The 255,732-nt window shown below is 41.0% G+C and overlaps 10 protein-coding genes and 1 non-coding gene across 37 annotated transcripts; 5 read left to right on the top strand and 6 right to left on the bottom strand.

Moving 5' to 3' along the window:
• Positions 1-9,612: 9,612 nt before the first annotated feature.
• On the bottom strand, positions 9,613-21,696 carry HBEGF (heparin binding EGF like growth factor). 8 transcript variants are annotated; one of them, XM_072749782.1, is made up of 6 exons: positions 21,312-21,696; positions 20,929-21,102; positions 17,904-18,081; positions 12,459-12,614; positions 11,565-11,655; positions 9,613-11,051 (listed from the first exon to the last, which is right to left on the bottom strand). In XM_072749782.1, the coding sequence occupies exons 1-5, from the start codon at positions 21,355-21,357 to the stop codon at positions 11,583-11,585; spliced, it is 627 nt and encodes a 208-aa protein (XP_072605883.1). In that variant the 5' UTR covers positions 21,358-21,696; the 3' UTR covers positions 9,613-11,051; positions 11,565-11,582. The 8 variants fall into 8 exon arrangements, with proteins under 8 accessions (XP_072605883.1, XP_072605882.1, XP_072605880.1 ...); XM_072749781.1 differs by having other exon boundaries at positions 9,613-11,314; positions 21,312-21,692; XM_072749779.1 differs by having other exon boundaries at positions 9,613-11,314; positions 17,904-18,084; positions 21,312-21,686.
• A 12,867-nt stretch (positions 21,697-34,563) lies between these two features.
• On the top strand, positions 34,564-48,341 carry SLC4A9 (solute carrier family 4 member 9). Of its 4 annotated transcripts, XM_072749774.1 has the most exons (22): positions 34,564-35,025; positions 35,353-35,513; positions 35,795-35,908; positions 36,308-36,363; positions 36,512-36,669; positions 36,927-37,014; positions 37,323-37,477; positions 37,668-37,784; positions 37,955-38,129; positions 38,273-38,406; positions 38,562-38,824; positions 39,710-39,768; positions 39,985-40,173; positions 40,303-40,416; positions 41,596-41,757; positions 41,903-42,081; positions 42,787-42,859; positions 44,486-44,554; positions 44,812-44,985; positions 45,593-45,745; positions 46,216-46,316; positions 47,572-48,341. In XM_072749774.1, exons 1-21 carry the CDS (start codon positions 34,808-34,810, stop codon positions 46,267-46,269), a joined length of 2,865 nt encoding a protein of 954 aa, XP_072605875.1. In that variant the 5' UTR covers positions 34,564-34,807; the 3' UTR covers positions 46,270-46,316; positions 47,572-48,341. The 4 variants fall into 4 exon arrangements, 3 of the variants coding, with proteins under 3 accessions (XP_072605875.1, XP_072605876.1, XP_072605877.1); XR_011999985.1 differs by lacking the exon at positions 42,787-42,859 and having other exon boundaries at positions 34,766-35,025; XM_072749775.1 differs by lacking the exon at positions 46,216-46,316 and having other exon boundaries at positions 34,766-35,025.
• Positions 48,342-76,223: 27,882 nt separating this feature from the next.
• Positions 76,224-196,678, top strand: ANKHD1 (ankyrin repeat and KH domain containing 1). 11 transcript variants are annotated; one of them, XM_072749792.1, is made up of 36 exons: positions 76,238-76,836; positions 102,928-103,081; positions 108,415-108,571; positions 109,558-109,705; positions 110,400-110,547; positions 112,409-112,642; positions 114,761-114,855; positions 126,720-126,957; positions 127,427-127,618; positions 128,315-128,424; positions 139,159-139,215; positions 148,873-148,960; positions 151,975-152,102; positions 152,356-152,499; positions 154,213-154,315; positions 162,343-163,101; positions 168,832-168,977; positions 169,355-169,466; positions 169,971-170,116; positions 170,613-170,755; positions 171,246-171,459; positions 173,723-173,898; positions 174,132-174,294; positions 175,957-176,052; positions 176,746-176,862; positions 182,035-182,209; positions 183,346-183,802; positions 184,270-184,416; positions 187,022-187,171; positions 187,545-187,821; positions 189,046-189,154; positions 192,965-193,141; positions 194,152-194,403; positions 194,947-195,122; positions 195,764-195,928; positions 196,194-196,678. In XM_072749792.1, exons 1-36 carry the CDS (start codon positions 76,546-76,548, stop codon positions 196,251-196,253), a joined length of 6,504 nt encoding a protein of 2,167 aa, XP_072605893.1. In that variant the 5' UTR covers positions 76,238-76,545; the 3' UTR covers positions 196,254-196,678. The 11 variants fall into 11 exon arrangements, with proteins under 11 accessions (XP_025873254.1, XP_072605893.1, XP_025873243.1 ...); XM_026017458.2 differs by having other exon boundaries at positions 187,545-189,154; XM_072749785.1 differs by having other exon boundaries at positions 187,545-189,154; positions 194,950-195,122.
• LOC112908431 (U6 spliceosomal RNA) lies at positions 180,864-180,971 on the bottom strand. Its single transcript, XR_003232927.1, has one exon. It is a non-coding gene; the product is annotated as a U6 spliceosomal RNA (small nuclear RNA).
• Positions 196,679-202,254: 5,576 nt separating the features above from the next.
• On the top strand, positions 202,255-204,243 carry EIF4EBP3 (eukaryotic translation initiation factor 4E binding protein 3). Its single transcript, XM_026017562.2, has 3 exons — positions 202,255-202,460; positions 203,566-203,739; positions 203,902-204,243. Exons 1-3 carry the CDS (start codon positions 202,358-202,360, stop codon positions 203,928-203,930), a joined length of 306 nt encoding a protein of 101 aa, XP_025873347.1. The 5' UTR covers positions 202,255-202,357; the 3' UTR covers positions 203,931-204,243.
• Positions 204,244-205,008: 765 nt separating this feature from the next.
• Positions 205,009-212,481, bottom strand: SRA1 (steroid receptor RNA activator 1). Its single transcript, XM_026017552.2, has 5 exons — positions 211,511-212,481; positions 211,260-211,385; positions 206,197-206,402; positions 205,775-205,883; positions 205,009-205,623 (listed from the first exon to the last, which is right to left on the bottom strand). Exons 1-5 carry the CDS (start codon positions 211,533-211,535, stop codon positions 205,412-205,414), a joined length of 678 nt encoding a protein of 225 aa, XP_025873337.1. The 5' UTR covers positions 211,536-212,481; the 3' UTR covers positions 205,009-205,411.
• On the bottom strand, positions 212,481-218,057 carry APBB3 (amyloid beta precursor protein binding family B member 3). 5 transcript variants are annotated; one of them, XM_026017515.2, is made up of 13 exons: positions 217,918-218,057; positions 217,498-217,661; positions 217,339-217,415; positions 216,736-216,796; positions 216,341-216,493; positions 216,091-216,218; positions 215,833-215,838; positions 215,541-215,655; positions 215,341-215,434; positions 215,010-215,093; positions 214,616-214,731; positions 214,290-214,481; positions 212,481-213,038 (listed from the first exon to the last, which is right to left on the bottom strand). In XM_026017515.2, the coding sequence occupies exons 1-13, from the start codon at positions 217,964-217,966 to the stop codon at positions 212,802-212,804; spliced, it is 1,476 nt and encodes a 491-aa protein (XP_025873300.1). In that variant the 5' UTR covers positions 217,967-218,057; the 3' UTR covers positions 212,481-212,801. The 5 variants fall into 5 exon arrangements, with proteins under 5 accessions (XP_025873300.1, XP_025873285.1, XP_072605903.1 ...); XM_026017500.2 differs by having other exon boundaries at positions 215,541-215,676; XM_072749802.1 differs by lacking the exon at positions 215,833-215,838.
• A 183-nt stretch (positions 218,058-218,240) lies between these two features.
• Positions 218,241-242,404, top strand: LOC112934171 (SLC35A4 upstream open reading frame protein). Of its 2 annotated transcripts, none has more exons than XM_072749805.1 (3): positions 218,241-218,579; positions 219,551-219,649; positions 241,674-242,404. In XM_072749805.1, exons 1-2 carry the CDS (start codon positions 218,323-218,325, stop codon positions 219,642-219,644), a joined length of 351 nt encoding a protein of 116 aa, XP_072605906.1. In that variant the 5' UTR covers positions 218,241-218,322; the 3' UTR covers positions 219,645-219,649; positions 241,674-242,404. The 2 variants fall into 2 exon arrangements, with proteins under 2 accessions (XP_072605906.1, XP_072605907.1); XM_072749806.1 differs by lacking the exon at positions 241,674-242,404 and adding an exon at positions 220,234-222,748.
• Positions 220,861-222,748, top strand: SLC35A4 (solute carrier family 35 member A4). The gene has a single exon (XM_026017543.2). The coding sequence runs from the start codon at positions 220,861-220,863 to the stop codon at positions 221,833-221,835; it is 975 nt and encodes a 324-aa protein (XP_025873328.2). The 3' UTR covers positions 221,836-222,748.
• Positions 223,521-235,329, bottom strand: LOC112907939 (uncharacterized). The gene is made up of 14 exons (XM_072745168.1): positions 235,269-235,329; positions 234,931-235,043; positions 234,808-234,855; positions 234,522-234,641; positions 233,860-233,937; positions 233,523-233,605; positions 232,954-233,040; positions 232,759-232,875; positions 228,380-228,513; positions 227,109-227,317; positions 226,954-227,037; positions 225,087-225,239; positions 223,937-224,095; positions 223,521-223,858 (listed from the first exon to the last, which is right to left on the bottom strand). Exons 1-14 carry the CDS (start codon positions 235,327-235,329, stop codon positions 223,697-223,699), a joined length of 1,608 nt encoding a protein of 535 aa, XP_072601269.1. The 3' UTR covers positions 223,521-223,696.
• A 4,021-nt stretch (positions 242,405-246,425) lies between the features above and the next one.
• On the bottom strand, positions 246,426-252,474 carry CD14 (CD14 molecule). Of its 2 annotated transcripts, XM_072749803.1 has the most exons (3): positions 251,867-252,007; positions 250,827-251,777; positions 246,426-248,110 (listed from the first exon to the last, which is right to left on the bottom strand). In XM_072749803.1, exons 1-3 carry the CDS (start codon positions 251,867-251,869, stop codon positions 248,090-248,092), a joined length of 975 nt encoding a protein of 324 aa, XP_072605904.1. In that variant the 5' UTR covers positions 251,870-252,007; the 3' UTR covers positions 246,426-248,089. The 2 variants fall into 2 exon arrangements, with proteins under 2 accessions (XP_072605904.1, XP_025873307.1); XM_026017522.2 differs by lacking the exon at positions 246,426-248,110 and having other exon boundaries at positions 249,714-251,777; positions 251,867-252,474.
• Positions 252,475-255,732: the final 3,258 nt, after the last annotated feature.

Here is a 255,732-nt window from a genome sequence, read left to right on the forward strand (position 1 = left end):
ATCCCATCCCTAGGCTCAAGACTTGGCTCTATATCTATGCACTGAGCATCTCTTCTGACAAGGTGGTCACTACTTTATTTTTTTAAAACTTTATTTATTTAGTTGGGAGAGAGTGAGAGAGAGCACAAACAGGCGGAGGGGCAGAGGGGCAGGCAGAGGGAGAAACAGGCTCCCCACTAAGCAGGGAGCCCCATGGTGGGCCCAATCCCAGGAATCCCAGATCACAACCTGAGCAAAGGCAGATCCCCAACCGACTGAGCCACCCAGGTGCCCCAGTGGTTACTACTTCAGACTTAATACAACCCAAACTAAGCTTGCTATCTTCACTTCCAACCAGCATCTCCTCCAGAATGGCCAATCTCAGTGGATGGCACCACTTTCTACCAAGGTGTACAAACCTAAATCTCAGTCATCCTTAACTCCCTTTCCTTTTCTCTCATCCTCTACGTAGATAGCTCTTGAATTCACATACTTCTCTTCTTATCCGCTGCTATAACCATCAGACCTGGATACTGTCTCAGCCACCAACCAATCAGTCTCCCTATGCAACTGTAGCTACCTTTCTGGCCCATTTTCTACACTACAGCCCGAGTCATCTACCCAAAAGTAGATCTGATCATGCCACCTCCTATCTACACTCATGTGAAAACCCTGCACTGGCTCTCCATCACACTGAGAAACCAATCCAAAATCCCTGGCACAGTTTTGAAGGTGCCTGTATAATCTGGCCTGGTCTCTCTCTGTAGCCTCTTCATCGCTTCTACTAACTTCAACCCAGCTGTCTACACTCCTGTCACACCAAACTCACTTAAGTTCCTCATTCACATCATCCTCTCTCTCTCTGTTCTGTTATCTCCTCTTACTCTTAATAACCTCCCCTCTTCCTTTGGACCATAGCTGCTCATCCTGCCTTACGTTGAATTTTACTTCCTCAAGGAAGTGGCCCCCTTAACCCCTGGAACAGTCTCATTCACCTGGAACCTCCTACCGCCCATCATAACTGTCTTGACTCAACTATTGTGATTTGTTTAATTGTCTCGCTTCCCTGTTAGAGTGCAAGCTCCTAGGGGGTAGGGCCTGGGTCCTGTTCACTCTTGTGTGTTTAGCTTCCAGAACAAAGTAGGAATCACTGTATGTCTGTAAATAAGTGCACATGAGAGCAGTGAACAAGTTCAATCATTGCGAACTTAAACTCACAATATAGACCCCTTGGACAGCTTCTTAGGAATATCAGGGTTCTTTTATGATAGCAAAGAGTTAATTCTCAGTTTCTCTGCAGTCTGAGTCAGAGTGATTAGCCTGGCTTATTAATGAGGAAATGGAACCCCAGGGGAGCAGGTGCTCTGCCCCAGGGAGGCAGCAAGGTGAGGTAGTCACAGGGCTCCAGCTCTGACCACACTACTTCTACCTCCCCCTCCTACTTTTCTTGTTTCTGAGCAATAGGCAGAAACGTAATGTCATGACACATTGGGGATTTCTTTCTTCCATTGCATTTTTTTTATGTGACTCCAGCCTGGGGGTTGGGGGAGCACAGGCCAAGGAGAAGGGAGGCGGGTGGTGGGGAGGTTACTGCCACATTCCTCAGCGGCCTCCGGCCTCCGTTTGCATAGCTCTGAGAAAGAAGAAGGAAGTTAGCAAGCTTTGGCAGGAACACTGGGCATTCAGCTCCCATTCTGGCAGCTGCAGAGGCTGAGCCTGAACACACGCTCTGCCAAGGCCAAGGAGGCAGGCTCTCTCTCTCCTGGCTCAAGCTGCCAAGACGAGGTGGAGAAGGTCAAGGCCTTGGCCTAACATGGGGGATCACAGAAAGAGTCCCCTTCTTTCTGCCCAGCCTAGGAGCCAGTTGGCCATGAGCCGTTAAGTGTATGCATATAGGGTGGGGGTGGGAATTAGTGTCAGGGCCTCAGTGCAAAAATCTTTCCAGGTTGGAGAGTAGCTTTGGGCATTAGATAGCCCAAGGGCTATCTCAGCCCCTCACTCACCCCACACATATTGGAGGGGCAGTCCCTGAGCAGATGTCCCCTCCCAGCCGTTGGGACCACTGCCATCACATTCCAGAGAAGGTCAAGCACCCCAGAGCGTGGCTTGAGAAAGAGCGTGAGGCCCCACTCACCATGGAAACTAGGCTTCCTAGGAAAAGGTCACATATTTGATGTGGCTGTCATCCAGGCACCTTAAATGCAGCACTGTTCCTGTTTTCCTGAGGACACCCGCCAGCAAAGAAGCCCTGAGACAATGGGGGTGGCAGCTGACCTGTTTGCCACTTTAGGCATGTCCGTGTCACAGTTACCCCTTCTCAGCAGAGCCCAGGGCTGTAACCACTTACCCAGCCTGACTCCAACCTGCACCCACTGGGACAACCCAGCAGGCTGAGCCATGAGTCTGGCAAGGACACGGCTGGGCCAAGAATCTGGAGAAGGATGTGCCCACAAAAGCCACGAGTATTAAAAGTAGCAGAGAGCTAGAAGTCAGAGCTTCTTAATAGCTATCGTGGACTGGCTACTTACTGTACACCAGGCACTGTGATAAATGTTTTATGTGCATTATAATACTCACAAGAACCCTAAGAAAACTGAAACTTTGAAACTTTGAAAGGTTAAATACTTTGTTCAAGATTATTATACAACCAGAAAAATGGCATGGTTAGGCTCTGAGCTAAGCTTTGTCTGATCAAGAGTCTAAGCTCTTTTAAAATTTTTTTTAAATTTAAATTCAGTTAATTAGCATATAGTGTATTATTAATTTCAGAGGTAGAGTTCAGTGATTCATCAGTCCTCTATAACACTCAGTGCTCATCACATCACGTGCCCTCCTGAATGCCTGTCACCCAGTTATCCTGTCCCCCCACGCTGCTCTCTTCCAGCAACCTTTAGTTTGTTTCCTATGATTAAGAATCTCTTATGGTTTGTCTCCACAGAGTCTCAACTCTTAACCTCTACTCTACCTTCACTCTTTCATTTATTCATGCATTCATTCATTTATTTCATTGTCCATTCACTCATGCATGCATCAGACATTTAGTGAGAGCCTCTGATATGCTAGCAGTTGTACTGGGTGCAAGCATCCAGAGCTGCAAAAGGACATGCTCCACTACTCCAAGAGTTCGCAGTGAGTGAAGTAGATGAGTGAACAATGACAACACATGGTGTGACAAATACCATGAGAGAGGAACACCAAAGCTGCTATAAGAAGAGGACTAATTTTCTTTGCATTGTCCAAGGCTCAGTGATGTGAAAGTATGGAGGAGGGGTGATGAACACACCTGGACTGAGTGTGGGTGGCAGACTTTCTCTAGAAGGTGCCCAAACATGCACCTGGAAGAGGATGTTTGTACCTGTAGGGTTGAACTTGTCTCAGACTTCTTTCAGCCTGGAGTCTCAGGATCCAAAGTTCCAGCCACTGGACAGAAGCAAATATTTCCTCCCAAATGAACCTGATCAAGCCATCCATCCCAAGCACAGGGCTTCCCAGGGCCACCCAACCAACTCAGCATCACTGAAGAAAGAGAAGTCAGGCCTTCCTAGAGAGCCTTGGGTTGAGGTCATGGCTTACCTAGCTAGCCTTAACCCAGACACTAGGAACATAAAAGAAGAACCAACTGGTAGCTTCTTCTTTCTTTCATGGTCCCAATGAAGCTGGCCTGCTATCAAAACCAAGGGTCAGCAGAAACAAAAGTAGTCCCTCATTAAAAGGAAGCCAATCCAGTGACTTCTAGGTTAGGCAAGAAAAGAATGGTTGGTAAAAGGGTGACTTAATTCCTCCCGTCTGTCTGGTTCCTACACCCACATCATATGTCTTTGAGGAAGTCTCCCACACAGGCTATGATCCATTAACTACAGCAGTCCAGCCCTGAAAGGAGCCCTTCTCCTTAGATCCCCTGTTGGTTAGTAATGGCCAAGATGCTGGGGGGGAAGAGGGAGGGATGGAGAGAGGGAGGGGTGCAGGGGGGAGGGAAGCAGGGAGGGAGGGAGAAAGGGATGTTCTCTGAAGAACAAGAGGGCAGCTGACTTCCTTCACAGCTGTGTGGGTGGCAGTGAGCTAAGAGGTCCCTGATCTCTTTTCCATCAATCAAGAGCCAATCAAGAAAAAATGTGCCATTTAAAAAGTTCAAAAAGAAAATCCAAACCACAACAACCTCCAAATTATATTAATTTGGTGGTGGTCTCACATTCCGGAAACAAATCATGGAAGGGGACAATTCTAACTCCCTCTTCCTGCTCATGAATGAGGTTAGCCTTTTTTTCTCTTTTCTCCAGGGTCTGTCTTCATGGAGCTTCACTGCCTGGTGCCCTGTTCCCTGGAGGCCTGGCCTGGTCTGGGCACTTTATCACAGCGAGGAGGAAAATACAGAGGTTTCTCCTCTCTTCTCTTTTGGGAGGATGGTGGCCAAGATGGGAGTCTATGTTCACTGAGGAGACTAGGCCCTCCTGGGAAGGGTCAGAAGCAAAATTGCATTAGCTGACAGAAGTCCTGTGTGACATAGTGTACCTCTCAGAGCCTCTTGGCTCTTATTCATGAAACTGGGGATAATAATACTACCTGAGGCACTATGAGAATTAAATATGATGCTATAATAGGAACACACTTTAGAGCCATGAAACACCATGTTAATGTCAGGTGTCCTTACTGTTTCTGTTTTCAGATCCTTCTTATTTACACTTTTGCCTCTTTTTTTTCTTCCTTGCATCCCCCCTCCCTTTCATTGTCTTCTCTGCAGTGCCCTCCTTCACTCCATATGGACTTATTATGTCCACAAAAAAATTTTTATTACGAAGGCTGCTGTGAACTCCTCCCCCATTCCTTCACATTTTGATGAATAGAATCATCCTCTACTCAGTTTCTCAGGTTAAAATCCAAGAAGTTGTCTTCAAACACCCACATTCCACCCACATGTCTCACAGGTGATTCCTCCAAAACATATCCCGAATTTGACCATTTTTTACCACCACCTCTCCTACCACTGTAACCCTGGCCACCAGCATGTCTTCCCTGGATGACTGCAGGGGCCTCCGAACTGGTCTCGCTTCTTTCACTTTTGCCCCCTTGAACCCCTTTTGTGCATAGCAGAGTCATATTTGTAAAACATAAATCAAATAATATCATTCACCTGCTCAAAACACTCCACTGGCTTCCAAATGGTTTACCATAGTCTACAAGGCCCTACATAATCTCGTTCTTGCCTTCCTCTTTAACCGTCAATGGCTATACTACAGCTCAGGGGTGTCTTTCTGCCCTTCATACAAACTACACTTATTTTTGTCTTAGAGCCTTGATATGCCTCATCTCATCTTGTCTCAGTTCAGATGTTACCTCCTCAGAGGGACCTTTGAGCTGCCTATATAAATTAATTCTGTCCCCAATGACTCTTCAGCACATCATTCTTTTGTGTGTGTGTGTTACTTATTTCTGAGGTTATCCTATTTCTTTATTTATACATGTATTATTGGTCCACGTTTCAGTCTCATCCACCAACCTCCAGTGGCAAAGAACAATACTTAGCACACGATAAATGCCCACTCAATTTTGTGGAGGAATGAATGAATGCCCTTGCTCCAGAAGTACTTCTCTCTCTTTTCTTCCCCTACCCTTGCTCCAATCAAAATGCCCTCTCCTTCAGAGCATGGATTTCATTCGGAAGGTGATAGGGAGGTCTCCACAAATATTTGCTGAATGAATGAAGCTAAGATGAATTACACCAACAAAGAATGTCAGCCTCTTGATGCTTAGCTATTCCCAGAAGCATCAGCATTCTCAAACTGGAAGCTTGAATTTCAGGCATTGTTGACAAAGGGAAGAATTTCGGGCCAGCCAAGTTGAAGTGATATATTTGGATAGAATTGCTATTCCAGGGCTTCTTAAACCCACGAATATTTATTAAGACCCTTTGTTATTTTTTAAAGATTTTATTTATTTATTCATGAGAGACACAGAGAGGCAGAGACACAGGCAGAGGGAGAAGCAGGTTCCATGCAGGGAGCCCGATGTGGGACTCGATCTGGGCACTCCAGGATCACTCCCTGGGCTGAAGGCAGGCACTAAACCCCTGAGCCACCCAGGCATCCCTATTAAGACCCTTTAAAGCTCCTCTGAAACCACAGTTGACATTAAATGTAAAACAGTGATTGAGAAGCACTGTTTGTGTCTAAGGAAAAAATTGTGGACTAGGAATCAGGAGGCTGGGTTTCAATGCCCAGTGTGCCTCTAATTAGTTCCTTGGACAAGTTGCTAAAGATTATTAACACTTACTGAGTATCTAACATGTGCCTGGCCCTGAGCTAGGCACTTCCTTCACAGATACCATTTTTGCAACTCCTCAACGTGGATATATTTAGTATCTCTTTTATAGGCTGGGAGAGAGGTTCAGAGAGGTCAGGTATCATGTATGAGGGCACTCCCTAATAAACAGTGGAGCCTGGACTCAGACCCAAGATTGTAGCAGCCCGCCCTCCCATTGCTTCCCCTGTACACTGATAAGGCACCTCACACCTTCTCCCATGAATTTGTAAACTGGGGGCAGGGGAAGAAACTCTTGGGCTTTAAGGAATTGCTTTCTGAAATCCCTTTCATGTGAGCTCCTCTCTGTAGTCTTATTTTTGGATGAACACAGGAAGAAGAGAAAACAAGTCTGGCCATAAGAACTCATTTACGGGGGAGCCCTGGCTGGCTCAGCGGTTTAGCACCTGCCTTCCGCCCAGGGTGTGATCCTGGAGTCCTGGGATCGAGTCCTGCATTGGGCTCCCTGCGAGGAGCCTGCTTCTCCTTCTACCTGTGTCTCTGCCTCTCTCTCTCTCTCTCTCTCTCTCTGTCTGTCTCTCATGAATAAATAAATAAATCTTTGAAAAAAAAAAAAGAACTCATTTGGGAATGTAACTTAGTAGTTCGAGTGAAGGTTTGGGAGTTAAGATCCTAAGTTAACATCTAGATTTTGCCACCTCACCTTAGGCATCCACAACATGGGTAATCAGAGCACCTGCCTCCTAGGTCATGATGAGATGCAACCGAGATGATGTTGGTAGAGTGTGAGGCCCAGCGGGCCCGGGTCAGGGAGCACTTCCTTGACTATCAAATATTTGCTAGCTTAATAATGATTATGATGAACATTATAAAAGAAAGTATGGTAAAGGCAGCCAAAGGGGAAGCACATAGGCGAAGAGGTAGGTGCTTCTCAGTGCACAGGAGGGCCAGATTACTGGTAGCCAATCTTGAGAAGAGGCTCCCAGAGCCGCATCAGCCAAGTAGATGCCCAGTGAGGGCTCTGTTGAAGCGGAGGGAGCTCCCAGCAGTAGCAGCAGCAGCAGCAGCAATAGCAGCAGCAGCAGGAGAGAGCTCCTGAAAGGCAGGAAGCCCAGAGGCCGCAGGAAACATTAGCTGGAAAAACCAAGTGTGTTTGAAAGGCTGAACCTGGTATAAGATTGGAGCAGGAGAGCCCCACGAAGAGTTCAGAGTAACTCACTGCTCCATAGTTATTTCTGACATCTGTACTATTTCTCTGATTACCAAAGTAATATACTGGTACTTTACAGAGCTTTATATAATGCAAATAGCAAAAGAGTCCCCTATCCAGGTTTTGAAAAGTCTTTTTATTGCAGTTTAATATGTACAGAGAAATGCACAAAACATTCTCAGTGAATTTTCTCAAAGTGAATACTTCCTGGTAGCCAGCACCCAGATTGTGGAACAATGTTAATCAAGGGGCCGGAAGTCACCCTGTCTTGCCCCTTTCCAATCACTGCTGATCCCAACAGGAATTTCTTTCACCGTAGATTAGTATTACCTGTTTTAAATTTTTATTTTTATTGTTTTTAAAAATATTTTATTTATTTTAGAGGAAGAGCATGCAGGAGTGAGGGAGTGGGGGAGGGGCAGAGGGAGAGGGAGAGAATCTCAAGCAGATTTTGTGGGCAGCACAGACCAAGGCAGGACTTGATCCCATAACCCCTGAGATCATAATCTGAGTTGAAATCAAGAGTTGGATGCTTAGCCGACTGAGCCACCCAGGTGCCCCGTTTTAATATCTTAAATGAATAGAATCACATAGAATGTACCCTTTTGTGTCTGGCTTTTTTCACTCAGCATTATGTTGTAAGATCATTCCATATTGCTATCTAGTATTTCATCATGTAAGATATACCACAATTTGTTTGATATTTCATTTCATTGTCAAATGTTGATGGCTTTAGGGGTAGTTTTCCAGTTTTTAATTTTTGTAAGCTGCTTTTAAGCTATTGTAAACTATTTTTAATTATTTTATGTTAAGATCACTCTTGTATATGTCTTTTGGTAAATATATGCACTCAATTCTCTTGTATATATCCCTAGGAATGAAATTGCTGGGTTATAGGATGTGTATATGTTCAGCTCTGGTAGTTACTAGTCTCCAAAGTTTTAAAACATATTCAGATATAAGATCTCTGTGTGGGTTCCTGGAGAAATTTGAGAGTATCACAGTTCTCTAAGAGAAAAGGATGAGGAGGGAGCAGTCCAGTAGCACTTGTCCAATGACTTCCCAATGGATCTCTCTGCCTCCAATCTACCCAGGACACCATGGCCAGATGACCTACCCCTAATTTCACATTTATCCCGTCATCTCCACCCATCCTCCCCAACAGCTCTTTAAACCCAACCACACTTCCAGGGCAGCATTGGATCACATACCTGCCCACTTGCCAGCCTTTGACTAGATTTTAGTCATTTCTTATTTTCATTCATCCATATTGACAAATATTGAAAGCCTATGATTAGTGCAATGTACATATCCCTACCTTCATAAAGCTAGCATTCTAGTAGGAAGAGATAGACAATCAACAAATAAGAAAATGGGGATGCCTGGGTGGCTCAGCAATTGAGCATCTGCCTTTGGCTCAGGGTGTGATCCTGGGGTCCTGGGATAGAGTCCCACATCAGGCTCCCTGCAGGGAGCCTGCTTCTCCCTCTGCCTGTGTCTCTGCCTCTCTCTGTGTGTCTCTCATTAATAAATAAATAAAATCTTAAAAACAACAAAAACAAAAAGAATGTTAGTCTTGATTAGGGCTCTGGTGGAAAAGAAAGCAATGTAAGGAGAATAAGAAGCTACTGTCAAATAGGTTGGTCAGGGAAAGCCTGCAGGGCAGATAGTAATGCATTCAGCATTATTCTAAAGATAGGAGTGAAAGGCTTTCCTGATAGATTGGTTGTGGAGCATGAGAGGGAAGTCAAAGATGCCTTGTTTCCACCAGAGGCAATGCCTCATTGTGGATACAGCACAGGACCAGGCCCTGAGCCCAGAGTCTATTGACTAAATGAGTGGACATCTTTCCTGGTTATAGCCAGTCAAACTTCCAATGTGAAAGGTTTATTTTCTGTTGTCTCAGAAATAGTATAAGTATAAAGACAAATAATTGCAGTCAGACTGCCAGTCCCAGCTCTGTCACTTACCAACTGTGTTTCTTCAGGCAAGTTCCTCAGTTTTCTCTTCAGGAAAAATGGGATGATGACAGTACCTCTATCACACTGTTGTCAGGGATACCAAGATAGAGTACATAAAAAAGCCTGGCCTAGAGCCTAAAATATTGATTCAGGGCTTAGGAAATACCTATGTTAAACCAGTTCCCAGATAAAACAGAAAGAAGTCTATGGAGTATGGGTTATCTTTATTTGAATTGCAAAATATAAATATGAACCAGGTTTGGAAATACAGGTTGTAACAGTTCAGAAATGGCACCAGCAACTTCCAGAAGGGACCATGACAGCATACCTTTTTAGTTTAAGTGAGGTGGATGGGTTTACACAGAAGCCCCCGACCCCAAACTCTGTAGTAATCGGTAGGTTATCAATTAACAAGAACAGGCAGCTCCAATGTTTCCTGCTCCTCCTCAGCCTTCTTCTTTGCTGATACCTTCTCTAGATCCTCCTCTGCTGCACTGACCCCTGCATGGAGTAGCACCAGAAGAATGGCAGGAGTAAGAAAAAATGTCTTGACATGAGAAAAAAGGAGTTCCCACTCTGTGGGCCTGGGGCCATAGGGGTGGAGGAGCCAGGAAAGCTGCAGGCATGGAAGTCCAACCTCTTAGGAGATTTGGCAGGGAGAGGACACAAGGAAACACCAATATCTGTTACACTTTGACATCAGCACCTTGGGCTTTTGAAACATAAACGGTAGACAAAATCGCCTAGGCAAGACTGCAGTCCAGCTCATAGAGTGGATCTGACAAAGTTAACTCCTATATCCTGACCATACTGACCTCCCCCTGTGGCACCATGACTGTGGAAGATCTTCAGAAATGTGCACAGATAACAAATGACTACAGATGGGTCACAGAACCATCTCAAAGTTATGGCAGAGGAGAACAATGCTGAGCCAGATGGTGGGCATGCCAGGTGGAGGGCCAGGACACTGCCAAAGTAACAGACTAGGCACTTGAAATATTATTGTTAGATTGTTAAAAACTAAATAAATTAACATACATAGAATAAAATAAATATATAATTTAAGAGGCATTTTACAAACAAACAAACAAACAAACAAAAAATAGTTGTTATTTTTCCATCTGGGTAGAAGTCCCAAAATTCAGAGTTCTCAGGCTTGTGGTATTTCACAGTTAGCTCATCAAATCCAGCGCTTGAGGATCCAAACAGCAGATCCCTTGGTGGCTACTTGAGTATATGGCTTCTCAATCTTTGTTACTTTCTTTCAATCCACAAATCTTTAATTCTTCTTCTCCTTCTTCTTTTTTTATCTGTCAAAGATCCTGGAGCATATGGAATTTAACTGGCATCTTAATCCAGAAGTTAATTATTTAAACAAACTTATGGGGGTAGGTGGGGTTTGGTGGAAGGAAATCAGAAGGGCATGAAGGTCTCTCACTTTCGCTTTCTTCTGACCAAGATTCCATTTTGACATATTCTGTTTGGCACTTGAAGGCTCTGGTATTTTGGCAAAGCAATTATGAAGGGCCAATCTAGATAGCAACTGGGAAAGAAGGAATCTTCCTGACTAGCTGTGACGTCCTTTCCCTCTGCAGAGTCTACGATCAGCTGTGTCTTCTCGGAGGTAGCAGTCCCCCTGCAGATTCCTAAAGCACAAGAGGAAGGCATTTAAAGCTGGATCCAGCGGCAGCTGGGTGGCTCAGTCGGTTAAGCATCTGCCTTCGGCTCAGGTCATGATCTTGGACTTCCAGGATCGAGCCTCAAATCAGGCTCCCTGCTCAGTGGGGAGTCTGTTTCTCCCTCTGCCTCTCACCCCACTCATACTCTCTCTTTCTCTCAAATAAATAAACAAAGCTGGATTCGGTCTTAAGAGTTTCCCAGGTCCAGTCTTATGAAGTAGGAAGATCACCTGGGGCAGAAGAAGGAACAAGGATAGGAGAAAGTATTGTCTCAGGCATCTCTCTTGGGTATTTCTCTAGGAACTGTCACCCCAAGTGGAGACAACCCACTGAAAACCTTTTTGAAACCATTCTGCAATAGGACCCTAACTCCACAGTAGCCTGCCCCCAACTCCTAGGTCGAGAGAAGAATTCAGAATACCTTGAAACAGATCTAGAGAAGATGGTGATGGTGCCATGGGGCAAAAGATGGACCATTACCTTGAGTACAGGTCTCTCTCAGTGGGAAGTAGTCATGCCTAACTTCACTTTCTCTTCACTTTCCACATCATAGCCTCCTCTCCTATGGTACCTGAAGGAGACAAGTTTTGTGAGCAAGCTCTGCCTGCTATGACAGGGTGCAGGTCCCAGAAGGTAGTGGTCCTTCAAAAGGCCATTGCCATGGTGGTTCCCTCCATTACCTGGAAATGCCAAGAGGCTATGGCAGCCCAATAGATCTCTGGTCAGAGGCCCAACTGCCCCAAGGAATGCCTGTCTCTAACAGCAGTCTATAATTTGTTAAGAACTTTGACCTCATCTACACGATCCTCATAATATCCTTATGAGGTAGGTAGAAATTACAATCATCATGAGATTTTAACCCTCAGAAAGACAGGTAACTTGGTCCAGGTCTCCCAACAGATGAATTGTACAGCTTGAAAATGGGCATCGAGCACTTGGTAGGTCTCCCTCAACCTAGAATACAACCTGGACTGGAAGCATGGCCTGAGGTTGAAATGCCTCAGAATTGAAAAGTATACCAATAGCCATATACCACCCATGCTTTGTCTATCAAACCACACACTAATGCCATCAGAGAACAGAGCAAAGGGAAGGAACCATATGAAGAGAGACCCATGGGTGGGTTACTAGACTTGCTGTGAAAAGCAGGACCTGCTATGACCTGGCAATTTTTGCCCTGGGCTCTGGACACTGGACTCACATCTCACCCAAGAAGCTAGGTGCCTAGAGAAGCTAGGTTCCTCAGGTATGTCAGTCAAGTTCCTAGCCTGGAATTTGGGAGGTTGAAGGGCTCATGTGTTCACAGGCAGAAAACCCAGCAGGAGGAATGGAAGTTATTTGCAGAAACAGCCTGCAGGGGGCCCCAATACTCACCTAAACATGAGAAGCCCCGCGATGACAAGCAGACAGACAGATGACAGCACCACAGCCACCACAGCCAAGATGGTTGTATGGTCATAAGTATATAAGCGATTTTCTACTGGAAGGCTCAGCCCATGGCACCTCTCTCCATGGTAACCGGGGTGGCAGCTGGTTCAAGACAGAAAAAAGCAGAGATGACGTTAGTGGTTTGGCCTCTCTCTCTGTAGGCAATGACCCTCCTACCTAAGCCAGATCCCAGTCCTCACAGCCTCAGCCTATCAATCCCTGGTCTTGATCCCTGCCCTTTCTCTCTCCTTCTAGTAGGGATCTAGGAGAAGACTCTTGAAAAGCCCCTCTGAAGGTTCTGTGGCTTTCCTCCCCGCACTCCTAGGCCCCCTCTCCATTCCCTCTGGTTATCTGGCTCAAGATTACTGCTCCAGGCAGGGAAAAAGTGAGGAAGGACTTCAAGGTCCAAGCTACATATGTTCCATGTGTGGATGATTTATTACATGTGTATTAAGACAGTCTGTTTAAGCCCCTCATAGGTGTAGGCCTATGTACTAGTGGGTTGAGTCGAGGGGACTATCACTCCTTCTAGTGAGGCCCCTTAACTCTGACCCAGAAATAAAGCCAGCCTTCTCCACCACTGCTTCCAGCACTCAGTGCCTCTCAGCCACAGCCCATCCTATTAATAGGTCCTGTTCCTTTGCCAGGAGTCATTTTTCTCAAGTTCCCTTCATTGAACTCCCAGCTCCCTCTGGGTGCAGGGCCCAACTTGAGAGCTTCACATTGACTTTTGGCCTCTGAACCCTGGGCTATCTGACCTCCTACATCATAGGACAAAGTAAACAAACCAAGGTAACTTCTTGCCCAGCTGTCTAGCCAGAGCATTGGAAAAAAATTAAAAACCTTTTGGGTTTTCACACTCAAGAAATAAATCAGATGGCAAATGCCTGTTCTAACTAAAGCATTTCCTTGAAACTCTTAGGAAGACTTGGAAGCACTTTCAATTGAACAAGCACATTCATGTCCCTTCCCTTTATCCAAGCACTGGAAAGGCCCTTTGATGTAGGTGGAACCCCATGTTACAGAAAGGCAGAGCTGTCTTCCCCATGGTCACTTGGCAGAGCAGAGGTGTGGTCTTGGTTTGTTTGACCCTGAGCTCCGTTTGTCCCATCACACTCACAACTGCATTGGTTCCATCTGCGTGGGGACTCTAGGCCATTGCCTCACTGAATAGTTGGCTATTGGCCCTCTATTTTGAGTTGGCCCTCCTCTGAGAAGCAGGTCGTACATGTGATGCCTCAGAGCAAGGAATCCCTTCTTCCTACTGAGAGGCACCCCAGAAGCAGACCTATCCAAACCTGGCAGCAGTAGGGGGGGCCAGGCTGCCCCTGTGGAGTGCTGGGCACCTCTCTCTGGCTCAGCTCCTCCTGGGTGCTTTGGGAAACCACCTCACTGCAGGATAAATGTGTGTCAGCCCCATATACACACAGCAGGGCACCCAGCTCCTTACCCAGCCTCTCTATGCATCTGTCCCGTTGGCCAAGGCGGGGCAAACAATAACCTCCATGCTGACAGGATACAGAGGAAGCTCTTGGGAGTGCCCTTGGAAAATTGCTCATGCACAGCAGTTTATAGAGCACACTACTTATCTGCTAGCCCAACTGAGACTCATAACATCTGGTGGGCAGGTACAGCCCCATTTTACAGACTGAAAGACTAAGAGTAAGGGTTAAAGGGATTGTGATTTGCCAAAAGTAGCACGACTAAGAGGCAACAAGACTAAGATGAGAAACCAGTCTTAGCAGATTCCAAATTCATGATTCTTCTCACTCTGAACAGTGCAAATTACCCCAAGGAAACACATATCTCATGAGGTGATAGCTTCCTGGGGCTGTCTGACCCTGCTCTTTGACTTATTATTATATTATTATTATTAACTTGGATAATAAATAGCAAACATTAAAGGCTTACTGGGAGCCAAGTATCTATGCTAATTGCTTTACAAGAATCATGTGGTTTAATCTCAAAAACATCTCTGTGAAGTAGGAGTTTCTATCCCCATTTTAAAGAGGGAGAGAGGGGATCCCTGGGTGGCTCAGCGGTTTAGCGCTTGCCTTTGGCCCAGGGCGCGATCCTGGAGTCCCGGGATCGAGTCCCACGTCGGGCTCCCTGCGTGGAGCCTGCTTCTCCCTCTGCCTGTGTCTCTGCCTCTCCCTCTATGTCTATCATGAATGAATAAATAAATAAAATCTTTAAAAAAAATAAAGAGGGAGAGATTGAGGCTTAAGTTCCTAGCTAATTTGCCCAAGGTTATACAGCCAGTGAGAGATAGAGCCAGGATTTAGCCCAACAGTCTAGATGACTTCAGAGACTATGCTCCCCTGTGGGGGTGGGGAAGGGAAGCTGAGGCTGTTTTTCACTTCCAGCCATCACTCAAACCCCACAGGTAGTTACTCAGATGATAGAAATAAAGCTTGGTCTCAGAGTCCCGCAATTCAGTTACATAATCCCTCCACCCCCATCCTGAGTCAAAAGGATAATAATGTAAACATCCTAATATTACCCACCTCCCTCTCCCTTTGCAAATGACTCCTGGCCTTCCCAGGGAGTGGGGGGCAGATGAGTATGTTCCAAGCATGGGGGGGGGTGGCAAGGGGGGGGGCAAGATAATGTGTCTTGCTCAAAGCCAGCAACCCACAAAACTGGAACATGTTCCTCCTACTGATGGTTGTGACCCATTTCAGAACTTGTATTACAATGGCAGTAAGAAACCTCTAGGGTCCAGAGACATTTTCCAAACCAGGTTTCTCCGCCCCTACACCATGTCTTGTTGCTATTTCTAGCCAGGTGGTCTTGAGCAAATTACTTTTACCTTTCTAAGCTTTGGTTTACTCATTTGAAACACAGGAATAATAAACACCTACCTCTCCAGAGTATTTTGAAGATCGAATGAGATACTACACTTAAACAGCACTTAACAAAAGGCCAAGCCCCACATATGTGTGAGTTATTACAAAATTAGACTCCACAGGGTACTGCCCTGAGGAATTAGTACCACAGGGTACTGTTGAGAAGGGGGCTCGACATTCCTTCTCAGCATCTGGCCAATGAGGCCAAGGGAAGGCTCCTTGCCTGTCTCCCTCCCAGCTGATTCTCCTCAGCCTGACTGCCTCCAGGCTTCCTCCGGCCACAGGAAACTTTGCAGCCAGCTTCTGGGTCAGCAGCCAGTCAGGAGCCCCAGGAAACTGCTCTTTGAGGGCAACTTTTGGCTGGTGACACAAAAGCGTTTTCCTGTGTATGGTGGCTGTGGAGGAATAGTTTAGGAAGCCAGCTAGCCTCAAGCTCCTCAGGGCAGCCTGAATGCACCCTGGCTGGCGGTTCCTGAGTCTAGAGGGAAAGAGGAACAACAAAAAGCCCCAAATGTAGGTAACCAAATATCACATTTCCCCAAACTGGGAGCTCTGTGTCTTCTTGCTACATTCTGCCCTGAGCTCCAAAGGCTGGAGGCAGGGGGAGCCAAAGCAGACACACAATCCAGTCTCTAGAAAATCTGTCTAGGAAGCAGAGACAAAGTCTTCAAATCAGACTGCCATGCTCTTAGGCTAGTGAAAACCTTCAGAGACCTCTAACCTAACAGCTGTCTCTATAAAATCCTATTCAAACTCTGGAAGCCAATACCTGGTCCTGCCTGGGGGCATGAAAAGCATGCTGGACTGAAAGGCACCTGAATCCTTGTCCTGTTTCCATCCATTTATTTAGCTGTTGATCTCAGGCAAATCACTTCCAACTTCCTGGCTCTAGTGTCCTCATCTTTCAACTAGAGACAGCAAGCCCTGTCAACCACCCTAGAACTTTTGATAATTCCAGGACAGGACTATAATTCCCCATTCCCTAGAATAGTTGGCACCAAGTGGGTACTCCACACATACTGGCTCGGTTCAGCTCATATTAAATGTTAATTGTGAGGCTATGGGGGGCAAAGGAGAGGAGGCACCACCTTTGTCCCAGGCACCCTCATCTACTGGCTTTAGCTGACAGTCAGGATCTGTTCTCCAGGATAGCAGCCTTACAAAGGTTCTCAGCTAAGCAGTGGAAGTCCATCCACCAAAGCCCTGGACTAGTTTGGACCAGACAGACTCCTGGTCTCAACCCATCTTGACTGCCTTCATCCTGTGCTAATGATGGCATTTTACAAATTTAAGACAACCATTTCCTACCCTATCCCCAAGACCTTGGGAAGAATAATATGGGAACTGTCTATGTTACTTTAAAGCAACTCCCTCTAATTCCAAGCTCCTGAAAAGGATGTTATAGGGGAGGACACACAAGTGATCATGAACATGGTGGAGAGTGACGGGTCTGCCTGCCAGCTGCCAAATACAGGGCAGCTTTGCTATGTAAGATCAGACAGGACAAGGAAACTTTAAAAAGCCAAGGGATCTGGACTAATCACAGTAGCAGAGATGCCAGGCAGCCAGCCTTTTTTGATAGGTTGAGATGTGGTGTGCACCTAATAATCTCCTGGTCCTGTCCAGAGTCTCCCAGGTCACAAAGCCTGTCTCTCCATAGGGACCTTGTGCCCAGAGGAAGAGAGTGGATGTTTGTAGTCGAATGTGGGTGTTGGCCTTGGGTACAGTGGCCACATTATGCCTGCCAGATAGCAGGACAGTGTTGTCATCCCTGAGGGGTGCCAAGGCAGCCATTTGCTGGGCTTGGCCTGGCAGAGAAGCTGGGGAACCCATGGCCCCTCCACCCAGGAAAAGGGTGGTGCTGCCTGACCAGGGGCTGATGTCTACTGGGTTGGGTTCCATTTCCTGTTAATCTTGCACAAAGGAAGTGTTCTCCCAATCCCATGGCCAAAGGGCAATTCCCATTATGTCCCCCAGGTCTTGGCCCTTGCTGGGATGAGGAAGAAGAGGGGAAAGGGCCTCTCCCTGCTCCTGCGATGATTGCTTTCTGTATAGTCCTGCCATGCCTTCAAATCAACCCACGTGTGCTCACTCATGTGGGCACACATACATCCAAGCACACACATCTGCACAGCGTGGGTCCAAATGCACCTCCCACCTGTCTTCAGGGCTTGGGAAGGGAGGCCATAGGAGCTCCACTCCACCCAGGAAGCCTACATGGGTCCTACTGGTTTATCCCACATGGAATAGGGCATGAAGTAGGAATGAATGAAGGACCTGGCTGCAGGCATCAGCTCTCTTGGCCACATGTCATGCCTGAGCAAGCAGGAAATGTCCCTAAGGATGAAAGAGCGTCACAAATCTACACCACAGGAAATTACAAACCCATGCAGGGGAGAGCCCCTTCCGCTGACTAAAAATATTTCCCCTCCTCCCAGCTTCCGCCTAAAGATTGAGAAGCAACTGGGTAGAATTATGAATTCAAGGAACAGTGACAACGAGGAACAGCCACGTGACTACAGCTCAGGGAAAGGACACTTACATGCAGGATGGAGCCCGGAGCTCCTTCACATATTTGCATTCTCCATGGATGCAGAAGTCCTTGTATTTCCGAAGACACGGGTCTCTCTTCCTCCCTAAGCCTTTGCCTTTCTTCTTTTTTTTCCCACGTTCCTCCTTACTGGGTGTGGCCAGAGCCTGTGGCTTGGAGGAGAAAGCAGCTGCTAGGGGGGAAAAGGACCCTGTTAGGCCTTTAACTCTCCTGGGGGAAAGACTCAGAACAGCACCATGTCTAGAAGGAGTACAGGCTCTTTAATCTCACCTGTAGTCAGAGGCCTTGGGAAGCCCCTTGGCTCAGTGCCTCCCAGGAGCTAAAGACTGAGCAGGACCACCAGAAGGCAGGGGAGGAAGCAGAGGCTACAGGGGTCCCAAGGAAGGAATTTCTCAGACTTAGTTCAAGAACTTCATTCGAACAATGCTAGCTTCTGTTGAGTTCACTGCCGCTGACGGGGCAGTTCTACTAACCTCACCCCCACCCCACTGTCCATCCCCATCTACTCCCCCACGCCCACTTGGTGCTATTTTGGCCTTAAATCAGCATCATTTCCTGATGCTGCACTCACTGACCCACTTGCAGGAAGACAGTGTCAGAGATAAAAATTGTTTCTGGAGAAGGTACTTGGAGGGTTTTTTTCTTTCTTTGGTGGTGGTGGGGGAGGCTCCTAAAATAACAACAGTGTCCATGTCCAGATGGCCCTCTCTGAAGCACCCACTAGCACCAGGGTACCATGCACCCAGGCCAGAGCCAGGCTTGGGAACCACAAGCAGGCCATCCCTGGTCAGGGCCTTGCTTTTTTGACCTCAGAGTATTTACCCTGCTCTATGTCCTTTGCAGCTTACCACTCCTCTCAAAGGTCTATTACATTTATCCCCAAATGTCCTGTTTATAGCTCTCTAGGATGGATGAGTATAATGTGTACAAGGGGGAGAAAGATGGAAAGTAAGGAATTACCTAGAAGGAACTGGAACAAGGATGACTCCCCCCCTTTTCACATTTTCCAGCTGGGACTGACCATGGGCTACACCCAGCAGCCCATCAGGGGTCTGACACCAGTCCCCTTTCCCCTGCTCCCAGAGGAAAAAAAGTGCCCACTGTACAATGGCTGTAGCCTTGTGTCTGGTGCAAGGGTTAGCATCAAACATTAGACTGGAGACGCAGGATCCTCAAGCGGGGAGTGACTTGAAAGAATATCATGGCTTTCCATTTTCTGATAAAAAACTTGAGGTCTCTTAAAATTTAAAAAAAATGTTTTTTAATTAAAAAAAAAAAAACTTGAGGTCTCGAAAGGCAGTGATTTGGTGAAGGTCATGCAGAATTGAGATCAGAAATGTGGTCTCTGGATTCCATATCCAGTGCTCTTTCTCAATATACCAAACTGCTCACACACCCCTGTCCCTTCCCCTGTACAAGTCTAGAACACCCCGGATATTGAACCAGGAAGGAGACAATGAATGGACTCTGAAGTCAACAGACCTGTGCTCCCGCTTCAGCGCCATGAACTTAGGCAAGTGACTTAATCTCTCTGAACCTTGGGGTGCTCAGTAAGTAGTGGCTAGCAGTGCAATTTCAGAGGGTTGCTACAGGATTAATTAACCCACAATAGCATAATGACTGCCTAGAACACAGCAGGTACTTAATAAACAGTAATAGTTATTCATTTTAGATGATAGGATCCCCAGACATGAAAATCAGTTTTCACCCAGCAAAGCCAAGAGAAGGGAAGAAAGGCAGGTGCCAGTAGTCCCACAGACCCCAGTTTCCTCTGGTATAGACCCAAGCCTCTTCAGCGCTCAGAAGGTGAAGCAGATGCTCAAGAGTGACCAGAGCTGTGGTAAAATTGTGGCAGAAGGGGCAAGCCAACCAGAAGGGAGGACGAAAGTGACAGGGTGACAGCCAGGCTCCTGCCAGGGACAGGGAGCAGTGAGTCAGGTCAGCAGAGGTATGAGGAGCAGCTGTGTGGGTGGAGGGTGAGTCACAGCCCAGCTCTGCCCAGCCTAGGAGGCGATGGCTAGGAGAATCCAGGTTGTTCCAGCCACGGGCAACCCAAAAGGCTACTAGGAGAGGATGAAGGTTGACAACGCAGGCCCAGCTTGGGAGCAGACCTTTGATTTATACAAAGCAAGACAGCACCTCACTTAAGGGAAGCTCTGGGTAAGGGGTGGCTAAGGGGCAGGCGGGGCTAGAACAGGTGGGTATCTTTCCAACCCAATATAGTCATTCTGGTGCTTCAGGGCCCAGTCCCTGCTCCACCCTCAAGAATCACTTCAGGTGGCTGGGGGCAGGCAAGTGGGCAACGGTGAAGGCTCTGGACTCTGCCCTGTGCCTGTACTCAACTACAGCCACATCTGCTGGAGGATCCCACATGGCCCTTTTCCCTTGGAGTGTCTCTCAGGGACTCAGGGTGGTCAGGAAGTCTCCAGGCTTTGGGTAGGATTTGTAGACACGGAGCATTTCATTATGTCTCCCTAGGGACCCAGTGCCCATCATTCACAGCCTCCCAAGGAGGTGCTGGCCTCACCTGGGAGACCAAGAGATCCTCATTCCCCTCTGTTTCTCCAGCCTGGAGACAGGTGGACGGAGAAGACTGCACACCTACTACATTCCTAGGCTCTCCACATCTGTCATTTTATACACAATGGTCATTTGATAGAGGAATTAAGACTTGCACCGATTTTTACATAGGAACTTTACAGAAAACATCCCAACCATTCCTTGTTCCTTACTCCAGCTTACCCAGAAGTGTACAAGACCACGGACACCCTGCCTGCTCACTTTGCCCTAAACTACCCAGAAGGGGAGCAACTGGACATGTGAGACTCAACAGCAAGAAAGACAGAGCGATCCACATTTCAGGATCCCCTAGCAAGCTTGTCGGGTTTAGCAGGTTTTCCTTAAAGTCCGCCATGAATACTCCCAACTCACAAGTGTGCCCAAACAGCGTGAACCCTGGATCCACTTATTCTTCAAGTGCCCACAGGGGTCAAGGATGAGGAGCCTTCATACCCACCTCTTAAAAGGTCCAGGTCCGTCTCTTCTAAGTCCAGGACTTCCCTGGCCCGGCCGCCTTCCGGGGGCAGCAGCCGGTCCGTGGATTCGGTGGGAGAGTCCGGGTTGCCAGTTCCGGCCGCCAGCCCTCTCCGAAGACGCCCCAAGCTCTCGCCAGTCACCGACGCCGAGAGCACTGCAGGGGGGTGGGGGCGAGGCCGCGCATCAGACCCCTCTGCCCCCCCGGGTCGCCGCGCGCACCGCAGCCGGCAGCCGTCTGCCGGGGAGCACGGGCCCCACCAAGTGGCCCGCGGCGGAGTCGCTGCAGCGCCCTTGCCCCCGGGCCCCCGGCACAGTGGCCCCAACCCCCCCCCCCACCTCCGGGGGCGTCGGCAGCCCTCTCACCTGCAGCCAGAAGGAGCTTCAGCACCACTGACCGCAGCAGCTTCATGGTCCCGGACCCGGCGGAGGCGGCGAGGCGGCAGTCACTTTGGAGGCGGCGACTGCGGGGCGCTGGCACGCGAGCCGGGCCGGGCGGAGCTCAGGGGATTCGGCCGGGCTGCGTCTGCCGCCGGCCTCTGGGTGCAAGCCTAGCCGGGACCTGCGCCGAGCCGGCGGCCGCTGGGTGTCTGCTCGCTCGGTCCGTCCGCCCACCCGGGCCCCTTGCGTCTCTGTCAGGCCGGCCAGCTGCTCGCCGCCCGCAGATCCCTCGGTGACTGAACGCTCCTGGCGCGCGGCGGGGAATAAGGCTCCTAGAGGCGCCGAGGCTCCGCCCCGCCCCCTCCCGCCCCTCCCCCGCCCCTCCCCCGCCTCCGCTCCCTCCCCGGCCTCCCGCGCTGGGCCGCTCGCCCGGCTCCGGGCGCCCCTAACTCCGCGGGCGCGGCGAGGGAAGGGGGCGGGAGTAGGGGATGGCGCTCACATAATCTGGGGCCCGGCCGGCCGGGGTAGCCACCGTCTAACTGTGGGAAGGGCTGCCGACCGGCAGGTGGCGGAGACCCGTTCCAACCTTTCCGCAAACGCCGGGTGCGCTGCAGCCTCGCGAACGCTGAGCTGAGCCCTGCCCTTGGACACCCCTCGTTCCTTCCCCTACTCCAGGCCTGGTCCCTCCAGCCATCCCTGCTCCAATCCAGGGATCTGCACCCATGTCACCTGCTGAAAGTAACATTCTCCGCTTTGCCTAGCTACACAGCAAATAGTAAATAATGAGTTCGTTTATCATTTAAAAATTAGGTGAAAAAAAATTAGATACACGAATGCCAGCAGGTCTCATGAGCCCGAAGTAACCAGAACTGCAGTTGCAGGCACTTGGTATCAATCCAGCAAAAGCAAAGGAAGTATTCTTCCAGCTGCTGGAGTGGCTTCCCTCCATCTTTCTCCCAGAGGACATAGTCTTCATTAAGATTTTTGAACTATGGATTTTAATTCCCAGGCTTCTGGGATCTGAAGGACAATGGTTGTGCAACAAGACTCATACTATTCCTTGTCTTGGAGCACCACTTTCTTCTCCAACTTAAAAACTGAGACCCTCTCCTATGGGACCCAGCTGGCTAGCATAGGTTGCTATGTTCAACAGGTGCCAGGAGATTGATGTATTTCTCCTCCAACCTAGTATTTTTACAGGGATCTTCTGCTGTCAATGTCCTAACCCAAAGAAATGACTCCCAGTAGATATTTCAGCTCCCAGGGACGTGCCGGGGAGGGAGTTGTATGACACAGGGCTGGGTTGGCATTCAGAGTCCTCAAATTGTGCCAGATAGAGCTGCTTGCCTGATTCAGCCCATGTGTAGAGATAAAAACAGGCTTCCTATTTATACACAGGCTATCCCACTGTTTCTATCCATCCCCACTTTTGTAGGGTCTGCCCTCTTGACTTACCCCTAGCAATACTTCCCATGCCTGGGTTTCCATAGTACACTGAAATCACTACATATGTAAGTTGAAATCTGGACCTTACTACTTACTGAGTGACCTTGAACAAAGTATTTCATTTCACTGAGCCTCAGTTTCCAAATCTCTCAAATGGAGGTAACAATAATAAGACTTTGTAGAGAGCTTTTTGAGGATTGAATGAGGGAACTCATATAAGAAAGCACTTAGTACAGTGCCAGGCATATTATAAGTTCTCAATAAATGTAAGCTATTATCTTATTATTACTAAGCATTCTACTTTGACAACTCCATTTCCTTAGAGGCTTTTTTCCTCTCCCTTCCCCCTGGGTCTGAGGCTATATGTTGTGGTTGGACTGGTTTCAGGCGGAAGCTCACCTGTCACCCATTTGGCCAAGTGCCACTGGGGGATTATTCTTTTGGGTGATCACTAGAACCTTAGTGGTTGGTCATCATCCAAGCCACACCTTGGTTCTCCCTCAGCAACCACATGACCACCTCCTTCCCCCAAATAAAACCACTTTGGGATGAGAGCTCTCCCCAGGGGAGGGTGGAGGGAAACACTTCCTGACACACAGCCAAGTCACCCCCTTCCCCTACCTGCCGCCAGGTTCACACCCTGCTCTCTTGTCCCAGCCTGCCTCTTCCTTTGCATGCTCTGTCTTTCTGCCTTCTCACCTCCACATCAGCCTTAGCCCCATTCATGGGGCAACTCCAAGCTTTCATCACACCTAGGAGCCTCACCCCACCTTGGTTTGTGTGTCAGCCAGGTTTTATGGGAAGGGCCTGGAAGATGAAGACAAAAGGCCTGGGATGTTTTGGGACAGTCACTTCCCCTCTCAGAACCTGGGGTGTCCTCTGACCAAAGAAAACAAATCACAATTCAGGCTGGAGTAATTTCAGTAGCTTATTTATTCCACAAACATCCAATGAATGCCTTTCAGCCACAAGGGACCCAGCAATAAACAAGACCATCAAGAATGCACTTTCATGAAGCTTCCACTCTGCAGAGAGGGAAACGGGCAACATGTTAAGTAAATAAAAACAGCTCCAGGGAAAGTTCAAATACAATGATACACTATAGGGTGATGTGTCCCAGTGCTTGGGATGACACTTTAGGTTTGGTGACTGATCAGCAGTGTCCTCTCTGAGCATGTGACATCTAAGCTGAAGCCTGAATGAAAAGACAGAAACAGACTTATGGTCATCCATTGCAAAAGCATCCCAAACCATGCAAATAGTTCAAAAACAGAAGTGGAAACAAACTTGGAACATTCAGGGAACAGCAGGAAGGCCAGAAAGGAAGGAGGGATATATAAGATAACGTTGAAGCAAAGGGCTAGTGACAGATGATGGAGGACATTACAAGCCCAGGCAGATGATGGATTTTATTTTCCTATCACTGTGGGCATCAAATGAGATGTTGATGGGAAAGCAGGATTATGCAGGATTTTTCATGTACTCCTCCACCTGCTCTCTGGCTGTCAAATACCAGCGACATACTCCTAAGGAAGTAGAGTCCAAACAGGCCACTCCAATTTCTTCAACTGTCTATGGATCTTGAGCAAACTGAGGCTTGAAGACTTCCTGGCCTTCAGCCACCAGTGAGTCACAAAGGGGCAAATCCAGAGCAGAAACCTTGGCATCCTGTTTTCCAGTTCTGTCCTGGGTTCCCTAGCTTCTGGGAACACAGGCTTCATGGGACACTGAGTGTCACTGACTCACTACTAAGCCATACAGACCTTGAGGGGGACAGAGGGAGGGAGAGGAGCCAGTGGGGAGGAGGTGGGGGAAAGGGGTAATTGTGGTGGGAAAAAAGGGGGAAAGGGAGTTGGAGAGGGAATCAACTTGAATCCCTTCCCCAACGTGGCTGAGATGTCTGTGCCAGTAGATTCGCTCCCCCAAACCGGCTGCGTATCAGCATTACCCGAGAATTCATTAAAGATAAAGAGGTCCAAGCCCGATCTAGTCCTCCTAATTCAAAATCTCCTGGGATGGGGCCCAAGCACTTATACTTTTGTTAGTAATTCTGGCATCAGCCAGTGCAGAAGCACTGGTCTGCAGAGTTAACCAGAATAACTTATAGCATCTGAACAAAAATCTGAACCTCTGAGGCAGAGGAGCTTTAGGTAATGAAACTTCTGTGCTCAACACCTCACCTGCATTATCTAGCACAATCCACACAATTGCCCTCGGACTAGATATTCCTCCCCATTTTAAAGGATCAAGCTAACACAGGTGAGTAACAGTTCCAGGTCACCCAGTTGGTGAGAATCTAAGCCTCAATTTGAATTCATTTTTTTTTTTTTTAAGATTCTATTTATTTATTCATGAGAGAGGCAGAGACACAGGCAGAGGGAGAAGCAGGCCCCATGCAGGGAGACCAACCGGTCTCCAGGATCACACCCTGGACTGCAGGCGGCGCTAAACCGCTGAGCCACCGGGGCTGCCCCTCAATTTGAATTCTTTCCTTCTATCCAGGCCTGTGTTTTTAAGCTCAACACTAGCCCTTAACAATCAAATGAGACAATGGCTGCCTTCTCTCTGCTTCTACAGACAGTAACACGGTCAGCTTGACTGAGCCTCAGTGGTCCCCAGTGGTCCTGCAGGGACAGTGATAAGAATCTGCCTCAAGGCTGGAAGGAGGCCTCCTTAGGACAGCAGAACAGGGCATACCCTTGAGAGCCAGGAAGCCCAGGGTTCAAATTTCGAATATGCTTTTTTTAAAAGATTTTATTTATTTATTCATGAAAGACATAGAGAGAGAGAGGCAGAGACACAGACAGAGGGAGAAGCAGGCTCTATGCAGGGATTCCAGGACTTCAGGATTATGCCCTGGGCTGAAGGCAGACACTCAACCACTGAGCCACCCAGGCATTCCTTGAATATGTTATTTTTTAGCTTTCTAACTTAGGACATGTTATTCAACTTCTCTGACTTACAGTTTGCTCATCTGCAAGATGGGAATAATAGTAGTAGCTGTTCCTATAGGGTTTTGTGATGGTTCAATCAGATCATGTGCATAAAGCAGAATATGATGCCTGGCACATAGGTAGGTGCTTACTTGGTGACAGTTGCTACTAAGAACAAACACTTCAAAAAAAAAAAAAATCCACATACACAAAATCCCCAAATGCTCACCTCTTCCTCTCTTCCCTTCCCTTCCTTCAAGTGGTCCTAAGAAGACCCAAAGCTCTGCTGGCTGGGGAGAGGGCACCTCCCTTGAGGCTAGGGTGCCATTAGCCCAGAGTTATCCACACTTAAAAATTGAGAGTTAAGGAGTCATAGCTCCTTGCCCCAGGCTGCCTTCATCCCAGCTCTCTATCCTCAGCTGAGTCAGTGAATCAGGTTGTCTTAGGGGTGCAGCTGATTTGTACTCAGATCTGCCCTTTGGAACTCCTTTGTACCTCCTATGCTGCCTGGGGGCTCCTGGGAGTGGAGTAAGATAACACTTCATGCACACCCAGGGATAAACAGGATTCTCCTGTCTATTGCCTGAGGTCAGGATCGATTTGAATAGGATGAAGACTAGGAATGGATGAGGTGGGAAGGGGGTTTAAGGGAATCAGGAGTCCTCATTTCCAGATGTTGAGGAAGGAATATTTATAATGTGCTTGCTCAGGCCTGGATTCCAAGCCATCCTCCTCCATTTCTGTGACTTTGAGGGTTAACAGGACTTTACCACTTTGGTCATCCCCTAGCACAGATGGCTGTCTGTCATCAGGGAGGGGGCAAGTGATTCCTCACTCATCCATCACACAACCCATCTCACTCTTTAAGCCTCAGGTTCCTCACATGTAAAATTAGAGGTTGAGACAATTGTTCTGTATTCAGGCACTGGCCAGTAAATATCCATCATGGATTGTTAGCAGGCAAGCTGCTATTCAAAGTCCTGCTGAGACAATTCTATGACAGCCCACAGTGCCTGACTTATGGGGCATGCTAACCTTTCTTCCTGTGCTTCTTTGTCTCTCAATGTGGAGAATAACAATCTACTTAGGGGGTTCTTGTGACCCAGGAGATAGCACCTCTGCAAGTGCTTGGCTAAATGGAGAGCCCTACATAAATAGGTCAGTACTATTGTTACTAACTTCTCTAGGGCTCAACCATGGAGTGAGGTCTCATCACATCCTGTACCAGGAATGTGTAAGTTTGGTTCCTCTTAGAAATGCAATCACAGAGCTGCAATTTAAAAATGTAACCTCCGGACGCCTGGGTGGGTCAGAAGTTGAGCATCTGCCTTTGGCGCAGGGTGTGATCCCAGTTCAGGGATTGAGTCCCACATAGGGCTCCCTGCATGGAGCCTGCTTCTCCCTCTGCCTGTGCCTCTGCCCCGTTCTGTGTCTCTAATGAGTAAACAAATAAAATCTTAAAAAATAATAATAATAATTTAACCTTATCCGTTTACTTTTTTTTTATAACAGGGTTGATCAAGGCAATGGTTCACAAAGGAAGAGATACTGCCCCCTACGGGTCATTCTAGGAATCTGTGGGGAGTTTTGGTTGTCCCCCAAACTAGGGAGTCCTCAGGCATTTGAAGGAAAAGATGTCAAGTTCACACAGTTAAAATTGTCCCCCCATTGTCCCATATTCCACATGCTTTTGAGTGTCCTGGCAGACATACATGTGGGTGAAAAACTTGATTATAATCCCTTGAGCCTAGAATCAACTCTAATGTACATTAAAATATAACAAGTGTTTCTACATTGACTTTTCCAGGAATGAAATTAGCATGAATTGGGGCACGTGGGTGGCTCAGTGGTTGAGCCTTTGGCTCAGGTTGGATCCTGGGGTCCTGGGATAGAGTCCCACATTAGGTTCCCACAGGGAGCCTGCTTCTCCCTCTGCCTGTGTCTCTGCCTCTCTCTCTGTGTCTCTCATGAGTAAACAAATAAATAATAATAATAATAATAATAATAAAGAAGTTAGCATGAATTGTCCATTTGGGTGGTATCTGAGTTGTCAAACAACACACTTGTTCAGTCAGTATTTGTAGCTGTCACATTCAATTTTTTTTAAAGATTTTATTTATTTATTCATGAGAGATACAGAGAAAGAGGCAGAGACACAGGCAGAGGGAGATGCAGGCTCCCTGCAGGGAGCCCGACATGGGGCTCAATTCTGGGTCTCCAGGATTACACACCCAGTAGAAGGCAGTAGAAGGCGGTGCTAAAACGCTGAGCCACCCAGGCTACCCCAGCTGTCACATTCAAAGTAAATCTGTGTAGGTGCAAGCAATGGGCTTCTTCATTGAGATTTCTAGAGTAGTTCTGAGCAAGTATTTGCATATTCAAATAATGTTATTTAGAAAAACATTTTTAAAGATTTTGAGACAGAGCACACGAGAAAGGAGAAGAGGTAGTGAAAGAGGGAGAAGCAGACTCCACACTGAGCAGTGAGCCCGACAACATGGAGGACAATGTGGGCTCCACATGGGGCTCAATCCCAGGACCTTGGGATCATGACCTGACCTGAAGACAAAACCTTCAGCAACTGAGCCATCCAGGGGCCCCTTAAAAACTTTTTTTTTTTTTTTTTTTAATTTGGGACGCCTATGGCTCAGCAGTTGTGCATCTGCCTTCACCTCAAGGCATGATCCCAGCCAGGATCCTGAAATCAAATCTGGCATCAGGCTCTCTGTGAGGATCCTGCTTCTCCCTCTGCCTATGTCTTTGCCTCTCTCTCTGTGTCTCTCATGAATAAATAAATAAACAAAATCTTAAATTTTTTTTTTAAATTTAAGTAATCTCTACATCCAACATGGGGCTTGAACTCACAACCCCAAGATTAAGAGTTCTATGCTTTTCTTTTTTTTTTTTTTTATTTATTTATGATAGGCACACAGTGTGAGAGAGAGAGGCAGAGACATAGGCAGAGGGAGAAGCAGGCTCCATACACCGGGAGCCCGACGTGGGATTCGATCCCGGTTCTCCAGGATCGCGCCCTGGGCCAAAGGCAGGCGCCAAACCGCTGCGCCACCCAGGGATCCCAAGTTCCATGCTTTTCTGACTGAGCCAGCCAGGTGCCCCTCTCTATAATTATTTAAAAGTACTTCTGAAACCTAGGTATAGGTAAAAAAAAACAAACAAACAAAAAAAAAAACGGAAAAATACATCAAAATATTAACATGGACAGATTTCTACAAAGGAGAAAAAAGTAAATGTAGAGATAGGATATTCTCTGTGAACTTTATTTCAGGATAGTAAAAGAGTATTAACATATTTCCTATAAAAAGAAAATATTTATTCTGATGGGGCTGAAGACCACTAACACCAGAAGTCTTCACATAAGAAGCCTTTCTGTATCCTTTGTAAAATGCTGTTCTAGAGACTATTACATATAAGGTCCCTGGCCAGAGCCTAAAAAAGGTGTAACAACTTCCTCTTGTAGTTAGTTCAGTGTTAGAAAGTTTGACTCTTGTGACTATCTGGCATAGCTATTTCCTTTTACTAGATACTGACAAATGTGGAACTCCTATGTTCTCTTTTTGCCTCCAGTACCAGAAAGATCACAATTAAGTTTTGATGCTGAGTTGCAATGATTATTGCCTAGCCCAGAATTTTGAGTACAATTATTCCTTTCTTCTCCAATTTGGTTTCATTATGGGTAATCGTTTTTTAAATATTTACTTGTATCCACGTCTTTTATTGTCTTTAAGTCTTTTCTGGAAGTAAACGGAGCAGATATAATTAATGTGAAACCCAAAAATCACATACCTGAAGTTGCCTTCCCAACATTTCCTAATGTTCAATGTGGGCTTAGAAAGCCTGAGGTAGAGCAGTTTATGGCATGTGCAGATGGTTTTGTATAGAGACCAGCTTCTCTGATACCTCTTCCTTCTCCCCTTCAAACACCCTCACCCCTATATTCTAGATGGAGTGTGAGCAGTGTGAGGGAGGAGAAGCGGGCTCCAGTTGTCAGGGCCTGTTCCAAGTGTTGGCTGGATGTTGGTGGCCTAGGGTTAAGGTGGGCGTCAGGCAAGGATATCCCAGCTCCAGGGTCAGAGAAGCCCAGACCTCCAACTGGAGAGACTTTCCCCCCACATTCTTTTTTTTTTTTTTTTTTAAGATTTTATTTATTTATTCATTCATGAGAGACACACAGAGAGAGGGAGAGAAAGGCAGAGACACAGGCAGAGGGAGGAGCAGGCTCCATGCAGGGAGCCCGATGTGGGACTTGATCCTGGGTCTTCCAGGATCACGCCCTGGACTGAAGGTGGCACTAAACTGCTGAGCCACTGGGGCTGCCCTCCCTCCACATTCTGCTAGCATCTTGTCTGAATCCCTCAGAGCAGAGGCTTTGAAGCTTAAGCTGAGTTAGGAAACTGACCCCTTTCTGAGCCCTGGTCCACTAGCCCCCAGCTATGACTTTGGCCAAGGTACCTCAGAGACTCAGTTTCCTCATTCAGAAATGGGACCGGTACTTACCTCCAGGGGCTTCTGTGCTCTTGGAGATGACATGCGAGGTGCTAAGGTAGTGCTTGGAACCCAGCAAGCTCTTGGAAGCCAACAGATGCTGCTCATCCCAGTCAGCCCCAATCTGTGTTCCTCTTGTTCCTGTCTGCTGCCCCCAGCTGGGAGCAATGAAGGCAAGAGTTTTGACTCCTCACTCATAAGCTCAGTAGTCATAGCAAATTGCTTAACCTTTCTGAGTCTCAGTGTTCTTATGATAAAGTGGGAATAATGAAATATGTCTCATTTTTGTGGTACAAGTAAAATTATCAATAGTGGTTATTTTATGGGAAGGGCATGAAAATTTATTTTGTTATTTTTAGTTTTAAGGGCATTTTCTGGTTTTTTTCTATAATGAATATGAACTTAAAAATAAATATGAATGATTTATATATCTCAAATCACTTTTCAAAACATGCTTTTTCTAAAAAAAAAATTACTGGGGCGCCTGGGTGGCTCGGTTGGTTAAGGATCAGATTCTTGGTTTCAGCTCAGGTCATGATCTCAGGGTAGTGGAATCAAGCCCTGAACAGGGCTCTGTTGAGTGTGGGGTCAGTTTGAGATTCTCTCTCTCTCTCTCTCCCTCTTGCCCCTCCCCCCGACTCTCTCTCAAATGAATAAATAAAAAAAAATTTTTTTTTTAAGATTTTATTTATTCATGAGAGAGACACACACACACAGAGGCAGAGACACAGGCAGAGGGAGAAGCAGGCTACATGGAGAGAGCCTGATATGGGATTCGATCCCGGAACCCTGGGATCACACCCTGAGCCAAAGGCAGACGCTCAACCGCTGAGCCACCCAGGTGTCCTGAATAAATAAAATCTTTAAAAAAAAATTAAAAATACTTAAACTTGTTGAGTGCTCACTACATTTTAGGCATTGCTCTGATCACTTTCTATACCTTATCTCATTTAATTCTCACCACAGTCCTCTGAGGAAGATAGTATTTTCATCTCCAGTTTATAGATGAGAAAACCGATGCTGAAGGAAGTTGAGCAACTTGCCCAGCTTGTGAGTGAATCTATACATGTCATACACTTTCATAAATCAATATACACACAGACATAGACAAATGAATACATGTAGAAACAAATGAAATCTGAATAAGACCTGTAGTCTAGCTAACAGTATTGTGCCTCTGTCATTTTCCTGGCTTGGATATTGTGCTATCTTTATATAAGATGTTACCACAGGGGAAAGCTGGATGAAAGGTACTGGCTGGAAACCTCTCTGTATTTTTTTTGCAACTTCATTGTTTCTTCTTCTATAATTAGGCTCTCAAAAATTAAAGTTTTATTTTTAAAGATTTGAGGGGGAGGGGCAGAGGGAGAGACAGTCTTATTTTTTTTTTTTTCGATTTTATTTATTCATGAGAGATAGAGACATGAGAGAGAGAGAGGCAGAGACATAGGTAGAGAGAGAAGCAGGCTCCCCGCAAGGGGATATGGGACTTGATCCCAGAACTCTGGGGTCACGACCTGAGCCACCCAGGGGCCCAAGAGAGACAGTCTTAAGCAGACTCCAGGAGCACAGAGCTCGACTTGGGGCTCAATCTCACAAGCCAGTCACTTGGCCAACTGTGTCAGCCAGGTGCCCCAAAAAGTAAAAAAAAAAAAAAAAAAGTTTAAAGCTTGTTGCAAGGATTATGTGAGATAATGGGCCTAGCAGAGTTGGATACAATTGGTGTTCCAATATATATTTTCTTTTCCCCCACTCTATGACAATTTTCAGTTATATAGTAATAACAGCCTCCATAATGTGTATACTGTGTGGTAGGCTTAATTTGCATGCATTGTGTCATTTAATAAAGACTATGGTGTGGGTACTTTTTTTACATTTTGCTTGTAAGAAAACTCAGGTTCTGCAAAGATAAACCTCTTTTCCACTTGTTAGAAAGTAACCAAGCCTGGATTTACACCAAGACAGTCTGTTCATGACACCACTCCCTTCTACTCAGGGTTCAGCTCAGAGTGTTGCGTAAAGGTATGCTTTGAACCATGGAAATCATCTACCCAAACTGTTTCGGTTTATACAAAGAAAACAGGCTCAGAAAAGGGAGGACTTTGGTCAAGAACACCTAATAAATGTATGACTGAGCTGGGATGAGAACTCAATTTTTGGATTCCTGTGTCAGGGTATTTTCCAGTGCCTACACCCGACGCTGCTCGCCCATATAGCCTTCCTTCCCTGAGCTGCCTGGGAGACCACTGGTGCCCACAGACAAGCCTGTGGGTCCTCACTCACACCCCTCACCAACCTACACAGCTCAGGGCACTCAGGACCCAAGAGGTAGCAGTGGAGCCTGGGGAGATTGGAGGCATGGTGGTCCTTTACTGCAGGCATCCTTGGAAGGCAGGGTAGCTGGGGCCACAGAGAGAAAGGGAGGACCCTCTGAACTTTGGCAGGAGTAGGAGTGGGAAGGGAGGATGTGTGTGTGAGAACGGGTATTCATGCCAAGTGCCTGTTCCTGTCCCCCTCAGGCTTTTTTGAGTCACTTGCCCTGAGGTTGGGGCACATTCTTGAAGTGGGTGGTCACAGGGATTCCAGGACAAGGATTCCTCCTGGGGCTGAAACCAACACCCCCCTTGGACTCAGCACCTCGTCCTCAAGTGGTAATATAGTGACTCACTCCTTTCATTCCTATCCTGGGACCTCCTTGGACTTTCAAATTGCTCCAAGTTCAGACGTGGAGTTGGTGGGGAGGATTAGCCCAAGTCCCACTTCCCAGGGAAGAGACGGGTCCTACGTATCTAGTGGAGGGTTTGATCCACGTTCAAAAGAGCACGATTAGCCCTCTCTCTCCATCCTTGTTGCGCCTCCCCGCCCCCCATCCCATCCCACTGGGCCAATCCAGGAAAGGTTGGAAGATTAAGGACCCCTTCTTGCTCCCTTAACACCTCTGCGCCCTGGCGGGCCACTGGGGAAGCAAAGCCAGCTGGTGGGTAGACCAAGCAATCCTGTCCGCGGGGAGCAGCACCCTCGTGTGACCTTCGGGAGAAGCGCATTTATTTCCCAGCCCCTCCCCTCCGATGCGCTCTTCGAACAAGTATTTTTGAGGGCAACTAGGTGTGCTAGGGACAGCCATGAAGAAGACAGGTAAAACACCTGCTCCGTGAACGGTCATTCCAGATTGCGTGTGTGGCGGGGCAGGCAATAAAGGACAAACAAATAAATGAGGCAGATAGTAATAGTGATAACTGCTGGAAAGAAAATAAAACAGAGAAATGTGATGGAGACACAGGGCTGGGCGGGGGATGGGGAGGTCTCCTTGAGCAGGTAATGTCTCAGATGACACTTAGATATAATAATAATAATAATAATAATAATAATAATAATAATAATACACTTAGGTTCAAGGATCCAGTCAGGTGATTATCTCAGGGAAAAGCTTTCCAAGCAGAGCGAAGAGCTGCTGCGAAGACCCCCCAGGCAGGAACAGGCTTTGCATAACAAAGACCTGCACCGCTGGAAAGGAGTGAGAATGGTAGGAAATGTGGCTGGGGACGTAGACTAGGGCCAGACTGTAGATCTTGTAGGTCATGACAGAGTTTGATTTTTCTTCTAAGAGTAATGGGAATATATTGGGTGAGTTTTGAGAAGAGTAATGCAGCTTGATTACCTTTTAAAAGGATCCCTGAGGCTGCTGTGTAGATTAAGAATTTGGGGCAAGGAAGAGTGGAAGCAGGGAGATTATTGCAAGATATTAAAAAGCTATTGCAATAATTCAGGTGAGGCAGGATGGTGGCTTGGAACTGGGTAGAAGTGTGGGAAGCCGGAAGATGTGGTTGGATACTGGGTTTACTTTGAAAGTAGAGCCAACAGGACTTGCTAATAGACCACATTCTCCTTTGCTCTTTTGGCTGTAGGACTTCCTTCACATACACACTCTCACGGACTCCTCTACCCTCAATGCCAGGCCAAGTTAGAAGGGCAGAACCCAGGGGCAGGAGCTAAATGGAAAGTTTCCAGGTGTAGTCTGACAAAAGGAATTTAAGCCTCAGGCACTGTGTTCCCCCTGGCATGCCTCCCTAGCCCGTTAAACGGGCTGAGACTAGGCCTGTTGTCTCCCTTACTGTGTAGTCTGGCTTCCGCAGACCCAGTTACTTATCAGGTCTCTGTTTATCCAAACGAGTACCTTAGGGTGTGATGGTGACACCCCAAACAGTCCTAGAGGGTTGGTGTTTGTATTTGATACAGAGTAGGGGGCAGGATTATCTGAGGGTCTTAGTCCTCAGACCCAGGTTAGTGATTTACTCCCATTAATTTACACAAAACACAGTGGGGTCAGACCTGATCCCACAGAAAAAGCACACAACACTTCTGCCCCAGGCTGGGCATTTCTGGAGAGCCTGGAAAAGATCAGGTTAGCCTTACAAACACTCTCAGGCAGCAAGGGCTGGAGAAAGCAAGCAGAAGAGGGAATGACCTGGTTGGCTCTGGAGTCAGCAGGCCTTGCTCTGTGTTGTGCTGCATGGGGTAGTGCATTATAAATGCAGCCAGTGGAAGGCCCCTGAACTCAAAACTGTACCAGTCCCCAGAGTCTGTACAAGCCTCCCCAAGATGAAGCTACCAGGCCAGGAGGAGTTCGAAGTCTCCAGTGCTTGTAAAAATGTGCCCACAGGAGAGCTAGACAGTAGCCCTGGCTCTGGCCCCAGGCCTGATGGCCCCTTGGACACCAAGAGAGGGAACCTGGGGGTATCCAAGGATCCGCTGCTTTTCATTCAGCTGAATGAGCTTCTGGGCTGGCCCCAGGCACTGGAGTGGAGAGAGACAGGCAGGTGAGTGGGACCCAGAGCCTTTTTATGTGGTCTTTCCCTTTCCCCAGCTGGGGACTCTTCCGTGCTTGTGTATGAGGCAATCAGGAATTCCTCTCTGCGTTCTCCAATTCAGGCCCTCACTGTCCATGATGCTCAGCTTTCTATGTACTTTACTTCTGAGTTCCCCAAGCCCCCCAGTCGAGGGGTGAATGCCCATGAAGGGGCATACTTTGCACCACTGGGCCCAGGACTCCCCCATTGCCCTAGCTTCCTTGGCTCTACTGTGTCCCCACTCCTAGACCTGGGAAGGATGACTTCAATAACATAGTTTACTCCTCTTCACTGCAGGTGGGTGCTGTTTGAGGAGAAGGTGGAGGTGGGTGCGGGCCGGTGGAGTGTCCCTCACGTGCCCACCCTGGCACTGTCCAGCCTTCAGAAGCTCCACAGCCTATTGGCCGAGGGCCTTGTGCTGCTGGACTGTCCAGCTCAGAGTTTCCTGGAGCTCGTGGGTATGCTGGGAGCCTTGGCAGGGAGGGCCTGGGCAGTCATGCCATTTCCCCAGGACTTCCCTCCAAAATCTTAGAACTTTCCAGAGCTCACCCCACCCCCACCCCCCAGGGATTATCCTTCCCTGTCACCATGGGGCAGGAGGGGAGAGATGGAAGAATAGAGTGCAGGAACAAGTTCCCTGAGACCCCCAGAAGGGAAAGGGATCTGGGCAGGGGAAAGGGGAAGAGTTTGGGGCAGGGAGCTCTCAGGAAAGGGTTGGAGCCCCACCTCTGTTCTTCAGAACAGGTGACCAGAGTAGAGTCGCTGAGCCCAGAGCTGAGAGGGCAACTGCAGGCCTTGCTGCTGCAGAGACCCCAGCACCTCATCCAGCCCACAGGCACCAGGCCCTGCCAGGGTGAGAGGCCCATCCCTGGGCCCAGGACCAAAAGCCCTGGGTGAGAGTGTCCCCCCGCCCCCTCCCTGGGCCAAGACCAGCCTAGCCTTGGCTCATACCTCCATCTAGGCCTCATGGTAAGAAGCGGAGGTCACGGTGAGGAGGAATGACGGAGGGGCCAGAGTTCTGGGAAGGGATGTTCTGGTAGGCAGTGTGCCAGGAGCTTTACATGTAGTATCTCATTTAATCTTCACAACCATCCTGTGAGGTAGTACCACAATAGCCCCATTTTAGTGATAAGAAAACTGAAGCTCAGAGAGGGGAAGCTCCAATTTGTCAGAGGTAAAGCTGGTCAGGGAGCCCTTGTGGATCTACCCCTAAAGCCCATGTTCTTAGTCACTGCCTAATCCTGTTTTGAAGGATCTGCCCATCCAAGAGAGGCTTCTTACAATGAGGAAGCCCTGCTGAAGGAACAGGTTTGTGGCCCTTCCTTGGACAAGGCTGGGAGAGGAGTCGGGGATTAACAGAGGCCCTCCAATGGCCTCAGTATCAATCAGTATCTTGCCAACATCCACCTCCTCAAATAACCTCTCATCCTTTTTATTTCCTCAAACCGCTCTCCAGCATCAAAACCCTCTGAGACAGAAGCTGCCTCCAGGAGCTGAAGCAGCGGCTGTGCTGGCAGGAGAGCTGGGCTTCCTGGTGCAGCCCCTGGGAGCCTTTGTCCGACTGCGGGACCCAGTGGTGCTGGGACCCCTCATGGAGGTTCCCCTTCCCAGCAGGTGAGGCTGCTGAGAGTTGGGGGTCCTGGAGACCAGAAGAAGGCTCTTTACTGGGGAGGGGATTGGGAGGTCTGGTCTAGTTCTTTTGGGGGTGAGTGTAGGAACATGCTTGGGGGTCTGGGGAAGGGTAGTGGTCAGAGCGGCAAAGCAGGTGTGCACATGAGTGTACATATGGGGGCTGGTAGGGAGGTTGGAGATCAGGGCTGCCTTACGGGATAGTAGCCTCTGATTTTTGTGGGGCCTGGTTCCTTCCTCAGATTTTTCTGCCTCCTCCTTGGTCCCTCCACAGTGGGAAAGGGCTACCACGAGATAGGCCGGGCAATGGCTGTCCTCCTCAGTGACTCGGTGAGCTGGGCAGGGTGTGTGTGTGTGCACGTGCACATGAGTGTGCATGTGTGGACTCTAGATGTGTGACTGAATACGGCAATGAGGCAGAGCGTGGCTTTATGTCTCTAAGCATGAGGTTGGAGCCCCCTTATCTAGCACAGTGCTGGCACAGAGTAGGCACCCAATAGATACTCACTGCATGAATGCATTCATGAATGCTTGAATGACTTCTCTGCCTACCTGACTCATGTCTAGCTTTGAGACTGTGAAAATGTATGTAAGGATCCAGATCTGCATTTCCTGCCCCCATGTGCTCCTACCGCTAGCAATTCCAGTGGACAGTTCGTCGGGCCAGCAACCTTCACGACCTTCTGGCAGCCTTGGATGCCTTCCTAGAGGAGGTGACAGTGCTCCCTCCAGGTCTGTGGGACCCGACAACCCGGATCGCCCCACCTAAATGTCTACCCTCCCAGCACAAAAGGTATATGGGGACCTTCTCCACAGGCCTTGGGTCCAGTCCCACTGTTGAGGAGGGTAGGGGGAATCCCAGGAAAGGGATAGAAACTGATCTTTGGATTCATAGCTTGCTGGCAGAGACACGAGTAGCCACCAGGGGGCAGTCGTGTTCTGGTTGGAGAACTTCAGGCAACCTGGGTTCCCCTTCTCTTCAGGCTCTTCTCACAACTGAGGGAGGTCAAGGGCCCTCCTGCCCCACCTGGGGCCCTGGCTGAGGACAGGCACGGCCACTGGCTACGTACACCCAGCCCAGAGTTACAGCGGACAGGCAGGTGAGGTGAGCTGGGGTGAGAGCTAGGGGGAGGGTATGGGGAGGGGAGAGGGGTCACAGGGCACAGAGATTATGCTTCCTGTGGAGGGGCTCACCCAGTCCCAGGGGAAGTAGCAGGGATAGGGGTGTGGGGTGTGGACATCCGGATCACTGACAAGCCACGGGTGGGAGGCTGTTTGGGGGCCTACTCCAGGATGTGCGCCGGAAGGCTTCATGGTACCCTAGCGACTTCTTGGATGCGCTACACCCCCAATGCCTGTCAGCTGTGCTCTACATTTACTTGGCCACAGTCACTAATGCCATCATATTTGGGGGTCTGCTGGGGGAAGCCACCAGTGGTGCTCAGGTGAGTGGGGAGGTGTGAGGGGACACTGCCAGCCATGCCCTTTATGCTTCCCTGGGACAGGGGGTGGGCTGCCATGGAAGCTTGGGTTGCTGTGCTGAGGACCCCAGTGTTCTGTGCTGACAGGGTTCCCTGCCGACTTCTAGGGTGTGCTGGAAAGTTTCCTGGGCACTGCAGCAGCTGGAGCCACCTTCTGCCTGATGGCTGGCCAGCCCCTCACCATCCTCAGCAGCACAGGGCCAGTGCTGGTCTTTGAGCGCCTGCTTTTCTCCTTCAGTAGGTAGGTCACCAGACCCCTCACTAGCTGCACTCTCGGCCTGGTCCTGGCTGCGTCAAGAGGGGAGGGTGGAAACTATCTCCAGGGGAACCTAACTGAGGATAAGTGGAGAGCAGAACAGCTCTGCCAAGTCCTGTCTTTCTCACCACCTCCCTCAGAGATTACAGCCTGGACTACCTGCCCTTCCGCCTATGGGTGGGCATCTGGGTGGCCACATTTTGCCTAGCACTGGTGGCCACGGAGGCCAGTGTGCTGGTCCGCTACTTTACCCGCTTCACCGAAGAAGGCTTCTGTGCCCTCATCAGCCTCATCTTCATCTATGATGCTGTGGGCAAAATGCTGAGCCTGACCAGTGCCTATCCCATCCAGAGCCCTGGCTCCCCTGCCTACGGCTGCTTTTGCCAGTATCCAGACCCAGGAGGTGGGTGAGGGCAACAGGGAGCTTGGTGAGATGGAGAAGGACACATGAGGGGGAGGGTTGTCCCCTTGCTGACCCCCTTATTAGGGTCAGCAAAATCCTGAATACTCACCCAATAGCCAGCAGCACTCTTCCCCATTCTGGTTTTGAATCAACTGAGAAGTAAGAGAGCAGGCCCGATATTGTCTTTATTTCTGACAATGCTGATTGGAGAATGTGCTCATATCTATGGGGGAATGGGCTTCCTAACAATGAAACCAAAACTAGAGAGGTTTACCCACCCAGTCATGGCTGCACTGAATGGGAATGTCTTGCCCCAGAAGAGCAGAACTAACTGCATGCACAGCACAGGCAGCTTACTCCCAAGAGTGGGGAGATGAAGGGACAGGGAGAGGCATGCCCAGCTTCTTCTCTCAAACTCACCAATCAAATAAAATGCTGCTTTTCCACTAGTCTGAGTGACTGACTCAGGGGGAGAGCCGTTCAGCATATTATACTCGCACAAATACCTCCACGTGGAAGGAAGCAGCAGGAATGGGGAAGAAATGTCCTCTCAAGAGTGCCAGACTCTGCTGGGCATGAACAAAACCAGTTCTGGTCCTGGTAGAAACCCAGAGATTGGTGTGCTTATTCATTAAGCAAACATTGGCTAGGCGTCTGCTCTGGCCAGTCTTGTGCTGGGCACCAGGGATACCAATAGGTAAGGAATTTGAGGGCACCAGGCAGTGTACTGAGGAGCACAAACTTGGAAGCAGTTGGAGTCATCAGACAGATGAGTCAGAACTAAGAACTCTCTGGTTCACTTGGACTGATGAGATTAGGCTCCCAAGGGGTTGGAAAAGATTCCCAGGAGAGGGGCATATACCCAAATTGTTCTCTGCTTCCCAGGAAATGAGTCTCAGTGGACAAGGACAGAACCCAAAGACAGAGATGACATCTCAAGCATGGTGAGGCCCTGTTCCTGGGAGGGCCTGGGAAAGAAAGGCTAGAAGCCAAAGAAGTCAGTGGTTCCTGGCTTTTCCCACCTCATAGGCTAGGGAAACCCTCCTAGGTCACAGAGGCCCAGACATGTGCTATAGCTGGAGACCTCTTATTCTGGGTCCTTGCTGTCTCAGTGCATGTCAGTCAATGTTAACCCATCCCTGACCACCCTTTCCATACAGGACCTAGGCCTGGTCAATGCCTCCTTGCTGCCCCCAACTGAGTGTGCCCAGCGGGGAGGCCACCCTCGTGGCCCCAACTGTCATACAGTCCCAGACATCGCCTTCTTCTCCCTCCTCCTCTTCCTTACCTCCTTCCTCTTAGCCACGGCCCTCAAGCATGTAAAGACAAGCCGCTTCTTCCCCTCTGTGGTGAGTGTTACTCTCTTTCTGTGGGAAAGTACTGGCTCTTGGCATCAGGCCCTGTGTGTGAAAGGGAAAGTGTGAAGAAGGAGGGGGCTGGTGGGCTGCATCTGACTTGAGTGTCCACTGTATGGCCAGGTACGCAAAGTGCTCGGTGACTTCTCCTCAGTCCTGGCCATGCTGCTGGGCTGCGGCCTTGATTCCTTCCTGGGTCTGGCCACGCCAAAGCTCACTGTGCCCAGTGAGTTCAAGGTGAGAGCTGGGAGTATAGGACAGAGGGGAGAGCACGGACCTTGGAAGAGGAAGATGCGTAGATCCCATGCTTCTCTTCCTCTGAGCTTCCATTTCCTCGCTTATAAAACAGAAAGAGTAATAATAATGACCTCACAGAGTTATTGTGAGGATTCATGAGGCACTGCTGCTGACACAGTGGTACAGAATACATGATAGCTATTATTATAAATTAGGGGTTAACAGGATGGATTCTGCTCAGCCAGCCCTGGGTTTGAGATCCTGTTTTGCCACTTCCTAGCTGTACGACCTTAAGCAAGTTATCCCACATCTCTCATCAATGAGCCTCAATTCATGCATCTATAAAATGGAAATAATAAATAACAATGGCTCCTACGCTATAAATTGTCCTGAGTTTCACAGAAGATGAGTGTAGAGCATTTTATCACAGTGCAGGGACTGGTACACACTAAGACTTTAATAAATGTTGCTTCTTATTGTCCGAGGTTGGCCCTACCTGCTCCACTATTCTCCACTCTTTTTGCACCCCCAGTTGCCAGCTCTGATCTGGTAAAGCTAGAGCTCCCTCCCAAGGGCATGACAGTGCACAAGACAAGACTTAGCACTAACTTAGCACCTAGGCTTTGCCTGTGCATTTGGAGACCTCCTTTCCAGCTTTCCTCAGGACAGGAGAGCAGGAACTCCAATTGGGGTAGCCTCAGGGGCTCAGAATCTGAGACAGTAACTGGGATCCCCTCCCCCACATAGACGCTTATAATCAAAGCAGACGCAGACACACCCAGCTCTGCCCCTGCCCCAGATCAAGGCAGGTTTGAGCCTGAGTCACTCCACCCTGGTTGGTGGAGGCGTTGCCTAGGGAGGAGGGCTCTGCCCCTGTAGGCAGGCCTCACCCACCATATCCTCTTCTTACAGGGAGGGAGGGCCCCTGAGAACCAAAGTCCAGAACCTCTGGCTCCAGCCCAATCCCCAGGCTGGTCCTCCTGCTTCTGCCCACTTTGAAGACACTGGGATGCTTTGAACCAGCTGTGCATGCACACATACTGTTCCTACCTGTCATCTAGGGTTTTGGGATGGGGGTAAGGGGTTGGAAAATTATGGAAGAATGCCAACTCTGGGGTGTGCAGGTGAGGTGCTCTTGGCAGACTCTTTCTAACTTGTCCATGGAATACCCTCTTCCAGCCCACACTCCCTGGGCGTGGCTGGCTGGTGTCACCTTTTGGAACCAACCCATGGTGGCTGAGTGTGGCAGCAGCCCTACCTGCCCTACTGCTGTCTATCCTCATCTTCATGGACCAGCAGATCACAGCGGTTATCCTCAACCGTGCTGAATATAAACTGCGGGTAAGGCCTGCTGGGTAAGACCCTAGCCCCTAGACCAAAAGACAAAAACTCCAGGATGGGACGCAGTCCTCCCTCTCCCACTCCAGAGGACAGAGAGCCCACGTCTTGTTTAGTTTCACCCTCAAAGCTCCACCACTACCTGCAGAAGGGAGCTGGCTTCCACCTGGACCTCTTCTGCGTGGCTTTGCTGATGCTCCTCACATCAGTGCTGGGGCTACCCTGGTATGTCTCAGCCACAGTCATATCCCTGGCCCACATGGACAGTCTTCGAAGAGAAAGAAGAACCTGTGCCCTGGGGGAGCCCTGCAGCTTCCTGGGGATCAGGTGAGGCCAAAATTCAGGAGGTTAGAGTAAGAGGTGATCATAAGGTGGTATGGTGGGATAGAAAGCTTTGGACAGCTTAAAATCTACGCTGGTGGCTCCAGAGGGTTCTCTCACTGCTCCATGAGCGCTGCAGTGGGGTGAATGAGAGGGTTCTGGACTGAGATGGGTGTGTCAGATCTTCCCCCATTGTCCTTCGGCCATGGGATTGGGAGGGCCCTGGAGAGGAGCCTCATGGATGTAAAGGAAGAGGCAGCCAGGGCTGAGCAAGGGTGAGGTGCCACCTAATAAACCCTGGGCTCAGTGTAGGAATACCTCATTGAAGTTACAGAGTTACCATCACAAAAACAAGTTTGTAACTACTAGAAACACAATCTGTGGAAAGTATGTGAAATCAACTTTGAAACTGTGAAATAAAAATTTTTATGGGAGTGTAAAATAAAACCCAAACAACAACAACAACAACAACAAAAACAAATGATGAGCTTGAGTTAATGGGGAGGCCTGGGACACCCAAACTGAAGTGCCCTGACCATTTCTCTCCCCAATTTCACACACCATGCTAAGGCCCCTCCCTGCCAGGTGACTATTGGGGGATCCCTCCACGTCCCTCCTGCAGGTCCCTATAGTGGTATCTGGTCCACATCTCCAGGTCCAGCACCTTAGGGGCTCTCCCAGACCCTGGCTAAATTTTCCCTCTCTGCACAGGGAGCAGAGGCTGACAGGCCTGGTGGTATTCATCCTTACAGGAACCTCCATCTTCCTGGCACCTGTACTCAAGGTACCTTTGTTAGGCTGGCATCAGGGGCAGGGCAGGCCAGTAATAATAACAATAAATAAAGTGAGAACTGACACTGGCTAAATACTTACTGCACACCAGGCACTGTGTTCAGTTTTCTCCACTTGGTCTCATTTGATCCTCACATGAACCCTGAAAGGCATCTGTACTTCACAAATGAAGAAGCGGAAGGTTGAAGAGGTTAAGTAGCTTTAAAAAGATGGATCTCATCTGAGAACTCAAACCTTACTCAGGGGGCTTTCTCCCCAGTGGAGCAGGGTGTGGACACACCTCCATCCCCTAGGGGACAAGTGATATGGTATCATTGCTCCAGCCTCCCAACCTTAGACTAAGAGTGATCATCATGTCCCAGAAAAACTGTGAGGCAAAACCCCTTCACTTCTCCCTCACCAGATATTTATAGGACACCTACCGTGCTCAAGGCTCTGCTAGGCACTTGGGAGAAGGTGAGGGCAGGAATATTGAAAAGAGATATAGAGCCAAGCCTCTATCAGCAACATACACACATGAACAAGAATTAAGTAACAGGTAATCACAGAAAGTTTCCACAAGCCAAGGCAGCAAAGCAATCGAGGAGCATGGAGAATGGCATACAAAAGTCACTGGTGAGGAGGGGTTTGGGGAAGGAAAGGTCATGGAGCTGAGTGAGAGTGGAGTAGTTGAAAGAGCCAGATGGACCAGATCAGCTGTTTACTAACTAGGTGACTCCTGTTCAGCAGAGATGTACTGAAGAGCATAAACCATATGCAAGGCACCGTTCCAAAGACTGGGGATATAGTAACGATCAAAAGAGGGAATCTCTGGGTGGCTCAGCAGTTTAGCGCCTGCCTTCCACCCAGGGCGTGATCCTGGAGTTCTGGGATCAAGTCCCAGGATTGAGTCTCACGTTGGGCTTCTGCATGGAGCCTGCTTCTCCCTCTGCCTCTCTCTCTTTCTCTCTCTGTGTGTCTCTCATGAATAAATAAATAAAATCTGAAAAAAATGAGAGAGACCATCCACTGCTTGGAGTCTGGTGAGAGGAGACAGATGAAAAAGAATTAATAAAATAGGATAATTTCAGATAGTGATTACTTCTAATGAAAAATATATAAGGTGATTAAGAGTGCAAGGGGTCTACTTCAGATTGAAAGGTCATATCCTTCTAGGGTGTCAAGAGATGAGTAGTGAGAAGCCTGAGTAGTGAGAAGAAAGTCAAGGAAGGACATTTTGGGTGGAGTGAAATAGCAAAGCAAAGGCCTTGCAAGGAAGTGGAAATAAACTTGGGCATGTTGAGGGAAGGAAAGGAAGGCATATAGCAGGAACAGAGACAGCAGAGAAGAACCTAACAGGTAAGACTGGAGAAGTAGGCCAAGTAGCAGAGAAGTTAACTTAGTCTCTCTGAAATCAAATCCCCATTTTTGTAAAATAGAGACAATTATAGAATTTACCTCATCTGACTGTCTTGAAGATTCAGTATCAGGCATGCAAAGTGGGAAAGGAACAGAAAGAGCTGGGCAGGCTTAGATATAGATGCTGGAGCCTAGGGTTGGAGCCTAAGTGGAGGGTGGGGGGCATCTGGGCAGTGAGCAGAAGTGAACTCCTTTGCCAGCTCTCCACTTCTTTCTACAGTTCATCCCAATGCCTGTGCTCTATGGCATCTTCCTGTACATGGGTGTGGCAGCGATGAGCAGCACCCAGGTGAGCCCATTATAAGCACCATACAATCCCACTCCTCCTCTTCTTTCCTGCTGGTACTTCCTGCCTATATTGCCAAGTCCTTCCCTATCCTCTTTTCCTGACTCCCCTGGGCACAGGAACTCTGCTGCCCTGCTCTGAATGGGGAGAGGGGGCACCAAGGGAACCTTCCGACCTCCCGCATATGCTGGGCTTAGATAGCTAATAGTGACACCCTGTAGGCTAACTACCCTGCTTTTCTCCTCCTCTTGTTCCCCTAGTTCACAAAGAGGGTACAGCTATTATTGATGCCAGCAAAACACCAGCCAGACCTCCTGCTCTTACGGCATGTGTCTCTGAGCAGGGTCCACCTCTTCACAGCCATCCAGCTTGCCTGCCTGGGTCTGCTTTGGATAATCAAGTCTACCCCTGCAGCCATCATCTTCCCCCTCACGGTGACTTGGGGCAGGGTTGGGTAGTGTCCCAGGGGTCCTGGGAGACTCTGAGTCTGGCAGGGTGGGCAAAGCCTCCACAGGAGTAAGACCCTCCCCTTCTCACTTGCCCTGGCTCTACCTGGTTGTGAATCTTTGGACAAAGAAAGAAGGCTGAGAGCTGCCCACAGGTAGGCTAATCCTAGGATACCTGATTCAATCCCATTTCCAATCTCTTTGGTCTGACCAACCACAGACAGCGATATAAAATCCAAAAGAAAACTGGGAGAAGCAATACTGGCACTTCTGTTACTCAATCAGGCCATAACACAGATGGTTTCTGGCCCTATTCTTACTCCCTGAGGAAGTTAAGAGCCCTGGGCTTTCTAGTAGGACCAATCTGACTACCACATCCTAGCTGTGTGGCTTCTGGGAAGTTTCTAAACTCTCAAGGCTTCAGTTACTTTCTCTATACAATGGGAACAATTATATCTACCCTGTAGGAACGTATTAGCATTAAGTGAAACAATGCACAATGTCGGGTACATAGGAAGTGCTCAATAAATGTCACTGCTGTTCATGTTTCAGTTGCTATTGCTGACAACCCTGGGTTTTGTTTCTATCCTTGCAGTTGCTGGGCCTGGTGGGGGTCCGAAAGGCACTGGAGAGGGTCTTCTCACCACAGGAACTCCTTTGGCTGGATGAGCTGATGCCAGAGAAGGAAAGGAGCATCCCCGAGAAGGGGCTGGAGCCAAAGTATTCACTTGGTGGTGATAGTGAACATGTAAGCCCCAGAATGGACCCTCTTAGGAGAAGGGGGCAAGGGTGGGGAGAGTCCTTTTGTCCAGGAGTTAGCCCTACAGTTTAATATTTCTATTAAGTCTGAAGATCTGATCAACACCATCATTCATCATTGCCTTTAGGTCCTCACCAATATGGGTACACTGAAGGGGTGACAGAAATCTTTCTTTATAGAGCAGGGGCCTGGTTTATAAGTCCATGGGGGTGGAAAGGTCTGGGAACAGCTCTGGTGGTCTTTTTCTTTTTTATTTTATTTTATTTTATTTTATTTTATTATTATTATTATTATTATTATTATTATTATTAATTATTATTATTATTTTTTTTTTTGGTGGTCTTTTTCAACCATGGTCTCTGTCTCAGTGTGGGTCATATCCTTTCATTTTCTGGGTCCCTTTCTCTCTGCCCTGTCTCTGTCTATTCCCAACTCATCTTGCGATCTTTCTTCTGCAGTCAGAGCTAATGTATCAGCCAAAGACTCCAGAAATCAATATCTCTGTGAATTAGTTGAAGTAGGAGTTTGGGAATAGAGACTTCAGGAAACTGAGCATGAGGTGAGGATGTGAGGGGAAGTGTCCCTGGGGTCGAGGATGGGGAGGTAGGGGCTCAGAAACTTGGAAACTTCCAGTGTGCTGGCTACCCCTGTTTTCCCTTCATGTTCCAGTCTCTCATGAACCCCAAAGTAGGGGAGGGAATAGAAAGATATCTCCAGAGGAAGAAAGAAATAAAGGAGAGTACCTGGGCTTGGCTCCCTATGGCACTAATGCCTGGCCAGTAGAGGGAGCTCAAGTTCACACCAAAATGGATGTAGAGACCCAGGCGGGGGGAGGGGGGGGGGAAAGGGTATGATGACTAAAGACTGGTAGGGAGTGGGGAGGAGAAGGGAGGATAATGCTCCCTGCTGCTTTCCTTTGCCCTGGAGGCCATTCCCTTGGGCTGCTGAGAACCACCCTCCAGACAAGTGGAGGGATTCTCTGTCACTTGCCCACCTTGCCATTCTTTCCATTTTTATTCATCCATTTATCTTTTTTTAAAAAAAGATTTATTTATTTATTTATTCATGAGAGACAAAGAGAGAGAGAGAGGCAGAGACATAGGCAGAGGGAGAAGCAGGTTCCCTGCAAGGAGCCCGATGTGGGATTCGATCCCGGATCCCAGGATCTCGCCCTGAGCCAAAGGAAGGCGCTCAACCGCTGAGCCACCCAGGCATCCCTCGTCCATTTATAAAAACATTTTATGAGTACTATACTTAAGGAGTATCTAGTTACTAGAGATACAGTGGTAAGATAATCATGGTCCCTGACCTATCTCATCAGTATAAATTCCACTGGGAAAGACCAACAGGCAGTTGCTGGAATAGGACAGTGTTGGCTAAGGGAAGCACCAACTGTGGGAGAAGAGAGGCCTCTAAGCCCTTCTTGCAGGGTGGTGACAGTGGGGTGGTGGGAGTTGGAGAACAGGAAATGGTTCATAACTTGAAATTTGGAAAATGAATAGAAACTAGCCAGTATAAGATGGAGGGAAATCTTCTAGGCAGGAGGTACAGCATGTGCAAAAGTTTGGCATTTTTTCCCCTTGATAAGCTGAATTCTCTTTTGGTCCACAAGAACCCCCTTCTATCCATGCCTTTCCAAGCTCGAGAGCCCAAGAAGCCCCACCATTTGCAACAGAACATTCTGGAGGGCAATTCAGCAGCTGGCCCAGAACAAGATCTCCTGGGCTTTCCATATCCCCTATGCTTCTTTGCACTATTCTTTGCCCAACTGTGCCCCTGAGCACTTGTTCTGACATCACTATGTCTTGTCTCAGTTCACAGGTGTTACTCAGAAGTCGGGATATTGTTGGCCTTTGGCTTAACTGCCAGATTCTCAGTTGACCTGAAGGAGAGGGTAAGGCCTAGAGGACAGCTGGCCAAGATTTCCGTTACCCTCCTGAGTAGTGGGTAGAGAGTGATAGAAAATAAGCAGGTTTGCTGGTAAGCGTGGGGAACTGACCAGGCCCCATTCACTCTCTACCCCATTAAAAAGACACGGAAACCCTTCCCATTTGAGGACTTTCTGTCCTCACAAATTCTCTTTTTCACAATTGGGAGTCTTTAGGGAACTCTTTTCAGTTTGCAAAAGGGGAAAAAAATCTTCCAGAAAAATTATTCCTCTATTTAAAAGTTTTTTATACATATGAAAATAATCTTTACTGTTTTTTTTATCACAAAAGTAAATGAGACTAGTGCCAAATAGCAAAAAACTACAGATATATATAGTTTTGAAATGAAAATTGTACCAGTGATATTCAGTGTTCAAATTTTGGTGTATATTGTTCAAATTTATTTCAAGGGATACATTAATATTTTCATTAAAATGAGACTATACTGTTGAATTCTACAACATGCTTGTCCTTCGATATGCATTGAACATTTTTCCATATCTACCTCATTCTTTTTGTCATCTGCACAGAATGAACAACCTTATAATCTGAAAAAGGTACCATATATACAAAAGAGTACATAAAATGTTTTCTGCAAGTACAAGAATTTCTTCAGAGCACATACCTAGGACTGAAATTAAAGAGTAAAAAAAGAATACTTGTGTATGTCAGTTCGTCTATGAATTCTAAAGTTAACAATTATACTTAATCTGGGATCCCTGGGTGGCGCAGTGGTTTGGCGCCTGCCTTTGGCCCAGGGTGCGATCCTGGAGACCCGGGATTGAGTCCCACATCGGGCTCCCGGTGCATGGAGCCCGCTTCTCCCTCTGCCTGTGTCTCTGCCTCTCTCTCTCTCTCTGTGTGTGACTATCATAAATAACTAAAAAAAAAAAAAAAAAAAAATTACACTTAATCTAACATTTTAGTTTTAATTAGGAAAGTTCAGAAATTTTAATCTATAAAATGCAAGAAGTGGAAATTATTTTTTATTTAATTACATTTTATTTTTAGGTGATCTTGACACACAAGGTGGGGCTCAAACTCACGATGCCAAAATCAAGAGTTGTATGCTCCACTGATTGAGCCAGCCAGGTGCCCCAGAAGTGGGAATTCTAGTGGCTTTTTAAAATGTTTTAAAGAAGGCTCCTAAGAGCCCCTGGATGGCTCAGTCAGTTAAGCATATAACTCGATTTCAGCTCAGATTCCAATCTCAGGGTTGTGAGATAGAGCTCCAGGTCAGGCTCCTTGCTCAGCAGGGTGTTTGGTGGAGATTCTCTCTCCCTCTCCCCCTGCCCCTCCCTGATCCCCACTTGTGCTCCCCGCCTCAAATAAATAAACAAATCTTTAAAGAATGCTCCTAAAATTATAGTCTAAGTATCTATTGAGAGAAATATATACCCAAAGTATAATTTAAACTTGGATAATTATATATTTTACCTGTTTCCACAGCATCTACGTTTTGTTTGTTTTGTTTTTTAAGATTTTATTTATTTATTCAAAAGAGACACAGAGAGAGGCAGAGACATAGGCAGAAGGGGAAGCAGGCTCCCCTCGGGGAACCTGATGCTGGGCTCAATCCCAGGACCCCAGAATCACGACCTGAGCCAAAGGCAGACACTCAACTACTGAGCCACCCAGGCGTCCCACATCTACATGTTGTTAAAAACATCTTCAGTTAGTCTTATTTAAACATTCAATAAATGCTTAGTGTATATCAACAATATCCTGTCAGATAGTTTTTAACTTCATGGAGTTTATACTAAAGGACAGAAATAACAAAGAAAAGCTAAGAATATCTGAGATAATGACAAGTACCCTGAAGAAACTCAAACAGGGTAATAGGGCAGGGACTGGGTGCTCCCAGTCTTCTTGCTTGATGTAGATGTTCAGGAGGGCCTCTCTGAGTAAGGGACCTTTAAGCTGGGATCTGAGTGACAAAGGACCAACTAAATTATTATCTGCCTTCAGCCAAGACATGGTAAACATACACATGAATTTAAGCACTCTATAGTCCCCAAACTGGGGACCACTGTCAAGAAGGAAAGACTGAGGTCAGGTCTAGCTTCAAACTTAGCCCTTAATTTGCTCAGGCCAGGCTGTATGAGCCTGAAACATGCCTTTCTGGGTTCTCACAGGCTTCAGTTTTCTGTCAGTAAAATGAGGCCAAGAGCCCAGATTCTAGGGTGCTATAAGTGTTAATTGATACCTATAACATTCTTTAAGATGTTTAGATGAAACACCTAGGACTGTATAGAGGGTTATTAGAGCCTCCCAAGCCCCAGGGAAAATATCTCCCTATCAGTAATGTAAATCTTCTCTTCTCCAGTCTGTAGCTATGGGACAATGGCTTTCAAACTTCTGTGGGTATTAAAATCAAAGATTGTCATAATGTGAACTCTTGGGCTGTTGGTCTGAGGTTCTGATTTTCTCTGAGGTCCTGGGTTCTTATCTTCTCAGTTCTGTGTTTTGCCCCCTCATCAAGGGCCTCATGCTTCCCAACACTCTAGATTTTTGTCTTTGCAAATGGACCTGAGTATGCACTTGTCCACATATGCGATGGTCAGAGACATCTTTAGTCATTTTTCCTAAGAGTGATCCAGAGTAGCGACTGGGGAAGGCAGGAATGTGTCTGTATCTACTTCTCTAATGTCAGCAGATGTTAGGAAGAAGATTTAGGGGAAAACATTTAACAAAAGAAGGGAGGAAAAGCTGACTGGTAGAAAACGAGAGAAGAAATTGAGTACAAGGAAAGTAATCCTTGTGTGAGGGTCAGTTCACTGCTCCTTACTATTTTTACTGATGCTGAATCCCAGTATAGGGGCTATTCAGGGCTTGAATGACCAATTTATTCATACATTCAATAAATAGATATGTATTAAATATCTATTATATACCAGGCAATGTAGTCAATTATATTCCTATGTGTAGGAATTCAATGTGAAATAAGAGAAAAACTCTGCTTTCCTAGAGTTTCCACTGTAATAGGGGGAGACTGAAAATAAATAAATAAATAAATAAATAAATAAATAAATAAATAAATAAACAAACAAACAAATAAATAAAATGATATACACATGAGACTATTTCAGACAGTGATAAGTGCAATAATACAACATAATGCAACAAAGAGGGAAGCTTTAGTGGGTGAATACCCTAGGTTAGGGGTTAGTAATTGCCTCTCTGAGAAGATAACATTTGAGTAGAGACCTGAATGACAAGAAGTCAGCCTTGGGCATAGGGGAGAGGGAGTGGATGGAAAGCATTTTTGGCCAAGAGACTATCAGTGCAAAGGCCCTCGGGCAAGGAAGGACTTTGGAATGTTTGAGAAGGCCCATATGGCTATAGTAGAAGAGTGACAGAGAGAATATTGCAAGGTGAAGCTGGAAAAGATGAGGATCTGTATGGTAGGCTATATAATGAACACCTTGGAAGAGGCAGTATGGATGAGGCCTTGTCCCTTGGGGTAAGAATAGTAGGGGCCAACCTAGAGTAGCCAAAACAATCTTGAAAATGAAGAACAAGTTGTAGGACTCAGTCTCTGATTGCAAAACTTGCTTCAAAGCTACTATAATCAAGACAATGTGGTACTTGCATACAAAAATATATACAGGATTGACAGTCTGGGAACACACATTCGTACTTACAGTCAATTGATTTTTTGATGAGAGTGCCAAGATAACTCAATGGTGAAGAATAGTCTTTTCAACAAATGGTTCTGGGAAAACTGGCTATCTTCATGGAAAAGAATGAAGTTGGACCCCCTACCTCATATCACATGAAAAAATTAGCTCAAAATGCATAAAAACCTAAATGTAGGAGCCAAACCATCTCTTCCTAGAAGAAAATAGGTGGTAGGATGCGTGGGTGGCTCAGTAGTTGAGCATCTGCCTATGGCTCAGGTTGTGATCCCAGGGTCCTGGGATCGAGTCCTGTATCAGGTTCCCTGTAGGGAGCCTGCTTCTCCCTCTGCCTGTGCCTCTGCCTCTCTCTCTGGGTCTCTCATGAATAAATAAATAAAATCTTAAAAAAAATAAGAATAAAAAAGGTGGTAATCCTATATAACCTTGGACTTGACAATGGTTTCTTAGATATGATACAAAAATACAAGGAACAAATTTAAAAAATAAATTAGACCTCATCAAAAATTTATTTATTTATTTATTTATTTAATAACGTTTGTTCCTTGGACTTTTTTAAAAAAAGATTTTATTTATTTACTCATGAGACACACACACAGAAAGGCAGAGACACAGGCAGAAGGAGAAGCAGGCTCCATGCAGGGAGCCTGATGAGGGACTCTTCCGAGACTCTAGGATCACACCCTGGGCCGAAGGCAGGCCCTCAACTGCTGAGCCACCCAGGCATCCCAGACTTCATCAAAAATTTAAAACTTCTGTCCTCCAAACAGCGTTACTTGAAAGAGAAAAGACAACCTGAAAAATGGGAGAAAATAAACACAATCATATATTTGATAAGGGACTTGTATCTAGAACATATGAAGAACTCTTACAACTCAGTAAGAAGGAAGGGTGCCTGGGTGACTCAATCGGTTAAGCAACCAACTCTTGATTTCAGCTCGGGTCATGATTTCAGGATCAGGATTTCAGTGTCACGAGATCAAGTCCCATGTGGAGCCTTGCATCAAGCCTCAAGTGGAGCTCCACTCTCAGAGTGGAATCTGCTTTAGATTGTCTCTCCCTGGGGTACCTGGGTGGCTCAGCGGTTGAACATCTGCCTTTGGTTCAGGGCATGATACCCGGTTCGGTGGCTGTTGGGTGTAGAGATTACTTAAAAATAAATGAACTTTAAAATAATAAAGAAGATACATTAAGTGGACAATAAGTACACAAAAAGATGCTCAACATCATTAGGCATCAAGAAAACGCAAATCAAAACCACAGTGAGATACCATTCACACTCATTAGGATGGCTATAAATAAAAAGTATTGGTAAGGGCTCTCTGCTCCTCCCCATTCGACAGACAGCCACATCTTCTGCAGTGCCAGCTGCATCCCTGAGACACGATGGTGAAGGTCTGAGTGAACGGATTTGGCCGTATTGGGTGCCTGGTCACCAGGGCTGCTTTTAACTCTGGCAAAGTGGATATTGTCACCATCAATGACTCGTTCATTGATCTAAACTACATGGTGTACATGTTCCAGTATGATTCTTCCCATGGCGAATTCCACAGCACAGTCAAGGCTGAGAATGGGAAACTTGTCATCAACGGGAAGTCCATCTCCATCTTCCAGGAACGAGATCCCGCCAACATCAAATGGGGTGATGCTGGTGCTGAGTATGTTGTGGAGTCCACTGGGGTCTTCACCCACCATGGAGAAGGCTGGGGCTCACCTGAAGGGCAGGGCCAAGAGGGTCATCATCTCTGCTCCTTCTGCTGATGCCCCCATGTTTGTGATGGGCGTGAACCACGAGAAGTATGACAACTCCCTCAAGATTGTCAGCAATGCCTCCTGCACCACCAACTGCTTGGCTCCTCTAGCCAAAGTCATCCATGACCACTTCGGCATCGTGGAGGGCCTCATGACCACCGTCCATGCCATCACTGCCACCCAGAAGACCGTGGACCGCCCCTCTGGGAAGCTGTGGCTAGACCGCCGAGGGGCTGCCCAGAACATCATCCTTGCTTCCACTGGCGCCACCAAGGCTGTGGGCAAGGTCATCCCTGAGCTGAACAGGAAGCTCACTGGCATGGCCTTCCGTGTCCCCACCCCCAATGTGTCAGTTGTGGATCTGACCTGCCGCTTGGAGAAAGCTGCCAAATATGATGACATCAAGAAGGTAATGAAGCAGGCATCGGAGGGCCCCCTCAAGGGCATCCTGGGCTACACTGAGGACCAGGTTGTCTCCTGTGACTTCAACAGTGACACCCACTCTTCGACCTTCGACACCGGGGCTGGCATTGCCCTCAATGACCACTTCGTCAAGCTCATTTCCTGGTATGACAATGAATTTGGCTACAGCAACCGGGTGGTGGACCTCATGGTCCACATGGCCTCCAAGGAGTAAGAGCTTCGTGGACCACCAGCCCCAGCAAGAACAAGAGGAAGAGAGAGGCCCTCAGCTGCTGGGGAGTCCCTGACCCAACTTAATCCCCCAACACACTGAGAGTCTCCTGACCTCTGATTTACATCCTAGACCCCGAGGAGGGGGATGGGCTTGGGGAGCCCTACCTTGTCATGTAATATCAATAAAGTATCCTGTACCCAGAAAAAAAAAAGTATTGGTAAGGATGCAGAGAAGTTGGAACCCTCACACATTGCTAGTGGGAATGTAAAATGATGCAGCAACCCTAAAAACAGTTTGTAGTCTTCAAAAAGTTAAATATAGAATTATCATCTGATCCAGCAATCCCACTCCTAAGTATATGCCCAAAAGAATTGAAAGAAGGGAAGCAAACAGATACTTTACACCAATGTTCATACCAGCATTATTTACAATAGTCAAAAGGTGAAAACAACTCAGATGACTCAACAACCCAAAGTTCTAAATAGATCAACAAAATGTGTTATATCTATACAGTGGAATATTATTCAGCAATAAAATGGAATGAAACACTGATACATGCTACAATACTGATAAACCATGAAAACTCATTCTAGGTGGAATAAACTAATCACAAAGGACCACATATTACATTATGTGAGCCGTCCAGAATAGACAAATCTATAAAGACAGAAATAGGTTATTGGTTGCCAAAGGCTTGAGGACCTGGCAGGGGTGGGGTGGGTGGGTGGACGTTGAGAGATAATGGCTAAGGAGTATAGGATTTCTTTTAAGTGCTGACAAAAATATTCCAAAAACAGATATGATGGTTGTAGAACTCTGCAAATACAATGAAAGCCACTGAATTGTACTCTTTGGGTAAATTGTGTGGTCTGTGAATCATATTTCAATAAATCTATCAAAAAAATAAAAAACATTGGTAGGGGGACGCCTGGGTGGCTCAGCTGTTGAGCGTCTGCCTTTGGCTCAGGGCATGATCTTGGAATCTGGGATCGAGTCCCATACTGGGCTCCTTGTGGGAAGTCTGGTTCTGCCTCTGTCTGTGTCTCTGTCTCTCTCTGTGTCTCTCATGAATAAATAAATAAAATCTTAAAAAAAAAATTGGTGGGGATCCCTGGGTGGCTCAGCGGTTTAGCGCCTGTCTTCGGCCCAGGGCGTGATCCTGGAGTCCTGGGATCAAGTCCCACATCAGCCTCCCTGCGTGGAGCCTGCTTCTCCCTCTGTCTGTGTCTCTGCCTCTCTCTCTCTCTCTCTCTCTCTCTCTCTGTGTCTCTCATGAATAAATAAATAAAATCTTTATTAAAAAATTGGCAGGGGCCAGAGCCTGTCATCTGATTAGCAGGGTCATAACAGGGAGGTCGGAAACCTCTGGGGCCTCCAAGACCAAAGGAATTACCACTGCTGGGCAAGAAATGAGGGAATTCTCCAATACTGACTTTGGGAACCTAACAGCCAAGTGAACCCAAGGGAAGAACCACAGTCTTGGGAGGTTTCTCTAGGTTGTTTTCAGAAACTTGTGTTTGTTCATCTCCTGTGAATATATCCATGCCCAAAGGGGATAATGCACAATGATGCAAACTAGAGCTGTGTTCCCTTCCCAGATCCTCTGCTCTTTTCAATGAGAATACATTTACAACAGAGTGCTTGGTTCTTCTGTTTATTAATAACCATAGGATCACAGACCTAGGAGATCGTCTCATCTTAAAGATGTAGAAACAGAGAGCTACTTGCTTGATCACTTTGACACAGAGAGGACTCAAATCATCATAAAATGCCTTACCCCTCAATTCCCCCTCCTACTGACTAAATCCCTAATGATTCAGTAATAGCCTAAGGAAGGACAGGGCTCAGGCCAAGGGGAGGGGATGGGTGGTAGAAGGGAAAGTGAAAGGTGGAGCTGGATGTGGAGGTGGAATGCGATGTATGTGGCAAAGCAGTAGTTGTTACTATGTTGGCTTACTTTTTTTTTTTCTCTTTAAGTTTGATTTCTTTCACATTGGCCTATTCAATTAACCATATGGGAATGTGGCCTATAAGAATTGTTTTTTGCTTTTTTGTTTTTTTTTTTTTTTAAAGATTTTATTTATGTATTCATGAGAGACACACAGAGAGAGGCAGAGACACAGGCAGAGGGAGAAGCAGGCTCCATGCAGGAGCCTGATGTGGGACTCAATCCTGGGTCCTCGGGACCATGCCCTGGGCCAAAGGCAGGCGCCAAACCGCTGAGCCACCCAGGGATCCCGCCTATAAGAATTGTTGGTTCTTAAAAGTCACAGAAGACTTTAGGGCTATTTTTAAAAGTGGGCCAGAATAGGAGGAAAAAAATACAAGTATCTCTGCTCTAGGAGTTGTCCCTGGCTCTCCCAGTTCCTGCTATTGAGCCCAGTGGACCAGCTATGGCCCCTTATAGCTTGTCCTTACCATTTAAGTTCAAAGTTTCTATATAAGTTCCCTAATGGCTAGAAAGATCCCTCCCTCTCACCAGCCATTTCCAGTCTCTCTCTTCACCCTATGCAACTGCCACATCTTGTCTGGAGATTTAGGGAGAAAGAGGAAAAGTAGTGCCTTTTTCCTTTCATGGATTCCCACCAGAGATATCCAGAGCATAGTTCTGAATTCTTCCTTTCCAAGCTTTGACCTCTGGGTTGAAGATGAGAGTTGGCTGAGTAAGGAAGGCCTGAAAACTCAGCAGTCTTCAGGTTATCTCCTCCATCCTTTTGCCACTCCTGCAACTGCTATAGAGTACTGCAGCAGTTCGGAGACTCAGAATCCCTGTAAACACTTATAAATTATTAAAGATCCAAAGAACTCTTGTTTATATATGTGCGTTTTATCTATTGGTATTTAGTATATCAGAAATTGAAAATGAGAAATTCATAAAAATCTGCTTAGTTCAATTCATAAATGTGAACATAAGTAACATCTTTTTTGAGAAAAAAATATTTTTCAAAGCAAAATTTATTAAGAGTGAATTTTTAATGTCTGGCTTAATAAAAAGATTCTCCTGTCTGCTTCAATATTCAATTAATTGCAATATAGTATTTTGGTTGAAGAATATGAGGGAAATCTGGACTCGCATGGATATATAGTAGGAAAAGGAGGGATATATTAATGTTTTTTTTTTCAGATAAGTGTGGTTATTATCTTTCTAAAAAATATTTATTTATTTTTGGAGACAGAGAAAGAAAGGAGAAGGATAGGAGAGGGAGAGGAGAAGGAGAGAGAGAGTCTCAAGTAGACTCTGTTGCTGTTGAGCACGGCACATGGACCATGGAGCATGGAGCATGGAGCATGGAGCATGGAGCATGACGCAGGGCTTGATCTCATGACCCAAGAGATCATGACCTGAGTTGAAATCACGAGTCAGACACTTAACCAACTGAGCCACCCAGGCCCTCTGGGTATTATCTTTAATATCAAACCAAAATTCAACAACTGTTAGTTTTCTAAAGGTTGAAACTGTAACTATAAATTTTTCACACTGTGTTATGTTAAAATCTACTGGTCTGTCTTTGAACATTCTTTTATTCATGCATGGTTTTATAACATCATGTACTGGTCATTTGGGAAATATGGTTCACTGAGTTATGCAGCTCTTGAAAATACTGATACATTTTAGTATATAATGTCAAAAATATATCATCACCTATCTCATCAAAAATCTTTAAGTTTATGGAACTGTTAACCAATGACAGTGGATGCAATTTTCCCAAATCCTCATTTTTGCCCCAGAGCTTGAATTTTATATTTGGAAACAAATACTGTCATACTATCAGCTGTTTTCCATCAAGTGGCAGAGTACAGGAAATGTCTGCCAAATACACAAGTCTGAATTACCAAAATTTATGGCAGTCATACTTTCAAGTAAAAATGATGCTTGATGAAAAAATGGTTAATTTAGCTTATAACAAATACAGTTGCATGAGTGTTTTCCCTTGAGACAACCAGTGTTCAGCAGAAGTGCTCTGTGTATATTTCCCATTTCCTCACATAGAATATTAAAAATACATATACTCAAAGGCTGAGACTTGATGAATAAAATTAATCTTTACTGCTTCATTAAAGACTATTTTTTATTAAAGTTTTTATTTATTTATTCATGAGAGACACAGAGAGAGTCAGAGACATAGGCAGAGGGAGAAGCAGGCTCCCTGTAGGGAGCCTGATGTGGGACTTGATCCCAGGACCCCGGGATCATGACCTGAGCCAAAGGTAGATGATCAACCACTGAGTCACCCTGGCGTCCCCATTAAGGACAGTTTTAAAAATATTTTTTTATTTTAGAGAGAGAGAACACAAGCAGAGGGAGAGGGACAAGCAGACTCTGCTGAGCGTGGACCCTGACTCAGGGCTTGATCCCAGGATGCTGAGATCATGAACCCAGAAACCCAAGAATCCAAAGTTCAACTAACTGTTGGCATCCCAAGCGAGGGAGGGGCAGAGGGAGTGGGAGAGAAGCACACTCCCCTCTGAAAGCTGAGCCCTAAGGCAGCTCAACCCTACCACCCTGAGATCATGACCTGAGCTGAAGTCAAGGGTTGGAAGCTCAACTGACTGAGCAACCCAGGTGCCCCTTAAATGAAGCTTTTCTATTATTTTTCTCTTGAGAGCTTAGCCCTTGGATTTTGCAAAGACAGACAGACCTGGGTGAGAAATCCGTCTCCCACTTTCCACATGTACAACTTTTTTTTTAAGTAGGCTTCATGCCCATATGCAGTCCAATGAGGCTTGAACTCAGGATCCTGAGACCAAGATCTGAGTGGAGATCAAGATTCAGAGGCTTAATGGACTGAACCACCCAGACACTCCTATCGGTACCATTTTTGCAATAGCATTTGCTCACTTCATGTGTCTTTGTCATATTTTGGTAATTTCTGCAATATTTCAAACTTTTTCATTATTATATTTGTTATGGTGATCAGTGATTAGTGATCTTTCATGTCACTATTATAACTGTTTTGGAGTGCCATGCATGAACTATGCCCATATAAGGCAAACTTAATAAATATGTGTTCAAGTGAAAAGAAGAATGGTATGTCTCTCATCTTAAATCAAAAGCTAGAAATCATTAAGCTTAGTGAGGAAGGGATGTTGAAAATCACGATAGGCAAAGTAAATTAAAAACCTTCTGTAAAGGATTCACCATTCTAGATGCCATTAAGAACATTTGAGGTTGGGATGCCTGGGTGGTTCAGCGGTTGAGCGCCTGCCTTTGGCTCAGGGCGTGATCCCGGAGTCCTGGGATTGAGTCCCTTATCGGGCTCTCTGCATGGAGCCTGCTTCTCCCTCTACCTATGTCTCTGCCTCTCTCTGTGTCTCTCATGAATAAATAAATAAAATCTTAAAAAAAAAGAATTAAAAAAAAGAATGTTTGAGATTGAGACTATCAGAATTAACAGGAATTTGGAAAAAGTTGATTCTGACCCTTCTGGATGACTTTGAAGGTTCCCCTCTTCAGTGAAAGAAGTCATTGCAGATGTGATTGCAATAGCAAAAGAAATAGAATTAGAAGTGAAGCCTGAAGATGTGACTGAATTGCCACAATTTCATGGTAAAACTTTAACGGATAAGAACTTGCTTAAGGATGAGCAAAGAAAGTAGTTTCTTTTCTTTCTTCCTTCCTTCCTTCCTTTTAAGATTTTATTTATTTATTTGACAAAGAGAACCAAAGAGCACAACTGGGGGGAACAGCAGAGGGAGTAGGAGAAGCAGGCTCCCCGCTGAGCAGACAACCCGTTGTGGTGCTCAATCACAGGACCCCGGGACCACGACCCGAGCTGAACAATTAAGTCACCCAGGCGCCCAAGAAAGTAGTTTCTTAAGACAGAATCTACTCTCAATGAAGTTGTGAAGACTGTTGCAATGACAATAAAGGATTTAGATATTGCATAAACTTAGTTGATAAAGCAGCAGCAGGTTTGAAACCATTGACTCCAAGTGTTTTTTTTTTCTTAAGATTTTATTTAGTTATTCATGAGAAACACAGAAAGAGAGGCAGAGACACAGGCAGAGGGAGAAGCAGGCTCCATGCAGGGAGCCTGATGTGGGACTGGATCCCAGGATTCCAGGATCACATCCTGAGAGGAAGGCAGGCACTCAACCACTGGGCTACCCAGGCATCCCTGACTCCAAGTTTTTAAAAAGGACTTAATTTTTATTTATTTATTTTTTAAATGTAGAGGAATGTATTCTTTTTTTTAAAAGATTTTATTTATTTATTTATTTATTCATGAGAGACAGATAGAGAGAAAGAGAGGCAGAGACACAGGCAGAGGGATAAGCAGGCTCCATGCAGGGAGCCAGATATGGGACTCGATCCAGGGTCTCCAGGATCACACCCTGGGCTGAAGGCGGCGCTAAACCACTGAGCCACCAGGGCTGCCCAGGACTTTATTTTTAAGTAATCTCTTCACCTAACGTGGGGCTTGAACTCACAAGAGTCTCATGCTCTACTAACTGAGCCAGCCAGGCACCCTAGGATTGACTCAAATTTTGAAAGAAGCTCTACTGTGGGTAAAATGATGTGAAACAGCATTAGATACTACAGAAAAATCATTCATGAAGAGTCCTTTAGTGAGGCAAACTTCATTGTTGTCTTATGTTAAGAAATGGCCACAGCTACCACCTTCAGCAACCACCACCCTGATTAGTCAGGAGACATCAACATCAAGGCAAGACCTCCACCAGCAAAAAGATGATGACTTGCTAAAAGCTCAGATAATGGTTAGCATTTTTTACCTGCACCACTACTTATTTAACTACTTACTGATGGACACACAACGTTTCAGTGAACACCTTCATACATGTTTTTTGAATTTATGTGTGAGTGTGTCTGTGTCAATTCCCCCAGAATTGGAAGTGGATTTTGCTAGATTTAAAAATTTGAAGGCAACTCCAAACTGATTTCCCTAAAGATTTTATCAATTTACACTCTTACTAATGGCATAGGTGAGTACAACAGGAAACTTGTGAGAATAATTGTTGGGAATGTGATGATCAGTCTCTGAATAGTGGTCTCACCAGTGCGTTTGAGGGTTTTACAATATTTCTGAGTCTTTCAGTTACTCTCTAGGAATTATATTTATATGAAATCCCTAGTACACAGAACAGTATTGCTGCTTTCTTTGGACTATTATGGCTCAATCTTTGTGAAAAACCCTGGCAGCTTATGGCAGGAAAAGACTAGGGCTTTAACCAAACCTCAGAGGCCACTGACAGGCTTGTCCATTTCTCAGACATTTGTCCTACATAACTCTTTTCATGGTGAAACAATCCTCTTCAAAAGACAAATCTTTTTTATCTACTAGATCTATGCTGGAGAAGTCCAACCCTGGCTATTTTTTCCTTCCTTGTCTCCAGTGGTGCCAATGCCAGGGCTTAAGGGGTCCCTGTAGGTGAAAAGTTTCAGAGTAGAGTCCTGACCAAAATATATTTTTTAAGACTTTAAAAAATTTATTTTTTTTTTCATGAGAGACACACACAGAGAAAGGCAGAGACACAGGCAGAAGGAGAAGCAGGCTCTATGCAGGGAGCTCGATGTGGGACTCGATCCTGGGACTCCAGGATCACGCCCTGGGGTGAAGGTGGCGCTAAACTGCTGAGCCACCCGGGCTGCCCCCAAATTTTTTTTATAGCTTCTGTGAGCTTATATGAGACTGATGTTTTAACAAGACTGTCTATAGGTGTCCTCTCAGAGCCACAACAAATACCTTGTCACTTCCTTGGGGAAGAACACTGGGAGGTGGCACTGTTACCTGCCCTGCAGGTGAATGCCATGCTGCGTCTCTTGGTTTATAGGTCTGTCTTGATGAGCAAGGGGTGTGGCAAATGAAGTTGAGTTCAAACACTCCAGTCTCTAAGAACAGTTTTCAGAGTGACTCAGTTCTCACCTATAAGCCAAAATTGCTCTTTGAGTTGGAATCCTGGGCTTGCTCTCTTCTCATTTTGGTAAGCAATGATGTATTTCTGATTGTTTCAGGGAACATCAGAGGGTGATGGAGGTATTGACCCTAATGCCCAGTCCTCCAGTTTCTTTTTTATTAAAAGGTCAGTATGAGGCCTAGAGTACTCTGCATAGGTCCTTCTGATCTAAAAGTACTCGTTCACTATGAGCTAGACCACCTAGAAGATATGCTGAGTCTTGCTGTGGGGTTATTTAACTATTGTCTTATCAGGAAAGTGCTCAGACTATGAGATTCTAAACTTTCACCAATTCTGGGATCTTCTAGAGTCTGTGGCAGAATGCCATGGTACCTGCCAAGGAGAGTTCTAGAGAAGGTAGGTGTGGCTGCCCAAGTGGCAGGGCATAAGAGGCCATAGGAAACATGATATTTGGTGTAGTCAGCCTCAGGTTTCCCACATATGTGGAATAGGAGAAGTAGGGGCTTCTTTGTGATGCCTATGGTAAAGTCCTGGGTTTCCTCAAAGGATCTATTGATTGCAGGCTCTTAGAACGCTATCTTGTCAGTGAGCTTATTATACAACCGTGGATCGAGGTATCTGGGCTGAAGGCCTATACACTTGCTGAAACTTATTCATCAGTGTGATTCTTGGGCTTCTCTTTTAATTATTACTAAGGGGTGGAGGAAAGCTCATAGAATTACTGCTAGTACTTCAGTATGCATCTTTCTGTGGAGGCAACACCCAAAATAGTTCACCAAGGACTCATCTGGGGGAAAAGTAGCTTAATCTTCATTCACTAACTACATGATCTTTCTGCAGAGAAATGTTTTCTTTTATGAAAACTAAAGCTACTACTTGACAGCTTTTAAAAATTTGTTTCCAGTTACAGTAAAGATATTTATCTGTATTTCTGTTGAATATGCTTCTCTTGGAGTTTTCTGGTAGACTTACCATATAATGCTGTACATATCTAAGTGTTCCCATTGTGGTCTGAAATCAAACACATAAGGTGAACCTATTATCATCTTCCTTACCTGAAAAAGAATTGTTCCTACTTAATTTTCCAAACCCTGCTAATAATTATCTCATTTGACCAATCCTCTGATTTTACACCTATAGTGATTTTTTCTTACAACCTTTACTACATTTTTTTCTATCACCAGAGTAACACATTACTTATACAAATTTTGGAAATAGGGCAACCCCGGTGGCGCAGCGGTTTAGCGCTGCCTGCAGCCTAGGGCGTGATCTTGGAGACCCGGGATCGAGTCCCACATCAGACTCTCTGCATGGTGCCTGCTTCTCCCTCTGCCTGTGTCTCTGCCTCTCTCTCTCTGTGTGCCTCTATGAATAAATACATTAAAAAAAAAATGGAAATAAATAAATAAATAAATCCCACTATCCCACCATCCATAGATAATCTCTGTCCGATGACTGTCACTTTTGTTTTGCTTTGTTTTTTGGTGTTTTTTTCTGTATTTAAGTAATCTCTACAGCTAACATGTGACTTGAACTCATGACCCCAGGATCAGGAGTCACTTGCTCTTCCAACTGAGCCAGCCAGGTGCCTCTGATGTTTGTCATTTTGATGTATGGAAATACTCTATTCATTGTAGTGTATTTAAAATATTATACACCTCTTGTATATGTGCTGCCAAAGCGAACACTACACCTTTTGTTTTATAAATTTATTTTTTTATTTAAAATAATGTGAGCATTTTTGGTGACTATAGAATCAAATCATATACAAGAGTTAGCCATTTTCCTGTTAGATATTTAAGTTGTACTAATTTTTTCCTTCTTTTTATTTATTTATTCATGAGAGACACACACAGAGAGAGAGAGAGAGAGAGAGAGAGGCAGAGACACAGGCAGAGGGAGAAGCAGGCTCCATGCAGGGAGCCCAATGTGGGACTTGATGCAGGGATTCCAGGAGCAAGCCCTGAGCCGAAGGCAGATGCTTAACCACTGAGCCACCCAGGCGTCCTTGTACTAATTTTTTCTATATAATGTTTTGTGCCTATGTCTGATTGCTGTTGTTGTTGTTGTTTTTTTTTTTTTTTTTAAGTCATCTCTACACCTAACATGTGGCTCAAACCCAGAACTCTGAGATCTGAGAGTTGCATGCTCCATCAACTGAGCTGGTCAGGCACCCCAACTCTTTTCTTTTTTAAGATTTATTTGTTTATTTCCGAGAGAGAAAGAGAGAGAGAGAGAGGACATGAGTGGGAGGGGCAGAGAGAGTGCTGAGTGCAGAACCCACCAGAGGGCTTGATCCCATCACCATGAGATAATGACCTGAAACGAAACCAAGAGTTGGATGCTCAACCAACTAAGACCCCCAGTCGCTGGCACCCTCTTAATCATAAATTCCTAGAAGTCCAAAGGAATAAGCATTTTTTTAATTTTTAAAAATATTTTATTTATTTATTTGAGAGAGAGAGAGAGAGAGAGCAGAGCAAGAGAGAGCATAGTTGGGGGGGAGGGGCAGGGAGAGAGGAAGCAGACTCCTCACCGAGCAGAGAGCCCACAGGGCTTGATCCCAGGACTCTGGGATCATAACCTGAATGGAAGGCAGAAGCTTAATGTTCAGGTGTCCCTAAACATTTCTTTTTAAATTTATTTTAAATATTTTATTTATTTACTTATTTGAGAGAGAGCGAGAGAGCACAGGAGAGCATAAACAGGGGTAGGAGCAGAGGGAGAGGGAGAAACAAACTCCCCACTGAATAGGGAGCATGATGAGGGGCTTGATCCCAGGACCCTGGAATCCTGAGAACCAAGACAGATGCTTAATTGACTGAGTTACCTAGGTGCCCCAAAGGAATAACCATTTTATTTTTATATATATTTGTTTGTTTGTTTTTTAAAGATTTTTACTCATTTATTTGAGAGAGAGAGCATGAGAGAGAGTGGATAAGCAAGAGGGAGGGGTGGAGGGAGAGGAAGAAGCAGATTCCCCATTGAATAGGAAGCCTGATATGGGACTTGATCCCAGGACCCCGGGATCATGACCTGAGTCAAAGGCAGACACTTGATCAATTGAGTCACCCAGATGCCCAGCAATAAGCATTAAAAAAAAATTTTTTTAAGATCTACTTTCTTGTGAGAGTTTATGAAATTTATTGTGATAATCATTTTGCAATATATAGGTATATCAGATCATTACGTTGTGCACCTTAAACTAATACAATGTTAAAAATAAGTTATATCTCAACAAAACTGAAGAAAATCCAAATAAAAAAATTTAAATTTTAGAATAGTTTTAGGTTTAAACTTTTTTGGGGGGGGTGGAAAGAGAGATAGTCTTTTTTTTTTTTTAATTTTTTAAAATTTATTTATGATAGTCACAGAGAGAGAGGCAGAGACATAGGCAGAGGGAGAAGCAGGCTCCATGCACCGGGAGCCCGATGTGGGATTCGATCCCAGGTCTCCAGGATCGCGCCCTGGGCCAAAGGCAGGCGCCAAACCGCTGCGCCACCCAGGGATCCCAAAGAGAGATAATCTTTTTTTTTTTTTTTTTAAAGTTTTTATTTATTTATTTATGATAGTCACACAGAGAGAGAGAGGCAAAGACACAGGCAGAGGGAGAAGCAGGCTCCATGCACCGGGAGCCCGACATGGGACTCGATCCCGGGGCTCCAGGATCGCGCCCTGGGCCAAAGGCAGGCACCAAACCGCTGCGCCACCCAGGGATCCCCAAAGAGAGATAATCTTAAGCAGGTTCTACACCCAGCACAGAGCCTAGTGTGGGGATCAGTCCCACAACTCTGAGATCATGAACTGAGTTGAAATCAAGAGTCAGATGCTTAACCGACTGAGCCACCCAGGTGCTCCATAGAAAAGTTTTAGATTTTTTTTTTTTTTAGATTTTATTTATTTATTTATGAGAGACACACAGAGGGAGGCAGAGACATAGACAGAGGGAAGAGAGCATAAATAGGGGTAGGAGCAGAGGGAGAGGGAGAAACAAACTCTCCACTGAGCAGGGAGCCTGATGTGGGACTTGATCCCAGGACCCAGGATCACATCCTGAACCAAAGGCAGATGCTCAACCACTGAGCCACCCAGGCATCCCAAGAATAGTTTTAAGTTTAAAGAAAACTTGGGAAGATAGTACAGTTTCCACATAGCCCATATCCAATTTCTTCTATTTACTAATATCTTATAGTAATATGGTACTGTGTTGAAATTAATAAACCAATATTGACATATTATTAGCTAACTGATACATTATTACTAAGATTCATACTTTATTTAGATTTACTGGTGTTTATTTTTTTTACTTTTTAAAAATTTTATTTATTTGAGAGAGAGAGAGACAGAGAGAGAGAGAAAGAGAGAGACATGCAAACTCCCTGCTAAGCAGAGAGCCCAATGTGGGGCTCAATCCCAGAACCCTGAGATCATGACGGAAGCTGAGGGCAGATACTTAACTGACTGAGCCACTCAGGCATCCCTACTTCATGTTTACCTCATGTCCTTTTTCTGTTCCAGTATGCCAGCCAGGATACCACATTACATTTTGTCACCATGTCTCCTTAGACTCCTCTTGACTATGACAGTTTCTCAGGCTTTTCCTGCATGTAATACTAAGGGAATACACTATCAATACAAGTTATTACTGTTGATGATAATCCTGATAACCTCGCTGAGGTAGTGTTTGTCAGATTTCTCCAGTATCAATTTACTCTACTTCCTCTTTCCATATTTTACTCTTTGGAAGGATATCACTATGCACAGTTCAAACTTAAGGACAGGGGACTTAAGGCTTCACCTCTTTAAGGGCAGGGTTTCTACATAAATTTAAAATTCTTCTGTTTGGAAGACTTACCTATTCTCCCCATTTATTTATTTACTCAAACATTTATTTATACCCATAAGAACTCAAGGATATTTATTTTATACTTTGGGCCATAATTCAATACTCTTTATTTATTCAAATTATTCCAGCTTTAGCCATTGGGAGCTCTTTTTTTTTTTTTTTAAGATTTTATTTATTCGAAATAGAGCAAGAGAGAGAGCATGAGCTGGGGGAAGGGCAGAGGGAGAGCAGACTCCCCATTGAGCAGGAAGCCCAATGTGCGGGGCTCAATTCCAGGACCCTGGGATCATGACTTGAGCCAAAGGCAGGCATTTAACTGACGGAGCCACTCAGGTGCCCTGGGATCTCTTTCAGTTAGCTCCTATTATCTCTCTCAGATACCCTCATTATTTTGTACACACATATTATTTATGTGTGTCTGTGTGTGCATGTGCATACATATGCATGCATGGATGTTTACTACTTTCTGGCACTATAAGATGCTCCAGGTTCATCTTTTATATTTCCTGCCTCAATTCTAGATTCAAGCATTTCTCCAAGGAGCTATGGTTCCTCTTACTGGAGAATGTTATTAAAAACCAAGATGTGGGTGCAAGGCGTGCATGTTGCTAATGGAATGTTATTTCTAAGTCATCTCAGCTAAGAGAGCAAGAAAAAATGTGTGTATACTAACATATGTATATACACATATCTATACATGTTTCCACTTGTAATTATATTAAATAGGAGTTCTGATCTCCAACTCTAATTCTTTACCACACAGATCATCTAGCCTCCTCCCCTTGCTTATCTGTAATCTCCCACTCCAACAGTGAGAAAGTAGGCTCTCACCAACTGCCATCTATTTACATGGTTTTTCTTTTTTTTTTTTTTTTTTAAGATTTTATTTATTCATTCATGAGAGACACAGGCTGAGAGAGAGAGAGGCAGAGACACAGGCAGAGGGAGAAGCAGTCTCCATGCAGGGAGCCCGATGTGGGACTCAACCCTGGGACTCTGGGATTGTGCCCTGGGCCGAAGGCAGGCGCTAAACCACTGAGCCACCCAGGGATCCCCCTACATGGTTTTTCAATTCCAAAACACATACACGGTTTTAGAACTGTTAATGCACATCCCCAGGGAGAATCAACTTTGTCAACTAGAGTTTAGTGCTCATGTGCTGCTGTTCCTTTTGCCTTTAATCTTAGAGCCATAACTGGTATCCAAAGCTATGTAGGTCAGTAACTTTTTTCTTCATTCCCTCACTGAAGTTGTTTTACACATTTGTAACACAACTAGATTTTTTTTTTTTTTTTTTGGTCACCATCTGCATTCCATTCTTACATCCCCTGACCTACCAAATAACTTAAAACATTTTTTTCATACATTAAAATTCACTCTTTGTACATAAAGTCTGAGTTTTGACAAATGCATAGTGTCATGTATCCACTATTACAGTTTCATAAAAAAAACATCATACAGAATTTTACCAGTCTGAAACATCCTTGTACTTCATCTATTCAACTCTTTTCCCACTCCAACTCTTGGCAGTTATTGATCTGTTACCATATCCACAGTTTTGCCTTTTCTAGAATGTTACATAAATAGAATAATAAAGTATGCAGCCTTTTTAGACTGCTTTCTTTTACTTAGCAATATGCATCTAAAATTCATCTATGTCTTCGCATGGTTTGGTAGCTCATTCCTTTTTACTACTGAATAGTATTCTATTATATGGTGATAACACATTTGTTTATTCATTCACTTTTTGATGGGTACCTTAGTTGCTTCCATGTTTTGGTGATTATGAATAAAGCTGCTATGAACAATCACATGCTGAATTTTATGTAGATATGTTTTCCATTCAGTGGGTAAATACCTAGGGAGTGCAACTGTGGATTGTGTGGTAAGACTATGTTTAGCTTTGTAAGAAACTTCCAAACTGTCTTTCAAAGTGAATGTACCGTATTGTATTCTCACCAGCAGTGAGTTCTTATTCTTTGCATCCTCACCAGCAATGGGTATTGTCAGTTATTTGGATTTTAGCCATTCTAGTAGATGGAAATAAAAACTTAAAGAAAGGATTTTTTAGTCAACTCTATGACCAAGGTAGGGTGCAAACTCAATCCTGAGATCAAGAGTCACAGACTCTATAGCATGAGCCAGCCAAATTCTCCTAAAGAAAGGATCTATTTGATATATAATGTTACATTTCTCTTCAGAAATTCTGTATCAGATTTTCTGGAGTAACTTTTGTTTCTATACTCCTTATTCCCCACATTTAATCAGGTACCAAGTCATGCTGATCCTTTATGATTGCTAACAGTACATTTTACTCCATCTGATAGTCACTCCTCTGATCTGGCCTTCATTACCTCACAGTTGGACTGAGTACAACAGCAAGACTGTTTATTTCCCAGACTCTGGTATTTCCTTGTTCTTACAAAACTCAGGCAATGCAGCCAAGACAAAACAAAATTGAAATCATCCTTTAACAATTTTTATCATGATAACTTTGCTTTTTAAGAACTATGGTGGGTGGCCTATTGAATCAAATTTAAAGCCCTCAGTCCAGCATTTAACATTTCTTTAACCAAATTTCTCGTGAATTCCAGTTTTGATTTCTCTATGGTGACCAAGTTAGTCTTTTACCGTCCTGACATACCTTTGAAGACTTTCACTTCTTTGTCATCATTCCTGTCATTTCTTTCCATTTGGAATGCTTTACCTCTTCTATTTCCCTAAGTCACTGTCCTAGCCAAAATGGTCATAATCAAGTTTTCCCTAAGTAAACTTACTCCATTTTAATATCTCTTTTATTTTTTTTATTTCTCTTTTATTTTCTATCTACTCAGTGCTGTAAAATAGTTTGTTATACTGTCTTGAATTTGTTTTCTTTTTTTTTAAATTTTTATTTATTTATGATAGTCACATACACAGAGAGAGAGAGAGAGAAAGAGAGGCAGAGACACAGGCAGAAGGAGAAGCAGGCTCCATGCACCAGGAGCCCGACGTGGGATTCGATCCTGGATCTCCAGGATCGCGCCCTGGGCCAAAGGCAGGAGCCAAACCGCTGCGCCACCCAGGGATCCCTTGAATTTGTTTTCTATTATTCCCTGTACATTTTATCTACCTAATCATCAGCCAGTAAGTATGTGTGTGGGGGGGTGTGTATCAGTATAGTTGAAAGGAAATACATAACTTCTTTCCTTTACATTTTCTCTAAAGCACTTGGCAGACTGCCATGCAAATAGGAGGAATTGAGTAAATGTTGGTTGAATGAACAGATAAGAAAATTGCAAAACTTATTTGAAATAAGTTTATTTAACTTAAATATTTAATTTTTTATTACACAAAATATGGAAAAAACTAAAAAAAAAAGTCTAGACGATACAAATATTCAAAAAAGTAAAATAATTGTATAAATCTGTGTAATTCCATTGCCCAGATATAATTACTACTTTTTGTGCTGTTTTTTAAAAGATTTTTCATTTTATTTTAATTTTTAAAAAATATTTTATTTATTTATTTGAGAGAGGGAGATAGCAAGAGAGAGCATGAGCAGCGGGGAGAGGGAGAAGCAGGCTTCCTGCTGAGCAGGGAGCCTGACATGATGCTCCATTCCAGCATCCTCGGATCATGACCTGAGCTGAAAGCAGATACCTAACCCACTGTGCCACCCAGGCACCCCAAAGATTTTTTATTTTAGAGAGAAAGAGAGTGCACATGCAAGCAAGAGGAGGGGCAGAGGAAGATGGAGAGAGCTGAATCCTCAAGCAGACTCCCTGCTTAGCATGTAGCCACACATGGGCCTTGATCCCAGGACCCTAAGGTGATCCCAGGACCCTAAGGTTCCACCTGAGTGGAAACCAAGAGTCGACGGCTTAACTGAATGAGCCACCCAAGCACCCCTTTTCACTGTTTCTTTTTTTCAATTTTATTTTTCAAGTAATCTCTGTACCCAGTATAGGGCTTGAACTCACAACCCTAAGATCAAGAATGGCATGCTCAACCAACTGAGCCAGCCAGGCACCTCCCCCTCCCCCCATGATAATTACTACTAATCTCAGTTTTACATGTAACTGACCATTCTTTTTCAATGTATGCACCATAGACATGTAGATTAGAAAGCTACATATCTGTAGCACTGTTTGTTAAGGGGGAAAAAAGGAAACAATCTAAATATTTAACATTATAGACTGGATAAATCATCTGAACTGAATACTATAATGTAGTAAACAAGAATGACAGAGCTCTTTATATGCTAACATGGAATATCTCTAGAATGAATTAGGTGAGAAAAGCAAGATACAGAAGTGTGTATGCTGCCGTTTGAGTTTAAAAGGGAAAAAAATTGACATGTATGAAATTGCTTATATATTTAAAAATCTCCAGAAGAATACTTTCTTTTTTTGAGAGAGAGAGAGAGCACACATGCACATGCACTGCACAGGATGGGGGAGGGGCAGAGGAAAGGGGGGTGGGGAGGGGGAGAGGAAGAGAGAGAATCTTAAGCAGGTTCCATGCCAGCACAGAGTCTGAAGTGGGGCTCCATCTGGCAACCTTGAGATCATGACCTGATCTGAAATCAAGACTCGGATGCTTAACCAATGGAGCCATTCAGGCGCCCCTCTAGAAGGATATTTTAAAACCTAATAAGATGGTTTGGGCAGCTCTTTCTGCCCACAGGTCCTGTCCCCATGCTTTAATAAACCCACCATAAACAAACAAACAAACAAACAAACAAACCTAATAAGATGGCTTGCTTATGAGAGAGGATCTGAGTGTTTAATGGGTAAAATGACTCCTTTCATATGTTTTTAAAATTCTTTTTGAAATTTGAACCATGTGACTATATTAACTATTCAGATTTCTTAATGTGAAATTACATGGTCTAAGAAATTAACAATATAGTTGGAAAAAACAGAAAATGTTTTAAATTAAATGTTTCCAGTTGTTATAAAAGAGGAAGGATACCAAATTTGGTGGCAGGCAGGGATAATTTCACATAGAATTCTAATTAGTAGGTCTATAAGAAAGATATAATGGGGGCAGCCCTGGTGGCGCAGCGGTTTAGCGCCGCCTGCAGCCTGGGGTGTGATCCTGGAGACCCGGAATCGAGTCCCACATCCGGCTTCCTGCATGGAGCCTGCTTCTCCCTCCGCCTGTGTCTGTGCCTCTCTCTTCGCTCTCTCTGAATGAATGAATAAATAAATCTTAAAAAAAAAAAAAAAGGAAAGATATAATGGTTGAATTATCATATCAGTTTATCTGATTGATGAAGTTCCTCTGCCCTTGAGGGTACCAAGGGATCAATGTGATATAGTGGGAAGAGCATGGGTTTTGAGATAAGGTGGAAATAAATTCAAATCCTAGCTTTTCCATATATAGGTCCTAGAAACTTGGGTAAGTTATTAAATCTTTTTGGAGTTTCAACTTGCTCATCTAGAAAATGAGTGAAATCCTGATAAGTTCATTATAAAGGTTAAAATATTTAATATCCAAGTGCAACATATTTGTAGTTTTCTTCTTTCCTTACACAAACTGAATTGTGATGCACTGACATGCAGAAATTAAATGTCTTGAGAAAATGCAAGTTGCACATGGAAGAATTACAGCTAAAGTAGTTAAAGTAGCTTACATCCCTGTATCTACAATTTCATTTGTCAATCTCATATTTCTCACAAGAAATGAAGCCTTTTATTACTTCAGAAGTTTTAAAAATCCTTGGGATATACAGTTTTTTCTTTTGCCTTTTCCTTCTATGTCTGAAAGATAGTCAAAAGGAAGAGAGCTTTGAAATACACTACAACTACACCCTAATCAATAGTCCTGCTGGGTTTTGGGAGGAAAACATTTTATTCTAATGAACATTAGAATATATATATATATATATATATGTATATATATATATATATATATAATATATAGAATTATATATATATATTCACTTAAGAGGGATTTTGCTCTCTTTTGCTTATTTAGCATTTGAAAAATTAGTGTATCTTCTGTTAGTGGCAAATACCAACTTAAGATATGATGTATCAAAACCAATATTACCCAATAAATCACATTAAACTTATTAATATTTTTCATTGAATACTTTAAGTGTGATTTGGTTTATTTATTTAATGTATTACTACTTGATATAGTGATGATTTCTCAATTAGATTTCACTTTTGTTACACTACATTATGTGGTATGTATAGAAATATTAAGTTCATATATAATACAGTCTCAACAATAGTCACCAAAATCTATAAGATTGGGAGTTTCTAAACCCTAAAATGATTACTCAATTGTCGTCAAACTCCTGGCAACAAGTGTCTCAAGTAAAGATCCAGGTGAAAAAAGATTATTGCTCAATGATATTTTCCTGGCTATACTCAGGGTTGATTGCTAGGTACTGAGTAAAGAGTATATATTTTTCTTTCAAATATATTGGGAAAAATGCAAATGCCTAGATTTCCTTTCTCTCTGTTCTTAAGATACATTACATTTGTTCAAAGAATTTAATGAGTTTGTTCAGGGAGTTGCATCAGAAATTATTTTTGTATTAGTGATAGGAATGACAAGCAGTTCCTTTGTAATGCTGCACCAGTCAATACCTGTTTTTGCCTAAGGATGTATCCATACCAATTCTGGATAATCCAGCTTTGAAGTGGGTTGGGCAGAGCTGGGTTTCTTTTGTTGGTGCTATTACTTTGGGTTGTGACCTAGTCACACATGCATTCAAAATTTAAACAGCACTGAGAATACAGGCCAATTAAGCCCGTAGGTTCTAACTAAAGACAGTATACAGGGCATTTATATCAAAATAGTTTTGTAGAAAAGGTCAAGAGTTTTTTCCATTTCCTACAATTTATTATCTAGAAAGAACATTCACCCTAACCTTCTGCTTATAGAAAACATTCCTTTAAAAAAAAAATTCATTTATCCACTCAGGAGAGACACACAAAGAGAGAGAGGCAGAGACGGAGAGGGAGAAGCAGGCTCCCTGCAGGGAGCTGGACATGGGACTTGATCCCCAGATCCGGGATCATGCCCCAAGCTGAAGGTAGGCGCTCAACTGCTGAGCCACCCAGGCATCCTGAAAACGATCCCCTGAAAACGATTTTTTTTTAAATCTGAAATGCCAAAATTAGAAATTACCAAGCTAGGCGCACCTGGCTCATCCAACATCTGCCTTCAAGAAGCTCAGGTCTTGATCTCAGGGTCCTGGGATTGAGCCCCACATAGGATAACGATTTTTTTTTTTTTAATCTGAAATGCCAAAATTAGAAATTACCAAGCTAGGCGCACCTGGCTCATCCAACATCTGCCTTCAAGAAGCTCAGGTCTTGATCTCAGGGTCCTGGGATTGAGCCCCACATAGGATCCCTGCTCAGCAGGAATCCTGCTTCTCCTTTCCTCCTGGATGGTGCTCTCTTGCTATCTCTGTCTCTCTCTCTCAAATAAATCTAAAAAAACAAACAAACATAAATTACCAAGCCAAAGAAATGTTCACAATCTTCAAAATGTTAAGTTTGGCAGAATGAAGTTTTTAAAAATTGTTTTATATATATGTTTAAGATTTTATTTATTTATTTTTAGAGATTTTATTTATTTGAGACAGAGAGAGAGAGCACAAGCCGGGAGGAGGGTCAGAGGGACAGGGAGAAGTAGACTCCTGGTTCAGCAGGGAGCCCAATGTGGGACTCAATCCCAAGACTCTGGGATCATGAGCTGAGCTGAGGGCAAACGCTTAACCAATTGAGCCACCCAAGTGCCCCAAGATTTATTTTTTTGAGAGACAGAGCGAGAGAGAGAGAGAGAGAGAGAGAGAGATCCCCAGCAAGTGGGGGGATGGGCAGAGGAGGCAGGAAAGAGAATCTCAAGCAGATTCCCTCCTGAGCAGGAGCCTGACTTGGGTTGGATCACACCACCAATGAGATCATGACCTGAACAGAAATCATCAGCCAGTAGCCTAACCCACTGAGCCACCCAGGTGCCCCAAAATCGTTATATACAGAATTTTCAGATTATAGTTCAAGGGAGGTGAAATGTTAACAATTGCACAATCAAGATATACAAAGCCCTTTGTTAGAGTTGCAAGAGAGGAGACATGCCAAATCTTTTGCTTTTTGGTCAATCTAAGTCATATGGACATTCTCTGGGTCAAAGGACATTTGCCATACAAACTTCACCAAACGCTTTCTGGTGATCCTTGATCATAGGTTTAGTTGAAGCATGAATATTTTATTTTATTTTTTAAATTTTTAAAAATATTTTATTTATTTATGATAGACAGAGAGAGAGAGAGAGAGAGAGAGAGAGAGGTAGAGACACAGGCAGAGGAAGAGGCAGGCTCCATGCCGGGAGCCCGACGTGGGACTCGATCCCGAGTTTCCAGGATCGCGCCCTGGGCCAAAGGCAGGCGCTAAACCACTAAGCCACCCAGGGATCCCCGAAGCATGAGTATTTTGAATTTTATATTCCATCTTTATTGACAAGGGGAATAGAGGGATTGAGATAGAAGAGATAATAGAAGTAGAGACAGATGGTTAGAAGAGGGAAAGACACGTCTGCACGCCCGCCGCCCGCCCCCTCCTTGGCCCCCACCTTAGCTAGCTTGTTTCGAATCACTGAGATCTGACAAGAATTAGGTTGGTTGGCAGGGCCCAGGGTTAGGTGGAAGCCTCCTGAAGGAAGAGTAACTAACAAAAATGGGTCTTCCGGTTTGGCACTTTGCTAATTGCCTTATGCTAGTTACCTAATGTATTCATAACAACGCAATGCGGGACGTGCTGGTATTAGCCCCATTCTACAGATGAACGAACTGATTCTCAAAGATTAAACACAAAACGCCCGTTGGTCATACAGCAAGTGAGTGGTCGCGGCAGAATTGGAAACTGCTCCAGATCACGCACTCCTCACAACGCTATCGGCCCTCGGGTCTGATCTCTTCGAGCTGTTCGCGGGCTTCGCACCTTCCTTCCTGGGACAGTTCCCAGTACCGAGGCATGGCGCTGTCCAGCCCTCAGGCCCGCCGCCCTCCACAGGCAAGAGAACGCGGCCCCGGGGGGCCATCCCGCCCGCAGGCGGTAGAACTGTCGCGCCCAAGCCCGTCGCCTCGCGGCGGCCATCCCCAGCAGCCCCCCGGGGCTTCGCGCTCGGGGTTCCACTCGGAGAGCCTGGAGGGCGCAGGCAAGAACGGCCCTGCCTCCTCGCCTGTCCCAGCCCCCTACTCCCGCCCAAAGAGCCAGAGGCAGAGGTTACACAATCTCACCTGTCCCAGAGGTGGCGACCGCTCGAGTGACTGACGCTTCGCTCCTCCAACCAGGGACTGTCAGGAAGGTGGAGACTAGATGAGGATGATTGCATCTTTCCTCCAATCCCCGTGCAGCGACTCTCCGGCCGCAGTCTCAGCGTCTCGCGGAGAGCGACAGGTGGGAGAGCTTCGTAAAACTTCCGTGCCTCTTGCAATCCTTGACAGAGAAGCCCCAGAAAACTGAGGGTGAATTCTACTCCACATCTTACCAATCCTTGCGGGTCGTCACCTCTGCCGTAATGTTAATCACAAGTGGAAATTCCCCAACCCTTTCCCGTCACCTCAGATGGGGGCGGGAAGAATGGTACTATTGCGGGCCAATTGTACCACGCGACGTCCTGTGACAAAGTGATCGACGCTTTATGGCGCCAATGAAGCCTCTCATTGTCATGGGTCACCGTGACTGACCACAAGACGAACTAATCCACTTTAAGGTCGTGATGCGATAGTTAGGGACATTGACCAATAGACGTAGAAAAAGACCGGAAGTCGGCGCGTGGGGTCTGGGAGGCGGGTGTTCGCAACCGCCTAGGCCTGCGCGGGTCAACGCAGCTTGGGGGCCGCGAGCCAGCAAGCGGCGCGTGACGAAGAGCCTGAGCGACGGGTCACCTTGGCCAATGATCTGCAGCCGCTGGGGGGCTACAGCCAGTGGCGAGTGTGGGGGGCGGGAGGCAGCAGGTTAGGCAGTGAGAAGTTAGTGGCGCTGCTGGGACGGGGGGAAGGAGAAGCTTCTTCCTCCTGCTGTTCCTCTCGTTCCGGGGATCGGCGGCGGCGGTGGCTGTGAGTGACTCGGCAGCGTCTCCGGCTCCGCGTGCGAACCATGCTGACCGATGGCGGAGGCGGCGGCACCTCCTTTGAGGAGGACCTGGACTCGGTGGCTCCGCGATCCGCCCCAGCCGGGGCCTCGGAGCCGCCTCCGCCGGGAGGGGTCGGGCTGGGGATTCGCACCGTGAGACTCTTTGGGGAGGCTGGGCCCGTGCCGGGAGTCGGTGGCGGCGGCAGCGGTGCGGCCGGAGGGGACGCGGCGCTGGATTTCAAGTTGGCGGCTGCCGTGCTGAGGACCGGGGGTGGAGGTGGTGCCTCTGGCAGCGACGAGGACGAGGTGTCCGAGGTACGCTTCCAGGACCCCCGCCTCCCATACGGTGTGAGGCATGAATTCTCTTTGGGCCGGCACAGGGCCCGGGCCACCTTCTCGCTCCCCGGGCAGAGCCGTTCTCTGACAGCGATCGGCTCCATGGCGTCAGTGGCAGCGGTGCGGGCCTAGTGCGCCCTCAGCTTACTCTTCAGCCGTCGGCTCGAGCCGGCCCGGTTCCCGTCACCATCCGTAGACCCACAATGGGGAGTCCTTTGGTCTCTAAGCTTCGCGCGGGAACAAGGACTCCTCTAGCTACCTCCCGCCCACCCCGCTTTGGAGATGGGGGGGGGGGGGGGCGGGGTCTTGCCAGAGTCCCTGCCCTTGGTACTGAGAGACCGAGCGAGACTGGGAGAGGGAGACAGAGAGACACCGAGACCGAGACAGAGCTGGCTAGCTGAGAGAGCATTTCCACTATATGCCTGTTCCCAAAGTTGAGTTCTCTGTCATTTATTTGCCCTGTGCCTTACCTGTGTAGAAAGAAGAGTTCTTAATTTCCTTTTTTAGTTTGAGACAGGTTAGTATGAAGTCTCTCTCTGCTTTTACCCTGAGGAAGCACGTGAGTCTTGCACCTGGGACCTTTTGTGAAGTTACACAGGAAAAGGAAATTCCAGTGCATCTTTGAGCTTCAGCAAAACTGAAGTCTGTAGATTTTTAGGCTTGGAGTAGGTAAAACAATGAATACCTTTTGTAGCATTTAATGAGCAGATCCTTCATTTCTTTTAACTCTTTAACTCTTAACTGTGCCTTAGGTCTGAGCAATGTGGGATGGAAGGCATTGTCCTATTTTGGTCCCTAGGGAAAAGGCCCCTATATGTTTATATAAAATATATGTACTTTTTTTTTTCTCCTGACCATGGTTTGGATTTAGTACTGTTCCTTGATGGCTATTGTTCTGAGTGCCCAGAGTATTCTATTTTGGTTCTAAGGTGCCTGGTTCATTCCCCTATGACCAATTATTTTAGCCTCTGATCTTGGTGTTAAAGTACAGAGATTTCTCTGTATACAACTATCCTGGCTGCTGTATTTGAGAGGAATAAAAAACTGTTTGTGGGTTGCAGAATACAGTTAGTGCATTGTCTTACCATTCCACCATTGTCTTGCCATGTCTGAACAGGGGTTCATTTATATTTAAAACGTTAATGCATTTTCACTCCAACGTTATGCTTTGAAAAAAAAATAGTGTGTGGGATATAAGGGAGCTAGTCCCTTGAATGTCTGTATCTTTAAATTTCACTTTAAGAGAATTAATTTCTAAGTCAAAGTGAGACAGGATTGTATTTGAGTAGGCAATTATGGGGAAAGTTTCTGGAGCATCTCTACTCTTGTGCTTATGGATGACTTTCTTTTATCCTTTCAATGAAAATTGATTAGAGAGGAACCTAAAACACATGTACTTTTTACCACAAAATAAAGTGGGACTACTTTTAGGTTCTAAAAATTAGAGTCTTTTTTTGGTTTTGTTTTAACTTGTAAGAGAGACTGAAAAGGTTTGCTTTGGTCTACATGTGATGTCCTTGATTTTCTGGACCATTTTTTACATAATTCTCATAGGTGAAATGAAAGATCACTATTTCACTTTTACATAAATAGTATTCTTAATTTTTTTCAGGAGAGTGCTGGTGAGCCTTCGAAGTCATAAATCTCTAACTCTTAGCTCATGTGTTATATCTGGGAAATGAACTTTTTAACTATTTCTCTGAGGCTTGTACACACATAAACACACATGCACAGACAGTCTGTCTCTTCCTCTAACTTACTGTATTTCATTTGGATTTCCCATACCGTGTGATTCTGTGAGCAGAATCCACACCATTTTTTGGGTGTTCATTGTGGAAGTTATTTCTGATGATTCTTACACCCATTTAGATTAATGGTAGAAGAACTCATTTTCCTGTTAAGTTTTCTGTACCTAAAAAGGATTTAGGTATTAAGTGTATATGGATAGGCCTCATTTTTTGAGTGAATGTGTCTGGGATATCCAGAGACTTTACCATAGTCTTAAGATAATGCTCAGTGTGAAAAAAAAAAAAAAAAAAAAGATAATGCTCAGTGTATATATAGATTTTTTTCTTAAATTGTGGATAAAGAAAATTTTGTTTTTATGTCTTCTTTCTCCTATATCCTATAGATAAGAAATTCCTGGAGTATCTAATCTTTTCTGTACAGTATGTGTGGTAGAGTATAGTCTATGTATTTGTGAGAGAAATGACCTCTTTTCTTTCACAGGATTAGCTGTCTTCTCCCATATTATGGCCTTTGAATTTCCAGTATAAAGAGACCATAATGTTTACAAAACACTCACCTAATTGGCATTTGATAAATAATACTAAAATCTTTATTTTCATCTTCTCTAGATGTTTTAGAACCAAGCATTTAGAATCTAGACATCCAGAGAAATAAGGAGTTATTTTATAGTTTGAGAGTGAAGTTTGTGTTGTTCTACAAATGGGGCAGGACTCAGTGAGAAATAAGAAATGTGGAAGCCTAGTTTATTTGCTCTAGAATTAGTTGAAGTCATACATTTGATGTGCAGAGGCATAGATACTCTAAGGACCTCTTTTTTGTTCATTATAAGAGCCAATGGCTAAGAAAAAACAAGCTATTTTCCCTTGCTGGCTAAGTCAAAAGACCTTTTAGTTTAAGGAATGGGCTGGGTCTTTCTGTAAATTTTTATTAGAATTGTACAAGCTTAGAGAATGCCACCATTTGGAATCTTGATTCTTGTTTTAAACCTTGGTAAATATCTGTTTTGTATTTCTTCAGGCATAGCAAGATGTTCCTTAGCATCCAAAGCCTTGAATAGAAAGCAGAACTTGCATTGGGTCCTATTGAAATGTACCATTGTTCAGAATAGAGATCAGGTTGAAAATTCTTTAAAAAGTAATTTTTATTTATTTTTATTTTTTATTTATTTATTTTTTTAAAAAGTAATTTTTAAATGTTGACTTTAGATTAGGAGTCTTTTTTTTTTAAGCAAGTAAAAATGAAGAAAATACCTAAAGAAAATGCATTTGTGAGGTTTATGACTTAATTTTTCACTGTCATAAGAATGTATGCATGTATATGCGTGATATCCTTTCAAAATTATAAAAGTCATATAGTCTCATGTTGAAAAATTCAACAGTGTAGGTAGTAGATATAAGGTACAAAGTAAAAGTCCTCACCTCCCACTAACCCTTCAAATGCCATTCTTCAGTGATAACCAATGTTAAAATTTTTCTTTCAGTTAATTTTCTGGGCCTGTATACACACACTTTAAAGACAGATAGCATACCTTTATTTTATTTTATTTGTTTTAGATAGCATACCTTTATTTTATTTTATTTGTTTATTTGACAGAGGAGAAAGCATGAGCAGTGTGGGTTTGGGGGCGGGGGAGGGTGGTACAGATGTAGAAAGTCAGGAAGGAGGGAGAAGCAGACTCCCAGTAAGCAGGGAGCCTGACCTGGAGCTCAATCACAGAACCCTAAGATCCTGACCAAAGTCAAAGGCAGACGTTTAACCGACTGAGCCACCTGGGTGCCCAGACAGCATAGTTTTGTATCATAAGGTTTTTTTCTTATATTGAGGCAGGTGCATATTTATAATTAAATAGAAGCACACAAACACTGTATATAGCAATTTATAGCAAATTATAGCAGAAGCTTTGTAGGGATATTTTTTCCTGAAAAATATTTTTATTTATTTATTTTTAAAGATTATTTATTTATTTATTTATTTATTTATTTATTTATTTATTTATTTATCATGAGAAACAAAGAGAGAGGCAGAGACACAGGCAGAGGAAGAAGCAGGCTCCGTGCAGGGGAGCCCCACATGGGACTCTATCCCAGGTCTCCAGGATCAACGCCCTGGGCTGAAGGCGGCGCTAAACCTCTGAGCCACCCAGGCTGCCCCTGAAAATTATTTTTAGAGGCAAAAGTACCACTATACAATTTCCATTTGATTTTCTCTATTTGAAGAGGAGATGTATCATTTCCTTTAGAGTTCCTTATAATCTATAATCTAGAGGCAAAGTTTCTCAACAGAAACATGCTGACATTTTAGTCCAGATAACTCCTGTTAGAGGCTATCTTGTACATTAGCAACATCCCTGGCCTTTACCTACTAGATGCCAGTAGTACCCACCAGTTGAGAACCATAAATGTCTCCAGATATTGCTAAATGTCTCCTGGGGACAAAATCACCCCTGGTTGGAACAATGAGTCTAAGAGTCCATTCTTATCAGCAGGAATGGCAATTTTGAAAAATTCATTGTCCATGAAAATAAATTTCTAAAACACTTTTATGAGGACTTTGTTCAAGGTAGAAAGGGCCTTATTCCATATATTATTAATAGCGATGAAATAGGAAATATAACTTTGTATTCCAGGGAGCAGATTTTGGAGACATTGGAAATGTTTACAGAAGGAAAAGCTACATGTTATCACTATCACAATTTGTTACATTGCATAAGTATCAACTTTGCATAAGTTTCATTCTGTAAAGCCTTAAGACTTTACATATAAAATGATATATTGATAAGTATGGTTATATGAATGGTGGGTCAAACCAGAGCTGTTTAGGTTTGGATGGAGGAAAACCTCATTGTGAAACTTGAAGGATGAAGGGTTTTCTTATGGTTATTATTTAGTACATTCCAGTAGGTACACCTGTGTACAATTGATGAGTCAGAGTGACGGAAAGGCAAATACAATGAAAAGCCTTGAACTAACCCCCTTCTCCCAAGTATCTTGCCCTCTACGCTTTAATGTTTTTTTCTTTCAGAATTTATGGAAATACAAATATGTGTTTTTATTTTCCCTATTATATAACAAAAAAATAACATACTATATGTGTGTGTGTGTGTGTGTGAGAGAGAGAGAGAGATTTCTAAGTGGTAGATTTGAGAAAGATTTGGACTTTATCTAATGAGAGTGATAAAACATGTTAAGAATGAAGCATTGGAGATGAGTTTAAGCACATTTCTTCTGGAGTCTATCTGGTGGTGATATGATAATGTACTAGATAACTTCTGAAAAATCAATTCTGGCCTTCTGATGAAATGATAGATAAAAGATTACACTTTGACGAGAAAACAAAGCAGTTTTTAAAAAGTATTAGTCTTGAATTGGCAAGTAAAAAGAAATGAAGAGTCTACCTCTTTTTTGTTTTTTGCCAGATTTACCTTTCTACGTAATCAAAGGTATAAGAAATAAAATCAGTTCCTTTCTTTTTTTTACCGATTATAAATGAACTATTTCAACATATCTCTCTTCTTGGATTTCATTATTTACAATTTTCCTTTCTTGTTGCTTGTTTATAAAATCATAGAATCTTGTCTCATTTTTAGGTAACTGCTACCATTTATGGAATACTGCATAATATATGCCAGAACCATATTAGATACTTTTGTTATTTTATTTCATTGTTTCAACACACCTTTCAGGTAGATATCTACATTTTTATAGATTAATAAATGTAGGCTCAGTGCAATGATGAATCCATAAATCATAAAACAAAAGAATGGTTAAAATGCTACATAGCTAGTAAGAGGTAAAGCTAGGATTTGAATCTAGTACTGAATCCAGAAACCATGCTATTATTGTGCTTCTTTAGATTAGGAAATAGACAGCTTTTGGTTATGAAATACTGCTTTTCCAGTAAATGCTTGCTTAGTCCCTGTAGAAATTTTCATATATCTAAAGTAGAATGAGAAAAGTAAGGACAGTGTAGTGAATTTCTCATAAAGCTATTTTTCTTCTCATTGTTGCAAAATGAAAAATTGAAAATATCCATATTTGACAAAATATGAAATTAGAAACTGCATGTCGGGACACTGAGCAAAACCTTACAAGTCTGTATACCTTGAGCTAAGTGACTTGCCCAGGATAACACAGCTTTGTAGAAAATAGGTCATCTGACTCCCATTATCTTACTTGTCCTGCTGACTCTTTCTTTTCCGGTCAGTTGTACCAATGAATTTAATTAGTTGCTTAAGACATGCCTGTCTCAAATCAGCATATGTTGACCTTGTTGGAAAAATTTTATATTACTTAATGAAATTGATAACTGCTGTGTAGATCAGTATATTAGGAAGGCAATTAAAAGTAAGTATACCATTTAGGGGATCTCTGGGTGGCTCAGTGGTTTAGTCCCCGCCTTTGGCCCAGGGCATGATCCTGGAGTCCTGGGATCGAGTCCCACATCGGGCTCCCAGCATGGAGCCTGCTTCTCCCTCTGCTTGTGTCTTTGCCTCTCTCTCTCTCTCTCTCTCTCTCTCTCTCTCTATGTCTCTCATGAATAAATAAATAAAATCTTAAAAAAAAAAGTATACCATTAAACAAAAAAGCATACCATTGAGTATACATTGAGGAGCACTATTCTTTTTTTTCTTTTTTTTTAAGATTTTATCTATTCATGAGAGACAGAGAGATGCAGAGAGAGAAGCAGGCTCCTTGCACGGAGCCCAGTGCAGGACTCAATCCTGGACCCCTGAGCTGAAGGTAGATGCTCAGCTGCTGAGCCACCCAGGCATCGCTTTTTTTTTTTTTTTTTTTTAATTCTATCTGCCAACACATAGTATAACACTCAGTGCTCATCTCGTGGAGCAGCACTATTCTAAGGTAATTCTGTAATTAAACTTACTTGAAAAGTTCAGTTCTTGTCATTATCTTTAAAGATTTAAATAAATATTAAAACTATGGATATAGAAAGGCATATTCCCCTACTTCGCACCTTTGCCAATATGGAAAATGTTGGTTTTGTATATTTTTACACTCTAATTTGTAGAAATTAAAATATGGGGCAGCCCCAGTGCCTAAGTGGTTCAGCACCACCTTCAGCCCAGGGTGGGATCCTGGAGACCCGGGATCTAGTCCCACGTCAGGCTACCTGCATGTGGAGCCTGCTTCTCTTTCTGCCTATGTCTGCCTCTCTCCCTCTCTCTCTCTCTCTCTGTCTCTCTGTCTCTCATGAATAAATAAATAAAATCTTAAAAAAAATTAAATTATGTGTGCTCTTCTCTTGGTAGTTAATGACAGCGTGTAGTTCATATGAATGATCATTTGCCTTGTGATGATTGACTGGCTTACTTTTCTTCTGGCCAATTTTACCTAAACCAGGAAGAAAGTAAAGTTGTATATAAAGCTCTATATTATTTATTTGCTAGACTAAAATTTAGCAGCCATTTGTGACAGAGCACATTTGATCTTCCTCCTTTACATACATTTCTGTTCTCATAAAGTTTTTCCCATAATGGATGTTTTCAGTAGTAGAAAGGGTATTTGTTTTTTTTTTTTTTTTTAAAGTAGTTATCCCATTGTATCCTAGCTGTTTTTTTTTTTTTTTTAATTTTTTATTTATTTATGATAGAGAGAGAGAGGCAGAGACACAGGCAGAGGGAGAAGTAGGCTCCATACACCGGGAGCCCGACGTGGGATTCGATCCCGGGTCTCCAGGATCGCGCCCTGGGCCAAAGGCAGGCGCCAAACCGCTGCGCCACCCAGGGATCCCTCTAGCTGTTTGATATACCTGCATTAGTGTGCAATTTTGAAAAGAGAAAGGCAAGTATACCCCCAGGGGTTGGCCTTAAGAACCAAAGAATTGTACAGGAGAGCAGTTTATTAAGTTGTCGAGGTAAGTTTGATTTGTTTAACAATTTATAATGACATTCATTCTCATGAGCATGAGAACAAGCTTTTTGTTTGTTTGTTTTTGTGTGTGGTAAAATATACAGAGACAGAATTGACCATTTTAACTATTTTTTTGTGTTTTTTTAGTTGTCTTAGAATATACATAGAAAAATTTACCATTTTAACCTTTTTGAAGGATAGCGTTCAGTGGCATTAAGTATATACACATTGTTATGCAACCATCACCGGCAGCCATCTCCAGAATGTTTTCAACTTCCCAAACAAATTCTGTATCCATCCCTATCTACCCTTCCTCACCCTCTAGCAACCACAATCTACTTTCTTTCTCTGTAAATGTGACTACTCTGGGTATGTGTGACTGGCTTGTTTCACTTAGCATTATGTTGTCAAAGTTCATCCATGTTGTAGCATGTGTCAATTTCATTCCTTTTAAAGGCTAAATACTATACCATTTTGTATATATACCACATTTTGTTTATCCATTCATCTTTGATGGACACTTGGATTGCTTTTATCTTTTGGCTATTGTGAATATGCTTCTATGAACATGTGTGTACAAATACCTGTTCAAGTTCATTTGTTCATTCTTTTTCTTTTTCTTTTTTTTTAAGATTTTATTTATTCATGAGAGAAACAGAGGCAGAGACATGGGCAGAGGAATAAGTAGGCTCTCTGTGGGGAGCCTGATGTTGGACTCAAATCCCAGGACCCCAGATTACCACTTGAGCCAAAGGCAGATGCTCAACCACTGAGCCACCCAGGTGCTCAAGTCCTTGCTTTCAATTTTTCTGGGTAGTGGGGTTACGGGATCATTTAGTAATTCTATTTTTAATTTTTTGAGGAATTACCATACTGTTTTACATGGCAGCTATAGCATTTTACATTCCCATCAGAATTGCACAAGGGTTCCTATTGCCACACACTCTAGCAAATACTTGTTATTTTTTATTTTGTTTTTGTTTTTGATAATAGCCATCCTAATGAGTTTAAACTAGTATCTCTTTGTGGTTTTATTTTGCACTTCCCTAATGATTAGTGATGTTTAGGATCTTTTAATGTGCCTTTGGCCATTTGTATGTCCATTCAAATCCTATCCTCATTTTTAATTGGGATGCTTTTTCATTGTTTAATTGTAGATATTCCTTGGGTATTAATCCCTTATATATATAACTTGCACCTATTTTTTTCATTCCATAGGTTGCCTTTTTACTCTGTTGATATAGTGTCCTTTTATTCCTCAAAGTTTTTAATTTTGATGAAGTCCAGTTTACCTATTTTTTTTCCATTTGTTTATACTTCTGCCATCCTATGTGTGAAGTTGTTGCCAAATCCAGTGTCGTGAAGATTTTCTCTGACGTTTTCTTCTAAGAATTTTATAGTTTTAACTTTTAATTTAGGTCTGGGATCCATTTTGAGTTAATTTTTGTATACAGTGTAAGATCAGTATCCAGTCATTCCTTTGCATATGGATATCCATTTTTGCCAGCACCATTTGTTGAAAACCCTATCATCTCCCAATTGATGGATTAAAATTAAAAATTGACATCTTGGGGATCCCTGGGTGGCGCAGCGGTTTGGTGCCTGCCTTTGGCCCAGGGCGCGATCCTGGAGACCCGGGATCGAATCCCACGTCAGGCTCCCGGTGCATGGAGCCTGCTTCTCCCTCTGCCTGTGTCTCTACCTCTCTCTCTTTCTCTCTGTGACTATCATAAAATAAAATAAAAAAAAAATTAAAAAAGAATTGACATCTTTGTTGAAAATCAGTTGGCCGTATATTGGAGGGTTTATTTCTGGCTTGTCTGTTCTTTTTTTTTTTTTTTTTTTTTAAATAAAGGTTTTATTTATTCATTCATGAGAGACATGGAGAGGGAGGCAGAGATATAGGCAGAGGAAGAAGCAGGCTCCACGCAGGGAGCCCGATGTGGGACTCGATCCCAGGACCCCAGGATCACGCCCTGAGCCAAAGGCAGATGCTCAACCGCTGAGCCACTCAGGCATCGCTGGCTTCTCTGTTCTATTCCATTGTTCTCTATGTCTGTTTTATGCCAGCATCACACTTTTTTTTTTTTATTACTATAACTTTTCTAGTAAGTTTTGAAATCAGGCAATGTTGGTTTTTCAAATTTGTTCCTTTTCCAAGATTGTTCTGACTATTCAGGGTCCCTTGAAATTCCACATGAATTTTAGGATGAGTCTTTGGGGATTGCATTGAATCTTTAGATTACTTTGAGTGAGAACAAGTTTTAGTGCAAATCTTAATGTAATTGTTTTGGGGCACCTGGGTGGCTAAGCTGGTTAAGTGTCTGATCCTTGATTTCGGCTCAGGTCATGATCTCAGTGTTGTGGGATCAAGTGCTGCGTTGGGTTCCGTGCTTGGTGTGGAGTCAGGTTGGGATTCTCTCTCTCCTTCTGCCTCTGTTCTTTCCCCCCACTGTCTCTCTTTTTCTCTCAAAATAAATAAATAAAATCTTTTAAAAAGCTTAATATAATCGTTTTATTACATTAGATATTAGGAAATCAAAAGGTTTGAATTTGACAAAATAATAAAAATCATCTATAATAGGGAAAGGTTGTAGGAACACTCAGTTCCTACAGTCACTCAATGTCTTCCCTAAAGACAATGAACCCAGTTAAAATGGAATAGTGTAGATGAGTAGATGTTTTCTGAAATATAATCCTCATTTTTTCCTGATTCATTCTCATATTGACTAACTTGTGATTGACCACAATGCTTCATATATTGATTAAATGCTAGGAAGAATATGTTTTATTTATCCTTTATATAACTAGTGGTGAGTTCAGTTTTAGAAAAATTATCTCAGTATAGTATTAAAGCTAGATAAATGAACCTGTAATATTTTCTTTAATGATATAGAATTGAAATTTCACATTACATAAGCATTTTATGAAATCTTAGTCAGAAAGTAAAGGTTTGGTCTTGCTAGTTAGTTAATACCTCGAGTGGTACACTTTGGAAGGACTTTCAGTTCTTACCAGCGTCTGATTTTTTTTCTCTGTTTACTTATTTTTCTGCTATATCTCTACATTTTAATCTTTGCCTTTTAAAAATTGTAGTCACTAAATTCAGTAACATATGTGAAACAAACTGTCGTTATCAAAGAGCAATCCCAAAAGGGGCAATAGTCAAATTATATTGGATACATTGTCTTTCTTTGTTACTTTTTATTTTGATGTAATTTCAAGCTTACTGAAAGTTGCAAGAATAATACAGGAACTACCCTCCATATATCCTTTATCCAGACTCACTAATGTGTTCATGTTATATTGTCCTACTCTCTCTCTCCATTAACAAATAAATTAATAATTTTCTGAATCATTTGAAAATAGATTGTATGCATCATGCTTCTTGATCTTTAAATTCTTTTTTTTTTATCCTTAAATTCTTCAGTGTACATTCCCTAAACATTCTCTTACATAGCCACAGTACATTTATCAAATTAGGAAATTGAACACATTTCCAAGGTATTTTTCAAAATCAGATTCCTGAAGTTTAAAAAATTGAAACATAATCCACATATCATAGGTTCACTCTTTATGTACAATTCAGTGGTTTTTAATATATTGACAAAGTTGTGCAACTACTACCACTATTTTTTGAAAACATTTTCATCACCCACCAAGCAAAACCTTGTACTCATTAACAGTCATTTCCCACCCATCATCCAACTTCCATCCCATATTCTCTGATAATCACTAATGTGCCTTTGTCTTCGAATTTGCCTAGTCTGGGCATTTCATATAAATGGAATCATATGACATGTGGTCTTTTGTATCTTGCTTCTTTCACTTAGCATATTATTGCCAAGGTTTCTTCATGTTGTGACTTGTATCAGTACTCCATTTGAAAAATATTCCATTTTGTTCATTGATTATTTCTACATTTTGGCCAGTAGGAATAATGATGCTTTGAACATTTGTGTACAAATTTTGCATGAACATTTCTTTTCAGTTCTCTTGGGTGTACACCTAAGGAGTGGAATTGCTAGATCATATGATAACTAACTGCAGGGTGTTTGACTTTCTGAGGAACTGCTAAGCTGTTTTCTATGCAGCTGCACTATTTTACATTCCTATCAGCAATGTCTGAGGGTTCCAACTTCTCTACAAGTTTGGTAACTTTTTTTTTTAAGATTTTATTTATTTATTCATGAGAGACACACACAGAGAGAGGCAGAGACATAGGCAGAGGGAGAAGCAGGCTCCATGCAGGGAGCCCGATGTGGGACTCGATCCCAGATTCCAGGATCTCACCCTGAGCCCAAGGCAGACACTCAACTGCTGAGCCACCCAGGTGTCCCTAAATAAATAAAATCTTTAAAAAAAAAACCAAAAAAACCCCTCCAAAACATATTTATAAAAAAAAATCAATTGACTGAAAATGTAGGGGTTTATTTTTGGAGGATTTATTTCTATTAAATTCCATTTATTCTAGATGTCTTATGCTAATTTTATACCATCTTGATTACTGTAGCTTTTAGCAGTAAGGTTTGAAATTGGAAAGTGTAAGTCTTCCAACTTTGTTCTTTTTCAAGATTGTTTTAGCTATTCTAGGTTATTGGATATGTTCTTGTTCTCTTTATCAGGTTTTCAATAGAGTTTAATAGGAGGTATTCAATATTCTGCAGAATTTGTGGTCACACAAAAGGGCCCTCCTCTTGCATTAGTAATATTCTAACTCTTGAAATTTCCACCCCTCTTATATACACTCTTTTGGACTAGGGGGACAACTCGTCATTTAAACTTGTTTTTGCCAGGCTATGAGAAGAGCAAGTTGTCACAGTTTAAGTGTTTGATTTTTTTCATGTATCCTCTCCTTGACAAACCATGGGTATATGTTTGAGAAGAGATAAAACTGAGGTAGGAGGAGATGATTGGTTTTTGTAGCTGTAGTCTGAATGCATCTGATGTGGACTATAGTCTGCATGAAGAATGCAGATGGATTTCTTTTTTTTTTTTTCAGGATAATAGATAAATGAATAAGTGGAATAAAATATAAACCATAGTAATTAAGAGTTTTTGTGTTTAGTATCTTCTAACAACTACTTAGGAGGTGTGAATCCAATATTTAAGTAACATACAATTTGCTCTCTCCCAACCTAGTGTTATCACCTGTGATTAAATTGCAGAAACAGATCTTACATGTGACTGCTCAAATGGTTGCAATTATATTAAATTATTAGTTATTTTCACTCTGTAAACAGATTCTGTACTATATTTTAGTATCTTCTACTTAGGAGTTGATAAATAAAAGTTTATTTTCTTTTAGTTTGAAGACAGCATTATTTAAAGCTATATATAAATCAGGTGCATGGATTTGATCTATTATTCCTCACCCTCACAAAGTTTAGAATAATATGATCATACAGTATTAAAGTTAGTTTTCTATTGTGTATTATATTTCCTTGTTGCTAATCTGTTACAGTCTTTCATTCATTCCCTAGAAAAGAAAATCAGAGCTTAGTTTAGGGTAGAACCTCTTCTTCATGAATTTGTGTCACACATAATAAAGTTATGTCTTTCAGAACTTAAGAGTCCTTGGTAATCCACCCAGGTGTCCCAGCATTGTGTACTTTGGTTGCATTACCTCTTTTTATATTTTCAAGGTCTTGGGGCACCTGGGTGGCTCAGTGGTTGAGCGGCTCAGTGGTTGAGCCTTCAGCTCAGGTCGTGATCCCTGACCCGGGGGGTCCTGGGATAGAGTCCTGCATCAGGCTCACCGCAGGGAACCCAGTTCTCCCTCTGCCTATGTCTCTGCCTCTCTGTGTGTATCTCTCATGAATAAATAAAATCTTTAAAAAAAAAATGTTTTCACAGTCTTGTGACAATCCAAGATCCTAAACACAAATGTATAGATCATTGTCTTGTGTAAGTTGGATGATCACTGTAAGGTTGATATTTGGATGTCTTACTTTAGGAGTTTGATGGGTTTTAGGTGGCAAGTTTAAAGAGGCAATGATTAAAAATGAAACGATACAAAGTCCATCAGCATATGATTGTCTTGTGTTCATATTTAAGTAGAATCACAACTGCTTCATTAGGGTCTGTAAACTCTCCAAGCATGTTGTCCTTCACAGCCTTTGCAGTTTGTTCTCTCAGGAGCATTCTTCTCTAGATATCCATGTGGCTTCAATCTCCTATTTCTGCAGTCTGGCCAAATAGGCTTTCCAACTGCCTACTCTATATGTATTTGCATAAACACCTCAGGGTCACCAATTTTAATTCTGAACTCATCATTTCCCCCTCCATCATGATTTTTTTTTTTTACCTTCGCCCGTGTAAATTGCATTGCCCTAAAATTAGTTACTGCAGTCCGAAACCTCACATCTTCTCACCATACATATTTAAGCAGGCACTAAGTCCTGTAGGTTCTTTCTTAACATCTTGTTTATTTGTCCCTTTCTCTCTTTCCTTAATGCTTCTGCTATAAATAAAACCATTATCTTTCACTGGCATTTATTTCAATAATCCCTGGCTCTGTCTACCTTCAAGATTATATCCCTCTAATTCTTACTCTACCCTGCTGTCAGAGTAAATTCTCTAGTGTCAATTTAGTCATGTCACTCTTTTTTTTTTTAATTAATTTTTATTGGTGTTCAATTTACCAACATACAGAAAAACACCCAGTGCTCATCCTGTCAAGTGTCCACCTCAGTGCCCGTCACCCTAGTCATGTCACTCTTGACAAAAAGCCTTCTCATTTCTTAGATAAAGGATAAGTCAAATTCCTTGACATGGCATACAAGGTTATTTAGGATTTAGCTTCTGTCTATTCTTTTAACTGTCCTTTTTGTACCCTACTTTATTTGTTTTTTGTGTTCTAGTCATACCAAATTGTTGTTAGTTCTCTGAACCATATCAAGCTGTTATAGGCCCTGGTTTAATTTGCTTCTGCTGCTTTGACTTCTAGAATCATATTAATAGCTACTATATGTTGACTGCTTCTTGCCCACTGGGTTAAGTACTTACTTATATTTTCAAATAAATTTACCAGTGCCATATGAAGATTTTTATTTTAATCAAAAATCAAAATTGCAAAAAAGTTAGTTCCAAATTACAGGTGAGGAAAATGAAGCTTAGAGACATTGTATGACATATACAAAGTTGTATATCTAATAATGATGGAGTTGGGATTTGAATTCAGGTATCTTGGACTCTGAAGCTCATGTTTGTAACTACCACTAAACAGTGCTGCTGCTGTCACTGATGTTCCCTCTTTCTCATCCTGCTGGATACCTTCTTGTTCCAAAACTGTCATCTCTAACTCATGTCCTTTATTGCTACTCCATTTGGGATTGGCCATTCTTTCTTCTGTGTTCCCATGTTGTTGTCTGTGTATAACTATTATAGCATCTCTAATGCTTTATTGCATTTATTTGATTTTTTTTTTTTTTTTTTTTAGATTTTATTTATTCATGAGAGAGACAGGGAGAGAGAGAGTGACTGAGGCAGAGACACGGGCAGAGGGAGAAGCAGGCTTCATGCAGGGAGCCCGATGTGGGACTCGACCCCGGGTCTCCAGGATCACACCTTGGGCTGCAGGCGGCACTAAACTGCTGAGCCACCTGGGCTGCCCTTGATTGTCTGTCTTAATGAGCAAGAATCATATTTATTTTTGTGCTCCCAGTATATAATAGAATGTTTGGCATATAGTAGGTGCCTAATAAATGTTGAATGAATGTATTTGTAGTGCTTAATATGTTCAGGTTACTTATTAGCCTGAAATGATTATAATAGATCCTATATTATTTTTGTGGAGTGGAGAGTAGGAATAAAGGAAGACAAGGCAAACTGACTTTAATGATAGTAGTAGTGGTAATATTAATAAGAATAATAGCAACTAATATTTGTTGAGCAATTCCCATGTGTTAAGCATTGTTTTGCAATTTTAGATATAACATCTTGCTTACTCGTCAATAGCCCTGTGATACAGGTACTGCTATCCTTATTTTATAGCTGAGATAAATGAGGTTAAAAGAGGTAAGACGAGTTAGCTAAGATCGCACTGAGTGATGAGCTGGTGTTCTAAGAGTCTTCTTGCTCTTAGTCATTATGCTTTCCTCCCCTTATTGGTATTAATTGGAGGTTTATGGGTTTGTTTTTTTTTTTAAGATTTTATTTATTCATGAGAGACAGAGAGAGAAAAGCAGGCTCCGTGCAGGGAGCCTGACGCGGGACTGGATCTGGGGGTCTCCAGGATCACGCCCTGGGCTGAAGGCAGGCGCTAAACCGCTGAGCCACCCAGGGATCCCGGTTTATGGGTGTTTGAGGCTCTTTTTAACTTACTAAAATCAAGTATTCTTTTAGAGTGTTGAATGCTTATTTTCTATTTGGGATAATAAGTAGAAGCCAGGACTTCTTTCTAACCTCAACCATACCCATTTATTATGATAGAGAAAATACAAAGTTTCTTCTTTCAACACAATGCCTAATGAGTATGGGAGCAGTCTTCTTTTTAAAAAACCTATTGTGGCACAAATTTTGTTGTATATGTGTTGTACACTAGAAATAATATAGATGTGGGTGCCAGAAATTACTAAATGAAAACATGATTTGTCTTTTTTTTTTTTAAGATTTATTTATTTATTCATGAGAGACACAGAAAGAGAGGCAGCGACACAGGTAGAGGGAGAGGGAGAAGCAGGCTCCATGCAGGGAGCCTGACATAGGACTCGATCCTGGGTGTCTAGGATCATGCCCTGGGCTGAAGGAGGCGCTAAACCGCTGAGCCGCTCGGGCTGCCCATGGTTTGTCTTTTAAAGAACTCTGTCAGAGAGGTGTTAGTGGGTTTGGTGATCTTGATTACACTTAATTTTATTTATTTATTTTTAAAACTTGGCACCCCCCCCCCCACAATTAATATCATTTTATCACCAGCAGCTTTTATTTTTTAAAGATTTTATTTATTCATGAGAGGCACACAGAGAGAGAGAGGCAGAGACACAGGCAGAGGGTGAAGCAGGCTCCATAAAGGGAGCCTGAGGTGGGACTCGATCCCAGGTCTCCAGGATCACGCCCCAGGCTGAAGGTGGTGCTAAACCGCTGGGCCACCTGGTCTGCCCTGCACTTAAATTTATTTATTAAAAGAGTTTTTTCCTGGGACGTCTGGGTGGCTCAGCGGTTGCACATCTGCCTTTGGCTCAAGGTGTGATCCCAAAGACCCGGGATCGAGTCCCACGTTGGGCTCCCTGCATGGAGCCTGCTTCTCCCTCTGCCTATGTCTCTGTCTCTCTCATGAGTGAATAAATGAAATCTTAAAAAAGAGTTTTTTCCTGACACTATTGTTAAACTGAAGAATTACCGTATTTATAATTTTTCTGCTTTCTTTGTTAATGTTTGTTTTTTTAGAAGATTCGCTTAATGTGGTTTGGTGTGGTAAAAAGAGTATGAGCTTTGAAGTCCAAAATACATAGCTTCAGATCCTGTATAGTTATGTGATATTGGGCAAGTCACTTTTCTGAGTTTCAGTTATTTAAAGTGAAAGTCAGTTAATCTAACTTGAGTAGTTAAGATGATTGATTGAGGGGCACCTGGGTTGCTCAGTCCATTGAGCTTCCAACTATTTTTTTTTTTAAGATTTTATTTATTTATTCATGAGAGACACACACACACACACACAGAGGCAGAGACACAGGCAGAGGGAGAGGGAGAAGCAGGCTCCATGCAGGGAGCCCGATGCGGGACTGGATCCCTGGACTCCAGGATCAGTCCTGGACTGAAGGTAGGCGCTAAACCGCCAAGCCACCCAGGGATCCCCTAACTACTGGTTTCTATTCAGATCATGATCTCAGGGTTGTGAGATTGAGCCCTGCATTGGGTTCTGCGCTTAAGAGTCTCTCTCTCTCTAAAATAAATAAATTAATCTTTAAAGAAAAAAGATGATTGGAATAATATATGGAAAATGCTGGTGATATTAGGCATTTTATTAATGGTAGCCTATTTTTTTAATGCACTTAATTCATGGTAGCTTTTTTTTTAAATAGAGTTTTTGTTTTTATTTCTTTATTATTATTTGTTAAGCAGATGCTTTGCCCAAGATGGGATTGGAACTCATGACCCTGAGATTAAGAGTGACATGCTCTACCAACTGAGCCAGCCAGGTCCCCCAAGTAGCAATTACTTTTAAGAAGACCTTCCTTTCTCCCATCTTTGATTAGAAACTTCAAAAGAAAAATAGATTCTGTATTAAAACTATAGTTTAGAAATTGGGTGTTTATAATTGAGCAAGGTGAAGTTAATTTTCTCTAGATTTAATTTAGAATTAGGAAAAGCATACTGGTTCTTTCTTGTATGTGCTATGTGGAATTAATCAACTTCAGATATCCCAAAGTATCATTTCTGTTTTTTTGTTTTTGTTTTTTAAGATTTTATTTCTTTGAGAGAGAGCACACAAGCAAGGGGAGGGGCAAGGAGAGGGAGAAGCAGGCTCCTAGCCAGCAGGGAGCCTAATGTAGGGATTGATCCCAAGACTCTAAGATCATGACCTGAGCTGAAGGCAGATGCTTAACCTACTGAGCCACCCAGGCGCCCCACCATTACTGTTTTTTGAGAAGAGGATTGTGGGTTTGAACTTAGAAATACAGTTTTCCTTGTAGAAAGAAACTTGAAAAGTTTTTGTTAAGGAATACAATCTTTTCATTCCAGTATTTCAAGATGTTTTTGTTGATTTTATTGGGTCTTATAGTATCAGCAAAACTTATTCCTAAATTTATCATTATTTGGTCCTAAATTGCAAATGTATTACTTTCTCCCTTTGAGTACATTTTGGGGGATGTTTGTGGTGATACTGTTATCAAAACTTTTAAATACTGTGGTTTTTTGCAAAAAAGAATTGCTATGTCCTTTATTAATTATCTCTTGGAACATGATCCATACTTTTTGCTGTTCCAAGTAGAAATCAGTAGTAAACCACCTGTATTCTGAAATGGTATAAATGCTGATTCTGATTTAGAGGGCTTACTGTGAGTGAGGAAAAGTAAGACATACTGGTCTATCCAACTATAAACTACAAAAGAGAAGAGATATAGCAAATGCAGTTTAAAAAATGTTACAGGTGTTTACAATGTTTTACCTAGCTTTCCATTTTAAATTATCAAATCTGAATCTCTTATTTATTTATTTAAAGATTTTATGTATTTATTCATGAAAGACACAAAGAGAGAAGGAAGAGACTTGGGCAGAGGTAAAAGCAGGCTCCCTGTAGGGAGAGAGAGCACACAAGCAAGGGGAGGGGCAAGGAGAGGGAGAAGCAGGCTCCTAGCCAGCAGGGAGCCTAATGTAGGGATTGATCCCAAGACTCTAAGATCATGACCTGAGCTGAAGGCAGATGCTTAACCTACTGAGCCACCCAGGCGCCCCACCATTACTGTTTACTCGGCTGATGCCGAGACTGGATCCCAGGATTCCGGGATCCCAACCTGAGCCAAAGGCAGACACTCAGCCACTGAGCTACCCAAGTGCCCCTGAATCTCTTTTCTTTTTAAAGAGAATTTTTAAAACGTTTATTTTTTAGTAATCTCTACACCCAATATGGGCTTGAACTCCTAACCCCAAGATCAAGAGCCACACACTGCCCTGACTGAGCTAGCCAAGCACTCCTCAAATCTGAATCTTTTAAGGGAGCTTTATTTTTGAAAGTTTGTGAGAAGAGGTAGTGTAAAACATTTACCCTTCTTTACAGCCCAGGTTGGAATTCATGGGAGTGAGATTCTTCTTCTTCTTCTTTTTTTTTTTTTAAAGATTTTATTTATTTGAGAAAGAGTGAGCGAGGACGGGGGAGGAGCAGAGGCAGAGGGAGAAGCAGGCTCCATGCTGAGCAGGGAGCCTGACAAGGGACTGGATCCCAGGACCCTGGAATCATGACCCGAGACGCTTAACTGACTAAGCCACCTAGATGCCCCATGGAGTGGTGATTATTCATAAAGATTAGCGGAAACAAACTTTGTGGCTATAATATTTTAGTCCCCAACTCAAAATACAAATTTATTTAACATGTTTGAAATAAAAGTTTCATAATTCATTGTTAGGTTAAAAGGTGTTCTATGTAAAACAATGTATTTTCAACTTATATTTGAGAGCTTGGTAGTCTTTGCTTGTTGCATGATATGACCAAGTGACTGGAAAATATATAAAGAAATATATATAATGTACATGTTTTGGGATGCCTGGGTGGCTCAGTGGTTGAGTGTCTGCCTTCAGTTCAGGGCATGATCCCAAGCTCTGGGACTGAGTTCTGCATTGGGCTCCTTGTGGGGAGCCTGCCTCTCTGTCTGCCTGTGTCTCTGCCTCTCTCTCTCTGTGTCTCTCATGAATAAATAAATAAAATCTTAACAAAAAGTACATGTTTTATGATCAAACATTCCCTTTTTATTATTTTCTCTAACTAGCAATTGCTATTTCCAGAAATATACCTTAGATAAGGTAGCAATTGGTTATTGACAAATGTATTGGTGAGGTTTTATCGTTTTACTTTTGTAAGACTTAAAACATATTAATATTGTTAAAGTTTAATTGTAACACTGGTACTTACACTTGATAGAAATTATGTGGGGGTTTTGGTTGTTGTTTTTTAGTGGAATTGAGTTTTGGCCAAAGCATAGCTGGGTTAATAAATGATTTTTCTAACTAGTTTTTAGCCAGGTGATTGACTTTGTTTTTTCAAGGTGATAGTAGTTGAGTCTGTGGTTAATCTTCTTAGTCACTGTTGCCATCCATCCAGTTGTTCATTTTAGAAATGCCAGATGGGATTCAAAAAAAGAAAAAAGGAAATGCTTGTTCCCTTTTTCTACCCTGCCCCCCTTTGTTTAAATTCTGTTTTAAGCTACTACTCTCAGCTTTTTTTTTTAAAAGAAGGGAACAAGAGAAAAGACTTTTGAGAAGGAAGACAAAGTGTTTTGCCTGTAGCATTTAGAAAAGATTACCTATAGGAGAAAAACAGTTTTTGGGGGGCCAGATTCCCTCTCATCTTTTTTCTTCCATCTTTTGTTTTTGTACCTAATCAGGAGATAGAAAAAGAATCTGCAACCTTTAAGACTTGAAGTAAACTTTCTTGTCACTGGCAAAAACAGTACCACTATAAATGGATGCTTTATGTTTGCTGTTCAGGGTAGCTGCTGGATAGAGGAAGCAATGTAATTATCATTGAGCAGTAGGTACATTTCTGTGATCCTTTAGCTGTATGTAAGAAACTTTGGGGCTTCTTTATTCACTTACATGATAAAGACTAATTTAATTAGATATAACATTATTTTGGACTTACCTATTTTCTAGATGTGTTTTTTGGGACTACATTACCAAGCCTTTTATGTTAAATATACCAAGCCTTTTATGTTAGTCTAATTTAGTATTTTCATGTAACTATAGATGGTTTCTGTGTTGTCTTGTTGAGGTAATGCTATTGCAATCTGAATTACAAGAGTATGTGTTTCAGTAGTTTTACCGGGTAAGATATTTAAGAACTACCAAAAGTAACGCCACAAGTATTCTCAAAGTGATAGGTATAACTGGATATTTTGTCTTTTTATTGACTCCACATTGAGACTCGCTTTTAAAATTTTAGAGAGGTTAGGACAGATGATATATTAGAGTTGAGTGCTTTTTGGTACATCTAATTATATTCAAATCATTTGTGTGTATAGTTAAATATACCACAACTCATTCTGGGAAACTTAAGTTTTAAGTTTTACACTTTTTCCCGCAAGTGTAGATATTTAAAATTTTATCTTTTTATTATGTATTTATTTATTTTTAAGTTTTATTTATTTAAGTAGTTTCTACATCCCACATGGAGCTTAAACTCACAACCCTAAGATCAAGAGAGAGAGAGAGAGTTGCATATTCCACTGACTGAGTCAGCCAGGAGCCCCTAAAATTTGATCTTTTGGGTCAGAACTTACGTATAAAATGCCTAAAACTACACTTGGAAATTAAAGTGATCATCACAAGAAAAAAAATTTTAACTGTGATGTGATGGATGTTAATTAAACTCACTATGGTGATCATTTCACACTATATACATCCATGAAATCATTATGTTGTACCCCTTAAACTCATACAATGTTATGTGTTAGTTATAACCTAATGAAACTGGGAAAAAATAAATAAAATAAAAATAAAAGAATTCAGGGGAATTCTGATGAAAGTGTATCATGTGAGATTCTTAGTGAATATCATTTTTCCAGTTTGAAAGGTCATAGAAGATAGATACTATGGTAAGGGACAGGACAAAAGAGTTGTAAGTACACAGAATTAATATTCTAAAAATTACGTTTATATAGTATTTTATTATTTTCAAATTATTTTGCCTTATTTCATCATTTCAATAGCATTGTAAGATAGAGCAGGTATTGTCTTTGTTTATTGAGGAAGAAATGAAACATCAGAAAGGCAGAAAGTGAGAAAGTGCCATGTCTAACGTCACACATTGTGTCTGGTGAAAGTGATACTTCAATATCATTTTCCTGATCTGTAGTACAGTATTCTTTCCATTATGTCATGTTACCTAACTGAAACGTGAATTTACATGTATTTTAAGATGTAGAATTAAACTGAATAAATTGTCTTGTGTATTATAATTTTTAGAAGTTATAAGCCCCTTGAAGCCAAGGGACCTATCTCTATTTTGTGTTTTTTTCCCAAACTTGGTTCTTCCCAAGCACTTAGGAATGTGCTGTCTTGTGTATATGATACTACTGTTACTGACATCCAGGATGACATTGCTACTGATTCTCTCTTAGTGATGGTGACAGGTAGATGATGAGCAATCTGTCACCTTTTGCATGGTCTTATTCAAATCTATCCCCAGTTCTTTCTAGCCTAAAGCTATAGTGGTGCTCTAGGTACTTTATGGTTTTTTTAAAATTTGAGATAAAATTTACATACCGTAAAACTTAGCATGTTAAGTGTACAATTCAATGGTTTTTTAGTATATTTAGGTGTACAGCAGACACCACTATCTAATTCCAGACATTTTCATCATTCCAGAAAGAAACTTTAGACCCATTAATAGTCCCTGCCATCCCTCCCTCTCTGACTCTTCACTTAAACCATTAAGTTACTTTCTGTCTCTATGAATTTGTCTATGTTAGACATTTCATATGAGTGGAATCATACAATAATTGACTTCTTGTTTCTTGCTCTTGCATTAAGCATAGTATTTGCATGGTTCATCTATGCTATGGCATGTGTCAGTACTTATTCCTTTTAATGGCAGAATAATGTTCCATTATTTGTATATATACCATATTTTGTTTATTCATTTATCAGTTGATAGACTTTTTTTTTTCTATTTTTTGTCCATTACACGTAACATAGCTATTAACCTGTATGCAGATTTTTTTATGTTTTTTTTTTAAATTTATTTATTTATGATAGTCACAGAGAGAGAGAGAGAGAGGCAGAGACACAGGCAGAGGGAGAAGCAGGCTCCATGCACCGGGAGCCCGATGTGGGATTCAATCCCGGGTCTCCAGGATCGCGCCCTAGGCCAAAGGCAGGCGCCAAACCGCTGTACCACCCAGGGATCCCTATATGCAGATTATTGTATGGACATGTTTTAAATCCTCTTGTGTAGATAGAAATGAAATTTCTGGGTCATATGTTTATTCTATTCTGTTTAATTTTTGGACCACCACAAAACTGTATCCTGAAGTAGCTGTGTCATTTACATTCCCACCAGCAGTATATGAAGGACCTTATATTTCTTGAGAGTGGACCATTCATCACTTTCCGAATGCATCTTCAAGCCCCCTTTTAATTTCATTCCCTTTTGCCTGTATTCCCAATGCCTAACCTATATGCTGTTTCTTGTGCAAAGTCTTACATTCCTGGGGCTGGAAGCAATTTCTCTCTCTTTAATGCATTAAATGGTAGTTATACCATTTATTTCTCTTCAATGCCTTTTGTGATGGTCATGTTGCCTTTGACTTATATCTTCTACCAACATTTTTGTACTGTCAAGGTGCTTCATATAAAATAGGACTTCAGTAAATATTGGGAAATGAGTAAGAGAGAATAGAGAATTCTTAACTTGGATTTTTAAAATATTACATGGCACAAATCTGTATTTGACTCAGTAGTACATGTAATGCCACATTAGACCAATGTCTTTTATGAAATAGAAATGATAACTTCTAAATACCATCTGTAATAAAAAATTCCAGAATTTGGCATGATGGTTTTATCTAACCTCATAACTGGCAAGTATATGTATCTGCAAATACCTAATAATTTCTTGGGCCTGTGATTTTTTTTTTAAAGATTTTATTTATTTATTCATGAGAGACACACACAGAGAGAGAGAGAGAGAGGCGCAGAGACACAGGCAGAGGGAGAAGCAGGCTCCATGCAAGGAGCCCGATGTGGGACTTGATCCTGGGTCTCCAGGATCACACCCCGGGCTGCAAGCGGCGCTAAACTGCTGCGCCACTGGGGCTGCCCGGGCCTGTGATTTTTATTGTACAAGCGGTTATCTTTTCATATCATTTAACAACTGATAGGCCACATTTATCTACTGGCATCTTTGTCTGTAATTACATATTAAAGAAGCTGTGTTGCAGCAGCATAGTAATGTGGCTCAATGTTATTAGATGTAAAGTTAAAAGATTTATTTTGTAAAATTTTAGTACTTCACGAGGTAATAAAATGTATCCAAATCATTTTAACTTTACAGTCTTTGTTGGGACGTTTATTTGATGGCCATTATGAAACTGATGACAAAATAGCCAAATATGCCAAATAATGTAGTCCAAATACTGTGGTCCTGAAGTAGCATTGTCTAGCTCTATGGTGGGGTTTGAAACCTGTCTTTGTCATTTATTAGCTATGTGACCTTGGAGAAGTACTTAACCTTCTGTTCCTGTTTTTCTGTCTACAAATATGTTAACCTCCCTGGTTGTATGTATTTACATATTATAGATATATCTAGGTACATTAATATATACTCATGTTTATATACATGATAGTCTTGTTCATGTTTATATTCATGTGTGTATATATACTTTTAGCAAAATAAAGATCATATTGTTTTGAATCTTACGATTTTCACTTTATGAATACTTTCTCATGTCACTAAATTTGCTTTAGAAACATTGTTTTTAATGACTGTACGGTAGTCCGTCCTATAACTGGACAGAATGTATTTATCAAATTACCAATTTTAGTTTTTTTCCTCTCATTTTTGGAATTTGAATTCATGTGCAGTGACCATCCTTGCATATTTTTGTCTTGCTTTCAGATACCTTTTTAAGGATAGAATCCTTAAAATACGGGACGCCTGGGTGGCTCAGCAGTTGGGCGTCTGCCTTCAGCTCAGCGCGTAATCCCGGGGTCCTGGGATCGAGTGCTACATCAGGCTCCCCATGGGGAGCCTGCTTCTCCCTCTGGCTGTGTCTCTGCCTCTCTGTCTCTCTGTGTCTTTCATGAATAAATAAATAAAATCTTAAAAAAAAAAAAAAAGAATCCTTAAAATGGAATTGCTAAGTTAAAGGGCATGAGTCTTTTAAAGCATTTTGATACATATTTCCAAATTGCTTTTCAGAAAGATTGTACATATTTTATTTGTTAAGAAAATTCATTTAAGAATTAAGTTGATTTGAAATTAGAGGAGTATGTGTTTATTTTCATAAGTTGCTTTTGCTTATGCTATTCATTCATTTCAGTAAATACAGATTCAGTACCTACTATATATGAGGTATTCTTAAGCCCAGAGAACAGAGCATTGAACAAACAGGTATGGGTCCTAACTTCATGAAGCTTTCTTGTATATAGGGCTCCAGATATTTGCCAGTGTATGACGTCTTATTTTCGTTGAAGAATCAGAATTTAATAAATTGATTAGAAGACAGAAAAAACTGTGCTTTAATGACCTACCCATGCTATCTAGTCTTTTTACATCTAGGCCTGTTTACATCTTCCCAAGGACTATGCTCATGTACTTGTTACATTTAAAAAAACAAAAACAGGGATGGCTCAGTGGTTGAGCACCTGCCTTTGGCTCAGGGCATGATCTGGAAGTCCTGGGATCGAGTCCTACATCAGGCTCCCTGCATGGAGCCTGCTTCTCCCTCTATGTCTCTGCTTCTCTCTGTGTCTCTCATGAATAAATAAATACAATCTTTAAAAATAATAAAAAATAAAATAAATTTTAAAAAAAGAAAAGCTGTTTTACAAGCTCTGTGCTAGGCACAGAAGATATAATGCTCTTCAGGAAATTTGAATCTGGTGTGTCTGAGGTATATTGTAGTCATGTCTGAAGATAAGCAGGTAGGAGGCTCCCTCTAAAGTCCCTTCCCACAGCCCCATGTTTTTATAATAATTTATAAATTCCAAACCAGAAATCATACTACCTTAAAGTGCAGTTATTCTAACAATATTGACATCAGTTTCATGAATATTGCATTTTTAATTCAAAAAACAGGTTGAATCATTTATTTTGGACCAAGAAGATCTGGATAACCCAGTACTGAAAACAACATCAGAGATATTCTTATCAAGTACTGCAGAAGGAACAGACTTACGCACTGTGGATCCAGAGACACAGGCACGATTAGAAGCATTGCTAGAAGCAGCAGGTAATTTTTTTTCTTGTTTTCTTATTTTCATCTCTTTTAAAAGTCTAGATATCTGTGTAAAGCTATACAAGAGTACCCCAAAATTATATGACATTATATGAAATTTGAACTCTGACAGTGTATTATATTTTTTCTTTTCTTTTTTTTTTTTTAAAGTTTCAGGAGATACTGGCTTTCTTTTTTTATTTAAGAATTTTATTTTATTTTAAAGACTTTATCTATTTATTCATGAGAGACAGAGAGAGAGAGAGAGAGAGAGAGAGAGAGAGCAGAAGCAGGCTCCATTCAGGGAGCCCGATGCGGGACTCAATCCCAGGACTCCAGGATCACTCCCTGGGCCAAAGGTAGGCTCTAACCCGCTGAGCCATCCAGGGATCCCTATTTTTTATTTTCTAAAGAAAATATTCACATTTTCTATTTTAAAAATTTTTGGTTGAAAGTTGTCAATGGATGATTACTGGGTTCAACATTGTTTTTAAGTCTTAGATAATCAGCTAGTTATCAAGGAAAACTTACTTATTACCAATTACATTATAAGTGTGGGAGATAGAGTTATCTGCCTTTGGCTCAGGTAGTGATCCAAGGGTCCTGGGATTGAGTCCTGCATCAAACTCCTAACAGGGAGCCTGCTTATCCCTCTGCCTATGTCTCTGCTTCTCTCTCTGTGTTTCTCATGAATAAATAAATAAAATCTTAAAAAAAAAATGTGGGAGATAAATTTTGTTCATCAAATTATGAATCTTTGATCTTAATGAACTGATTTGGGGTATTCTGCATGTGATTACTTGTTTACTTTTATCTAGGGGTAACTTAGTTATGAATTGCTATTTTTTTCTTAGAAGACAGTTAAATAAAAATTGAACACTAAATTAGACTGAAATATACCTAGCTGTATATCATCTTCTTGTTCTGTGGTAGCTTAAGAGAAAAATCTGTGATAAGCTTGTTTTCTCAATAATATATACTTATCACTATTTTATATTGTGCAATCTACATATTATTTGTTGTATGGAGTTTCCATTCCACTTTAATGAAAGCCTTTTATCAGCTAAAATTGTTTTAAGAAGGAAGTTAATTTTTTCTAATCTTTGTATATTGCTTTTCTTTTTTTCGGTATATTGCTTTTGAGATACATTCATTTTATATGATACTCCTTTAAGTTACTTATTTAGCATAAATATATGTGCATATTCAATACGTGTAAGAATTTGTTTTAAAAAACTTTTAAAAGATTTATTTATTTATTTGGAAGAGAAAGAGAGAACACAAGCAGGGGGAGGAGTACAAGGAGAGGGAAAAGCAGATTCCCCTCTGAGCAAGGGAGCCCATTGTGGGGGCTTGATCCTAGGACCATGTGATTATGACCTGCACCAGAGGCAGGCACTTGCTTAACTGACTGAGCCACTCATGTGCCCTACATGTAAGAATTTAATCTAGAAGAATGTATAGGTTATTTTTGAAAATAGTGTCCAAGAATATATATTCAGAAAAATCACAGCAGCCTTTTATCACATTTCATATTGATTGAAGAAAAACAGTATTACATTTGACCAAATAATGATAGGACAAATAAGAGCAAAAATAAATTGAGCACTTTTATATTATTCTTGGAAAGACATAGATGTTATGTTAAAATGAGCTTGCTTGATATCCTCTTGTCATTCCTTTAACTTTGTCCTGTTATGGAAAAGCATAGGTACAATTTGTAGCAGATTGACTTTAGGCAACCTAGTGTTCTTTTTGCAACTGATAGAAACTTAAAATTAGAGTCAACAAAATAAGACTATTTAAATTAAGGCAGAACTAGTCATTTTTTAAAAAAAGGTATAAAGGTCACATTAATAATTACATTGAATGTCCCTCCCTTAGAGTCTGGGTTTCCTGTGTGTCTCCTACTTGTGATTTAGAGATATCCTGTATAAGATTCCTGAATTGGCAGTGCCATGACCATCCTCTAATTTTGGGGGGTGTTATGTTTTTGCTTTTCTTTGGAACCTTACATTATTTTGCTTAGAGCAGAGAGAAATGTGGAGAAAAGACATCTCTTTTCTCCAAGTCTTCTCTGCTTTCCTTTTGTTTCCCAGATCAAGCTTTGTTTACTGGTGGTAGTACATTTTTACTCTCTGGCATAGGCTCACACTTCAATCATGTTGTATTACTCCTTAGTCCCTAACTAAGAATTTTAAACTCATTTTTCTTTTTTTTCTGGCACTTCATGATTCTCATTCAGAGCTGTTTTCTGATAATGTTAAACATTTTACTTTCCTTGATTTCTCTTTTTATTCATATTAAGTCTGAAATAATCATCAAGATACCTTAGAATTGCTTGTTTGTCATACCTATATTGATAGAAAGAAAATAATCCTTGAAAATAATGATACCTGCCTTCCTGGGGGGGTGTCAAAAACTATTGAATTTTTTAATTTTGTGTGTTTTGACAATTTGAACTCCATACATGGTTGGATATAATGTTGTGTCTAAAGAAATTGTTAGGCCTATTTTAAGATTTTTAAATTTAATTTTTATTATTTTTAATAAGTTCAATGACTTTTTTTTTAAGATTTTATTTATTTGAGAGACAGAGAGATCACAAGCAGAGAGGAAGGATAGAGGGAGAAGCAGACACCCTTCTTAGCAGGGAGCCCAATACAGGACTTCATTCCAAGATGCTGGAATCATGACCTGAGCCAAAGGCAGACTCTTAACTGACGAAGCCACCCAATGCCCTATTTATTTGGAGAGAGAGAAAGAGAGAGAGAGAGAGAGAAATAGAGCATGAATTAGGAAGGGGCAGAGGGAGAGAATGTCAAGCAGACTCCCTGCTGAACGCAGAGCCTGATGCAGGGCTTGATTTTACAACCCATGAGATCATGACTTGAACAAAATCACCAGTCAGACACTTAACCGATTGAGCCACCCAGGGCCCCCATCAGATGTATTTTAAAATGATGTGCTCCTTTCTAAGACCTGTGCAAGCTGACTATTGGATTAATATTTTCTTTTTGTGCTTCAGTATTTTCATTTGCTTTTTGAACATTGTGTTGAGGAATTTTTAGACTCTGTATGTGCGTGTGTGTGTGTGTTTAAAAGTAATCTCTACACCCAGTGTAGGACTGAAACTCATGACCCTGAAATCCAGAGTCACACTTTTCCAATTGAGCCAGCTAGGTGCCCCTAGACTCTGTGTTTTTAATTATGAGAACATATTAGGTATTACTAGGCTTCTTAGTTTATTATGAGCATTGTATAATATGGTATGTCTATCTCCCTTCTTTCTTCATTTTTGTTTTATTTTATTTTATTTTATTTTTTTGAGTGTGAGGACAGAGGGCACATAGAGAGGGAGAGAGAATGTCAGACAGGTTCCCTTACCCAGCACAGAGCCTGGAATGGGGCTCTATCCCACAACCCAGAGGTCATGACTGGAGCTGAAACCAAGAGGTAGATGCTCAACCAACTAAGCTACCCAGGCACCCCTGTCTTTCTCCTTCTTTTAAAGGATAAGATAATATTCTCTTGCTTAGATGTACCATAATATATTTTACCAATTCCTTATTGAGATACTTAGATTATTTCCTATTTTCCGGTATTACAAGTATGCTATAATTTATATTCATATGTAGCTTTTCTTATTTGTGCAGGTATCTTTATAGGACAAATTATTAGAAAGTGGTATTACTGTGTCAAAGGATGTTTACATATAAATGTTTGATAACTTGTCAGATTTGCCCCCACCCTGCCAACTTTGTACCCCGGTATACATTCCTATCAACAGTTTCAGAAGGCCTTACTCCTCAATCAATTTTTTGTCAGTTTTATAATTTGTATTCCTTTAATAACAGTAAGTTGCATCATACTCTATAAATGATTATTTAAATTTATTGGGTATTGATTTTTTTCTGTTTTTATTTTGCCTTAATTTATTTTATTTTATTTTTATTTTTTTATTTTGCCTTAATTTTATACTGTGTTTAATTACATAGAAATTTTTACTGAAATTAGAAGTGTTCAATATCACATGTATTAATCTTTTATTTTGTGGCATTTGGAATTTAGTCCCATGCTTAGAAAAGTCTCTCTTACATCTACATTAGAAAAATACTGCATAGTATGATAGTACTTTTCAGGGTTTTTTTTTTTTTTTTCTTTTATATTTAAATCTTCAGTCTGCCTGGTATTTATTTTTGTAAATGATGTAAATTAGAGATCTGACTTAATTTTTAAATGGTAACCAATTTCTGACGAGTGTTTTTGAAATGAGCCCTCCCATCTCCTTTGATTTGAAATTTCACATCTATCACACATTGAATTTACAAATAATCTGGGGTCTTTTTTTGGTCTCATAATTATCTGTTTTGTGCAAGTATCATACTGTTATAATTTGCACATAATGGCATCATAATACATTTTATATTTTATTGGGCAGGTTTTCCCTTCTTGTTTTTCTTCTTGTTGTTCTCCAAAACTTTATTGACTTTTCCTCTTATTTTCAGCAGTGATCAGGCAAAATTTTCTTTTTTTTTTTTTTTTAAAGATTTTATTTATTTATGAGAGATAGACAGAGACACAGGCAGAGGGAGAAGCAGGCTCCATGCAGGGAGCCTGATGTGGGACTTGATCCTGGGTATCCAGGATAACGCTCTGGGCTGAAGGTAGCGTTAAACCACTGAGCCACCTGGGCTGCCCAGGTGAAATTTTCTGTACAGTTGTCACTGATTCCTTACTGAATCAAGAGAAAAAGTTTTATTGGCAACTTACACATCTAATAGTCCTACTAGACTGTGAGCTCTTTGAGGACAGAAGCTATGCCTTATCCATCCCTTTTTGTCTCCCTAGTATCTGGCACATAATAAATATGAGCATGAATTTATTTTAATTTACACTGTTTTCCTAGAGGATGGTTCTAGGTGGCTTTTCAACCAAAGGGAGAAACTGTCAGATTGTTTATTGTATTAATGCTGAATAGTCCCTTTATTACCACTGAAAATATGATCTTATACTAGAGATCTTATAGTATGACTATATATTTTGAAAGAACTTTCCTTCATTTACCTCAATGAGCATCATGTTAAGTTACATTTGGAGTTAGGTAGGGCAAATTAATATTACATGCATTGTAAAGATGTGGTTATGTGATGGCCTTTGCCATTAGTGGCAAATTGATATCAACCTTATATTCTGATTATCAGCCTTATCAGTGGAAACTATGCTGTTTGTGCCCTAGATAATAGTGTTTAGCAATGTAATTACAATTTTTTTTTTTTGTAATTACAATTTGTACTTCTATGCTTTTTCTTCCCCTGCACTACCTGATTGATTGATGTACACTGAAGGAATTGGCAAATTGTCAACTGCTGATGGTAAAGCTTTTGCAGATCCTGAGGTACTCCGGAGACTGACATCCTCAGTAAGTTGTGCATTAGATGAAGCTGCTGCTGCACTGACACGGATGAGAGCAGAAAATAGCCACAATGCAGGACAAGTAGACACGTATGTGTATAATGACTTCTTCTGGGTGTAAAATATATTCTTGAATGGAATTTGGGGAAGTAGCAACTTTTGGTTAATTATATCTTTTGGAGAGGATTATAGACTTTATCTAAAGGGATATTAGAATAGATATTATATTTTAAGTAGATATATAAATATTTGTATGTTACATGGATATAAAAATAGATACCATACTTTTAGTCTTGCATTTCACTCATATTCATTGAGCATTCTTGTGGCATGTACTATACTAGATTCTTCTGTAAGAAATCCAAAGTAAGATCTTATTTCTCTTTCTAAGGAAGTTACATGGGCTAAAGATTATAGTAGTAAACTGTAAGCTGACTGCTTGAGTAAATAATAAGTGAAATGAGTTGCTAATGCAGTAATCCAGGTGCATGCTACTGAGATATGGCCCATGACTAGCAGCATCAGCATAACCTTAGATCTTGTTCAAAATGCAGACTCTCAGACCTCACCTTAGAACTACTGAATCAGATTCTGCATTTTAACAAGAAATGGGTGATTTGTACACACATTAAAGTTTGAGATTGATTGATTTTGTTAATCATCGTGCAGTAAAATTTTTACATAGATTACACCTTCTGTTATCAAATAAAATTTTTAAGCCATGGAATTATACCCCAAATATCCTTGGGAATTATTGTACTGGTAGAGTTTAAAAACTTGTGCATCTAATACTTTTTAAAACTTTATTTAAAATTTAATATAAAAAAATAAAATTTAATATGACAGTATGTTAGAACATTTTGAAAAATAAAAATGACAGCTGTTTTCATATTCAATGTATTGCCTTTCTGGCTTGGTTGGCTTACATGAATAATTAGCATTGCAAACACACAAAATGTTCATATAATTTTTTTCTTTATTGTATCAACTCTTTTCTGTGTATATTTAATATAATTTATTATCATAGGATTCTGAGTGTTTCTTTGTTGGTTAATTGTTGGTGGTTTTGTTTTCAGTCGTAGCCTGGCGGAAGCTTGTTCAGATGGGGATGTGAATGCTGTTCGTAAATTGCTAGATGAAGGCAGAAGTGTAAATGAGCATACGGAAGAAGGAGAAAGTCTACTCTGTTTGGCTTGTTCAGCAGGGTATTATGAATTAGCACAAGTAAGCACAACTTATCTTGAGTGATTGAAATTGTGGAAGGATTTTGATAATCAAAGAAATTATCATTAGAGGCGAAGTTCTTTTTGGCAATAGGTAAAATAGAAACTCGTACATAAATAATTTTGTTGCCTACACATGTAACTGGGCATGGTGCATTTTTCTACCATTTTCTTAAAACTATTCCTAATGGATAAGAAACACATAGAAGTAATAGTAATATTTTCAACTTGTGTTTAGAAATAATACACAGCTATAGTTGAAAGTAGTGATTTATTGTCATTTCACCCAGATTACCTCAATTCTTCTCATTTTTTTCTGTCTGTTATAGCAATATTGGAAAATAATCATGTTTTCACAAGTTAGTTTCTGTCTTAGGAGTATAGTTTTGCTGTTCTCTTGCTAAATAATCCCAAATGTAACACAAAATCTTTGACAAGAGCAGTTAACATTTTATAATAGGATGGATAATATGATTATCTACTTTACTTAAAGATTAATATGTAATGGTATCATAAAATATTGCACCATTAGGTTGCTGTTATGAGTGGTGAACACTGACATATTTTCCCCAAAAGTTATTATTTTTTATTTTTTTCACCCCTATTCTCAAAGAATATCCTTCCAGATTCAGTATATTCTCTAGAAATACTATTAATAGTAAGAATTGACAGTTTTTGTGTAATGTGTTTTAAAGGTATTACTTGCTATGCATGCTAATGTTGAGGATCGAGGGAATAAAGGAGACATAACTCCCCTAATGGCAGCATCCAGTGGAGGTTATTTAGATATTGTGAAATTATTACTTCTTCATGATGCAGATGTCAACTCTCAGTCAGCAACAGGTAAGTTGAAAATTATGTTGTAATTTGAGGAAAATAAATTAATATAATTAATAATAACCTAAGAAATAAAAATTTGATTTTTACAACTGGAAAATGAATTGTAAATCTACAGAAAAATCATAGGCGTTGTTTAGAATCTCTGAGTAAAATATAAATTAATTTGATATCTTCAAAAGACTAAGATTCTATTTGGCTAAGATTGACAGTTTTTCTGCTGGAAAAAGTTTATTTGCCATAATGATGAGGCAAAATTATGAATTGTATGTCTTATAATTCTTTATCTCATTTAAATCCAGCTGCCTTGACTTTAGATTATAGATTAACCTGAGAGTATTTACCTTGTGGGGTTTTTCATGTCAGGCATACTGAATGCATTTACTACTACTAAGATATTCTTGTGGCAGAATGCAAGCTATTCTAGTAAGAGTTATTCTTTTAGTTTTTTTATTTTTCCCAGACACATAGATAGGAGGAGCCTTGGTCATGTGTCTTGAGTTATAGGTATAGTTTTAATAGTAGGATTAGTTGGATTTAGTGAGGCAACAACATCATTTTTTAAAATGTACATAATGAAAGTATATCATTGTTCCATACCTTAAGTGAATATTAAATGTAAATGAGCAAGACTTCCTAGAAGGGATTGTAGACTATTTTGCTGACCACTTTGTTTTAGTTTTAATGATAGTAATATGCATAATGTATGAAATGGTTGAGCAGTTGAATTCTGAACACATTGGATTCTGGAATATTACTTTTCTTGCTGAATCTCTAAAACAGTCTTTTTCAGTGTTATATCATTAGATAGTTAAACCATCTCCCTTGCCCCTTCTAATTAATAAAAAACCTCAAAACAAAATCAAGAAAGAAATAATGGCAAACCAAGGGATAATGACCTTTTTTTTTTTTTAGTATTTATTTATTTATTTATTTATTTATTTATTTATTTATTTATTTATTCACTCAGGAGAGACACAGAAAGAGATGGGCAGAGATATAGGCAGAGGGAGAAGCAGGCTCCATGCAGGGAGCCTGATGTGGGACTCAATCCTGGAACTCCAGGATCACGCCTCAATTGCTGAGCCACCCAGGTGTCCCGGATAATGACATTTTAACGAAATTTTGCTTTTGAAGGAGTTATGCTGAAAGGGATTTATATCTTCCTTATTAGCTTGTGAAATAAAATTGTTATCTTGAAAAATCCCTTTCAATATATTTTTATTTAAAATATTATAATGTATCATTCAAAATTATTCCTTTTTCTTTCTTTTTTTGTATCCTTTTTCTTTCAGTACTGTACAACCTAAAAATCTTCAACATTTTCTTGTATATATATTCATTTCTTGATTTTCTTTTACCTTTCCTTTATCTATGCAGATTTATTCATAAGACAATTTGTTGTTTTAGGTACATTTTCCTTCTGATACATATCTTTAATCTAATAGGAAGAGAAATAAATTGGCCTGTTTATAATAAGTCTTTGCATTAGTAAGAAAATTAAGATGATGAACCAATAGAGCAAAAAAAAATTAAGATGATGAACCAATAGAACAAAAAAAATTGAGATGATAATTTTAGTAGTTTACGTAAGGAAATTGAAGAAGTAGAACTAGAGGGGTGCCTCAGTGGCTTAGTCAGGTCATGATCTCAGGGTCCTGGGATCGAGCCCTGAGTTAGGCTCCCTGTTCAGTGGGGAGCCTACTTCTCCCTTTCCTTTTGCCCTTCCCTCCTGCTTGTGCTTCTCTCTCTTTCTGTGTCAAATAAATAAATAAAACCTTAAAAAAAAACCATAGAACTAGAAATAACATAGTTATAGTTGTATCCATTTTATCATAATTCTGTATATCTTTTTATCTCTTGTTAGGAAATACTGCATTAACTTATGCCTGTGCTGGAGGATTTGTTGACATTGTGAAAGTGCTACTTAATGAAGGTGCAAATATAGAAGATCATAATGAAAATGGACATACCCCCTTAATGGAAGCAGCTAGTGCAGGTCATGTGGAAGTTGCAAGAGTTCTTCTGGATCATGGGGCAGGCATCAACACTCATTCTAATGAATTCAAAGAAAGTGCTCTTACCCTTGCATGCTACAAAGGTACTCTATATATATGAATATTTACAATTTTTTCATAACAACTTTGAAAATTTAAATATTTGAGGGTTGAGTATTTGAATTAATTTTATATTACTTATGTTTTCCCTGTGCTGTCAAATTATGTAATTTGTAAGAGATTATATAGAAAGTCCATTTTAGCCTGTATTTTGTAAAGTATAATTTCACAGTGTATGTTTCTTTATTATTTTAATTCAGATTTATTCAGGTAGCTGTGAAGTCAACAAAAGCTCATAGTACAGATTTAGAGAGTTTCCATTATTTAATAACTTTTGTTTTATATGATTTTTCCAACCTTTATTTCAAAAATAATACTCAAATAATAGTGATAATCATAGTTGATACAGAAAACCTCAAAAAACACAGAAAAGCATAAATAAGGAAAAGAAATTTTACAATGACATGTAATGTTGCCACCTAAAGATTAAAGCATGTAAGCAGTATTTTAGTGTACTTATTTCCAGTGAGTTTTTAAAGCATATATATAAACAAACATATATACATATATATATTTAAACTAAACAACCATATTGAACTGTTTTATAGTCTGCTTATTTTATTTAGTAATAAATCATGAACATTTCCCATCTCAAATATTTTTGTAACACAACTTTTGATGGTCACCTAGTATTTCCCTATTTCAGCTAGCAGTAAATATGGCTGCATGTGTCATGAAACCTAAACAAATAATGATTTAAACAAAAGAGAAGCTTTTATATATATATAAATCAAGTCCAAGGGTAGGTTGTTTAGAACCAGTATAACCATTCCACTGCTATCAGGATCTCAGAATTCTGTTTTTCTGTTCTGCCTTCCTAATATCCTAGATAGTGGTTTCTATCTTCAAAATTACCTTTAATCCAAGATGGTAGCTAGAGCCCCATTAATCTTTATTGTAGGAAGAATGAAAAGGATAAGGGCAAAATGGGGAGTGCCTTCCAAATTAGTAAGCTACCTTTAAGGAATTTTAAACGTCTGCCTCATAGCTTCTATTTACATCTCATTAGCTACACGTAGTGAGGGAAGCTGGGAAATGTAGTTAGGCGTTTTACCACTCAGATAAAATCAGAGTTCTATTATTCAGGAAGACTGAAAGAGTGGATATTGAGTAGGGAACTAGTAGTCTCTGCAAATACATCAAATGGATGCACCATAATTGCCTATTGTTGGACCCTTGAATTGTTCCCAGTTTTTCACTATTATTAAAAACACTGTAATAACATCCTTGTGCAGACATCTTTGCCTAATCTCTGATTATTTCCTTAGGATAAATTCCTGGAAGTGGAATTGCTGGGTCAAAGGGTATGGACATTTTTAAGGCTTTTGATACATATTGCCAAATTGCCTTCTAGAAAGGTTGAACCAATTTGCACTCCCACCAGCAGTGTTTGAGAGTGCCCTTTATCCCACCCTACACCCTCACCAACACTGGGTATTATCATTCTTTTTAATATTTGCCATTTTGATAGTAAAAAATGGTGTCTCATTTTAATTTTCATTTGTTTAATAGGAAGGTTTAATTTTTTTTTCAGTTTAGTATTCATTTGCATTTCTTTTTTAATAATCATTTCATGTCCTTCATCCATTTTTCTACTGGAGTGTTTGTCTTTTTCTTACCGACTATTAAGGATTTTTATATATTAAATGTATCCAGAGGGTTGAAATTATTTTGAATGGAGTTTTCTGTGCCTGTTCATTGCCACAGTGAGTTTATGGTCATTATTTTAATGCTGCTTTTATGAAAAATATGATCCAAACCTATTTTGCTTGGCATTCTATTTGATTTCAGTGTTTTGATTTGATAGTTTGATAAATAGTTTATATAGATTAAATCAAAGAATAAGTATTCTTGCTTTACTTAACTTGAGTTATGTGCTTTCTACTAATTCCATCTTTAAAACCTAGATGCCTTGATGAGAGCCTGCTTATTATTTTGGATTGACTTTGTAAAACAGTCATTCCTTTCTTGAATGAAAAATGAATTCTCATAAATTTTTGTATAGATACCTGAAAGAAAATGTTTCCTCATTTTAATACTTATATATTAATACTCAATTCCTTAGAAATATAGTTTGAAAATTTATGTGTTTTGTTTTTAAGGCCATTTGGATATGGTTCGCTTTCTACTTGATGCTGGTGCAGATCAAGAGCACAAAACAGATGAGATGCACACTGCTTTAATGGAGGCTTGCATGGTAATTTTAAATTGCACTCCTTTGAGATGACACTGAAATGCAATGTTTTGTTTAACCTTTGTTTTTGTTTTATTTTTTTGAAAGAGAACTTACTACTTTTATGTACAGAAAATTCAACAGTATACACTTAGCCCAGTTTGGTGACCAGTTCTTTAGCCTTTGTCTTTTCCGTCTTAGCAATGCAAATCACCGAGTTTGGACCCAGGTTGTTGCCTCTCCAGTGACAGCAGATCTCATCATATTTGTCATTATAATTGGTCCTGATAGCTTCTGCCAGCTTAGCCAGAGCTCCTTTGTCTTCTGAGTTAATCTGTGTGAAGGCAGGACAGTGGTGTTGGTCTTCCCATGGACCAGATGCCCTAACCTGGCCTTCCCCTTGATAATGAAGTAGGAAACCCCATCTTACAACACAGGGCAGGCAAGAAGACAACAACTCAGTGGGATCCACATCATGTGCAATCACTACTAGCTGAGCCTTCTTATTTTCCACTAAGATGGTGACAGTATTAAGCCCAGCTTGAAGGACAGGCAGCCTCTTAGTGGGGATATTCCTTTGGCTCACAACTTTCTTCTCACCCCATGTCAACAATCTCTCCTTCTCTTGCTTTGTCTCTGGTGTTTATTTGTGGGCCAACTTAAGTAGTTGAGTAACTGTTTGGTGGTCCAAGGCCTAGGTGAACTGATTAATTGTGGGCATTTTTAGGCATTTATAGAAAAATAGCCTTTTGCTGCTACAGGTGGATATAGTGGGGCCATTTGACAAAGTGGGTGAGGTCCCTTTTGGGCTGGATGTCTTGCCTGATGCCAGAATTCTTGGGATTTTCATAGAAAGGGTTGACTACCTTCTTGGCCTTCTGCTTCTTCATAACAGCTAGGGCCAAGGCCACTTTCTTCTCTTAAGACTTCTTTCCGTTTGGCATCTTGGATGGCTAGAGGAGGTTTGTTTAACTTTTTTTTTTTTTTTAATTTTTAAAAAAGATTTTATTTATTTATTTGCAAGAGAGAGAGTATGCAAGCAGTGGGAGGAGCAGAAGGAAAGGGCAGAGGGAGAGGGAGAAGCAGACTCCCCACTGGATAGGGAGCTTGACTTGGGGCTTGATCCCAGAACCCTGAGATCATGACTTGAGCTGAAGGCAGACACTTAACTGATTGAGCCATCCAGGTGCCCCAGTTTGTTTAACTTTTGGTAGTAAATCTGTCATTGTAGGTAACAGTACAAAAGGCAGGCTTGGCTCTGTCGATTCTAACATATTGATAGACCTTTATTTTCTCTAATTTTTTTATTGTGGTAAAAGGTATAAAATTTGCATTCTTATACATTTTTAAGTATATAGTTCAGTGTATTAAGTACATTCATGTTCTATAACCGTCACCACCATCTATCTTCATAAGTCTTTTCATCTTGTACAACTAAAACTGTAACTATTAAATAACAACTTCGCATTCCTTTCTCTCCCCAGCCCCTGATCACCATTCTACTTTCTCTTTATGATTTTGATCACTCTGTCTCATTTAAGAGTAATCATACAGGGCATCCCTGGGTGGCTCAGCAGTTTGGCGCCTGGTGTGATCCTGGAGTCCCAGGATCGAGTCCCACATCAGGCTCCCTGCAGGGAGCCTGCTTCTCCCTCTGCCTGTGTCTTTACCTCTCTTCTCTTTCTCTCTGTGTCTCTCATGAATAAATAAATAAAATCTTAAAAAAAAAGTTATCTTACAAAATTAATTAACTAGTTAATTAATTAAAAGAAGAGGAATCATATAGGATTTGTCTTTCTGTGATTGCTTTCTTCCACTTAGCAGTGTTCTTAAGGTTCATCCATGTTGTAGCATATGTCAGAATTTCCTTACTTTTTAAAGTCTGCATTATGTTTCCTTGTATATATATATATAAAATACATATATATAAAATACAGTTTGCTTATTCATTCATCCTTTGGCGGATGCTTGGGTTGCTTCCATGCATTAGCTATTGTGAATAATGCTGCTGTGAACACAGGTGTACAGATACCTGCTCAAGTTCCTGCTTTCAGTTCTTTTGAGTATATACTCAGAAGCGATATTGCTTGATAATATGGTATTTCTATTTTTAATTTTTTGAAGAATTGCTACCATACTGTTTTTCTACAGTGGTTATACCATTTTTACTTTTCTGTAGTGTACAAGGATTCCAATTTCTCTATATTCTCACCAACACTTGTTATTTTCTGGGAGTTTTTTGGTAGTAGCCATCCTAAGGGTTCTGAAGCGATATCTCATTATAGTTTGGATGTGCATTTCCCTAAGGATTAGTGAAGTTGAGCATCTTTTCATGTGCTTATTAGCCATTGTATATCTTCTTTGTTGAAAAGTCTATTTAGATCCTTTGCCTGTTCTTGAATTAAGTTGGTTGGTTTTTGTTTCTGAGTTTCAGGAATTCTTTATATATTTTGGATATTAATCTCTTATACCCATTATAGATATATCCAAATATTTTCTCCCATTCTCTGGGTTGCCTTTTTACTCTATTGATAGTATCTTTTATATACAAAGCTTTTTAATTTAATGAAATCCAATTTGTTTATTTTTTCTTTTGATGCCTGTGCCTTTGGTATCATATCCAAGAAATCATTGCTAAATCCAATGTCATGAAGCTTTTGTCCTATGTTTTCTTTTAAGAGTTTTGTAGTTTTAGATTTTTGATCCCTTTTGCATTAATTTTTGTATATGGTGTTAAATAAGGGTCCAACTTAATTCTTCTGCATGTGGATATACAGTTTTCCCAGTATCATTTGTTAAAAAGACTATCCTTTCCTAATTAAATGGTCTAGACATCCTTGTCAAAAATCATTGGCCATATATGCAAGAGTTTATTTCTGGGATCTCTGTTTTATTCATTTTGTGTATGTCTATCTTTATGCCAGTACCAGATATTATGATTACTGTAGTTTTGTATATGTTTAGAAATTAGAAAGTGTGAGTCCTCCTGCTTTATTTTAATTTGTCAAGATGGTTTTCAGGGGTCCCTTTAGATCCATATAAATTTTAGAATTGGCCTTTATATTTCTGCCAAAAAGTACCATTGGGCTTTTGTTAGGAATTGCATTGAATCTATAGATTGCTTTGGTTAGTATTGACATCTTAACAATATTAAGGCTTCCAATCTGTGAAAATGGAATGTGTTTCCACTTATTTATATCTTCTTTAATTTCTTTCAGCAATGTTTTATAGTTTTCATTATGTAAGTATTTTACTTTCTTGACTAATTCCTAAGTATTTTATTCTTTTTGATGATATTGTAAATGGAAGTGTTTTTCTAATATACATTTCAGAATACTTATTGTAAATGTGTTGAAATGCAACTAATTTCAATCTGTTAACTTTGCATTTTGCTACTTTGCTGAATTCATTTATAAGCTCAAATAATTTTTTTTAAAGATTTTTTATTTATTTATTCATGAGAGACACACACATAGAGAGAGAGAGGCAGAAACACAGGCAGAGGGAGAAGCAGGCTCCACGCAGGGAGCCCGATGTGGGACTCGATCCCGGGTCTCCAGGATCACGTCCTGGACTGAAGGTGGCACTAAACCACTGAGCCACCAGGGTTGCCCCCTCAAATAGTTTTTTTTGTGTGTAGTCTTTAGTGTTTTGTACATACCATCTGTGAACAGAAATAATTTTACTTCTTCCTTTCCTTGAATGCTTTTTTTTTTTTTTTTTTTTTACTTTTCTTGCCTAATTGTTCTGGCCAGAACTTCCAGTACAGTTCGAATAGAAGCTGTGAAAGTGGGCATTCTTGTCTTGTTCTTGATCTTAGAAGAAAAGCTTTCTGTCTTTCACCATTGAGTAGATGTTCGCTGTGGATTTTTCATACTTGACTTGTATTATTTTGTGATAGCTTCCTTCTATTCCTAATTTGTTGAGTATTTTTATCATGAAAATATGTTGAATTTTGTCAGATACTTTTTTTGTATCAATGGAGATGATTCTGTGATTTTTTCCCCCCTTATTCTGTTAATGTGGTATGTTATATTGTTTTATTTTCTTATGTTGAGCCATCCTTGAATTCCAGGAATAAATCCTCCTTGATCATGGTGGATCAAGGATAAACCTTTTAATATGCTGCTGAATTCACTTTGCTAGTATTTTGTTGGGGATTTTAGCATTTGCCATTCATAAAAGACATTGGTCTGTACTTTTTCTTATAGAACCTGTGGCTGAGTTTGATATCAGGGTAATGCTAGTCTCATAGAATGAGTTAAGTATTCCCTCATCTTCAGTTTTTTGAAGAAGTTTGAGAAGGATAAGTGTTAATTCTTTTTTAATGTTTAGTAGAATTCACCAAAGAAGCCATCAGATCCATGAGTTTTCTTTTTTGGGAGATTTTTTTGAAATTACTGGTTCAATCCCTTTATTAGTTAAAGTTCTATTCAAATTTTCTATTTCTTTGTGAGTTAGTCTTTATAGATTTTGTGTTTCTTGGAATTTGTCCATTTCATCTAGGTTATTCATTTTGTTGGCATACAACTGATGTGCTGTCTTTTTTTTTTCTTAAGATTTTATTTATTTATTCATGAAAGAGAGAGGCAGAGACATAGGCAGAGGAAGAAGCAGGCTCCCTGTGGGGAGCTGGAGGAGGGACTCGATCCCAGGACCCCGAGATCATGAACTGAGCCAAAGGCAGACACTCAACCACTGAGCCACCTAAGTGACCTGATGTGCTGTCTTGTAATCCTTTTTATTTCTGTAGAAGTGGTAGTACTGTCCCTACTTTCATTTCTGATTTTACTAATTTTTTTTCTTTGTCCATCTAGCTAAAGGTTTCTCATTTTTAGTTACCCTTTCAAAGAACCAGCTTTTGATTTCATTGATTTTTCTCTATTTCATTCATCTCTCTTTTAACCTTTATTTCCTTCTGTCAGTTTTGAGTTTAGTCTTTTTTCAGTTCCTTTAAATGTGTCTAGCTTGTGTAATTAAAAAAATTTTTTTTAATTTCATTTCAGTATAGTTAACATACAGTTTTATATTAGTTTTGGGTATACAATATTCTGATTCAACAATTCTATACATTACTAGTGCTTATCATAATAAGTGTACTCTTCAAAATACACACCGTGTATTTTGCCCGTCCCCCTACCCACCTCCCCTCTGGTAGCCATCATTTTGTTCTCTGTAGTTAAGAGTCTATTTCTTGGTTTCTTTCTCTTTTTTTTCCCTTTGTTCACTTTTTGTTTTGTTTTGTTTTGTTTTTAAAGATTTTATTTATTCATGAGAGACACAGAGGGAAAGAGAGGCAGAGACGCAGGCAGAGGGAGAAGCAGGCTCCATGCAGGGAGACTGACGTGGGACTCGATCCTGGGTCTCCAGGATCATGCCCTGGGCTGAAGGCAGTGCTAAACCTCTGAACCACCTGGGCTGACCCATTTGTTTTGTTTCTTAAGTTCTGCATATGAATGCAGTCATATGGTCTTTTTCTGACTTATTTAACTTAAGCGTTATACTCAAACTCCATGTTGTTGCAGATGTCAAGATTTCATTCTTTTTTAATGGCTGAATAATATTCTGTTCCATTGTGTATGTATATATGTGTGTATATATATACACACACCACATCTTCTTTATCTCTCTATTTATTTATTATTATTATTTTTTATATCCATTTATTTATTGATGGACACTTGGGCTGCTTCCATAATTTGGCTATTACAAATAATGCTGCAATAAACATAGGGGTACATATATCCTTTTGAATTAGTGTTTCTGTGTTCTTTGGATAAATACCCACTAGTGCACAATTACTGGATTGTACAGTAGTTCTATTTTTAATTACTTGTGAACCTCCATACTGTTTTCCACAGCAGCTGCACCAGTTTGTATTCTTACCAGTTGACCACAAGCATTCCTTTTTCTCTTTGCCAACACTTGCCATTTCTTGTGTTGTAGATTTTAGCCATTCTGACTGTTGTGAGGTGATATTTCATTGTAGTTTTGATTTGCATTTCCCTGATGATGAGTAATGTTGAGCATCGTTTCATGTATCTGTTGGCCATTGGTATGTCTTCTTTGAAGAAATGTCTATTCATGTCTTCTTCCCATTTTAAAATTTTAATTTAAAAATTTTAAAATAGTTTATTTATTTATTCATGAGAGACACAGGAAGAGAGAGGCAGAGACACAGGCAGAAGGAGGAGAAGCAGCTCCATGCAAAGAGCCTGATGTAGGACTCGATCATGGGAATCTGAGATCAGGCCCTGAACCAAAGGCAGGCATTCAACCATTCAACCGCTGAGCCACCCAGGCATCCCCCTTCTTCCCATTTTAAATTGGAGAATTTGTTTTCTGGGTGTGAGTTGTGTAAGTTCTTAATACATTTTGATACTACCACTTTATCAGATATGTCACTTGCAGATACCTTCTCCCATTCAGTAGGTTGTCTTTTAATTTTGATGATTGTTTCCTTAACTATGCAAAAGCTTTTTATTTTGAGGTAGTCTCAGTAGTTTATTTTTGCTTTTATTTCCCTTACCTCAGGAGACATATCTAGAAAAATGTTGGTATGGCCAATATGAGAGAAATTACTGCCTGTGATTTCTAGGATTTTTATGGTCAGGTCTCACATTTAGGTTTTTTTATCCACTGAGTTTATTTATTTTATTATTTTAAAAAGATTTTATTTATTTTTGGGGCATCTGGGTGGTTCATTTGGTTGGTCATCTGCCTTTGGTTCAGGTCATGATCTCAGGGTCCTAGGATTGAACCTCACATTCGATTCTACTCAGTGGGAGTCTGCCTCCCCCCCCCCCCCCATGCTCACGCGCTGTCTCTCTCTCTCAAATAAATAAATAAATCCCTATCAAAATACCATGGACTTTCTTCAGAGAGTTAGAACAAATTATTTTAAGATTTGTGTGGAATCAGAAAAGACCCTGAATAGCCAGGGGAATTTTAAAAAAGAAAACCATAGCTGGGGGCATCACAATGCCATATTTCAGGTTGTAGAAGCTGTGATCATCAAGACAGTGTGGTACTGGCACAAAAGCAGACACATAGATCAATGGAACAGAATAGAGAATCCAGAAGTGGACCCTCAACTTTATGGTCAACTAATATTCGACAAAGGAGGAAAGACTATCCACTGGAAAAAAGGCAGTCTCTTCTATAAATGGTGCTGGGAAAATTGGACATCCACATGCAGAAGAATGAAACTAGACCACTCTCTTTCACCATACACAAAGATAAACTCAAAATGGATGAAAGATCTCAGTGTGAGACAAGATTCCATCAAAATCCTAGAGGTGAACACAGGCAACACCCTTTTTGAACTCAGCCACAGTAACTTCTTGCAAGATACATCCACGAAGGCAAAAGAAACAAAAGCAAAAATGAACTATTGGGACTTCATCAAGATAAGAAGCTTTTGCACAGCAAAGGATACAGTCAACAAAACTAAAACACAACCTACAGAATGGGGAAGATATTTGCAAATGACGTATCAGATAAAGGGCTAGTTTCCAAGATCTATAAAGAACTTATTAAACTCAACAGCAAAGAAACAAACAATCCAATCATGAAATTGGCAAAAGACATGAACAGAAATCTCACAGAGGAAGACATAGACATGGCCAACACTCACATGAGAAAATGCTCTGCATCACTTGCCATCAGGGAAATACAAATCAAAACCACAATGAGATACCACCTCACACCAGTGAGAATGGGGAAAATTAACAAGGCAGGAAACCACAAATGTTGGAGAGGATGTGGAGAAAAGGGAACCCTCTTACACTGTTGGTGGGAATATGACTTGGTGCAGCCACTCTGGAAAACTGTGTGGAGGTTCCTCAAAGAGTTAAAAATAGACCTGCCCTACGACCCAGCAATTGCACTGTTGGGGATTTATGCCAAAGATACAGATGCAATGAAACGCCGGGACACCTGCACCCCGATGTTTCTAGCAGCAATGTCCACAATAGCCAAACTGTGGAAGGAACCTCGGTGTCCATCGAAAGATGAATGGATAAAGAAGATGTGGTCTATGTATACAATGGAATATTCCTCAGCCATTAGAAATGACAAATACCCACCATTTGCTTCAATGTGGATGGAACTGGAGGGTATTATGCTGAGTGAAATGCGTCAATCGGAGAAGGACAAACATTATATGTTCTCATTCATTTGGGGAATATAAATAATAGTGAAAGGGAATAGAAGGGAAGGGAGAAGAAATGGGTAGGAAATATCAGAAAGGGAGACAGAACATAAAGACTCCTAACTCTGGGAAACGAACTAGGGGTGGTGGAAGGGGAGGAGGACAGGGGGTAGGGGTGAATGGGTGACAGGCACTGAGGGGACACTTGACAGGATGAGCACTGGGTGTTATTCTGTATGTTGGCAAATTGAACACCAATAGAAAATTTATTATTAAAATAAACAAACAAATAAATAAATAAATACAATCTTTAAGAAAAGGATTTTATTTATTTTTTTATTTGAGAGAGAGCATGAGTATGGGTGTGCACACATAAGCGGGGGTAGGGGCAGAGGGTGAGGGAGAAGCAGACTCCCCACTGAGCAGGGAACCTGATGCAGGGAGCCTGATGCATGTTTCCCAAGACTCTGGGATCATGACCTGAGCTGAAGGCAGACACTTAACTGAGTGAACCACCCAGGCTCCCCAATTGAGTTTATTTTTATGTATGGTGTAAGAAACTGATCCTTTTTCCTTCTTTTGTATATAGCAGTCCAGTTTTCCCAACACTGTTTGTTGAAGAAACTATCTTTATTCTGCTGGTTGTGGTAGGGTGTTCTGTAAATGTTAGATCCTGGTGGTTAATGGTAGAGTTCTTCTACATTCTTTCTGATTTGCTGTCTAGTTTTTCTAACAATTATTGAGGGACTTGTGTTAAAATCTTCAGTTGTACTTGTGGATTTATGTAGTTCTTTTAGTTGCTTTTCATTTTTTTTCCCACATGCTGGAGCTCTGTTGCTTGGTACCTATACATTTTTAGAATTGCTATGTCTTCTTTGTGATTGAGCCTTTTATCATTATGTGATGTTTCTCTCTTTGGTAATCTTCTTTGTTCTGAAGTCTCTTTTGTTAACATAGCTCCTGATACTAATCAGTTTTCCATCGATTGTTTCCCTGATAAATGTTTTGATCCTTTCCTTTCAATCTTTGATATGTTTGATATGCCTATATTGTTATACTAAAGTGAGTTTTTTGCAGACAACATATTTTTTAGTTCATGTTTTGTAATCCATTCTGTCCGTCTTTGTTTTTTAATTGGTGTGGTTAGACCATTTATGGCTAAGTGTAATTGTTGATATGATGTTCTTATTTCCTGATTCTATGTTAAAATTTTTTAATTAATTTTCTCCATTTTCCCCCTTTATTAATTTATTTAATTTTTAAAGAAGATTTTAATTTATTTATTCATGAGAGACACAGAAAAATAAGCAGAGGCATAGGCAGATGGAGAAGCAGGCTCTTAGCAGGGAGCCCAATGTGGGACTTGATCCCTAGACCCTGGGATCCACGCCCTGAGTGAAGGCAGACACTCTCAACCACTGAGCCACCCGGCATCCCTATTTTCTTTAATATAGCATCAGTGGTCCTTCTCTTCCATTTCTTGTATTTGATTTAGTTCTAGGTCTAATTTTATTGGTTATTGTATATATTGACAATCAGCACATTTTCCTGCCTTTTAATGTGTCTGGTATTTTTATTTGTAAGCCATATGCTATAGATGATCCCTTTTCAAGGATCTTGATTATCCTGTCCTTCTTGTAAAACTGTTATGTTTTGTTCTAGCAGGCAGTTAAACTACCAGTATTTATTCTGAGGGTTAATTTCAGCTTGACTCTTCTACTCCTAGTTCCTTACTCCTTGATCTTTGGCTACTCCTTAGGTATGGCTCTCTACCATCGCCTTTGAAAGCCTGGATATTCACCATTTGTCTTTCTATTCTGATTGAGGTCTTCAACCTTCCAGCAGTCATTCTCTGCTAGGCATTCAGGAATGTCATTTTTGGTGTGTTCAACTCAGGATTTGCCCAAGTATCTGAAGATAATTTTATACAGATTTTTGAGATTCCTCTGTATTTTCTTTTTCTCAGGTATCTTGCCCATACTCCTCACGTCCCAACTGTCTTGGCTACTTTGTATTCTGATCTTTGTTTTCTTGGCTGAAAGAGATCTTCACTCTGTTTAGCCTCAGTTTCCTTAGACCATGGCTTAGAAGATGCCTGAAGAACGAAAGCTAAAGTGAATGTAGGGTTCATCATATTTGCTGCCTTTTTTGGTGCTTAGCCTCAGATTGGTTGCTATTCAGTGCCGCCGGTTGCTTTATCTATTTTTCCCTAATTTTAAAGTTTATGATAGAATGAGTCCAGTATCAGCTACTGACTAAAGTCTTAGAATTTTAAAAAATTCTAATGATTCTTTTAGACCTTTAAGATTGGATTATTCTGTTTTTACTTCATTCTTTTTTCTCCTTTGACAAAATTAATACTTTTTTATTAAAGCAAAAAGTGCTTACTATAACTTCTGTCTTAATGTATGTACTCAAGATAAGGTAGCACAATCAAGAAAGAAATTGAAGTAAATTCACACAAAACTGGGAGCCTAGAGGAGCAATGCATGATGGTAGTTCCCTGATCTGTGAATACTTATAACTTTTGTTTTCTTTCCATTAAAAATGTATTTCAAACACCAAATAACTTACATGTAAAATAAAACATATTTTAAACAAATTATGTATTAAGTTTATTATGCATTATTTTACATGTATTTGAAATATTAACGTTTAGTAGTAAAGCTAGAATTTTATTTTATTTGAATAAATCTGTAATTTTAATGCCAGTTCATTTGTTTTTGATATGTCAAAAGTGATTAAAGCTGGTCTAGTAATTTAGTTGAATATAACGAAACTCTTGATAGATACTGAAATTTAATATTTAATTAAGGGTTCTTTAATTCTTTAATAAGAGAATTGCCCAACCTTATAAAACCTTATTTTATACTCAGTCTTTACCTTTCATTAGCAGTATTTTGGTCATTTTTGAATTACAGGACAGCACAGCATTTGACTTTATATGCTATAAGAGTTAAGGCCTATATAAAATTTTGAAGTAAAGAATTTGAAACTAAAGAAAGATATTTATGGCAATAGAAGGATAGAATGAATTATCAAGAGAATGTTTTATTAATTGCCTTACTGTCTATGAAATGGATCCATGGTAATATTATTTACAAATGAATAGATAATTTATTTTTACATCTTTGTAAAAATCTTTCTTTCATTGCAACGAGCTAGTGCTGAGGAAAAATATAGGGTACTATGGGTCCACAGGAGTTTTCCTTGGTGACATAATCCCAAGTGGTAATGACTTCATAGAATTTGTTGTTATTTTTTTGTCAAGTCTTTGTTTCTTAAATAGATCTAATACAGTTTCTACACTTAAATAGGACACCTAGGTTTGAGGGTATAGTTATATTTGACTTGGCAGTAGTATAAACAGTAATTATTTTAAGTATTATTGTCTATGGATTTAATGGTTTTTGAACTTTTTCAAAGAATGTGAAAATTTGAAATTGTTTGGAATTGTTAATGCATGTCACAAATCTGATTCTTATATAAAATTTTGGGTTTGTTTAAAAGTGAGGTAAGGTAATTTTAATGGAATTTTTGATAAGATATCTCAAGTTTCTCAGATGAACATGGTAATATGTATGGCTCTAAGGTGCATCTCCTTTTCTTCCTTTCTGTCTTTCCTCAATTCTTACCTCTTTTCTCCCAATTAAAAAATCTCAAAAAAAAAAAAAAAAAAAAACTCAAACAACAACATAAATTCCTTCCTTCTTGCCTTACTTCTAAAAATCTGCAGGATGGACATGTAGAGGTAGCACGTTTGCTTTTGGATAGTGGTGCTCAAGTGAATATGCCTGCAGATTCATTCGAATCTCCGTTAACGCTAGCTGCCTGTGGAGGACACGTTGAATTGGCAGCTCTACTTATTGAAAGGGGAGCAAATCTAGAAGAAGTAAATGATGAAGGATATACTCCCTTGATGGAAGCTGCTCGGGAAGGCCATGAAGAGATGGTGGCACTCCTCCTAGCACAAGGTAAAGTAGTTTTACTTCTTCTTCTTCTTCTTCTTCTTCTTCTTTTTTTTTTTTTTTTAAGATTTTATTTATTCATTTGACGGGGAGAGAGAGAGAGAGACCAAGCACAAGCAGGGGGAGCAGCAGAGGGGAAAAAAAGGGAGAAGCAGGCTCCACAGCAAGCAGGGAGCCCAATGTGGGACTTGATCCTAGGACCCCAGAATCATGACCTGAGCCGAAGGCAGATGCTTAACCAACTGAGCCACCCAGGCACCCCTAGTTTTACTTCTTTAATAAAGAAATCAATTTTCTTTAGATGGCTTGTGTTGAGTATCAGGGAAGTTTACTACAACTTATTGATGGTAAAATAAATTATCATCACCCTAGAAGGAATCTCAGAAGTAGGGAGAGATGATTAACACAGTTTAGAAAATATCTTTATCATAAATCTATTGCAGCTAGTTTATCAATTTTTGTGCTTTTCTCTCAGGAGCAAATATAAATGCCCAGACAGAAGAAACCCAAGAAACTGCTCTGACCTTGGCTTGTTGTGGAGGATTTTCTGAAGTTGCAGACTTCTTGATTAAGGCAGGGGCTGATATAGAACTTGGCTGCTCCACACCTCTGATGGAGGCTTCACAGGAGGGACACCTTGAACTGGTTAAATATTTATTGGCTGCCGGTATGTGGCTTTAAAAATGCCTTTTAGGAAAAGGCTTTTTTATATTGTTTTCATAACTTTGCCAATTAATCTTAACTTTTTCATAACTATAAAAGTTGAAAGCCAGCTCCACAATTTGACTGCTCTTCCTAGGCTCCTAAATCTTTAAAAATCTCATTTTTAAGACATTTTCTTATTGTTATTAATGTTTGCTTTGTGACCATAGCCTTCTCATTGACCTTCTCTCTCCACTGAATAGTTTGTGGTTTCTGGAAGAGAGAATTTATTTTTTTTTAGTCTCTCTTAGTAAGAGGAAGTGAGGATGATATTATTGAGGTTGTATTTTGACTCTTTTTAAAAATATTTTATTTACTGGAGAGAGAGCAAGAGAGCTTGCATGTGCAGGGCAAAGGGCAGAGGGAGAAACAGATTCCCCCGGTGAGCGATGAGCCAAACGCAGGGCTCAATCCCAGGACCCTTGGATCATGACCTGAGCCAAAGGCAGATGCTTAACCAATTGAGACACCCAGGAGCCCCTGGTACAGTTCCTTTCTGTGTGCCTAAAGACATAAAAGAAAGTTAGGATACTTAAAATATCCTATAATATTTTCAAACTTTGAATTCATCAATTTCATCAAATTGTGAAATTGGACTATTTAACAAAACTTTACAGTTCATAAAGTAAATATTTGTTTTATTTTGTTTTTTGCTTACTAGGTGCTAATGTTCATGCTACAACAGCAACAGGAGACACAGCCTTAACCTATGCTTGCGAAAATGGACATACGGATGTTGCAGATGTTTTACTTCAAGCAGGAGCTGATTTAGTAAGATATTTTTATTTTTTATTTTTTTATGTGAATGTTGATATTTCTTCATTTATTTTTCACATTTAGAAAATATTTCTAAAGGAGATCAATAGTTTACATACTTTGTATAAAATAACTTAAAAAAAGTTATTTATAGTTGTAGTTATTGGTTTTCTTAAATATATTTGAAAGTACTTAGTTTTTAATAGGGCACACTGTTTCTTTACTAGGTAAAACTGTTAGTTCATTTCTTCCACTCACCCCAATCCCATTTGACATTCCTGAACTTTTTAAACTGCTCTTTGTAGACATATCATAATTTAAATGATATGTTTACAGAATAGAATAACCTATAAATCACTTTGATTTCTTTTGTTTCTTTAGTTAGTTTGACATTTAAAAACAAAGCTACTGTCCTCTTCCTAAAAACATTATTACAGCATTCTATTCTTTCTCTGTTCTTCTAGTGTTTTCTATTTTGGCTTTTCAAAGTTTCAAATTAGATGGCAGGTTCGTATGTGTAATAATCTTTACAACTGTGGGGAATTGTAAATAGTTTAAAAATTCATACTTCTTGATGAAATGTGTGCTTTGGCTAATTTTTATATTGTGAGGGTACTTTAAACTGCTTTCTAGAGTTTTCTCCAAATTTCCTTATATATTTCTTAAAAATCTGTGTGAGACATAGACAGCTATAAATGTTGTAGAGAACTGATACATTATTTAGAAAAACATGTGGAAATACTGCCTTTTAAACCATTTCAAGTAATAGACATTCCCACATAGATAACTGAGAACATTATTGGAAAGTAATTATTGGTTACCATAAATGTATAGTATGATTATGCTCTTTATTTATCACTATTTCTACTGATAATACATATTATAAGGATAACAATAAGATTCATTTTCATCAATCAGGATCTTCCCCATTAGGTCAGAATTTCTGAAAGGTATTCATTTTTTGCTTGAAAAGTATTCAGAGTGATATGTTAAGTAGATACCAATTTTCTGCCTTCTTTCCTTTTTTAGACTTGCTTTGGGTCATCCATAAAAATTAAGAATTGAAATATTTCATCACTTAAAATAAAGAAATAGGGTATAACAAAAAAGCTATATGCAAATTTAATACTCTTATCCTCTAAATTCTTATCTGACTTCCCTCTTCCTTCCATTTTCCAATGCAAAGTCATTTTCTTTTTTTTTTTTTCATTTTCTTAATCTGTTGAGAATTATTCTGAAAATATTCTATAGTAAAAAGAGAAACCATAATATATAGAAAACCTTACTGATTTTGATGGAATTAAAAATCTATTATGAAATATTTTTAAGTGTTTTATTTTTGTTGGTCTGGAATTATACAGAGTATGATTAGAATTCCTCAGAAGAATCAAAAGATTTGAATTTATCATACTATTTTACATTCAAAATGTACAATTAAAAAGTGGCTCAGATAAATATATATCTTAAGTAGAAGGGTAATATTGTTAATCTAATATAATTGTTTATTCTATTTTGCAATCTACCTTTGCATTCATATTTATGTGTAATTATAACCATAATGTAATATAGTTTTCTATTTTTTCCATTGTGTTCTGTCATAATCTATTCCATATTGCTATATAGTCTCTATATTTCTAGCTCTTCCATTAAGTTAATGAACCATAATTATTCACTTATTGAACTTTTTTAACTTTTCATTTTTCACTGTTATACTGTTAGATTTAATAACTATATGCATAGCTTTTTTCTTTTCAATAACTTCATATATTGATTTTTACTTTAAAAATATATTGCCTTTTCCATGCTTTTGCCATCTGTGGAGACACATTTCAGTTTTCATATTAGTTCTTTTCCTCATTAATAAAAAGCAGTACCCATTCTTTATATGAAATGTGGCAAGTATGAGAAAAGATAGTAAGTTTGGTATTTAAAACCTATAAATAGGGGCAGCCCTGGTGGCTCAGTGGGTTTGGCGCCACCTTCAGTCCAGGTGGTGATCCCAGAGACCCTGAATCGAGTCCCGCATCGGGCTCCCTGCATGAAGCCTGCTTCTCCCTCTGCCTGTGTCTCTGCATCTCTCTCTCTCTGTGTCTCTATGAATAAATAAATAAAATGTTTAAAAAATAATAAAATAAAACCTATAAATAAACTTTGTGATTTCAGGCTTTACTTTGTAAGCAAGAGTGGGATAAACAAGACATAATAAAAAATAAGAAGTGAGTAAAGCAGGCAGATCAATCTCAATCCTGAGAAAAAGTGACTGATAATTTTTACTGGCTGAACCTTACAAGACAGTAGCAGAGTAGCATCTTTCTTGTCCTCCATTCTTTGCTCTCACCTTCTCTGTCTGTTTCAGGCTGTACTAATTTTCTCCATTGCTTTGCACACTCTCCACTCCTATTCTGTCCCTGGCATCCCATTGGTGTGGTTCTGATACTTACATTAGCTAGTTGTTTAAGTTAAATGAAATTTTTGTGTGTGTGGGCTGGCTGAGGACCTTCATTTTTTTTGGAACGATTTTGACCTTCAGTTTTAAATAAGGATGTACAAGTCAACCTTTGGAACACAGTCTGAACCAACCCCTATGCTCTGTTAGATTTGAGAGCCTAACTTTTGTCACAGTTAAAGGTTTTGATATTATAGTTTGTAAAAAGGAGCTTAAAAACTGTTGTTTCTCATTCTTTAAAATATCTTGTACCAGAATCAGGATACTATTTATGGTTTAAAAAACTCTTAATGCAACAATTTGGTTTCTTGTATTGTTGCCTGAGATGAACCTGAAAACTTTTACGACTTTTCATTCTGAATGTATAGTAGGTATAATTGATGACTTGTTTTAAGGGAAATGTAGAAATTTTCTTATTGATTTTAAAAAAAATTCTCAGCTAGAACTGTTGGTATACTTGAGTGTTTTCAGGTAGATCCTCAAATTATGTGCATGTTCTAATTTTAAACTTAGTTATTTAAAATGTCACTTTTTCTAGTTTTAAAAATATTTTAAATTAAAATTATTTATAGATATATTTTTTAAAGATTTTATTTATTTATTCATGAGAGATACAGAGAGAGAGGCAGAGACATAGGCAGAGGAGGCGGGCTCCATGCAGGAAGCCCGATGTGGGACTCAATCTTGGGACTCCGGGATCCTGCCCTGAGCCAAAGGCAGATAGAGCTCAACCACTGAGCCACCCAGGCATCCCTATTTATAGATATTTCTAGTAAAAAGAACACTGAATATCATATTTAGAGGTTGTGGATTGATACGTAGCTTGTCTAACTTTTTAATAATTGAATAAATTTGAATAATCTGTTTAAAACTTTTGGACTTGCTTAGTATCCTTAAATAGGCTACTTAAAATTTCTTCTTGAAAATAAAAAATTAAATTTAAAATGGTCCATTAATTCCAGAAGTTTTTGAAAATCCTCCCTGTTTGGCATGCAGAATCATTTTAACTACTCTGTAAATAGAAAACATTTAGCAAATCCCCTAATTCATATATTCCTGATCTTTCACATCTCGTTACTACAGTAATGGGAATCATTGTATATTGAAATAAAGATTATTCCTTTATGTGTTTTCTTTCTCTGCATAGCATCTTTGTTTATTGGGCCCATGTTTATTTTTAGTATTTGATATGATTATAGGTATATGATGTAAACCCATTGTAAGAAAGTTTGTATTAAAATGCATTAGCATTACTTAAAATCTAAAAGAAATATATTATTTTAAAAACTGCCTTTGGAAACTACTTAATCTCATTTCTCTGAAAAGGAATTTTCATGTTATTTGTGTCTTCACACATTTGTTGCTAAACCTTTTGGTCAAAAATTACTAATAGCATTATTTATTTATTTATTTATTTAATAGCACCATTTAATAACTGAAATTGACCAACTCCTATACTCTTTTAGACCCTGCTGTGGTGTTTTTTTATTACTCTAAGCTATTTTCCCCAATTATTGGTCTTTCGACCAGAAGGCAGAGTTTTAGTATTTCATACTTGTTCTCATCTCTGTAGCTAGCTAGATTCAGCTAAAGTACTTATGGCTTGATTTCTTTTACCACAGTTGTCTTCTTAATATTACTTTTCAGTAAGAAGAATTTGCATTGTTAACTATTCGACAGTTTAATTTAATTATAAAACTTTTTTTCTCATGTTTGCCTTTAATTTTGACTTTGTGTTGGCTAACATGTCAGAGGTGTTTTGATTTGGTGTTTGTGTTTTTCAAACCATTTGTGAAGATGATAGATTCTTTCTCTTTTCATCATGACATGTTAATTTCAGTATTAAAACTTTGATACATTTGTTAAGATAGAAGAAATAATTGTCATCTGTAGAATTTCCTTCACATGTATTTGCAGCAAAGCTGAATTTGGAATGGGAGAAAGAGTAATATATAAATCAGGTAAATAAGTCTCCAGCTCCTTGGCCTTTCATTTCTAGAAGAGGTATATCATAGGATAAATGATCAGTAAATTCCAAAGTTGAGGAGTACTCCCTATGATATACAACTAACATAGGTATTAGGAATATGAGTACATTCTAGTTAGGTTCATATAAAAAGATTTAGTGACCCTACTTAGCATTTTATAGGCCAGCATTGCTATTTGAAAGTAGAACTTACTATAAACTTACTATAGGAAAAAATGTTTATAGAAGATATCCTATAATCCTATATCTAAATGGAGGTCTAATGAGTGACAAAGGCTACACTTAGTTGTTTAAGAAGAACTAATGCTGTGGAACATTAGACAGAACATCTACGTTTTCAGTATAGCCATCAAATCACTGATTAATACAATTAGCAAACATTTGCCTCAATTTCCCATCTGTTAAAGTGAAATTTAGTATTATTTTCTGAACTATTTTACCAAGTCCTGTAAAGATTCTCACTTTGGTTCTGCTGGATATCCTTGGGCAAATCACTTAAATTCTCCAAGCTTATTTGTTTCTCTTCCTTCTCATCCTCATCTTCCTCCTCTTCTTCTTCTTCCTTTTCTTTTTTTTTTTTTTTTTTTTTTTTTTTTTTTTTTTTTTGTGAGGAGTTTAGACCAGATGATCTTGACTGCCTGGCTTAAGAAATCTAATTTTGTGATTTCTGAAGAACAAGTGAATTGCCTGTTTGGAGGTATTACATGCTCTAGATGATCTTGAGTGCTTGTTAGTCTAAGAATATGTAAAGTGCTATGAGAGCTTAAAGAAAATGATTTTTTTTAAGACTATAAACCATCATTACTAATAATGGTGATAAATATTATATAAATTATTCTCTCTTAAAATATTTGTATCTATTAGATGTATTTTAATTACTCCAAACATTATTTTTGGATATTAATTATAACTAATAGCAGATTTAACTTGTCATAAAATATTTTATAGATACTTTTTTTTTTAAGATTTTATTTATTTATTCATGAGAGACAGAGAGAGATAGAGAGAGAGGCAGAGACACAGGCAGAGGGAGAAGCAGGCTCCATGCAGGAGCCCGACACGGGACTTGATCCCGGGACTTCAGGATTGTGCCCTGGGCATAAGGCAGGTGCTAAACCGCTGAGCCACCCAGGGATCGCCCTTTATAGATTATCTTAACGGATAAAAGTTATTATTCCCTAGAGTGCCTTGGTGGCTATACCCTTGATCTTATCTCTGGTCTTGATCTCCAGGTCATGAGTTTGAGCCCCGTGCTGGGCATGGAGTCTACTTAAAGAAAAAATAAAGTTACTAATCCCTAAAACACACAATTAACTTGGTAAAGAATAAATAAAGAATAATCATTTTAATGCTAAATCATTATCTCTTCAATCCTAAGTCATCTATTAATATTTTATTCTACTTAAATACTATTAAAGAAGTAGGAAGAGGGACGCCTGGGCGGCTCAGTGGTTAAGCGTCTGCCTTCAGCTCAGGGCGTGATCCTGGGATCCAGAATTGAGTTCTGCTTCAGGCTCCTTGCAAGGAGCCTTCTTCTCCCTCTGCCTGTGTTTCTGCCTCTCTCTCTCTCTCTGTGTCTCTCATGAATAAGTAAATAAATAAATCTTAAAAAAAAAAAAAGAAGAAGAAGAAGTAGGAAGAGTTTCTTTGTCATGGATTTTTGTTTTAAGTGAACTATTTCCTCAAGAATACAAGTTTCTCAGTTATTTTTGGAATTATTCAATTATAAATACATTCTTTTTTTCTTGCAGTTAAAGTTTATTTCAAGTAGTAGGATAAATTTGTGTTACATCTTTTCATCTTACATACCTTAAAATTTTTCAAAATGTCCTTTGGGTAGGATTGTTTTTACAGCTTTGGGTTTCAAGTATATGTAAGCAATGTTCAAAGAGAGACAAAAATTAGAATGCGATTTTACTTTAAGATGTCTGCCACCTTAAAGATAGGAATGAAAGAGGGAGAGGATACCAAACACATGAGCTAGAGTATGGTTTTTTCTTTATGCTCACAATGAATCTCTTTTAGGTGAAATGGATCAGAGTAAATAAATAGAACCAACCTAAAGAAGTGTGGTCGATCACAGCATTGCTAATTATGGTGTCTTTGCCATATTGAGTAGAAGTTGGTCCTATACCAATTGCTTATTTTCCTTGTTATTGTGGCTAAATTTTTGTTTAACAAAAGTTTATAACTGATTGAAATTTTTTTCCTTAGTTTTAAATAGGTAATATCTTTACATGATTCAAAATTACAAAACATAAAAATGTCCTGTGGGCACCTACTTTCCCTCTCCATTGGCAATAATGTTGTTCATTTCCTGTATCTTTCCAGAGATATTTTATGTGTGTATGATGAAAAGTCACATATATTGAAAGAGTTAGCAGTGTTCAGGGTTTTGTATAATTCCTTATTGAGATTGAGTTTTGGTTTTTGCTATACTATAGCAAAAGTTTTGACCATAGCTTTTAAGAGTTTTTAACATTTTTAATATTTTAATAAAAATTGAAGCACTTGACACTAATGAGAAAATTGGGCACTCTGAATATGTCAAAATAGTCTGTCACTGATTTTCATCCCTAACCATAAAGGAGGCTTCCTGACTCTTTTTGCTTTTCTTGGATTATATCCTGCAGCCAAATGAACTTTTTGGGGCATTTTTTAAGAATACTTGAAACTAAGTGATTTGGAGAAGGATGCATTAACACTCTCGTCCTTATTCATGGAATTTATTTCTTTGAAATGAGATTTGATTGGACTTATATCAAAAGAAAAAGTTTAGATTAATTTGTATCTATATTAAATCTTATGTAATGGAAATGCGGACCAGGTCCTCTTTCAGAAGTTTTGTTTTTTTTTTTTTTTTTTAATTTCGGCAATATGTTGTTTGTCTTTCTAGACATTTCTATCCCCTGAACATATATATAGTTTGTGTATGTGAGCAATATGTCTTTTTTTATATGAATGGTTTCTTATCACACGTATATATATATATATATATATATATACACTCTTCCATAAATTTTTTCTTATAATATTTTTCTATATTAGTTCCAATAGATTTCTCAGTTTTTTTCCACAGGTCCCAGGGTTCTATATAATTTATTGACCATTTATTTATTCATAAACTTCTGAGTTATTGCAGTTTTTAAATATTATAAATGGTGGTATACTAAGTGTTGTTAAATGTATTTATATATTTTTGCTACTTTTGTAAATATATCTGTAGGGATAAATTCCTAGAAATGAAATTACTGGTTATCAGAGGATCCACATCTAAAATTTTGATAGCTGTTGCCAAATAGTTCGAAAATTCTGAACCAGTCTGCATTTCTATTAACAGTTGAGACCTGATTCCCCACATCTTGTTAACATGAGTTAGAGTTCTTTCTTTCTTTCTTTCTTTCTTTCTTTCTCTTTTTCTTTCTTTCTTTCTTTCTTTCTTTTCTTTTCTTTTCTTTTCTTTTCTTTTCTTTTCTTTTCTTTCCTTCTTTCTTTCTTGTTTAATTTCCTAATCTTTGATCATAGTCCTCATGTTTGTTTTATCTAAAAAATCTTTCTCTGTTCCATAGCCCTATGGGCTACTACTCATTAATTGCTCCTAAAGCTTTTGTGAACTATGTAAAACAAAGGTATAAAGTTATTTTCTGAAAGAGTATTCAGACATCATTTACAAATGCAAACTTTGAAATATTTTGTTAATTTCTTTAACATTAATTTTTTCAAAAAAATCAAATATTTAAATAGTATCTATTGACTTCATTCTGAAAGAGGATAATATATCTTCCACCATAGGATTTGTATAAGTTTTTTTATTTTGCACTGTCTTGGTTTTATAACATTAACATTTCGGTTTTATGGCCCTATTTCTCACAGTTGTTTAACTCCAACTGTATATTTAGGGGACTCAGTGTTTGCTATACTACTCTTTTGCAGTATGTACCTCTTAATTCCTGAGTTCCTAAACTTGACTCTCCTTTTGGCTGGCAGATATTTGGTATTTTTATTTGAATTTACTCTTCTCCCCCCCCAAAAAGGAGTTCACAGGTGTGCTCATATTTTTGAGACTACTATATATTGTATTTATAAATGAATGTAACCATATATAAAATTATTGAATCGCTTCTTTTTTCTCCTCAAAATTTTAAGCCATGTATTCTACTGTCTTCTGATACTGAATATTTCCAAAGCTTGCTAGATTATTCCCTATTATGTGTGAGTAACTTCCTTTTTTTGCCTGGATTATCATTAGTCATTACACTTTTAAACCTCTGTGATTTCATCAGAATTATGTTTTAGTGTTTATTATTTTATATTAATTTTTTCTAGAAATCCATGAGTGCTTTCTGTCTGAAGATTATAGGTCATCCTCTTAGGTCTTCTCTCCTCCCCCTCCTATGGTTTTCTTGTACTTTATCCTTGAAGGCTTCTTTTTCCACTCTGTTTTCTTCTGGAATATTTATTATTTGTATATTGGGTTCTTCTTGTCTCTTTCATCTTTATATCTGATTCTTTGCATTTCTTTATTTTTTCCTCTGTGTTGTTTCTTAAACCCATTCTCCAGGTCACTAATTTTTCTGTACATTTCTGCTTCTATGTGGTTTTCATGGTTTCATTATTTTATTATTACTTAATTTCTTCTGTTCTTCCAACTTTTAAATCTCCTCTTGCTGTTACATCACTTTGTTTGGTTATTTAAAGAGTTCAGGTTCTTTTTTTTATTTGGAAGTATAGGGGATATTTGACTAAAATTTTATTGTTTCCATTTTTGTAGGAATTTCCTAGTAGGTTCTCTGTTGGATACTTTGTGCTTATTATTTGTATTTGAATGAGGCTTGCTATTTGTTGAACATCGTGTGGGGATAGGGCAGAGAAAGGAAGTAAGTCCTAATAGCTTCAGATTTTATAATTGTCTCGGCATACTTTCTCACCAAATCTCTACCAGAGGAGCACATGTCCCCTTAAGCACGTCACCCAAATAAGAGGTAGGAGTGACTTAAGAGTGAATTTTTCTTGGGGCACCTGGGTGGCCCAGGTGGTTAAGCATTTCAGCTCAGGTTGTGATCTCAAGGGTCATACAAGGGAGCCCTGCTGCTGCCCCTGGGAGTTGCACACTCAGGACGAAGTCTGCTTGAGATTCTTTCCCTTTCCCTCTGCCTTCTTCCCCTCCCCCCACACTGTGCTCTCTCCCTCTCCCTCTCTAAAATATATAAACAGGGGGATCCCTGGGTGGCGCAGCGGTTTGGCGCCTGCCTTTGGCCCAGGGCATGATCCTGGAGACCCGGGATCGATTCCCACGTCGGGCTCCCAGTGCATGGAGCCTGCTTCTCCCTCAGCCTGTGTCTCTGCCTCTGTGTGTGTGTGTGTGTGTGTGTGTGTGTGTGTGTGTGTGTGACTATCATAAATAAATAAAAATTAAAAAATATATATATATATATTTATATAAATAGGGCAGCCCGGGCGGCTCAGCGGTTTAGCACCACCTTTGGCCCAGGGACCCGGGACTGAGTCCCACATCAGGCTCTCTGCATGGAGCCTGCTTCTCCCTCTGCCTGTGTCTCTGCCTCTCTGTCTCTGTGTCTCTCATGAGTATATAAATAAAATCTTTTAAAAATAAATAAGTAAATAAATAAAATATATAAATAAATCTTTTTTAAAAAGTTAAAAAAAGAGTAAAGCTTTCTTTAGGCCATCTTTCTTTTATTTGGAGACTTACTTGACCCTGGTTAGTGACTGAAAAGCTTATTGCTGTTTCTTCTACTGTATCCCTGTCTCATCTTCAGGTACTTTCTGTCACAAGTCTATATTGAGAGAAAATAGATCTATTCCATATCTCAAGTTCTTTGGAGGTTCCTGTCTTAGTTGAAAAGTATGAGTATTAAGGGCATTTATAATCAGGGAGAAAACTATGTAACTATTTAAACACCTTATAGTATTTTCCTTACTTTTTCTCCCAACTTCTGATATTCCCAAGTCCTTTGATTTAATTATTTTCCTGGGTTAGATATTAAGACACTGCTCTTGATTCTGGGGCCTAGTTGTATTTGAAGACAAAGGCATGAGTTCAAGTAATTCAGCAGAATTTTTCTGTATGTGTTAAAGTTTATATTGAAGTTATATTGTAGAGAACCACATTAATGGGGAAAAAAATCATAGTCTACTCCTGAGATTATGGTCTCTATAGATGAGAATCTTTTTAGTTGAAGATCCTGAGTTTACAAAGCCCAGCACCTGAAATACCAGTCACAAGGTCTTCATGGCCAAATGTGATTTTCATTTTTGGAATAAGATCCGTGAGTTCTTCTTTTTCCTTTCACAGGACAAGCAGGAGGACATGAAGACTATTTTGGAGGGCATAGATCCGGCCAAGCATCAGGTGAGGGAGGCCTTTGATGCTTGTAAGCTACTACATAAAGAATAGTTGTTGTAGGTAACAAGAACTCTGGATATCTGAATTCCAGCCAAGACGTTCCAGGACCTTGCTGGGTGACAAAGGAAATCTTCTTCAATTGAAAAAGATTATGAAGTTCCAATAAAAAGAGATTTATGTTACTAGTAGTTTGCTTCTTTAGTATTCTTTTTATGTGGTATTCCTAAAACATCTCTTAGTTGAAAATAGATTTTTCTTATTCAGATAGTTCTTTTGCATTCTTCCTTATTGGGAGATACAACATACTACAGAGAGAAATTCTTAGTTATAAAGTCCTTTGCATTCAAATTTGTTCATCAATTTCTGAAACTCAGTCTTAGGGAGCTACATTGGATTGTTTTTTATATAATCCTCAAACAAAAAAATTAGTGAAACATTTACTATATTATTCATGCCATTAATTTCTATAAAGTTAAAATTATTTTAATAAAATTGTCCCTGTAATTTCATTTTGAAATTGGTTTTTAAGGAGGTAAATGCTTATTCATAAGCAAACATTTCTTTTGAGAAAATGTTTTAAGTTTGTGCCTGATGGTTTTAAGAGTCAAGCAAATTTAGTATCCATTTTAATCCAGAGAGATTTGTTTAAACTCAGGAAGCAGTGTTTAATTTTCAAATTAGGAACAAATTGTGATTGTATCACAATTAACTTAGGCCTTCTAAAATAAATTTTCCAGTATCAAGTCTCTCTTAATCATAATGCTTATTAAGCACCTTCATTATTGGCATGTTGAATGAAAAGTTGTTATAGTCATTCTATTTTGAACAAAGTAAATAATATATTTCACTAAATTTTATGTGAAAATATGAATTTTTACTCTGTTGTATAGTATCTCAGGCTCCTATCAAAAATATAAAGCTGAATGTTATTTCAGATAAAGTATTTCTTTCTCTCCAGATTGGTTAAAGGAAACGTGATTATAAATATCTCTTTCTAAGCTAGAATTCTCAAAACTTGGGATACTTTTTTTTTAATGAGTTTTGTGGCCCCACTTTTAGAGGTTCAGATTCAGCAGATCTGAAATGGGGAAATCTGGATTTTAAATGATACCCAAGGAGGTTCTGGTGGCAAGTTTTCCATATTCTGCACTTTGCGATATTGCTAGAGTCCATAGATTATTCTGCATCAGTGTTGAGTTCTCCTCCTTTTCCATCTTTGCTTTATAATCCATCATTCTTCCTCCATCTGAACTGAGTAAGTTTGGTTTTTCTCTTTGTTACTTGTGATTTTTAGTAACTGAGCTAAACAGAAGCCCTAGAGTAATGCCTCAATCTTTTTTCCATCTCAGTTGACCTTAGGGATATGAATAAGATCAGTAACAGCAGATCACTGAGGTAATAATAAATAAATAGGTAAGGTAATAATTAAAACAGTGGTGGATTGGAAGAACATACCCCCTAGATGAGAGTATCAGAATCCTCTAGTAAATATATAGTATAAAGCAGTCTCCCTCTCTCGTGATTTTGGTACATCCCTTGACAATGTTCTCCTCCTCCAACTTCAAGAAGCTCTGTGATATAGTTACAGTCCTTCTCTGTATACCTTTGTTGTCCACGGTTGTGATTTTAAAGGAAATCAACTAACTTTTTAAAAAATAAACTTAATTTAAATTTTGTGCTCTAAGTCCAAATGGGCAAAAACTACATTTTTTTCCTCCTAGTGCTTTATTCATCAGAACTAGAACTTTGCCGTGTATTTTTCATGGATAAGATTTTCAGGGACTTTTAAAGTTCTAATTTCCCTTTTACCAGCTGAATTTTCCATTTACCAGTATATTTCAACCATTACTGATTAGCTTACCTTAATTAACTTTAAATATGACCTCCCACTTTTTAAATGTTAACTTTTTATTAAGGAATAACATATATACATTTTTTAGTTTTACTATCCAAAGCAGGAAAACTTTTACCTACTTTTTTCTTGATCTAAAACTATTTGTGAAATATACAAAACTCCTAATACCTTTCCTTTTAAAGGCCAAGTTCTCTCTTTCTAGGTTATTGTATGTTGAGTGAGTCCGTTTCAGCTATCTCAAGTTTGTTTATATAAAAGTACAAATGATGTCCAGTCATGAAGGTAAAGTCAGTGTTAGTATATTTTGAAACCTCTCTGCTCTCTATCATTTCAAGTACATAGATATAATAAATAAAATATGGTAGGAAAACAAACTAAAAATATATAGCTCTACTGAGAAACAAGATTAAAGAACATTGGACTAGAAATGGAGCATATAGATCCACAGCTGAAGCTATAGGCCCAAGGAGAATTAAAACTAAAAGGGGGGTGGGCATAGGGACTGGGATTTCAATTTCTGTAGGTAATAGGGACTGAATGCATCACAAATGGAGAAGGCCAGTAGATCTAGTCTACTTGATTGAAACAAGGAACTGGGACTTTTTGCCCTACCTGTGAACAAAGATGGAAAAAATCTTCAAGCAACTTCCTGCAGTTGCAGTTAGAAATTATCTATTTATTCTTGTTAGAATGAAGATGTAAAGAAAACAGTGTAACTAAGAATTTGAAGACACTATTTTTTAATTCAGTGAGCAGAACTGAAATAACTCCATGAGGCCAGAAGTTTAAGTTGCCAATGAAAGATCTACTTCAGAAATGGACTTTTAAGGCCAGATTCAGGCAACTTAGAAAGCATCTGATGAGAAGGGAAAAGTTTGTGGATAGAAATAAAAGAAAAAAAAAAACTCTTATGCAAAATGAGCTTTTCAAATAAAAAAAATTATGAAGTTCAGGAGCAAATCTACCTCGAGATAGTCAAAATGTAAGCAAACAAACAAAAAGCAGCAGAACAGGAGAATACAACCCAGGCAATTGAAATAAAAGACTTTAAACATGCTTATTCTAAACTGTAAGCAATAGCCAAAAACAATGTGAGACAATGAAACAAAAGTCAGTAACTATAAATTAAGAACAGATGGGTATGAAATAAATTTAAGCTTTGGGGGAAGAAAATTGTGGAAATAAAGACTCAATATATGGGATAAATAGTATATTGGACACAGTTGAATAAAAATTAGTGAATCAGATGATAAAACAAGAAATAACACAATATTGCAAAGAAAAAGAAATGGAAAATATGAAAGAGAAATTGAGATAAAGAGGACAGATTGAGAAGCACTACCTCACATTTGAATTACCTGAATGAGAGGATGGAAATACAAAGTAGAGGCAATGTTTGAAGAGATAATGATAGAGAATTTTCTGGAATTGAAGCCAGACATGAATACTTGGTTGAAAAATTAATAAGTAAAACAAATGAAACTGTAAAATTTGAACGATGAAGAATATCTTAGAAACTACTAGAGGAAAATAATGCATTACTTCAAAGGAACAACAATCACATTTTTGACAGCAGATTCTCATCAGTAATAATCACAGAAGACAGTGGAGAGTAATACCCTCCAAATACCAAGAAAAAAAAATAGAATTCTGTACTCAACTACTCTTCCAGAGAAGGAAAAATAAGCCTATTTTCAGATCTACAAAGAATAAAAGAGCTTACCACCTCACATCCTTACCAAAAGAACTTCTAAAAGATATGTACTTCAATAAGGAGACAGATATATCCTGGAGGAAGGCGTGGGATGCAGGAAGCTACGGTAAGCAAAGAAATTAGTAAAACATAAATATAAATTTTTTAATACAAAACCTAAATTTTTATGCTTAAAACCAAAGTAATACTAAACTTCTAGACAGCAATAGCATGAAATTCAGAAGGATGTGTTAGAAGGTTGAAAAACCATGCTAGGATCCCTGTGTTTAGTAGAGGAGGATCAGGTACTGAATAAAGATTTTTTTTTTTGCAAAATTTATTAGTAATCAAAACAAATATAAACCCATTGAACACGGTTGTTAAAGGCAGAGAATTTTGAATTCGATTAAAAATCAAAATCTAGTCAATTTTTTTTCAGAGGATAAATCTAAAGCAAACTGATAGGGGAAGATTGATAAAATGATGGAAAAAGTTATGTAAGGCAATATTAATATCAGATGAAATGGGATTTTTAGTCAACATTTTTAGAGATAAATGTTCCTTCACCTGATAGTAACAGTCAGTTATTAATCAGCAACTAATAATCTGCCCTCTAAAGAAAAGAGAAAATTACAAAGTTACAAGAAAAATAGGTCTATATTTGTGGGTTTAGGATTTTTCCACACACTTCTGTGTGAGCCTGATCAAACAGATAAAACAATTGCTAAGAATAGAAAAATAAAAATTGTTCCTATAAATAGAGAGCTAACATTCTGTTTCCATCATATATACTATATATTCTTTTCTAGTACATAGAACATGTATAAAAATTGTCCATGTTTTAGGCCACAAAATCTTTAAAACAAACTCCTAGTCACACAGACTAAATTCTTTGATCTCTATTGCTTTAAAATTACAAATCAACAATAAAACCTTTTTTAAAAAATCTCATACATACTTACTATGTCTTCCTGATAAACTAACCATTTTATCTTTATAAAATGTCCTTTTTTAATCTCTAGAAAAAAAATTTAAAAAATAAAAAATCCCATATACCTAGATAAGAAAAATACTTCCACATAATTAATGGGTTAATGAGCAATCATAGTAAAAATTACAAAGAAATTATCACAAAAGCTACACATCAAAACTTAGGTGAAAAGTTACAGGTAAAGTGGTCCTTAGAAGGAAAACTTTTTATATATATAAAATGAGAGTAAATGAAGCTAATAAAAGAACAACAAGCAGCACAAAGAAGGGAAGGAAATAATAAAGATAAAGGCAAAATTAATATAATAGAAAACAAAAATAAGGAAGAAAAGCAAACTTAAAAGCTGATTTAACAACAACAAAACACAAATACTGAAACATAAAATAAGGCCCCTTTTTTTTTTCCAGAGGGCAAAGGCACAGGTAAATGATAGAAATTTAAAGGGAGTCATAACTATATGATACAGTAGAGATCTTTAAAATTTATAAGGTAATCATTTGAACAATCAATAAATTTGAATACTTACATGAAATGAATACTGATTTTTTTCTGTGAATATATAAATTATCAAAATTGACTCATGAATAAGAAACCTCAGTAGAACAATAAGTATTACACATTGAACCGGTAGTTTAAAATCATCCATCCAATGAAGGTAGGAAGCTCAGATGAATTTATAGGTGAGTTTTACCAAATGTTCAAGAAATAAATAAACCCTAAATTGTTTTAGCTATTTCCAAGAACAGAGAAAGAAGAATGTTATAATGTGCAATATATAAGTTTATAACGTTGGAAAAATACCATAATTTATATCCTAAAATTTGATTGATCTTGAACAATATTGGCTGTGCTAACAAAACCCAACATTCATAAGTAAGTATATACAAATTTGATTCCTATTTTAAAGATTTATTTATTTAGAGTGAGAGAGCACATGTGCACAAGAGAGAGCAAAGGGGGGAGAGTGATAAAGGAGAAAAGGAGTCTCAAGCAGACTCCCCACCAAGCACAGAGCCCACTGTGGGGCTCTATTCCAGGACCTCAAGATCATAACCCACGCTGAAATCAGGAAGTGGCCACTCAACCGACTGAGCCACCCAGATGTGTCTGATTCCTATTTTAAGAGAAGAATTTAGTAGTCAGGTATTTTGGAACAAATTATGTATGTTATAGGATTTACATTATTGATTTTAGGACATGAAATATAAATATAGTATAAAGTTGGGGCATTGTTTTACCAACCATTTCCTCAAATATAATTATGTTTTTCAAAACCAAAGAATACATATATATATGAATAAGGAGGAAAGTAAAATAGGCAGCTTTTCATACCTTTTATTTCAGAAATTTTATTAGTATGTTGAACTTTGGAAATTTGACTTGGGATGAGGATCTTGGGACTGTACTTTCTGATTTCTTGTCTTTTAAGAGCTTTAGTAATTTTTTATATATGCAGAACTAACAGTTATTTTAAAAGTTTATTCTAAAGGAGGGCTTTCCGACAGCCTGGGTGGCTCAGTGGTTTAGCGCCACCTTCAGCCCAGGGCCTGATCCTGGAGACCCAGGATCGAGTCCCATGTCAGGCTCCCTGCATGGAGCCTGCTTCTCCCTCTGCCTGTGTCTCTGCCTCTCTCTCTCTCTCTCTTTCTCTCTCTCTGTGTGTCTATCATGAATAAATAAATAAAATCTTTAAAAATAAAATAAAATTAAGGGCTTTCACAATCTTTTGTCATTGCCATTACTCATGGGACCTAGTTATGCTGATAGGTGTCACTACTAGGCTTAAAACATAAGAAAGAAAGAGAAAGGAAAAGTGACGTTAATATTGCCCACCCATGTTCCAGTAACAATGTGTTATCAAATGCAGATAATGAATGTCTAACTGGGTTTAGCTACTGCTCTTAATTTCTTGTTAAATTAACTTTTCTTTCTCTTATTTACCTAGTAGAAAATTAAAACTTCAAACCTCAGTACTAGGAGGGAAGATTTGAGAGGTCAGTTACACTTAGGTTCCTTCTTGGTAAACCAATTCATACACCTTATTGTTTTAGACATTCGATACATAATGGTAAGCAAAAATGGACACAATTCCTGTTCTCATGGAGCTTACAGTTTAGTGGCAGAAGCATGTTAGCCAAATAGTTATACAAACTAATATATGACTGAAACTTATGAAGGCATAGTTCATATAGCTATGTCCATACAGATGGTCCCAGACTTACAATGGTTCACTTATGATTTTTTTGACTTTATGATGGTGCAAAGCGATATGTATTCAGTAGAAACCAACTTCGAATTTTGAATTTCGACATTTTCCTGGACTGGCGATATATGGTAAGATACTCTCATGATGTTGGCAGCAGCAGTGAGCAGCAGCTGTGGTGAGACCTGTGATCTCAAGGATAAACAACCAATGCACTCACACTGTTTTTACTGCTACAGCCATTCCATTTTTTACTTTCAGTACAGTATTCATTCATTACATGAGATCTTAAGTACTTTATTATGAAGAAGACTTTGTGCTTGATGACTTTACCCAACTGCGGGTAAATGTTCTGAGCATGTTTTAGGTAGGCTTAGCTAAACTATGCTATTTGGTAGGTTAGGTGTATTAAATGTGTTTTCTTAAGATATTTTTAACTTAAAATGGGTTTATCTGCAGTAACTCCATCATAAGTCGAGGAAGGTTTATAATAGAGTGATTGAGTCAGGAAGTTCAGGAAGGTCTACCTTGAGGAAATAACACTTGGCTTGAGATGTGAAGGATGAAAAGGACTTAATAGAAAAGTTACAGGGAAGAAAGAACAGCTTGAGCAGAAAGGCCTTGAGTCAGGAGTGGAAATAACAGATTGCCAAAGGAGCAATTTATTTCCAGTGTGTAGTTGATTGCATTAATATCAGGGGAAAAAGTGAGATGGAGAAACTGAACAAACTTTCTAGGTCTTTCTGAATAACATCTTCTTAATGTGTATTCCATTTCATTTTAAGTAAATTGCCAGAATGTTAGATTTGCCTACATTTGAATGTAAATTCAAAATCCATTCCAAAGCCAAAAGATTTTGGCATCACCTGTATTAACCATCTTCTATATTTTAAAGTTAGTAAAGATTGCCATCTCATCAATATGTATAACAAGAAGTCAAAGCATAAATTAATTTTTATAAGAAGTTGAGAAATTCTGTACTATCAAGATAAACGTTTTTAAATCTCTTAGAGTATAATTCCTGACACTGCAGGCCAGTTTAAAGTTTCCATTGGGTTGACAGTATTTATCATTGTTAGTTTGCCTAAGTTGTAGGTTACATATAGTTACATACACAGACTAAAAAGTATCCTATTGGCAGAGCACACTATTTCTTTTTTTTAAAGATTTTTCTTTTCGAGGCCCCTGGTTGGCTCTGTCGGTTAAACCTCTGACTATTTAGGCTCATGTCATGATCTTGGGGTCATGAGATCAAGCCCTGCATTGGGTTCCATGCTCAGCTTGGAGTCTGCTTGAGATTCTCTCTCCCTCTCTCTCTGCCCCTACTGCTTGTGCTCTCTCACTTCCTGCCTCCCTCTCAAATAAATCTTTAAAAAAAATATTTCTTTTTTATGTTAATTTCCACACCCAATGTGGGACTTGAACTCAACCACAGAGTTGCATACTCTACCAACTGACCCAGCCAGGCGCCCTGAGGACAGTATTTTTGACTGTGGTAGCCAAAGGATTCTCTGAGTTAATTAGCATAAGGCTGAAGTAAAGTTTGACTTAAGCACTGTACTTTTTTTTTTTTTAATATTTTATTTATTTATTAATGAGAGACATACTGAAAGAGAGAGGCAGAGACACAGGCAGAGGGAGAAGCAGGCTCCATGCAGGGAGCCCAATCTGGGACTCGATCCCGGGTCTCCAGGATCAGGCCCTGAGCTGAAGGCAGCGCTAAACCGCTGAGCCACCTAGGCCGCCCTTAAGCACTGTTTTTTATCAAGTTTTTTTCTTTTTTCTCTTTTTAAGATTTTATTTATTCAAGAGAGAGAGCACACACCTAGTGGGGTGGAGGGGCAGAGAGAAAGAAGCAGACTCCATTGAGCAGGGAGCCCAATGTGGTGTTCTATCCCAGGTCCCTGGGATCATGACCTGAGCCAAAGACACATTTAGAACTGAGTTAGCCAGGCACCCCTTTATTAAGTTTTTCTTATTAACAAAAGAGGACCAGAACAACAGAAATTAATGTTTACATACATAATGAAACGGGATAGGTGAGCAAACTGCTTCATAGAAGCAGTGTATCAGGTATATTTTATTTTATTTTTATTTAAAAGTGCAAGATTGATTTCTGGAGTAGAATTCAGTGATTCGTCACTTAAATACAACACTCAGTGCTCATTTTAATATTTAGATAAATGTAATAAGAGTTCATGGTTTTCCAAACAGTACTATTTACCATATTAGCAAGCTCCTTTTAGGGGCATTTGATATTAGGATGGTTGCAAGCTGTTTTATCATTCATTCCTCTTCCTGGCAAACTTCCTAGAAGGAATAACTGTCTTTCCGCTATTATAAAACTGCTGCTTTTGCCTTTCACTATTCATATATTTAAATTCTAGTCTAAAAATATGTCTGCTTCATTGGTAATCTTTTTTCTTTTCTCTTTACTCTTGAAATACCATTGTGTTTTTAGAGACTGGTTTCTAAATAAATAATCTTAAAAAAAGAGAGAGAGAGAGAGAGAGACTGGTTTCTATCCTATGATAAAGTTCTTAGTAGTTTCTAATATGACAAGATCAAGATCTTCCTAATCATGTGTAAAACTAAGGTTCTTTTTTCACAATTCATGTAAATAGTTAGGAAAACATCTTTTTGACCTTAGGATTAGAAAGATGTAGCTATTTCTCTTTGACACTCAAACTAAACATGAGTATTATCTTTAAATGCTTTTGTTTGGTATGCAAAAGTGAACTTACCTTAAAAAGTTCCTACTACTGTGGATGGAAATTAATCCTACATTTTGGAGGAATGGAGATAGTTAGTATTAGTGACTACAGTAAGTATTAAATCTTATTTCTCATGTCATTTGTACTGTTTAAAATAGATGGTTAATAAATTGGCACTGATGCATGATTCTTTTGTTTCTTTAATAGGAACATGAATCTGAGGGTGGAAGAACACCTTTGATGAAAGCTGCAAGAGCTGGTCATTTGTGCACCGTGCAGTTTCTTATTAGCAAAGGTAAGGGAAGTACAAGTAATCATTTGTAAGAGGCTATAATTTCTGGAAAAAAAAAAAGACCCTAAACTGTTACAATTTATGTTAGAGCTACTTTTCCTACAGAAAAGTATTATATCCTAGTCTTTTCTTGCTCTGTTTAATTTAGTAAGTGTAGAATTCATGAGGTACTCGATGGGATTTTTCTTTTTTTTTTTTTTTTTTTTTAAGATTTTATTTATTTATTCATGAGAGACAAACAGAGAGAGAAAGAGAGAGGCAGAGACACAGGCAGAGGGAGAAGCAGGCTCCATGCAGGGAGCCCAACCTGGGACTCGATCCCGGGTCTCCAGGATCAGGCCCTGGGCTGAAGGCAGCGCTAAACCGCTGAGCCACCGGGGCTGCCCCTCAATGGGATTTTTCTATATTAGTTTGGAGTTTGGAGTTTGGCAACCAAGCAGCATATTATTGCTGCCCAAAGTTGGAAAAGTCAAATGTAAAACATCCAGCTATATTTAGTGGATAGAGTATTGTTCAGCACTTAATGATAAGGCAGTTCTGCTGGAAGGTGGGATGGGGAAGCAGAAAATCTGCCACTATTGTTTATTGTACAGCTGAATTAAAGATATATACAAGGGTGTTATTTTTATATTCCTTTAGAAGTTCTATTATTAGAATTTTTTAAGCAAAGAAGTTCGAATGATGGGTAAAGAAGTAGTTCAAGACTGTTCACTATCGAAAAGTGAAGTACTGCTAAACCCATGTTAGTTTGAACCATTAAACTGTCATTTTATACATCAAAAATGGCAATATTCATAATTTTATTTGGTTCAGCCTGAGTCTGTTTATAGTGTTAGAGGTATTCTAGTATCTGATGAAAGATCCTGGGGTAGGATGGCAAAATGCAGGGAGAGTCCACTCAGGTGATACCATGTTGTTAAAATAAGAATTTTAAAATACATTTTAAAAAATATGTTATTACTTATTTGTTAGAGAAAGACTGAGATAGTGACGGAGATAGTGAGAGAGAGCTCGGGTGTAGGGGAGAGAAAGAAGCAGACTCCTTTGCTGAGCAGGGTTCCTGACCTGGGGGTTCGATCCCAGGACCCTGGGATCATGACCTGAGCTGAAAGCAGACACTTAACTGACTGAGCCACGCAGGTGCCCCTAAAATAAGAATTTTGTTAAAAAAATAAAAATAAAAAATTTATATCTACATTCCAACAGAACTCAGGTATTTTGTGCCACCATAAAAATGTTATAAAAATGTTATCATTTTATTTTATTGTTTTTAAGATTTTTATTTATTTATTCATGAGAGATACAAAGAGAGAGAGGCAGGGACACAGGCAGAGGAAGAAACAGGCTCCACGCAGGGAGCCAGATGTGGGACTTAATCCCGCGTCTCCAGGATCACACCCTGGGCTGAAGGCAGCGCTAAACCACTGAGCCACCAGGGCTGCCCAAATGTTATCATTTTAAATATACTTCTTTTTGTCTTTAATTGGATACAGCTAGATTTATTTTCTTAATAGCACATTTTTGCTACCAAATAAGGCATATCTTTACATAATGTTATAACATATTCTGTAAAAGCTATTCACTTCAGACATACTGAAGTAATAAACAGATGGGTAACCTTGGGAATTCTCTCATGTTCCTTTACTAAGGAGGTTATCTAATCTCACCCAACACCAACCCTGCTAATCATGTAATCAGACTTAACACATTGATTATAACCTTTCTAGGCTATAGTAACTGCTCAACAGTCCTACCATCTAAATTTATTATTAACAACTTTTAAAATAATCACTTGTTGGTAATGTAAGAATATTGGTGTGTCTTGCCTTTCCCAAAAGGTACTTTTGTGTGAGTTAGGATTAGGTTCAGCTAGATATTTCTGAAAATTAAATAAATTCATTATATTGTTTTTGCCCATGGGTTTATTTTTATCTTCATAAACTAAGTCTAGAATTAAGGAAGGAATATTGCTATAGTCTTTTTTTTAAAGATTTATTTATTTATTCATAAGAGAGACACACACACACATACAGAGAGAGAGAGAGAGGCAGAGACATAGACAGATGGAGAAGCAGGCTCCCTGTGGGGAACCCGATGTGAGATTCGATCCCAGAACCCCAGGATCATGCCTGAGCTGAAGGCACACATTCAACTGCTGTGGCACTCAGGCGTCCCCAATATTGCTATAGTCTTAACTATCTGATTGAGACTTTGGGGCATTGAGAAAACAATTAATGTAATTTATCAAAAAAGAGACCAAGAAAAGGTTTTGCGTTTAGACTTTCTTCAGATCATGTTGAACGAAGCTATTAACAACTTGCTAAATAGCATTTCAGATAACATTTTTGGATATTCTTGTCTTCTCTCCATATCCAAGTCCCTCTGACTCTAAAATACACTGTAGGAAGAATTATAGATTTCTTAGATATTGTTTAAAAGACCTGTTTTCTCTACTTTGAGACCTGGCTATATTGCCACATTCTAGAAGTATATAAAAAATGTCTTTACAACATTTTGAGTTACATACAATGATATTATTTGATGCTTACATTAACCTATATATATTTATTAGTCTTCTAGATTTTCCATTTTAAAAGTGATATTGAATGAACGAACTACAGCTATGTGCAACATTGTGGATAAATCTCACAAATATTATATTGAGTGAAAGAAGCCAGACACAAAAGATATACACTGTATGATTTCCTTCATATAAAGTTCAAAAACTAAAACCAGTTTGGAAGTCAGAAGAGTAGTATCATTGGAAGGGTGGGTAGTGAGTGAAAGAGGACACAAGGTGTGGGATTTCTGGCATGTGGATAATGTTCTGTTTCTTGATCTGGGTGCTGGTTACACAGGTATGTTCACTTTGTGAAAAATTTTCAACCATGCACTTAGGATTTGTGCACTTTTTTTTATATCTATGTCATACTTCAAAAAAAACTCTAAATTGATATTATTTGTGACCTTGATTGATTCCAACTTTTTCTAAGATTGCTGTTTATGTTTCTTTGAAGGTGCCAATGTGAACAGGGCTACAGCCAATAACGATCATACGGTAGTATCTCTGGCATGTGCAGGAGGTCACCTGGCAGTTGTTGAGTTACTTTTGGCTCATGGAGCTGACCCTACTCATCGACTCAAGGTATTCTACCTAAAAATAAGTAAATAAATAATATATACATTATTATTAAAAGATATTGAAGATGTGTTTGCCTGATCTCAGTGCTTAATATTCATTACTCTTTAAAAATGAGTTTTGAAAAAATAAAAATAAAAATAAAAATAAAAATAAAAATGAGTTTTGATTCTAGACAGGCTGCTAAAAAACTAAATGTCTATAGCAATCATAAGAAATTTATGAATAAATGATTAATGGTTTTGTCAATTTTTCTCAGGATGGTTCGACAATGCTCATTGAAGCTGCAAAAGGTGGCCATACTAATGTTGTTTCTTATCTATTGGATTATCCAAACAATGTTCTGTCAGTTCCTACTACAGATGTGTCTCAGCTCACCTCATCTTCTCAAGATCAATCTCAGGTAAAGTAAAACAGCTGATTTATAAATATAAAGCCTCCAAATTGATTGGGAGTTTTTGTTTAATATTAGCTTTAATGAAAATGGATTTGTTTCTCTTTTGTTACATATTGAAATAAACATGATTCTAAATTCTTTAAGATTTATTTCCTTCAAAAGCACATGAAAATTGTTTCTTGTCTTATTTACTGAAAAAATATTCTTTTTTAAAAACACTTAATACCAAATATAAATAAATATTTTCCAAGTTTTCATCTTACTATAGTCTTTAGGGTTTTTTTTTTTTTTTAAGATTTTTTATTTATTCATGAGAGACACACACAGAGAGAGAGAGGCAGAGACACAGGCAGTGAGAGGAGCAGGCTCTATGCAGGGAGCCCGATGCGGGATTTGATCCCAGGTCTCCAGGATCACACCCTGGGCTGAAGGCAGGTGCTAAACCGCTGAGCCACCCAGGGATCCCCAGGGTTCTTTGTTTTTTTGGGTTTTTTTTTTAAATATTTTATTTATTCATGAGAAACACAGAGAGAGAGGCAGAGACACAGGCAGGGGGGGAAGCAGGCTCCATGCAGGGAGCCCGATGTGGGACTCGATCCTGGGTCTCCAGGATCAGGCCCTGGGCCAAAGGCAGCGCTAAACCGTTGGGCCACCGGGCTGCCCTGGGTTCTTTGTTTTTAATTAATACATTAAGCATAACCTTAAACTAAGAGATAACTTCTTCCTTAGTACCTCTAAGACAGTATTAATTATTCTAGAGATAGCTACTTTTATTTACCAGGAAAGTATAGTTAACCAGGATATATGCACCAAGAAGTCATTAAAGTAATTTTTAAATCTATCTAAAAAATATGGAGAGAATATACTAAGTATACAAAGTTCAGTGAAATCTTAAGGTTTTTTTTGTTTTTGTTTTTTAAGATTTTATTTATTTGAGAGAGAGAGAACACAACCAGGGGGAGTGGCAGAGAGAGAGGGAGAAGCAGGCTCCTCACTAAGCAGGGAATCCAATGTGGGGCTTGGTCCCTAGACTCCGAGATCATAACCTGAGCCAAAGCAGATGCTTAACCAACTGAGCCACTCAGGTGCCCCTTGAGTTCTTTTCTACAACGTTATCCTGAGAACTGCTAAAATACACCCCCCCCTTTTTTTTTTTAAGATTTTATTTATTTATTCATGAGAGACACAGAGAGAGAGAGGCAGAGACACAGGCAAAGGGAGAAGCAGGCCTCATGCAGGGAGCCCGATGTGGAACTCGATCCCAGGACCTGGGGATCACACCCTGGGCCGAAGGCAGGCACTAAACCTCTGAGCCACCCAAGGACCCCCTAAAATACCCCAATTTAGTGACTTTGTTGGATTTTCTTTTTTTTACTTATACAGAGTTTGAACATGGGTAAATTGGCCAATTAATAACATGACTTGTACTCGTAGCTATAATCAGAACCAACAAGGTCCAACAAGGCTTTCTCTCTAATAAGAGAGTAATACTAATCCTGTTTAGCTTAAGTCATTCACTGTGTATAGATTGGTTAAGTTTGTCTGATTCAGTATTTTCAGAAATGATTCCTTGCTGAAAGCTTGGGTTTTTGTTTTTGTTTTTTTTAAGAAACAAAAAATTTGGTACTATATGAAGAAAATCTAAATTTCCATTTCATTTATGGGCCCTTGTTTTATTCTTCAGTCTGAGATGATATTTTTTCTGAGTTAACTTTTTAGGTTCCTCGTGTACCAATGCACACACTTGCCATGGTTGTACCTCCCCAGGAACCTGACAGAACATCACAGGAGAGCTCTCCTGCCCTTTTAGGGGTACAAAAAGGTTAGTTATTGAATTATTTTCTTTAAAATGGGTATTCTATATAATTAATGAATTCATAAAAGTACTTAATGGTATACAGTTATTGTGTATCTAGGATTAATTGAGGTAGGTATTTCTGACAAATGCTAATAGTCTTACAGACTATTTATAAAAGAAAGGAGATAAAAACCAGGAAAAATTACTTGACTTTTAATTTTCTTGTTAACATACTTCTAGGTGTAGTTTTCATCTGGCACAGATAAAAATACTTAAAAAGCATATCAAGTGTGGATTATATTATAGCAGCAAAAAATTATCAGATACTCATTTTCCACTTGACAGTTCTCTCGTTAAACAGTAGTACAATATGAGGAATGAAAATGTATACTGTCTAGTTAAATCTCAGTAGCATTGATGCAACTCATGGAGTTAGAAATTTAAGAATTATATTTAGTTTCTTTCATATAATGCTGAATATGATGGCCTAACATCTGTCATTATGTGAACCTGGACAAATAACTGTCAAAAAGTATATAAATAATATCCAAGTGAATATTAAGAAGAAGCTTGAAACTTAAAGCTCAAGTTTATAAGCTTCAATATTTTCCTACTTCTTCACTTGTAAATATAAAGTACCTTCATTTGATAATCATGTATAGTTGTCCTGTCTGAGTTCTGGGATATAAAATAGGTAATATGTATGGTATCAAAAACCAAATAAAAACAAATTTATGAGCATATTTCATTCAGTATATTAAAAACCAAGCTCTAGATGTTTGAAATCACAATGAGGTGTGTATGTATACTAATAGTATCTCTAATATTTTAATTTAAGAAAAGTTGATTATTGTTGACTATTATAACAGCAAGCAGAAGTTTCTTTTTAATTATGTTAATTTGAGTAATTTAGAGTATTGAGGGGCTTGACCAAGGGCTACTTCATTTCTAAGCTATTAATTTCAGCGATAAAATATATATAATCTCTCTGACTTAAGCTAATAATTGAGCTTTCCATTGGACACCTAGCTATTCAAATTCTTCAGAAAATAAAGACTGCTGTTTTGAATTTTAACAAGTCAAAAGCAAATTAACCATGTGCTTGTTAAGGAATCTAAGCATCCTAACTGACTTCACTATTTGTAAAATATTTAAACCTAATGTCTCTGGTTTTGTTGGTTTTTTGGTTTGGCTATACATTATAGAGAGCTGTAGTAACTTTGGCTAGGGAAATTCAGTACTAAATAAAAATATATTAATGACAGAGCCACAAAATAATCAAGAAATAAGCGAGGAAGGACATGGAGTGTGTGCAGAGAAGAAGTAAAATGCTTTGAATTTAGGTTTAATAGACCTAAGTTTATTAAATCTAACAAATGTTTAGGTAGGGTTTCTTTAAGTTGATGCTTAAGTGAATAATCATATTTTTTTCTGAAATACCTTCTTATGCTGGATATCTACTTGTTTTCTTCACTTTGATGTTTTATTACTTACCAAATAGCATAAAAATGAACTAACCTTTTAAGGAATCTTTCATTTTACTAAATTATAAGAGAAGGAAAAAATAAACACTTGTATTTCACTCTTGGATACTTGCTATTGCCAGATGCCACATGATATTGCCAACCTAATATTTTTTAATGTAGGATCAAAGTGTGGTGATGCACTGTATTAAAATGTTATTTAAAAAATAAAAATAAAAAATGTTATTTTAGTATAAATCATGTGCATCATAGAATATTATATCACTATGAATTAGGAAAAATTAGCTGATGATATATGTACACCCTGAATTACCCAAGTAGATAGGAAAATGTATCTTAAATTATAAAAGCTATAATATTTCTTTTTCCTCCTTAAACTGGATTTTTCTCCTTAAAACTTCTTATTTTTGTCTCTAAAAAAGTTTCTTTGAATGATGAAATCTCTGTTTACCCTGTTGTTTTTGTTTCTTCTAAATCTGTAGATTATATCTGTGTTGCAGATGCGATTAGGGATGGAGTTCTTATTCTCTAGGACTCTTACTTTCTTAGCAATCATCTTTTAAGTTAGAACATTTTGCTTCTGCTTGACATCTTTTTATTATTTGTATCTGTATCCTTTTAAAATATATTCATGCCCATAAAACTTACCTAGGTATTCGGGTGCATGGGTGGCTCAGTGGTTGAGCGTCTGACTGTGGCTCGGGTAATGGTCCTGGGGTCCTGGGTTTGAGTACCGCATCAGGTTCCCCAGAGGGAACCTACTTCTCCCTCTGCCTATGTCTCTGCCTCTCTCTGTGTGTCACTCATGAATAAATAAATAAAACCTAAAAAAAAAAAAACTTACCTAGGTATTTTATATATATACTACCCTGATATTCTTTCCTTTCATCATCTATGTACACCATTTGTTCCATCCATTTTGATCCATGTTCTCCTGATATAGGCAGCTAATCTCACTTGTCCTCTGTTGGTTTTCAAAGGATTCGACATTCTAGGTGATATCTGTCAGAGGCCACAAGATCACCTCTATAGACAAAAGGTGAAACCAGGTGATAGTGATATGCTCAGTTTTCTAGCATTGTTTAGCTCTAACTATAGTTTGAACGTTTATTGGGAAAGGATAAGTAATATCAACTTTAATGCCTTTCCAAATCAATTTTGTAAATTTGTCCATTAAAGCCACTGTTATATCTAATTTGTTGTAACTGGTTCTACAGAGATTATAAAAGTTAGGACTCATGATTATCCTCTCCAGGTTGTGCAACTTAGAATTAATCCATTGGAAAACATTAAAATGATGTCAGGATAAACACAACACATCTGTGTGTGTACCTCAAGGGCTCTTGAGGAGTAATTTCTTTTCTCTGGAATACTATAGCTCTTTATTGGATCTTCCTTCTGACTCTGGTCAAGCCTGCCCCTTCCCTTCCCTTTGGACTTCAAGTGTAGAAAGTTGAATTAATCTTACTTCCTCTTGAGACAATCATTCTATTGTGTTTGATGTGAATTCTTTTGTTCTTATAAGTTCTTATAAAATGTTTACTGCTTTGTGTGTATTTTTAATTTACATGAATGGTATTGTGCTATAGATCATGTTTTGTTTTTTTACTTTTTTCACTCAACACTGTTTTACAGATCTATCCATGTGTCTACCTCTAGATTGTTTCTGCTGGTATCATAGTGCTTCATCCTGTATATCTTCCATTTTTTACTTGTTTTTTTCCAGTGATGGTTATCCAAATTGTTTCTCATTTCCTACCACCACAGACAATGCTGTGATGAAAATCCTGGTACAGTCCTCTTAAGGATCTGTGTGAGAATCTCTTTGGTCTAAAATCAGGGTCATTATTACTTGTCCTACAGGGTGCCTAGGTGACTCAGTCAGTTAAGCATCCAACTCTTTGATTCCAGCTCAGGTCATGATTCTCAGCGTTGTGAGATTGCGCCTCATGGCCAGGGGCTCTGTGCTCAGTGGGGAGTCTGCTTGAGAGGTTTCTCTCTACTTCTCCCTTTGTCGTCCACCCTCCCCCTGGCATATGCGCTCTCTAAAATAAAAAATAAATAAATCTTTAAAAAAAAGAAGATTTACCTGTCATAGGAATGCATAATATTTATCTGACAGAGTGCCACAAATTGCTTACTAGGATGGCTATAGCAGTTTATATTCCCACTAGCAACGCATTAGAGTTCCCATGTTATCCATATTATACAGCCTCTGTTCCATTTCCAAGCCTGCCAACCCTTGGCTTTATCCTTGTATTGGGTTTTGTACATCTCCCCTTTTAGACTGTAAGCTCCTCAAGGGCAGGGTTTATATCGCTTGTCTTTGTATGGTTCACTATGCCTTGTTTGTACTAGTTGTTCAAATATTTGTCAAATAAATTAATGAGTGCCAGGCTAAGAATTCAAATTATTCTGAAGACAAAGAAAATTATTAAGAATTTTTTTAAGAGAGAAATTGCAATTAACGAGGATGTTTAAAAAATTAATGAAGAAGTAGTATCCTAGAATGGTTGGGAAAAGATTGAAAACAAATTTGAGGGGATCCCTGGATGGCGCAGCGGTTTAGCGCCTGCCTTTGGCCCAGGGCGCGATCCTGGAGACCCGGGATCGAGTCCCACGTCGGGCTCCCGGTGATGGAGCCTGCTTCTCCCTCTGCCTATGTCTCTGCCCCTCTCTCTCTCTCTCTCTCTGTGACTATCATAAATAAATAAAAAAATTTTAAAAAAAAGAAAACAAATTTGAATATAAACCAAGAATTAAATTAATATGCTACTTTCTATCCCAGAATTGTTTATTGGAGTAGGTAACATGAAAAGTTCTCATTTTTCTATCAAATCAGTAAAATTATATAGGAATTGTGTACAGTGAATGAAATTGAGAGTTCCTCTGAAAATTTTACTGCTAATATTCTCTAGTTTAGCAGATTTCTATTATGTAATCATGCTTCTATGAATTTACATATGTCCAAATGTAATGTCTTTTAACCTAGAAGATTTACAGTAAAAGGCAGAAGGTTCAGTTAATGCTTTGGCGTGTTAACACAAATGCTCTGTCTTTGAATGCTTTTGGTTATCCTTCCTGTGTTAAAGATGTATAGCATGCCTGTACTTTGGGAAATTTTAAGACAGAAATTTAGGCATAAAGGAAAAATGAGTTATTTCTAGGCCAGTGGTTTTCATTTTTGACTGTGACCACAGTAAGAAATATTTTGTATTGAAACTCAGAACACAGTAGACATCTATTTATCCAAATACAAATTCCATTAGATAATATATATGCTACTACACTTGTCCTGTGTTATTTTCAACTGTACTTCATCAACCTTTTTTTTCCACTTAAGACCCAGTTCAGAGTGTTGTTTAAAAATCATTCTAGTAAGATGCTGTTTGGTGATGTAAGAAAGCAAGGGGATTGTGGAACAATTTTTAAATTTCCTTAGACAAAAATAAGTGAGGAAATGAGAAACCAAATCTATATCTATCCATATGTTGTATATTTTTCCCTTTGGCCATTATTTTTTTATTGCACAGTATACTAATTAGACATAAAAATGTCTAATGATGGAATTAAACTGGTTTTAATAGTAAATTCAATTTTTGACAAGTATATGTCCACCTCATTCCCTCACTGTGCATAAAATAAAGGCTATATTCTAAGCTGTCTCTACGTCATTGTTTCCTATGACAGACTTTTTAATTTTATTTAATGGAGGAAAAGGGAAAGCTGAGGAAGTAGAATAAACACTAGACCAAAGAGTAAGGCCTTACCTGTATTTGTAAATAGTACTTTATAATGTCTCTCCATGCTACTAGTATAGATTTATTTGTATATAACAATGGGATATGTTTAAAAAAGCTGGAACTCTTATATTCTGGCATCTTATACTACTGCCTTCCCTTCTAAACACTGAAGGTGTTGCTTTAGCTTCTAGGAATAATTAGGTGACAAAAATTATTTCTTTTTACCAAATTGTTTTTTTTTTTTCTTGATTTATAGCTTATATTAGTGCTTTAATGTGTAGCTGTACAATCCCACTAACTCCATGATTATAGATACTCACCCATTGGCTCTTTTGGGAAGAACCTCTTTTTGTCCATTATTTTCACCATCCTGTTCTTCCTGCTACACATGTCCTGGCCTTAAAGTCTTTATATTAAGTGGAATAAGTTACCTTTAGTAATCTTGTGCTCTAAGCATAGTGTATTTTATTTGTTAACAAGATAGGGCTTATTCCTATCAGTTACTGTCCTCAAAATTCCAATCTTATTTTGGGTCATACTATTCATAAGATTTTAGATCTGATAAGTCCAGGGTGGTCATATAATTATCAGTCAGATTGGTATTGACCTCTTACCTAGTTTTCCTTAATCTTAAATACTAATTAAATAGTAAGTATACTAGCATGTATTAAAATCAATGAACATTTAAAGGAACATTCAGTCTTTGTAGAGGCTGAATTGTCATTGAATTTATTGATTGAAAATTTCTTTGCTGGACTAGCAAAAGAATCTACATTAATCTGCTATTTGTGGCAGTAGATCTCCCTTTTTTTACCTGTTGATTGTTATTAGGTACTTAGAACAAATAAATCATGGATTCCTGGATTCCTGTAAGATCTTATAGAAGTAGTTATTAAATTATCCCACAGGGGTGCCTGGGTGGCTCAGTTGGTTGAGCGTCTGCCTTCAGCTCAGGTTATGATCCTGGAGTCCTAGAATGGAGGCTGCACTGAGCTCCCTTCTCATTGGGAAGTCTGCTCCTCTCCCTCCCTCTACCCTCCCCCATTAGTGTTCTCTCTCCCTCAAATACAAAAATAAAACCTTTTAAAAAATTATCTCACAAATACAACAGCTTCTGTTCTGAAAGAATAATCCGTCCCTTTGCTCAGGTATAAATATGAAACTAAATGTGGGCAATACATTTTGCTTTTGAAGAATAATTAAGTCTCTTAAAGTGATTGCAATAGTTTTGGAACTGTGGCATCCTAACCCTTTTAAAGTCAATATCTAGGAGGAAAACTGTTGGACTTTTTCATTAATATATTACAGATACCTGAGGTACCTGCAGTTTTGACACCTCCTATTCTAGCAAAAACCAAAAACAAAGAACCCATTGAATCTCTGTTTTTCTCTAGTGTTTTCATTACCCTTTTGTAATTTAGAGTATTTTAACATCAAATGGAGGATGACATTTTTCCTTTGGACTTTAGAATCATGTTGAATGCATTGGATGATCCTATTTTTTAAAATCTTATGTTACCTATGTTATTCATATATGTTGACTACAATTCAGAAGAGTAAACAACTTTTTTACTCAGATCTTTTTTAAAAGTAGCTTTACTATTGTTTAATTTACATACCATACTGTTCCTACATTTTAAGTGTACAATGCAGTGAGTTTTAGTAAATTTACAGCATTATGTAGCCATCACCACCATCTAGTTTTAAACATTTCTATCACTCTGAAAAGATCTCTCATGCTAGTTTGTAATCAGTCTTCATTCTCAATACCATAACCCTTGGCAACTACTACTTTCCTCTCTGTCTCTATAGATTTTATATAAATGTTATTACACATTATGTGATCATTTGTGTCTGGCTTCTTTGACTAGCGTAATATTTTCAAGGTTCATCCACCCTGTAGAACCTATCAGTAGTTTGTTCCTTTTCATTGTTGAATAACCCCAGTTCTTCCTGAACAGGAAAAGTAAGCCTTGTATATTTCCTCCATTTTATGTCCAGATGTTAGGATTGTTAATATTGATAATCATTTTGTCATGAGGGGAGTAACTTAAGTGCGATCCAGAATCTTAAAATAACATACATTTACTTCATTTTTAACATACACTGACAATATGAGAAATCCTGTATGAGAAGTGATTTTCTCCTCAGTAACACTCATAGTTTTTCTACGTGAAGACTTTATTTAAACTCAGAATAATTGTCCTTTGTGATTTAAGTTTAATGTAGTTTTCAGGTAAAGAAATGTTAAAGACTTATTTAATGGAAAATTTTAGAGGAAATAAACGATTTTACATTGTATTTTAATACAATAAGACAAAGGTTTGGCCGCTTGAAAAATACTTTTCGCTATGTTGATTTATAAGTTAGAGTTTCCTGTAGTAACCTTTATTTGCACAGTTAATATTGTAAGGAAAAAATTGGAATATCTCTAATGACATCCTCAACACATTTTAATTCTGTTTTAGATTTGATATTCTTTAAAAGTCCAATCTAATAAGCAGAATTTTGAGATTCTTTTTCCTCTTTGATTTCCTTTCTCCCTGCCCCACCTTAGTTTCCAAAATCCTCCTATCCTAAAAATTCCATTTTTAATTGAAAAATTTACATTTTTTTAATCAGCAACATCCCAGTGTGTGCTGTGTTGAAATAGATGAGTACAGTCTTTAATCTGCCTCCCACTGGTATGAATCTCTGAACATTCATTTTATAGCATTAGTTATAAGGGTCTGGGGAGGGAGGTCCGTGTGTGTGGGAGGGGGAGCTGATTTTTTATTTTTTTTTTTTAGCATGGCACTTTTTCAAACATTTTTCATGTGCTTAGGTACATCCAAGCAGAAGTCCAGTTCCCTGCAGGTAGCAGATCAGGACGTACTGCCACCTTTTCACCCATACCAGCCTTTGGAGTGCATAGTAGAGGAGACTGAAGGCAAGCTGAATGAACTGGGACAAAGAATTAGTGCTATTGAAAAAGCACAGCTTAAGTCACTGGAGTTAATTCAAGGTGAACCTCTGAACAAAGATAAGATAGAAGAACTTAAAAAGAACAGAGAAGAACAAGTTCAGAAGAAGAAGAAAATACTGAAAGAACTACAGAAAGTGGAAAGGCAGTTGCAGATGAAAACACAGCAGCAATTTACCAAAGAATACTTGGAAACCAAAGGTCAGAAAGACACAGTATCTCTACACCAGCAGTGCTCTCATAGAGGAGTCTTCCCAGAAGGGGAAGGAGATGGTAGTCTCCCAGAGGATCATTTATCAGAGTTACCTCAGGTTGACACAATCTTATTTAAAGATAATGATGTTGATGATGAGCAGCAGTCTCCACCATCGGCAGAACAAATTGATTTTGTCCCAGTCCAGCCTTTATCATCTCCACAGTGTAACTTTTCCAGTGACTTAGGTTCTAATGGGACAAATTCTCTTGAACTTCAGAAAGTATCAGGTAATCATCAGATTATAGGACAGCCTCAGATTGCTATTACTGGACATGATCAGGGGCTGTTAGTTCAAGAACCAGACGGACTTATGGTTGCAACTCCAGCCCAGACGCTTACCGACACTCTTGATGACCTGATAGCAGGTGGGTTAAGAAATATATCTGTAATAATTTCTCTTTAATCTGTGTGCTCAACTTCTTTACACGGCCCTCCAAAAACACCAGCGTGGTACTTTTCCATTTCAGAACATCTTTGTGAAATTACCTATTCCTTGAGATATTTTGGAAGTGAATTTAACTAAGCTAGACAGCACTAACACACAAAATCTTGTTTTCCTCTCTTCTTTTTTGTGATTTGCAAAGGCAAAAAATAAAGTGGCCGTGATCTTTTATTTTAGAACTTTGGTATCAAAACCACCCTGTGCAGTACCTGGGTTGCTCAGTTGGTAGAGCATACAATTGTTGCTCTCCAGGTCATGAGTTTGAACCCCACATTGGGTGTGGAGATTATTTTAAAAACCTAATTGAAAAAACCAAAACATCACCCTGTGTTCTGTTTCGGGTAGGAGATCTCAGAGTAGACTTTCTTTTTAGGCTTTAGAGATATTCGTATAAGATTATACATTAAATTTTCCTGCTAGTAATTTTCCTGTCTAGAAATCATAATTCTAAATTACATTCTCTTTATTTCTGATTTTATTAGATCAATTCAAATATCTCTAATTAAGAGGGATGTTCAGGGAAAACTATAAGCATTCCATGTTCTTGTATATGTGGTTAGAAGATTCAAATTAAATTGAAGTTATCATCAACTAGATGATGATTTAGAGATTGGGATTTTTATATTAATTATCTTGGTGAAAGCACACAGACAGACACAACAGACATACACACAAGAAAAGAACAAAAGAAAGGCCTGATAACCTTGAAGTATATGTTTCTGTTTTATTGTTGTGTGGAAAATTACAACTAGATATGAAATGAGGTGCACAAGTTTACTTTCCCTTTCATTGTCCTTGCAGCAGTGGGAAAACAGTGCAATTAATCATTTACCTTCCTAAAGATGGCTGGTGAATGTATCACCTCCATGAGAGCCCAGTTCAGAAATGCAGCCAGAATGGCTGTTGACAGTGGATGAAGACCAAGAACTAAGATGTAGCTGGAGTGATATTCAAAGGCAGGCCAGTCCTCTGTCTCTTGATTGCAACATTTTTTTCCTTACTGTTGTCTGTTTCCTCTTGTCATATTCTCCTCCCCTCTTCCCATCCCAATTATGCTATCCCAGTTTCCTTCTTTTGTGAGCTTTTAGCCTTCCTAATCTTTACTGAATCTTTAAAAATGTGGAATAAGCTTACTTAAACCAGGAATTTTATTGGGCATTTGTATGACTTGCAATGTTTCTAGAATTGTGATACTGCCTATGAGCCTCCTTTAATAAGTATCACTGTATGGAGGAGGAATACTTAAGGAATTAGATTCTTTATTCTTTAATTTGGATTTTTATATCTTCAGCCCACAGCCGCTTAACTCAAATTAACTTTGTGTTGTTGGTATTGAGAGTTATTATAAATTATGAATGAACTCTTAGAGCTCATTTATATTTCTAATATCTAATCTGGGTAGAAGTAGATATATGAGCGTCAGTACACTTATGAATAATAATAATGAAACGTAATATAGGAATAACATTTTTAAGATTTATGATGACATAAGTAGCTTTTTTTTTCATAAGTAGCTTTTTAATGTTCCTAATTGAGTACTCAGTTTGCAGTTATGAAACCCACATTACTTTTCAATCTAGTTTTATTGTAACTTAGAACTTGTCTTTTTTTTTTTTTTAATGCAGAAATCGCTCTAAAAGGAACTTGTAGATGTTAACTTTATGGTAGTGTTTATGGATGGTTCTTGTAGGGGAGGCAAAATTTATTTCATCGAACTATTTGTTACATTGAGATGGTCTTTTATAAAGTTCAAAAAATTTGTTTAAAAACCTCTTTTAATTATATATAGTGAAACTAAGAAAATGTAATTTCTTTTTTTTTTTAAAGATATTTTATTTATTTATTCATGAGAGACACAGAGAGAGGGGCAGAGACATAGGCAGAGGGAGAAGCAGGCTCCTCGCAGGGAGTCCGATGTGGGACTTGATCCTGGGACTCTGGGATCACGCCCTGAGCCAAAGGCAGACACTCAACTGCTGAGCCACCCAGGCATCCCTGAAAATGTAATTTCTATTAGACATTAATGTATAGTGGTAGTTGGCTTATCTTTTTGTACAATATTCCTTTATTAACAAGCTATAATTTATAAATCAGCCAATAACTAAAAAAATTATCTTCATATAAAAAATTTCCATTTTTGTGTTTATCTGTTTTAAAACACATAGCAATAATTAGATTTTCTTTGCTCAAGATGGTTAACTATCTCACTTAAAGTTAAAAAGTTATTTTATTAAGACCAAATTTCTCTTAATTTTCTTTTTCAAAGGTGAAAGAAATTAGACAAGGATGGATTAGGTGAATACCTAATTCTATAATTTCATGATATATTAATATATCAATATTATTGTAGATTAGACCAAAGATGTATTAATTTTACCCAAATTTAGTTCTCATCCTTCATATTTAATAAAGGAGAGAATACTATACATCTTACACTTTCACTTTAGAGAATATTCATATATAATAGAATAAATTTCACTCTTTAAATATAGGAGTATTTTTTTATTGCTTATTTGTTAAAGTCATGACTTGATTAGCTTATGTAGTATTTTAGTATATAGGCTTTGTGTCATACTTGATATAGTCCCAGACAGAATGTATGTAAACTCTTGATTGGGAGCATGGTTCTTCAGTTCCTTTCTGTGAAGTGAAAGTAAGTTTTGGACTTTTAGAAAGGATCATAATAACAAGTGATTCTCAGTTCAAATGTCTAGAACTAAGGTTGGAAATCTAAAAATATACAAAATAGCTCTGACCTTAAGAGCAGTTCCAGAAACCTCTAGTAAAAAAATTTTATTATTAATATAAAAAGATTGATTAAAAATCAACTCAGTATCAATTTATTCACATTTATTGAGCACTTAACATGTACTAAGTTCTGTGCTTAATGCTTTATGAATGTTATCTCATGGACTATTTATAATAATCTGATAAAATAGGTCCTTTTCCCAGTCTTTTTCTGTTGAAAAACTGAGGCCTATACAAATTGTTGCTAGTAAGTGTCAAGACTGAAACTTGGTTCAGCCATGGGTTGTTTTTTTGTTTGTTTTGTTTTGTTTTTCAGTTCAGCCATGTTTAAGAACCTAAGGTATAGTGTAATATGTATGCATCTAATTCATGTTTAAGTTCTGAATTTATTTTAAAGATATTTGTTATTACCTTAGACTGCTAAAAAATATTAACAATTTCCCCTATTGTTTTTATATTAAGATTTGATATATGTGTAAGGTTTAATATAATTTTGTAGCTAGCACATTCTTACTGTTGTTGGCACCTTAATAGGTTCTCTTAAAACAAATTCTAATTCCAAAGTATCTTGCTTTAAGTAATCCTGTAGTAGCTTAGCAATAAAAAGGTAAATAGGAAACCCTCTTATTTTTGAGGGAATTTGCAATAAAATATCTTCAAATAATTTTTTCTAATAAATGTTAATATTTTATTTATTTAATAAAGTTACTATATACAAAACAGATTATGGTGATTTAATTTACTAGAATCTCACAGCATAGTTTATGTACATCTAGTATCTGAGATTTTTATATGATAAGGTTTATTATTATCTTTTGTATTGCCTACAAAGCCATCTTAAATTTCATAAAGAATTAAGTAGAATATTGCACTTAATTCCTTTATTACCCGATTTTAGGATAGTGCATAAATTTAATTTGAATTACATAGGGCCCTTTGTGGTAGAGATCTGTCATTGTCATTTTCAGAGACATTTCATTCAAAGGTAGAAAACGTTTTAGGACTTTAAAAAAATGTAATAGTGTTGGTACAATTTTATATTAATAAAACCTTTATTCCACATGTATCTTTTAAATCATGCTATTTTCTAGTCTTATCTTTATTTTTGTATGTATTTGATCCTATTAAAGTCACTTTTATGGAATGCTTCTGATTGTCATTATTGCGAGGAGGAAAAATGTTTCTAGGGTAATGTACGAAAATGTACAATAGTTGATGTAACACCACATTTTTGGTCATAGAGCTGTTAAATGCACAGAAATATTTTTTAAAAGCCATGTCTGTAAAGAAGTCTTTTATAGTATCACATCTGGCATAGTACTCTAATCAACTATTTAAAATTTTTAGAATATCTGTTTTTCATAACAAAAAGATAACATGGATAAACAACATTAATAATGATAAAAGTAGTTCCTAGTAAGGTATTTGTTAATAATTACTAGACCATTGTTAAAATCTTACTATTCCAGAGGAGCTACATATTGGTCTTTAGCATCTCATTTTCTAGAGCTGTTTTCCAAACATACCAGCTATTTTGAGGAGGTATAACAAAATACTATCTGCTTTTAATTCAGTGAATGACAAAGATTTTTAAAGCTTTTTTCCATTTTGTGCAGGTTCTTATAGGTGAAACAAATATATAAAATAACAATTCTTATTTGTAACCATGATAGAAGCTACAGAAATTCATATAGACAAAATGATTTTATATATATCAGTGGGGACGAGGATGGTGCAGCTCATATAGAAACACATCTGAACATCTTAAAATTTGTGAGATTATGTAAAGAAGTAGTATACTAAACTTAGTCATTTACACTTGTGAACAGTATCCTTGATTGGGTTCCAGTCATATAAAAATTCTAGAGACTAAGCATTCTGTAACACTTGAAATGCTTACATTTTCCTTTGAGACCTATGTGTTTTTTTATTTACTTTTAGTCCAGATGAGAGGTTATTGTCATCACTGAAGCTTTGTCTTTTTTTATGTTATTAATGATTATGGGTTTTTTTTGATTTTTTTCTTGAGTGAGTAGTAATGTTTGTATTTTTCAATACAGTGAGCAATAGTACTGAAAATCCTATAAAATATCTGATAATTATGCTTAATGAGCACTTAACATGTTCCAAACACTGTGTGTTTTAAATGCTTTTTATACCACCTAGTAGTCAACTCATAAGATTCTTCTGAGACAGGTCCTATTTCTCCCTTCTGTGGGGCAAACTCTGTCTCTCATGAAACATAAGAAAAACGCAGAGACACAAAGATATAATGTCTTTTAATTCAGTTTTCAGATAGCAGTTTCAAACACCCTAATGAAAGTTCCAGTGTTCATTTTAAAAATTGATTTATTTTCAGAGATTGACTCATTTTAGCAAATTTTCAAAATAAATATTATTGAATTATAAAAACACTCTTTGCTATTTATATGAGAAATATTTTTTTTAACTTATTCTCCACCCCTCCTCTTTTGTGCATTGTCCTCAGGATATTTTTGTCTAATTACTTTTTATAAACTAAGATATAAAATTTACTTTTTTATTGGAAAATATTTTTTCCCTATTGACAACATAAAGGGCTATTATTTGTTGTGTATTAGGCACTATGCTAATAAGTACTTCACCTGCATTATCTTAAATGGTGTTTCCAACAACCTCTCAAGGCAGGTACTATTATTATCATTCCTATTTTACATATGAGGAAAATTGAGGCCCTACGAGGTTAGATTACTTGCCTGAGATCAGAAACTGGTGGAATTGGGATTCAAACATAGGTCAGATTCCAAAGCTTGTGATTTAACTACTGTTATATTTTTGCTATAAAATTTTGTTTTCTGTGTTTTTCTGTATAGAAGTGACTTTACTCTTTTAAGTAGAATTCAGCAATATGAATATTGTTTTTCAGCTGTGAGTAGCAGAGTGCCCACTGGTTCAAACAGTTCCTCTCAGACCACAGAATGTCTTACACCTGAACCCTGTTCTCAGTCTCCAAGCAATGTGGCTTCCCAGTCTATGCCCCCGGTCTATCCTTCAGTTGACATTGATGCACATGTGAGTAAATTGCTTGCTTGCTTTATTTATTTATTTACTTAAAAGATTTTACTTATTTAAATTAGAAAGAATGCATAAGTGAGGGGGTGGGGCAGAGAGAGAATCTCAAGCTGACTCCACGCTTAGCATGGAGCCAGACACAGGGCTTAACTTCACAACCCTGAGATCATGACCTGAGCAGAAATCACCAGACACTTAACTGACTGAGCCACCCAGGGGCCCCTAGACTGCTTTATTTAAACTTATTTTGCAAATTCTGATTTTCTTTGTTTGGAAAAGAAAATTATCATTGTATGTTCATTGCAGAAATAATTATTATTTGCTCTTAAATTGATAACCATGTTGTAAACAAAAACTAACTTTTTTTTCATCTCTAGACTGAGAGCAATCACGACACAGCATTAACATTAGCTTGTGCGGGTGGTCATGAAGAACTTGTGTCTGTACTCATTGCACGAGATGCTAAAATTGAGCACAGAGATAAAAAAGGTAAATGTCAGAAGTAAAGCTTGAGAGTAGTTATATCAGAAAATAAGTTTTTAAAAAAATTTTTTAGAAAACAATTATATTTTTGATTATCAATAAATAGATGGATAAGCATATTTCAATTAGGAATATCTATTGGAGTACAACAAGTTATGGTTGCTTTTCTCCTTTTTTTTTTTTTTTTTGGTTGCTTTTCTCCTTAATCCAAAAGTAGAACACACAGAGGTATAAAGGCTCATTATGAGTATAAACTTTAGTAGTTTTGTTTGACTTAGCATTTCCTTTTTATTGGGGGTTTTGGGGTTTTTGTCACTAACAAATTAGGGACTAGAGCAGTTTTATGTTAAATGGTTTTAAGTATCTGCCCTAAAGATTTCCTATTGAAATAGTAGAGAATTTAAAACAATAGCTCAAAAAAATAAAATAAATAAAATAAAATAAAATAAAATAAAATAAAACAATAGCTCAATAATTTAAAAAATTTGAGACTTTTATTTTCTGTTTTAGGTTTCACACCACTGATCCTGGCAGCAACAGCCGGGCATGTTGGAGTTGTTGAAATCCTTTTGGATAAAGGTGGAGATATAGAAGCACAATCTGAACGCACTAAGGATACTCCACTTTCATTAGCATGTTCTGGTGGACGTCAGGAGGTGTGTTAATGTTGATTTTCATTTTGTAAACATTATACTTGTATTTTAAATATGCATATGCTTAATAATTTAGCTACATAAATAAAACTTGCATGTGTTGATATGTTCCATATACTAAATTTAGTGGGAGTAGTGAATCATCTTTTATGGAATCTGTTTCTTGCCCTTTACGCAAATAATAATAATAATAATTCTGTTTATCCTTACATTTATTGGGGCTGAATGAGCCACAATCCTAACACATATGAACTGCAAATTCATCCACTCAACCACTGATAAGCAGAATGAGTAACATTTTGTTATTTCAATATAATTGGGAAATCAGAGCTCCAAATTCTGTGATATGAAATTGAATCCATTTCTCTAGTGCTGATATTTGAATATTTAGGGCATTATTAAAATATCAGATACTTAGTCAATTAAATTATAGATTCCATTTCTTTGTGCTTGCTTCATTAGAAGTTGAATCCTTCTCTGTTTTTATTTTACTTTGTAGGTAGTAGACTTGCTGCTGGCTCGAGGTGCAAATAAAGAACATAGGAATGTGTCTGATTATACACCACTGAGTCTAGCTGCATCTGGAGGATATGTTAACATCATTAAGATTCTGCTTAATGCTGGTGCAGAAATTAATTCAAGGTATCTATCTTCATTATATTACTCATGATTAGTATAAATTACTACCTTGGGATTAAGTGTCTTCCTCTAAATATTTGTACAGGTAACATTTTTAATTAAGATAGTACTAAAATCAACTTTACTTTTAACTAAAAATTAAAAAAAATTAAAGTTACTGCTAAAGTTACAAGACCACCAATTATTCCTATAGTGTACTTAAAAGTAATCACACCTTATTTTAGTTAACATAGCTATTTTTAAAAAGGTCTAATTTCAGAAGGTACTTCATTATATATAGCTGGAAATTTATAACTTCTAAATTGGGACTATGTTTTAAATTGTGAAATTTTCCCATTCCTAGTTAGTAGTCTACACAAATAAAATACATTCATTGGTGTTAGAACCCTTTCTTTTTAAACTAAATGATTTTCATCTTTTATATTCTCTTTGCTTTTTAAAAAACAGTTAGCAACATATTATCTTAATTTTCTAAGCACATTTCTCTCCTTAGGACTGGGAGTAAACTAGGTATTTCTCCCCTGATGTTGGCTGCCATGAATGGACACGTTCCTGCAGTGAAACTGCTGCTTGATATGGGTTCAGACATTAATGCCCAAATAGAGACCAATCGGAACACAGCTCTCACCTTGGCCTGTTTCCAAGGCCGAGCAGAAGTTGTGAGTTTGCTTCTGGACCGAAAAGCCAATGTTGAACATAGAGCAAAAGTAAGCATTTTGTAACTTTCCAACTTCTTAGACTGTATTTCTATGTATTTCTATGTATTTCTTTTTTTTTTTTTTAATTTCTATGTATTTCTATGGTGTTGCGGGATACCTTGCTGGCTCAGTTAGTGAAGCATCCAGCTCTTAATCTTGGGGTCATGAGTTCAAACCCCACATCAGGGGTAGAATTTACTTAAAAATATATATTTATAAAAGGGCACCTGGCTGGCTCAATCAGTAGAGCGTGTGTCTCTTGATATCAGAGCTATGAGTGTGAGCCCCATGTTGGTTGTAGAGATTACTTAAAAATAAAATCTTAAAAAAAAAAAAATAGCATGGCATTTCAACTCAAATTGAGTGTGCTATTTGAAATTGTTGTAGGTTAAAACTGACATCCCAAGGCAAGATCAGGAAATTGTGATGTTCAGTGGCCAATGACACACTATCATCATTCATGACTTATTAAGGACAATGAAGAAAGTAGAATCCATAGATTTTCCAGCCTCAGACTTGATTAGCTCTCTGTTAATCCTCCAGTTTGCAATCTTTGAATATATAATAAGATATTTTTATAATAAGATTATTTTGTAGAGTCCTTTATTTATTTATTTATTTTTTAAAGTAAGCTCTGTGCCTGACTTGGGACTTGAGCTCACAACTCTGAGATCAAGAGTCACATGTTCTACTGACTAAGCCAGGTGTCCTGTCGAGTCCTTTAATGTAGATTTTTAAAGAACTCTCTCAATGAAGCATGTGGTTAGCATTGATAAAAAATCTAATCAGAAGGGCACCTGGGTGGCTCAGTCAGTTCAGGGCCTGCCTTCAGCTCAGGTCATGATCCCAGGATGGTGGGATCGAGCCCCACATTTGGCTCTCTGCTCAGCAGGGAGCCTGCTTCTCCCTCTGCCTCTGCCCCTCTCCCTGCTTGTGCGCTCTCTCTTTCTCTCTCTTTCAAATAAATAAAATATTTTTTAAAAACCTGATCAGAAAATTACTGATTAAATCATAAAATTAAGGCAGCTAAAATCTAATTTGATCATAACAGATTCTGACAAATTCATGACTATTTGGCATTTAGAAAGGAGTTAGTATATCAGTGTTTTGAATTTCTGTGCTTAGAACTACTAGGAACTTACAACCCTAGAAAAACATACCTTATGTAGAATTCTTTATAGTCATACAATAGTCAATCTGGTAGTCATTTCAAATTTTAAAGATTTGAATGAAATTTTCATATTTTCACCCTGCACTGCATTAGTTATATTTCTTCAAATTTAATGCAACATTTACATTTTTTTTTTGTAATCTACAAAATTAGGAAGTATAATTTTCCTCAAATTTTTCATAGCACAAAGAAAAATGAAACTTTCCTGCTATCCAGTTTATCTTTTTCGTATTTCATGTATTCAGTGTGGCCCACTTATCTATTAGGAGTCCTATAGAAATCCGTGTTACTTTGGAAGTGATACCAGTAGGAAATGTCTCTTGGCTAAAGTTTTGGGGACCAAAGAACAAAGGACACAAATGCATAAAATTTATGAAGTGATATTTTAATCTATTATTCCCAAGTTTGAACATGATTAAAAGAGTTTATCCTGAGTTATTTAGCAAACTACATTCTCAGGTAAATTTTTTTTTTTTCAGGTAAATATTTTAAACAAAATTTTCTCATTGAACAATGTGCTTTACTTAATTTTCTTTTTATTCATTTTTCGTATCTGTATTCATTGTACAGAGAAGTTATTGTCTGGTGTGTAAATTTATAACAGTTTAGAAATTATAAAGTTGGGGATCCCTGGGTGGGTCAGCAGTTTAGTGCCTTCAGCCCAGGGTTTGATCCTGGGGTCCCGGGATCGAGTCCCACGTTGGGCTCCCTGTATGGAGCCTGCTTCTCCCTCTGCCTGTGTCTCTGCCTCTCTCTCTGTCTCTCATGAATGAATAAATAAAAATCTTTTAAAAAAATTATAAAATTGTTTTTTCATATGAGGTGATGTGTTACAATAAATGAATTCATTGTAGCTTATCTAATTCAATCTAACACAGGACTCCTAGGTGGCTCAGTGGTTGAGCGTCTGCTTTCAGCTCAGGGTATGATCCCGGGGTCTCAGGATGGAGTCCCACATCGGTCTTCCTGCATGGAGCCTGCTTCTCCCTCTGCCTGTGTCTCTGCCTCTCTCTGTGTCTCTCATGAATGAATAAAGTCAATTGTTTTCATCTGTTAAAAAAATTATATTAATTTACTTGAATAAATTTTTGGTTTAAACAGACTGGCCTTACTCCTTTGATGGAAGCTGCTTCTGGAGGATATGCAGAGGTTGGAAGAGTTCTCCTTGATAAAGGAGCAGATGTCAATGCTCCCCCTGTGCCTTCCTCAAGAGATACTGCTTTAACAATAGCAGCCGACAAAGGTCACTACAAGTTTTGTGAGCTCCTGATTAATAGGTAGGTAAATTTTATATTTATATATAGAAGTTACTGGATCCTTTTCGCTTTTGAGCACCTTTACAGTTAATCAGATGGTTTTACTTTATTGACATTTTAAAGAACAGATTATTAAAAAAAATAACGCATTATTTGCATGCTATCTTATAGAAGATAAAAGACAAATAGAGGAAATAGAAAGCCAACACCTTCTTGTAGGTAACAAACTATATTAACAATTTTTTATTTTATAGGGGAGCCCACATTGATGTTCGAAACAAGAAGGGAAACACACCACTTTGGCTGGCATCCAATGGTGGTCATTTTGATGTGGTGCAATTGCTAGTGCAAGCAGGTGCTGATGTAGATGCAGCAGATAACAGGAAAATCACACCTCTTATGTCAGCATTTCGCAAGGTAATTTGATGTGGAAGGAAAAAGGTAAAATGTAATCATTTTAAACTGATTCTAAGTTGAAACCATGTGAGAAAAATGAATTACTCTTGGAAAACAGCCTGAATTTCCATACATAAATCATTGCTTTCTTTCCACTCTTTTTGTGGCCAAATCTAAGAGCTATATGGTAGTTCACTTTAATCAACATCGTTGTTAAATCACTTGGTGTCTTGACTAGTTTTGTTATGTTATACATAAAACATGAGATTTAAGTATGCAGATGATGTCTTGTCTATCTAAGAAAGAACAAAAAGGAGAAGACTCTTTCATAAAAACTTACTAAATCTCCTATATATGTATTAAGGCTTGCTTGTCTGCTATATTTTTAAAAGCCTTTCCATTACAGTTATGATAAACTATAAACTGCTTAATATGGCTGTACAAAGCCCTGCATGATATGGCTCATGCCTGTGTCATCAAACAGTCGTTTATGCTCTCCTTCCCATTTGTTCACTATACTTAGCTGCTGGTCTAGAACGCACTAAATCTGTATCTGCCAGAGGGAGTTTGTTCACTGGTTTTCTTTCCCTTGCTCTTTGCTTGCTCACTTCTGCTCATCCTTTAGCTCCCAGTTTAAATGTCATTTCTTAGAGAATCCTTCCCTTAATACCCATCTAAACAAGGTCCTCTTGTTCTTTTTTATAGTACCATATTATTTTTCTTACTCCAATTTGTAATTATACATTCAAACATGTATTTAATTTTTTAATGCCTATCTTCCTGGACTGGAAGATCCAGGAAGACCAGGCTTCATGACTATCTTTGTTTAGCTTGGTGCCTGACACATACTAGGTAGTCACTAAATAGTTATTGAATGAGAACAGTGTCAGTTTTGTATCTTACAAAAAGAACTTAAAATATATTTTAGACTTGATTCTTTTTTTTTTTAATTTTTCCTTTCTTTTTAATTGAGGTGTTCTTTACATATAGTGAAATATATAAACCTAAGATGCATAGTTTAATGAGTTTTGATAAATACATATACCTGTGTAACCCACATCCCATAAATACATAAAAAAATGTTTTTATAATCCTGGAAAGTTCCATCATGTCCATTCTGAATTCCCTGCCCTGGAGGCAACAACTTTCCTGATTTTTGTCACCATCAGCCTAATTCTTGAAGATGTTTTAGAACTTGGTTGGAGGAAAACTGCAAGTTTGGTTGTGTTAAAATAGATGGTACTTAGAATAAATTAAGATCATTCACCTCTGATTGTAGCATTTAGAAAGCATTTTACCTAGATTCAAGGCATGAGACTCATATAAATGTGAGCATCTCCCTTGTTTAGTAAGATGGACCCAAAATAATGCTTTGAAATCTAGAACATCTCTCTTTTAGGACCAGTTTCCCTTTTATATAAAGGTTCATTTCACACCACTAATTTTTATTAATGGATTTATTCTAGGAAACATTTTTTTTCTATAAAAGTTTTTCTGTTTTCAGTGGGAAATACTAGATTAAATTTAGTAGAAATGTGTGAGCATTTTTTGTTTTCATAATTTCAATTTTCAGTTTTGTAAACTATCCAGAAGTATTACCACACCTTTTACTCTTAAATTGTTAAACACATGGGTAAATTTTTAAGGAGTTCTTTTGTGCATTTTTTGTTGTACTTCTTACAGGGTCATGTAAAAGTTGTTCAATATTTGGTGAAGGAAGTGAATCAGTTCCCTTCTGATATAGAATGCATGAGATACATAGCAACAATTACAGATAAGGTAGGTTTAATTCACTGTTGTACATTTTTGTTCTTTATAGAATTGTATGCTGAAGTGTGTGATTAGCAACCTTCCATTTGTCTTATGTGAGATGGATACCTAATCCATCTATGCTTTAGTTTCTCCATGGAGAATGGATATAATAATTTTGATAAATTATTTTGAGACTTCCTTCCTGTTATGGACTATCATCACAGTGAGTGCAACTAAGGGTTATTGCTAGACTATTGGCCTGAATAGAAGGTTTTCTAAGAACACAGACTTTTTAGGAAATAGTGCCCCACCCCTTTTTAAAGATTTTTTATTTATTAGAGAGAGAGAGAGAGGGCACGAGCACAAGTGGCACTGGGGGGGCGGGCAGAAGAAGCAGACTCCCACTGAGCAGGGAACCCAACATGGGACTTGAACCCTGGGATCATGACCTGAGCTGAAGGCAGACATTTAACCGACTAAGCTACCCAGGTGCCCCAATAGTGCCCTTTTTTTGATGAAAGATTAATTTAATGTATACTTTAAAAAAAAGAAAGAATAATGTATAACTAGACTCAAAGGATAGCTTATATTTGGCTTAGTGAGTTTTCATTTGTTTGGGCTTTAAGTCCTGGACTTCACTGTGTTCATCAGTTCATCAGTTTATTTGGCCTGTTGATGTTATGTGTTCCTATATTTATATAATTCCATTTTCTACTCTAGGAACTCTTGAAAAAATGTCACCAATGTGTTGAGACAATTGTGAAGGCTAAAGACCAGCAGGCTGCAGAAGCAAATAAGAATGCAAGTATTCTTTTGAAGGAACTTGATCTGGAAAAGGTGAGTAAGAAAAATAATTTTTCTTTTTAGAAATTGTTGAAAATTGGGGCAGCCGGCTGACTCAACTGGAAAACCATGTGACTCTTTTCTTTTTTTTCCTTTTCTTTTCTTTTTTTCTTTTTCTCAAACCATGTGACTCTTGATCTCAGGGTCATGAGTTTGAGCCCCACTTTGGTTGTAGTAGAGATTACTTATAAATAACCAATTTTTTTTTAATTGTTGAAAATTTGATGAAATAAATTTACCATCCTTATGAACCAAAATCTCTTTCAAAGGAAATGATTATCTAGTCACTACAACTTTTTGATTGTGACCTCTTATCCTTAAAAAATACATATTCTTTTTTTAGAAGATTTTATTCATCCATTTGACATAGAGAGAGTGAGCGAGCAAGCACAAGCAAGGGGAGTGGCAGAAGGAGAGGCAGGTTCCCCGCTGAGCAGGGATCCCGATAGTGAGCTTGATCCCAGGGCTCTAGAACCATGACACAAGCAAAAGGCAGATACTTAACCGACTGAGCCACCCAGACTCCCTTAAAAAATATTTTTAACCATATAAGTGAAAGACTAGTTTTCAAGCAGGTTGCAGTTTGCCAAATGACATTATTACCTAAGTGGTTTTAACATTAGTTTGAGAGAAAATTTAGTAAAACATTGAAAATCTTTTGCTAACTATAAAATGTGTGCTATTAGTAGTTTATTAGATCCTCCCTTATAGAGTTAGTGTCTAATATCCTAAGATGTGTGGTGTAATGGAAAAGGATAAAAAAACAAGATTGCTTTTCTGGGGGTCAGTCTGCTTACCTGGAAAATGAGGGTGTTGCTGTTCAATCCAGAAGTTGTATTAAAAGGACAAACACTATGATCAAGTAAGAGTTATCTTAAGAATGCAAGAGGTAGCTTAACATGAAGATATTTTGGGCAGCCCGGGTAGTTCAGTTGTTTAGTGCCGCCTTCAGCCCAGGGTGTGATCCTGGAGACATGGGATCGAGTCCCACATCGGGCTCCCTGCATGGAGCCTGCTTCTCCCTCTGCCTATCTCTCTGCCTCTCTCTCTCTCATGAATAAATAAAATCTTTTAAAAAAATGAAGATATTTTGTTGGTGATTAAAGGAAGAAAAAATACATGATTATTTTGAGAGATACTAAAACCTTGAAACCAATTCTTAGTTTACAAAAAAAAAAAAAAAAAAAAAAATACAGGCTGCTTGGATAGCTCAGTCATTTAAGTGTCCAACTCTTCACTTTGGCTCAGGTCATGATCTCAGGGTTATGAGATCAAGCCCTACATTTGGCTCCATGCTGGGCATGGAGCCTATTTAAGATTCTCTTTCTCCTTCTCTGCCCTTCCCCACCTCCCCCAAACAAACAACCCCCCCCCAAAAAATGTATAAGCTAAGACCAGAAGGAAAGGTCTCTTACAAATCATTGAAAAAACTATAACTTGCCCAGAATAAAAACTGATCAGATGAATGGGCAATTCACAGAAAAAGAAATAAAGGGACACCTGGGTGGCTCAGTGGTTGAGCGTCTGCCTTCAACTCAGGGTGTAATCCAGGGGTCCAGGACCAAGTCCCTCATCGGGCTCCTGGATGGAGCCTGCTTCTCTCTCTGCCTATGTCTTGCCTCTGTCTCTGTGCCTCATGAATGAATGAATGAATGAATGAATGAATGAATAAATAAATAAATAAATAAATAAATAAATAAAATCTTTAAAAAAGAAAGAAAGAAAGATGTCAATTTTTAATTGGCAAAACTTAAAATGTAAAGATTTGATAATAGCTACTGATGGCAAGGATGGGGAAAGGTTATCAGTCTAGTGAATGGTTTTGATATATGGTATAAATTACTATAACTATTAATAGAAGTACTTTCACAAATAAATTTAAAGGGTGGATATCCTTACTCCCACCATTCCACTTATAGAAATTTAGCCTAAGGTAAATAATTAGACAAATGTTCAAAAGATGTGAATATATAAGGGCATTCATTGCTGATAATAAGGGGAAAAGTAGAAATCTTAGGATTATAGGTAAAATCAGAAGGGGAAAAAAGTTATATTCATTTTAAAATAAAGCAAAATTCATAGTTAGATGACTATTAAGGTGCCTTTCATGTCTATAATTTTGATTTTTGTGTAGCTACCTAGGCATATGGTCAGCAATTCCCTTGAGTAGCTAACCAGTTTGTTCAGAGTGAGGAAATTCAGTTTTTAGCTGAATATGCAATCTCTTCTCTCAATCCTTTCTCATTTACAGAGGGAATTGCAAACTTTTTCTATAAAATGCCAAATAGTAAATATTTTAGGCTTTGCAAGCCATATGATGTCTGTCATAAGCCCTCAGCTCTGTTGCTGTAGCACAAAAGCAGCCATAGGCAACAGCTAAATGAATGAGCACGGTTGTGTTCCAATAGAACTTTATTTATGAACACTGGAATTTGAATTCTGTGTAATTTTTAAGTGTCATGAAATACTCATTTTATTTTTTTCAATCATTTAAAATGTCAGAGTCTGTCTTGGCTTTCAGGCCATACAAACACAGGCAGTAGCCTGGATTTGGCATTCAGGCCATAGTTTGCCAACCTCTGATTTGGATTAAAAACATTTCAAAGAATAATCAGTTTATGCCTCAAAATGGTAAATTATAATTTTGAGGAAAATGTTTTACTTAATTACCAAAGAAGAATGCATAATTTAATATGTTTCCTACGTGTTTCAAACTTTCATCATGAAGCTAGCATCTTATTACTATGTTCCCTTTTTGGGGAGAAATAAATGACATTTTCTAGTACTAACCATAGCAAAATCTAAAAGTGATCACAATTATATATGTGGCTTTAAAAATTTTATAAATTAGGAAAAGAATTTTTATAATAGTCTCTGGTCAATATTTTTACAGTCAGATTTTTTTAGTAGTTTATAAAGATCATGATAGCTGCATTTTAGTCAAATAAACAGATACTACATAAATGTATTTTTTAACAGCATTACTAAGGTTTAATTCACACACACAATTCACAAACTTAAAGTCTACATTTCAGGGGTGATTGTCTGGCTCAGTAAGTAGAGCATGTAACTCTTGATCTGAGGGTCATGAGTTCAAGCCCCGTGTTGTTGGGTGTAGAGATTAGTTTAAAAAAAAAATATATATATATATATATATATTTATTTATATAAGTTTTCAGAGTACCTGAGTGGCATAGTTAAGCATTGGACTTCAGTTGAGGTCGTGATCTTGGGATCCTGGTCCCAAGAGGAGCTTCCCGCTCACCAGGGAGTTTGTTTGTCTCTCTCCTTCTGCCTCTCCCCCTGTTTGTATTCTCCTGTCTTTTTCTCAAATAAATTCAATCTTAAAAAAATATATTTTTTCAAACACACAAACAATCCAGTGGCTTTTAGTATATTCAGAATTGTGCATTCATCACCACAATTTTAGAATATTTTCACATTCCTAAAAAGAAACCCTACACCCTTTAAGTATCACCCCCTTCAATCCCTGTATGCTTGGTTAACCATTAAACTATTCTTTATCTTTATGGATTTGCTTATTCTGGACATTTCATATAAATGGAATCATACAATGTTTGTTCCTCTGTGACTGGCTTCTTTTATTTCATGTTTTCAAGGTTCAACCATATTGTCACATGTATCAATACTTAATTTCTTTTTATTGCTAAATAATATCCCATCCCACACACATATTTATTTGTCCATTCATTAGTTGATGGACATTCAGGTTGTTTCCTCCTTATAGGTATACAATAAGTATACAAGTTTTTCTTTTTTTTTTTTTAAATATGGAATGAATTCTTTTTTTTTTTTTTAAGATTTTATTTATTTATTCATAGAGACAGAGAAAGAGAGAGAGAGGCAGAGACACAGGCAGAGGGAGAAGCAGGCTCCATGCAGAGAGCCTGACATGGGACTCGATCCAGGATCGATCAGGATCACGCCCTGGGCTGCAGGCAGTGCTAAACCGCTGTGCCACCGGGGCTGCCCGGAATGAATTTTTTTAAATATGAATTTGCATGTTATCCTTGTTCAGGGGTCATGCTAATCTTCTGTGTATTGTTAGAGGTTTTTAGTATATAAAAGCAAGCACAGTATACAAATTTTGTATACAAGTTTGCTATGTATACTAAGTGATCATAGTATACAAGTTTTTGAACATATTTTCATTTCACTTTTCTATCTATCATATATAGATATATATGAAGGGAATTGCTAGATCACATGGTAATTCTATGTTTAACCATTTGAGGAACTGCCAGATTATTTTCCAAAGCAGCTGCATTATTTTTTGTTCCTACCAGCAGGGTTTGTAGGTTTTAATTTTTCCACATCCTCACCAATATTTGCTATTATCTGTCTTTTTTTTTTTTTTTTTAGATTTTATTTATTTATTCATGAGAGACACACAGAGAGAGAGAGAGAGAGAGGCAGAGACACAGGCAAGAGGGAGAAGCAGGCTCCATGCAGGGCCTCCAGGATCAGGCCCTGGGCTGAAGCTGGCACTAAACCGTTGAGCCACCCGGGTTGCCCTATTATCTATTTTATTTTATCCATCTAGTGGATATCGTGTGGTTATCTTATGATTTTGATTTGCTTTTCTTTGATGTCTAGTAGTTATTGAGCATATGTCTTCATATGTTTTGACTATTCATATATATACATATATGTATATATAATACATAATTTTTCATAGATATATATCTATAATGTCTATATATAATTTTTATATATAATACATAATTTTTCATAGATATATATCTATAATATATATATAATTTTTCATAGATATATATATATATATAGTCTTCGAAAAAAATGCCTGTTCAGGTGCTTTGTATATTTTTTAATTGAGTTATTTGTCTTTTCATTATTGAGTCATGAGATTTCTTTATAGATTCTTGATCCAAATCCCTTACCAGATGTATGATTTGCAAAAAATTTTTCCCATTTCATGCATTCTTTTTACTTTGTTGATGGTTCCATTGAAGTACAAGAATTTAATTTTGATGATGTCCAGTTTATCTTTTTTGTGTGTGTGCTTTTTAAGTATGTTTTGAGACTGATATCCATGGGAATCCCCATCTATCAAAATAAAAATATTCATTCTTTATTTTAAATGATTGCATTATTGGTAAAATGTTATACCTACTTAATTTGCAGTCAAGAGAGGAGAGCAGAAAACAGGCTCTTGCAGCTAAAAGAGAAAAAAGGAAAGAAAAGAGAAAAAAGAAAAAAGAGGAACAGAAAAGGAAGCAGGAAGAAGATGAGGAAAACAAACCTAAGGAGAATTCAGAACTACCAGAGGATGAAGATGAAGAAGAGAATGATGAAGATGGTAAGAATGACCCTTCCAAATTAGGATAAAATTCTGTTTATCAACTTCATTTTGAGTACTTTTTATTCTAATTCTAGTTAGATATCCAGTACTTTAATCTGAAATTGATAGTTGGCTTTTATAGTAAATATTTCTGAATATTTTACATTGTGAAGTGATCCAGAGAAACAAAAAGGGGAAGGCAAGCATGTAATTTGAAGTTCAGTTGTAAGTTCTGTCAAACGTCATGTATGTCTTGAATGTGATACAGTAAAGAGATTTGCCAACTTCTCTTCAGGTTCTACCCTACCCTTTCCTCCTTCATTTGGAATCTAGAGAGAGGTCCAGTTCCTCAATGAATTTTGAGCTAAGGTTTGGGCTTAAAGCTATACAGGGCTAGAGTTCATTATTCTCAGAGTTGTTTTGTGCATTTTAGCAGTGCTCGTAGTAGACAAGTAATTGTTCTAAGTTTTTATTAAAATTCAAGTTCATGAACATAGTGTAATACTAGTTTCAAATGTACAATTTAGGTGACTCAGTACTTCTGTGCAACATCTGGTGCTCATCACGAGTGTACTCCTTAATCCCCATCACCTGTTTCACCCATACTCCACCCACCTCCCCTCTGGTAACCATCAGTTTTGTTCTCTACAGTTAAGAGTGTTTCTTAGTAGGTCTCTCCTCTTTTTTTTCCCATTGCTCCTTTGTTTTGTTTCCTAAATTCCACATATGAATGAAATCATATAGTATTTGTATTTCTCTGACAGACTTATTGTGCGTAGCATAATACTCCCCACCTACCAATTCAAAGGGATACATGCAACCCCAAAGTTTATATCAGCATTATTGACAATAACCCAACTATGAAAATTTTCCTGAATTTAAGCTGTATTGTGATTTTTGGTTAGTTCATGCGACTAGCATCTCAGATTTTAAGAATGTTATGGTATGAATGTTTCATATCAAGTTAGACATTAAAATAGTATATAGTACCTGTGTTCTAACAATGAAGATTTCTTTATTTACTAATGAATACTGGTGAAAGGAAAAGATGATTTAAGGGACTGAATTATTGTGAATTAATATGTATATCTTGTCACAGTTTGTTTTGAGATCTGTGGCTATGAGTGTGATTTTTATCCTTTTGATAATTTCAGTGGAGCAAGAAGTTCCCATAGAACCTCCTAGTGCAACGACCACGACCACAATTGGAATCTCTGCAACATCTGCAACATTCACAAATGTGTTTGGGAAAAAAAGGGCCAACGTGGTGACAACCCCCAGCACCAATCGGAAAAATAAGAAGAACAAAACAAAGGAGACCCCTCCCACTGCTCATTTAATATTACCAGAACAACATATATCCTTAGCACAGCAAAAAGCTGATAAAAATAAAATAAATGGAGAACCCAGAGGTGGTGGTACAGGTGGAAATAGTGACTCTGATAACTTGGACAACACAGACTGCAACAGTGAGAGTAGCAGTGGTGGTAAAAGCCAAGAGTTAAATTGCACTATGGATGTGAATTCCTCTAGTGATAGGAGATACACCTCACTGCTACTCCATTCCCAAGAAGAGAAGACAAGTACTGCCACTTCCAAAACTCAGACACGGTAAATTTTTCTGATTTGTTAACTCTACATCCACCTTTCCTTTTTCATGGCCCACTCAAGAATCTGAAGTACATTTTTTAGCACAAGTTGTATTAAACAATTTAGATCTACCACATTATCTGTCTTCAGTATTCAAAACTGAAATTCACTACTGTCCTAATCACATGCAACTTATGAAGTGAGATTATTAGAGATTTTTATGATTCAGTTTTGAAGTTGAAAATACTAGCATATATTGATTTTATTTTCACTATGTCATTTTTACTGATTGTAGTGCAACTTCTGGCTTCTGAGTCTGCTTTAATACTGAAGTAGATGATCAACTCTTTGCTCTGTTTTTTCTGCTTTTCTAAACTGATGTGCCAAATTTTAATTCAAATATTTCAGCATAACTTTGTCTATAAATGGTCTCTTGAGGTTCAGTCTTATAATTTGTTTTACTGGACTTGATAATTCTTTCTTCTCAGACTTGAAGGTGAAACAAGTACTAATTCCTTATCAACAAGCTGTAAGTCAGTGCCATTGCCATTAAGTTCTCCAAACATAAAACTCAATCTGACTAGCCCCAAAAGGGGACAGAAAAGAGAAGAAGGATGGAAAGAAGTTGTAAGAAGGTAAGTAGAATTAGTCTTATCTTTTTAACTGGCAGAGACCATGCATAGGTTTTTTTTTAAAGAGGTAGTTACCCAATTACTTAATAATAATTTGAATGTGTTTAATTGGCTAAAGTAAAATGAGAAGCCATATGTAAATTTTGTGTACATATTTTATATGACACAACAAATGTTGGCTTTACAATAACAAAATGTATTTATAGACATTTCCAGATGTTTCCGGACATTTCCAGACAAAACATACAAAATGCTCACAAGCTTCTTGTAAAGATTCTATACTTGACAGCAAAGTCACAATGTTATTTGTGAGGACTATGATGTATATTTAATAAAAACAGTCAAGTTTGTCCATATACATTGTTTAAATAAAGTTAGACTGGTTTTTTTAAAGATTTTTTATTTATTTGAGAGAGAGAGTACAAGCAGGGGGAGTGGCAGAGGGAGAGAGAGAAGTAGACTCCTCACTGAGCAGGGAGCCTGACACAGGGCTCAATCCCAGGACCCTGGGATCCTGGGACCATGACCTGAGCTGAAGGCAGATATTAAACCGACTGAGCCACCCAGGGGCCCCTAAGTAAAGTTAGACTTTGCTGGAGAGTGTGTTCTAAAGAACTGGTTAGCTACTATTAACCAATAGAGTTGCTATTCACCATAACAAGGGGGAAAGGAGCCCATAATATTAAAACTATCTTCACCCTCAAAAAAGAATTACAATGCTTTATACTTAAATCATGAGGAAGGAGATGAATAAAAACAGACAGGCCACTGCTTTAAAATGTTTTGTACAGTCCAGATGATAATTTTAGCCTCTGTTCACACTTTACAACAAGGAAGATTTGCTAATGGCATTAAATCACCAAAGGAGGGATGCCTGGGTGGCTCAGCAGTTTAGCGCCTGCCTTCAGCCCAGGGTGTGATCCTGGAGTCCTGGTGGGATTGAGTCCCACATCAGGTTCCCTGTATGGAGCCTGCTTCTCCCTCTGCCTGTGTCTCTGCCTCTCTCTCTTTCTCTCTCTCTCTCTGTCTCCCTCTCTCTCGCTCTCTTTTTCTCTCTCCCTGTATCTCTCATGAATAAATAAATAAAGAAATAATCTTTTAAAAAAATAAATAAATAACCAAAGGACTGAGATATCTGGGTTTTTATTCTGTACTGTTCCTAAAGATTGTGTCCATTAAATGCAAACAAAAAGAAATCTTGACAGAATAGAAGAGATGCACCCTTGAGAAGTAGTTACCCAATTACTTAATAATTTGAATGTGGTTAGTTGGCTAAAGTAAAATGAGAAGCCATATGTAAATTTTGTATACATATTTTATATGACACAACAAATGTTGGCTTTACAATAACAAAATATATTTACAGACATTTCCAGATTGATTTAAGTATTACTCATGGCATATAGCCTAGTCCATGCTCTACTTTTCAAAGTATCTGAATATATCCTTCCCAGCATTAAGGTGTGGTAAATTTTAATCATGAAAAGTACCTCAAGGGCTGCCATTGTTATTCTTTTGGATGGAATAATTCAGGTTTTTGCAGTTCCCTCCTTGCAAAGGGAAATCCTGGGGCCCAGCACTGAGGACTTGAAAATAATGGGAAAATAACTCTCATCTGGTTCTGCTTTAATGCTTAAGAACTGCTTCTACCAGCAAACATTGGGTTTCGTTGATAGTCCTTAGGGGCAGGAGGCCATCTTATCAGATCCCAAGTTCAGCCTCTGGTCTTCTCTCCACCTCTGCTCAGCTCACATATGAGTGGAAGTCTCGCATTCCACCTGTGACTTGCTTTTTATGTAGTTCAAATCTGAGGCTTTTTTTTTTTTATTGCTAAGTATAAATTATTGACATTGATAAGCTAGCCTCTAGTATTTGGTATGAAGTTTAACAGTATGTTATACATCATTTAAACTTTGGAAGAGTGCGTCCATATGGTTGTTGCAGCTTAGTTGACGTGATGTTTGGAGCAGATTTAAATGCTTAGATCACAAGTTATTTAAAATACAGTTTTGTGGGGCATCTGGGTGGCTCATTGGTTGAGCATCTGCCTTTGGTTCAGGTCATGATCCCAGGGTCCTAGGATTGAGTCCCACATCAGGCTCCCCACAGGGAGCTTGCTTCTCCCTCTGCCTATGTCTGTGCCTATCTCTGTGTCTCTCATGAATAAATAGATAAAATCTTTAAAAATAAATTAATTAAAATATATAACATACGATTTTGTTATGGGGTGCCTGGGTGGCTCAGTCAGTTAAGCATCTGCCTTCAGCTCAGGTCATGGCCCTGGGGTCCTGAGATCAAGCCCCACATCAGGCTTCCTGCTCAGCAGAGAGCCTGTTTCTCCCTCTCCCTCTGCTGCTCCCCCTGCTTGTGTTCTGTGTGTGTGTATCAAATAAATAAAATCTTTTTTAAAAAACATTTTTGTTTTAAATGACAAGTAATTTTTACTTTCACTAAATTAAATTCAATATAAGAGGTCAATTGTAATACTTTCCCCTTTAATGTTTGAGAAATACTATTCTACAGGTGTCCATGAACATAGTCACTGAGACATCTTTTTAAATAAAGACAATTTGCTTTTATGAGCTCATGTGTAGTATTCAATTTCTAGGTCAAAGAAATTGTCTGTTCCAGCTTCTGTAGTTTCCAGGATAATGGGAAGAGGAGGCTGCAACATCACTGCAATACAAGATGTTACAGGCGCCCATATTGATGTGGATAAACAAAAAGATAAGAATGGTGAAAGAATGATCACAATAAGGTAATTGTGAAAAATGTATATTACTTGTTCTGTATGGAAATTAAATATTTTTAGAAGCAAACTTTTGTTAGGATATGGTACAATCAAGAATTTTATTCTAGGGCAGCCCCTGTGGCACAGTGGTTTAGAGCCGCCTGCAGCCTGGGGTGTGATCCTGGAGACCAGGGATTGAGTCCCACGTCGGGCTCCCTGCATGGAGCTTGCTTCTCTCTCTGCCTCTCTCTCTCTCTCTCTCTCTCTGTCTCTATGAATAAATAAATAAAATTAAAAAAAAGAATTTTATTCTATGGTTAAGATTACCTGGTTTTTTTGTTTTGTTTCGGTTTGATTTTTTATGTCTTTGATCTTGTTTTGTTTTTTGTTTTCTCCCCAGGGGTGGTACAGAATCAACAAGATACGCAGTTCAGCTTATCAATGCACTTATTCAAGATCCTGCTAAGGAACTGGAAGACTTGATTCCTAAAAATCATATCAGAACACCTGCCAGCACCAAATCTATCCATGCAAACTTCTCATCTGGAGTAGGCACCACAGCAGCTTCCAGTAAAAATGCATTTCCTTTGGGTGCTCCAACTCTTGTAACCTCACAGGCGACAACATTATCTACGTTCCAGCCAACTAATAAACTTACCAAGAATGTTCCAGCAAATGTACGTTCTTCTTTCCCAGTTTCTCTACCCTTGGCTTACCCCCACCCTCATTTTGCCCTGCTGGCTGCTCAAACTATGCAACAGATTCGGCATCCTCGCTTACCCATGGCCCAGTTTGGAGGAACCTTTTCACCCTCTCCTAACACTTGGGGGCCATTCCCAGTGAGACCTGTGAATCCTGGCAACACCAATAGCTCTCCAAAGCATAATAACGCAGGCCGTCTACCTAACCAGAACGGGACTGTCTTACCCTCAGAGTCTGCTGGGCTAGCTACCGCCAGTTGTCCTATCACTGTCTCTTCAGTAGTTGCTGCCAGTCAGCAGCTGTGTGTGACTAATACCCGGACTCCTTCATCAGTCAGAAAGCAGTTGTTTGCCTGTGTACCTAAGACGAGTCCTCCAGCAACAGTGATTTCTTCTGTGACAAGCACTTGTAGTTCCTTGCCTTCTGTTTCCTCTGCACCTGTCACTAGCGGGCAAGTTCCCACCACATTTCTGCCCGCAAGTACTCCTCAAGCCCAGCTTTCTTCACAGAAGATGGAGTCTTTCTCTGCCATGCCACCCCCCAAAGAGAAAGTATCCACACAGGATCAGGCCATGGCACACCTGTGCACCCCATCTTCCACTGCCAATAGTTGCAGTAGCTCTGCCAACAACACCCCAGGAGCTCCAGAAACTCACCCATCCAGTAGTCCTGCTCCTCCCTCCAGTAACACACAGGAGGAGGTACCGCCATCCAGTGTATCTGATTTAAGTCCCATGTCGATGCCTTTTGCATCTAACTCAGAACCAGCTCCATTGACTTTGGCATCACCCAGATTGGTTGCTGCTGATAATCAGGACACCAGTAATTTACCTCAATTAGCTGTACCAGCACCTCGAGTTTCTCATCGAATGCAGCCCAGAGGTTCTTTTTATTCAGTGGTACCAAATGCAACTATCCATCAGGATCCCCAGTCTATTTTTGTCACAAATCCAGTTCCTTTAACACCACCTCAAGGCCCACCAGCTGCAGTGCAGCTTTCTTCAGCCATGAACATTATGAATGGTTCTCAGATGCACATTAACCCAGCAAATAAATCTTTGCCACCTACATTCGGCCCAGCCACGCTTTTCAATCACTTCAGTAGTCTTTTTGATAGCAGTCAGGTGCCAGCTAACCAGGGTTGGGGAGATGGTCCACTGTCCTCACGAGTTGCTGCAGATGCCTCTTTCACTGTTCAGTCAGCGTTCCTGGGTAACTCTGTACTTGGACACTTGGAAAATGTGCACCCAGACAACTCCAAGGCACCTGGCTTCAGACCTTCCCAGCGAGTTTCTACTAGTCCAGTGGGTAAGTTATAAATATTACTGCAGCTCAGTATGGGGTTCTACCAGCATAACTGATTCCTCCAAGATAACAAAGCAGCTATTTTGTACTTAAATACACCCAGGTGGCCCTATAGACATTTTTTAAATCATAGCAAGGGTTTGCATTTCTCAGATTTAAAAAGTTTGTGTTGCAAAGGTACCAGCCCCTAATCTACATTATTCTTTGTTATCAGTCTTGGGTCTTCAAACTGAATATTAAGTGATGTTTCATATTTCATAGTATTCTTTATTATTTACATTAGATAGAGATGATTGAAGAGATCCAGTCATTTGTGGGTTCTTACTGTAAAAAGACAAATTTAGATTCATTATTTTGGTTTCTCAAAATTACAGATTAGCTGCTGAGGCATTATAAGGAAGATAAAGATAGATAGGAGTCTAGTGTTGCCTTGAAGATAAGTAAAAAACCAGAGTCTGTTTTCCAGAATCTAGGAGCCAGATTTCACAGTGTTTTGCACTATTCTGAAAAGCAAATTAGAAATCACAGCTGAGGGATACCTGGGTGGTTTAACGTTTGAGCACCTGCCTTTGGCTCAGAGCATGATCCTGGAGTCCCGGGATTGAGTCCCACATCGGGCTCCCTGCATGGAACCTGCTTCTCCCTCTGCCTAAGTCTCTGCCTCTCTCTCTCTCTCTCTCTCTCTCTCTCATGAATAAATAAATAAAATCTTAAAAAAAAAAAAAAAGGGGATCCCTGGGTGGCGCAGCGGTTTGGCGCCTGCCTTTGGCCCAGGGCGCGATCCTGGAGACCCGGGATCGAATCCCACATCAGGCTCCCAGTGCATGGAGCCTGCTTCTGTCTCTGCCTCTCTCTCTCTCTCTCTCTCTCTCTCTGTATGGCTATCATAAATAAATAAAAAAAAAAAAAAAAAAAAAAAGAAGTCGTAGCTGACATGGAATGGGGGTAAGTAGCTCTAGCCAAGGGCACCTGGGTGGCTCAGTGATTGAGTGTCTGCCTTTGGCTCAGGTCGTGATCCCGGAGTCTGGGTTTCGAGTCCCACATCGGGCTCCCCACAGGGAGTCTGCCTCTCCCTTGTGCCTAGGTCTCTGTGTGTCTCTCATGAATAAATAAAATATTTTTAAAAAAGAAGCAGCAGCAGCTTGGGACACCTGGGTAGCTCAGTGTGAACATCTGCCTTCAGCTCAGGGCGTGATCCTGGGTTCCAGGATCCAGCTTCTCCCTCTGCCTTTGTCTCTGCCTCTCTCTCTTTCTCTAATGAATAAAAATAAAATCTTATAAAAGAAGAAGAAGAAGAAAAAGAAGAAGAAGAAGAAGAAGAAGAAGAAGAAGAAGAAGAAGAAGCAGCTCTGTGGCCACTTAGCAGTTTTCTTTCAGTTAGAAAAATGTATTTTATAGCCCATCCTTCCTTTTTGCTAATCATAAACTGATCTGTGGTGTTGAAAATTTGGGAGTTTATGGATATAGTATAATTTTATCCATAAACTAACTTAACTTCCAGATATTTTTTAATTTACTTGTCTTTTAGGAAAACATAACTGTTATATAATCTTTCAAGTAGATATATAAGGTTACATAAGATCATCTATAGTCCAAAATATTCTCTTGGATTTCTTTCTTCCATTTCCTTTCTTTATTTTTTTCTGTAAATCAGTATCTATTTTAACTTTTCATTTTGGGGAAACTGCAATAGAGGTTTTCAAAGGCCACAGGGTGAAAGAACTCATTGCCAGTGCTCGGGCAATCCATGTAGAAAACATTAATCTTTGAACTGACTGGCACTAACGTGTGAATTCCAAGTGCCTTAGCCCAAGTTTGACTTCAGGTCTCTCATATTCCAGTGTTTGAGCTTTTTGCACTCTAATACTGTATCCCAGAAGATGTAAAGATTATTAATTTTTAGACAAAAGAAAAAGGAGAGAAGAAATTATCCATCTAGTTTGGTAGAGAACAAGGTTTGGGGATCTTAATTACTCACATCTATATAGCCTCAATTATTTACTGTTAATTAAAAATAATCACTTTTTGAAAGCAAGCATTAAGCCTGGACCTTCCCTCTGGGGTCCAGGATTGGTAAGCCTGGACTTTTATCTTAACTGCCTATCTAGTTTCTTTTGTTGATCCTTGTTTTTCATAATTTGTCATAGATATAGTTTATTCTTCTGGTTGACAGGTAAGAATTAGTAATACTGAAGACAATAGAGAAGGATGTCGAGAAATTGGAAACCTCAAATGCTGCCAGTGGAAATTCAAAGTCATACAGCAACTTGAGAAAAATAGTTCTTGGCATTTCTTCAAAAAGTTACATGTAGTTACCATATGACCCAGTAATTCCACTCTTAGGTGAAAGAGAAACATGTCTACACAAAAAACTGGTATTCAGATATTCATGGCAGCATAATAACCCAAAAGTGGAAACAACTCACCGTCCCTCAATTGATAAATACCAAAATAAAATGTGTGTTGATATAATGGGATTACTATTCAGCAGTGATAAGGAAAGAAGTACAGATGCATGCTACAGCATGGATGAACCTTGAAAACATTATGCTAAGTGAAGGGAGCCAGTTGCAGAAAGATCACATACTATATAATTCCATTTATATGAAATTTCCAGGACAGACCAATTGATAGAGACTGTATATTATTGGTTGTTTGGAGAATGAGAAGTTACAGGTAATAGGTACAGAGTTTCTTTTAGGGAAGACAAAAATGTTCTAAATTTTTTTTTTAAGATTGTATTTATTCATGAGAGACGCAGAGGGAGAAGCAGGCTCCATTCATGAAGCCTGAAGGACTCCATCCCGGGACCCCAGGATCACACCCTGGGCCGAAGGCAGGTGCTCAACCGCTGAGCCACCCAGGCATCCCAAAAAATGTTCTAAAACTGATTGTGGTGATGGTTGTACAACTCTGTAAATATACTAAAAGCCTTTGAATTACGTACTTTAAATGGATGAAGACCTGCTTGAGAGAAGTTTTTTATGTTGATATTAACTATTTTTTCCTGAAATGAGCACCTATAATCCTTTTCTAGGCACCTGTCCCCTTTCTCTCATACACTTTCCAAAGAAAGCAATGGCATTTGAGAAGACTGCTAAATTCAGATTTACACATTGGTTTTTCTTTTATCAGATGGAATACTGAAATTATCTTTAATAGTATGCTCTTCCTCATTAGGAAAGAAACATTGGTAGATTATATTATTCATCTTCCAAAAGGGAAAGCAGAAATTATTGATGGGTACCACTTAGTCATAACATGCTTTCATTTCATGTCCCCTCCAATGAAAGCTTTGAGATTTTTCCAGAACATTATTCCAGGTGACTGCCATTCTTAAACATTGGGCTCACTCTTCTAATCTATGCCGTTTGGTGAAGATTCTTCTGGACTGCAAGAAAAAAATGGGTTTGGGCCATAATCCAGTGCCACATAAGTGGATTATTTTTGCTGTGAGCTACAAAAATAAAATGCACACTTTCTTCTTTTTTAAAAAGGAATTAAGTATACTTTGGACTTTTAGTTTAGCTTTAGTTTTAAGCTTTTTTTTTTTTTTAATTTTTATTTATTATAGTCACAGAGAGAGAGAGAGAGAGGCAGAGACACAGGCAGAGGGAGAAGCAGGCTCCATGCACCGGGAGCCCGATGTGGGATTCGATCCCGGGTCTCCAGGATCACGCCCTGGGCCAAAGGCAAGCGCCAAACCACTGCGCCACTCAGGGATCCCTTAGCTTTAAGCTTTTAGTTAGCTTTTAGTTTAGTTTTAGCTTTAAACCTTGGCTAATTGGATGTCTTGGACCTGTTTTCTTGCAGGCTTACCATCCATTGACCCATCAGGCAACTCCCCATCTTCCTCTTCAGCTACTCTGACAAGTTTTTCCGGCATACCTGGAACACGGGTTTTCCTGCAAGGGCCAGCTCCTGTTGGGACTCCAAGTTTCAACAGACAACATTTTTCCCCCCATCCTTGGACAAGCGCCTCAAACTCATGTAGGAATCCTGAAGGAACTCTTCCCAAAGAATCTTGAATAAATTATGAAACTATTTGTTTCAGGGAATACTACATAGTAACTTTAGTAAGCTAAAGTTTAGTAAACTAGAGTAACTGGTATGATGGCTTGCAGATACCAAAGGTTTGTATTGCAGTCCTGTCAAAAATTGTCAGTCATTTGTAGAAAACTTGAGAAGGAACAAGACATCCTTCCAAGCCAGAAATGTTTACTCTGAGTTGAATGAAGAAAAGAGGTACTACATGTAGTTTTATAAAAGGACACTTTGTGGGGAGAATTGCAAAATAATTTGTTTAATCTGAAAAGAAGCAGATTTATGTATCTAGTCAGTTTGGTATGATTCTTAGTTTATCTTTACATTTTAGGAAACCATATTATTGCCACTTGTAAGTGAAAATATGCCTTTGTTCTTCATTATTTCAATATTTAGAACAGATGAAGTTCTCCCAGTACTTATACAAGATTTGATTTTTTAAAATGAGCGTCATGAAGCAGGCAAGGAGTATTGGCCCTTTTGACAAGGAAAACTACCAACATTACCTGAAAATCCCATTAAGAAACAAAGCCATGAGTTGAACCCAAGATATTTGCTAACATTTAACTTTTTATCCTTATGGAGAAAAAGGACTGTAGAAAGAGAATAGCTAAATGTAGAGGACCACCAGCTCTTCCAAACAATATGCTGGTTACTGTACAAACATTGCCACATTTAAGTTAATTTAAAATTTTAAATTAATATGGCCTTCCTTTCTAGCTTTATTCAGCAATCTGGAAAAAATTTTTTAGACTATTTGTTTATACTTTGTATGTGCAGAAGTAATATAGGATAATATTCATAGAACTTACATATTTTCATTTGAATGATCTTTTAAAATGAAATTTTTTTTTACAGAACCTGTGTTGTGGAATAGATGTTTCCAACAAGGTTTCTCATATTCTTATAATTAGTTTTTAATGTAATAAAACAATAGACAAATATTTTGCCACCAGGTGACTCTCCTATTCCATCTGTTTCTTCGGGATCATCTTCACCTCTTTCAGCCACCTCTGCCCCACCAACACTGGGCCAACCAAAAGGAGGCAGTGCCAGTCAGGATCGAAAGATACCTCCCCCCATTGGAACAGAGAGGTTAGCCCGGATTCGACAAGGAGGGTCTGTCGCACAAGCCCCTGTGGGGACCAGTTTTGTCGCTCCCGTTGGACACAGTGGAATCTGGTCATTTGGTGTCAACGCTATGTCAGGTATAGTTACCTTGTCCTATGTCTAGAGGGATAGATATCTCAAGTAAGTTGTGGGATTTTGCCATTAAAACATAGTTCCTTAAAACAAAATAGCTTAGTTCCTACACTTAGCAGTCGGTAGGAGTGTTTATACCTTTGAAGAATCCAAACCAGTCTCAGAGATTGGAATATTAATTTGGTTTATACATAATAATATATATAATATGTATAATAATAATAAATATAGATTAGAAGTAAAAGATTCAAAGTGTACTTCCTTTCCCTTTTAAGCTTTCCAGTGTAGAATAGGATAATCATTAATGTTCCTTCAGAGAGCACTTGGTCTTTTGAAAAAGACGAGGTAGAGTATTTGGGGTATTCAAAGGACTTCCCCCAGTTTTCCAGGAACTGGTTCTTTTGGTTTGCAGAGATTGTCATGAACAGGCACTGAGCTCTTCCAAGGAATGAGTTTGTTAAAATTTAGTATGAAAAAAGTTCAAGTAGTAATATATTGTCATTTTACCCAAATAAATATCAAACCTTGTCCTCAATTCTTCTTTCCAGAAGGCTTATCAGGTTGGTCACAGTCTGTGATAGGGAACCATCCAATGCATCAACAATTATCAGACCCAAGCACATTCTCCCAGCATCAACCAATGGAGAGAGATGATTCTGGAATGGTAGCCCCCTCTAACATTTTTCATCAACCTATGGCAAGCAGTTTTCTGGATTTTTCTAAAGTGAGTCAACAAACATTGTAACTTGTTTAACACTTTGCCAGCCAGTGTTAAGGAATAGTTTGTATTGAAATAATTCTCCCTTTTGGTGTAACAAGTTTGTTTCCATGACTTGGCCAGATCTTTTAGTAGTTTCCCTTTTCTTCTTACTTAGCACAGGCTTATTGGTGAAACTAAAATATGGAAAAGTTGAAGGTATTATATGTGTTCATCAAAGTTGGGAAATTTCCTGATACTGGACTTCGTTAGGTTGTTTTTCTTCTTGTTGAAAAGTATTGCTGGGGCACCTGGGTGGCTCAGTGGTTGAGCATCTATCTGCCTTTGGCTCAGGATGTGATCCCAGGGTCCTGGGATCAAGTCCTGCATTGGGCTCCCTCACAGGGAACCTGCTTCTCCCTCTGCCTATGTCTCTGCCTCTCTCTGTGTGTCTCTCATGAATAAAAAAATAAAATCTTAAAAAAAAAAAAAAAAGTATTGCTTATGCAGGTAACCACTTTTGGTTTTTCACTACTGTATGATGCTATATTTTTAAAGACTCCTAAGGAGGTCTGTGGATGATGGGAAATTAGAGAGATCTAGGCTGGAATTATGGAATCATCATTTATAATCACTTCAGGATTAAACCTTTCTTTCTGCTGTCATAGGGTCTGCCAATTTCCATGTATGGAGGCACCATAATACCCTCTCATCCTCAGCTTGCTGATGTTCCAGGAGGACCTCTGTTTAATGGACTTCACAACCCAGATCCTGCTTGGAACCCTATGATAAAAGTTATTCAAAATTCAACTGAATGCACTGATGCCCAGCAGGTAAAATAGACTTAATGCTCTTTTATTTTGTCATGTTATTCTTTTAATTCTTTGGGTAATACAAAATCTAAATATCAAGTCATGACATCTGACCATCTTCATCTGAATTTTTTCAATATCAATATGATGCTACTAAACATTTTATCTCATGTATGTGTATTCTTCCTAGGCAGAAACAGTGAATTGCCATTGCATTTATATATTCAATTTGTAAATGTCTAAAGATTCCTAATTAGAAATTCCAATTTTTCCTCCCCCTTTTCAGATTTGGCCTGGCACGTGGGCTCCTCATATTGGAAACATGCATCTCAAATATGTCAACTAAATTAGAAGGTCTTACTCTTTAGCCTTGTTTGAGAAACCTATGACCTTGGAAGAACTCTGGGGATTTTTTTTTTTTTTTTAATGTGCCTAACTAAGCAATTTTCTCTGAGGCATTAGCAATGGAAATTTGATTGCCCGTTGTATAAGAACAAAGTGATTTCCTATCCACCTGATTATGTTCTCTGGTTAGTTTAGCCACTTTGAACTTAGTGCTTTTGGCTAAACATACTGAATGCTACTTGTATGCAGAAGAGAATTAGATGATTACATGTTTCAACCTTTTAGGGTGGTAAATACATGTACAATTGTTTACATACTTAAAAGGAAAAAGTTGAGTAAATTTCTTGTCATATAGTGGCTCTACTTAATGTAGCCTGTATTAATGTGAAATATTTACCAGAATATTCAATAAAAAGATGAACAGTGTTTAGAAGTGGGGTGTGATCCTTTCAGTGGTCATGCAGATATTACCCAATCCACAATCCTATTGAACCAAGTTGTTAATACTGTATTTCTAACAGGCATCTCACATTTTACACTTTGAAGATCATTTTTAGACTGCCTTGGAAAAGTGTTTTGTAGACTAGTTATCTACCAATTCTGTGTTAAAAATTCCTTATTGTTCTCTTCCATATCATTTCGTAAGTGGGAAAGTTTCAAGCCTCTGCAATTTGTCTTTTGTGACTTTAGCAGATAGGCCTCTGCTGGGGTTAGCTCCTTATGGATGATGAGTGTCAATAAGGACCAAAGGATTGCAATCAGATGACACTGAACAAATTTAGCAACACTCAAATCCTCAAACTTCAGGCTCTTTTTGTGCTTCCTGACTTGTATCTAAAGACTTACTTGGTTTTAGTGTTTTATGTTTTATTTGGGTTGGGACATAGCTGTGGGTGGGAGTGCCTCCTGTAATACTGTGGTATTGTTGATCACCGGAGTAATCTTTATAAATATGTGACTAATTCTGGGCTTAGTTCCACAGCCCCAACTATGAAGAGCCAGTATGTTTAACAAGCTAAACACAGGGACACTAGAATGGATTGCCTTGGCCAAACTATAGGTTCTGCCAAAAATCTGATGCAATAGAGAAGGAAAAACAACCCTCTGAAAAGAACAGCCATCAACATATTCATGTTTTAATGTAGTGGAATTTCCTGGTTTTATGTATAGGCACTTTAGAAAATAAAACAAGCAACAGTTTAAGGCTGATAGAGGAGTCACAACACACATCAAGGCAAAGAAGAATGTACAAAAAAGTAGTAATAGCAGCAGAGCTATATAAGCAGCACTTTTCAATTTTCATACCACCAGGAGTGGTATCTTACCTGCCTGGCTCCTAAAGCCACCGCTAAATGAGACACACCAAGTTCTGTGTTAGACATGCCTGGTTCTTTTGTCTTCCATATTATCTTATATATGAGAGCTTCTTTAACCTCATTTCTTGTTTTCTGTTTTGAGTGGATTTGGAGAGTATCACAGGTGTTGAAGGTCCTGCTTTTTTAGTGCTTTGATAAACACATCAGTATTCTCAAAAGACCCCTTGGATCACCTGTATATCTTGATGTTTCTATTTATCACTAACAATAAAATGACAAAAAAAAAAATCACCTAATATTAGTGAAATGAATGTGTCCATGAGGGACACAGAGAGAGGCAGAGACATAGGCAGAGGGAGAAGCAGACTCCTCACAGGGAGCCCAATGCGGGACTCGATCCTAGAACTCTAGGATCATGACCTGAGCCGAAGGCAGACGCTCAACCACTGAGCCACCCAGGTGTCCCAATGAGAAATAATATTAAGCAAATTATTCAGTGGGACAAAAATGCTTTTCCTGTTTTGACCATCTACAATACATTTGAATTATCTGGGAGAGCCCTTAATTCTATCTTCTGCACCTTGAGGAAAACAGAATGAGAAATTTTATCTCCAGTCAGGAACTAAAATCCATGCAAAGAGGGGGCAATTAGGAGAAACCCTTAGAGGATTAGGACAAAACAGGAGCTGTGCAGTCGGTAGTAGCTATTTAGGATACCCTCCTCCCTGCCTTCTTTTCTTTCTGTTCGGATCCTTCCTAGCCAACCCATTTTGCCTGCTATAATCTCTTCTTCCTCTGTCTTGCCTCTTCCTGGCATTACTTTACTGCTCTTTTACCATCCTGAACCTTGGATTAAACCTAGCTCAGGTAAGAACTTAATTACTTTAAAAATATGTGAGGGATATGGGAGGTGGCAGCATGGGTTCAGTGGAATAAGATAAGCCTAAATTCTGTTTTTGTTTCTGTTGCTTGAAGCTTCATGATCTTAGGCAAGTCATTTTTCATTTCTGGGCTTCACTTTCCTCAACTGAAAATAAAATTGAACATAAATGAACCCAAAGAGTCTCCTAGTGCTAACACAGATTTTCTCCTTTTTCTTGTGAATGAGAATATATGAGATGAGAATACTGAAAGCTAATAGAATGTTTACATTACTGAGGTAATGTAACCAACTATCATTGATTCTTACATGGAATCAGAAGCCTGCTGTTGTGTGGGACAGTACTGATTTTGAAATTTTAATAGAGTCAGAAGAAAACCTTGCACATTCATAGTGAGACCTCAGATCATTAAGAAACATCCTGCTGAGCCATAGATTGAACCCCATGAGAATAACAGGCTCTTTCAAGGAATACAACTGATATCATCGAGGTTTCTGGACCCACTTATTTCAAGTAGTAGTGTAATAAAATTCCACCACCAATAAAATTATTGATGTTTAAGTCCCTTTAAACCTATTGTGGCTACAGTGTGCTGACTTGCCTTTTTATAGGCCAGTCTCCTTCCTTCAGTCCCTGCTCTCAAAGGGGAAATCCCATCACCTCAGCTAACCAGACCGAAGAAGAGAGTTGGACAGCCAATGGTGGCCTCTCCTAACCAGAGGTAAGAAATCTCAAGACTTGGAACTACAATTTTCAACTCTTCCTATAGCTTCTGGCCAAATCCTCTTCCCATCTTCAAAGTTAGCCCATAAGGAAACCATCCTCAGTTTGAGGTGGCTTGTAGAAGGGGAAAGGCTGGTCATATTATAGTTTCAAGCCAAACAAAAAGCAGTAGTTAGTATACTTGATTCTGTCCCACTGTTCAAGACCTTTGGACCACATTGAAAACCCAGGAAGTGGCAAATAAGCCTGTAGGAAAACAGCTTCTGAACATCTTGTTCTCTAACTAGCCCTAGATCTCTTCTACCAAGAAGTGTTGCTGGTTGTGACGTCTTTCCAGTGGACCCTGTCCTGGAATGAGGGGCTCTGAAAACCCCATATCTTCTATTCATCCTTAAAGATTTGTCACCATTTGTCATCAGACAGATTCTTCACCTTTACTTTATTCTGTAGCAAGTGAGTGAGAGAAAAATAGTTTTAAGTATCCAGAATTTATGTGCATTAAGACCACATCCAATAAAGAGCAGAAGACTGGGCTCTAAGTCCTAATTTGAAAAACAGGATCAGCAATCCCACCACCAGACTGCCAAACCTGTTTTGATTACTTTTACCTCCTGCTTTATCTTCATGGTATTGGTCTAAGTCCAAAGTAGTTTGGTAGCAGAGACCTGATATTCCCTTAAGGGCTTAATCAGTTCCCTGGGGTTGGAGCCTAGGCATAGATTTTTTGTTTTTTGTTTTTCTATTTTTCTGTTTTTCTTTTTTCTTTTTCGTGTGCTTGTCTGTATCAAGCTCCCATATTCTAATGGGTAATCAGTGTTGAGCCTCTAAACTCTTGGTCCTTCATCCAAATTGCATGCATGATGTATCTGGCTTTCTCTCTAAGGCCAATGATCTATCTCTTGTTCCCTAGCCTTTAGAGCACACACAGCACCTCAAAACAAGCTTCTAGTAGCCGTACATAGTAGTGGTAACTGCTGCTGTCATTGTGTAGTAGAGATGAACATAAGAGTGACCTCACTTCCACACTGATCCTTCTTGAAAACTCTGGACACTTCTCAGTCTCCTTTGGTGAATCCTCTTCCTCCACTACCCCTTAAATAAATGTTGATGTGCTCAGGCCTCTTCTTAGGCTGTATCTTCTATCCCAGTGATCTCATCCCACACTCTTGGATTTCACTCCACCCAGATCTCAGTCACTAGCCTAGATTTCTCCCCTTGAGCTTCAGACCCATAGATCTAACTCCTTGCCATGCTGTTCCATCTCAGCATTCCACACGTTATATATTTCCCAATATAAGACAGGCTTCTCTCTCTCTCTCTCTTTTTTTTTTTTTTTTTTAAGATAGGCTTCTCTTATTTTCCCTACTTTATTAGGGGCTGCTGCTACCACCAAGACTTTTAAGTCAGAAGACTGGAAATTATCCTAGCTTAACTCCTCTCTCACCTCACCCTTAATCAGTCACCTTATCTTTCCCCCTCTGTGTATGGGGATCCTGACAACTTCTCTCCATCCTCATAACCACTGCCCTTCTGTCTACCCCGTTTCACTAGGCTAGAATCCTCACCTTCAGTCTCATGGTCCTCTATCCTATTCCTCACTACCCCACTAGACTTACCTCAAAAACTGAGTTGTGGGGGATCCCTGGGTGGCTCAGTGGTTTGGCGCCTGCCTTTGGCCCAGGGCGCGATCCTGGAGTCCGGGATCGAGTCCCACGTTGGGCTCCCGGCATGGAGCTTGCTTCTCCCTCCTCCTCTGCCTCTCTCTCTCTCTCTCTCTCTCTCTCTCTCTCTCTCTCTCTATATATATATATATATATATATATATATATATGTCTATCACAAATAAATAAATAAATAAATATTTAAAAAAAAACTGAGTTGTGATAGCTCCTCACAGTCTGCTCCCAAACCTTACCTGCCAGCACTGTCAATCAAGACCCTTCTTTTAGGCATACATAACTTTGTAAGATGTTCAAAAATATTTTGGAACAATAAAATATAAATATCCTTGTTACCTAAAGTGTTACTCTAAGGACCTACAGAGCTGAGGGACTGTATCACCTGGGACCTAGAAGCTCAGGTCCTACCCCAAACTTACTATATATCAAAATCTTCATTTACAACATATCCAAGGTGATTTTTATGCACATTAAAGTTTGAGAAGCACGGAGTAGTAAAATACTTTTTTTTTTTTTTTTAGTGAGTGGAGAAATCAAAGCTAAGGGAAAATATGATGAAGCCAGAACTGAAGTAACATTAATATTGTTAAATGCATGAAATCCAGTGGTCTGTACTTAATTGGGGGGTGAATCGTAATACAGATTTTAAGGAAATGAAGACCCCTTGACCAAATCAAGGTTTTTAGTATGTGTAGGTACTAGGTTTAGTACTTTCTTCTCCACCACCCTTCTCCTGCCTCCTTTCATATCACTGTGACTACATCAAAAAAATCCTCTAAGGCCAGACTCTCTGATCTTCCTTTCCAGAGAGCTAAAGACCAAGCCCTTCTCACCAGCCCCCTGCCTTTCCTTAGTTTCTTAAAGTTAGCTATATCACTTCTTCTAAAAAGGCTACCATCCCTCTCTGACCTTCCCCTTCCTGCTGTGCACCAGGCCATAGGGCCACTTTTTACCCTGTACTGTAATTGATTAATGGGAGGCAGTCCCCAGCTATGAGTAAGGGCACAGGTCCTGGCATCAGATACTCTCAGGTCTGACTCCCAGCTCCCCCTCCTCTAAGATAGAACTCTCAACCAGGGACTTAATCTCTCTGGGCTTTCCTTTCCTCACCTGTCAAATGTGGCCAATAATAGTGCTTTACTGTACAAAACTGTTGAGAGAAATGGGTGAATTAACACAGGGCAGTAGCGTGTGCTGTGCCTCACTGGTCCCGGCACCCGGTTTAACCAGTAAATAGCTGAGTGGCTACAGCCCTGAGTCAGGCGGCCAGTGTTGAGGCAGGAGGATGCAGGCCTGTGCGGAGCTCCGAACTCCTTTCAAGCTTCCCCTAGTCAGGCGGCCTGGAGTGGGGTGGGACCGTCGGGTTGAGTGACGGCTAGCGGCCCGCCCCGGGCGTGACGTCATCCCGGTGTTGCTGCGGCGCACGTGGTCCACTGAGTCTGCTTCTGAGTTAGCTGCGCTGGGTGCCCTGGGCTGGCGCCCCAGCCGACTGCCGTCCTGCTCACTATGTCCACATCCACGAGCTGCCCGATCCCCGGAGGCAGGGACCGGCTGCCCGACTACTACAGCACCACGCCGGGGGGCACGCTATACGCCACTACCCCGGGAGGTCAGCGGGCCGGGCTGGGGGTCCGCGAGCCCTGGGCAGGCCCAGCGCGGGCGCCCTGTGGCGGGCTGGGAGAGGGGAGGTGCAGGCCTGGGATCCTCGCCGCAGGCCCCTTTACAGGTTGTAGCTTTTGCAGGGGGTGGGAGGGTGTTTGGAACTGAAGGCCGGTTCAGTCCCCTGAAACTTCGAAGTAAATGCACCGTGGCCTAAAGCCTAGCTCCTGGGTGACTGTGGACTGAACTCCCCACTGTGGCCTGGGTTTTAGGTGCCCCTCCCGACTTTGCCGCCTGGAATTAGGACCCAGAGCCCGAGCTGAGCTTGACCTCAGCAGGAAGCACCAGGTCTCCCAAAGCAGCTAAAGCAGGACTCAGGCAGTTGGGGCCAAAAAGCCTTGAGTATCTACAGGTGGCTGGCAGCTGTTTGGTTGGGCTGATTGCCTGGGATCTTGAGCTACTGGGCTCCTGGACCCAGGTTTCCTGCCACGTGGAGGCAGAAGGGAGGGGCAAGAACAGGGTAGGGCCCTTTGAGAACAGAACTGGGGCCAAGTTTCTTAGGCTTGGGCTGAGCCTGATAAGACTTGGGAGGGGTCAGGGTAAGTAAGAACAGTCTGTCCCTGTTTCACCGAGAAAGCAGCTGTCCAGAGAGCACACCTTCTCCTTGCCGGGTACCCAAACCCAGATGGCAGCAAGGGTGAAATCTATTTGGCCTCTTGAGCCAACTGCCTGAAGGGCTAACGACCCCCCGCCCTACAGAAGTAGGAAAGCCCCAGATCCAGCAGAGCCAGACAGGAGCAGTCTTTAGTACCTGAGTTCTCCCAAGTTTTGTGCTTCTCCTTAGAACTGAGACCTGAAGCTTCCCTAAACCAAAATACCTGGACCAGCTGGGATGCCCTACTTGCTTTATGGCACTTAGCCACATCTTGGTTAGACCTGGAAGTCTTTAAGTGCTCTGAAGGCCAGTCAGCTGAGACCCTGGCCGGTCTGCAGAGCAGTAGCCCTTTAATACATGGGGAAATGTGAGTCCCAGGTCCCTTAAAAGCCTGGGTATGACACCCTATAAGCTCTGTACCCAAGCTCCAGCCTCTTACCTAGTTCCTACCCCTTGACAGGCACCAGGATCATCTACGACCGAAAGTTCCTGCTGGAGTGCAAAAATTCACCCATTGCCCGGACGCCACCGTGCTGCCTCCCTCAGATTCCCGGGGTCACAACTCCTCCAACAGCCCCACCCTCCAAGCTGGAGGAGCTGAAGGAGCAGAAGGAGACAGAGGAAGAGATACCCGGTAAGGAAAGCAGGGCGTAAAATTAAGAAATGCCAGAGTCCAAATGCCCCTGTTCAGTAGAGTGGGGGTTTAACGGTGAGAGGGGTTTCTGTACTGATGCTAAACTTGCTGAGCTTGCAGACCCTCAGCCCAGCAAACAGTCCCTGTCTTCTTTTTCTCCAGATGACGCACAATTTGAAATGGACATCTAATCCAGTGCAGATGATCCTGTGTGGAATTAGAGGAATCCCTCATACCACTGCTGCCATCACCTCTTCCTGGTGTATTCCAAACACCAGGTGGCCTCATAATCTGGAAGGGAGTGACTTGTTGGTTTCGGGCCTCCCTTAGTTCTGAGGCAGCTAGACCAGGGATACGAGTGGGCAACTTGCCAAGCCCTTAGCTCTTTCCCTTCCGTCTGTAGATGCTCCTCCCAACCCCCAGCCCTCCATCATCAGGGGCTGAGGCTGGGACTAAGGGATGGAGTATGTCACTGTCTAACTGCTTAGTAAAAATTCAAAGAAATGCTTTGACTCTGGTGTTCTCCTCGATACTGACCTTCCCATCTCAGCCACAAAGCTGAGGGCCCCAGCAGACCTGGTGAGGATCAGAGGTCCCCCAGTCCATTCCCAGCTGTCATTAGGTCCACTTTCAGCAGCAGTGAGAGCCAAAGGCAGGCTATGGGGGCAGGCTGCAGGAGCCGCCAAGCCATAAACAGCAAGAGCAATAGCCTGACCTTTGCCAAGGGCTGTTCCAGCCTTTCCAGGAAGCAACCTTCCTGGAATTGGGCCTCTCCAGCAGTCCCTCCCTATTGATTCCAAATCAGGAAAAGGAGGCACTGCCCTAGAGTTTAACCTTCTCCAGTCCGTCCCATGCTTTTTCTGCCTTCCACCCATAAGTATCGTCCCCTGTTCCAACACTGAAAACCTGTATCCTCTCTTCTCAGCATAATTTAAGCCTCTATGACCCCTTCCATTTGGCTCTCCTGTCCTCAAGAGGGTTAGAAGACTTCAGGGCCAAGAATGAGTTAGCAGCTTACTTGGTGAATCAGTCATGATCCTACCCACCTAACTACCCCCAAGCACCCCTCCAAAAAGTCATGATCCCATGTTTCAGCAATCCAGTCTTCATTTATACAGCTATGTTCTAATCTCTATAGCACTGTATGTCTCAAGGGTAACCAGAGTACAAACAGAGCAGTCTTCTTTTTTGAAGGAAAAATCTTCTCTATTTGAGCCTCTGTTCTTATGCTGCAACGAAGTTATACAAAAATAGAGATACTCAGCCCAGCAAGGAATATGTGTTTCAGTCTATTTTGGGGGAAAGTGGCAGAAGTAATTGGTCATGCCCAGCAAAGTCATTCATGATGAAAGGAGGAAGAAGAGAGGCTTGTAAGGTGCACAGATAGCAAGGCAGTCAAGGATACCATAAGGGACCAGTTTGGCACAAGAAGGGCTTCTCTCTCCTACCCAGACCCCAATATTAAGATGTTTTTATTAAAACACGTTATGGGTAACAACACTCTTCCCTGTGGCCCAGGTGGCTGGCACCTCTTCCCCCAGAGATGGGTGGAGCAGGCCAACAATCCCAAGGAGGCAGACAGTCTCCAAAGTGGTAAGAGGGAGCCAGATGAGAGAAGGCCTCCCTGCCAAAGCAGAGGAAATGGTGTGAAGTGAGTCAGGATCCCACAGGATTACGGAGCCTCTTGGACGCCTGGTACTGTCTGGAACTCCTCAGCTGTGGCTGTAGATTTCTCTTCATTGGCCTCTTCCTCTGAAGACAGGTTCCTCTTTTCTGCAATTAACCTTTTAACTCCCACCATCCACTGACTGACCTCAGTCACATGGTCAACCATGAGTGAGCAGTGGATGTTATCTGCAGCATCCCACTGGTGACTTGAAAGCTCTGAGGAAAGAGAGCAGGTACAAGCAGCTTAGGACAAACACCTAGCTCCCACTCTTCTCATCCCAACCAGTCAGAATCTCAGTATCTATTCCAGCTCAGCCATCCATGACAAGTTGAGGGAGCTAGGCTATACCAAAGGACCCAGCCATACCTTGCACCAGGAGAGCCATCCTCTTCTTCACAGACACTGACAGCTTCCCTCCAGCCCACTGCTCCTGCAGCAGAGCCAGGCGTCGGCTGATGTCATCACATACTTGCTTCTGAGAGACAAAAGGGCCCTCCAAGTCAGTGCTGCTAACCCAAAAGGGCCAGAGGAAAGACCACACCAAATAGGAAGTGTACCTACTTTCTCTGGCCCAGAGAACACTTGATCTGAAGAGTTCTGGTTAGAGGCCCCACTGAAAATCTGATAAAATTTACACATCTCCCAAGAAAAATCCATGTATGGCTAGAATTTTAAATTTTCCAGTTTCTCAGATCCTCAGAAACTCATTCTGTAGTGCTATTTTACAAACAAGGAAACTAAGGATCTCGGTCCTTTTATCATCCCACTAGTGTGCCAGGGCTTATTACCTTTGTGTGGCCACGGCAATCCTCTAGTGCCTCTTCCAAAGGTTTGAGCACATCTTCCAGCAGAGTTTCAGATTCCATCACTGGGAGATTTGCTGGCTTCACACTGGAGGCAAGATAACTCCCCACAGGAGGGGGCCTGGAAGCCTGACTTGAAGGAGGTGGAGGCCCCATTGGAGGGGGCCCCTGAGAAGTCTGGGAGACAGGGACTGAAAAGGTAAAAGCAAGATCAAGCACACATGGCTGAAACAGGTAAAAAGCTCGACTCTAACTTCATCCCTTGTAGAGGGCTACTCTCTAGGACAACTCATTCACTCAGAAATGTGTATTTATGAAGTCTCTACCACGTGCCAGAAATGTGCAAGGCACCAGAGATAGAGTAGTAAAGCAGACGGATTAGGTTCCTGACCTCAAGAGAGCAGAAATTCTAGGGAAAGGAAAATACATACAAGAAAATTATAAGTTATGCTGCATGTTACAAAGAAAACATGATGTAATGAGGAGGAACAGTAGGGGCACCTGAGCAGCTCAGGCCATTAAGCCTTGGACTCCTGATTTTGGCTCAGGTCATGAACTAATGGTTGTGAGATGGAGCCCTGCGTTTGGCTGGATGCTCTGGGTGGAGACCACTTGAGAGTCTCTCTGCCCCTTCCCCAGCTCATGCACACACTCTAGCTCTCTCTCTCCTTCAAAATAAATAAAATCTTAAAAAGGAGGAGGAAACAGTACAGGGAACTACCTAAAGTCAGTGTTTAAGGAAGGCCTTCTCAGGTGACTTATAGTTTATCCATGCTCACCTATTCTGTGGCATTTGGCAAGTTACCTTTAACCTTAGAGCTTGGGTTCCTTTTCTGAAAAATGGGGATATCATGGTAGTAGCACTTCTTTCACGGGGTTGCAGTGTTGATTAAGTGAAAATATAGGTGCAACTGCTAGAGTAATGTGTAACAGAAATTGTTCACAAAGTTAATAGCTAGTGGATAAGCTCAATACACCCATGAAAACCATGTACCTGGCTGAGGTAAGGGCAGTGCCTAAAAGGCAGAGTTAAGTCTTGACTTGTTCAAGTTACACAAACCAGCACTGTGTGGCTGGAAATTATTACCCCTGAAGAAGGCAGTGTTAGCTATCTCTAGAGAAGCAGGCAGGGGTCCAGACCATATAGGGCTTTGGAGGAGTTTGGTCTTAAGCTTAAAAGTAATGGAAAGCCACTGCAGGTTTATAAAAAGCAGGGATGATATGACTAGACTTGTTTTTTAAGACATTTGTTCTGTATGGTCTGTGAAAAATGGATCATAGGTCAAGAATGGAGGCATGGACAATAGCTGAGAAGTTAATGGAATAGTTCAGGAAAAAGAGCAGATGAAGGGAAATGGAGTGGTCTGAGCTTTATTTAGGAGGAGGGAGCAACAGGACTTTTGGAATGGAATGAGGGAGAGGAGTCAAGGATGACTCTTGGTCTCTGCCTGTAGTAACAGGATGGTGGAAAGCCTGTGGAAAAAGAGAAAACTAGAAGAAAACAGTCATTGGACTTCTAGACATCAACATTCACATGATTAATTCATCTTGTTCAGTTTGGCCTCTCAAGTTTCTCGAGCTCCTTGCCTTCAATGATTTTCCCCACCCTTCCACAAAGCAGTTGCTCACTGCTCTCTGCCTTGTTCTTAACAACACTGTGCCATCTCCAAAATCTGACCACCTCCTCTATGCTTCCAGCCCAACCAATCAGAGTTCATGCATTAAAATCATTCCCTTATAGATACTCTTACCTCACTTATCCCTTCCCACTGTCCCACTTTCCTGGTAAAACCAGCTTGTCCACACTTGTTGGAAAGAAAAACAGAACCATGCTGTTGATTTACAATTCAAATTCTTGGGTACAGGGGCACCTGGGTGGCTCAGTTGGTTGAGAGTCTGCCTTTGACTCGGGTCATGATCCCAGGGTCCTGGGACAGAGTTCCATGTAGGGGCTCCCTGCTCTGCAGGGAGTGTTTCTCCTTCTGCCTCTCCTCCTACTTGTTCTCTCTCTCACACTTGCTTTCTCTCTTAAGTAGATAAATAAAATCAAATACATTCATGGAAAGGTGTCCAACACTGCCTGGAGTTCCTATCCTTTGCCTCATTTTTCCATTTTTTCAGAACTCTTCACATTTTCTCTCCGAGTTTTTCTATCTTCTCCCCTTACTTTTCCTTTCCCTGCATTCTACATATGACCCCACCTCATATGTCACTGAGAAAAGAGAGGTCATTAAACAGGAACTCTCTCATCTTCCTATTACCTTTTCTACTAATCCACCAGTACCCTGTGGCCACTTTCCTTCCTCCTCTGATAGATAAGGCCATCCTTCCATACTCATGCCAGCCTCTTGTCTTCTCTAGGCTTGTCTCCTGCAGTTAGCCTGTTTTCTTACACCATTGGTATACAAACATGCTCTAGTGTTTTACCATCTTAACAAAAATCATCCCTTAGGTCACATTCCATCCTTACTCACAGCCTCATTTCTGTCTCACAGCAGAATTTCTTGAAGGAGCTATATGGTCTATAGTTAGTTTCTCTACTTCATTTTACATTCTCTTCTCTGGTCATTTCAGCTGGGTTTCTACGCTTACCTCTCCACAACTGCTTCTGTTAGGTAACCAGTGTCTGTGTAGTTTAGCAAATCCTTTTAGCAGGCCCCTTTTCTCTGATCTGACCTCTCACATTATCCATCATAGTCGAGTCAAAATTTTATTCTGTTGGAGTAAATTTTACTTTTCTTCTTGCTTCTTTAGCTATTTCCCAAGCCCCTTTAAACTAGAACCTTGAAATGCTAGAGAGCCTTAGGGCTCTGTCTTGGATCCTCTTTAGGGTTCTATCCACAATTCTCCTTAAGTACCTTATTCAAACCCACAATGTCAAACACCATCCAAACGATCATAACTCATTTCTGCAATTCTGGCCTAGACCTCCCCACAGTAGCTGTCCAGATTTAACAGGCCAAGACAAAGCTTGCCTGTCCTCTCTCCCCAAACCTCTACCACACCCCATTCCCTGGTTTCCCATATCTATGAACAATACCAGCTAGTTCCTCAAGCAAAAAATTTAAGTTATGTTGATTCTTCTTTCTCACCTATATCTATTCCTGTTGAGTTCCTCAGTAACATATGCCATACCCATCCAATTCCTGCCACCTCTGTACTCCCACTCTAGTTTGAATCATCATTAAATCTTGCCCATATTACTGAAATAGCCTTTCCATATCTTCCCTAAAATCCTTTCTCCATGTAGCAGGCACAGTGATCTTTCTTAAGATGTGCATCAGTGTTTCTCAACCTGGGGATATTTTGCCCCCAGTGCAAATGTCTGGAGGCACTTTCGGCTGTCACAACTGGGTGAATGCTACTGGCATCTAGTGGGTAGAAACCAGGAATACTGCAAACATCCTACAAAGTACTACACAGTCCCTGGCTAGAACAAAGAGTTATCGGGCCCAAAATGTCAATCATGCCAAGGTTAAAAGACCATGATTTATGCAGCACCTGAGTGGCTCAGTTAAGCGTCTGAATCTTGATGTCAGCTGAAGTCATGACCTCAGGGTTGTGAGACTGAGCCCTGCATTGGGCTCTGCACTGGGCACGGAGCCTAGTTGGGATTCTTTCGGTCCCTCTGCCCCTCCCCTGCTCACTCTCTCAAAAAATAACAGGGACACCTGAGTGGTTCAGTGGTTGAGCATCTGCCTTTGGCTCAGGTCATGATCCTGGGGTCCTGGGATTGAGTCCCGCATTGGACTCCCCGCAGGGAGCCTGCTTCTCCCCGTCTGTGTTTCTGTGTCTCATGAATAAATAATTTTTTAAAATCTTAAAAAAAATAGGGGATCCCTGGGTGGCGCAGTGGTTTGGCGCCTGCCTTTGGCCCAGGGCGCAATCCTGGAGACCCGGGATCGAATCCCACGTCGGGCTCGCGGTGCATGGAGCCTGCTTCTCCCTCTGCCTGTGTCTCTGCCTCTCTCTCTCTCTGTGTGTGTGACTATCATAAATAAATAAAGAAAAAAAAATATTTAAAATCTTAAAAAAATAAACCCTGGTTTGTGTCATCATTCCTCCATAGTGCTGAGTATAGACAACATAGGGTTATTGAAAGAGCTAAATCTGAGCCTCTTCTTTGCTGGGGCCATAGCTCCAACTGTTCACATGAGACATGCTCAAAAGTAAAGGCATCCCTCTACTTTGAACTTTTCAATGGCTTCAATTTACACAGATTAAAATATAAACTCCCTATCCTGGTTTACAAAGCCCACTATGATCTGGCCCCTGCCTGCTTCTCAGATTTTAATTTCTCTGACTTAGCCCACTGTGCTCTAGCCATTAGGTATTCCTTCAGTCTGATTTGGCCAAACTTCCTCACAGGGCCTTTGTGCTGGCTGTTTTCAGTGTGTGGAATGCTCTTGCACCTGAGTCTACGTGGCTAGATTTTAACTATTCACTTAAATGTCAGCTCCTCAGCCATCTAAGTTATAGAGTCACTCTTGCATTACCCTGTTTTCTCTGCAGAACACTCACCACTACTTCATTTGTCTATCTCCAAAGCTAGAGTATAGCCTCGCTTGAAGATAGACATGGAAACAAACCTTTTTTGTCTTGTTCACTGCTGTCTAGTTTGCCTCAAGCAGTGCCTGGCTCAGAGATGCTCAGTAGGTAACAATGAATGAATAGACACATTAAATCTGGATGCTTACCATATAATCAAGTGAAGATGTAGCCAGAGACAAATGAATATACCACTATGGTATTCCAGGAAGAGACACAAATTGTTAATAAAATGTGAGAACAATTTGAGAATAAGAACTATATCTAAAAAAATCATAGGTCTGGATAAGTTCACCTATAATGAAAGCAAAGAGGGATTCTTTTCAAACTTACCACTTACTGACCTAGGCAGAATTTGCTCGGAAAAGGGCTGCCCTGTGCCGGTTATGGCGTTCAACCTCTCGGGAAGAGACCTCAGAGGAGTAAAAAGGGCCCTCGGGCCAGGGTTATCCCCAGCACCGCCCTGTCGGCCGGTCTCCGCGCGTGGGGCCCCCACGCACCTCTGGGAGAGCCATCCTGGGGAGCGGCGATCCTTTTGGTGAGCGGGGTGCGCTTAGGTCCACCGGCCAGAGTCTGCAGCCCGTAGGAGAACTGCGGCGGGTCGTTCCAGCCACGCTCCTTGTTGCCTGCGGAAGTGAGAGGACACATGAAGCGAGCCGGGGGAAGACGAAGGCTCTACCCCCCAGGGCAGCAGCTGCCCTTGGCCTGGGTGGGGGACGACCAGCGCCCCTAGGCCGCCGGCCGCGCTCACCCGGCTTCACGTACAGCTCCGCCATCTCCACTTCCTCAGGGTCCGCAGCCCATGGCGTCACTTCCGGGGCGGCCGCACACCCGCGGGTCCGGATGGCCCCGGCCGCCCGGAGCCCTCTAGGTTGAACGGCTATTCCGAAAAGCCGGGGGCCGTCGTGGGGACACTGCGTCTGCTCCCCGAGGAACTCAAGCTCCCGCTAATACGGCACCGGGGCTCTGATCACAAGGCACTAGAGGACGCGGTTTTCCAGGAGGTGGCGCTCCAGCAGTCCGAATCCCCGGTAGGTTCAAACCGTCACAGTTGCCCTGGAGACCGAGTTTTAACCACCAGCAGCTCCAGCCCCACAAATGCCCCTGTGTGATCTAGCCAGGTGGAATCCTAGAACCTCACCGCTGCCCGGCACATCTATACTCTCTAGGCTCAGTAACTAGTATTCATTTTCCTTCAGGACTTAGATGTCAATTCTTCAGGAAGCCTCTAATGCTTTGGATCAGGTTAACCCTCTGACCGGAGCCTCCACAACCTTGAGATTTGCTAGTTGTACTACATACTGTCTTCTACTTTAGCTCTTGTTCGGCTCCCCTTCTGATGATCTCATATTTTATATCCCCACTGCCTAGCACACAGACCTCAGAAATTACATTTGTTTAATGAATGAAATCAATTTCCAGGACGCCTGAGTGGCTCAGCGGTTGAGTGTCTGCCTTCAGTTCGGGGCATGATCCCGGAGATCCAGGATTGAGTCCCACATGGGGCTCAAGCCTGCTTCTCCCTTTGCCTGTGTCTCTGCCTCTCAATCTGTGTCTCATGAATAAATTAAAATCTTTTTAAAAAAATCAAATTTCCACCACACACCATGTCCCCATGTGACTACAGGCAGCCACCAACACACCAAGCACAGACACAGACACTCACCTCACACAGGTATTAACCCCCAACCCTATCCCAGGCCCAATATACTCACACCTAGTGAGGTCGCTGAAGGATCTTTATTTGTACTGATTTGCTATAAAGTGTTGCTGAGGTAGAGCCAACTGTCCAGGACTGGACAGGGGCAAGGAACACAGGGACCCAGGGAAAGGACAGTCAGGGGCCTAGGTTGTGGTGCAGGGCCTCTCAGTCATCTCTATAAACATTGAATAAATTGGGCAATAAACAGAGGGTAGGCAAGAGCCAGAGGGGCAGGCAGAGAAGGCTTCAAGGAGTGAGAGGCTACAGACCCCTGAAGTATGAAGGGGTATAGAGTTGGGCATGGACCCAGAGCCTCCTCACCCAGTCCTCCTGGATTAACTTAGGGCATATGGAGCAGAGAAGGTTTCAGACGGAAGGCATCAAGAAAAGAGAAGACACCCCGCTTTCGAGGGGCTGCCCCTGCACCCCCAACCCCTCCTTTGAGCAGGGGGAGTGGCAGGGGACCTCCTGGGGAGTCCACAGAGCTGGTCCGCTTGAGCCGCAGGCGGGCACGGGCCTGGGCACCCCAGGCCTTGCCTCGAGCTGCAGAGGCCACAAGACACTTCTGGTACTGAACCTAGGGAAAAGGGGAATGTGAGGATCCAGCTCCTTTCTGCCCCTGGGCTCCCTGAAAACATCTGCAGAACAGGGAACTGGCCATGGCTTCAGTCTGGTATGAGGCTGGTAGTTGGCCCCATCTGGAGCCCCTACGACATTCCCTGGGAGCTCAATAACAAAAACAGAAAACGACATTTAGGAGGGCTGGGCATGTGCTAAATGCTTCACATAATCTCACTTAATCCAAAGTTATTTATCAGGTATTATCACCATTTTGCAAATGAGGAAATTTTGGCTCAGAGAGAAGACACATGACTTGCCCAAAGTCACCTAGGCAAAAAATGGTACAACTGGAATTCAAACTTATAATATACCTTAAGTGATCTTCCTAATCCACAAATTTAAATTCACTGCTCAAGACCTTTCAATGTCTCAAAGCGACTTGAGACAAAATAAACTCACCCCACAATCTCTAAGTTCTTCCATGACCTGGCGTCTGCCATTTTTTCTGCTCTCACTTCATCTGCCCCTTTGCGCTCCAGATACACTAGATTCATTTAGATACACTTACCCACTAACACTGCACTCATCTTCACAGCTGAAGTTCCTTGTATTTGGCATACCTTTGGTCCCATCCCCTTCACCTAACTTCTTCATTGGACCTTCAACTCTCACCTTTCTATCACCTCTTTCAGGTAACTTTCTGCAAGGGGCCATCTCCTCCATCATCATGTGGCATACAACTCCCTTCTGGTCTGTGTCTGATCTAACCTGTGTGTTCTGTGAGGGCAAAAGCTGTGCCTTCTGTATCAGTGAATTCCCAGGATCAGGTATGGTGCCTGGTACCCTGTAGACACTTGTATTTGTTGAGGAAAGAGTGAGCTGAACTTAAGAGTAAGCATCCCACATTCCAATGTGCACAGAGGCCAGGAAATAACCTAAATGAGACATACAGGAGAAATAGTGCCCACCCAACCTCGAACAGCCCCTATACAATTCCAGCTGAATGTTGAAATTTATATGTGTGGAACCAGGATCAGAGTCTGCTACTTTAAGGGAAACAAGAATAGCAATTAATACATGAACTGCCCTGCTTCTCTACATTAGCAACTAACTTAAACTTATTAAAAACAGCAGGAGGGACAAATAAAAGAGTAGTTTACTGTAGTCGGCCTGGATTACTGGCTTGTGATTTCTGGAGAGAGCCCCAGTTACCAGTACAGAGCAGCTGAAGGGCAACCCCACCCACCCATTCCCACCTGTAACTCACCATGCAAGCAGCCTGCACAGCTTCAGAGAGTCCCCCTGCATGGGGCTGGCACCAGAAGGCTGCACACTGGAAGTTCTGACGGCCCAGGTCAGCAATGAGGCCAAAGGTATGAGGGTCACGGCCAACACCAATAAAGGTCACAAGGCGCACAGGGCACTGCCACAGTGGTTCCTCCTCTGCACCAGCTTCTGCCTGCCCACACCAGGCCTAGTCACTAGAGGACTGGGCACTGGTTGGACCCACTGACCTCTTCCAATAGCAAGCAATGAGCCCCTCAGCATCCCTCCCATTCCTCCACAGCCCCCAACTTCACCTTCTTCTGGTACCTGAATGGGATGTGCAGTCATGAGAGAGTCAGACACACTGAGCATGGCAGGGACCCAAGCATCCTGGTCCCCCCGAGTGGTGAGGGTACCAATGGCCTCATTCAGCACGTCCATGCCTGGGGTGGGGGGGGACATGCCCACCATGGTGTCTTCCAGGCAGAAAGAAAGAAGGGATCTGCAAGGAGTGTCTAGGCCCCTCTGACTGACTTGGGATTCAGAGAGGTGGCAATAGAGGGGCTGGAGCTAGGCTTAGAATCCTGAGTTGGGAAGGATGGCACATTCTAGGCCAGACAAGGCCATGAGAGCACTCTGAGAAATGGTGGTAGATCCTACCTTAACCACCTTCTCTGACCTCATCTAGCCCGCCCAATTCCTCAGCCAGCTCAGTCCTTACCCATGGCTTTGGAGACTGGCAAGGTCCCCATGTACAGTGCTTCATACTTCTGAGCAGCCTGGCTCACTGCATCCAGCAGCTCCACTGAAATGTACACATAGGAGTTGGCTTCCACACTCTCTCAGTGACCCCTCTTACCCACCCTTCTGAGATTCAGAGCTAGTAGAAGGAAGGCCACTGATGCTCCTCCAGTTCAGAGCTGGGATCCCTGGAACCAGCATACATCAGAAATCCTACGTATCCAGGGAAGGACTAAACAACCAGGACTAAACAACCCAAACTTTCACTAAAGTAGCATCTTAACTGCAATGCAGCACCTCCCTCCCCATACCTTGCCGTGGTAGATCTTCTGGGGAGATGGGGTCTAGAGAGGAGCAACGGGAATCACGGGAATCACCACTGACACCTACTCGCTCTGACAATATCTAAAACACAATGCAACCAACATGAGATACAAGGAGAGAAAGGAATTGAGGTAAGGGAGCCAATACTTCCCAGACCCACATTCCCTGCCCCACTCTTGGCCCTTACCTGGGCACAGAGCCCATGTAGGGCACTGGCAATGGCCTTGGCAGGGACATCACAGCGAAACACATGGCACTTGAGCATACAGCTGTCTTTGTCACCCGCCACAAAAGCGAAGTCCCTGGTAGGGTCAGAGATGGGGCTGGGGCAGGGACAGGGGCAGAAATTGGGGTAGGGTAGAGGCTGGGTAGGAGCAGGGGCCTGTAGTGCCTACAGGAGACTGGAAAGTCAGGCAAGGGACATGGGAATGGAACAGGGAGGTAAGGGCTGGGGCTCAAGGCACCGAGCTGTCACTCACCTGTCTCTGTTCCGGAAGCATGTGGAAGCACAGGAGAGAATCAGCCCAGCCTCTCAGACTCAACCCCATCCGTCCCTGAGGAGCTGGGCCCACCCTCCCCAACCAGGGCTGGACCAGGCAAGGAAGGCAGAGCTTGGGTCCATGTCAGAGGATCTGTGTCCAGGGGTTCAAGTACAGAGGATCAGCATCAGTGGGGATCATAGCCTGCAGGAGGGAGGGAGGAGCAACTATCACTTGGGGGGATGCAGGGGTCCTCACCGGCCCTTGGAGCTGCCCACACCCCACACACGGATGTGCACCAGAGGCTGGCAGTGGATTAGACTATGGTCCAGAGGATTCACCAAGCTCATGGCATCCTTCTTTAGGATCATCAGCATGTTCTGGCCCTGCCAAGGAGAGGTCAGTCTGAAGCTCAGATCAATGTGATTACCATGGAGAACAGGCAATTCAGAGACAGCTGTCTTTGCTGGGCCCTAGGCTGAATCCCTTGAAGGGACAGCCAGCTCACCTCACCCCAGGCACCATCTGGGGGCTGGCTGCGGCTACGGCTGCGAGTCTGGGCCAGTTGCTGGATGCAGTTATTGACTGCAATACTGCTCTTCCCTGGTACCAGATCCTCTTCGGGTACCTCTACCCAGCCCAGGGAGCGGACTGCAAAGCACTGACGGGTTAGGGGAAAGGACAGGACGGCTCTGAGTGAGTGGAGGTGGACATGGAAGTGGAACAGTAGGTAGAGTAGGATGGGAGGTGTTGCGGGTTCCACACGCATGAACCTTCTGGTATACATGCCTTTCACCCTTGATCACCTCTTCTCAGCCCAATCCCACCCCTGACCTTTCACTTGGAACAATCCACCACACCCACCACCATTCCCTGGGCTGGCCCTCAGACCCAAGACACTACCTTAGCCCCTGGCTCCATGCTCTGGATGTAGGATTCTTCACCATACCAGGACAGAGAGGTCCTGGAAGAGAGTAGAGCTTGTAAGGGGACCACACTTCCTACAAAAGGGAGAGTAGTGAAGCCCTGACTACTTAATGGGCATGAGATGTGGGATAAGTCCCAGAACATAGTGCCCCAAATATATAACCAGAGTGAGAGAGGGCCTAGGACACATTAAATAAATGTAACAGTGTGGTTTAAAATTTGAACAAAACTTCAGGACATAGGATGTAGAATAAAAGTTGTAAACATTGAACAGGATCCAAAACGTGGACCAGAACTCTAAAGTGAGACAAGACACTCTAGAACACTAAACAGGAACTTCCATGGAAAGAGCTTAGTACAGTGACCAAGATCTAGAACATGACTTATCAGTACCCAGAACAGGGAAGAACATGTAGCAAAACAGAGCATGGAACAAGGGACAAACTTCAAAATACTGAGAGACTCAAGAAATGGAACAGAGACAAAAACCTGGGCTTGAAAGCAGAATGTGAGTCCAGTTGCATCTCTGAGGGCCATGGAACCCCAAGCCTTTAATTCTCCCTGGCCTGTCCCTGTTACCTGCGGTTCAGCGAGCTCTCCAGGCTCGAGAAGGATCTCCCCTTGGGAGGCCGAAGTCCCCAAATCCCCTCCGTCCTCTGTAGAGAGGGAACTAGGTCAGTGTGGCAGCAGGCCTACAACCACACATGGGTTCAGACCCCCTCCTCACACTCCACCTACCGTGCCCGGGTCCTCTGCATCTCCCGTCTCCCAGGTTGGGCGCTGCCACTGGGTGCTGCCACTGGGTACATGCCAATAGTAAGTACCTGCAGCATCGCGTATCTTCCTCCAGCCAGGGGGCAGTCCTGGCTCCCCCTCAAGACTCTGGTCCCCCCACAAGTCGTCTACAGGAACAGGGATGGGGACAGGAAACACGGGATTGGAGAGGGAAGGCATATTCGTGGGTTCAGAACAACGCTCTGTCAGAACCCTCCCTCCATCCCGAAGGGGACAATCCTTAGGCTGGAGATCCAGAATGTCCTTTACAGCGCAAAGATCCAGGGTTCATTTGTCCCCTGGTCCTTACGATGAAACATACCCCGTCAACTCCCTCGTTCCCCCTCAGCTCCCGATCCTCCCATCGGGCCCCTCCGTGCACACCATCGCAGTTGACCAGAATGATGGCCAGCATGTAATCCTTGCCCAGCATAGCCCCGACCGCGTCCCCGCCGGCCTTCGCCGGCCCGCAAGCTCAGCCCAGCTTGACCTCCGGAGCTGCTGCGCCCACAAGCCCAGCCTCTCTGCGCTGGCTAGGCCAACCCGCGCCGCACAAATACGGGGCGGGGTAGAAGCCAGGTCCCAGGGGCGGGAAAGGACGAGCCAGAGCAGCGCCGCCCGCGGAGGCGGCGCTTGTAAACAGGCGTCTGGATCCCCAAGTGGGTGCGCCTTTCCGTGCGTGGCTCCGGGAAAAGCGCAAAGAAGCCAACGCACCAGCTGACCTCACGGCGCAACTGTGAGCTCATCGAGGGGCGGACGACCAGCCAGACGAACGTGCACAGCACGCAGATGCGTACAAATGAGCTCATCGCGCCCAGTTCGTATGCGCTCGCGGACACTCATCTCGTGTCATGCCGGAGGGGTCACGTGGAAGTACCCGAGCGGAAACCGCCGCGCTCGGCAGTCAGGGGGAGCACCTCCACCCTTTCCAAAAAATGTCCCGGAAGTGCCTTCGCCCTCAGTAAAGATGGCCGCTGCACTTGGCGCGAGGAAGGCGGGGTTGCGCCTGCGCAACAAGTTCGCCGGAGAAGATGGCGGATGACAAGGTGAGTGAATGTGGGCGTTATCTGCAGTGTGGGGTGGTCTTCACACCGTTTTAGTCTTTGAGAAAGGCGACACTGGCCTTTATCCTGCCTAAAGGTGTCCCTTATGGGGTTTTAACTCTTGTCGGGTTTATACTCCTGTTGACTGCCCTCAACGCTGGGGGAATGGAGTAGCGGAGCGCTACACGAGGCAAGCAGAGCTCGGCATCCCCCAGGTGTCCTCTCCGGGTCCTCTCAAGATCCTTAATTACGGGCATGCGCTCCGACACACTCACCCTGACATACTCCTCCTCTTTTGCATTCCCTAGTCCCCGAAATCTCCCTCTTAGAAACACGATGTTTCCAAGTCTCACAGATACGCATTCTCATTTAAACTTTTGGCATACACTGAATTTCATACTTTGAGGTGATCAAAGGCGCTCAGTTCATTTACCCACAATCCTGCAGACAGCCACTCCACCCCCACCCCAGCTAGTGCATCCAGTTACACATTGTTTGGGAAGCCCAGGCAGAAATCAGGTTTATCCTAGAGCGTCCATGAAACTGCCTCAGGTCATTTTTCACCATTGGTCTGAAGTTCTGCACGGTTCACACATCTAAGTACTTACTAGTCTCTGTGTTAGGCTTGGGGACCAAGTAGGCAAGACGGACAGCTTGCCACTTTCAGGTAGCTTATAGTCGAGTCAGTAGTGCGTGCCGGATAAATCAAAGCTGTTCCTCTTGCCTCCATACACACTGCTTGCTATATAAAATTTTGTAAGGGTTGTCACAGATGCAGATCTCATCTGTCACCCCCTCCGTGGCCCCCGTGTGAATTCAGTTTTCAATTTTTTTTTCTGGTGCCACGTCATTATGAGGAAGTTTTTATAAGAAGAGATGTCTCATCCTCACACCCAGACCTACCCAGCCCGATAGACCTGAGCAGGGAATGGGGCTGCATTAACCTGCTGCAACCGATTTCCTTCTTGTTCTAGGATTCTCTGCCCAAGCTTAAGGACCTGGCATTTCTCAAGAACCAGCTGGAACGCCTGCAGCAGCGTGTGGAAGAAGAAGTCAGCAGTGGTGTGAGCCAGGTAAAGTTGTACCTGCCCACCAGGCTTCATTGCCCTGTATGGTATTGAATGGGTAATAGAGGTTTATTCAGCAAATAGTTATTGAGGGCCAGCTCTTTGTGACTCCAAGGAAAGTTTCCCAAAGAAAATGACACTAGAACTGGCATCTTAAATAGTAATTAACTAGGTAAAGAGGAGAGGAGAGAACATTTCAAGCAGATAAAATTACATATGTAAAGCTCTCATGGTGGGAAGTAGCCTGATAAATATGATGAATAGTTTAATTTGGCTGCAGTAATGGGCGAGCATTAGGAAGTGAGGCTGGAGAAGCAGGCAGGGATCAGACTCCTCAGTGACATCTCCGTAGATTTGTGGTGGTGGGGTTCTATGCTTGGAGCCTTCTAACCACAGGGTTCTGAGATTGTGTGATCAGGACCCCTAGGTTCTTTTTCTGCCTCCAGAATCTTAAAGATCTTTGGAGAGAGTACTACAGCTTTCCAGAGTAAGGAGGAGCAGGTGGTGGGATGCTCTAGGGCCAGCTTGAGTAGCTTCTAGATAATGAAGGAAAACCCTGGCTGAATTTTCTCCTTCATTTCACTCCACAGGATGGCTCACTCTTGTCCTCCCCATTCCTCAAGGGCTTCTTAGCTGGCTATGTGGTGGCCAAACTGAGGGCATCAGCAGTATTGGGCTTTGCTGTGGGTACCTGCACTGGCATCTATGCAGCTCAGGCATATGCCGTGCCCAATGTGGAGAAGACATTGAGGGACTATCTCCGGTCTTTGCGAAAGGGGCCTGACTAACTCTGGATCCCATGGGGGAGAAAGGATGAGCACCTCTGGCCTGCAGGTAGAGGCCTTTCAACCACAGACACCATATTTGGCTTCCCGACCTATCACCCTTTTGCTATCTCCAACTTGCCCACAGCCTTCATCCTTGCTTTCCTTCCTGTAGAGTGTAAGTGGTGGCTTATCAGCCAGCAGTTTTTGGATGCCCCTCCTTAACCCCAAAGAAGCCACCCTAAAACTGTGGCTTCTAGAGCCACCAGCCCCTTTCTTTTACATCCCTGACTGTGGAGTTTGCTGCTGACTCTGATTTTCAGTATACTCTCTAGCAATGTACCACAGCTCCTCCCTCCGGGGAGCTGGCTCCATATTGATTTTCCCCAAACTTGATAGAATTCCCATTGCCCCCTTGCTAGCCACACAAGCCACCCAGGGTCTGGTTTGGGCATGAGTGTAGAGGACGGGGGTATGCCAGGCCTGGGCCGTCCCAGGCAGGCCCGCTGGACCCTGATGCTACTCTTATCCACTGCCATATATGGTGCCCATGCCCCATTACTGGCACTGTGCCATGTGAACGGCAAAGTGCCCTTCCGGCCCTCCTCAGCTGTGCTGCTGACCGAGTTGACCAAGCTACTGTTGTGCGCCTTCTCCCTCTTGGTGGGCTGGCAGGCATGGCCCCAGGGGGCCCCACCATGGCGCCAGGCTGCCCCATTTGCACTATCAGCCCTACTCTATGGAGCGAACAACAACCTAGTCATCTATCTTCAACGCTATATGGACCCCAGCACCTACCAGGTGCTGAGCAATCTCAAGATTGGAAGCACGGCCCTGTTCTACTGCCTCTGTCTCCGGCACCGCCTCTCTGCACGTCAGGGCTTAGCACTGCTGCTGCTGATGGTGGCAGGGGCTTGTTATGCAGCTGGTGGCCTCCAGGATCCTGGGAACACCCTTCCTGGATCCCCGTTAGCAGTTGCTGCTGGCCCCATGCCCCTGCATATCACTCCACTGGGACTGCTACTTCTCATCCTGTACTGCCTCATCTCAGGCCTCTCGTCTGTGTACACAGAACTGCTCATGAAGCGACAGCGGCTGCCCCTAGCACTTCAGAACCTCTTCCTCTACACTTTTGGTGTGCTCCTAAATCTAGGTCTGCATGCAGGTGGCGGCCCTGGCCCGGGCCTCCTGGAGGGTTTCTCAGGATGGGCAGCGCTTGTGGTACTGAGCCAGGCAGTAAATGGATTGCTCATGTCAGCTGTCATGAAGCACGGCAGCAGCATCACACGCCTCTTTGTTGTGTCCTGCTCACTTGTGGTCAATGCCGTGTTCTCAGCAGCCCTGCTGCGGCTACAGCTCACAGCTGCCTTCTTCCTGGCCACACTGCTTATTGGTCTGGCTGTGCGCCTGTATTATGGCAGCCGCTAGCCCCTGACCACCTCCACCTGGACTCCTGACCCTGAAGATTGGCCACCATCAGAGCCACCTCCCAGGCCTCCCGACCCTTCCTCAGCAGCCAGCCCTGTAACAAGTGCCTTGTGATAAAAGGTGGGGAAGTGAGAGCAGCCAGGTTAGTCTCTGGAAGTGGGTGAATGAAGGGTTACCCCAGGAGACTGAGTTTAATTAAAGAAACTTCCCAAAAGTTTGTCCACACTAAGGAATTGGGGGAGCATCCATACCTCAGCCTAAAAATGACCCCATCTCCATTGGAGGAGACTCCCTGCCTCATCCTGCATGAATGCAGTTGTTTCAAGTGGGGTGTGGACAAAAGTTGGCTCTCCTTGCCTCTTGTGGTCACCCTAGCAGACCCATTGCCCCCAGGCCTGATGACAGCTATTCCACCCCAGCTTTGGTACATGAATCCCCCATTAGAGACATTCATCCCGGCACCATAATGCAAGAAACCCTATTGCTACCCAGGCCTCTCTTCCGAGCTCCCTTGGCTCCAGCAGCACCTGGAGACAATGCCCCCTGCTCCCTCCACAGTGCTGCTCTCCATATCCACCCAGCTTTGTTCTGGAAACTCCAGAGAGGGCTGGAGCTTGACCCATCTCAGGGAATGTTGCCCCTGGGCCCTGGCTTAAGGCTATACTCCTGATCTCTTTGCTCACCCCAAGGGCCCTCTCAAAGCCCACTGCCCCCTCTACCATTCCTAGGAGGTACCATTCTTCTCACTCTGGGTCCTGCCCCTGCCTAGCGGTGTCCTAGCTCTCAACAGCTTAGAGAAGCTCTACACAGAGTAACCTGGAACCAGGCACAGGGAAATTTGGTATAACTCAGTGTCTCTATGTAAGCAATAAGGCTTAATAAAGTATTCTGGGGTGCAGGTTCTGCAATTGACTATGATAGTCCTATGTCTTCTGTGCTTAATAGCTTTGCTGAAACATAATTTTGTTCCCTTGGTGCCCTGAATGTCTTAATGGTGGAGTAACTTACAGGCTAGAAGACACTTTTCTCCTAGTTGTTGCCAGGAGTATTATATCTTCTTTAGGGCTCCATGGAGTGGAGACTGTTCTATCATAGAACTTTCCAAATTTCTCTGAAGTACAAAATGTGGGTCCTAGGGAATTCAGAGGAATTCTTGGAAATAGAAGGTACTGGGCCTGGCAGAACAAACTAGATTTTAGGCTAGAGAACTCATGGGTTCAATATGGCTTTGATTCTCATTTCCTCTGGTTCCCTCACTGATAATCCTGTCATCTCTTCTCATGGCCAGAGGGACATCAGGCCCTGCTCCTTGGAAGAATACCTAGTAAGTTTAACATAACATAAAATAATTTTCAAAAGGCAGACCTATTGGAAAATCTTAGGGAATAGGGTAGGGCTTAGGAATCTTTTTTTTCTTTTTTCTTTTTCTTTAATGAGCTGAAATGATTCCAATGCACACTGCATCTTGCAAACCCACTACTGTCTACAGTGTAGAACTCTGGCCAACCAGGCTTGAATTTGTCACTTACTAGCTGACTATCCTTGGGCAGTTACTTAACCTCTCCAAGCATTAGTTGCCTTACCCCTGAAATGGGGATTAAATGGTATCTACTGCCATGTAGGGTAGTGGGAAAGACTAAAAAATAGTGGATATGAGGCGTTTAACAGGGACTGGCACAACGGGACTTGGTTAGTGGTATTGTTAATTATCCATAATGAAAATCAGCTTGGTTATTGTATCCCAGCTCCCTCTCCCTTCTAGAACCCTTAATTAAGAATGAAGAGAAAGGAGCTATCCCTGCAGGACTACTGATCACCAAATTTCTCCCCAGGGCAGCAATCCACCAGGACTGGCCTCAGCCTAGTCTATTCCCTGCCGAAGTTGCTGGTTCTGGGCTCGGAGCTCCTGGTTCTGCGTGGCCAGGTTGATGTTGTCTTGCAGGACACCAGCCAGCAGGCTGCGGTGGTGATGCTCTGTGGTCACAGCCTGCTCCTCCCATAGCCTTCGCCAGGTTCGGAATACCTGTGCCCAGATTCAGAGATGCTTGTTAGTCAGTCAGCCTTGGAAGCACTTCAGGGCCTGCCTTTTGACCTCACTGACCTGCAGCATATGGCGTGTTTGAGCTCGGGCAGCCTGCACATGCAACTCATAAAGGGCTACGAGGTCCTGCTCTGCATTGTCCTTCTCTGCCTGAAGTGCTTCCAGCTGGAGTCTCAGCACTCTCTGTTCCCGGTGCCATCTCTGCCTCTCCTCAGAGTCCTTCAGTGATAATACATATTCTTTGTTCAGTGCCACCTGCATACCAAGCTCTGTTCTAAACATTTCATGTGTATCGTTTTCATCTTATCCAATGAAAGGCATATGGGGTAGTTGCCATTTTACTTTTCCAAATCTGGTGGTTAGATTTGGAGACTGGATCAGAGGAGTGACCTAACCTGCCCAAATTCACATAGCTAGTGAGGGACAGAACTGAGATGACACACGCCTTCAATGGTTCACTGTCATTCTTAGGGTAAAGTCCAAATTCAGAGGCATGGCACACACTGGTCTCTTTAGCCTCGCCTCTGACCTTGCACCTACCAGGCCCCACCAATGGACAATCTGCAATACCTAGACTATGCCATTGCTTCCCTCTGGACTTTTGCTCATACGGTATTGTCCTCAGAACATATTCTCACAACCCCCATGGACACAAGTTTTGTTTCTTAATTTGTTCAAGCAAGTTATATTTCCTCAATGCCTATATGTGATGGGTACAACCTGCCTAAGCAGAGCTCAGTCTAGTGAATTTCTCTGGCTGATTTGTTTTTAAGTCTCAGCTTGGATGCTTTCTTCTGTGATCCACTTCAACCTGGGTCAGGCACACCTTTTTGTTCCCAACAAGCCCTTAGCTCCCTGCATCACAGCACTTAGGACTGAAAATCACAAAGCTGTGAGGACCATGAGAGGGTATGGCCCAGTCTGTTTTGATTGAAGCTGGATCACAGTCCACAGCACAGTGCCTGAACCAATTAGAAACCTCAAGTCCTGGGTGGCCCAGGTGGCTCAGCGGTTTAGCGCCGCCTTCAGCCCAGGGCCTGATCCTGGAGACTCAGGATCCTGTCCCATGTCGGGCTCCCTGCATGGAGCCTGCTTCTCTCTCTGCCTGTGTCTCTGCCTCTCTCTCTCTCTCTCTCTCTCTTTAATAAGTAAATAAAATCTTAAAAAAAAAAAGAAAAAAAACTCAAGTCCCCTACTTGGCCCTCCTCACCTCCTTTTCAGCCTCCAGGCCTTTGACCTGGTCACCTGCCACCTTCTCCTGTTCCAAATGCTTCAGTTCCTCTTGGATCCGTATTTGGTGCCATTCGTGCCATCTCTTCTTCCGTGCCTGAGCCAAGAAGAACTGCAGGGCCACATCTGGGGCCTGCCAGGCCCAGGTCAGAAGCCCATATGTGTACACAGCCTTGGGACTTAGGCCCAGCTTTTCAACAGAATCCCACTACCAGGGCTGCTCTGAGAACTATATCTAGGACCTCACTGGCCTGTAAGAGCCTGTAGCCTGGACAGAGACTTGGAGGGCATGGGGAGAAAGGAGAGGTGTTGGCTCTGCAAATAGGTGGTGCAGTGGAGGCTTTAGGGATGCTATACCTCTAATGTGACCCAGTAGGAAAAGAGCCTTCCCATGTCCTTCCCTTAGGAATCACATAGCCTTTCAGATCTCCATATTTCCCCCTGTTGCTGAGGCAGGGAAGCAGTAGACATATTAACTGAGCTCTGCACCTCTTTACTCCCCCAACAGCTTCCAGCTTTTCTGGGATACCTGGGGTATTACCGGTTCCTCAGAGTCCCTAAGAGGATGATTTTGATGAAGCCCAGATCCCAGAGATGACGTTATTCCTACCACCAGCAGAAAATGTGGTTAAGCCTGGTAAAAGTGGAAAAGATGCCCAGCTCCACCCCAAACCCCAAACCCACCTTTGGACTCTCCTTGGAAGTCTGGGCTGTAGCTTGCTGTTGAATCTATCACCTCATGAGAATATAGTAGGAGTGGGAATTCCATACCCTTCCTCCCAGGACAGTGTGCATTAAGCTCAGGGCTTTGAAATCAGATCGGGGTCCCAGGCCCTCCTTTACTCAGCTATGTGGCCTCAGGTAACTAGTCCTTTGAATCCATGTAAAATAGAGCTGATAGAAGTCGTAGAGAGCATGAAATATGATAAGGCATCCAAAGCACTAAGTAGTGGTAGGCACTGCTTAGTAAATGGGAGCTTATATGCCTAATTCCCAAAGCTCACCACTGTAAAAGTTGTAATTATGAAAAGGGAAGGACCAGGAGAAGGTGCACAGGAGCAGCATTCCAGCCATACTGTGGCAAATCCTGGAAAACAGTGCCCCCTTCTGCACAGGAGAGGCCATGCACTCTAAACAGATGCAAAAGTACTATATTGAGTCAAAGCACTCAGGGGTTTTTGCCCCTCTGCTATCTTTGATTTTATCAGTGACCCTGAGGTACTCAGACCCCTTCTCTGAGCCTCAGTTTGCTCACCTGAAAAATGTGAGCAATGTTGTCTTCTATGGCTTCCCCATTGACCTTCAAGATGAAGTCCAAACATCTCAGTAAATTTACAAAGCTGTTTATGACCTGGCCCCCACTTCACTCTTTCATCCTTCTCTCTTGACTCTTCCTCAAATTATTCTTCAGCAAAATGAGCTGCTTTCAATCCCCCAATGATATCAAGCTCTCACTTATTTCTAAAACATTGTTATTTTCTGTTCCTGGAATGTTCTTGATTCATTTTTCCTGGCTACCTCCTTCAGGAGTCAACTTCCTCCATGAAATATTCCTTCCCTCTCTTGCCAAGACTAGCTTAGATGCCCCATAGAACCCTGTGTTGATAAGGCCTTAAGAGAACTGATCACAATGTTACAACTGTTTCTTCCCAGAAGACTGTAAAATCCATGAGGACAGGGATTTCCCAGGGTCTACATAGCACTATGCCTGGCAGGTACTGAGAATTCAGTCAGTGTCTGAGAATCAATAAATTAGCGAATGAAGGAAGGGCCTCCTCATGATGCTTTGTAAACAGGAGAGGAAGGAAGACACCAGTGGGGCTCCTAAGAGGTTGAATGAGACCTACCTGTAGTTCTGGGAGCTCCACAGCCTCAGCTTTGACCCTTTTGAGTGGCTGGCTTCCTGGGCACTGACTGCAGGCTTTTATCACCTGTGGAGAGAGGGTTCAGGGTAGGCTCCAGCTATTGTCTCCCAGGCGCCTCCAGGCCTCACCTTACTTACCTGCAACTCTCGAAGTGCCCTGCCCAACTGGCTGAGCCCGCTGTCTGTCAGGTTGTCTCCAAGGAGGCCTGAACGCAGGCTCTTAAGGCCAGCCCGGTGGGCCCGGGCTTCTTCTACTGCGTCCCACAGGATGGGCCTCACCTGTTTCACCTGCATCCTCCTTCCCTCGGCCCCCAACAGAGCAGCCCAGAGCAGGCTCAGGGAGCCACCTAGTAAAGGGAGATCCGGAGTGAATCACACCTTCTGGATTCCAAAGCATACTGCCTGTACTACTTTTAATTTTTATTAATAGCATTATTTATAAAAATAGCTAATACCTATCAGGCATTTACATGTGCTTGATGGCACTGTGCTAAGGATTTTCATGGATTGCCTCTTTTTATCCACATAACACTCCAATGAGGCAGCAACTCTAATTTATTTTACCCCCACATTTTCCAGATGAAGCAAATGAAACTCAGAGAAGTCAAGTGACTTCCTGGTGAGTAGCAGAGTTGAAACTTAAGTCCAGTTCTGTCTGACATTAAAGCCTGTGTGCTTAATCATGATACCAAACTGGCCTGTCCTGCACTGCATTATCCTTGAGGGCATAAACTGCCCTAATTTATTCTCCTTACTCCACAGGGCCTGGCACAGTGCATGGTCTGGAAGTATATTAGCCAAATTATTGTGGTTGTTAGTTCTGAAGACAGAGAGCCAGGCTCTTTAAAAAAAAAAAAAAAAATGCTTTTATTATAGAAAATTTCAAACATAAAAAAGGTACGGGAAACCCAAGCTTCAATCACCAGGCTTCAATAATTATCAGCTGTTGGCCATTCTTGTTTGATCTCTACCCTCCACTTGACCTCTCTGACATCTCTAACATCATATCATTTCACAGAAGCCTGATTTTTAATAAGTGTGTGCAAATAGGCAAGTTCTTTCCCCTCTCTGATCCTCCCTTTCCTCATCTAAGCCTTCCTCTCTTTCCTCATCTAAATTAGATGTGTCTCATGGGGTTGTGGTCAAAATAAACAATATTAGTGTAAAAATGCTTGGTAAATCATTGAAAGTCTCTACAGGGTGAAGGGTTGCTTTTACTATTGGCCCGCCTCTCCAGACTTTGGCAACCTAGCCATCCTGGGTCTTTCTGAATCCTGGCCCTCCCAGAGGGTCAGGCTCTCTCTGAACTGGGGTTGGAGCTGCAGCTGATTTGATGAGAGGGTGGGTCAGGCATAAGAAGTCAGATCCCAGAGCTTCCGAAGAACCCCCACACCCTCCCCCCAGGTCACCTTGAGGGTCCAGGCGAAGAAGGAGGCCACTGTAGTTGTTTCCTTCCAGGAGTCGTGAGACAATCCAAGGCAGAGAGCCCTCCACCTCCTCACCAGTAGCCCTACCAGCCAACACCTGCAGCAGGGGGCAATCTCTGCCAGAGGGAGGGAGGAAGAAAGGAGATGTCCACTGGTGGCTGGGGGAAAAAACTGACCCAAATGGCCAGTCAATGGAAAGGCTATTTCCAGTAACTTTTGTGTACCACCAGGCAGATTTGCAACCTTGCATAGACCTTTGTTTTATTTTATTATTTTTTTTTAGAGACACCTGGGTGGCTCAGCAGTTGAGCATCTGCCTTTGGCTCAGGGAGTGATCCGGGAGTCTGGGATTGAGTCCCACATCGGGCTCCCTGCGTGGAGCCTGCTTCTCCCTCTGCCTGTGTCTCTGCCTCTCTCTCTCTCTCTGTGTGTCTCTCATGAATGAATATTATTTTTTAATTACATAATACATTCTCATAGTACAAAAGTTAATTTATCTATCTGATAAGGGATTTGGATCTAGAATATTTAAAGAACTCTTAGGCCCCAGTAATAAAAGACTAATCACCTAATTTAAAATGGCAAAGCAAGGTGACATCCACAAAAATGACAGAGTAGGGAACTCTGAGAGTGTATCCTTTTCCAGAAACAGCTGGCAAAATGGTCAGAATCAACCTTACTGGAACTCTGGGGGACAGTCAAAGGTGTACAGCAACCAAATGAATGCTTCACCAGGAGAAAAGCAACTTAAATGTATTGAGATCTTTGTTGTGTTTTAGCTCACCCTAGCCCCAACCTCCTCCCCAGCACAGAGGTGGTTTTTCTTTTTTAATTTTTTTTTATTTATTTATGATAGTCACAGAGAGAGAGAGAGAGGCAGAGACACAGGCGGAGGGAGAAGCAGGCTCCATGCACCGGGAGCCCGATGTGGGATTCGATCCCGGGTCTCCAGGATCGCGCCCTGGGCCAAAGGCAGGCGCCAAACCGCTGCGCCACCCAGGGATCCCCTTTTTTTTTTTTTTTTTTTTTTAATTTATTTATGATAGGCACACAGTGAGAGAGAGAGAGGCAGAGACACAGGCAGAGGGAGAAGCAGGCTCCATGCACCGGGAGCCCGACGTGGGATTCGATCCTGGGTCTCCAGGATCGCGCCCTGGGCCAAAGGCAGGCGCCAAACCGCTGCGCCACCCAGGGATCCCTCAGAGGTGGTTTTGAAGGTAACAGCTCACATTCCTGGTGGAGGTATTTGACTCTGGAAGGAGCTGAGCAGATCTTGTTTCCAAGGAATTATGTTTGTTGTTTTGACTCTCTTGGGTTTCCCCCCCAGACCACTGACAAAAAGGGCTTCCCTTTGTCTCACTTACTTTGGAACTCTCTCCCAGGGCAGAACAGCTATGCTAGGGGACAGTTGCTCAAAACACGCATGAAAGATGAAAGAACAAGCAAAAATAGCAGTTGGAGCAAACAACAGATGCACAGAAAGACTGAGAGAAAAAATTGGGGACTGAGATATGGGGGGAATAATTTACCCAGTGCACTAAGGAAAACAGAAAGCCATGCACATGCCCAGGGCAGGCAGCATGCTGAGAAGATCATAAGTTTTCATTTCTGGCTGATTTTTAAGCTCAATGCAAGCAGGAAATAAGGCTAAGGCAGAGCTAGAAATGGACTGGCTAAGCATAGAAGGACTGACTCAACCCAGAGCCAATCTGTGGAAACAGGACTTTTTTTTCTTTTCTTTCTTTCTCTTTTTCTTCTTAAATAAAAAAAAAAAAAGTTTTAAGGAAGCAGTTTAAGGAATTCTGTATCAGATCACTAGCGAACCACTGAGATAAGAGAATGGAGACTTCAGTGATCACCAAGAAAAGGGTGTTTGCAAAAATTGTTTGGAAAAGTAACTAAGCAAGCAGAGAGCTGCGGCCCACGGCAAGCAACAATGCCAATCCTAGGGATGATGGAGAATCTGGCTTTCAGAGTTACTACATTATCACACCCAGAATGTCAGAGCATTAAGGAAAAGAAATGGAGACTTAACAGACCAGTGCAATAAAGAATATAATCGTTACAAAAATAAAATGTTCTCAAATTGGCTAGTTTCCAACCAAAAAAAAAAAAAATCAGGCATGCAAATAATCAAGAATATATGGTCCACTCACAAGGAAAAAAATTAACAGAAACTTTCCTGAGGAAATACACTGGATTCACTACACAAAGACTTTAATTCAACTTTTTTTTTTTTAAGATTGTATTTATTTGTTCATGAGAGACACAGAAAGAGGCAGAGACAGGCAGAAGGAGAAGCAGGCTCCATGCAGGGAGCCCAATATGGTACTCGATCCTGGAATCCCAGGATCATGCCCTGAACCTAAGACAAACACTCAACCACTGAGCCACCCAGGCATCCCTAATTCAACTATGTTAAATATGCTCAGAAAACTAAAATCAGGAAAATTATGTCTCAATAAATAGAAAATATAAATAGAAGCATAAAAATTATAAAAAGGAACCAAGTAGAGAGGTGCCTGGCTGGCTTAGTTGGTAGAGCATGAGGCTCTTGATCTTAGGGTCATAAGTTTGAGCCCCACTGTGGGTGTAAAGCTTACATAAAAATAAAATAAAATATAAAATAAAACGAGGGGCACCTGGGTAGCTCAGTTGGCTAAGCATCTGCCTTCAACTTGGGTCATGATCCCAGAGTCCTGGGATTTTGAGCCATATATCAGACTCCCTGCTCTGCGAGGAACCTACTTCTCCCCTCCCACTCCCCCTGCTTGTGCTCCATCTCTCTCCAAATAAATAAATAAAACCTTTAGAAAATAAAAAATAAGGATGCCTGGGTGACTCAGTGGTTGAGCGTCTGCCTTCGGCTCAGGACGTGATCCCGGGGTCCTGGGATCCAGTCCCACATCGGGCTTCCTGCATGAAGTTTGCTTCTCTCCCTACCTATGTCTCTACTTCTCTATGTGTGTCTCTCATGAATAAATAAATAAAAATTTTTAAAATAAATAAAAATAAAATAGGAACCAAGTAGAAATTCTGGAGCTGCGAAGTACAGTAACTGAAATAAAAAATTCCCTAGAGGGCAGAATTGAGCAGGCATAAGAAAGAATCTTGGCAAAGTTGAAAATAAGTCAAATAGAATTATGCAGTGTGAGGAGCAGAAAAAAAAAATAAATGAAGGAAAATGAGCCCAAAGGCCCAGTGAATGCATCAGGTGTATAAACATACACAGAATGGAAATCTCAGAAGGAAGAGAGAGACAAGGGGTCAGAAAGATTATTCAAAGAAATAATCTTCAAATATTCCCCAAATTTTATGAAAGACATGAGTCTATCCAAGAAGCTCAACAAATTCCAAGAAGGATAAATACAAAGAGATCATGCTAGGACACATTATAACCAAATTGTCAAAAGCCAAAGAGAAAATCTCATTATGTACAAATGATACTCCATAAGACCAATTTCTCATCAGAAATTATGGAGTCCAGGGGACCCCTGGGTGGCTCAGCAGTTTAGCACCTGCCTTCAGCCCAGGGCGTGATCCTGGAGTCCTGGGATTGAGTCCCACATGGCTCCCTGCATGGAGCCTGCTTGTCCCTCTGCCTGTTTCTGCCTCTCTCTGCCTCTCTCTGTGTGTCTCATGAATAAATAAATAAACTCTTTTAAAAAAAATTATGGAGTCCAGAAGGCAGTGAGATGACATATTTAAAGTGCTGTAAGAAAAAGCCTGTCAATTCTATATCTGGCAAAATTATCATTCAAGAATGTGGGAGAAATTAAAGTGTTCCCAGATTAGTAGGAGCTGATGGAATTCATTGCTAGTAGACCTGCCTAACAAGAAATGTTAAAAGAGGGACACCTGGGTAGCTCAGTGGTTGAGCATCTGCCTTTGGCTCAGGGCGTGATCCTGGGGTCCTGGGGTCCTGGGATCCAGTCCCACATCGGGCTCCCCACAGAGAGCCTGCTTCACCCTCTGCCTATGCCTCTGCCTCCCTCTGTGTGTCTCTCATGAGTAAATAAATAAATTCTTAAAAAGAAAGAAATGCTAAAGGAAGGAGTCCTTCACTGTGTCAGAGGTGAGGAAAGGAAATTCTGGGGCTGCCCTGGGTCTCTGCATTCATCCTTCCAGGGTCTTTTCACTCTGAAAGAGAGTGAGCATGAGCAAGGGTAGTGGGAGAGGGAGAGAGAGAGTCTCAAGCAGACTCCCATTGACTGCAGAGCCTGACATTGGGCTTGATCCCATGACCCTGAAATCACAACCTGAGTCAAAACCAAGAGCCGGTCACTTAACTGACTGAGCTATATTTCAGCAGCACCCCCCCCCACCATTCCCTAGAGGTCAGAAGCCTCCATGAGACTTACAGGGCTCTGGGCAGCTGAAGGATCCTCAAAGCCCCTCGCCACATGCCCTGGGTCCCAGGCCCCTCAGGAGGATCAGGCCCTGGGCAAGACATGGTGACAGTGAGCAGAGAGCAGGCCCTGTGGAGGAGAGTGTAGCATCAGGCCAAATACCTAAGGGATGGGTGTGGAGGGTGACAGGTGCCCTCCTGGCCTCACCTGCCTTCATCCCCTGCAGCCTGCAAGTACAGCTCTGAGGCGGCTCTTGAGTCAGACACTTCCACCTCGCTGGCATCTTCCACCACCCTGGAGGAAGGGGAGGCTGAGCTCAACTCCAACCAGAGTTCCGTCCAGCCTCACAGAACCTCTGCATGGGGGTCGATAGGGGTCCCAAGAGCCTGTCAGAATCAGCCCCAAGGTTCCAAGCTCATTATATCCCCTAAAAGCCTCTCATCTTCATGATTTCTTTTCTCCTCCTGTCATCTGTCCAGTGAGGGAAACAGGCTAGTTGGGATTGCCCCATTTTACAGATGGAGAGACTGAAGTTCTGCTCATTGATGCTCAAATCTCCCAGGAGAATAATGACTGAGTTGAAGAGGCATAGATGGATAGGGTAAGAAGAGTGAGAGGGTTGGGGATATGGGATGCAGGGAAGAGGATGAGATGGCGTGATAAGCATGACCCCAAGTATGTGGCAGTGGAGAAAAACCTCCCAGGTCTGGGTTTGAGGGTGTTGGCCCTGCTTTGAGACAAGCATCCTCAGATCCCATTGGGCCCTGGACACTCACAAGCCCAGAGGAGACACATTGAGCACGGACAAGTTCTCTGTCTCTGGAGAGAGCAGGTCCTGAGTCCTCCCGCTAGGACTGAGCTGGAATCACGCAAGCACAACACTGGTTACAAATAGAGCCTTTCCCAGCTCCAGCTGGGGCCCTGGGGGCCAAGCAGGGCACCAAAATTCAGCCATCAGGCAGGAAAAAGGAGACCTTGGAAGGCAAGCACACGCTGGTGAGCTGCAGAATAAGGCTTGGCTCAAGCTCTTCTGGCTCCTCACAAGCCTCGGGCTCTTTCTGCAGCACCTCGGGTGCCTTGGCTCCCAGGTCTCCCCTCCCTGCTGGGTCTCACCTGCACCAGGCTAAGGGTAACAAGCACAGGATCAGGGCCCCTGTGCGGCTGAGCTTCCTCAAACAGCATCTGCAACAGCTAAAGTGGAGAAAGGAGTTCAGCAAGGATAAAGAAAGGATTAATCTGTATTTCAACATTTCCTGAGGGTGAAGTCTGCACCCAATTCTATGCTAGGTGCTGCGGACACGGTGTCCAGGACAGATGTAGCCCCAGCGCTCGCGGTTCACAGCAAGCCAAATGAGTAAACGTTTTCAGTGAGACCTGCTGTTTCTTGTGGTCGGGGCCGATGACAAGTTTCTGAGGTAGCTATTTTGATTGGGGGGCATTTTCACAAGGCCCTGAAAACAAAGCTTTCAAGTTTATTATCAGTGTTATGAAAAAGTGTGAAGATTAGACCTCCCTGGATATTTGATCTCTGCATACCACTCCTCCCTAACCTTTACCCCATGGGCCCCAGCCTCCTACCTTCCCCGACCTCTCAATTGCTGCCTAGGTTGGCCCTGGCAAAACATTTCTGTATGAACCACAATGTGCTATAGGAACCCCAGAAAGCGTAACGTAATCCAGCTAGGGAGAGGAAGGGAAGTTTGTCAAAAGTATCCTGGAGAAAACAGCACCTGAACCTCATGAGACCTATGCATGGTGGCTCCTCTGGGACTCACCTGAGGTACAAGCCGGGGTGTTTCTGTTTCCCGACCCCGAAGCAGTAGGGCCACACTGTACCCTTGGGCTACCAGGCCTAGTGTGGACTGGACTCGTGCCAGCAGCTCCTGCTCAGCCTCCTGCAGGGGACACAGAGGAATCCCCCAATCTCAGGTACCCTGACCCAGCCTGCCTGAGTAAAGGGCTTGGGAAGCACTCAGCACTCCAGGGTCCAGGAGTCTGAGAGCTCCCACCCTCTTCCCAGCTCCTTACAACCCCCCCCCCCCCACACACACACACACCTACCTGAGCAGCATCAGAGCTCAGGACTCTGTCAAAGGTGATGCATTGTTCCTATGGGGAGGGCTAGGCTCAGCATTGTCATTCCCATCTTCCCCTGCCCTCACCCGCATCCTATCCCATTTTTACCTGAGTGTCTAGAGTGCCCCGCTGAAGCAGACGGATGCTCTTGGACCCCTCCAGAAGGAGTGTGGGGTAACAGGTCTCCTCAGGGCCTGAGAAAGATGGACTATATATCAACTCTCATGGGGGAAACTGCCAGGACTCCTAGGTCCTGCCCTCAACTTTGGCCTCAGTTTCCTAACCTGGAGTACTTGGCACAGGATCAGAGCCCCCGAGAGGCAGAGCTTCCTCAAAAGGAGCATCTGCAGCAGCTAAAGCAATAAAGTGACATCTTCCTTCCCCTCTTCCAAGAGGCTCCCTCAGGCTGCATTACCTCTAAGAATGAATGTGTAAGGACCTCCTACCTGATCCTCTTCCCGGCTCTACTTCCACCACCACAGTCAGCCTGGCCTGGGGGTTGTCCATGAGGGCTGGGGGTGCTGAGCTGCCCTAGCCCAAACGGCCCCTGTGCTTGCTCCCTCTCCTCGCTCAATAGCTTCCATGCCTCTCAGATTCCCCTCAATAATTCATCTCCCTGATCTGAGGGCTCTGGGTAGGGCTTCTAAATAACAACAAAAGAGGTGACAGTCCCCTCTTTTTTTAAAAAAAAAGATTTCATTACTTGAGAGAGAGAGAGCCGAGTGGGGGGGGGGGCAGAGGGAGAGGGACAAGCAGACTCCGCACTGAGCATAGAGCCCCACATGGGGCTGAATCCCAGGACCCCAAGATCATGACCTGAGCCAAAGTTAGATGTGTAGGCGACTGAGCCACCCAGGTGCCTCAACAATCCCCTCTTTTCTGAGTGAGTCAGAATATTACATCAGATTCTGCTTTTTTTCCTCTTTTGGAAAATGTCAAACACATACAACTGTAGAGAGAATAGTATGATGATTCTCTGAATACCTAGCCTCAGTAATGATCAACTTATGGCTAGTCTTATTTCTTCTGTTCTCCCCATCCCCTGTGGGTTTTTTGAAAGCAAATCCTAGACACCTTTTATGTCATCTATAGCTATTTCAGCTTATATTTATAGACGATAACCACCCTTTTAAAACAATGATGGCTTAGGGACGCCCGGGTGGTTCAGTGGTTGAGCGTCTGCCTTTGGCTCAGGGCGTGATCCTGGAGTCCTGGGATTGAGTCCCACATTGTGCTCCCTACATGGAGCCTGCTTCTCCCTCTGCCTATGTCTCTGCCTCTCTCTGTGTCTCTCATGAATAAATAAAAACAATCTTAAAAAAAAAAAAAGATGGCTTAATTTGGTGAGGATGCAGAGAAAGAGGAACCCTCTTACATTGTTGGTGCGAAAGCAAACTGGTGCAGCCACTCTGGAAAATAGTACGGAGTTTCCTCAAAAAGTTAAAAATAGAGCTACCCTATGACCCAGCAGTTGCACTACTAGGTAATTTATCCAAAGGATACAAACATAGGGATTCAAGGGGACACATGCACCCCAATGTTCACAGCAGCAATGTCCACAATAGCCAAACTATGCAAAGAGCCCAGATGTCTATTGACAGATGAAAGGATAAAGAAGATGTGGGGAATACACATATATGTATATATGTGTATATATATATGTATGTATATACACGCATAATGGAATATTGCTCAACTATCAAAAAGAATGAAATCTTGTCATTTGCAATGACATGGATGGAACTAGAGGGTATTATGCTAAGTGAAATAAGTCACTCAGAGAAAGACAAATATATGATCTCACTCGTGTGGAATTTAAGAAACAAAACAGATGAACATAGGGGAAAGGAAGGAAAAATAAGATAAAAACAGAGAGGGAAACAAACCATAAGAGACTCTTAGCTATAGGAAACAAACTGAGGGTCGCTGGAGGGGAGGTAGATGGGGGGACAGGGTAACTGGGTGATGGGCATTAAGGAGGGCACTTGGTGTAATGAGCACTGGGTATTAGATGCAACTGATGAATTGGTAAATTCTAACCCTGAAATTAATAATATACTATGTTAGCTAAATTGAATTTAAATTAAAAATTTTTTAATTCTTTTATTTATTTATGATAGTCACAGAGAGAGAGAGAGAGAGAGAGGCAGAGACACAGGCAGAGGGAGAAGCAGGCTCCATGCACCGGGAGCCCGACGTGGGATTTGATCCCGGGTCTCCAGGATCACGCCCTGGGCCAAAGGCAGGCGCCAAACCGCTGCGCCACCCAGGGATCCCTAAATTTAAAAAAAAAATTTTTTTTAATTAAAAAAATTTTTAATGATTTCTTATCAAGGTGTAATTCATATACCATACAATTTACCCATTTAAAATATATATCCCGGGATCCCTGGGTGGCGCAGCGGTTTGGCGCCTGCCTTTGGCCTGGGGTGCGATCCTGGAGACCCGGGGTCGAATCCCACGTCGGGCTCCCGGTGCATGGAGCCTGCTTCTCCCTCTGCCTGTGTCTCTGCCTCTCTCTCTCTCTATGTGACTATCATAAATAAATAAAATCTTTTTAAAAAATAAAATAAAATGTATATCTCAATAGCTTTTACTATCACCATTTTATTTTTTTAAGATTTTTTATTTATTCATTCATGATAGACATAGAGAGAGAGAGACAGGCAGAGACATAGGCAGAGGGAGAAGCAGACACCATGCCGGGAGCCCAGTGTGGGACTTGATTCCGGGACTCCAGAATCGTGTCCTGGGCCAAAGGCAGGCACTAAACCGCTGAGCCACCCAGGGATCCCCTACTATCACCATTTTAGAACATTTCCATCACTTTATAAAGAAACTTGGTTTCCTTTATTATCACCTCCTAACCCCACCCTACTACATTCACTAAACAACCATTAATCTATTTTCTGTCTCTATAGATTTGCCTATTCTGGACATTTCATATAAAAGGCATCACACAGCTTGTGTTCTTTTTGTGACTGGCTTCTTTCACTTAGCATAATGTTTTCAAAGTTCACCCATGCTGTAGCATGCATTAGTACTTCTTTCCTTTCTATGACTGAGTGATTTTTCCACATAGAGATAAAATGACTTCTTTTTTTAATATTTTATTTTATTATTTATTTGAGAATGAGATAGAGAGAGCACAGAGGGAAGAGAAGAAGGAGAAGCAGACTCCCTGCTGAGCAGGTAGCCCAATGCAGGGCTCAATCACCCACCCCGGGATCAGGACCTGAGCTGAAGGCAGATGCTTAACTGACTGAGCCACCCAGGTTTGGAGATGAAATGGCTTCTGTTACCATCTGTGCAGAGTTTGGCCAAACTTCACAGCTAAGAGGATGTCTCCACTAGTCTCAAACTTGGGCTCCCCCATCCTTCCTTACTCTAACCAGCTAGCAATATTTTCAGGTGTTCTACTATTCCCGCAGGTTCCATAATTTGCTAGAATGACTTACAGAACTTGGGAAGGCACATTATACCTAGTGTATCTGACACCATTCTCTGACAGCAACTGGGCATCCTAGAACTATATTTCAACCCAATTTTGGTGCTAACTACCTGGAGTTGGCACCAGCTCCTACAAATTAAAATGCAAGGTCCTCAACACAAGACTATCCTTATTTCTGCTGACAGCCACAGTGGGTGCCCCAAGCTGCTTGCACTTGAGTACTGAGAGTACTCAGACTTGGCTACAGATTTGGGGGTTCTGATAACTACCCTTCAGGTTCAATAGTTCACTAGAATGACTCACGGAACTCAAGAAGGTGCTCTACTGGGGCACCTGGATGGCTCAGTGGTTGAGCGTCTGCCTTTGGCTTGGGTTGTGACATGAATAAATAAAATATTTTTTTTAAAAAGGTGCTCTACTTATGACTATATTTTATTATAAAGGATACAAATGAACAATCAGATCAAGAGGTACATAAGGCAAGATATGGAAGGGGCCTAAGCATAGGAACTCCTGTCCCTGTGGAGTCAGGATGTGCCACCCTTCCTGTACATCAATGTGTTCACCAACCAGGAACTTCCTGAGCATCACTGTTCACAGTTTTGTTGTTCTTGCTTTGAGGGAGAGAGCATGCTCAGGAGCACGGTTGGGGAGTGAGGTGAGGGCAGAAGGAGACACACAGAGAGAGAATCTTAAGCAGGCTCCAATGCCCAGTTCGGAGCCTGACATGGGGCTCAATCTCACGATCATGAGCTGAGCTGAAATTAAGAGTTGGATGCTTAACCAACTGAATCACGCAGGTGCCCTAACAGTTATTGTTTTTTTTAAAGATTCTATTTATTTATTCATGAGAGACACAGAGAGAGAGGCAGAGACAGCAGAGGGAGAAGCAGGCCCCATGCAGGGAGCCTGATGCGGGACTCAATTCTGGGACCCCAGGATCATGCTCTGAGCCGAAAGGCAGACGCTCAACCCTTGAGCCACCCAGGTGTCCCCCTAAGAGTTATTTTTAACTGATATTTTATTATGTAGGCATGTTTCATTAAATTACAGGCTATGTAGTTGAACTCAATTCCAACCCATTTATGGTTGTGTTTTCTGGTGAGCAACCTCCTCCATCCTGAAGCTATCTGGACGTCCAGCCAGAAGTCACCTCGTTAGCACAGCAGAGAGATTCCTATTATTTAGGAAATTCCAAAGGTTTTTGAAGCTCTGCTCCTTCAACTGGAGATAAAGGCCAGATATATTCTTTATTATATCATAAGCCACTTGATGGTTTTTCACCAACAATCAGTTACAGCAAAAGGCTCATACCTCCTTGATCATCTATGTTTGGTATAATATTTACATAAGAGAACAATAATAAGAACATGAATACGGTAGTTGTCCCTTATTTATGGAGGGTATATTCCAAGACACCTAATAGATGCCTGAAACCACAGATCGTTCTGAACCCTATGTATACTATGCTTTTCCCTATGCAAACCTATGGTAAAGTTTAAGTTATAAATCAGCTACAGTAAGAGATTAACAACAATAACTAATAACAAAGTGGAACAGTTATAATAATATACTGTAATAAAAATTATGTAGATGTGTTCTTTCTTTGAAAATATCTTATTGTTGGGGCACCTGGGTGGCTCAGTTGGTTAAACATTGGACTCTTCTTTTTGGCTCAGGTCACGATTGGCTCCTGATCTTGGGGTCATTAGATCAAGCCCAATGCCAGGTCTGTGCTAGACATCTGCTTAAGATTTTCTCTCTCTGTCTCCTTTTGCTTCCCCACCCCCTGCTCACTCACACACACTCTCTCTCTCTAAAAAAAGAAAAAAGAAAGAAAAAGAAATAAAGTACCTTATTGTATTCACCCTTCCTCTTCTTGTGAGGATGTGAGATGATGCCAATGTGGAGAGATGAAGTAAGGTGAAAAATGTAGGCTTTGTGACACAGCCTTGGGGAACTGAAACTGCAGAGTGCTAAGGGGGTAACGAATTTATGTATGCCTAATATTTGAAGGAATCAGTGTGGGGTGGGTATAGGAGGCTGTTAACTAAATTTCCCCACATGTCTAACAATATTATCATCTAACCAACAATGCTAGTGTTATATCTCATTGTGTAGATGCAATATGAAAAAGAAGAGCAATTAGTCCAGTCCATCACTCTATTTTGTGATTGAAATATCTCCCAGGGCAAGGCCACCCATGTTTGCAGTCTTCAATTTCAATCTGGTCATATAGTTGAGTTGAATAGTGCTGCTATGAACATTTGGTACAACATTTTGTTTTACATATTCCTTTTCAATTCTTTTGCATATATACCTAAAAGTAGTATTGCTGGATCATGTTGGTAATTATATGTTTAACTTTTTGAGGAACAGCCAAACTGTTTTTCACAGTGGCTGCCTCATACTACATTCCTACCAGCAACATGTGAGGGTTCTTATTTATCCACATTCTAACCAACAGTCCTTCTTCTCTCTTTTTATTAGAACCAAACTAGTGAGTATGAAGTGATTGATGCCTCATTATGGCTTTGATTTGCATTTCCTTAATGACCAATGATTTTGAGAATCTTTTCACATGCCTTTCTGGACATCTATATAGCTTCTTTGGAGAAACGTTGATTTAAGTTCTTTGCCCAGGTTTTAATGGTTGTTTGCCATTTTGCAGCTCATTAATGAAGAATGATGTTGAGTATCTTTTAATGTGCTTGTCAGGCATGTGTATAATTTCTTCGAAGAAATGGCTATTTAAGTCTTTCCCCCACTTTTTACTTGAATTATATTTTTTGTTGTTGTTGAGGAATTATAGGAGCTGTATATATACCCTGGATACTAGAGCATTATCAAATATATAATTTCCGAATATTTTCTCCCATTTTGTAGGTTGTCTTTTCATCTTTTGGATAATTTTTTAAGATTTTATTTATTTATTCATGAGAGACATGGAGAGAGAGAGGCAGAGACATAGGCAGAGAGAGAAGCAGGCTCCATGCAGGGAGCCTGATGTGAGACTGATCCCGGGACTCCAGGATCATGCCCTGGGCCGAAGGCAGGCGCTCAACTGCTGAGCCACCCAGGCATCCCTGATAATGTTTTTTGATGCAGAAAAGTTTATAATTTTGGTGAAATTCAGTTTATTGTTTTTTTCTTTTGTTGTTCTTGCTTTTGGTGTCATATCTCAGAATTTATGCCAGATCAAAGGTCATGAGGATTGATTTCTGTGTTTTATTTTAAGACCTTAATAGTTTTAGTTCTTATATTTGGGTTGATCCATTTTGAGATAATTTTTGTATACAGTCTGAGTTAAGGATACAAGTTAATTCATTTATATCTGGATATCCAGGTGTCCCAATACCAGTTGTTTTTTTTTAATTTTTATTTTATTTATTCATGACAGACACAGAAAGAGAGAGGGAGAGGCAGAAACACAGGCAGAGGGAGAAGTAGGCTCCATGCAGGGAGCCCACCATGGGACTCGATCCCAGGTCTCCAGGATCACACCCCGGCTGATGGCAACGCTAAACCGCTGGGCCACCGGGCTGCCCAGTACCAACTGTTAAGAAGATTTCTTCATTAAATGTTCTCAACATCCTTGTCAAAATCAGCTGTCCGTAGAAACATGGGTTTATTTCTGGACTCTCACTTCTCTTTCAATAATCTCTATGTTTGTTCTTATGCCAGTACCACAGTGTCTTCATTACTATTGCTTCACAGAAAGTTTTGAAATCAGGAAATGTGAGCCCTCCAACTTTGTTCTTATTTTGTAAGATTGTTTTGTCTACAGCATCTGTGGAAATTCCATACAAACTTTGGAATCACCTTGTTAATTTATACAAAAAAGTTTAGATTCTGAAAAGACATTAATTGAATCTGAGGATCAATTAGGGGAGAAGTGAAATCTTAACAATATGAAGATGTGATGTTATGAATATGGGATGTTATTCCATTTATTTAGATCCTATTTAATTTCTTCCAAGAGTATTTTGTAGTTTTGGGAGTAGAAGTTTGCTCTTCTTTTGCTATATTTACTCCTAAGTATTGTATTCCTTTTGATGCTATCATAAATGAAAATTTTTTGAGTATGTTCATTGTAGGTATATAGAAATAAAATTGATTTTTGTATATTGACCTTGTATCTTACAACTTTATTGAACTTGATTAGTTCTAATATATTCTAGTGAATCCACAGAATTTTTTTAATATACATCATCATAAAATCTATGAATTTAGATAGTTGTACTTCTTGCTTTCCTTTTTTTTTAAGATTTTATTTATTTATTCACGACAGACATAGAGAGAGAGGCAGAGACACAAGCAGAGGGAGAAGCAGGCTCTATGCCAGGAGCCCGAAATGGGACACGATCCCGGGACTCCAGGACCGTGCCCTGGGCCAAAGGCAGGCGCCAACCCGCTGAGCCACCCAGGGATCCCCCTACTTCTTGCTTTCCAACCTGGATGTCATTTATTTCTTTTTCTTGATTAATTGTCATGGCCAGAACCTCTAGAACAATATTTAATGAAGGTGGTAAGGATATATATTCTTGTTATGTTGCTCACCTCAAGGCAAAAGCACCCAGTCTTTGACTACTATGATATCAACTGCCTTTTTTTTTGTAGATGTTTTCGATCATGTTGAGGAAATTCCCTTCTCTTTCTAGTTTGTTGGGTGTTGTTGCTTGTTTGTTTGCTTTTCGTGAAACATGTTAGATTTGATCAATTGCTTCTGTGTTTATTTAGATGATCATATTTTTATGTTTTATTCTGATATGATATGGTATATTACATTAATTGATTTTCAGATGTTAAACCAACTTTGCATTCCTGGGATAAATCCCAATTGGTCATGATATATAATTCTTTTTTATTCATTCTTCTTATAAATTGCTGGAGTCAGTTTCTAGTATCTTATTGGGGATTCTTTCATCCATATTCATAAGGGATATTGGACTGTAGTTTTCTTGTGATTTGTCAAGCACTCTTCTTTTTTTAAATTTTTTTTATTTTTTATTTATTTATGATAGTCACACACACAGAGAGAGAGAGAGGCAGAGACACAGGCAGAGGGAGAAGCAGGCTCCATGCACCGGGAGCCCGACGTGGGATTCGATCCCGGGTCTCCAGGATCGCGCCCTGGGCCAAAGGCAGGCGCTAAACCGCTGCGCCACCCAGGGATCCCCTGTCAAGCACTCTTCTTAAACATAATCACAATATCATACCTGTCATATACAATACCATACTTTAAAAAAACACTAGTGATTTTTTTTATATCCTCAAAGATTCAGGTAAGTGTTCAAATTTCTTCCACTGTAGGTAATTTGAGGTGGCTCATAAAGAGCCCCCCCCCCCAATCTAGAGAATAAGGGAGTTCTGATCATGAGAAGTGGTGGGAGGGTGTTAGAGAAAAAAAATTCTCCATGGGAAAGAGCATAAAATCTTGACTCAGGGTATAAGGACTTCTTAGGAAAAGAATTGACGTCTGTTTGGTTCCAGATGACAACACAGGAACAAAAGAGGAAGCCATGGAGACTGATTTTGGCTGAGAAATGGAAGTCCTAAGGCCCCAGTCCTACCCTTGCAATATATAATTCATTATATCACACCAGATATCCAAATTCATTGTACATGTGGAAGTGGGACCCTTGCTTCTCTTAATCTATCTCTCACTCCTTGTTACTTCCTTCTTTGTCTAGAGCACATTTTTCAGCCTTGCCCTTAATAACATAACTTGCTCAATCCTTGCATGTTATTTGGGCTGCCCTGTGCACCCACCCTCAATTTTGCTCTGCCAGTTTTTAAGCACCACCCCCCCCAGAAGAAATCTACACAGGCTGTAGATTCAGTGTATCAGTGGGAGAAGGTGAGTTCAGGATTTTTCCGCATCACCATTTTGAACAAGAACCTCTACCCACCCCCAATTTTTAATTAATGAATCCTACTTCTAGGCTGTTGTACACTATCAGATCAGAAAATACCACCTGCCTGGTGGGTGATTAGAACCTAGCCACTGGAACTGTGACAAATAGTTTACGGTCTCCAACCTCAGTTAGGCAAATATTTTTATTTGACCTTAGTGAAGCAAAATGCTAATCAATCTTTTCTCACTTAACTCATGGCAGCAATAAAAGCCCTCAGCCCACTCTTTCCATTCATTCAATCTATTTTTTAGTAAAGATTTATGGACCATCTACCATGTGCCGGGCACTGTCTTAGCACTGTCTTTGGGACTAGAAATTCAGAAGTAAACAAGATTGATACAACTGTTGCTCTCAGCAGTTGTCACGGAGCTTCCAATATAATACTCAACAAACAAAAAAGCTATCAATAAAGAAGATGATTTCTAATTGAGATTAATGCTGTGAATAAAATAACATAGGATGTTGTAATCAGAATGATGAGGCAGGATGTCAGATGAGGTGACATTTGAGTTGTATCCTGAGCAATGAGGTGCCTGCCATAGGAAAATCTGTATTTAGAGCTTCAGTTTGGTAGAAGTTCCACAGGAGCATCTTTGCCCAGATACTCTGCCTTCCAGCCTGGTGTCTACAAGTTGACTGTTTGTATGCTTGCCCTAAGACCAACTATTTTACTGGTGGATTAGATACCAGTCCTTTTTTACCTATTCAAGGACATTCCTCCAGCAGCACTCCCTTCTTTCTCCTATATTATCAAGTTTTCCCTCTCTCTACTGGTTTAGTCCCATCTGCATACAACCATGCTATTTCTCTTATCTCCATTATCATGGGGTGCCTGAGTGGTTCAGTCAGTTAAGTGGCTGACTCTTAATTTTGGCTCATGGCATGATCTCATAGTTGTGGGGCAAGCCACAATGGGCTCCACACTCAGTGGGGAGTCTGCTTGAGATTCTCTCTCTTCCTCTCCCTTTGCTCCTCCTCCCACTTGCATTTACACAACCTCTCTCTCTCTCAAATACATACATCTTTTTAAAAAAAACAATTAACATAATGCCATACTCAATAGTGAAAGATTGAAAACTTACCATCTAAAATCAGGATCAAGACAAGGATGCCCACTTTTGCCACTTCTGTTCAACATAGTGGGATCCTAGCTAAAGAAATTGATCAGGAAAAAGAAATAAAAGGCATCCAAACTGAAAAGGAAGAAGTAAAATTATCTCTATTCACAGACAACATGATTTTACATGAGAAATCATAAAGAGGGGCACCTGGATGGCTGTCAATGAGGTGTCCAACTCTTGGTTTTGGCTCAGGTCATGACCTCATGCGTTGTGGGATTGAGCTTCTAGATGGTCTCTATGCTCGGTGGGGAGTCGGCTTCTCTCCCTCTGCCCCTCCCCCCACTCACTCATGCACATGCTATCTCTCTCAAATAATTTTTTTAAAAAAAGAAAATGATAAAGATTCCACATACAAAAAAAAACCCTGTTAGAATGAACAAATTCAGGAATGTTTCAGGATAAAAAATTAACACATAAAATCTAATGAGTTTCTATTTTTTAATTTTTAAAAATTTGAGAAAGAGAGAGGGAGAGAGAGCATGAGCAAGGAGGAAGAGCAGAGGGAGAGGGAGAAGCAGACTCTCCACTGAGCAGGGAGCCCCATGGGGGCTCAATCTCAGGACCTTGAGATTGTGAGCTGAGCTAAAAGCAGATGCTTAACCCACTAGGGCACGCAGGCACCCTCTGGTGAGTTTCTATATGCTAATAATGAACAATCTGAGCAGGAAATTAAGAAAAACAATTCCATTTACAATAGCATCCAAAAGAATAAAATACTTGGGAATTAACCAACGAAGTTAAAGACTTGTAGAGTGAAAACTACAAAACATTGCTGAAAGAATTAAAGACACAACTAAATGGAAAATCATTCCATTTTTATGGATTAGAAGACTTTAAATTTAAATGATTAAGATCAATGCTTACCAAAGCTCACACTTTCTCACCTCTCTCAAATCTTTGCTCAGAAGTCACATTCTCAGGTCTATTCTACACATTAATATAAAATTGTAATCTTTAACACTCTCCCTCAACACTCCTGATTGTTTTGCCCCTGCTCTATTTTTTCCCATAGTATTTATCTTCTAACACACTATAGATTTTACTCTCCCCACCGCAATGTGTAAGCATTTTAAGAACAGGGACTTTTGCTGCTCTGTTCACTAATGTATTCTCAGTACTTCTTTTTTTTTTTAAGATTTTATTTATTTATTCATGAGAGACAGGCAGAGGGAGAGAGGCAGAGACACAGGCAGAGGGAGAAGCAGGCTCCATGCAGGGAGCCGGAGGTGGGACTCGATCCTCCTGGGTCTCCAGGATCACACCCCTGGCTGAAGGCGGCGCTAAACCGCTGGGCCACTGGGGCTACTCTAATTAATTGAATTTAAATGAAAATATATGCAAATTTACGTGAGCTTGAGGATATCTGTGGGAGTAGCATTTCAGTCAGAAGCCATGGCAAGTACAAAGATCCTGAGGTCCTTGGAATGTTAAAGGAAACAATAAGAAGGCCACAGTGGTTGAAGCAGGGTGAGCAGAGGTGATAGGCAAGAACAGTATGAGAAAACTTGATAATAGCAGGGCCACATTATGTAGGGCCTCGTAAAGCAGTGCTACACAAAATATCATCCAAGGCAAGTGCCAGCCCATACACTATTTGTTACTGCACTATGAGGAGGTAAGTTTAAAAAGTCAAGAATGGGGACACCTGGGGGGCACAGTAGTTGATCGTCAGCCGTTTGGTTCAGGTCATGATCCCAGGGGCCAGAAGTCCCTCATTGGGCTCCCCACTTCTTCAAGAGGGAGCCTGCTTCTCCCTCTTGCCTATGTCTCTGTCTCTCATGAATAAATAAAATCTTTTAAAAAAGTCAAGAATGAATGTTTAGATATTTTTATGAAATTTCACATTGCAGCAATTTCAATTATATTTTATAAAAATATCGTCCACAATGGATTGCAACTTTATTTTTTTTAATTTATTTAGAGATTTTATTTATTCATGAGAGACAGAGAGAGAGGCAGAGACACAGGCAGAGGGAGAAGCAGGCTCCATGCAGGGAGCCCGACGTGGGACTCGATCCTAGGATCCTGGGATCAGGCCCTGAGTCAAAGGCAAGACGCTCAACCACTGAGCCACCCAGGCGTCCCAGATTGCAGCTTTAAAAAAGAAACTTGGTCCCTTGTCAAAGTGAGTTTGAGAAGCACCATAAGTATAGAGCATAGTAAGGACTTCAGCTTTTGCACTTAATAAGCTTAAGAACCATTTTTCTCTATTTAGAGAGATATCACTAAAAGCATGAAGGGATTTAGAGATAATCCTGCAGGATGTGAGGAGTCATTAATGAGTTTTAAGTGGACAGTAACTGGAAGCAGTTGTGTGTTTGAAAAAGCCCACAGGTTGCCACATGGAGGATGGATCAGCAGATTCTAAGGGAGCACCGTGGAGGTTATTGAATGAGTCCAGGTGAGAAAGGATGAGAACCTGACCAGGACAGCAGCATAGGAATGTGAGGGAAGGAGGCTCCAAGAGCTCTGAAAGAGGCAGAACCCGATGGGTTCCAGGATGCTTGAATATGGGTGAAGATAAGATGCCTCAGAATTACGGTTTAGATGAAGCTGGTTTTACTCAGGGGGATGGAAATGCAAAAGAAAAAGAAGATTGGGGGAAGGGCATTTAAGAGCTTACAGTGCCTCAGGGCACCTGGGTGGCTCCATGGTTGATCTTCTGCCTTTGGCTCAGGGCTTGATCACGGGGTCCTGGGATCAAGTCCCATACCAGGCTCTCGACAGGCAACCTGCTTCTCCCTCTGCCTTTGTTTCTGCTTCTCTGTCTGTGTCTCTCACGAATAAATAAATAAAATCTTAAAAAGAAAAAAAGCATAAAGTGTCTCAGGGACCTCCCTGTGGAGAAATCCAGTAGCTACTGGTCTTTGGGGTTTAGATCTGACAAGACAAGTTTGGGCTGCATTCAAGAATTGAGGAGCCCTCAGTGTAGAAGTGGTATCAAAGTCATAGGCATGGGGAAGCTCCCTGAGCCCTGGAAGGGGTAGAGCAAGAAGTGAGACTACTAAAAAGGGAAACTTGGAAAACATCAGTCAGCATTTAAGGATGCAGGAAGCAGAGTCCCTAAAGGAGACAGAGACAAGGAGGAGGCCTGAGAACTTTTCAGGTGGGGGACATAGAAACAGAGTGGTCAGCAGTCTCCTATGCTTCCTTCCCTACCTTTGTCCCTGTCTCTTCTCAACATATTCTAACCATTCCACTCTGGTATTCTTTCTTTTCACACTGGCCCTTCGCTTTGCCTGGTTTTGTATTATTCCTGCTATATCCATGGGGTTTAGCATAGTGCCTGGCACATAATTGGCACTTGAATGAAGGTCTCCTGCTTCCATCACTGTGATCTCCAGCCTTTCCTAATCAGTTACATTTCCCAGATCTGGCCATATGCTTTCATGTTTCTGAGCCTTTTAAAGTACCCATTTTTTCCTGGGAATATCCTTCCTGAAGAAGCAATATTCACCTCTCAGGATCCAGATTAAATGTCTCCTTTTCTGTACAGCCTTCCAGAGGACCTCGTAGACTTGATCTCTCCCACTCACTGAATCACAGTTATCTTTTCTGTGTACATCCCCCTTATTGGATTGAGAATTCCCAGAGGATGTGGATGTTTTGGATTCATATCTGTATATCAAGATGGTAACACAGGGCCTAAGGTTGAGCAGGGGCATAACTCTGAGCATAACTTTGATGAAGAGTACTCAAAGCGGGATGGGATGCCTGGGTGGCTCAGCAGTTGAGCGTCTGCCTTCAGCTCAGGGAGTGATCACTGTCCAGGGATGGAGTCCCACATCAGGCTCCCCGCGAGGAGCCTGCTTCTCCCTCTGCCTAAGTCTCTGCCTCTTCCTGTGTCTCTCATGAAAAAAATAAATAAAATGTTGAAAGAAAAAGAGTGCTCAAAGCTAGTCAAATATAAGGAGCTGCTTGAGGTGGTTAGTTCTCGGATACCGGAAATGTTCCAAGAGGCTGGATGAAGTCTTCTTGGGGATACTCCAGGGGGTTTCCTAACTGGAATTGGCAGCTTATTTATCTGTCCCCATGGTTCTTTAGGTCTGTAGTATGGTATGTTGTAACTCTCCTATCAATGTTACTTTGAATCCTCCATTCCTATCTGTGTGGCTCTGGACGCTGGAGGGAGGCAGGCCAGAGGGCTGTGTTTATATCCCCCTCCCATCCCTGTCCCAGGTTCTCTGTGAGGCAGGTATCTAGCTCTCTAATGGATGTGGCTGTCTCCTCGATGAAAAGAAGGGACGCCTAGAAGGAACAGTACCTCTTGGCTGATGCTCTGGGTCTCTGAGTTAATGTGGTTTGGAGGGCACATGTCATTAATTGTCCTGTGAAAGATCTAAGATGCTATGAAGGGTCTAAGCTGTTAGCCTATTTGCAAGTCAAAGATCCAGCCAGAAACAATTATACACACATTTATTAACCTAATGACAAAAATCTCTGGTTCAGAGACAGACTGTTTAATGACAGCATCTTCCAACAGCCCTCCATGTCCACATTCCCTATTAGATGACACAGTGAAAGCCTGGGTACCTATATGCACAGAGGGGCTTTACACAGCAGAAGAGAAACCCTGAAATTATGAAACTCACAACTTATGTAGGACAGATGGCAGAGTTGTCCCTTCTCTCTCTGGGTAGTGGGAGAGAGAAAGAGGGAGAATAAGCAGATAACTCTGCTTTGAAAGGGGGAGAAGCTGGCTCTTGGAAAGTGCACCAGAGAAGAAACATCCTGTATTTTCCTAAGCGTGTTTACCATTCAAATATCTTTTTAAACAAACAAACAAAAAGTCTTTTAAACTTTATTATTTATTTATTTTTTAAAGATTTTATTTACCCATTCATGAGAGACAGAGAGAGAGAGAGAGAAAGGCAGAGACACAGGCAGAGGGAGAAGCAGGCTCCTTGCAGTAGCCCGATGTGGGACTCAATCTGGCACCCCGGGATCACGGCCTGAGCCAAAGGCAGACGCTCCACCGCTGAGCCACCCAGGCGCCCCTCTTTTAAACTTTAACACAGGTGCAAGTAATCTCAGAAAGCCCAACTGCACAGAAACCCCCGTTTCTCACCACAGCCTAGATAGGCAACATTCCCTGCCCCTTCTGTCCTCTAAATTCTATTCTTAGGTTTCTAGGGAATTAGGATGAAAGAAATCTAAATATAATGGATTCCACATCCAGCACTGTGCCCCAGCAGACACCTAGTACCCACCCGTCGAGTGAATGACACGGATGGTTGTTCCAGATTTTAATGAAGATAGGGCTGCAGGTTGGTTGGTTAAAACGTCCTGATAGGGCTTTGCTGGAAGCAGGGCAATCTGAGGCAATTCATTCCTCTCTCCTGGGCCTTAGGCAAAGCCCCCCACCCTCTGAAGCACCGCGAGAGTTCCTGACATCCCCACCGCCAGGCTCGAACGCGCACAGGATGGGACCACTCCAGACGTCGTCGGGTTTTCTTGGTACTTGGGAGCTTCGGGGTCCAGAAAGGGATTCCCGTCCAGCGTCAGGTTACTCACCTTAGGCAGCTCTTCTAGCCGAGGCTCTCTGTTCAGCTTGTTGCACCTAAGATCAAGCACGCTAAGCCTGGCAGGTAGTCCCTTAGGCACCTGCCCCAGCCCAGAGAAGGACAAGTTGAGAGAGTCCAGTGCGCTGGGCCAGACACACGCAGGAGCGCCTGGGGCGGTAGCGCGCAGCGAGTTGTGGCTGAGGTCTAGGTGGCGCGGTTGCACACCCGCCACCGCCATCGCCGCGCACACGCCGTTCGGCGTATCCATTCCCGCGTTGCGCAAAACTAGAGCCTGGAGGGCCGGGAACTTTTGCGGACAGAGAGCCGAAGTCAGTCCGTGCTCTCCCAGTCCGGGATTGTCGGATAGGTCTAAGGTGGTGAGCGCCGGGAAGGTGCGGAGTTGTGCGCAGGAAAAAGCAAGCGAGTGTGCCTGCGCGATGTTCAGTACCTTGAGGCCCGGCTTCAGCCACCGCTGCAGTTCGGCGAGCCAGGCACTTCCCGTTGCCCACGACACGTTCCGGAGGGTGAGGGTGGACAGCGCAGGCCCAGTGGCTTCCAGAGGCGGCGGCGGCGGCGTGCCGGTTACCTCCAGGTCCTGGAGCGTCAGTTCCTTGAGGCGGGAGTACCCCAGCGCCCGCAGGAAGGCGGTCACCAGCACAGCAGGAACCTGTGCAGAGGCCACGGTGAGCCGCCGCAAACGCAGGGCCTTGACCATGTCAGCGTACTGCTTTGGGTCCGCGTCTGCGCCCTTTAGAAATTGTTCCAGGCTGCGGCCGCCGCCGTGGATCTCCACCTCGACGGCAATCATACACTGGAATGCGCTGGACCAGTCGGGCTGCGGATCCGTGAAGTTGCAGAAGCAGCGGAAATCGTCGTCATCTACTTCGCAGGGCTCTAGTGAGGTCTCAGAGACGCACAGCACCGGCGGCAGCAGCAGCAGCAGCAAGCAGGGTGTGCGCATCTAGGAAGAAAGCAGAGGTCAGGGCAGCCCCAGCCAGTCCCTGGGGTTCCTTGAGTAATTCCCTCTGGGCCCCAAGATCATCCACTCACCATGGTCAATCGGTGCTTCGAGCCTCTACGTTCCAGCGGGCTCGGGGAAGGGCTCCGGCTTCTTTCCTATACAGCGGCACTCAATGGTTTCTAGGTTCCACAGTATCTGTCCTCTTTGGCGGCCTGGGAGTTTATGCAACCCTTGGGATGTCACTCGGTTCCTTCCTCCGTGAACCCTGGTCACTCCCACGTCTCTGCCACCCAACCACTCCATGCACTACCCTTCCGGGAAATTTTGCAATGAAGGATGTTGCCAGGACTATAACAGGAAGGATCTTGTAGGGAATGTAGAGTGCAATGCCCCAGGCAGTGCCCTGATGAGTCAGACACCCCAGGCTTGTTTGCTAGCTATGGGGAAAGAAAGATCCCTAGTGCCTCAAGCCAAGACTCTCACCTCCCTCTGCCTATATTTCAGCGATGCAATTGGGGAGTTTCTCTAACTTTTCCCTTGCTGACACCAGTTCCAATCCCCTGAATGCCATCGGATATTTAAGTAGATAATTTTTTTGGAAGAGATTGCAAACCATCTATTAACTCCAAGAGATAGAATGAGATTCAAGAAAAGGAAGTTGGTTTGAAGAACAACTCTCTCTTCCCCTTTTATTTTTAAAGATTTTATTTATTTATTCATGACAGACACACACAGAAACAGAGAGGCAGAGACACAGGCAGAGGGAGAAGCCGGCTCCATGCAAGGGAGCCTGATGTGGGACTTGATCCCAGAACTCCAGGATCATGCCCTGAACCGAAGGCAGACGCTTTAACCCAGGCATCCCAAAGACTTGCTCTTTTTAAAACTTTATTAAGAAAGTAACCGCTTTCTTTAAAAAAAAAAAAAAGATTATTTATTTGAGAAAGACAGAGTAAGGTGAGGAGCAGAGGGAGTGGGAAAAGCATACTTCATGCTGAGCACCCAGACTAATGAGGGGCTGGATACCAGGATCCTGAGACCACAACCTGAGCTGAAACCAAGATCGGAATACTTGAACAACTAAGCCACCCAGAGGCCCTAGCTTTCTTTCTTTTTAAAAAAGATTTATTTATTCATTTCAGGAAGAGAGAGAGAGAGAGAGAGCTCAAGCAGGGGGGAGGAGCAGAGGGAAAAGGAGAAGCAGACTCCCTGATGATTGGGGAGCCCCATGCAGGCTCAATCCCATGACCCTGAGATCATGACTTGAGCCAAAATCAAGATAAAATGCTTAACTGACTGAACTACCCAGGTGCCCAGAAAGTAATAGCTTTCTTAAAAATAGAGGTGTTTAACAGAGACACATTGGCCAAGTAGCTCCATCTCTTGTAGTTTCCATTTCTTTGCCCTGAAACTGAGAAACAGGTATTTCTAACCCAGTTTTCCCCCTTGCACCTAGCTCTCTCCCTACCCTTCCCCCCAACACAATTGCTATGTCCTAGGAAGGAAATATTGGACCTATGTTGAATGAAGATTAATTAGTAACTTACCTGTTTTGCAAAAGAAAAAAAAGCAAATGTCCCAGATGGTGGAATAGGGGCTGTGCTTTTACAACAGCCCTTACAGTTCTTCACCTCTGGATTCTGGGGCAAGAGCTATATTAAAATTTTTTGAATTCTCACTTCTCCTATTTTTTTTATAAATAGCTTCACATCTGTCCTCATTCCAAACAAGGTGGCTTCATTAGACCACACTGCCCCAATGTATCTTGTTGGGCATGCCCTGATACCCTGAGCCATGCCCCAAGGCCAGCCAGGCCTGATCTCTAGAACACCTGAGGACTAAGAATGTGAGTATAGCTCAGTGTTAAATACACTGACTCTTCAGTCAGCCAGGCTTGAAATCCCAGCTCTACCACTGAGGTTGTAAGACTTGGACAAGTTTGGGGGGCTCAGATTTCTGGGCTTCTGATCTGTAGAATGGAGATAATGATAGTACCTTTCTATGATTACAGAGCCACATCTATTAAGAGTAGTCCTGATTTTTACATTCTTCATCAATGCCTCTGCATTCAGAAGCCTCAGGCCACTGAAGCCTGGCTCCTTAGCAAATATTATCATTTTAGGGGAGGCACTCTGGATGACAGTTGCAAGCGAAGAGGGGCAGTGATGATTTTGCAAACATCCCTGACTCACACTTTGATTCAACAAATATCTATCATTTATCTACCAAGTGTCAGGACTGGTACAAAGCCCAGGGATGCCGACATGACTATCACACAGTCTCTCAAGTACTCCAATAAGTGGGGGAGGCAAACACAGATCCAGACTAGTCCACAGGGAAAAGGACTCACAGAGGAGAAACTAAGGACTTGTGGAAGCTGTGGAGAAAGGAACAGCTAGCTCTGTATTAGAGAGGACACGGGGCTGTTTTCTACAGGGTTGACAGGGCAGATAAGTACAAAACAACAACAACAAAAAACAAAAGCAGGATGGGCAGCTATAACGGTCTGGGCAGACATTTTGCCTGGTAACTTGTCTTACCTCCCCTACCAAAGGAAATTTGTAGGTGTTAGAAATAGCCTGTCTGGTGACAAAGGAGATAAGACTCAGACTCTATCCCCAGCCAGAGCATGGTGCACAGCAGTTGCTTAGTAAATGGCTATTCTGGAGCTAGATGGATGTTGGGCCTGGAAAGATGTAGGGGTAGGATGTTGGTCTACAGATATTTAGCTAGGCAGTTTGTGGAAGAGATTAAAGGCAATTGACTCCAAGAGGTGGAATTAAACTCTAGGAAAGGAAGTTTGGTTTGCAAATGCCAAATCCTAACCACTAGACTACCAGAGGAAGTTGATTTGAAGAAGTTTCCTTTCTTGGATTTGTTCTTACTTGTACATTTCCCTAAGTAATAGCTTTCTAAAAATTGGGGACCTCCAATAAAAATTCTTTTTTTAAAGTTGTTTTTTTTAATATATTCATGAGACACACACACACACACACACAGAGAGAGAGAGAGAGAGAGAGAGAGAAGCAGAGACACAGGCAGAGGGAGAAGCAGGCTCCATGCAGGGAGCCTGATGCAGTACTCCATCCTGGGACTTGAGGCTCACGCCCTGGGCTGAAGGCAGGCGCTACTGAGCCACCCAGGGATCCCCTCCAATAAAAATTCTTAAGTGCTACCAGGACTCTATTCTGTTGGAGGTGTGAAGGGGGTTTGGGGAGGAGATAATTACACTGTAACTTCATGACAGTAAAAAAGGGGCGTGATCCTGGAGACCCGGGATCGAGTCCCACATCAGGCTCCCGGTGCATGGAGCCTGTTTCTCCCTCCGCCTGTGTCTCTGCCTCTCTCTCTCTCTCTCTCTGTGACTATCATAAATAAATAAAAATAATAAAAAAATTTAAAAAAAAAAGGTTATGAAGTATATGGTGCTATAGGCTCTTAAGACAGGGACAGAGGTCCCGTAGTTCTGAGTAGGGGACATTGGAATTGAGATATTGAGGGTGGTATTAATTAAGGGAAGGGTACTGGTTGAGGGGTGCCCCAGGCAGAGACAGAGCTCTAGGCAGAACAACAGCCTGGGCAAAAGCCTGGAGAAGGAAAAGAGTAGGGTTTGTTTAGGGAACAAAGAGAAAATCCCAGGAGAAGTGAATAAGGGGAAGTGCCCTTCCAGTGAAGAAGCTTGTTTTGTCACAATGCAGATTCTGAGGGTGAGGAACACGGTTTTTAAAAAATTCATCAGTGTTTTCCCAGTAACTAGTACTTAGCGGTGCTCAAAATTTGGTTTAAGATTTACCTTATCCCCAAAATAATGCGAATCACTTTGGGGCAGAACAGTGAAATGATTGTATTTGTCTCATTTTCTTCATACGAACATAATAGGGATAATTGTCGTCGTGGAGAATATTCAAAAGGGAAATACAAATCCAGCGTTGATCAGTTGGAGCCCAGTTTTTGG

This window comes from Vulpes vulpes, chromosome 2 (assembly GCF_048418805.1).
Source record: "Vulpes vulpes isolate BD-2025 chromosome 2, VulVul3, whole genome shotgun sequence".
In the NCBI taxonomy this organism is placed as follows: Eukaryota; Metazoa; Chordata; class Mammalia; order Carnivora; family Canidae; genus Vulpes; species Vulpes vulpes.

Coding starts and splice junctions, on each gene's coding strand:
- HBEGF (XM_072749777.1), bottom strand. CDS start 21,357: ATGAAGCTGCTGCGGTCAGTGGTGCTGAAGCTCCTTCTGGCTGCAG. Junction 21,103..21,311: donor GAAGCTCCTTCTGGCTGCAG/GTGAGAGGGCTG, acceptor ACCCCCCTGCAG/TGCTCTCGGCGTCGGTGACT. Junction 12,615..17,903: donor CTCCGGGCTCCATCCTGCAT/GTAAGTGTCCTT, acceptor GTCTTGAACCAG/CTGCCACCCCGGTTACCATG.
- SLC4A9 (XM_072749774.1), top strand. CDS start 34,808: ATGAAGCTACCAGGCCAGGAGGAGTTCGAAGTCTCCAGTGCTTGTAAA. Junction 37,015..37,322: donor CTGTCCTCCTCAGTGACTCG/GTGAGCTGGGCA, acceptor TCCTACCGCTAG/CAATTCCAGTGGACAGTTCG. Junction 44,986..45,592: donor CCATCATCTTCCCCCTCACG/GTGACTTGGGGC, acceptor CTATCCTTGCAG/TTGCTGGGCCTGGTGGGGGT.
- ANKHD1 (XM_026017458.2), top strand. CDS start 76,546: ATGCTGACCGATGGCGGAGGCGGCGGCACCTCCTTTGAGGAGGACCTG. Junction 176,053..176,745: donor TAGCAACAATTACAGATAAG/GTAGGTTTAATT, acceptor TTTCTACTCTAG/GAACTCTTGAAAAAATGTCA. Junction 195,929..196,193: donor AATGCACTGATGCCCAGCAG/GTAAAATAGACT, acceptor CCCCCTTTTCAG/ATTTGGCCTGGCACGTGGGC.
- EIF4EBP3 (XM_026017562.2), top strand. CDS start 202,358: ATGTCCACATCCACGAGCTGCCCGATCCCCGGAGGCAGGGACCGGCTG. Junction 202,461..203,565: donor ATACGCCACTACCCCGGGAG/GTCAGCGGGCCG, acceptor ACCCCTTGACAG/GCACCAGGATCATCTACGAC. Junction 203,740..203,901: donor GACAGAGGAAGAGATACCCG/GTAAGGAAAGCA, acceptor CTTTTTCTCCAG/ATGACGCACAATTTGAAATG.
- SRA1 (XM_026017552.2), bottom strand. CDS start 211,535: ATGGCGGAGCTGTACGTGAAGCCGG. Junction 211,386..211,510: donor GGAGCTGTACGTGAAGCCGG/GTGAGCGCGGCC, acceptor TCACTTCCGCAG/GCAACAAGGAGCGTGGCTGG. Junction 206,403..211,259: donor CCAGGATGGCTCTCCCAGAG/GTGCGTGGGGGC, acceptor TTACCTTTTCAG/TCCCTGTCTCCCAGACTTCT.
- APBB3 (XM_072749799.1), bottom strand. CDS start 217,713: ATGCCTTCCCTCTCCAATCCCGTGTTTCCTGTCCCCATCCCTGTTCCT. Junction 216,797..217,338: donor GAGAGCTCGCTGAACCGCAG/GTAACAGGGACA, acceptor ACTCTCTTCCAG/GACCTCTCTGTCCTGGTATG. Junction 216,494..216,735: donor GCATGGAGCCAGGGGCTAAG/GTAGTGTCTTGG, acceptor CTAACCCGTCAG/TGCTTTGCAGTCCGCTCCCT.
- LOC112934171 (XM_072749805.1), top strand. CDS start 218,323: ATGCGTACAAATGAGCTCATCGCGCCCAGTTCGTATGCGCTCGCGGAC. Junction 218,580..219,550: donor AGAAGATGGCGGATGACAAG/GTGAGTGAATGT, acceptor TTCTTGTTCTAG/GATTCTCTGCCCAAGCTTAA.
- SLC35A4 (XM_026017543.2), top strand. CDS start 220,861: ATGAGTGTAGAGGACGGGGGTATGCCAGGCCTGGGCCGTCCCAGGCAG.
- LOC112907939 (XM_072745168.1), bottom strand. CDS start 235,329: ATGGACAACCCCCAGGCCAGGCTGACTGTGGTGGTGGAAGTAGAGCCG. Junction 233,606..233,859: donor TTACCCTTAGCCTGGTGCAG/GTGAGACCCAGC, acceptor GCGTGATTCCAG/CTCAGTCCTAGCGGGAGGAC. Junction 232,876..232,953: donor GCTGCAGGGGATGAAGGCAG/GTGAGGCCAGGA, acceptor TCTCCTCCACAG/GGCCTGCTCTCTGCTCACTG.